General features: G+C 50.5%; 1 protein-coding gene and 1 non-coding gene across 11 annotated transcripts; both read left to right on the top strand.

The window, feature by feature from the left end:
- The first annotated feature begins 16,607 nt into the window (after window positions 1–16,607).
- On the top strand, window positions 16,608–233,469 carry GRK5 (G protein-coupled receptor kinase 5). Of its 10 annotated transcripts, XM_036828914.1 has the most exons (19): window positions 28,875–28,947; window positions 119,573–119,668; window positions 168,026–168,084; window positions 168,455–168,533; window positions 169,678–169,737; window positions 170,943–171,055; window positions 183,029–183,106; window positions 205,605–205,705; window positions 207,442–207,534; window positions 212,741–212,804; window positions 213,705–213,845; window positions 215,413–215,603; window positions 218,354–218,391; window positions 220,140–220,229; window positions 221,812–222,020; window positions 226,501–226,638; window positions 227,458–227,595; window positions 228,207–228,338; window positions 229,907–230,577. In XM_036828914.1, the coding sequence occupies exons 7-19, from the start codon at window positions 183,083–183,085 to the stop codon at window positions 230,084–230,086; spliced, it is 1,539 nt and encodes a 512-aa protein (XP_036684809.1). In that variant the 5' UTR covers window positions 28,875–28,947; window positions 119,573–119,668; window positions 168,026–168,084; window positions 168,455–168,533; window positions 169,678–169,737; window positions 170,943–171,055; window positions 183,029–183,082; the 3' UTR covers window positions 230,087–230,577. The 10 variants fall into 10 exon arrangements, with proteins under 10 accessions (XP_036684806.1, XP_036684804.1, XP_036684807.1 ...); XM_036828915.1 differs by lacking the exon at window positions 168,455–168,533; XM_036828911.1 differs by lacking the exons at window positions 28,875–28,947; window positions 168,026–168,084; window positions 168,455–168,533; window positions 229,907–230,577 and adding exons at window positions 16,608–16,873; window positions 230,587–233,469.
- Window positions 46,865–46,937, top strand: TRNAR-UCG. The gene has a single exon. It is a non-coding gene; the product is annotated as a tRNA-Arg (tRNA).
- Window positions 233,470–256,657: the final 23,188 nt, after the last annotated feature.

Genomic DNA, 256,657 nt, shown 5'->3' with positions numbered 1-256,657 from the left:
CTCCCAATGTAAGGGGCGCAGGTTGTGATCTCTGGTCGGAGAACTAACATCTAGCACGCTGCACGGCGTGGCCAAAAAAAAAAAAAAAAAATTATTAATGCAATTTTAGTCCGTTAATAAGATGAGTGGGTCAGACACATCAAGGTTTGTGTTGTCCTCAAAACCTTTAGGATGATGCATGGGCTTTTTGGCTTCTTTTGCCAAAATTGGGAGAATTAGGACATATCTAAAATTTGTTTTCTGTTGATTAGTAAAGCCAAGTTCTCAGTGGTGAGCACGGTACTTTGAAGCAAATTCATCAAACATGATAAAAATCACACAGCGGCCCTACAGTAAGTGTGACAAAATGTAGATTCTAAGTGAGTATTTTTCAAACACCAGGCCTGTTACCTGAAAAACCAGGTTCTCCTCTTGGTGGGTGTGGAGCCAAAAGACACAACCCAGGCAAAGATCTGGAGGAGGAAGGATTTATTACTTGCAGCAAGTAAGGAGAACACCAGGGATCTTTCCCAAAGCAGTATCTCCTCAAACAGGAAAACTGGGGAAATTTTAAGCTAAGGGTACATGCATATTCATGAAGGGGCTTGGGTGGTAGAAAGAGTCCAAGCTTTTTTTTAAAAAAATTTATTTATTAATTTATTTATTTATTATATTTATTTTTGGCTGTGTTGGGTCTTTGTTGCTGCACGTGTGCTTTTCTCTAGTTGAGGCGAGCAGGGGCTACTCTTCACTGTGGTGCACAGGCTTCTCATTGCAGTGGCTTCTCTTGCTGCGGAGCATGGGCTCTAAGCATGCGGGCTTCAGTAGTTGTGGCACACGGGCTCAGTAGTTGTGGCTTGCGGGCTCTAGAGCGCAGGCTCAGTAGTTGAGGCACATGGGCTTAGTTGCTCTGCAGCATGTGGGATCTTCCCCGACCAAGGATCAAACCTGTGTCTCCTGCATTGGCAGGTGGATTCTTAACCACTGCGCCACCAGGGAAGTCCCCAAGTCCAAGCTTTAGGTTCCAGTTGATCTGGTGGTTGAACGCTTCAGGCCAATCTTAAACATTGAAACAGACCTGGAAGTCTTTACAACTGATGTATTATCTTTGCTATAGTTTCTTCTCTTGCCTGATAAAGTAATTTGTTTCTGCATTCTTCTGTTCCCTTTAGATCATTAATTACTGAGACCTGTTCAAGGGCAAGTTCTGTGGCCAGGCTTAGATCACAAAATAGCTTAGGCCAAAAATGGCTTCTCTTAGGTCAAGAAAGCCATGCCTGGTTCTCTTTCTCCAGGGACCCCCCACCTTATCTGCTTACAGGCCCAAGACAGCAGCCCAATTCCCAGATCTTTTGGCCATTGGAGAGGACATTTCACTGCTTATCACTTCTTTTCTAAACAGAAAGCTGAAGCAATTGCCTGTGGTTCAACAGCTTGCCTCAAGTCACACAGGGATTCATTGGCGAGGGGACAATTAGAACTGAGAACTCTTCATTGGACACATTGGTCTGCTGATCTCTGTCTAAAGCTTATCTCCCTTGTCTCCCTAAAAGGAATGAAATAACCTAGAATCTCAGGCCCAGAGGCCCAGAAGGAATTTCATACTAGAGCCTTTCAAGCCTGTTCAGAATTGCAAAAGTGAGTGGCCTTCAGCTAAATCTCAGGCTACAGCCAAGGACTTCCCCTGGGAGGATAAGCAGAGTCCTCCACTTGTTCATTCCAAGAAAAGATAATCTTAATTGGTATTGGTATTTGAGCACTGTTCTGCTAAGCCTTCCCTGACTACCTCCCCCATGGGTCTGGGTTAGAGAAACCTTGCAGGTCCCTAGAAAGCTTTTCTGATTCTCATGTCTCACGTTTTTCTCATTCTCATTGCTCTTGCCACATCACATTGGAATATTCTATACTCTTCTCTAGATCTTAACCATACTGTGAACTTCATGAGGGTAGAGCTCATGTCTTACTCAGCTCTGTGGTCCCCATGGCTAGGCTAGAGCCTGGCTCATAGCAACTGCTCAGAAAAATTTGTCAAATGAATGAATAAGCAGTGGCTGACATGGTGGCCAAAACGTTCTTTCCACATTCATTCTGCAAAAGACATCTCTTTATTCAGTTTTCTCTAGCTGTCACAACAAGGACACAGATTGTTCCCCTGAGGGAAAAAGACAAACTGAACTTGTCCTCATTACCAAAAGGGTAGAAAATAACTGAAATTCTCGCTTTTGAGTTTGGGAGAAGAATTTTTGGAACTAGTCGAGGGAAAGGCAAATGAAAAGATATATGCTACTTTTTATGATGATTAGGAAAATACCTCCCTGGAACCACAAGTTAATATTCTGGTAACTAGGGCTACAATTAGAGATGGCAAACATTACTCTGGGTTTTGCTGTGTTCTTCCTCTTTCCACGGCAAAAAGCATTCATTTTTTTCCCCTTCTTTTCCCATTGACGAGGGCCCCTGGGCTCAGGGAAGGTGCGGTCTCGACACTGAGCCATGTCTGCTAGCAGAGGCCTCTCTTGAGAACGTTATCCCCCGGATTCCCACTGCATGGCTTCGTGCTGCTCCACGGTGAGCTCCTCAAGGGCAGGCAGTGGAGTAGTGGGTGGAGTCGACTTGTCCTCAGTTCAAAACCCCATGGGGAATTCCCTGGCGGTCCAGTGGTTAGGACTCTGTGCTTTCATTGCCGAGGGTGTGGGTTCGATCCCTGGTTGGGGCACTAAGATCCTGCAAGCCACGTGGTGTAGCAAAAAAAAACAAAAAAACCCCATGGACCCACAGATTGTTTCACCTTCCCAAGTCTGAGAGTCTCCATGCAGGAACCCGCACCTCACAGGCTTCTTGTGAAGCTTCTTGTGACGCTGGGTTGGGAGGGCCTGCCCACTGTAGGCCCCTGGTCATTTCGTGTTCACTCACAGGGCAGCTCCCTTCCTGCCACCCCGACACACCTCGGCTTCCTTCTGAGCCTTTCCCCTCCTGTCTTTATTGCCTATTCCCCGCCTATTCCCTCTCCCCCCACCTTTATTCAGTAGACCATATTTTTTAGAGCAGTTTCAGGTTCACAGCAAAATTTAGTGAAAGTACAGAAGACTTCCCGTTTACTCCCTGTCCCCACTCCTGCACAGCCTTTCCCATATCTACATCCCACACCAAGGTGATGCATTTGTTACAATCCATGAACCTACATTGATAATGTCATTGTCACCCTTAGTTTACATTAGGGTTCACTCTGGTGTTGTACATCCTATGAGTCTGGACAAATGTGGTGACGTGTATCCACTACTATAGCATCATACAGAATAGTCCACTGCCCTAAAAATCCTCGGTGCTCCCCCAAGTCATCCCTCCCTCCCCATACCCTCGGCCACCCATCCCCTTTTTAGAGCTGTGTCTCCCGTCCAGCCTGCCAACATCTCCACTCAGATAGCTCTTACTCAGCCCAGACTTACCAAACACAAGACCAAACTCTTGCTTTCTCTCCTCAAACCTATGCCTCACGGCGCCCTCCCCACCATCCCAGCCGACCAGCACCCAAAGGATACGCGGTCTTCTCTCCACCTCCACTGCCACCACCCCAGCCCAGGCCACCATCATTTCTCCCCTGGAATTTTCACAGCTTCTTAGGGCCTCTTGGTGATCAAAAAGGCTTAGGTCACTTCCATGATGTGAGGTCTATTTTTTTTTTTTTTTAATATTTATTTATTTCTATTATTTATTTATTTTTAGCTGTGTTCGTTTAGCTGTCTTCGTTTCTGTGCAAGGGCTTTCTCCAGTTGTGGCAAGTGGGGGCCACTCTTCATCGCGGTGCGCAGGCCTCTCACTATCGCGGTCTCTCTTGTTGCGGAGCACAGGCTCCAGACGCGCAGGCTCAGTAGTTGTGGCTCACGGGCCTAGTTGCTCCGCGGCATGTGGGATCTTCCCAGACCAGGGCTTGAACCCGTGTCCCCTGCATTGGCAGGCAGACTCTCAACCACTGCGCCACCAGGGAAGCCGTGAGGTCTATTTTAAAAGGGAAAGAAAACACAACACAAAGTCCACACAATTCTGTCCCATGTCCCTGTGTCCCTCAGGCCCTGCTACTTCTTTGGACTCCGGAGATTCCCAACTGCCCTTACTTGCATCCTGTGTTGAGGCCTTTCAGAACTGGGGAAGGCCGGACCACCCATCCCTGTGGAAAGACAGAAATTTAGGAGAATTAACCCCTGACCAGCAGCCCTCACAGTGGCCAGGTGGAGAGAGTTGGTGTAAAAATAGCCCAGCTCCCCTGCTCCTGGGTAGACACGCTGAGGTGCGTTTCCCAGCGTTTCCACAGGGATTAAGCTGGTCACCCATGGAGGTTTCTTAACACACCTTTACTGGCTGCTTTCCTGTATGACTTCCCCCACTTCTCCTGCACTTCCGGCACCTCCCAAACAACTTCCTTGCACTGAATCCTAGTCTCAAGGTCTAGCAGAACCCAAACTCAGACACGGCACTACAAAAACTGTCATACAGAATGCTATCCACAGGCTGATTACAGGATTTAGGTAGAAATATTTATTCGTAATTCACTCCATGCTGGGAGAGCTGGTCTTGGGAACCAGGTTGTCAGGTAGAGGATGAATGCCACCCTTCTCAGTCCCGTCAGCCTCTCTGTAGTGGCCCGTAGAACTCTATTTGGAGACGTTGCAAAAGTACAGGCCCTGGGCCCACCCCCTTACCCCTGGTCTGCCTGCTTCCCCTCCCCCTCCCGTGACAGGCCCTGCAGCTTCCTACCTGGTCTCTCTGCTTTCACCGCCTCCTTCCAATCCATCCTCAGCAGCGGCCGTGGTTCTTCTTCAAACACCAGCCAGGTCATTTCATCTCCTGCATAAAACCCTTCAATGGCTTCCCGTTTCATTAGAGGAAAACCCCAATTCATAGAGGGCCCTAGACAGTCTGTGCCCCTGCTTCCGCCCAGACCACTCATCTGGGGTCCACCCCACCCCATTCCTGCGCCAGCCATGCTGGTTTACTCCTCCTTCCCCCAACGCCCAGCCCGCACCTTGGCACCTGCTGTGCTCTTTGACTGGACTGCTCTCCGCTCATGTCTGGCTCCCTCCTCCTCCTTATTTAGGTCATGGCTTAGCTGTGGTCCTCACCAAGAGGACGTCCCTAATGACCTTGTCTGTTATTACCTGCTTGGCCCGTGTTTGTTTCCTTTGATTGGAAATTACAATTACTTTGTCTGTTTACTGGGTATTTGTTGGGTTCCCTCCCGAGATAAAAGCCCCAACAGGGCAAGGACCATGCCCATCTTGCTCACTGTTACATGCCCAGACCCTAGCACCGTGCCTGGCACATGGCAGGCTCCTGGCAAAGTTAGATGAATCTGGTTGAAGATCTAGCTAAAAACTCACCATATGCAGCCACTTCTGATTACACATCCCCCCATCCCAGCTGACATCTCCTTTCCCTGAATGCCTTTGACAGTTACCATCAACATAATTCTCTTGGCGATCAATCCTCTGTGTTTTATCACAAACCTTTTACTGTTGCCTTGAACTGTTACTTGACTCATGTTTCCTTTCTTAATCATTTCTGGTGGCTCTCCTGGTTTGCAGCTTGAATAACTGGCTAATTCACTTTTTAAAAGCCCCTCAAGGGCTTCCCTGGTGGCGCAGTGGTTAAGAATCTGCCTGCCAATGCAGGGGACACGGGTTCGAGCCCTGGTCCAGGAAGATCCCACATGCCGTGGAGCAGCTAAGCCCGTGGGCCACAACTACTGAGCCTGCGCTCTAGAGCCTGCAAGCCACAACTACTGAGCCCGCATGCTGCAACTATTGAAGCCCGTGCTCCACAACAAGAGAAGCCACCGCAATCAGAAGCCTGCACACCGCAACAAAGAGTAGCCCCTGCTCACCGCAACTAGAGAAAGCCCACGTGCAGCAACGAAGACCCAACACAGCCAAAATAAATAAATAAATAAAATTAATAAAGAGAAAAAAATTTTTGAAAAAATAAGATAAATAAATAAAGCCCCTCAATACTTGAGGGTATATTTTCTAATAATAAGGACATTCTTTTATACAATAACCATATTACAACGATCAAAATCAGGGGTGTTGGGCTTCCCCAGTGGAGCAGTGGTTGAGAATCTGCCTGCCGGTGCGGGGGACACGGGTTCGAGCCCTGGTCCAGGAAGATCCCACATGCTGCAGAGCATCTAGGCCCATGCGCCACGACTACTGAGCCTGCACTCTAGAGCCTGCGAGCCACAACTACTGAGCCCACATGCCACAACTACTGAAGCCCGCGTGCCTAGAGCCCATGCTCTGCAACGTAAGAGGCCACTGCAATGAGAAGCCCGCGCACCGCAATGAGGAGTAACCCCGCTCGTCGCAACTAGAGAGGGCTGCGTGCAGCAACGAAGAACCAAAGCAGCCAAAAGTAAAAAAAAAAACAAAAAACAAAAAACAGGGGTGTTAACATTGACCCACTATTATTGAATCCACTGTCCATATTCAAATGTCATCAACTGTCGCAACAGTGTTCTTTACATCAAGAGCTAGCCCCCCTCACCCCTCCATGATCCAATCCAGAATTACTCATCACATCACATTTAGTTGTCTTGTTTTTTTAGCCTCCTTTAGGCTGGAATCGTTCCTCAATCTTTCTTGATCTTCCTTGACCTTCACCGTTTTAAGAGACACTGGCTAGCTCTTTTGTAGAATGTCCCTCAGTTCGCTTGTTTGATATTTCCTCATCGTTCAAGTCAGGTTAAACATTTTTGACAGGAAGACCACTGAAGTGTTGATCCGTAATTTACTTAACCAAACTGATATTGTTGCAGATTTGTGTTGTTTCAAACTTTTCTTCATATTATAACTAATATTGTGATCTTTCTATATCATCGTAGCCAAATCTTTGCACACATTCTTACTTATTCCTTTAGGGTATATTTCTGGAAGTGGAACTGCTTTAAGGGTTGTGTGTGTGTTTATAATTTTTGTTACGTGTTGCCAAATTGCCTTCTAGAGGGGCTGTGCCAGTTTACACTCCCTCCACAATGAGTGAAAGTGGCCGTTTCTAGGACGTTTTGCCAACACTGAATCCAAACAGTTTAAAGCATCCTTCCTGCAGCAGTCTGTACTTCTCACATTGATCTATCTTCTACTCCAGTTTCTTGCATATGACTGGTTGGTGCAAAGCACCTAGGAGCTGTTTAAAGGTAGGACTTGTGTGCCTTACTCATCTTTGTGGTCTTGCTCATCCCATGGTGCCTAACTATGCATCCTACTTATCAGTAGATCAATAAATGTCAAAGGAAGGAAGTAACAAATGATAATTTTGACACCTTATATGATTGTTGGATTCTGCTCTGACATGTTGGGTTACTAAAAATGTCATTAACATTAGCATCTCAGAGTCCAACAACCAGAGTCCCTACTAGCCTAGATTAGAAAGCGGTCCAGCTTTTTACCAGTCCCCATTCCCAGGACCTCTTGGGAGTCCCAAAGAATCTTTACATCTTGTCCATTTTGATCCCAGGCAGGCTCTTCACCTCGTGTATCAGCACTGCAACAACTGCTCTGGGTTTCTCAGCTCCCCTCTTGCCCTTGCTCCAGAAGCTTCTCTGGGCTGCTGCCGGTCTTCCTGTGTATACTTCTGGGTCCCAGGGTGGTCACATGCCTTTCTCTCAATTCCTGGATGCCAGCAGAGATGAGCGATCATTTTAAATTGAAGGCTTGGGGATAACAGACGGGGATTACAATGCAGACAAGGCAAACATAAAGCAGGGTGTGAGCTATCGTGTTCACACACTCTGTCACCTTCCCAGCTCCATATGCACCCCTGAGGGACGATTTTCTCCTTTGCAACACCCCTTCTTCCCCCATGTTTCAGGGATCTGCTCACTTGGGAGAATATCATATGGAGCACCCTTGATCTTGCCTCTTTTTCCCATCCCAGCCCTCCCCCACCCTCACCTTGGCTTCTCCCAGAAAGAATCCCCAGCGATCAGCTTCCCCTGATGAAGACATCTTTTTAGAGAATATGCAGCACAGTTCAACTCCTCTGTATTCCCATTCCAGAGTGGGAAGTGGCTTGATTTTCAAAATAACTAAAAGCCGCTGAAAGTGTTTTCCCAAAATAAAAGAGCCTTCTTCCCTTTCCGATGAATTTTCCCTCCACCTCTACCACAACCACAACAAAATACTGTTTGCCTAAATAGTCTGTGACTCCCTTTACTCATCATCATTTCAGAAGTATTGGTGCTTCATCATGAAGCATGGAACATTTACACTCAACCTCACCGGTTTCAAAGCATTATTATGGGCTCCAATTCCCTGCTCTGTTACGGCTACTTAGGGGACGGGCCCCAAGTCTTGTGCAAGGAGAAGCTGCTTTTAATTTTCCCAAGGGTTTGGGATGCTGGGGGCCAGAGGGGGAGAGGTTGATTAGAGGTGGGACAAGAGGTTGTGCTGAAAATAAAGATGCTTTTGTTTTTGTCTCATCTCTGGTCCTTCCCAAATGGGAAACAGACATCTCAGAGAGGAGGGAGGATGAGAGGGGTAGTGGAGGGGAGCAGTGGAGCAACCCCTCCAGGTCAGCAGGGTAGTGAAGCTCCTCATCTGCAACTTCCTAACCGGGAGTGCTCATCATGGCTCAAAGCCTCTTTCCTTCAGAGGAGCCACACTCCACCCTGACGCGAGACAGCCTGCCTGTGGCCCGCCACCCCTTGTAATTTTGTTCAGCACGCCAGTGTTCTGGTCCTCTGTTTGTTAATTTCTTCCTCCTCTCCTCTGCCGCTCCCTCTGTCCATTCAACTATTCTCTGGACTCTAGGTCTCCTGCCCATATTCTCTCTCTCCTGCAAGATCAGTGCACATGGTAAAAATGCTGCAACTTTCCTATCATTCTAGAAGATCATGCAGTAGAATGGAAACAACGCTGCACGTAGAACCAGGGACTGGTCTTGGAGTCCCAATCCTACAACTTTCTGGTTATGCATCCTTTATTTCTCCAGCCTTTTATAGCTCTTTAATTTCCTTGTTTATAAAATTGGAATTATAATACCTACCTACTCGTTAGGTAGGTGAAAGCACTTTCTAAACTGTAATTTGTTGTTTAGCATATTAATATTATTAATCACTAGGTCTAATCCAAGTATTTCTCAACTATTACTTGAATTTAAAAATTTTATTTTTATTGAGATAAAATTAACACAACATAAAATTAACCATTTTAAAGGGAATGGGTCAGTGACATTTAGTACATTCACAATGTTGGGGAACTACCGCCTTTGGTTCCAAAACATTTTCATCACCCCAAAATAAACCTCCAGACCCATTAAGCAGTTCCTCCCCCATTCACCCTATCCCAGCCCTTGATATCCAATCTGTGTTCCTATGTCTATGAATTATGGCTATTTCATATAAATGGAATCACAGAACATTTGTCCTTTTATGTCTGGCTCCTTTCACTTAGCAAAATGTTTTCAAGGTTCATCTACTTTGTAACATGAATCAATATTTCATTCCTTTTTGTGGCTGAATAATATTCCATTGTATGGATACACCGCAATTTGCTTATCATTAATCTGTTGATGGACATCTGAATTGTTTCCACCTTTTTTTTTTTTTTGGCCGCGAGGCATGCGAGATCTTAGTTCCCCAACAAGGGATCGAACCCGTGCCCCCTGCAGTGGAAGCACAGAATCTTAACCACTGGACTGCCAGGGAAGTCCCCTGTTTCCACCTTTTGACTGTTGTGATAGTGCTGTTATGAACGTTTGTGTACAAGTTTTCAGTTCTTGGGGTATATACCTAGGAGTGGAATTGCTGGATCATGTGTTAATTCTGTTTAACTTTTTCAGGAATTCAGTATTTTTTTTAGGAAAGAAAACAAGAACGCTAAAAAAATCAGGAGTGATGGAACTGTTCTATATTTTGGCTGTGGTGGTGTTACACAAGTATATGCATTTGTCTAAATTCATAGAACTAAACACCAAAAAGAGTGAATTTTATTTTACTGTATGTAAATTTAAAAGGTAGATGGCAAAAGGAAAAAAGATACTCATCAACTTTTTAAAAATCATCTCCTTGTTATGGCAAAAGATGGGTAATAATAAAAAATAAAATAATAAAAAATGTTCATCAGTGAACAACTACTTAAAGGAGTTCTGGTCCAGCCGTTTAATGGAATGAATATCCCGAGTCCTTAATAAAAACAAGCGAACCGTCCCCCCCACCCCTTCCCCCCAAAACACAGAAAGGCCAGATTCAGCCTGGACAGGAGGGAATTCTTTGGAATCCCAGTTGGATCCTGGAGCACATGAGGGTTGTGGAGCTTGAGACACAAGTAATAGAAACGTTCTATGACCCAATAACCACTTCATGAGCAGAAATCCCTTTGCAGCACGTGGGGACTGTTTACGTTGCATTGAGTGGCCTAGCACACTCATGGCCTCATTTTAGCCCATAAATGTGGAACCTGAGGCTTACTTTTGCCATGTGGGGGCTGGCTGCAGCTCTCCAGAGTTCATGCTAGATGGCATCCTCTCTCTATGGAGGAGACGATGACAGCTAAGCGGAATGAGTGTTCCAACCTGTCAGGTTCCCGCACAAACTCATTTCTATGGCAGGGAACCCACGCCTTTGCTCCTACAGGAGGGGATTAAGCTGCTCCAAATGAGATACTATATTCTATTTTATGTAATTGTCAAAAAAGTGATCTGGGGGCCTCCCTGGTGGTCCAGTGGTTAAGACTCCATGCTCCCAATGCAGGGGGCCTGGGTTCGATCCCTAGTTAGGGAACTAAGATCCCACCCACTGCAACTAAGCCGTCGCACTGCAACTAGAGAAGCCCACTTGCTGCAGTGAAGAGCCCGCAACGAAGACTCAATGCAGCCAAAACAAATTTTTTTAAAAAGTATATATTAAAAAAAAGACATCTGTGCAAAGCATTACATTTTTTAAACTCTGAGTATTTGTTAGATTCCATTTAGCATACAACTGACTAGCTAAGACTTCAAGGAAGGAGCAAGTATGCCCTCCTTTTATTGGGTCAATTAAATATTCACCTACCCACAGTGGCCTATCTTAGGACAGTAAAAGCTTCATATTAAGGTCTCAAAGATAATTAGGCTCAGGGTCTCTGGAGCAAGAGAAAGTTTGTTATTGCAGCATTAATGTCGAAATTGCTGAAGCCCTCTCACCTATGAGTCATCTGGTTTTTGTTTTTTTTTTTTAAATTTTTATTTATTTATTTATTTTTGGCTGTGCTGGGTCTTCGGTTCGTGCGAGGGCTTTCTCTAGTTGCGGCAAGTGGGGGCCACTCTTCATCGTGCGCGGGCCTTTCACTATCGCGGCCCCTCCCGTTGCGGGGCACAGGCTCCAGACGCGCAGGCTCAGTAGTTGTGGCTCACGGGCCCAGCCGCTCCGTGGCATGTGGGATCTTCCCAGACCAGGGCTCGAACCCGTGTCCCCTGCATTAGCAGGCAGACTCTCAACCACTGCGCCACCAGGGAAGCCCAGTCATCTGGTTTTAAAGGCTCCTAACATTGCATTTAACTCAGCTCACCTCCTTTTTCTCTTTAAGAAGCAATTCTACCTTTGTTGTCAAGATTTTATCCACATTTTATCCACATTTTCACTGTAGGCTACCACGCTCAAACAAATGAACCTGGCTTCAGTCATGTCATTGCCTGATAGATGCTAGACCATCAGTGATGGCTTGGATTCTTTCCTTATCCATATTAACAGAAAATCATTGGCCTTTAAGTAGATTACTAGAAAAGAGTCTGTTTTTCCTCCTCCCACTCCGAATTAATTTTTATGCTTTTGTTGTGTAATTTCCTTACCAATTTGAGCATTTTTCCACCATCTAAATCCATCTGATTGCTCAGCACTGAACCAAACAAAAATACCCAGCTTTCCATCTGCCATTTTGGGGGTAAATAGCTTGTGTTTTATTCAAGTCTGAAAAGTGAGTTGAAATTGGTCTGCTTAGTTTTCCTTAAAATTGTGTGATTGGTTTAACTACTGGGCTGATTGCAGGAGACAGCTAGATTTGAGGATGGAGGTACAGTCAGACGGATGGAATCATTCCAGGGACTGAGTGTCATGGCTTTCTAAGATGTTGACCTCTGATACCAGGAGGCCAGTCTCCCCTACTTTTCCCTTTTAATCTCTGATGTGGCAGTGATGTAGGAATTTTGATAGTTAACTAGTACAGAATAACTAGCACCCCAGAGGCCTAGGTGGGGCCGTGTCATGGCGTATGTGCTCTGAGTCAGCAAACATTGCCAAATACTGTGCGTAAGGTACTTACTAGGTTCTATAGAGAATGGAATCAAAAGATGAAAAAGACACATTTCAGGCCTTTGAGTAGGGAAGGCAGACACTTACCTAAAAAACTAGCCTTGCCATCCACTTATCAACTGACCTAATTCTCCCAGGCTCAGTTTCCTTTCCATGCAGTGGAGGCAACAACTTTGTAACAACTCAGAGCCCAGGTAAGTCTACTGTGGGGACCCTCCTAACAGAACATAGCACCAGGAAAGAGGCCTTTCCTTCTCACTAAAGAAGATCATGTTAAACTGCTATAGTGTCAGGAGCACAGAGATCACGTGTGGCTGGAATCTTTTTTCTGAACTTGCAGTTGAGACCCCCACTGATGACCCTGTAAAGTCTTGTTACCAAGCTGGGCGTTTAGATGTCTATAGATCATAATTATCTAGCAACACCAGGGTGAAGCCTCCCAACAGACTTATTACAATCAGCCAGTTTATCTTGAAACCAAAGGCTGCTACGGTCCCATGAGTTGCTTGGAGGTCAGTTTTTTCCAAAGTGTGATATTTCTACTACTCCTCACATTTCAAAAATGCTTTGGTTAGGATAATAAAAAAAATTTTTTTTAAAGCAACTTGACTTTAAAGAAAAATATTAAGTAAAGAGAAGAAGAGTAGGTGGTCTACAGCATTGCAAAGTTTTTAATGTCAAATTTGGTCACCACTGGGTGAAGGGACTTCTAGAGGGGAGGGAACATAACAGGAAACCCCATGCCTCCAATCCCACTGTCAGCTCTCATTTCTCCTCTCCTAGAATCTTCCTAGGTGCCTGGGAATCACTTCCTCTCTGTTTCCAAAGTCCTTTGTGTCTGTGTCCACAGTGGCTCTTATTCCATTTTATCTCAGTGCTTTTCCTCCCAGTTTGCTTGCTTTCCTAGTGTGAGCTCTCCTGAGAAATCAGCTTTGTATTCCCTGCCGTGCTCGGCACATAAAGGTGAACTTTGAAGATGGAGAGAAGAAGTGGGAGAATGAAAGCACTGTCTCTCCAGCTGTTTCCTGATGATTAGAAAGCTGTGAGGCAAGGAAAGGGATGGAAACTCCAGCTCCAGCACTATTGAAAAAGCCAGTTTGATTATTCAAGCAAAGCAATCCATATTTGGGGACAAAGATAGGTTTGTGACTTTCAGAATAGTTGATTTCTATTTACAAGAACTCTGACAGAGCAGCTTTATCCACACAATACAGGTGCTGACAGAAGAACAAGAAGATACCCTGTTTCTTTGGCATTTCCAGCTCAGCTGACCTTGAGTGGATTGGGAAGTCAGCATTAGTCTATGGCATATTCCCATCCCTCTCAAACTCACCACCCTCCATTTGGATTTCTCTTCTTCCTCTCAGCCAGCAAGATTCCCAGCTTACCTACTGATATTTAAACTCTTCCTGAATCAAACCCGTTTTTCAAGAGCACTGTGAGTCATTAGTGCAGTTCATGGAAAGGAATGAAGCAATAATGGTGGTGTTATGGACTGGAATGGACTCCCCCCACCCCTTTAAGTCTTAAGCATTTAGCCAACTGCCTGCTTTGCCTCTTACAGTACAATTTAAATTCACTCTGGCAGCCAAACAGAACAATTGCAACCCAGCTCTGCCAGCCAGCCTGCTAGCCAGAAATTAAGTGCATAGACTCTGAGTCCGACTGCTAGGTTCAAATCTTAGGTCTTCTGCTTATTAGTTGTGTGACCTTAGGCAAGTTATAAAACCTCTCCTAAGCTGGTGACTTTATTTATAAAATGGAGCTGTGTTCTCTACCCCATCTGGATGTTGTGTTTACTGAAATTAATCATAAAGCACTTAGCACAGCACCTGACCCACAGCTGGTATCCAGTAAAGCTAGCCATTACCGTTTCATTCTTGCATTGGAATGTCCTAATTTCTTCATAGAGGCACAGGTACTTGAAGTACAGCTATTTATTTTGTAGGCAGGACATATTGCCTTGTAGCAGAGAGAGAAGTAGATAGACTTTCACTTGCTGAATGACCATGCTGAACCCACTTATTCTCTAAGGGTCTGTTTTGCAACTGTAAAGTGAGGAGGGGGGAAGGAAAGGCAGGAATTTTCCAGGATTGCAAACTCAATAGTCTGTAGAGGCCAGATAGGTAAAATCAGTGGTGACTTGGGCTGAGTATAAGACAATAAAGAATGGTGGGGATTACGGTTAATTGTAGAGTTTAGTTACTCAAACTGTGGTCCACGGACGAGCAGGATTGATAGAACCTTGGAGTTGGTTAGAAATAGCTGACTCGCAGGATCCTCCTCAGCCTAAGCAAAACAGAACCTGTATTTTAACAAGATCCCTTAGGTGATGTGTGCACATGAAAGCTTGAGAAGGCTGTTGTGGAGCACAAGCCATCTAAAGGCATTCAATTTTAGTTAGTTTTTTTTTGTTTTTGTCAGTCAAATAAGTAAACTTTGGGCTGCATCAGGCCTTAGGCTGCCAGCAAGTGCCAAGGGCCCACCGTAGTTGGTGAGCTCTGAGATGCTGCCAGCTCTAGGATTCTCCATCTCTCTAGACTCTTCCATTGTAAGTTAGGGCTCTGGGCAGGTGGATATGCAGCCCAAACGAAGCCCGGGATGCTTAGAATAGTAATTCCTGGAGTGGAAGATGCTTAAGAAATCATCTGCTCAGCTCTCTGCCTTCTGACAGGTAAATTGTTATTGTCCCTCTCCACTTTGCAGACAAGATAAGTGAGGCACAGGGAGACCCACTGATCCAAATCCAGACACTAGAAGTGGTGGTGATGGATACACTCCATTAGAAAACGACAATCCTGTGCTGTTAGAATCGGCGACCATCCTGGTTTCCAAGGCCTGGAAAGTCTATTCATTTCTTTATATTCTCCAATGCATAATAATTGTTCTCCGTTTCTCTCGGCACCTCCCTGCCACTTCCTGGCAGCCCTAGGGATGTAAGGTTTCCTCCTTTTGGAGAGAGAAGGCCCAGAGCCGACTTCTGAACGGATATCCGGCAAGCAAGATGCGCATGAGGCAAAGGCCTCATTGTTCCTTGGGGTCAGCCCGCCCCTCCCCCAGATCGGAGGTCACTTGTCGTAGACCCTGGGTGTCCCAGGGCCCATTTTCCAGGAGTGGGGCCTTCAGAGGAAGCAAGGAAGCAACGCTGAGTGCAGATCTGGGGTCTGATGTTCTGAGGGTACGGTGGAAAGGCACTAAGAGCTCCAAGATAAATAATCCCGGAATTTGAAAACGAATTTCCAACACTGACTGGGTGCTGTTACTTATTAACGTTCCTGACTCCGGCGATTCCGTCTGCATTTTTATTAATCTGAATGAGTTTGGTGGTAATGAGGATCGTTGATTTGCGGGCCCCGCGTGCTGGAAGGCAGGTTATGTGCAGAACCAACCACTTCCCACGCCCGGATTCCCCGAGTCGCAGCCGGACGTCCCGGGCGCAGAGGCGCTGGGGGGCGTGGGGCCGTCGTCCGCCTGGACCCGCCGCCGCGCCTCCACCCCGCGGCCGCCGGGGGGCGCTCGGACTGCGCGGCCATGGCCGCGGCCGCCAGCGCCGGGTCACCGCCGACTCGCAGACCCCTTCGCGCCCTCGGAGGAAACAAAGTACACCTTTGTCAGCCACCGAGCGCGTGTGCGTGTGCTCCGGCGCACAGTGGCCGGCCGCCGCCTGCGGGGCCCGCGGGCGCGCCTCGCCGCCTCTGGGCGGCAGCCCCTGCGTGGGCCCGGCGTGCCCCGGAGGAAGCGGGCTGCGGCGTGCGGTCGGGCCGGCCTGACCTCCCTCCCACCCCGAGCAGGCCACGAGGGGAGGCCAGAACCCGCACCGACTCCTGCCCGGCCGCGGCGCTTCGCCCGCCGCCGCCGTGGCCTGTGCACTTCGCTTTCTGGGTTTTCGGCAGGGCGGGAAGCGGGCGAGCGGGAGCCCCAGGCGTGGACGTGCGAGTCCGGGCCCCAGGACTGGGGGCTTCGGCTCGGCCGGGCCGCCTTTGATTCGCCCGCCACCCCTAGCAGCCCTGGGGCACCCCCGCCTTCACTCTGAGGCCACGTCCTGGGGCGGCTCTGGGACTCTGGTAGCCGCGCGCCAGCCCGGTCCCAGCGCAGGGCGCTGGGCGTACTACAAGTCCCAGCAGGCCCCGCGCCGCGAGCGCCGAAGCGGGAGGCGCGGCCCGGCCTGACGCCTGCGCAGTGCGGCCGCCCGAGCCTGCTAGTACCACACCCCCGGGAGGGACCGAGGGGAGGCAGAAGCATCCGAGGCATTAAAGCATCCGAGGGAGCCCGAGGGGAGGAGAATGGAGTGACAGAGAAACACGGAGGGTGGGGGGTGGGGGGGAGACTGTTGAGGGAGGGGGGAGGGGGGACACAGAGGGAGGAAGAAGCGGCGGCGGCGGCTCCTCTTTGCAGAGGTGGAAACTCCGAGGGATAAGAGCAGGAATAATGCGGTAGGCTAGGCGGGCTGCTCGCTCCCGGCTCCGGCAGCAGCGGCAGCAGCCCGAGCAGCGGCAGCAGCAGCGGCAGCACCTCAGGCGCTGACAGCCCCGCCGGCCGGCTCCCTCGCTGACCGCCGACTGTCAATGGAGCTGGAAAACATCGTGGCCAACACGGTCTTGCTGAAAGCCAGGGAAGGTAAGAGGCAGGGCTGGTGCGAGCCTGGCGCATTCGCCGCGGGCCGGGGTGCCGGTGTCGGGCGGCGTGTGGGCTGGGGCTTGGCGTGTGCAGCATGCCCGCAGTGAGTTGGTCGGGCGCAGGACACCTCGGAGAGCTGCTCTGCAAACGTTTCAGGGTTCCTGCCCTTGTGCTCAGGGAATCTGGACTTGGGCAGAGAAGGAGAAACGTCGAGGTTGCAGGGATTAAGATGCTAAAATATCCTCTAGTTTCCAGCTCTAACCTTACAGATAGTGCCATCTCGGCAGCTGTTGAAAGGTCAGTTGGAAAGGCTTTCATTCAGGAAGAGATGGGCAAACATGCAAATAAAATAGCTTTTCCGAGTCGGCCCGGGACGGTTCTGTGAGTGAATTCGGGGTGGGGGGGTAGGGGGGGAATTATTAGAAGCCAGTCTTTGCTTGCGCAGGCTGAGTTGATATAGGCTATTGCTGGAAACCATCCGCTGGGAATGTTTCTTAGGGAAATCCCGTCATGTGGAAGGAAGCCTTTTAAAGGCAAAGTAAGATGTTGAGGAATTAGCCTGTTCATAGAGTAACGAGAGGATGGCTGTACAACTCATCTAGAAAATAATTCAGGATTTCAGGGGTGGGTTCCCCCCCCCCCACCACTTTGTGGAGGAGGAGAGGTAAGTGAATTTTTTGGTTTTGGGCTCAATTAAGGAAAGAAAGGTAAGTGTGCCAAGTGTTTAGATGCGTTTTGGATGCAAATCATTAGATTTTTCTGTGTTAGGCTATCAGGAAATATCGTCTAAATGGAGTGGGTAAGAACCTAAGTCGAGACTATAAACACACTTTCTGACTCTTCCTTGAGTTGGGGAAAAAAAAAAAAGAAAGAAAAGAAAAAGAGAGAAAGTGGCCCAGAAACTTACATGCTTCCTAAAATGATTGCGTGCGTGTAAACATACATATTTAGGAACACCTGGAATTTATGTAACATCTCTTTTGCCAGGATTTGAGCTCTGGATGCAGCCTTTTTATGAAAGGGGAAGTGGTTTTCCCTTTCGTGGGAGGAGGCTTTATTTGACACCCAAGGTAGTAGGCAGTCTACGTAAGGTCTTGACTTCAGAAGGATACTCGGGGAGCAGCCCACGAAAACGCCTTATTTACTTCTTAGTATTTTCATTCACCTACTTTAATGAATGAAGGAAGACTTTCTGGCCAACAATAAAACGATTCATGTTTATCCAGACGGTTCCATCACCTTGTGGCACTGTACACGATGTGTGAGTAGGTGATGCACAGCTCAGCAACTCACGTCGTAATTTCGGCGTCACTTGTCTCTAAAGCAGCAGCCTGGAAGATTTGCTTTGAAAACTCCAGCAGAGTTGAAAATGTGCAGGTCTGTCCCTCCCATTGCTCGGCTTTGGTGTGAACAGACTTTTAAGAGAGGCTGTTACTTGGTGACTTAAGGTTCTAAAGCATGAGTGTTTTCTGTTTTCCTAACGGGACATTTTAGCAAATTGGATCAAGGTGGGGTCTGGTGGGCTCTCTCCTGAACGGGGCAGTGAGTCCTGGAGGGGGAAAAGCGGACAAAACAGTCCCCCTCCCCCGCTCCCAGCCTTAGCAGCCGCCACCTAGTGGTGGAATATGGTTGTACATCTCAGGGCTCGGGGGCTGGGAAAGTTTTCACCCTCTCTCCATTCTGAAATTTTTTCCTGGGAAATCATTGGATATGATGGTACTGGAGGCTTTGCAAGTTTCACTGGTTTCTCCTGTTGCCTGGGGAATTGTGCTGCCTAGATTTGCTGCTCTACACATTCGTTTGCCTGGAACTTGCTTTTTTCTTCTCTCAGCATTTGGTTGCTTCTTTTAAAATGTTTTGCTTGGAGTGGGCAAAGTATTATCAGTTTTCTCCCCCAGTTTGGTCTCCCCAGTTTTTTTTTTTTTTTTTTTTTCACCAAAATGAATTCACCGCTTGATAATTTTGTCTGTCAGGTTAACAAATCGGTTTTTTCAGAGCCTTAGGAAAGAAGGCCACAGTCTGGAGGCTTATATGGAATGACCGAATTACAGTGATTAAAAGTTCCCAAGAATGTGCCTTTCACTTCCTTTTCCTTTTCAAGTCTTTTCAATTTCTCTTTGAGAGTTTGGTAGTCATCTCATGGTGAGAAAATAGGCTCCTGATGACGCCTTTGAAACGAAGGGGGCCTTGCCTCTAAGGATACGGAGAAACTGACACGTGAATGAGAAAAATTAATCGCTTACATGGAAACTTCATTTTGAAATTTGCGTTTCTCCCCCTCTTTCTCTCATATGTCTAAAGAGAATCCATGATTTTAAGTGCTTCCACTTTCTTCTTGCTGGGTCTTTATTAAAGATTTGAGTACGTATATTCTAATTAATGTAGAAGCTTTTAGAAATAAAAGCAATTTATTTTTCTCTTTTCGATTCTCATGTAGTTGAAGTCATTCTTTTAAATTAAGTAATTCTCCTAATAATCATATTACCCAGATATTCATAAATGAAAGTTCTAGTCAGTTTAGTGAAAGATCTAACATAAAATTTATAGTATCTTTAAAAATCTGAGTTGTTTAGAATGTTTAAAATCACTTCTTGAAGATTCTTGTGAATAGTTTTAGATGAGAAATATGATTGGTAAATACGAAATTTAATTTAGTTCACTTAACAAAATCCATTGTAAACAATTTAAAATGTGGCTTTCAAGTGAAAGTCACATTTGTCCCAAACAATAGAGAAACAGGCCTTGAAGAAAGACAGACATACTTTGCAAATGCTATAAAGGAATTTGTAGTTGTCCATGTTGGTGGGTAATTTTGGGGCCTATCTTTGTTATTGTTACGCATTCTTAAAGGCAGATGTCTTCTAAATTCATTGTAAGTTCAGATTCTTACCATAATAATACATGTATAAAGTGAAAAAATGAATATAGCAATAAGATAGAAAATCTATAAGTGAATTAGAGTAAAAATGATTCATTGTTAGTAATTAGAAAACATAGGAAGGCAGATTGCACCTTTGTGACAGTTGTTTTGAAATAAGATAGAGATCTGGGTTCAAAATTTTAAACCGCCCAAATGTATTTTGTTCTGGTCTCATGAGAAAGCATCAACTTGATCACTCTTAGGAACTTCAGCTTATTCTCCTAAAAAGTGGGTGGTTAGGAAAAAAAGAAAGAAGTTGAGACTGAATTCATGCCAATTTATGGAAATGAGCTAAGTGATTAAGCATTTAATGAAAAGAGACCCAGACTAACTTTATCTGTCTATCTATTTACATTTCAGAATCTCAGAAAATTGGCAAGCCTGCTAGTGCTGAAATAATAGTAGTGAGAAAGAGTGTTTGCAGAGGCCCTTTTGTGTGTTTCCTTTTGGTTTTATTGTTGCAGTAAAGGTTTTTGTGTTTTTGTCATATTCTAGATCTGTTGCCTCACTCCTGAGTGAATGGCGTGGAGCAGAAATTTTGTAAAGGCCCACCTTTCCTTTCTTTACAGGCCAGCAGTAGCCATAGTTGATCAATAAAGATGACAGAGAGGGAGTATTGATCACATTTTCCTGAGCGTGATAGTAGCAGGCACTGAGTACAGGAACTGAGAAGTCAAAAACATAATGACTTTGCCCTTGGTCAGGATGTCAAAAACCAGAATATGCCAGAGCCTTTGACTCAGATATCTCTGTAAATTTGTTGGCCCGGATCTTCCTGATGATTAAGATTGGGGACCTGGGGAAAGGTGACAGCAGAGGCTGGGGAGGGCTGGAGAGGAGAGGGGACCCGCATGCAGCCGGCGAGGGGCAGGCTCTGCCCAGACAGACTCAGCATTCCACAGTGGGGCCGAAAGCCCTTGTTGCCGCTCTTCCCTCTTTCCCTTGCACCCTAGTTCACGATGACAAAACCGAAACATCATTGTATTCCGTTATTAGAACATTGGGATGTCTCTGAAGCCCGCAGCCCTCCTACTGCTATCGGCAGCCGTACTTAATCCACCCCGTGGCTTCTCGCTTCAATCTTCCCGCACAGAAGAGCGGCAGCTTTGCGTCCTGGGTGCAGGCTGGTCAGCGTGTGTAAAAGCTGCTGGGCCTATTAAGTACAAAGCTGTCATTAAATGAAACTGCCTTTTACTTTTTCTGAGTTTCTTTTCAGTACTGACAACTTGGAGGTGGAGAAACCAAAAGCAATTGTTTTCAGAGGCCTTGCTTTCCTACAGGAAGATTTCCAGTGATGATTTCACTTAATCTAGCTGCCTGTTTTTAAAACCATCAGATAAATGCCCATAAGACTATCGTCTTCCGATAGCTTAGCCGCTTCTTGTCAGATTCTACACTCCAAAACGCTTGATTTTTCCAATCTCCAAACTAATCCTTGTTTAAATTATGTCTTCAGCAGCCATAACTCTTGTAGTGGCTTGCCAAATGATACCCTTTGGGTGTGGGCTGAAGACTTCGGTAACATCCAAGTGAATTTCAGGAAAGAGCTCAATATAGGACCAAATTCACCTTTACCAAGGGCCATTCAACCCAGACCTGGGAACTTACAGTGTTCTAATGAAATGGTTCCAGGACTGCGGGTAATATTTAACGTTAATATTTGTTGCCAGTATATTTGTAGCTCAAGGTAAAGTATTATAGTATCTAGTCATTTTTGAAATAAAAAAGGCTTATGGTTGCAAAAAGATTTCACTGCAGTAGATCATGCAATTCAGAGGTGAAATGTGAGAAAACAATAGAAAGTGACTAAAAACAGGTGACACATAGAAAAGGAAATCAGGAATTTCTTCAGTCTTACAACCCCTAGCCCCTACACCTCACTTCAAAATACAATAGTGAAGATAAAGAGTTTTAAGATGTGATTTTAAATGATTAAAATAGATTATGTGGGCTTAAATAATAAGAGTGATTTCTACTTTGAAACACATCCTATTACATTTCAGTGAAAATTTTTATTTAAAAATATCCTAAACATTGAAAAGATTTTAATCCATAAGTAAAGCTTAAAATTTTATCTTTTGGGGGTAAAGACAACATTGTTCCATCTGGTACCATTCAGACACTGGAGGAAGCACCCCATTTGGTATAAATTGTGCTGCCTTTTAAAGAGAAAGCAGTTATGTCCTGACTAGACCTTGCCCCCTCCCCCAGTTTCTCATTTTGGGTTACCATTCTTAAATTGTCTTCTGAAGTTCTTACAAGGGTAAAAATCATTCATTCATTCATTCATTCAGCATTTGATTGTTGAAGGACCCTGTTGGAGGTGACATTTTGGATGTTCAGCCCTTGTTGAGATGCAGCTGGAGGTGGGTGAAGAGATGGAATTGGGCATCATCTTTATCTTCTTAGGCTTTTAAACTGATAAATCAGATCTGAGTAGAACCCGATTTTTCCCCCAAAGAGCTGAAGCTGTCTGTGGTGTGACCCGCTTAGCTGGGAACTCTCTGTTGACTCTGCTGTGCCTAGAACTTGGACACTAGCCTGAGGGACCAAAACACGATTTAAGGATAATTCAGAGGTCATACTTGAGGGATAGGCCCGAATCTGGAAGACAACTGCTAATTTTCCAAGATACTGTGTTTTTATGACGGTCAGTTCCTACAAATGGAAACCACTCAAAACAATAGCAAGAGGACCCTTTGGTTGAGGAATGAGAAGATCCAAGAGGAAGGTGGTGTGCAGAGGTGCCTTCCAGGTGGAACCTTGCTGGTCTTCCTAGGGCAGCAGCCTGGGCAGGGCTGATGGGCTGCAGTTCAGGAGTAAAGATGGTGGAGGCCGCCTTCCTTTCTGGCTTTTTCTTGGAATTGGTTTGAGCATGTCCTCTGGTGGAGCCTGGAATGACCTGAAAGTGTTAAAAGGCGTCTGTCTAGTCCTCTAAAGATGTGCTGTCCAACATGGTAGCTACTAGCTGCATGTGGCTATTTACATTTAAATTAATTAAAGTGAAACACTCCATTCCTTAAGCGTGCCAACCACATTTCACGTGCTCAGCAGTCACATGTGGCTAGTGGCTACCCTGTTGGACGGTGCAGATGTAGAACATTCCCAGCACTGAAGAAAGTTCACTTGGACAGAGCTTCTCTGGAGTTCTACACCTTGAATTAAATGAGTGTGATAACCCCATAACTTCTGACATGAAAACTGGGAGAAGGTAAGGGAGGGGAGGAGAGGGAAATGGGGCAGGAGGAGAAGGAGAGAGGGAGGGGAAGGAGGGGGAGAAACAGGAGGGGCTGTGGGGCTGTGGGATCAGGGATTAGGACTGAGTCACTTCAGAGAAAAATGCAGTTCAAGGACAATCATAGATGTTGGTGGTGATAGTAAGCCACCATATTCCTCCCCCCCTTTTTTTTCATATCTTGTTGGGAAATTTGCCTAGATTGACCAACTGACTGTCCTGATTTAAATTAAGTGCATGTTATAGATGTGCACAGGGCCCCATGTTCCTTCTCGAAACTCCTGAGGTGAGGATATTTTAAAACCATCATTTTATTAATAAAAACAAGAAGTTGTGTGTACAGCAAATCCGCAGCAAGAAGGAAAAAAAACAAACCCTCTTTCTGTGGATTTCAAAAAGGCGGTCTAAAATGAGCGGGAAAATAGGTAAAACAATTTTAAGGGTTTCTGTTTTCTTTTGAACACGCCAGATTGAAAGAAGATCATGGAGAAAGATGTCAAGAACACACTATTCCTGTACCCGGTTTAAAATGATTTCTCTTTAAAAACTGTTTCCTGTGAGATTTAAAACCTTTTAAGGACAACCCAGTTAGAACACACTTAGAAAGCAACATGATTATTTGAAACAATGAAACAGTGCGCTGCTGTTCTTTGGGGTCGGAAGCACAGAACTCTGTCTGAAGTTGTGCCAGCGAGTCGACTGGTAACCTCCTCCTGGCAGAAGTCAGCAATAAATTAGGCTCATTTCCATAGGGCCTGTTTTGTCTCTAGGAATTTGTGGTCGGTGGAGTATCAGTATTTTTTTAAAAGGCAATGATGAAATAAACCTCAAAGGACAACTTCTGGGGCCTGTGCAGAAAGTAAAAGAAACGGAGATAAACAGATAAGAACATTTGTAGGTTGAGAAGTGGCAGAGGTCCACAGGACGGCCAGGGCCTGGACTGCCCCAAGGCTTCTCGGTGGGTCTACTGATCTGTTCTCCACTTTCCAGAACAGAGGTCACCCCTGCTTTTCAGATGAGGAAAAGCGAGAGCAAAGAAAGGGAGTCACTTGTCCAAGGTTACTTGAATTGCAGACTTTTCTGGAGAAGCCCTCCAAAATCCTTTAACGTTCCAAAAGAAATCTTTCCCCTCCCCTGTAATGACGTAAGCCCCAAACTCCCACAAAAACCGAAAACTGAAAAACCAAACCCATTTCTCTGGGCGGTATATGGTTTCTAAATGTAAATGCCCTGAGGTTGCACTTGTGGAAGAGAAAGAGGGTCTCTGACAGATTTCCTGGGGAAAAGGGGCAAAATGGGAATCTAATTGCCCTCCAGACCCTGACTTCAGCTAAATGCCAATTTGAGAGCAGTTGGATAAAGTAATTCCTACTAGGCTGTGAATGGCTACCGTAAGGTGAGTCCTCACAGTCGGTGTTTCCATTTTAAAAGTAGAACTGTTTATCAGCTCGAATGAATCTGTGATTGACGAGGGGGAGACATATACAAACGTGCCTGCACCTGTGCGTGTGTGCGCACATGGCTGCGATCCGTTCTGAAGCCCCGTCACCTGTGTTCTCCTACCTGCGTTCCCCCCTCCCTTACACATACCAGCACACCCAAAGAGCAAGGTCAGCCTCTTGGCATTCTTCTTCTTCCTGGCAGGGCTTGGGGAGAATCTTGAGTAGCCAAAGAATTGCCCCAACGAGATGGGCGGTGGTAGGGACATGTCAGTGGTGGCAGTGCCGCTCCCTTTCCTTGGCAGGGCCAAGACATGGGCACTGGGCAGGCCAGTTCCTGCTGATGTTGGCTTGCCACGTGCAGGTCACGTCTGCCCGAGCTCCCCTTCCTTGGGTGCTTGCTACCCCTTGGGAGATCCTTGCCCCCATGCACCTCTGCCTGATGCACCTTAGGTATCTGCTCATGTCTCTGCAGCCTTCTTTACTAATAAAAAAGTAGGGGGCTGGGATGGGGGATACCTACTGGAGTGGTTTCTCGGCCACATCGCAGGGCACACCCCCTCTTCCTCCCAAAGAGAATGTGTGAAGCAGCCTTTTTTCCCCAGAAAAGCTCTCTCAGGGTTAACCCTTTCCATGTCGCAAGGGTAACCTTGTGGGTATTTGCATTTAGAAACCAGACCATGCACCGTGGGTGCATTTTGCATTAACTTAGCAACTTCACTTCTCAAGGATCTTTGGGAGCTGAGAGTCTCTTCCTTGGGGGTTGCTGTCAAACTTGAGACATCCTGCTGGAGAGGAGGCAGCACAAATGAGGGGACAGGGAGTCAAGCCTTTGATCTGCTCCTGCAGAGAAGGTGAAGCTCCGAATTTAACCGCTTCAGGAAGGGAAGTGGGGGGTGAAGGATAGAATGACCCACTACAGGGTGGAGAGAACCCAGCCAGTGTAATTGGTCTGCATATCTGATAAAAGGTCTTATGAAACCTCATTTGAAAATGGAATTCCATCTTGGCACGGGTCTTAGCACCACTTGTGAAATGGAAACAAGCTGGAGGAAGGTCAACAAATGGGCCATGAAAAACAGCTTTCTGATGGCTGGTGCAGGAATGCACTCTGCTCCGTCCTAACAGTGTCTGGGCGCTCAGGAAGAGCTTGTTAGTATGCTTAGATAACATCCCCCGAGAAGGAACCCCAAGCTCTAGGAAAAATAGGGGGTGAGATGGGGACAAAGAATTGGGCTGCAGGCTTGAATAGCAAAGATGTCTCAAAATCCCACTATTCTCAAGCCGAGTGCTGTTGTGGGTTGATGCCACTAAGCCTACAGTCACAGATTAGGGAGGCCGTCAGTCAGATGAGTGTGTGCCTGGAACGTAGTAGGTGTTCAACAAACCTTGATTTGGGAATGATTGACTGACGTATATCTAAGTTTTGTGGAGGAGGGGGGAGAGCCAAGAAACTAAGGTCCTCAAGAAGTGGCCTTGATGTCGCAGTAGATGGTAAATTAGGAGATGATTCAACATGGTTAAGAAAGATTAACTAAGGGTATAGGGAAAATTGGAAAATGTTTTCCAAATGTTTGTCTTAACTGTGAAAACTGTCTGGCAGACTTCCCCACCCCGACCCCCAAATTGGAAGTGGTTTGTTTTTACTTGTTTTGGAAGAAATAAATATTTGCATTAGTCCAAACATTCGGGGCAAACAGTTCTCCCCAATTCTGAGGCTCTGTGTGGGTTGGAGATGTTTCATGCTGATAACACTCATACCTTTTTTGGCTAAATCGAAGGTAGCTTAGGACACAATCTTCACATGCTTTTCACATCACTGCTAGAACGAGGCTGAGCAAATGGAAAGAAAATAGGAAGCCAAACACAGATCCTTCCAGGTCCAGGAATGGCTGATGACCTGGCATTTGAAGGATAGAATCTTTATAGAAAAATTGCCTGTTTGCTCATGGGCAAAGAGGCTGGATCCAATTAAGACAAGGAAAACGTATGTTAACTCAGAGAAAAAAATTTCTAAACAGTCAATCCTGTAATCCTCTCTGAAGAGGAAGGGGTCGACATGACGGGGCTTTATGGATGATGCCACACCCTGTGCTATATAATAATTAGTAACCACTCGTTATTCTGCCTCACACTCATTCCCCAAACCACTAACCATCGCTTGGGGTGGAATGCACCAGGCCTAGATATTTGCCCCAGATGTCTTCCCATCGATAGTATCCAATTAGAGGGCTTTTGAAAATTAAAGCTTAATTCTCTTATAACATATAGCAGAATACAAATTAAAGAAGAACAAACCTGATTTCCTCGACGGTTCAATGGGTGACTAAGCTGAGGGTTAGTCTTCAGGTTCCCTTCAAGGACACGTCTCAGTTTACGTTTTGGTAACTACTGGGTGGCTAATTGTTTTACGTCCTGGTGCCTGGTGCTTTCGCTAGTCTTTTTGGGCAGCTTACAAACATTTCAGGAGTGACTGAGGGGATCGAGGATTTGAGAGGCCTATTCAGAGAAGTGGACCTATGTCTGCTTATAATTTCATTCTTCTATGGTGGGTCTCTGCATTCTAAATGTCTTCCTCAAATATAGAGCTTTGGGGATCCCTGCCAGCAGAATTCCGAGGGCAATAGCCCTAGATTGGCTTCTGCATCTTCCCTAGGGTCATAAATCCAGTATTTAGTTAGGTCTTCTTATGTGCTAGGCACCATGCTAGGCTCTGAACGGAGAACAGGAAGCAATGGAGCTTCCCTTCTTCTTTCTTTTTTTTAATAAAGATATTTTTATTTTTATTTTATTTATTTGGCCACGCCTCTCGGCTTGTTGGACTAGCTCCCCGACTAGAGATTGAACCCATGCCCTCGTCAGTGAAAGCTCAGTCTTAACCACTGGACTGCCGGGGAGTTCCCCCCTTCTTCCTTTTAACAGAATTGTTTAGGAATTATAGAGTCCTTGGTGCCCACGGTTTCATTTACTCTTTACAGTCCTGTGAGGTATGTTTTATTCTTCCCCATTTTATAGATGAAGAATTGAAGGCTCCGAGAGGTATTGGTTTGGCCAAAAGGTTCGTTCGGGCTTTTCTGTAACTTCCTACAGAAAAACCAGAACGAACCTTTTGGCCACAACCCAATAAATGCCTTATCCTGGAGCATCCTGCTAGGTCCACAGCCCGGACCCAGTGCCAATCCCAGTCTCTACTCTGACATTCTTTCTGCTCCATCATGGCTGCTGCCCTCAATAATCTTACCAGCTAGTGGGAACATCAATACTAACATGCATGAGACATTTGCAAAGAATCAAGTGTGCCGTGGTGACTCACAATTCAATAGGAGTCATTCTATCTAAATTTGAAGGTTTTCAAACATTTGCACAGACCATACTTGCTCGCTAAAGAAAATGCAGACAACAGCGCACAACATCAAGAAGAAAGTCAAAATCTCCCTCCTCCCATGTGCCTTTGCTACCGTTCCATCCCTCAGAGATAGTTAGTCAGCATTTAGATGGACATTTTCCCAGATCTCTGTGTATATGCACTCATGAACATACAGATACATTTGACACAAATGGGATCCTAGTATCCACGTACTTCTGCAGCTGTTTTCAGTCAACAATAAGTTGTAGTGCCTTCCCATATCTCTGTTTATAGTTTCCCATGAAACGAAGGTGTGTTTGGAAAAATTGTGAAAGACTTTGGAAATGGAGTGTTGTTGCAGTGGAATGCTGGGTGTTTTCTAGCAGACCCTGAAGGGCTATCGGGCTGTAAACGGGTCTGTGTCTTTGTTTTGGAGTAGCTACATTATTACATTATTAATGTATTTAACCAAGCCCCTATAGTGGGCCATTTAGGTTTTCCAATTTTTAAGTATATTGTGAACAGTGTGGGAATCGTCTACCCATTCTATAACATCTTTATACATTTATTTAAAGACTTAGCCCCCCCACTCCCCATGGTGGTATCTGCCTAATAGATACCATCCCTCACTCCCCACTTTGGGAAGAAGAGTGATGATTTCTGAAATGGAGTTAAGTGATCCTAGGGATGTACAAAGTACATTTTCTTATGAGAAAGAAGCATGATACACGTGAGGACATGTGATGCGATATTTTTGAAACCTTTGGGGTTTAACACCTGCACCTCTGAGTGTTCAGTCATCTTTTCTGTGCTGTTCAAAGCTTGGATTGGGGAAATCAAGTTCAGTCAAAGACTTTCCTTGGCGATGACTTTATAATTGCCCCCTGAGTTTTGCATGTGTGAATCCAGCAGGGAACACAGGCTCAGATAACAGCCCATATTTCTCTCTCTCTCTCTGTTTTGTTTTGTTTGTTTGTTTGGCTGCCCTGTGTGGCTTGCGGGATCTTAGTTACCGACCAGGGATCGAACACACATGCCCCCTGCAGTGGAAGTGCGGAGCCCTAACCACTGGACCACCAGGGAAGTCCCATATATTTCTCTCTTTTGATCATCACCACAAGCCAGACTTGGCAGGTATTATTATTGTTATTTCAATTTGAGAAAGAACAAAATCAAGCTCAGAGAGGTGATGTGATTTTCCAAGGTCACACAGCAAGGACCCACTTCTCCCCCTTCCTCCTCTGGTGCTAACTCACTGCATCTTTTCCCATCTCTAAGGACTTCCACGTTTGTTTGTATGTTGCGTAACTCTAGGGAGGCATCTGAACCTGGAGTTTGGAGTTCATTGTTCAGAGGGAGTAGAGTTATAAATGTATCTTGGGGAAGGGACACCCTTTCCTAATTCTTTCAAAGGTGCCTCATGTGCTGCTGTTGGTTCCACATAGTGTCCTTTGCCTCCTGTCTCTGAGCTGGTATAGCTTTCTCCTCTGTGGAATTCTGGGGGTTTTTCCATGGGTAACTGCTTTGACTGCAGGTTTGCATGTGATTTACCTGGGTGAGGGTTCTGTGAGTCTCACCTTGAGAATCCAGAGCTCAGGTAAAAACAGTACAAAACAAAACAAACCCCTGGCCCTACCTCTCCACTCTATATCCCTCTGAGATAAGCTTGGCTCCAGGGCATAGTCCAAGGTCCTGGGTCGTCAATATTTTTGTAACAGTTGGAGGAGAGAGTGGCATTTTCTTCCTGGAAGCGTTTGTGGGTTCTTGGCTCGCCCGGTGGAGACTCACTGTGCCTGGAAGCGCAGGGAAAGGAGAAAGGCTGCCCCTTAATTGGATGAGTCTGCACATGGCTGTGGGCTCACTGTCATCTCCGAGTGCAAGAAGGAGCTCCAGCAACCAGAGCCTGCTCCTACCTTCCCCAGAGGAGGGGTCTCAGGACCGAAGGAAGCCCACGTGTGCGTGGAGTGCAGGAAGGAGCTCCAGCAACCAGAGCCTGCTCCTACCTTCCCCAGAGGAGGGGTCTCAGGACCGAAGGAAGCCCATGTGTGCGTGGAGTGCAGGGCCGGAGCAGAAGCAGCCTCCAAAGGAGGACCGGCCCCCCTCCGAGGCAGTTCTGCTCTAATACTGATTCCCAGGCTGCATTAGCTCCCTAAAGCCACTTAGGGCTACAGAGTACCACAAAATGGACGGCTTAGAACCACAAAAATTTATTGTCTCACAGTTCTGGAGGCCAAAATCAAGTTGTGGGCAGGCCACGCTCCCTCTGAAGGTGCTAGGGAAGGATCTTTTCCAGACCTCGCTCCTAGCTTCTGGTAGCCTCAGGCGTTCCTTGGCTCGTAGATGGTTGTTTCTCTTTATTATGTCTCTTCATGTGGTTTTCCCTCTGTATCTGTCTCGGGGTCCAAACTTCCCCCTTTTACAAGGACACCGGTCATATTAGATTGAGGCCCACCCTAGCGACCTCATTTTCACTTAATTACCTCTATAAAGACCCTGTTTCCAAATAGGTCCCATTCTGAGGGTTATGGCTTCACCATCTTTTTTTTGTGGGGTAGGGCACAATGCAACCTATAACACAAAGCCCTGCCCCTGATGTTCTAAATCAGAAGCTCCTGGGGAGCACCTGAGCGTCTGTATTTTAAAAACTCCCCAGGATCAGCCAGGTTTGGGAACCACCGCGCTAAAAGGTTTCTCACTCTCTTCTGAGGTGATCTTGGAGATTCACCTCCAACCTGGCTCCCCAAGTAGTACCCTCTGCACTTACCTAGCAGTAGGTTTCTGCCCTCTGCTCAAATCTTTCTAGTGTTGAGGAACTCATACATATATGAATGATAGGCTTTTTGCTTTACCCACTAAACAGTAAACTCCCCTGAGGGCGGGGACTAGGTGTTTTCTTTCCTGTATCTCCCTGGGCCTCACCAAATGCTAATGGTAAACCCAAGTCTGCAGTCAAGCCCAGGTGTGCCTGGTGCAGTGCTTACCCACCAGGTCCTGGTTCTGCTCTTTAGGGGCATCCAGAATCAATGCACCACCCTTTGCTGAGGGGGCCCTTCTGATGTTAGAGGACAGCTGTGACGCCCACTGTAGAACTGGCGCCAGAACCCCAGCCTCTAGATTCCCAGGCCTGTGCTTTCATCGTACACCACGTTCGAATAACAGACACATTCGACCAAGGGTCAGAATCTGCTAGCAGATGGGGCTGTGGTGTTGCTTACACCTGGCACAGCTCAAGGAAAAGCTGTTTAATAAATTCCTAGAGGCGGGGTCGAGACACCCACTTTTTTGCTTTTCAAGGTAATATGGTATCTTCTCTTGCTGTTAAGTGCACCAAGCCAAGATGTGCAGTTTCTGTTGAAAGCGCTATTAACGCCTCTAGTGAAAAGGCTGAAGGGAAGGGAGAATGTGCCGCCGACACCCTGGCTGTGTGAGCTTAGACACATTGCTTGACCTCTCTGAGCCAAACTTTCCTCAGCTGTGTAAATGTGTACCTCGGCCCAGGTGATTTCCAGAGCTCTTCTCACCCTTCGGATCTTGAGAATTTGCTGGTGTATATTTCACTGATAGGAATTCATCTGTGGGTACTACATGATAAGATTCGATGTTAATTTCAAGAGCGGGCATTACATACTAAAATGAAAATTACCCCAAGGAAAGAATTGGAGCTGGGAGGGGTTATGTGTATAATAGAAACAAACAGAAAAAACGAAAAACCCATCACTGCTAATTTAACTGAAGCCTGCAATCTAAGAAAGGCAAATGCATGATTCTAGTATTTTCTTTAGTGGATTATAGAAAGGCAAATTAAATCAAAAGTGAAAAATAAACAGTTTGATTGTTCTGCACTGTATTATCTTAATAAACAGTCTTCCTGGAAAGTTTAAAAAGACACAGTGCTCTGTCTGGCCAAAAAATACAATAAGTAAATAGTGTTGAGAAAATGTAAGAATTTTCCATCTAGACATGGGTGATGGAAACATTTTCATGTGGACTTGGTGACATCCTGCAAGGAGTCAGAGATTGATAGGCATTACCTACTTTCCAGGGCTGTGGTTGGGGACATTGTTGTCACCCGCAGGGAAAGAGGTCAGAGACTCAGACGGGAATGGGCCCTGCCAAGCACTGTTGTGGGTTCCTGGCAAATCCTGACTCACTTCTTCATTCCCCTGCAACGTGCGGTCTAGACGTCTGCCTTATCTCAACTGGTGACACAGATTTCATAGACTAGGGTGATGCTGAGAGGGTTGGTGGTCCTCTTCTGTGTAAGGTTTCTACAGCTGGAATTGGTACAAGGTGGAGACTGGTAATTTGGGTTCTGTCCTTGCTTTGTTGTTAATTTGTCTGAGGTCACAAAGCTAGTAACTTAGCCTTTCTGTATCTTTATCATTACATAATGCCCTAATGATTACAGAGACCAAAGACAGGATATAAATAAAATAAAAAGTTCAGATACAGACCCAAGTATATGCAAAAATTTAGTATATAGTAAAGGAAGCATTCGAATCAGTGGGTAAAGAACAGCTTACTCAGGAAACGATGTTGAGGTAACTAGCTCACTAGTCATTGGGAAAGGCATGTTAGATTCCAGCAAGACTGGTATTTCCCTCCCCAATTCTGATTCGAAAAATCCTAAGGAATGACTCCCATTGGCCTGCCTTCTGTCAGTGGATCGCTCTGGAACAATTAACATAGATCGCAGGCATCAATTCTTAGACTCTTAGGTTGCAGGCCATTGGGGTGACGTTGTAAGAACATGGTGGCTCTGGTTGCAGCCAGAGAGGATGGGGGTTGTAAGTGGGGAGGTCATTTCTGGGGGGGGGGAGAAAAAGAGGGTCATGGTCAGACAGGCAGTATGTAGGGATTTGCTATACAAGAAAATATCCTCAATCTCACTAGTAAGCAGATTCTTATATATATGCATAATCTTACATTGGCAAAAATTTTAAACATTGATAATGCCTCTTTAAGGAAGTGTGGGTAAATAAGTTCTTTCAAACATTATACTTCCACTGCTGATAGGAGTGTAAATTAATAAGTCTTTCTTTTTAAAAAAAATTTTTTTTTTAAATTTATTTATTTTTGACTGTGTTGGGTCTTCGTTTCTGTGCTAGGGCTTTCTCTAGTTGTGGCAAGCGGGGGCCACTCTTCATCGCGGTGCGCGGGCCTCTCACTCTCGTGGCCTCTCTTGTTGTGGAGCACAGGCTCCAGACGCGCAGGCTCAGTAGTTGTGGCTCACGGGCCCAGTTGCTCCGCGGCATGTGGGATCTTCCCGGACCAGGGCTCGAACCCGTGTCCCCTGCATTAGCAGGCAGACTCTCAACCACTGCGCCACCAGGGAAGCCCAATAAGTCTTTCTTAAGGACAGCTTGGCTATATATATATATGTGTCTCAAAAGGCTTAAAATTGTATAACTCTTGGCCTTGAAATTCTATTTCTAAAATATTTTTTTAGGAAAAAGGAAAAATCAGTGCACAAGTGCTATGCAGGAGGTTGTTCAGTAGAGGGTGTTTATAATAGAGAGAAATTGGAAACAATTTCAGTGACCTTCAGTAGAGGCTTGATAAAATGAATTTTGGTGTATTCAAAAAATGGACACATACATAGCCATGAAGAATTATGGAGATCAATTCTTATTGACATGGAGAGATGATCATAACATAGTGGGTGGAAGTTAGGAAAACCTGGATTTTGTACAATGAGTGTTCATTATACTTAGAAAAACAAAGACATTTCCATTTGGAGAGGGGGGATGACAATTTGTGCCTTGTAAGGCACAATTTATGTTCTTTGATGGGAACATAAAGAAATAAAATCCATAAAAAACAAAACAAAACATGCCAGGCCCTCTGGGTCTCACCAAGGGTTGTCCTTCTTAGCATTTCACCATGGTAAGTCGTAAGATTATTCCAGCCATCTTGCTCAGATGATTCTAGAAATTTCCCCTTGGACCCACCAGTTGACTGACTAGCTTGATTGAGTCTGTGAATAAATGCCTTAGTGCATCTAGAACACTTTTCTGGGTGGGGAAGCATCTTTGTCTCGCAAATATGAATTTGATTTTTAGGAACAGCTTACATGCCTACTGTTGGGTTTGGTGCATTAGGGCAAGCAGCCCCTCTGGGTGGCAATTTTGGAGGTGAGGAGTAGGAGGCAAGAGCGGAGAACGGGAATCTTCCCAGTACCCTGGGCAGGGTTGGGGTTTATCTAAATCCCCCCCAGCGTACTTGCTTTGTTAGGCTGGGTTCTTCTGGATGTGCAGGCACTTTGTGTGTCTGCCTCAACAGTAAGGCAATTTGCTTATTTTATCCTCATGTGACAGTTGGTGGGAGGTGAGCACCTGAATTCTTGTGTGACAAGCTGGGGAACTGATGAAGAGACACTGTGACTGTCTGTCTGGAATCTTGTAACCAGGGATGTGCCCGGGGCACTGGCGTCCTGTCAGCTCTATCTAGTGAACCAGTGACCAGCTAATGAGCAGGAATACTTTGGGATGCACACACTTGGAGTCAGTTTCACTGCTGTGATTCAAGCACCTCCCAGGTGTGAAAGGCCAGGTGAGGCGCTTTAGGAGTGTCGAGATGAAAGAGACTGCTTTCGTCTTCAGGATGTTCCAGTATAGTTGGGGAAGGACAGATACATGGCCAACTACATGACAAGGTAGACTATAAGTACAAAGGCGGTCTCGATGGGGGCGTTCAGTAAAGGCTTCACAGAGAGTTGGTGTTTGGTTGGACCATGGAGGCTGGTGGCTGATAGTGTGAAGCCAACATTCACAGAGCCCCTGCCGGGTGCCAGGCTTTGTGAAGGGGGCTTTATAGAGATGTAGTTTTCAATCCAGTGCGTTAGGTGTCATTGTCATTTGCATATGACAAATCTGACAGACTGTCCAAAGTCTTGCAGCCGGTAAGCATTGTAGCTTGGATCTGACCCTAAAAGCAGTGTTGTGGGAAGAATTCCACCTCATGAGGTTACAGGGTGGAGATGGAGGTTCCTGGCAGTGGGGAGGGCAGAGCCAAATGGTGGTGACCAGGGGGAATAGCACCAAGTGGTTGTTTGCCTGGCGCCTGGAATAGTTGCAAGGTAGCAGCGGGCAGGAAGGCTGGAAGAGTGGACAATCGTATGGGGAATGAGGAGGTCTCTGAATGCCAGGCTGAGAGGTCTGGAGTTACGTTTGGAGTTACTGAGTTTTTGAACAGAGTAGGCTAATGCTGGCTGAGCTGGAAGACCCTGGATCTGGCGGCAGAGGCTGTGAGGCCAAATGCCCAGTAGTTCTGAGAAGTATGTAGGGGCTGACCAGGGTCCTCCCCAAAAGAGGGGATGGGGTGGATAGGCACGGCCTTGGAGGCTGAATCTATAGAACTCGGCACCTGATGGGATATGGAGGTGTGTGGAAGGACAAAACTATTAAGTTTGAACCCAGGCGACATTGCAGAGCAGCTGGGAAGATGTTGCTGGTTCTGGGAAAAGATGCAGGTATGGTTTGGGCCTCACTGAGTGGAGGAATGGCCGGGACGGAGACTTGAAGTTTGTAGGAGCCTCCAGGCCAGAGGTGAGGTTTGGTGAGGTGCCGGCAAGCAGCAGCTTTGAAGAGACACGGGAGCAGGTGGCTCTGTTGTTTTTCCCTGCCCAGCACCCATTCCCTCTTCTGGTAACTGCGCCTCCATTTTTCTCGGGGACCACTCCTCCCTCATATTCAGTCCATGAGGTTGGGTGGTAGTGACTTCTCATTGGCTCTGTTGGTGAGCATCTGACCCAACCCTGGCCAATCAGAGCACTGCTTCTCTCTCTACCTCAGGGACCAGAGATAAGGCTGTGATTCACGGTCCAGAAAGGGCTACCCTTCTGTCGCTGGGGTTGCCGAGCTGGTGGAAGGGAAGGCTGAAGCTGCTGGTGGCTGTTGCCACAGGCTGCCTGAGAATAAAGCCAACCTGAGAGGGAGAGAGAGAGAGAGATTGATTCCTCCTCACATTTATTGGATGTTGGTCTCCAGCCATCCTGGGAGCCAGATGTATACCCTAGGCTTCCTGTTTGGGTGACCCATGACTTGACACTAACAGTCAAAGGGTCCTGACTCACTCAGAGTTAGAAGCCATGTGTTTAGGGGATACCTAACCCTAGAAGGCATGGCCAGAGGGATGGAGCATGGGTCAGGAGGATCCTCTGAGTCAAGGAAGGCTGGGTGAACATTTGTCCCAGGCTTTGCCTGAGCATAGGGGCAGGTGCATTTGATGTTTGCCACAAACAATACAGTCTCCCACCTGACTGCCCTTATGGGACTCCAGTTGTAGAAAAAAAAAAAATCAGGAAACAAGTAAACAAACATGCTGGTCACCATGGAAATGTGAACCCAAGGTGTTGGGAACAATAGCTGTGTGTGAGTCCGGAAGTGGATTTGTCTACACAGACATTGGTTTGATCCCAAATCTGTTTCCTTGTGGGAGCCTGGAAATGTCCATAAACTCATTATATAGCAAGCTCTTCCCTGGAGAGGGTAACATCTCCGATAAGCCTTTGTTTTATCATCATTAAAATAGCTATAAACTTAATACAGTGCTTATGCCTGCCAGGGCCCTCCTTACAACTGCCTTCTGAGGTAGATACTCTTTTTAATCCCGGTTCCACAGGTGAGGCTCATAGAGATTTCTCAACTTGTCCAAGGTCACAGCTATTAATGGAAAAGTTGGTATTTGAACCCAGGTCCCAGGGTCTGTTCCCTTTCAATCACCATGTTCCACTATCCCACCTTGGTGTTGAAAAAAATATTAATAAAAGTAGCTAATACTTACTTTGCATGTCTTATTTCCTTGAGTCCCTACCACAAATCTATGAGGTAGGTACAGCTGGTTAACCCCATTTTATAAATGAGGAAACTGAGGCACAGACCATTTAGGAATCCTAGCCACGTCCCACAGTCAGTAGGAGGCAGAAATATATTTTGAGGTTGCTTTTTTCAGATGGATTTGAAATGCTAGTATGCCTTAAATTTAATTTGGAAGCCCAGGATGGGTGATAACTATTTCCTAAATCTGGCTTTCATCGATTGTGATGTTCTTCATTTATTTAAAGAAATAAATCAGGAGAACGAACATTGTGGACAGAGAATAATAGTGACTTGATTTGTCTCTTATCGTTGGAAAACCATATCCTGGGATTCACTAATGTGTAACTAGTTGGAAAATGTTAAAGCAAAAGAGTAAGGTTTAAAAACAAAATCACACCATTAAGTCTATGTAAGTTAGTTCCTCGGTGAAGAAAAAACCCAATGTACTACTGTTTGTGGGCCAGCTAGACGTGTTACAAATGCTGTGGAGTAGGAGTATGTGACAATTTTTTTTTTTTATTGAGGGCCCATTAGAAGACACACTCGGGCTGCTTAAACTCCCCCAAACTCGTGAATTGGTTCAATAACAAAACGTATGAATCATTTTAATATGAAGGTGCAAGGACATCTGCTTGAGTAATTTCTGACACTTTTTTTTTTCTTTTTGAAAATGTGTTATATTTAGGACTTACTGTTAGAAATAAAAGTGGATTTGGGGAGGCCAGGGCCTGTGCCTACTTATTGTTCTTTGTTGTGTACCTGTATACAGAAGGTGCTCAATAAATACTTTTGGGATGAATTATGAACCCAGGAGCACCAGGAAGCTCCTGAGGCTGGCTGTTGGCCAAAGGCTGATGAACAATTTCGGTCCTTCCGGGGATCCTATTAAGATTGTGCTATTGTTACCTCCATTTCACAGATGAGGAAATTGAAGCTTAAAGAGGATAAATAACTTCCCAGCATTCTGTGTCTTCTCAGTTGTTTAAACCAAGCAAGCGAAGATGATTCTTACACGCACTTTTCTGCTCTGTTGGGTCTAGGGCCCACTCCCCTGCTTTGAGTTTGGGAAGGAAGGTATAGGCCTTTGTTTTGTAGGATTATTTATTTGAGTTACTGGTTTCTGCTCCATCACAGGGGCCTGCAAGCTAGTTAAGGGCTTTATTCTCAGTGTATCTTGTTTATTTTTATTGAGAAAAGGCCGCCACCCATCACATCTCTTATAGATCTGTTTCAGCAAAACTGGCTGTAAAGTGAATTTCTGTAAAGTGAACTTGAGTAAAGTGAATTACACAAGAGTGAATCCTAGTTCCTGATTGTTTCCTTCCTAAAAAATAAGATCATTCCCAGAAAGTATCCCAGAAGGCCACAGCCTCCAGAGGAGCTGGGCTTTGAGGAGTAGGGGTTTGGGATCTGCCTTTGGCCACATGCCCATCCCCATGCCAGGCTCTCCCCTACTGCATAGGCCGTGGGTGCCGCTCCCGGTATTGTGTTCTTTTATGCAGATGGTCCAGTGCCCAGTAGTGCTGGGGCCCAGGTTGTAGCAGGGGCTATTTATCATTTAGTCCAGGGGTTGCAAACTGTTCAGCTCACACACTATTTTAAAAATCAGAGTATTTCACATAACATTCCTGACTTAAGACTTCTCTTAGAAAACTGGAAGTTCTGGCAATATGAAATAAGAGTTTTTACATAGCAACATCTGTTGAGGGCTGCTTCTACTGGCAGAATTTAGAAGTTCTGTGTCGAGAAGCAAGAATAACTGCAATCCTGCAGCCTGTGGAACAAAAACCACATTCACAGAAAGATAGACAAGATGAAAAGGCACAGGGCTATGTACCAGATGAAGGAACAAGATAAAACCCCAGAAAAACAGCTAAATGAAGTGGAGATAGGCAACCTTCCAGAAAAAGAATTCAGAATAATGATAGTGAACATGATCCAGGACCTCGGAAAAAGAATGGAGGCAAAGATCGAGAAGATGCAAGAAACGTTTAACAAAGACCTAGAAGAATTAAAGAACAAACAGAGATGAGCAATACAATAACTGAAATGAAAACTACACTAGAAGGAATCAATAGCAGAATAGCTGAGGCAGAAGAACGGGTAAGTGACCTGGAAGACAGAATGGTGGAATTCACTGCTGTGGAACAGAATAAAGAAAAAAGAATGAAAAGAAATGAAGACAGCCTAAGAGACCTCTGGGACAACATTAAACGCAACAACATTCTCATGATAGGGGTCCCAGAAGGAGAAGAGAGAGAGAAAGGACCCGAGAAAATATTTGAAGAGATTATAGTCGAAAACTTCCCCAACATGGGAAAGGAAATAGCCACCCAAGTCCAGGAAGCGCAGAGAGTCCCATACAGGATAAACCCAAGGAAAAAAACGCCACGACACATAGTAATCAAACTGACAAAAATTAAAGACAAAGAAAAATTATTGAAAGCAGCAAGGGAAAAATGACAAATAACATGCAAGGGAACTCCCATAAGGTTAACAGCTGATTTCTCAGCAGAAACTCTACAAACCAGAAGGGAGTGGCATGATATACTTAAAGTGATGAAAGGGAAGAACCTACAACCAAGATTACTCTTCTGGGCAAGGATCTCATTCAGATTCGATGGAGAAATCAAAAGCTTTACAGACAAGCAAAAGCTAAAAGAATTCAGCACCACAAAACAGCTCTACAACAAATGCTGAAGGAACTTCTCTAAGTGGGAAACACAAGAGAAGAAAAGGACCTACAAAAAGAAACCCAAAACAATTAAGAAAATGGTCATAGGAACATACATATCAATAATTACCTAAAACGTGAATGGATTAAATGCTCCAACCAAAAGACACAGGCCTGTGGAATGGATACAAAAACAAGACCCATCTATATGCTGTCTACAAGAGACCCACTTCAGACCTAGGGACACATACAGACTGAAAGTGAGGGGATGGAAAAAGATATTCCATGCAAATGGAAATCAAAAGAAAGCTGGAGTAGCAATACTCATATCAGATAAAATAGACTTTAAAATAAAGAATGTTACAAGAGACAAGGAAGGACATTACATAATGATCAAGGGATCAATCCAAGAAGAAGATATAACAATTATAAATATATATGCACATAACATAGGAGCACCTCAATACAAAAGGCAACTGCTAACAGCTATAAAAGAGGAAATCAACAGTAACACAATTCTAGTGGGGGACTTTAACACCTCACTTACACCCATGGACAGATCATCCAAAATGAAAATAAATAAGGAAACAGAAGCTTTAAATGATACAATAGACCAGATAGATTTAATTGATATTTATAGGACATTCCATCCAGAAACAGCAGATTACACTTTCTTCTCAAGTGCGCACAGAACATTCTCCAGGATAGATCACATCTTGGGTCACAAATCAAGCCACAGTAAATTTAAGAAAATTGAAATCATATCAAGCATCTTTTCTGACCACAACGCTATGAGATTAGAAATGAATTACAGGGAAAAAACCGTAAAAAACACAAACACATGGAGGCTAAACAGTACGTTACTAAATAACCAAGAGATCATTGAAGAAATCAAAGAGGAAATCAAAAAATACCTAGGGACAAATGACAATGAAAACACGGCAATCCAAAACCTATGGGAGGCAGCAAAAGCAGATCTAAGAGGGAAGTTTATAGCTATACAAGCCTACCTCAAGAAACAAGAAAAATCTCAAATAAACAATCTAACCTTACACCTAAAGGAACTAGAGAAAGAAGAACACACAAAACCCAAAGTTAGCAGAAGGAAAGATATCATAAAGATCAGAGCAGAAATAAATGAAATAGAAACAAAGAAAACAATAGCAAGGATCAATAAAACTAAAAACTGGTTCTTTGAGAAGATAAACAAAATAGATAAACCATTAGCCAGACTCGTCAAGAAAAAGAGGGAGAGGACTCGAATCTATAAAATTAGAAACGAAAAAGGACAAGTTACAACAGACACTGCAGAAATACAAAGCATCCTAAGAGACTACTACAAGCAACTCTATGCCAATAAAATGGACAACCTGGAAGAAATGGACAAATTCTTAGAAAGGTATAACCGCCAAGACTGAACCAGGAAGAAATAGAAAATATGAACAGACCAATCACAAGTAATAAAATTGAAACTGTGATTAAAAATCTTCCAACAAACAAAAGTCCAGGATCAGATGGCTTCACAGGTGAATTCTATCAAACATTTAGAGAAGAGTTAACACCCATCCTTCTCACACTGTTCCAAAAAATTGCAGAGGAAGGAACACTCCCAAACTCATCTATGAGGCCACCATCACCCTGATACCAAAACCGGACAAAGATACTACAAAAAAAGAAAATTATAGACCAATATCACTGATGAATATAGATGCAAAAATCCTAAACAAAATACTAGCAAACAGAATCCAGCAACACATTAAAAGGATCATACACCATGATCAAGTGGGATTTATCCCAGGGATGCAAGGATTCTTCAATATACATAAATCAATCAATGTGATACACCATATTAACAAATTGAAGAATAACAACCATATGATCCTCTCAATAGATGCAGAAAAAGCTTTTGACAAAATTCAACACCCATTTCTGATAAAAACTCTCCAGAAAGTGGGCATAGAGGGAACCTACCTCAACATAATAAAGGCCATATACGACAAACCCACAGCAAACATCATTCTCAATGGTGAAAACCTGAAAGCATTTCCTCTAAGATCAGGAACAAGACAAGGATGTCCACTCTCACCACTATTATTCAACATAGTTTTGGAAGTCCTAGCCACGGCAATCAGAGAAGAAAAAGAAATACAAGGAATACAAATTGGAAAAGAAGAAGTTAAACTGTCACTGTTTGCAGATGACATGATACTATACATAGAGAAACCCAAAGATGCCACCAGAAAACTACTAGAGCTAATCAATGAATTTGGTAAAGTTGCAGGATACAAAATTAATGCACAGAAATCTCTTGCATTCCTATACACTAATGATGAAAAATCTGAAAAAATAATTAAGGAAACACTCCCATTTACCATTGCAACAAAAAGAATAAAATACCTAGGAATAAACCTACCTAGGGAGACAAAAGACCTGTATGCAGAAAACTATAAGACACTGATGAAAGAAATTAAAGATGATACCAACAGATGGAGAGATATACCATGTTCTTGGATTGGAAGAATCAATATTGTGAAAATGACTATACTACCCAAAGCAATCTACAGATTCAATGCAATCCCTATCAAATTACCAATGGCATTTTTTACGGAACTAGAACAAAAAAATCTTAAAATCTGTTTGGAGACACAAAAGACCCCGAATAGCCAAAGCAGTCTTGAGGGAAAAAAAGGGAGCTGGAGGAATCAGACTATACTACAAAGCTACAGTAATCAAGACAATATGGTACTGGCACAAAAACAGAAACATAGATCAATGGAACAAGATAGAAAGCCCAGAGATAAACCCATGCACCTATGGTCAACTAATCTATGACAAAGGAGGCAAGGATATGCAATGGAGAAAAGACAGTCTCTTCAATAAGTGGTGCTGGGAAAACTGGACAGTTACGTGTAAAAGAATGAAATTAGAACACTCCCTAACACCATACACAAAAATAAACTCAAAATGGATTAGAGACCTAAATGTAAGACCAGACACTATAAAACTCTTAGAGGAAAACATAGGAAGAACACCCTTTGACATAAATCACAGCAAGACTTTTTTTGATCCACCTCCTAGAGTAATGGAAATAAAAACAAAAATAAACAAATGGGACCTAATGAAACTTCAAAGCTTTTGCATAGCAAAAGAAACCATAAACAAGACGAAAAGACAACCCTCAGAATGGGAGAAAATATTTGCAAATGAATCAACGGACAAAGGATTAATCTCCAAAATATATAAACAGCTCATGCAGCTCAATATTAAAAAAACAAACAACCCAATCCAAAAATGGGCAGAAGACCTAAATAGACATTTCTCCTAAGAAAACATACAGATGGCCAAGAAGCACATGAAAAGCTGCTCAACATCACTAATTATTAGAGAAATGCAAATCAAAACTACAATGAGGTATCACCTCACACCAGTTAGAATAGGCATTATCAGAAAATCTACGAACAACAAATGCTGGAGAGGGTGTGGAGAAAAGGGAACCCTCTTGCACTGTTGGTGGGAATGTAAATTGATATAGCCACTATGGAGAACAGTATGGAGGTTCCTTAAAAAACTAAAAATTGAATTACCATATGATCCAGCAATCCCACTACTGGGCATATACCCAGAGAAAACCATAATTCAAAAAGACATATGCACCCCAGTGTTCATTGCAGCACTATTTACAATAGCCAGGTCATGGAAACAACCTACATGCCCACTGACAGACGAATGGATAAAGAAGATGTGGTACATATATAGAATGGAATATTACTCAGCTATAAAAAGGAACGAAATTGGGTCATTTGTAGAGACGTGGATGCATCTAGGGACTGTCATACAGAGTGAAGTAAGTCAGAAAGAGAAAAACAAATATCGTATGTTAGCGCCTGTATGTGGAACCTAGAAAAATGGTACAGATGAACCGGTTTGCAGGGCAGAAATTGAGACGCAGATGTAGAGAACAAACCTATGGACACCAAGGGGGGAAAGCGGTGGGGGGGTGGGGGTGGTGGTGTGATGAATTGGGCGATTGGGATTGACCTGTATACACTGATGTGTATAAAATTGATGACTAATAAGGACCTGCTGTATAAAAAAATAAATAAAATAAAATTCAAAAATTCAAAAAAAACCCTGGAAGTTTTGGAAATATGAAATAAGAGTTTTTACGTAGCAACATCTGTCTACAGTTGCATTTTGGTTGTCTATTTTGGGGCAAGGTTTCAGGCTCTACATTTCACCGCAGACCCCACTATTCCCTCTTGCATCATACCAAGTCCCCTCTACTCAATTATGTCACCTGACCAACCCTGGGTTTGGGGCCCCTGTCCTTTTCCATAATATATTTGCCTTGAAAACTTTAAGTTATATAATAAAAACAAGTTCTCGTTTTTTTAAAAAAAAGCAGTTTTGCAGGCACAGGGTTTACTTAAAACATAATTTCAGCAGGCACAGATATTGTTCATTTAATGCTGAGAACTGGCGAGAACCCTGTGTGAATACTTAGCAGTTGGAATGTGTTGGAGTGAAGGCCATGGCAGGCATTATCTGGAGTCTCCCGTATACTGAATGGAAGGGCTTCCTTCAAGGAAACAGAAAGTAACACACAAAGCTAAGTGACAGCAGCAGTGTTCAAGGGGAAGACCCTTAAACTTCTGGGATACTGAAGGAGGTGGGTAGCCGGGGAAGGCAGCTGGAGGGGGAGAGACCCTCCCATCAGCTTCCCCCACTCCCCATGGGAACCTTCCACGACAAAGGAAATGGAAGCAAGTGAGCTGGGAAATACCCAAGCTGAAGCTCCAAGGATGCTGTTTACAAGTTCTTACAGGAAAGACTATTATGGGCGAGCTCTTAATGGTTGTCTGTCTGTCAAGGGAAGAGAGGCTGGGGTGGGGGAGGGCTGGAGTTAAGATGGAAATGGCTCAAGCCCTGAATCTTGCATTTCCTGTCTTTCCATTTACAATCTGCCTGGGGACTAAAAGGCCAGGAGGGGAGCCTGCTGAGCTGGGGAGGAAGGGGGATCTGTGTGTGTGTGTGTGTGTTTCTTTTTCATGTCCTATTTTCTGGGTGAAGAGAGGGCTTTCTGGCCTGCAGAGGAGAGGATACCCCTTATAGTGGATGGAGGCTGCCCAGATGACAGGCTGGAAGATCAGATGTTATTGCTTTCCTGGGTGGAGTGTGGTCTGGAACGAGGGGTGCCTAGCCCTGAAGATCACAGTTAAACTTTGGACTAGCTCACCCTGGGGAGGTGGCATGATTTCCTCTGAAGTTTTAAAAAAGAGGGCAGAGATTCGATTCCATCTGGAATGATGGGTGTGGCCATGCCTGGCGGCTGGGGTGGACACAATGATCTTCCCAGCCCTCTTTGTTCTGGGACTAGACACCCCACTCCTCACCGCCTGAGAAAATTCGGGGACTACAAAGGTTTAGTCTCAGCACATTAGAATTACTGCTAGAAAATAAAGATCCTTAAAGCTGGATCCTTTGGCTTCTTGGGCAGCAAACAGAGAAACACCTCCCTTCTGTTAGACACTCAAGCTCCAGTGTCACAGAGCAGAGTGAAGAGAATCCTCTTCTTTATTTAAAAGTGGACTGCGCATGCCGCGGAGCAACTAGGCCCGTGAGCCACAACTACTGAGCCTGCGCGTCTGCAGCCTGTGCTCCGCAACAAGAGAGGCCGCGATAGTGAGAGGCCCGCGCACCGCGATGAAGAGTGGCCCCTACTTGCCACAACTAGAGAAAGCCCTCGCACAGAAACGAAGACCCAACACAGCCATAAATAAATAAATTAAAAAAAAAAAAGTTTAAAAGTGGACTGCGTGGCGGTTGACTATTCCAGGGCCCGACATTAAATAACCGAACGCAGCTTGCTGTCTGGAAGTGCTTCGCCACGTTCTCCTGGGCCCGGTCGAGAAGTGGTGACCCCCGCAAAGAAGGGTGATCATATGGCCAGTGTTAGGGTTCATAGTGTCCCCTTTCATTCTTAAAAGGGTCCCTGTTTGGACAGTAAGTTACATAGTCACTTTACCGTGAAAGAGCAGAAGACACTCAGTAGAAAACTTTGGGGAGGCAGTGTTGAAACCAAGCCATTTGAAAAACATGATTTTCCACTTAAAAATATGTATAGGGCTTCCCTGGTGGCGCAGTGGTTAAGAATCCGCCTGCCAGTGGAGGGGACACGGGTTCGAGCCCTGGTCCGGGGAGATCCCACATGCCGTGGAGCAACTCAGCCCACGCGCCACAACTACTGAGCCTGCGCTCTAGAGCCTGTGAGCCACAACTACTGAGTCCGTGTGCCTAGAGCCTGTGCTCCACAACAAGAGAAGCCACCCGATGAGAAGCCCGCGAACCGCAACGAAGAGTAGCCCCGCTTGCTGCAACTAGAGAAAGCCCGCGCACAGCAACGAAGACCCAACGCCGCCCAAGAAAAAAAAAAAAGTATATATATATATATATATTTCTTTTTTGTAATCTAAATGACGTCTGCAACCTTCAGAGCCTGACTTCTTGCTCAAAAGAGAGGAAGGAAGTTTTGTTATTGAGAAAGCTCATTAACTAAAACCAAACAGAAAAACAAACAAACAACCAAACAAAAAAAAACCCCAAGGAGAATGAAGTAAAAGAACCTGGAGCTTCCTCATCAGAGGCCCGAACCATGCAGGGGCTGTGGGGGCTGAAAGGGGGCTTGTAGCAGCCTTCTGTCCACGTGGGCAGACCCCTCGGAAGCAGGGCCTTCTGTCCACGTGGGCAGACCCCTCGGAAGCAGGGCCTTCTGTCCACGTGGGCAGACCCCTCGGAAGCAGGGTTTTGAAAGGAAAGAGGATGCAGAGAGGTTCATGACTTGATGCTGGCCAGCTGGAACATCCAGGATGCAGATGCCCAGGCCACAGGGCCCTGAGGTCCGAGGGAGCAGGCTGGTGCCAGACTCTCAGTCCTTTGCTGGGGCCACTGGTCCATCTGTGACCACGGTTGATTGCAAGAGTGTGGGCTAGGGGTTGAAAAACATCTGGGCTCTAGTCACTTCTGTTAAAAGATAAACTGAGGGATATTAAAAATTTTAAGGGGACTTCCCTTTTGGCGCAGTGGATGAGACTCCACGCTCCCAATGCAGGGGGCCGGGGTTCGATCCCTGGTCGGGGAACTAGATCCCACGTGCATGCCGCAAGTAAGAGTTCTCATGCCACAGCTGAGGAGCCTGCCTGCCGCAACTAAGACCCGGTGCAACCAAATAAATAAATAAATATTTAAAAAAATTTTTTTAAGGGTTTATTGGAGCAAAAATCAGTTCCCATCGGGCAGTGCCAAACCAGAAGCAGTTAGGAGTGTTCCACTGACTGGGGGGTGGGGGGACTTATACTGCGAAAGCAAAGAAAGGAAATTATTCAGTTGACTGAAGCTTAAAGCCCAGTTGGCTCTTTGTGATTGGTTGTCCTTAGCCTTTTAATTTCATAACCTCGAGGCACTTACAGGCTTAGATTTTGTTTGGCTTGTGTAGGCTGCCTCAGCCTAACCACCTCCTTCTTTAATTAATGCAACACCAAAAAAAAAAACAAAAGGGACTTCCCTGGAGGTCCAGTGGTTAGGACTCTGCACTTCGACTGCAGGGGGCACAGGTTCGATCCCTGGTCAGGGAAATAAGATCCCGCATGACGCGCAGCGTGGCCAAAAAAAAAAAAAAAAAATTAATGCAGCACTTCCTAGGCGGGGTGACCTATAGCAAATCATTCTCTTGGTTTCCTCACCTATAAACTAGGGATGGTACCACCACCTATTTCCAGGGCTTCTGTGAGAACAAATGGAGGAGGGCAAAGCTGGGCTGGGCCATGCCAACGTGAGGGGTTGGCCTGTGGTCCGTTTGTGGTCACAAGGAGGGCTCTTTCCTGTGGGCAAAAGGGAGTAGTAACCCTCGAGCAACTTCGCGTCAGGGACACGTGACAGATGGCCTACAGTGCACTCTCTTCCCAGCCCTGTCAGCAGCTGACAGATCCAATGAGGCTTCGCCAAAATGTAGCTTTTCCTAACACGGGTCTTTCTTCAAATTCTGTCCTACACTGCTGACCACAAACTTCTCTGGGAACGTCTTTTGCCAGAATGAAGCTGGCGTAACTGTAGACAGAGGCAGTGTTATATATATATGATCGTGAAAAATGGTGTAGTGACTGGCACTTAGGATATATTCATTCATTCATTTAATTTACACACCCAACAAACAGGCACTGAGCCCTGCTCTGGTCCCAGGCACTGGGGCGACTGGGGTAGCCTGGCAGACATGGTCTCTGCCTTGATCTGGAACTTGCCTCCTTGAGGGAAAAGCTTGCAAATAACACAAGTAACTTAACCCTCTGTTAAAGAAAAAAATAAAGACTAAGAGAGCAAAGATTGAGCACTAAGTGGGAAAGTTTTACTGCTTAGTGGGGAATCCAACAGCGTGGAGTCTTGGATGTGAGGGATGAGTTCTAGGCAGGGGAAGGGTTGCTGTCGGGCTTTCATAGCTAAACACCCACAGGCTGTAACTCATTGACACTAGGAAGATAGTCTCGCTAGCACTGGTGCCCAGGCAATGCCTGGGCTTGTTGGTTAGGTGGGCACCTGGCTGATCGGAGGTGGTCTCCTGCATGACAAGGGCTGCCTATGGCATCATGGTACCCTGCCGGTTGTGTCTTGTGCCGTGTGCAAGATTTGCCGAATCTGGGTTATGGCACCCAGTGGGGTCTGTGTTGTAGCAGTAGGCTGGGTAGCCAGGTCAGGTTTGTCCCATCTAATGGGTTATATACCCATTAAAGGTGAAAATTATTAAGATAATGCAGAAACATGGAAAATAATCTGTGAACTCTTAACTGCAAGGAGTAGAACATGAAAAGATCACAACTCCAGTACTCAGAAATCCTTGGGTAGCAAGTGACAGAAATGCAAATCTAACTAGCTTAAACAAAAATGAGAATTTGTGGCCTCATGTGTCTGGGAATCTAGGGTATTGTTGGATTTCTGGGTCCAGGATTCAAACGATGTCCCTGGGGTTCTTTCTGTCCCTCGCAGCTCTGCTGGTCTCTCCTCCACTTCATTCTTGGCTGCTCAGGGGGTCCCATAGCAGCCCACTTAGCAACCCCAGTGCAAAGAGAGCATCTTTTCGGAAAACCAGTCGGAAAGTCCTGGAAAATACACTTTTTGGTAGCACGATATCTCTTGCCTGCCTGATGCCTGGAGTGGAGGGAAGGAATGATGGCAGGGGGTCAGGATGAATGGCTGTTGGAGAAGGGGAGGAAGGAGGGCCACAAAGTGAAAACCACGACTGTCCACCCCAACTGTGTAAGAATAGGCACCTCCTGGTAGTGCCAGAGACTCCTCAGTAACTTATAGGCCTGGGTGGTAGGAGCTTGGGTTTTAAAGTTGTTTCCAGTCACAAAAATCAGTGTTTAAAGAGGATAGTCTGACTCAGAATTGTCCTTCCTGTTACATTATTATTGGGACCAAAATAGACATTTGTGTTTAAGCCTTGATCCTATATACCAGGGTTTAGCAAACCTTTTCTGAAAAGGGCAGATAGTAAATATTTTAGGCTTGTGGCCTGGGTGGCCTCTGTGGTACTACTGAACTTGACCATGGTAGGTTGAAAGCAGCCATAGCCTATACCTAAACAAATGGACGTGGGCCATATTTGGCCCACAGGTGTTATCTTGCTGACTCCTGATGTAGATGTTTGAAAATCTTGTATTCAAATAGGCCATAAAACACTGCTCTAAAGTAAACTGTATGTTTGCAAACCACATATCTGATAAGGGATTAATATCCCCCCAAAATAAGGGACTCCTAGAACCCAATAGCAAAAACCCAAATAACCCAATTAAAAAAAAGGCAAAGGACTTGAATAGACATTTCTCCAAAGAAGACATACAAATGGCTGACAGGTATATGAAAAGATACTCAACATCTCTAATCATCAGGGGACTGCAAATCAGAGCCACAGTGAGATAATACTTCACACCCGTTAGGATGGCCGTTATCAAAAAACAAAAAATAAAAAGTGTTGGCAAGGATGTGGAGAAATTGGAACCCCTGTGCCCTGTTGATGGGAATGTAAAACTGTGCAGCTGCTGTGGGAAACAGTATGGAGGGTCCTCAAAAAATTAAAAATAGAACTACCATATGATAGCAATTCCACTTCTGGGTATTTATCAAAAAGAATTGAAATCAGGATCTCAAAGAGCTGTTTGCACGCCCATGTTCATTGCAACATTATTCACGATAGCGAAGAGATGGAAACAACCTAAATGTCCTTTGACAGATGAATGGATTAAGAAAATGTGGTGCGTGCGCGCGCGCACACACACACACACACACACAATGGTATATTATTCAGCCTTAAAAAAGAAGGAAATCCTGCCACATGCGACAGACAACATGGATGAATCTTGAGAATGTTATGCTAAGTGAAATAAGCCTTTCACAGAAGGACAAACACTGTATGATTCCACTTATATGAGGAAGCTGAAATAGTCAAACTGATAGAAGCAGAAAGTAGAATGGTTACCAGGAGCTGGAGGGAGGAGGGCAATGCGGAGTTGCTGTTTAATAGGTATAGTGTTTCATTTATGCAAGAAGAATAATTCTAGAGATCTGCTGTACACATCGTGCCTGTAGTTAACCATACTGTATCGTGCACTTAAAAGTGTAAGAGGGTAGGGACTTCCCTAGTGGTCCAGTGGCTAAGACTCTGAGCTCCCAATGCAGGGGGCCCGGGTTCGATCCCCGGTCAGGGAACTAGATCCCACATGCGGCAACTAAGAGTTCACATGCTGCAACTAAATATGCCGCACGTGGCAACTAAGATCCTGTGTGCCGCAGCTAAGACCTGGCGCAGCCAAATTTAAAAAAAAATAAATAGTGCCACAATGAAGGTTGGGGTGAACGTGTCTTTTTTTTTTTTAGAATTTTTTTTTAATTAATTTATTTATTTTATTCATGGCTGTGTTGGGTCTTCGTTTCTCTGCGAGGGCTTTCTCTAGTTGTGGCAAGCGGGGGCCACTCTTCATCGCGGTGAGTGGGCCTCTCACTATCGCGGCCTCTCTTGTTGTGGAGCACAGGCTCCAGACGCGCAGGCTCAGTAATTGTGGCTCACGGGCCCAGTTGCTCCGCGGCATGTGGGATCTTCCCAGACCAGGGCTCGAACCCCTGTCCCCTGCATTGGCAGGCAGACTCTCAACCACTGTGCCACCAGGGAAGCCCCGAATGTGTCTTTAAAAAAAAAAAAAAGTGTAAGAGGGTAAACATCATAAAAAAAAAAAACTATATATCTAAAGTAGATTGTATAACAGTTTATTTTCTGTTCCTAATGTGGTGGGAGAACATTTGGAAAGCATAAAATTGATCCCATCACAGAAGCAAGGAATTAGAATTGCCCTGTTCAAAGGGGCAAGTGATGATCCATCCCAGATCAATCAGCTGAGGAAATCAGTCACGGCCACGTCGGAAGAGATGACGTCTGAAGGCTGCAAGACGGCTGGCTGGGTTCAAATGCTGGCTAGGATAGCTTTGTCTTGCCAGTTTTAGCAATTCATACAGTTGTGTCACGGATTTGAGACTAGCATGGCATGCCTAGTTGAGGTTTAAAGCTCCCTCCTGGACCCTCCAAGCCAGGCGTTGCTCAGGATTAAAAACATTCATTGTTTGGTCAACAGAAGGCCCTCACAGCTCTGATGAGAATGTCACCTGCGAAGGAATGGGCTCCTCCCAGGTTTGCATTTTAGCACCATCAGACTCTGCTTCGGCAGCTGCTGTTTTAATGGGCACAGAGGGACTGGCTGAGGGCCTCGTGGGGGTCTGTTCCAGATGAGAAAAGTCTGGAGTCCTGGGGTCAGAGTGGGATCTTGGACCTTCTTACGTTCTGCAGATGTGATTGCATGGCGCGCAGAGGCAACCTGGAGTGCAGAGTCCGTGTGACCGTCCTGGGGTATCCACTCCACGCCTCCTACCCAGGCCAGTGAAAGGCGGAAACTCTGAGAACATTCCATTTGAATAAGATGCGTTTAATAAGAGCAACGGAAAATGGTAAACCTGGCTTGGGGAAAGGGAATGTGCTCTTTCATGTAAAACAAACAAAAAATGTGACTGTGGGAAGCATCCAAAAAATAAGATGACCTGGAGGCTGGATTTAAAAATTGGCACTGGGGGAAATCTCATTTCCCCAGTCGATGACTCCCCCGTTAGCTCTGCTCATGCCAGTGGAGCAAACCAAAATAACTTCATAAATTAAAGTTTATGCAGGGAAGAAAGCTAGGCCTGGACTATCACACACCAGATGAAAACCTTGCCGGCTTTGTTTACAACCGACATCCTTGGTTTGAAGGTTAATGGTGTCTAGAGAAGGTTAGGTTGTACACATGTGCAATTAAAAAAATCACTATTGATAGAGAGAGACATACTGTGTTTACTTACTATAGTTTATGCCACCTTTGTTGGCTTGTTTGTTTTCCCTTCTGGAAAGAATGTCTTTGTCCTTCGGTAATTAATTATAACCAGCTTTTGTTTAGATCCAAGTACATGGAAACTGCTCAGAGAGCTCAAAGTATGTCAGTAGTAGTGCCCTGTAACTAGAACCTCAATTTTTTTTTTCCTTTTATTATACAAGAAATAGAAGGATGCATTTGGGATGTAAAAGCTTCAAATTATAGAGCAGCATACATTCACAGGAGAGCTTAAAACTCCCCTCACTGCCACCAACCCGCCGCCCTCACTGCCCATGAGGTTTCCTGTTCTTTCTAGACCTGTTTCTTTATGTTCACTGTTTATATGTCCACCAATAAGTGCGTATTTATGTATACATAATATACACAATTACTTTTATTTTTAATACACGTATGGGGTCATGATGTATATATTGACGGACAACTTGCTTATTTCACTTCACGTGTCCAGATCTGCTGCTGGTCAGTCCATGTGTGTATGACTTTTAATGCTGCAACACATCTCATAATATGCATGCGTAATTTACTGAACTATTTATATATCCTTCCTTTTGCTGTTAAATGAAGTAGTGAAGACATGACATCACGACTGCCTCCTGGAGCTAGACTGCCTGGCGTTGAAATGGGACTTCACTTGAAGGGTCGGGGGACAGGGGTGTACGACCCAGGGCGGGGTTGGCAAACTGCAGCCCTCTGGCCAAATCTACACTCCTCATGTTTTTGTATGGCCCATGAGGCAAGAATGATTTTCTTATTTTCAAATGGTTGAAAAAGAAAATCAAAAGATAAATGTTTCCTGAAATAGGAAAATTATATGAGATTCAAAATTCAGTGTCCATAAATAAAGTTTTGTTGGAATACAGCCATGCTCATGGCTGGTGTTTACTGTGTCTGGGGCGGCTTTCATGATGCAACAGCAGAGTTGAATAGTTGTGACAGCAACCATCTGGTCCACCTAAAATATTTACCATCTGGCCTCTTACTGAAAACATTTGTTGACCCCTGACCTAGGGCAAATTACTAAGCTCTCCATGTCTCCACTTTCTATACCGTAAAATAAAGATAATAATAAAACCTACTTTGTTCAAATATAGTTAAAAAAAAACAAGACCTACTTTGTAGGGTGAAGTTACTTATCTATATCAAATAAATATCACATGTAGATTATACCAGATTATAATATGTCAAATGTATGTGTATAAATTACATGTAAAACATTTAGAACTCTTTAAATGCTTCGTAAAGGTTGGCTACTATTATACCATCGTTAGTATCATTATTGTAACTCTGTGCACGTGTGCAGGGACATTGCAGACACCGGAAGTGGACTTGATGGTGGAGGGATGTTGGTAAGTGCTACCGAATTGCTTTCTAGAACAGCTTTACCAATTTTTGCTCCCAGGAGTCCCACATTTCTGACCAGCTGGATAGGGACTCATGGAGTAGATAAAAGAAAACTGAGTCTGCGAAGAGTTGGGTCCTTTTGGGCTCCAAACACACTCTTGATGGGCAGAATTTCCCCTCTGAGTGCTGTGCCCAGATCGCTGGGTCGACCGTGCCTGGAAAGGTGTCGCCTCCAATCAGCATGAACTCACAGTTGTTGAGTGAGGGCCTCCTCTGTGCTGAGCCCTGGGCCTGTACATTCTCATTGTAAGTTTTCACAGCCACCTCTATTTTCCAGATGAAAACCGAGGGGCTCAGAGAAATTAACTTGCACAAGGTCCACAAAACTTTTGATGCCACTCCCTTACTTCCAGGAAGGGATAAGGAGATGTCAGACTCTCCATCCTCTCCCCTCACTTTCCCAAATCAGCATCTTGATAACCGGGTACGAGCTACGTGGAAAATTGGCAGTGAGCTTCAAAGGGAGTGGCTTAGTCATGGCCGAGTTTATCTCCTCCCGTTCTAAGTAAAGAGAATTTGTCATAGCATACGTTACTATATTTTTCATGCCCCAGTGTCACAGTTTGTGCTGCTCAGTCATGCTGGGAATGATGCAGTTCTAATAGATAACCCCCCTTTGGGTAAAATGTCTATTTTTAGGCGTCTCCCGGCGCTCCTGTCAGGGGCCTTTGCAATAGCATTTCTCATGTTCCATCAGCGGTCTGCAAAACATGAAGCAAATTTACCCAGATATTGTTGACCTTGTACATGAGGGGAAGAATGTTTCTGGTTTTGTGTGTGTTTTCACTGACGAACATTTGCATTCTTTCCTTCTTCACTTTTTTTTTTTTTTCTCACACTGACATTAAGAAACAACAAAACGCCACTTGCCCCACAATTTAAAACTTGGGATCTTAACCTGTACAGACAGTTGTTCTCTATGAGGAATGTGAAACATTTGACAGAATTTCCTGAAGGAATGAAGAGCCACAATCCCCTGATTAAAACCACGTTAAAACAAAAAGCAGGCCATATCCGAAAGCCCCTGTCAGAGGGCTGCTTATTTAATCAAATGAAAAAGGTAGCACAAGTTGGATGTTTATGGCATCACCAAGGCCTTTCTGTGATGCTTAAACTTTTTAAGAACGTACTGAGAACTTCCTCTTAAAGCTGTCTCTGCTCTGAGTTATTTTCGCAAAGGCTGGCCTTCCTTCCTGCATCCCAGTGACTGATAGTCATGGTAATAGATGAAAAGCCCAAACTTCCATTCTGACAGGCTGTGAACGTTTATCTGAAGTTGTAATTGTCAGGCTCCCGTGCTATTTTCTTGCTGTCTTATACAGCGATGATGAAAGGGGCCTGGGGAAAAGTAAAAGAAAAAGCCTTCCGGAAGGTATGTGCCTAAAGCAGGGTTTGTCAGCCTTATCAGTATTGACATTTGGGGCCAGATAATCCTTTGTTGTGGGGTTGTCCTGTGCATTGGAGGGTGTCTAAGAGCATCCCTAGATGCCAGTAACACCCCTGTAGTTACGACAGCCAGAAATGACTCCAGACACTGCCAGGCGTCCCAGTGTTGAGAGCCACTGGCCTTGATCTTGGTGGTCTTGAACTTGCATCCTGTTCCTTTGCCCTGTGCATCTCCCACTTGCAGCTCTCCCATGCACAGGGACCTGTTTTCTTTTCTTCATCCTACCCTTACCGCCTTGAGATAGTGCTGCATCTGGACAGGTGTGCCAAGCTCAGCCCAGGCCTGGGAACCTGGAATAAGGCGTTTCGCTTGAAGTGCTGCAGCCAGCACTCTCCCTGGCAGGTCCCTGTCGCTGCTTGTGCTGCAAGGTATGCTGATGGGCAGGTGTGTCAGTGGAAAGACCGTCTTGGAGACAGGTGTGTGGAAGGGAAACCATCTGGTCGGTGTGGGGTGGAGCCTGGCAGCCCCAGCTTCTGGTCCTGATGGCGGGGGCCACTGATGGATCACCACGCTCTGATCCCTGGCAGCCCAGGCCTGTGATAGACAGAGAGCTGCCCTGCTGTTTCCGCTTTTGGAATCTGAGGGCAGAGATGGTGAAACTCCTGGGAGAGGCTCAGCTGGATCCCAGTGAGCGGGAACACAGCCCTTTCCCAGGGCCGAGAGGTGGGAGGTTCTCTGAGTGCCTCTCTCTGGGACGTGTGGCTCCACCGGCCCCCAGAGCACCGACACCTGGGTGCAGTGGCTACACTGGGGCGCTGGGGGAAGAGCATTGGTCCAGGAGTCACGCGGCCTGAGTTTGGTTTCCATTCTACCCCGAGTAGCAGTGTGACCTTAGGCAAATAGAGTCCTCCCTCTGTCCTCATGTTTCCCATAAAGCCACCTTCCTGTGTTCCCGTAGAACCTTCTTCACTTCTGTTTTCTCCTGACTTACAGGCAAAGGTGGGATTGTTAACAGGTGGAATTGTGGCCTTTTTGAATTTGCTTTTAGTTGTGAGTTCCTGACTAGTGGGGTTCAGTGAGGGGCTTGGGGGGGGCTCATTCATTGGTTTTTGCCTCATGTTTATGGGGTCTTAGAGGAGAGCCCAATAAATAGTATTTCTCTTTCCTGAAGAAATTGAGAGATGAGACCCTGGTTGCAGGTTTGAACTTTGGAACTTGTCCAGATTTATTTATCAACTAAGTCATCTTCTTCCCCTGGGGCCAGTAAATCAAGTGTCCCAAAGGGCAGGAGATTTTAGGGAAAGTGATGGACACTGGAGGGCAAGGGTCATGGTCAGTGTGGACTGTGAAGGCCCTGTCCTGTGCCCGGTAGGGGATGCTGGCCTGGCTTTCCTTGACCATCTCATTGCTCCAGGCTGGTTTCAGACCCTGGCTGTCCTGACCTGCTGGTGAGGGAGTACTGCTGCCATGTCCTTCTGAGCCCGGAGACAGCTCAGTGGTGACAGCCCAGGGATGACGCAGTGTTGTCCACATCACCTAGTGCCCCTCTGAGCTCAATGGTAGAGCTCAGTAGTAGAGTAGATTACATTGGCCCTTGGTGGAATTCCCAAATTCCAAGGAAGAGCATGGGGGGTTGGGGCAGCCATGAACTATCTCAGGTTCTGGGTTGCATCAGAAAACCTGCCACACCAGGTCGCTGATGTCTGCTTCTCTCGGCGTCGTGGTCTCCACAGCCCCCTGGACCCTGCCTTTGGAGGCCTGTGGAGGAGCGGGACAAGCCTGCGCTCTGTGTTCCCCCTTTAACTGGAAGCTTGGAGTCCTCGATGCAGCTGCTCTGTTTTATGTGTCCCATTGACTGAGTCCAAGCTCTGCGTGAGCCTGGTCCCTGATGTGTGATGTGTGGCCTCTCCAAGGCTGGACCAGCATCCCGGCTCCGTCCCTGGCACACACCCAGCTTGTTTGGAGATCATATAGCTCACCATAAAAATGGTGTGAGTGGCCAGCTCTTTCTTCACTGTGGCTCTGGGCAGCCCAACCCAGCTTTAGGGTGGATGCGAGGCCTGAGAGTGAACTTCTTTGTGAATAATGACACAATTCCAGAAAAATGCAGCATCTCCCGGATACAGCTTCTGGAGCTTGGCCTGGGGAGGGGGGCCTGGAGGGTTTTTCGTGTTTGGGCTCTTGGCGGTTCTTTGCCCCAGGGGGGGGATGTGTGTGTGTGCATGTGTGCATGCTTTTTCACAGGACACATTATTTTCAGATGCTTGTGTGGACAGTTTTTGGGAGTCCCCTGGGGAAAAGGAAAAAGTACAGAATGCTGTGACACCTGATGGAAAATATTATGCCTTAGTCAATGGAGCTGATGTGTCTCCTCTGACTCTTGCCTTTAGACTAAACCAAACCTCAGCCAGAAAGGATGAGGCACACATGGAGCCTTCTGGGCTGGTGACCGTCCCTCTGCAATGGCACTGTCTTAATTCTAAGCGCCTTGGAAAAATGCTTTCAGAATCATACAGTGCTTGCGTTTGGGGGAGGTGCTGAAAGGTCATCTTGGCCAAATAACTCTTTTTAAAGGAAGAGGAAACTGAAGGCCAGGGAAGACCTATGACCCACCCAGGGTTGCACAACTAGAGCTTGAAACCTGTCTCTTGAAACCCAGAAGAAGGTTTTGTCTATCCTGTGCTACTTGAGTCTTCAGACATATATTGTGACAAGTTTTAGACAGGATTTTAATTTCCACTCTGGTCTCGTTTGTTCAGTCACTCTGAGCGTCACACATGCTCCAGGGACTGGGGACACAGAGGTGAGCAAGGTGGACCTGGTTCTTGTGCTCAGGGGGTTCCCAGTCTAATGGGGAAAACGGCTGTGAACAAGACACCACGTGTGGGATGCGAGCAGAAGCAGAGCCCCAGCTCCAGGAATCACCCGTCACCCCCCAGACCCCACCCTCCATCCTACGGGCCCTCTCTGCTCTTTGCAAAAAGGCTCTTAGTATCAGAGAATTTAGGGAACTTACCTGAGGTCGGCATGGCCGGGTCGAGGCCTGTGGGTCTGGGGAGGTGACACCGGGCCACAGCACTCCCCTCTCCTCCCCACTCCCACCCCGACCCGTTCCCTAGCCTTCTGAGCCACTTTCCTTGGACCCTGGGCTGGTGGCTGGGTCTCTGGTAATGAGTGTTTGGCCTTTGAGCATATTTCTTTTCTTTCCTTTTTTAGAAAGATTGAGATATAATTCACATACCATAAATTTCACCATTTAAAGTGTACATTTCAGTGAATTTCAGTGTATTCACAATGTTGTGCAACCGTCAACACTGTCTCATTCCAAAACAGTTTCATCCCAAAAAGAAGCCCTACACCTGTGAGTAGTCACTCGCCATTTGCCCCTGTTGCAGCTCCTGGCAATCTGTGTCCTCTCTTGCTGGACATTTCACATAAATCGATCATACAGTATGTGGCCTTTTGTGTTGGGCTTCTTTCACTTAGTGTGACATTTTCAAGGTTCATCCACGTGGTAGCAGGTGTCAGGACTGCATTCCTTTTGGTGGCTGAGTAATATTCTGTTGGGTGGATGTATCACATTTCGTTTACGTATCTGTTGATGCCCCTTTCATTTTAACTCTAATCACAGCCTCCGACGTCTGCTTGTGTTCTCTGGTGAGTGTTTGGAAGTTGTTTCTAATTTGTCTAATGGAAACTTTGGTCAGCATTCTCCCCTTGGTAGGCTGGCTGTACTGGCCTAAAGGGAAGCTAAAGCAGTGATTCTGAATTGGGAAGGGGAATGTCCTCTCCCCCAGCTCCCCAAATCTGACATGACTCCCCCGGGGGCACTGTTACAGGTGGGAGTACGTCATATCTCGAGAGTGTTGGGGCAGAGTGGCTGAGACCATGGATGAAGGGATGCTGTAGATGGGCTGGGCTGCCTGGCCGACTGGCCTGCAAGTCTTTATTTACATCTCACCTGAGCTGCCGTGACGGGTTATGGCACAACTAGTCCAAGAGCATGTTTGGGGCCCTTGCTTAGAGTATTGTCTTTATTATCTTTTATTTTCCCCATTTATTTCATTAAGATATAAAATTCACCTTTTAAAATCGCATGGTTCTGTACATTTTAACAAATACATATAGTCATATAAGTACTACCACAATCAAGAACATTTTCATCACCCTCTGAAATTCCCCCAGATTCCTTTATAGTCATGTCCTCCCCCAGCCCCAGCTTCTGGCAACCTCAAATTTATTTTCTGTCCCTATGTCTTGTCGTTACAAGAATATCACAAATGAAATCACACGGAATGTAGCCTTTTGAGTCTGGCTTCTTTCACTTCGCATAATGTATTTGGATTCACCATGTTGCCATGTGTATAAGTTCCCTTTTATTTCTGAGTAGTATTCCATTGTTTGTTTATCTGTTCCCCAGTTGAAGGACATTTGGGTTGTTTCCAGTATTTGGTGACTATGAATAAAGCCACTATAAACATTCATGAACAGCTTTTTGTGTGAACATAAGTTTTCATTCCCCTTGGGTAAATATCTAGGAGTGGGATTGCTGGGTCATATGGTAAGTGTATGTTTAACTTTATAAGAAACTTCCAAGCTGTTTCCCAAAGAGCTGTAGCATTTTGCATTCTCACCAGTGATGTATGAACGTTCATTGTCTTTTATTACATTCTAGTCTCCAAATAGATCAGAGCCAAAATATGCTTGGCTTTTTTCGTTGCAAGGTACAAAGACCTACTCTGTTTACCTTACCTGTTTTAGTTCAGATTCTCCCAGAAGTAGCCTCTGAGGCAGTGATCGAGTATAAGTGGTTTATTTGGGGGATGGTCCCAGGAAACACCAGCAGGGCAGTGGAGAGGTGAGAGGAAAACAAAGGAAGCCAAAAAAGGGTGTTCCATCGAGCAGTTTACCATTTGGGGCAGCTCACGCTCTATCCCACTAGGAACTCTGAGAACCAGTTCAGAACACACGCCTGAGGTTTCTCCCACACGAGGGGCGAGACAGCTGGGTTCTGCAAACCATCTCCCATGTCACGGGCTGAAGGCTGCTGCTGGGGTCTTGTTCGTGGCACTTGCAGCTGCCCCGTGTGCAGAGACAGCTGGCTTTGGCAGACAGAGTCACAGGTGAAGGGTATTTGGAAGTCAGGCCAACCTGTGACAGTCAAGGTGTGCTCTCCTCAGATAGTAGACATTTCCTTCCAGCTGCTCCCCATCTCCCTCTCTCAGCACGGCTCTCTCCACTGGTGGCTCTCGCCACTGGTAGCTTCCCTCTCTGCTTTGTAATTCTGCTGTTGTGTCTCTTCTTATGTTCCCACTACAACTCACTGACTCTGTTGAGTTCAGACTCCCCAAAGAGAGAAACTGGTTGGTGAGTTAGTCACTGCCTTTCTACTGGGCAAAGTCCTCAATTTAGATCATTCTATAGACCTTCTGGCCATCCTTCGACTGCCCTTGGGTTAGGTGGCCTGGTCTGGGCCACTCAGCTGTGACCAGGGAGGTGAGTCAGAGAGTTTGGAGAAGCGCTGTCCAATAGAACCTTCCATGATGATGGAAATGTTCTGTATCTGTGCTGCCCAATATGGTAGCCACTAGTCACAGGGGGGCTATTGAGCACTGGAAATGTGGCTGGTGCTACTGAGGAATTGAATTTTTAATTTAGGTTGATTTTAATTAATTAATATTCAAATTCAAATAGTGGCTAGTGTACTGGACAGCACCGTTCTAGACCATGGGCCACGAAGTGGCCTTGACCTTTTTCTCTAGCATATAATGTGATATGTGATATAACCTTTCCTAGAGGTCAGTTTTTTAAAAAGCTAATTAATATCTGATCCAGAAACTGTGATTCTGATTCTGAATCTTTTAAACTCTTTTTCCACCATCTGCTTCAAGAATGGGAAGTACCATCATTTTAGGCAATGAAGTTAAAATTGACCCAGTGATTTTTTTGGGGGTATGATTCTGTTATGAACCTCCTTTGATATATTTACATTTTATCCTCTGAAGTTCTCTTTAATTCTGTAACTCACTCTGACCTTTGTACTACCCCTATTTTGTGTTGTCAGATGTCTGCGTGTGAGTTACTGATTTCCCCCCTCACACATGGAGACACTTGGCAGGAGGTTGACCCACCAGGGAGTAGGGCTGAAGTTGTCTCTTGGAACTTGGAAGTACAAGTTGCGTTCCTGATGGCAGCTTAAGTGTGCATTTCTAAATCAGAACCAAATTAGGACAAGTGTTCCGTGAAACACCATTACAGGAAATGCTAATAGGTATATCCAAGAAAAAAGGTTCTATGGTCAAACATTTTGGGAAATATTGCTTACTATAGCTTTTTCTTGGATATTCTTTTTTTGAAAATTCTTTTCCATTATGGTTTATCATAGGATAATGAATATAGTTCTCTGTGCTATACAGCAGGGCTTTGTTGTTTATCCATTATATATATTATAGCTTACGTCTGCTAACCTCATCCTCCCACTCCATCCCTCCCCCAACCCCCTCCCCCTTGGCAACCACAAGTCTGTTCTCTATGTCCATGAGTCTGTTTCTGTTTTGTAGATAGGTTCATTTGTGTCATATTTTAGATTCCACATATAAGTGGTATCATATGGTATTTGTCTTTCTCTTTCTGGCTTATTTCACTCAATATTGACAATCTCTAGTTGCATCCATGTTGCTGTAAATGGCATTATTTCATTCTTTTTTATGGCTGAGTAGTATTCCATTGTATATATGTATCACATCTTCTTTATCCATTCATCTGTCGATGGACACTTAGGTTGTTTCCATGTCTTGGCTATTGTGAATAGTGCTGCTATGAACATCGGGGTGCATGTATCTTTTTGGATTAGAGTTTTGTCTAGCTATATGCTCAGGAGTGGGACTGCTGGATCATATGGTAATTCTATTTTTAGTTTCCTGAGGAACCTCCATACTGTTTTCCATAGTGGCTGTACCAATTTACATTCCCACCTACAGCGTAGGAGGGATACTTGGATGTTCTTAATGCACATTTTTATATCAAAGGCTCTGAGAAGTCCTGCAGAGGAATAAAATATTCTTTTTCACTGTAGAAACCAGGTTTTCCAAAATTATTTGGACATGGAGTCCACTTTTTTTTTTTTAATGGGCCATCTCTTTTTTGGCATTTCCTAGGATACTGGTCTGTAGACCCCTTAGTTTAGGAAACAGGAATAGGCAATTCTTAAACTTTTCCAGCTTAAAAGTCTGAGCGCTTGGCTAAGAAGGAAATTCTCTTTTCCATTATGCTCTTAGCTTTTCCTCTACAATCTTTACTTCTTGTCCCCTTCTCTTCCCCTCTGTCCCCCAAGTATTAAAAACCTGGTTGATTACTAATTGTGGGACTTTTTCTGTAACACACATTCTGAGAGAGATGGCCGGACACATCAGAGAATCACAGCGTTGCTTTTCTCAAATGCCATGTGCCCCAAGAGGCTCTATGTTTGTTATCAAAATGTGCTGCTCACATGCTGCCTTGGGTGCTGTCATTGGCATTTTCAACTTGTTCCTGTGTCATTTTGCAGCCTGGTTCTTCTGAATTTCAGCAAGATGACTGTGATTAGGTATGTCTCTTTCCATTTCAAGTGACAGAAGCTCAACTCCAGCTAGCTTAAGGGAAACAAACAACAAACAAATCAATCCTAGGGAACTTAGTTTAGTTTGGTTTAATTCTGGGCGGGGCTCAAATGATGTCATCTGGTGATGGTCCCTCTCTGTTTCCTGTCTCCCTGCCTTCCAAAGCTCTTGGCTCTGCTCCTCTTGGTGTGTTGGCCTCTTTCTTTCCTGACACAGCTCATCTCTTTCGCCATCATGGGAAAGATGGCCAGCTGCTCTTTGGCCTTAAGATTTGCCATCCCCCCCAAAGAAAGACTTCCTGTGCCAGCACCAATGTATCAGATGTCATTAAAATATTCTGATCAGCCTTGCTTGGGTTTTGTGTCCACACTTGTGAACAGGGGTTGGGGTCCTATGAGTCATATGCAGGTGGCAGGGCACTGATTGGCAGCATAGCATAGTAAGTGGGGGCAGGACAATTTTTCAGCAGAGAGAGGGGCCCTGGGTGGACTGAAACGACAGTTATCCACTCACAGTGCCTACTCCCTTTTCCTGGTGGCCGGGGCTACCCTGAGTTGTCATGGTGTGATGTGTCTCTTTGATCTTCAGTTTTCACAGTTGGGTTTTGGAATTCAAAACCTGATCAGACAGAAAGAGCGATTTTAGGTTTGAGGCTACAACTTAAACGGAGGCCTCTTGAGCAAGAGGCCAGACAGAGCTCGACCACCTGTGTAGCTGTGAGGCCAGACGTGTGCTGATAAACATTTAAAAACCAGCTCTTTGGAAAGAAGAATGTCATGATTTGTAGCATTTGTGTTTCCATGGTGTGAATATTCATTCCCTCCATAGCTGATTTCAAGCTATCAACCTGACATCACTCAACAGGGAGATGGGAAAAGATGTTTGTAATTGGCATGTGCCCATGTAAACCAGCTCCACAACATGGTGTGAGGTCTACCAGGAAGCCTGGAAGCCTGGGAGAGGTTATCAGATTCGTAGCTTGGGCTGTTGAGGGGAAAGGTAGAACAGGACCAAAAAGAGATGAAAGCAGAACAATATGCCTTTGGCAGGCGGTTGAGTGGAGGTCAAGAGTGGAGGCTGGGGTCCTTTTTGGAGTCAAATGACCTGGGTTTGAATTTCCACCCGCCACTTAAGAGCTGTCTGACCTTGAGTAGTTCCCTTCACCACTATGTACTCAGTTTCCTCATCTGCAAAATGGGAAGAATATTGAGGCTCCATTGAGGTGATGCATGGGATGTGTTGCACACACAGGGCCTAGCCCCTACCAAGCACTTAAATATTCATTGTTGGGACTTCCCTGGTGGCGCAGTGGTTAAGAATCCGCCTGCCAGTGCAGGGGACACCGGTTCGAGCCCTGGTGTGGGAAGATCCCACATGCCGCGGAGCAACTAAGCCCGTGCTCCACAACTACTGAGCCTGTGCTCTACAGCCCGTGAACCACAACTACCGAGCCCGCGTGCCACAACTACTGAGGCCCGTGTGCCTAGAGCCCGTGCGCCACAAGAGAAGCCACCGCAATGAGAAGCCCGTGCACCGCCACAAAGAGTAGCCCCCACTCGCTGCAACTAAAGAAAGCCCACGCACAGCAATGAGGACCCAACGCAGCCAAAAATAAATAAATTTATTTAAAAAAAAATTGTTTTATACAGCAGAAACTAACACACCATTGTAAAGCAATTATAATCCAATAAAGATGTTTAAAAAAATTTAATTAAAAAAAAAAAAAAGGCTAGCCATTGAAAAAAAAAAAAAAATAAAAAAATAAAAAAAAATTGTTGCTATTACTGACCACAAACAATAATTTGTATAGGATCGTAGGGTCCAAAGAGGAAGGTGCAGACCTCTCCTAGGGCGCTCAGTGTCTAGTTGGGAGGCAGACTGCAAGATGCCTTCCATCCTTTTGTGCTGCTCTGTGCTGGGCTAGTGGGGGCTCACAGCAACCACTTGGGACAAGCGGCAGCCTTTACCCATTTTACCCCCTCTGCTGGGAACCAGGAAGCCTTAGCCTTCCCTCTGTGAATCAAGCACATGTGTCTGGTCTCAAAGTACTCCCCTCCTGCCCATAATTTTTGGGGCCCTGCTCGTATGTCGGGCTCTGTCCTCTCTGTTTTCTATTCCTTAGTTTCCTTAATCTTCTTAACTCCTCTATGAGCCAGGCATCACCAGCCTTGTTTTACAGATGAGGAAACTGAGGCTCAGGGTAGAGCAGGCCTTTGCCGAGGCTCCTGGGCAGGTGAGGGGAAGAGCAAGGATTTTAATTCAAAGCGGGCATTGTGGACTGAATGTTTGTGTCCTCCAGAGTTCATATGTTGAAGCCCTAACTTCCAGTGCAGTGATATGTAGGAGGTGAGCCTTTGGGAGGGGATTAGATTTAAATGAGGTCCTGAAGGACTTCCCCGTCAGTCCAGTGGTTAAGACTCCGCACTTCTACTGCAGGGGGTGCGGGTTTGATCCCTGGTCGGGGAGCTAAGATTCCGCATGCCTTGTGTGGGGTCAAAAAAATAAAACAAAATAAAAAATCCTGTTATTTGAAAAAAAGAAACAAACAACAAATAACTAAATAAGGTCCTGGGAGTGGGACCCCATGATGAAATTGTGTCCTTAGCTGAGCTGGGGACCACCTGGAGACAGAGGGCCTCCCTGGCTTCTCCTAGGCGGATGTCCTGAGGTGGAACAGCTGTGCGCACCGTCTCGGGGAGGTTTATTTGAGGCTGCTGTGCGCCTGAGCAATCTGGGTTCTTAACCTACTTTTAGAAACAATGCTGGTTGTTTTTACCCAGGAGAGCCCTTCCCAAGTGCCCAGCCGCCATCCAATGAGCTTCTCTTTCCCTTTCATAACTTGTGTGTTTTTAAAGGTGAGGAAGTTTAAATGGTAAAGCCGTAGGGTCAGCCAAGGGAACACGCTCTCTAATCCTTGTGGCTGGGATAGGAAACAGGGAAAGTGGATTCTACCTGGAGCCAAAGAGGCCTAGCTGCTTTTTCCTATTGGGCGGCTGGTTGAGAAACCAGAGGGCCTGTGCTGCTGCTTTCCCATGGGACCTGGATTTGGCCAGTTTGGCGGGGTTGGAGTAGGGAAGGGAGGTGTGTTTTATTATCTGGTGCTGGTTTGGACGGCCTCTTCTGCCAGCTTACCAGTCTGGGGTGGGGGTGGGGCGGGGGGAGGTTATGGTTGCCCTGTAAGCTGGGCCTTGGGCTGCAAGCATTCTCACCTTGGCCAGACAAGGGATTCCTAGGCTGTCAGGTGCCCGAGGCCGAGCTGACTGTGTCCTGAGTTAGGGATTGAGGATGGTGGTAAGTTGAGAGGCAAAGTCTTAGACCAGGTCACGTGTGGGTGGCCTTTGTGCCCTCTCTTTGTAGCTGTGGTGTGAAAGAGCCAGGCCGTTCAGGGATCTTCCAGCTGCTGGTGGAGGTGGGGCGTGGTGCCAGGTGGCAAAGAAGGAAGTGAGTTGGCTGAAGACTCAGCCCAGGGCCTGGGTGCCTTAGTGAGGAGGTGGGAGGGCTTTAGCACTAGGGAGCCATAGAAGGAGCTGATGCAGGAGCAGCTGGTGGTTTAGAAAGCTGACTGGTAGTCCCAGGTAATTTCAGGGACTGCAAGGGGTTGGACCCACACGCTGCAAACCATGAGGCAGCCTTTTTCTTCCTTTTTGTGGCGTGCTGCTCTGATTTCAGCACATCTCAACTTTTCGCACCCACCCCACCCCAGTACAGGTCTAGGTACAGTGACAGTGCTCCAGACCCTCTTGTTGGCGATTACTTCGGAAGGGGCTGTACTTGGGGTGTGACTCTGACCTACAGGGACTGCATGTGCTCTTTTCAACTTGCCTCTCTGTTTTGCTCACTGCGTGGAACTCACGCATAGGTTTTTATGCACCGATGTGGAATAAGTGAGTTCTATTTAGGCTGATTTGGTCTTAGGAAGAGAAGCCCCATAAAAGCCATTTCCAATAAAGGGGGGTTTATTGTACAGATACAACAGGCATCTCAAGACAGGCCCCATGAGGACTCAAAATGGACCATAAAATGAGGAATGAAGGCTGTTCTTTCCATATTTCAGGAGCTGCTTTCTGACTTAGCACCGGACCCAACAGGGCAGCCTCACCCCCCAGGCTGTGTGATCCCATGGCTCTCCTGTCCCCACAGCTGAATGCCCCGAGTTCTTGGGGTCCCTGGACAGAGAGCCCATCTGTCCTCTCCAGGCTACAGGAACCAGCCAGCCGAGGGATGGGAGTCTCTTGGGCCAGGCGTCCATTTCCTGTCCAAGTAGGCACATGATTGGCACTTGTAACTGACAAATCAAGATGGGCAGGAGTGGAGGCGAGGGTAAGGCGGGATGGCTTAGGCACCCCCCTTCCCATCCAGGAGAAGCTGCTCATGGTCATTCAGCTGTTTGGTAGAACCACTGTGAACTCATCCTGCTGCTCTTAGAAGGTGCTTGTGGCAGTATAGGAAAAAAAAGCCCTTGACCACTCTTGGATTCTACAGCAAGTAGCTCCAGTGCCTGCTGTGAACCTGAGTTTTGTCTTCCATGAAATGAAGGGGTCCAATTAGAGGCTTCTGGGAGTGTTTTCAAAGCGATGGGTTCGATGGAGCTTTGCCTCGGCTCAGCCACGCAGATGGTGATGTGGGACTGGGGGGCTGCTCGGGCATCAGAAAATGCAGCCTCCCCACTCCTCTGCCCAGCCAGGTCCAAAACCCTAGATGCTGCCTCACAGGAAACCGGGTCCCCTGAGGACGGGAATAAAAGCCAATGGAATTTCTGCAGACATTAGGAAGAGGACAGGGTGCCCTTGTTTGTGCTGATCCCCACATGAGTGTCCTTTCTAAAGCCCACCAGGTTTGGTACCTGCAGGGTGTGTCACCAGGTGGCAAAGGACAAGGTAGAGACAACTGGTACCAATCCCACTCCTGTTCTGTGCACTGGCCTCACCCACACCCGCCTGTGTGCTCCCAGATGGAGAAATTCTTTGTATTTGTCATTTATCTCTTACCTGCTTCTGAAGCAGCAGATGGGAAAACGGAATTAGCAAAGTCAGCTTTCAAACAACCTTTGTGTTAATTAAGTAGAAATAATTAGATTATTTAAAAACAAAATCCAATGCAGCATATTTCTGATTTTTGGATGTACTGTTTTTCCGTGCAAAGAAGTGATTTTATAATACTATAGAGGAAGTCCCAACGTAGCTTCCTTCCGTCTCTGGGCAGACCCCATGTGTGGGCGTCAGCAGTTGGTCCTGATGTCTGAGGACCTGCCTCAATTAGTGCAGCCCCATCAATGAGCTAGACCCCCTTGGTGACTTTCGTTGCATAGAGGGGGCATGATTTTGAGGTTGGATTAAGTCAAGTGGCCTAGGCTTGAATCCTAGCTCTTCTACCAATTAGGATGTGACCTAATTTATTTAATTTCCCTGAACCTCTGTATTTTCATCTGTAAAACAGGGATAATAATAGGGTTGTTGACACTTAAATCCTTGACAAATGGCACATGATAAATGCTAAGTGATGTCTTTGTCATCTTGGTCGTCATCATCCTCATCATCTCAGGACGTGGAGTTGAGTAGGGGATAGATGGGGCGTACTGTCTCTTTAGTCCCCAGAGAATGCTGTCCTGGCCCTGTCTCCAGGCCTGGATGAAGGTGGGGTTCGTCTGTCGTCTCCAGAGGCCTGGACCCCAGCTGGCCTCACTCCTGGGTGTTTTGGGAGTGGATGAGAGAGGGGGAGTCCCCACCTGGCAGCTGAGTCCCTGTGGGCCTGGAGGCCCCCTCCAGAGCGGGAGGGTGTTCTGGCCCCTCCACAGGGTAGAGCTGGGGCCTTGGTCACAGGCGGATCCTAACTGTACCTCCTGCCACACTCTTCCGGGCAAGTTTCTGTGTGCTCTTTAATGGAAATGGTAGAAATGAGCCGGCATCATTTCTAAACAAAGAGGGACTTTTCACAGGAAGCTTGCAGACCTGACACCTTCTTGCTTGCTGTGGCGCGTGGCCTCTTCACTGACAATTGGTGTGGGACTTGCTTGAGAACAATAGACAATAGTCGTGGCCTGCTTCCTGTGAGAAGCGAAGAATGGGCACAGGTGGGGGTCCGGAGGAAGGGATTTCCTGAGAGCATCCTGTAGCCCCTTAACACGTTGGCCCTGTAATGAGAGCCGTCAGGGCTGACGTTATTGAGGGTGCCCGTAGGCGGGCCCTGTTCTGAGACCTCACACACTTGAATGCATGATCCAGAGGAGGTGATGAGGACTGACAGAGGTGCCGAATGCTGCTGTCCAGGCCTCTTCCCTGGAACCATCCTGGAAGGGGCTCGCCAGCTCCATGCCAGGGATGTTGAGCTTCGGGAGAGAGGGGGCCTGGCTTGCCCTGCCCGGCCCGCCCTGCCAGTAGCCCCTGGCACCAATTTCCTTGTCTGGTCTACTTCTGCCGTTTGGCCTCTTGTTAGTTCCTTCAGTGGACCCTCCTGTGTGTCGGTCCCGCTGCCTGGAGCCCCTTCCCTCCTCTCCCTGCCCTTCACCCATTCGATTCTTCACTGACCTTCAGGGTTTGGCATAAACCTCACCTTCTCAGGGAGGCCTTCGTTTGCCGTCCTGAGTAGCTGGGCTCCTTTGTGGACCACGCCATCCACGTTGTTCTCCACTACAGCCCCCTGTTCGTTTCTTCCTTTCCCAGTGCTTACCAAAATTTGTAACTGTGCATTGGTTGGTTTACTTGTGTGTTGTCCCCTCCGCGACTGGACCGTGAGCTGGTTGGTGCAGGTCTGGCTCGTGCTGCCCACAGTGGAATCAAGTGAGTCCGCAGCACGAGCAGACCTTCTCAGAGACCTTCAAACGCTGGGTGAAGGCGCGGCTTAGTGTGTGTGTGCTGGGGGTTCTCGAGGAGATTTTCAGAGGTTTCTTCTGAGAGGTGTGAAGGAGAGAGTTAAGTCCAGTTTTTGTAAGTAAGACAATAGGCATTTTCTCTCCAGCAGCACCAACTGCAGAGTACCTGGCATACTCGTTCAAAGGAAAAAAAAAAATCACTTAGTTCTTAAGAAGGCTCTGGAAATTTCATCTGCGTTTGGGCGAATTGGCACGCAAGGCCTCTGGAGCAATACAAATGTGGAATTTGAACTCTACCCTGCCTCAGAGAGCAAGGCTGGAGCGATAGGACAAAATGCATTTAAATGTCATGCGTTATTATTAGTTGTAATCTTATCTTTGTTAATAATAATAACAGGACCCGCCTAGAAGTTGCTGAATAATAGCAGACAGGCGCTTTCCTAAGCTCACCGTCAGACAGAACTGTGGACTCTGGGGAGGCGGTGGTTCCGCTGACACCACTGGGAGGGATCGCGATTTCAGCCGGAAGCTCCACCCTGGTCACACGTGTTCTGCCACATCCTCCACGCCCTCTGGGGCTCTGGTCATTCGGAGAGACGCCGTGGAGGCCCGTGGCCTCTCAGACGCTGGCCTTGCCTCTTCAGAGGCTTTGCTACTCCCAACTCCCACCACCCCGAGCTGCTGGCACAAGTTAGGGGGTCTGCAGGTTTGGGACGTGCAGGGCAGTTTCTCTCTGCAGAGATTCTGCTGTGGCCTTTCCCTTCTATTGTTTGCTGCCCCAGTGACTTGCTGAAACCATGTGTTTCCTACAGATTTTGTTTGCCTACGTTGACTTCTTTGTTTTGCTCTAGTAAACAGCCATTTAGCATATACAGATCTCTGCACTTGACAAAGAGAAATCTGGAGGCCTGGACTGGGTGGCTGCACTGAGTCACTGACTCTTTGAGTCTGAAGACCTTGGCTGGTCCAGAACTCGTAAATGACTCATACTGTCAGCGCTGGCCCGTGTGCGGAGGTTCCGTTGCTGGCTGCGGTGGTGGAGGGCAGTATCGGGCCTCTGACTAGTCAGGAGGAAACCTATGTTTGAGAACTAGGTTAGTCAGGGTTGAGTCCCAGCTCCAGCACTTTCAGCAGCTGTGTGACTTTGGGGAAGTTGCTTACCTGATCTGTGTGTTTCCTCATCTGTGAAAATAGTACCTACCTTGGTGGGAGGCTTAAAGGAGTTAATATTTGGAAACCATCTGGTGCAGGGCCTGCGGCTAATACATGCTAGCTGCTCTTGTTATTTGTCTGTTGGGCCCCGTTACTGGACTTGCCCCAGAAATCCTGTTGGGAAAGGCTTTCCAGCGGACCCACTTCACTTAGGAGTGGAATCGAGGCGTTTATCACTGTAGGTTGATGTGATCTCCTGGATGTGGTGGTGATGGTCTGTTCATCAGAAATGGTTCAGAATGTTCTGAACTTCTACCTTGTACAGGATGCACAGATGCTGAATGGAAACAGCCCTGGGTTTGCACCCCTGTGACGCTCTTACTGCTGTGTGACCTTGGATGTGCTGCTTATCCTCTCTGAGCGTTTCTCACCTGTGAGATCCTCTTTCACAGGGTGGCCGTGAGCTTGAACTGCGCCTATGTCTGTAAGGTGCTTAGGTGGCACAGAGCCAGCACACGGTGGGTCGGGGGTTTGCCCTGACGGATGAGCTGCATCTGAAAAGGCCAGCGTTCGGTATCCTTAGAAAGGGCATTGGAAATACAAGAGAATCTTGAAGAAAGTGGAGTGGTGGGGAGTGGGGAGCAGAGGAGGTGATCACAGCCTTTCAACTTCTCAAGGCTTTATTTACCCCATCAGATTGTCTAGGTCATTTGTGGCCCAGCTCATAGAACTGGAGTGACAGGAGGCAAGACCATTGCGGAGGGACCTGAGCGGCCCCAGAGAGAGTGGATTCCTGTTCTCAGAGGGCTTCAGGCAGAAGCTGGATGGTGCCTGGGAGGGACAGGGATGTGGTGGTCCATCTTGATAGCCTTCAAAGTCCTTTCCACCCTGGATATTCTAGGATTCTTGCACAGAACTAGACTTAATGCTCCGCTTCAATACCACGCACGTGTCATTCCCCTGCTTCAGAATATGAGGGCAACTAATGGATTAATGGGGCACCTTTAACCAGTTTTAAAGGCCCAGTCAGAGAGGAGATTACACCAGGTCATGGGTAGACCGTGGATTTCCAGAAGGGGGCCTTGGCAGCTCCACTCCAAGATCAAAGGAAGTGATTTTGAGATGCATCCACTGGCACCTGTTCTGAGGCCAGTAGTGTTGGAGGCCGTGCTGGACACCATTGGCATGAAGGGGACTTTGATGTGGTCTCTTCCAGATGGAGCTCCATTGTGGGATTCCACTGTCCGCCTTGGTACAGCAGGTTGTAAAGATCAGGAGTGGGTGACGTCAAGAGTGTACAGACTCCACGTGACCGTTTAAAAAAAGATTTTCAGTGTATTTATCCATGAGCAATCCATGGTGGTCACTACTGGATGTCGGGGGCAGGGTGCCAGCCTCAACACTCTGGGCCCAGGCTTTCTCAAGCCCGTCCAGGGCGCCCTAGGCATTGGTACCTCAGACCACAGGTGCAGGTGGACCACTGCTCTGACCCACAGGGCAGGACTTATTTCCCCAGGCTTTGTTCACATTGGCCACCGACTTTTTGACTGTGGTTTTGGGGTTTGTTTGATGGTGGGAAAGTGGCTGAGCCATATACTTAATCTTTTTAAAATATTTTATTTTTTCAGAACAGTTTTACCTTCACAGCAAAATTAAAAGGAAACTACAGAGAACTCCCATATCCCCCCTGCCCCCAAATATGTACAGCCTCCTCCTTTATCAGCATCCCCCACCAAAGTGGTACCTTTGTTACAACTGATGAACCTACGTGACACCTCATAATTATACAAAGTCCATAGTTTACATTAGGGTTCACTTTTGGTGGTGTGCATTCTGTGGCTTTAGACAAATGTATCCACCATGATCATATCATATAGAATAGTTTCATTGCCCTAAAAGTCCTCCATGGTCTGCCTATTCATCTCTCCCCACCCCAAACCCTTGGCAACCACTGACCTTTTTACTGTCTCAGAGGTTTGCTTTTTCTAGAATGTCATATGGTTGGAATCATACAGTATGTAGCCTTCTCAGATTGGCCTTTTTCACTTAGTAATAGACATTTAAGTTTCCTCCAAGTCTTTGCATGGCTTGATAGCTCATTTCTTTTTAGCACTAATATTCCATTGTCTGAATGTACACCACAGTTTATATATCCATTCACCTTCTGAAGGACGTCTTGGTTGCATCCAAGTTTTGGCAATTATGAATAAAGCTGCTGGAAATATCTGTGTGCAGGTTTCTGTGTGGACAAAAGTTTTCACCTCCTTTGGGTCAATACCAAGGAGAGCAACTAGCTAGATCATACTATCAGAGTATGTTTAGTTTTATAAGAAACTGCCAAACTGTCTTGCAAAGTGGCTGTACCATTTTGCATTCCCACCAGCAGTGGATGAGAGTTCCCATTGCCCCACATCCTCATCAGCATGCGGTGTTGGCAGTGTTCCAGGTTATGGCCATTCTAATAGGTATGTAGAGGTATCTCGTTGTTTTAATCTGCATTTTCCTAATGACTTAGAATCGGGAACATATTTTCATTGGCTTATTTGCCATCTGTATACCTTCTTTGATGAGGTAACTGTTAGGGTTTTTGACCTATTTTCTAATCAGGTAGTTTGTTTTCTTACTGTTGAGTTTTAAGAGTTCTTTGTATAATTTTATTTTATTTTTAATTTTTATTTTGGCCTCACAACATGTGGGATCCCAGTTCCCCGACCAGGTATTGAACCCGCGCCCCCAGCAGTGAAAGCGCAGAGTCTTAACCACTGGACCTCCAGGGAATTCCCAAGAGTTCTTTGTATATTTTAGATAACAGTCCTTCATCAGATGTGTCTTTTGCATATATTTTCTCCCAGTCCATGGCTTGTCTTCTCATTCTCGTGACATTGTCTTTCGCAGAGCAGAAGTTTTTAATTTTCATGAAGTCCAGCTTATCTATTCTTTCTTTCTTGGATAAAGTCTTTGCTTTTGTATCTAAAGTGTCATTGACAAACCTGAAGTCATCTAGATTTTCTCCTATGTTATCTTCTAATGCCTAGGACTTTTCAGTGGTGTCACTGTCATCTCTTGTCGAGATTTTTGGGTAGCCTTCCCTTGATCGTATGTGTTCTCTTTTTCTTTAGCTAGTTAGAGCTGGGTTTATGTCATGAATGAAAGAGCCCTGAGGTGCCTGGTTTATAGCAAAGCTTGGCTGGCCTTTGGCATGTGATCGGGGACGGGTTCCAACCCAGCCATCCCATTGAGGAGCTGAGAGGCGGGACTGACTGGCCGACACGAGATCATAACACTGACCCAGGGAGGCCAGGGGTTTCCCCTGGGGCACAGGAACACTACACTTATCTTTGAGATGTCTGACCCTGACAAGGCTGGAAGAGATGAGGCAGCGAGTGGTGCAGGTTCTGGTTGGGGCCGCACACGATGTGGAAGGGAAAGCAGGAGAGCAGGAGATGCTCGGAGAGACCCAGGGGTAACATTCATTGTGCGGCTTCGTCATGCACTTACCCACCACGCTGACTTCAGAAGGTGATCAGCCCATTGACTCCGCGTGTCACCCTGGTGTTGTAAGCGGTGTCTGGTTGGTCGGAAACCTGGGAGACTCAGCACAGGTCTCTTTATGTGGCCGTTTTTGGTGGTTCTGTTTCCTTTGGTGTCTCCTAAAGCAAGGCTGGGTGTGTTCCTCTCCAGCCCACTGTATGCATCTGGAGACAGGGGCTTGCATCTTTGCCTGTTGAAGGAAAGTTATAGTTTAGGTTTCTCCATCCCCTTGGCTGATTGTCCCTCGCATCCCTTAACAGAGCTGGTGCCCTCTGGGTGGGCTCTGAGGCCCGGGCTGCAGCCCCAAGAACGCTGTCAGAGGGGAATCAGCACGCCAGGGTTCCTGCCTCGGACCCAGCTCCTCACTAGGTGATCATAGGCACATCTCCTGGCCTCTGTGGGCTGCAGGTTCCTACTGTTACATGGGAGTTGCTGTGGAAATGCAAAGACCCTTTTAATGTAAAGTTTCTCAGAGAGCAATATTGGAAAGTGGTTCAGAACCTGGGATTTGAATTGTGGTTTGGCCACATGCTAGCTTCCTAAGGCTCTCAGTTTCCTCACTTGTAAAATGGGCTAATGATGGTCCCTATCTCGCTGCTTCTGGGGAGGATGAAATGAGATAGACACCGGAGTATAGTCACTGGTACATTGGTAAGACTCAGTAGGTGGCAGCTAGTACTCCATATCACCGTCGTCACGGGTGTGACCCTCACACAGGGAGGGGAGCAAGTTTCCTGACTCCTGCTGGGGTTACAGCCCAGATAAGCACCCAGAGTGAAGTGAGGAGGGCATACGGTTGATCAGCATCTTTGGTTTCTTTTCTCCAAGTGGTGACCTGGACCGGTTGTGTGACTGTGACCCGCACTTGACCTGTTAGAAACAGATGAGGGCAACCTGAGAGAGCTTCTTTTACACTGGGCAGGATTGGATCTGTGACCATGGATCGTGTTACCACTTCCTGGAGACAGGCAGTCCTTTCAGTTTTATGTAAACTTTCCTGTGATGGAGACTTGATACAGAGGAAGAAAAACATACGGTGAACCCTTTATTTCCTGTGATAAATGATGACCTTTGGAACTGGGGTCAAGTCTGAATTCTCCAAGGCAGAATTATCTTTTGCTGCTGTGGTTTTATAGTCACGACATGCTGTGCTTTTGGCTGCTGCTTTCTGCCTGATGATCTGATCGAGATGCCAATAAATTAGATAGGTGCCTTTGGAAGGCATTCAGATATTACTCATTGGAGTAAAAAGGCAACATTTGTTCAGGGAGAGGGCCGAGCATTATAAAAATGAGTATTAGGTACTTAGTGTCAACATCAGACAAGAAAAGAAGGGCTGCAGGAGCTGGGGACCGTCTTGCTGGGCAATACTAAAGATGCAGACAGAGATGCAATTGTCCACGGCTGTCCCAGCACCGCAGTGGGTTTTGAGGATTCCCTGCTTGAGGTTTGAAGGAAGTCTGTGTCTTTCCTCCTCTATTTGCCAGATTAACGTTTCCACACATTTAGCCCCAGAGGTGGGATATGCTGAGCTTTTGCTGGAGAGACGTGCAGCTGAGATTCCGCTGTAACGGATGAGGTTTTGAGTGAAATCAGGGGGCGTTTTTGGTTTTCTTGAAGTCGCCTTTGACATTTTAGCAACACAGCTAGCAGATCAGGGTAGAAGGCTCCAATAGGATTTGAGATCCAACAGCATGTGGGAGGAGTCCTAGGCCTCAAAGAGAGGAGGGACTTTGGGGAGGATGAAGTGCTCCTTTTACTTATGAGAAAGGCCCAGAGAGGGTGAGTGGAAGGCCAAATAGCACACAGCTAGCTAGGGCCAAGTTGAAACCTGAACCCACGTCTTAACTTCTAATGTGGGGCTCCTGTATGGTTGGCCCATGCTTGTTGCAGTTCACAAGTCCTGTACAGTGGCCGATTGTGATGATGCTGTTTGTCACTTCTGTACCAACTTACTTTGGCAGATGAAGTTTATATTTTACGATGTGTTCTTTTTTAAAAAGTGATGTGATCATACTGTGGAAAAATTTCTCCATGGAACAACGTCCACCAACCATTAATATTTTGGCATATTTCTTTCCTGTCTTCATTTGTGCCTGAGCATGTGAGTGAGGAGAGAAAGAAAAAGAAAGACCCACAAAGTAAATATACAAGCAGAAGTAATTGTAATAATGTCAGACTTATCATTTAGCCTGACTTTGAAGTTTATTAGAAATTGAGTTGGAGTCCCCTGATGGCCATATTTCCATCGCTTGTCCTTGTGACTTGGGAAAATTTATGATTCCTTGGCCAAATCTCTGGATAACATGACCAGGTTTTAGCCTCACCTGGGTGAGTAAATTTTTAACCTAAATATTCTCAAGTGAAGAGTTAGGTGGTGATAGTCCAGAAGGTAGCTTGTTTGGAATCCTCTTGCTAGACAGTGAGCATGGGTTACTGACACCTGGATCAGTTCAGCCTGACCCACAAGAGAGCTCACAGACCGCCACGCTGGGGCGTAGAGACCACACAACTGGCTGACTGTGTGCACTTTTCCCTTCCCAGTGGTTCTCCAAACTAGTTCTGGGGGCCATGAAGGGATTTCTAGATGTCAAAATAGAAATAATAATGTCCACACACTTTCCCTGGAGGGATAATTGATGCTGTTGAGACATGGTCCCTGTATATATCCTGTAAACGGACAGCAGTGGCAAGTGGAAGATGGCAGCCTGGGGTCCCTGGGGCTGGCCCTCATTGCTCTGCTCCGGGGTGTCAGGGAAGGTCTGCACCACGCTCGCTTTTCTCTTCTCTGTTACACCCCCTCCACGACACGGCCGGGCTTCACTCTCCAGACTGCCACCTAGGAACCTATATTCTTTTTAAAGCCACTTCATTGAGGTATAATTGACAGGCAGTAAACTATGCGTATTTATAATACGCACGCCATTGGAAAAGTTTGGGCTTATCCCCACACCTGTGAACCCACTGCCACAAACAAGTTAGTGAGCCTGTCTGTCACCCCTGCCCGTTTCCAGATGCCCCTTTATAATCCCTCCCTCTCGTCCCTCCCTGCCTTCCCCCCAACCCCAAGCAACCACTCATCCTGCTTTCTGTCACTATGGATGAGTTGACAGTTTTTAGAGATTCCTGTAAATGGAATCACATATGATTAGCACTCTTTTGTGTCTGGCTTCTTTCACACAGTGTGAGTGTTTTGAGATTCATCCACACTGTTGTCTGTATCAATAGTCCCTTCCTTGTTTATCTACTCACCTGTTTGGGCATTTGGATTGTTTCCAGTTTTTTTTGCTGTTACAAATAAAGCGGCTGGAAACATTGTGTGTAAGTCTTTCTATGGACATATATTTTTCCTCTTCTCTTGGGTCGACACCTAGAAGTAAACACCTAGCATGGCATGGCTGGATATGGTGGGTATAGGTTTAACTTTTCTGGAAATTGACAAGCTGTCAGTTCCTAGTACCACCGTACTAGGAATCTATATTTTTAAATAAGCCTCCCCAACGATCCTCCCATATAGCCTTTTCCTTCCTGCGATCACCTAATGGCCTGTGGTTGGTCCTGAGTGACAGGCCTCGTGAGCCAGTCACCTCCACTTGTTCTCTCATGGCCGGCTTGGACTTGGCATCTCTCTGCAAGCCGCCCCTGGGGAGCAGCGGGGAAGCTCAGACTCTTTCTGTGCATACATGCCTCCCACCCACCCAAGCTACAGCAGATGCACTGACTTTCTCTAGGGTCGACAAGCCACGTGGCAAGGAACCGCCTTATCCAATGCCACAGTGTCCCACCCAGAGGCCTTAAAGAGGTGGACGCTCCCGTGACCCCCTCGTGAATGTTTGGATGCCTCGGGGGTCACTTATTGGCTGACCCCTGGATTGACATGAGCCCACTGCAGAGACAGCCTGGAATCTGGCATGACTGAGCAGTGAATCAGAGCTCCTGCCTGCCTCCTCCCGGCCCTTCCGCCCATCACCCGGCATTTACGGGCCCCCTTAGGCACCAAGCCATGAGCTAGGTGCCCATCACAGAAAGATGAACCAGGGTAGTTCTGTGCCTGCTAGACTCTGTATCCAGGAGAAAGAGCAGGAGGGGCAGATTTTCTGATGACAGCAGGCCCGGGAGGGGGCAGGCTCGCTGCTCCTGGGTGGGCAAGGGGCCGGGGCGTGGTTAAGCCAGACTTCACTCCGATGGCGACAGCAAGGGCCTCGTGTCCCTTCACAGCACAGACGACTCTTGAGGGCTCTTGGGGAGTGAGTGGCGATGGCCCGCGGCCCCCTGGCGTTCTGTGGCTAAGGCCGCCTCGAGCCCTGCGGGGTGAGGAGGAGACGAGGTGTTCCGGGCTGCGGGCCAGGGCCCAGGCTCACGCGCGTCATAGCTGCTTGGTGCGCAGCACGTGCTGTCTCTGGGGGCACTCACACCATTTTCTGGGGGGCAGTGAAGTGGAAGGGAAGCATGTGAAAAATAGAGCAACCTCGGGAGACTGTGAAGTCCTGGCTCTGCTGCTGGAGAGGCTGTGGTCAGTTTGTACACTCCTTGGGCTGGTGGTGATGGAGGGGCACGAATCCCACCACCTGGCCACGCAGGCTGTTTTGATCCTGTGGCCTCCTTTTCACTTGGATTCCTGCTGTCCTGACCCCACAAGTCCCATGTTTGAGTTGCACTGGGGCCAGGATGGGAAAAGCCCTGAATGCAAGAGCAGTGTTGGGACTTTACCTGTAGGCAGTGGGACGCCCCTGCGCTGTGCCCAGGGAGTTGGAGGCCTTAGCGCCTTTGACTAGAGGCTTTTCCCTGTCTGTGCAGCGCAACTGTACTTAAGGTGAAGAAGAGTGACTTAAAAATATTGGTGCGGGAACAAGTTATGTTTGGTAATGAAATATCCCAAGCGTGCTTTGTCTGAGTGCTGGTAACAGCTCGTGCTAGGACGTACACAAAATCAATCCTCCAAGCCTGTGGGCCAGCACACTCGTTGCCCCCAGCTTACAAATGGGATTTTTTCTTGTTGGCTTTGCTACCTGCAGGGATGTGAACGTCAGGTTTCTGTGGCCTGCCAGGCCGGTGCCCTCCCATCCATCCCTCTGTCATCATTCAAAAGTGGTTCTAACAGCTCTGGTCCGCTGTCATCCGCTCTCCAGTTCCCTCTGCCTTTGTAGGTTGATACCTGTCTTATTCCTTCTCATTTTAGGGGTCTCAGGAAGGAGAGGGAGTAAACGTGTTGTGTTCAGCTCCGCCATGCTTGCCCGGGAGTGAACCAGGTCTCTCCAGGTGTTGGACAAACACAAAGCATAGAATTTACCATTTTAACCATTTAAAGGTGTGCAACTGAGTGGTCTTAGTTACATTCACAATGTTGTGCAACCATTACCACGAACCATTTCCAGAACTCTTTCATCATCCCAAACAGAAACTCTAAACCCATTAAACAATAACTTCCCATTCCTTCTTCCCCTCAGCTCCTGGTCACCTTTGTTCTGCTTTCTCCCTCTGTGGATTTGCCTACTCTAGGTGCCTCATGTTAGTGGAATCATACGGTATTTGTCCTTTTGTATCTGGCTTATTTTACTTAGCATAATCTTTTTAAGGTTCATCCATATTGTGGCATGTATATAATATCCCGTTGTATGGATATACCATATTTTGTTTAGCCATTCCTGTGTCGATGGACACTTGGGTGCTTTTCACCTTTTGGCTATTGTGAATAGTGCTGCTGTGGACACTGGTGTACAAGTATCTGTCTGAGTCCCTGTTTTCAATTCTCTGGGGTATACACCTAGAAGTGGAATTGCTGGATGGTAACGAAATTCTGTGTTTAATGTTTTGAGGAGCTGCTAAAACTGCTTTCCTCGCAGAATGCTTTGGAGGCAATGATTTCCCACTGCCTGCAGGATAAAGCCCAATGCCCGCCTCTTGCATTCAGGACTTTGATCATTCTGCCTCACTACAAGGATCTGCTCTGACCAGACTGATTTGCCATCATGTCCTGTGTCCACGCCTGGGCTGGATCATTCCTTTCACCTAGGATACCCCTTCACCTCCGTCTCAGATTTACTGCAAATCCTGCCTTCAACACCTCCTCTGGAAAAAAATTCACGCCTCCCTGCTGCTCCCAAGGCAGTTCTTGTGGGTCTGACTCGGTGATCCAGATCCCAGTTTACAAACTAATTTTGGGTTGGTAGTCTGTGCCCTGAGTTTACTCTTTTGCCCCTTTCCTCTTGCTCCTTAGCTCCCACTAGGTGTCAAGCACACCGAGGGCAACCACAGACCGTTCGCTGTGGCTCGGCCCATGCGTGTATGTCCGGCCTGTGACTGCCAGCCTGCGGGCGAGCTGGTGCTCTGCAACCAGCCTCCACGTGGCATGTCCTCTTCACAGGGAGGGATCTGGCTGGCCCCTGGCATGAGCGTGCTGAGCCTTCCATGCCGGCAGGCTGCCTCGGGTTTCCGGGGCGCTGCCTGGCTGCCTTCCCTCTTGGGCCCCTGCCCATTTGGAAGCACGCCCTCGAGCACCGCCATCCCTGAACCAGGCCATCAGGTCATCCGATCCTCCAGGGGGGCCAGGAAGCCTGGCTGAACACTACGACTGTGAGTTAGTGACAGAGAAGCAAGCAGCCACTTACTGAACTTGGTGGGAGGATTTGGTGGAGCCTCTGATTTCTTAGGGGCCGTCTTGTTGCACAGACAGCCTGAGTGGCCTGTCACCCAAGCCAGAAACCCGGTGTGGACTCTCAAGCCCGTCCTACTTCTCATTAACCCTGGCGATTCTCCCTCTGAACTCTCTGTCCACGTCTTTGGCTTAGAGGATCGCTGTGGCTTCCTACGCGGTTCCCCCACTTCCGGTTTGTCCCCCACTCCGGTCTGCCTGTTTATGCAGCGCAGCCTTCCTAGAGTTCAAATCGAGCTGCACCCGCCACCCTGGTGAGTGACCAACAGCCCCTCCCCACATGGATTTCGGGCCCCCGCACTACTTCAGTTCCCTGGGTGTGCACAGGCCCTCCTTCTCACTGTCTTGTCTCATGTGTGCAGTTCCCTGGCCCTGGAACATTCTTCCAGCTCTTCGCCAGGGCAGGTCCCACTCGTGCTTCAGGCTTCGGCCCTGACGTTGCTCCCTGGGAGACACTCCTCTGACCCCAGCTCGATCGTCCCCACAGTGTGCACACCCACTCCCCTCCTCCACCTGTGCTCACCAGCCTTAGCGTGGTCTGGTCTCCTTACCTGTCCCCCTCACCAACTCAGCCACGTCTCACGCCACTGTGTCCCCAGCTCCTTCGACCAGGGCCTGGGCACGGAGGCTGCTGGAGAAATGTGGGTCGTGGGGTAGGACAGACCCCCAGGAGGCTGGACTGAGGCCCTCTGGGGGTCCAGGTTTCTCACCTGGAGCAGGAAAGTTTGGCCCCTGGGGTCTGGGACAGCTTCCTGCTGTCACGTCCATTGGTCGGGCCCAGAACTAACTGGAGTAGAGACAAGTGCTCCGGGAGTTGTCAGTAGGGTCCAGCGTTGGTGGAGGCCCTGGAGGCTTTGAGGAGGCTTTCTAGAAGCATTTGAGCTGCTATCTCCTGAGCAAACAAGATTGAGTGTCTAATCTTCAAGGCAAGTTCTTTTAAGAAGGCAGGTCTATGGGGCCAGGGGGAGCCTGCAGTTACTCCAGTTGGCAGGGTCTGGTGGGCATGAGCAGGCTGCTGACCAGGGTCCAATCCCTCCTCTAAGCCTGGACAGTCACAAGTGCCCATGGAGACTGGTCCTTCTGCAAAGGTGGGTGCATCTCAGGGCCTCTCAAAGGTGGCAAGAGGCTTGACCTGCTTCTGATTTTTTGTTTTGTTCTGAGGCTACGAGTTCATTAAAAAAAAATTTTTTTTTAAAGAATTGGCTTTTTATTATTTCTTATTTTATTTATTTATTTTTGGCTGTGTTGGGTGTTCGTTGCTGCGCACGGGCTTTCTCTAGTTGCGGTGAGCGGGGGCTGCTCTTCGTTGCGGTGCGCGTGCTTCTCATTGCAGTGGCCTCTCGTTGCAGAGCACAGGCTCTAGGCTCGCAGGCTTCAGTAGTTGTGGCTCGCGGGCTCAGTAGTTGTGGCTTGCGGGCTTTAGAGCGCAGGCTCAGTAGTTGTGGCTTGCGGGCTTTAGAGTGCAGGCTCAGTAGTTGTGGTGCACAGGCTTAGTTGCTCTGCGGCATGTGGGATCTTCCTGAACCAGGGCTCAAACCCGTGTCCCCTGCATTGGCAGGCGGATTCTTAACCACTGTGCCACCAGGGAAGTCCCCCAGAATTTTTAAATTCCACAAAAAGGTTACAAACATTATGGTATTTAAAACGATTTACCTTTATTAATATGGTGCTTTTAAAACAAAAACTGCTAGCAACTCTAGGTACAAAGTAATGAGAGGACGTAGAAGAAATACTGATTCATAGTGCGCTGCAGGTGGGGTGGAGCTGGGATCAAACAGAAGTGTCCCCTCTCCCTGGGGCTGAGCATAGTCTCATTTGAAGATGATATAAAATATTTGATCTTGAAGCTTCTATGAAAGTGAGGCCAAGCCCCACCCACCCTTCCCACTCCCACCCCCACTCCCCCTCCCCACCTTCCCACTCCCACCCCCAGGCCCTGCAAGTCCTTCTCCAAGGCTGGGAAATGAGGACATGGGGTAGGGCCTGGGGGAGGGAGCAACTCACACACATTCCTGGGGCTGTGAGTTTCGGGTTCCTGGAATGCTCCATCTCTGGGCTCCCTGGCCAAGTGCCAGTGGGGCCTGGGGCACAAATGCTATTACCCAGGGAGGCTTGTTCCTGGGGTGGAGTGAGCTCTATGCCCGCCCTCTGGGGATGGGCCTGCTCTGTGGCCACCTGTGCTGGTGGTTTCCGTGAGATCTCAGAGTCATCAAGTGTCTGTCTGAGCTGCACATCCTACCCCTCACTCTGCAGATAGGACCATGAGTCCCCCTCCTTGCAGCATACATAACTCAAGGTCACACAGTTAGTAGCAAAGCTGAGAGGTAAACCTGATTCTTTAAGGCCTGACTTGGGGCTGGGGGGTGGGAGGGGGAATGCCTCCAGCAGGAGAATGTTTCAAGGTTCCTCTTTTTGTCCCCAGGGCTTAGTATGGAGCCTGGCATGTCAGGAGGTCAGCAAATCTTTGTTGAATGAGTAATAGCAGCCAACATTTATTGAATGCCAGGAATTATGGTAACTGCAAATCTATGTGATTTCATCGAATCCTCCTCCAGCTCTGGGCAGTAGGTACTTTTATACCCTGTGTGCAGGTGGGAAAGCTGGAACGCAGATGGGAAAAGAAACCTGCCCAACGTCAAATAACTAGTAAATGGAGCTGAGGTTTGGACTCAGGTTGTGGGTCAGAGCCACTGTCGAGACCATTGCTGTCCAATAGGAAATTCATGTGAGCCTCCTGTGAAATTGAAAATTTCTATTCATCCCATTAAAAAAAGTAAAAGAAAAAAAAACAGCAAAAGAGAAACACCTGAAATTACATTTATAATATATTTTATTTAATCCACTATAAGCAAAATATTATAATTTTAACATGTCATCTACGTAAATATTATTACTAAGATATTTTGCAGGTTTTTTTCATGCTGAGTGTTCAAAATCCAGTGTGTATTTTAACGTCTCACTTTGGATTGGCCACATCTCGAGTGCTCAGTAGCTATTCGCATCCGGTGGTTTCTGTGTTGGGCATTGCTGCTCTGGACCACTCTGCTCGTCAATGAATGAATATTGGGATTTGTTGCCATTTGGAGCTGAGGAAGCATGAGGAAGTGGTCAAAGGGAATAACAGATAGAGAGGGCATGGCAGGCCTGAGCATGTGTTTTGGGTTCCAGAAAGCACTCTCTGGGTCTCTCCCCAGGTGTGTGTGCTGGGTGAAAGCTGTCACCTCGAAAAGGGGTATCCCACTAGTGGCTGCCCCTGAGAATGGAGCATCTCGCCCACGTTCTGGGATGGGGCGTGGGCAGGGTTGTGCAGAGCGCAGACACCCTGCGCTTCCAGCCCTGAGCTGCAGGGAAGCCCTGCTAGTCTGCGTGGGGATCTGGCCCTGAGCTGTGTTGCTTTTGGCCAAAGGCAGTTGCAAAACTCCCAGAGCTCAGAACAGGTACGATGTGTTCTTCAGGAAAGGTTACGAGGTTTCAGACATAACAGAGGTTCTGAGTATACAAATAGAGGATGTCTTCAGGCCAGTGTCAAGAGTGAAGTCATCAGACCCATACATCATGGGGTCAGCGCTGGCTGACGCATTTAGGGCACCTTGGGCTTGGAGGCAGCTTGTAGCAGGGGAGACTAGAAATTACAGACCCGGGGAGTGGGGAAGGGTGTGTAAACGGAAGGGGAGACAGTAATGCACTAGTGTTTTCTTAAATGGGTCTTGAATCAAAGGGGTTAAGACTGTCACTTAAAACATTTCCTGGATGGTCCTAAGGTGTAGCGAGAGGAGGGTCGGTGGGGAGAAGAGGGCTCCGTGGGCCAGGCTCCCCCGTCTCGATTCCTGGTTCAGGGCAGAGATCAGAGCAATCTGTGGCCAGTCTCCCCGCCAGACAAGGTGGCCATGGCACAGTTCTTAAAATCCTGCCCTGTGATTCAGGAATAGGACTAGGTGGCCTGGGAGAAGGAGTGATGGCAGGCAAAATATTTTAACATTAAAAAAATAACAATGGGACTTCCCTGGCGGTCCAGTGGTTAAGACTCCGCGCTTCCAATGCAGGGGGCACGGGTTCGATCCCTGGTCAGGGAACTAAGATCCCGCATGCCAAGTGGTGCGGCCAAAATAAAAGAATAATAAAAAAAAAAAAGTAACAACAACTGGTCGATAAGTCCACATCCCCTGAGGCAGGAGTGGAGGAGCTGGGAGCCGCTAGGGCTGCGCCAGAGCTGGGGGTGAAGTCCAGGCAACAAGTTCTCACCTCACCTACAGCTTCTTGGTGGAAAGCCCTCAGGCAAGGCTGTCTCAGCTTCCCCGTCTGCAAAATGGGTCTAACAATCCCTACTTTCCCTGCAAGTTCAAATTAGATGCTGTACATGCAGAAGCAGTTTGTACAGCCAAGAACCGCAGAAATCCAGAGGTTATTATTTTTATTAACCCTACTGCAGATATTTTATTTTTATTTATCTTATAACCTTTAGGTATCGTGTTGTTGTTTCATCTGAATTTTTTAAACTTTTCATTTCGAAAAATTTCAGGTGTACTCAGACATAGAGAGGATGGCATACTGAGGGCCCTGTGCCCTTCAGCCCGCTTCAACAATTCTTAATATTTCATCAGGGCGATTTTGAGCTCACCGAATAATTTCTTGCATTAATCGAGTTCCCGAAGTGCTTTAAGTCCTTTGAAGTAAAATCTGCCCTCTCGCTTGGGAGAAAGAGTGTGTTTGTGTATTGGGCGTTTTGGCCTAACATGCTCTTGCCGCAGCAAGTGATTGGCTTTTCAGCAACGTCTAATCAGTGGACAGTGTGGAATCCCACCTGGGGCCTCTGTGGCCCCCTCACCCTTCCTTAAGCCACGAGGGCAAGATCAATTCTTTCAGGAGTTTGGGGGCCTCTGTGGACTCTGCTTTTCAACTTGCTATAATTTGAAGGGAAAAGGTTGTTCTGGAGTCTAAATGATTATTTACACGAGGAGCTGGGGAGTGGTTGACAGGGGTTTTGAGGGGGCCGGGAAGTCTGTTGTCTCTGCTCATTTCAGCCCGCCACGCACACGGTCACCCATTCCCATGTGGCGGTTTCGGTGGGAAAGGTGGGGAGGGGGGGAGTCGGGGGTGAAGGCTGATTGGGCTTCCTTTGATCTGTTTCTGCTCAAAGCTGCTATGTGTAATTCAAGCTTCTTAACTTGGCCAAACCACCTCTGGGTGGTTGTGAGGGTCAAATGTCAGCTCCAGATGTCACGTCTGTCTGTCCTTTGTACCTAAAACAGTATGTGGCACATAGTACGTGCTCAGTAAATTTATGTTGACGATCAGGAGGGAGGGAAGGAAGGAAGGGAGGAGGGAAGGAAAAGTTACATCCATCCATCTATTATTAATAATTCACCTCAAATCTTTCATTTCAGGACAAAGAAATGTCATTAGAAGGCCCGCAGGAAAAAAAATGCCTGTTTCCTCTGGGCTTCGAATGCCTTCTCTACTTTTTCTTCTTGTAGAGATTGTATTCTAATCTCAGGCTTAGCTCAGATGACATTTCATCTTTTAAAATGTTTTGGACTTTCTCTGGCAAAATCCATGGCCACCTCTGCTGTCACCCACACTGCTGTTCACACCTCCATTAAAGCCCAGATAGGAGGATGGGTCTGCTTCATCAGGTGCCAGTGGCACGCTGGTCACTGGGAGGTTGGCACTGTCACGTCCACATCACCAGAGAGGACTCAGGTTCAGAGAGGCAAAGGGACTCTCCAGGTAGACACAGCTCGTGGACGGTGAGCCTTACATCCAGACTGAGCCTCCTTGTCTGAGTCCAAAGCTCTGCTCGGAGCCCTGCTGCTCCCGGGTGCATCTGAATCCTTGGCTTTCGGTTCCGCCTTTCTGGGCTGGGTGGTCCTCACAGGTAGGAATGGAGCCTGTGCCTGTGTCCCTTGCTCCCAGGGTTAGCTCAGAGCTGGGGACGTGGGAGGTGTGCAGCTCCTTTGGGGGCACATCTCTCTGGCTGGCCACCCTGGGTGCGGGGTCTGTTCTCCCCATCCTGACTGCCTGCAAATCCCCCCCAGGAGTTTGTGAGCCTTGAGGGCAGGGGCGTGGCTCACTCCATCCTTGTTGATGTGGGCTTGCCAGGGTGGGGAATGGGGAGGAGAGAGTGGAGGGGCTCTGAGCACCCGAGTGTAAGCTGCATGCAGACAAGGGCCTTGGCTGTCTTGCTAGTGGTAGTCGCAGTGTCTGTTGCTCGGTCTAAGCACATAGTAGGTGCTTAATAAGTACGTATCGAAAGCAAGAGTCACCTCCGAGCCCTGCTTCCTGGCCTTCCCCAGGGCTGGCTTTGTTGTGGGTTCTTGAGCTACTGCTGAGAGTGGGTGGGCCAGGCCGAGGGGGCACCCGGTGTGACCCTGTCCCCTGAGTAGACAGCAGCTCTACCACCCCTCACTGGTGTCACTGCTCCTGCCCGCTTGCAGTGCATCCCCACAGCCGGGCCTGGTCAGATGAGGACCCTCCCGCGGCGCCCTTGTTTCGCTGCCTTCTCACCTGCTCACGCAGCGTCTCATCTCCTGGACACTCATATCCCGACTGGCTAGCAGGCTGGTCATCTGGAGAGGGGGACACAGTGTCCAAGCTACTAATCCCTGGCCCCCGGCGTGCCCTTGAACTTTCCTTTAAACAGCTCTCCGACCCCCCAGCAGCACTTCAGGTCACATTCCCAGAGAGCCTGCAGATGAGGGCTGAGTCTGTTTATTTTCCAAGATTTCAAAAAACATGCCTTTTTTCCCCCCTCTGACCTCAAACAAAACGTTTTCCCCTGCAACACTTGTATTTTTAACCGCATGAGAAAATATGGTAAGGGAGCATATTTTCTTTTCAGAACTGTCATTTTAAAAGAGTTTTTTAATTTAAAAAAAGGGGTTGAGGAATGGGGAGAGTAAGGTGTTTTTTTGTTTTTGGTGCTGTGGAGGCTACTTGGAGCTGTTTTCTGCCCAGAACCACGTGTATGTGGCCCCTACTCAAAGATTCGGAGAGGTTTTTGAAAACTGAGCCTGCAGCTATTTTGGTCATTGTTGTGATCAAGGATTTCTGAGCACCTTTTCCTCTCCTTCTGAAGACCTAGGACTGGACCCACTGAGGGCTGTAAACAAGCATCTCCCTCCACAGCAGAAAGTCCTTTAATATGTCTTTGCTTTGAGGAGCTGGTATTCTGGGCAGAGTGTGGGGTAGGATGGGAGGCGGGGCCTGCTCTGCTTGTGGCTTTCTCCCACTGTGGGGGTCAAGGATGGCAGCAGCCTGTGGGCATATTTGTAGCCTCTGAATTTTCATCTGGTGGATGTAGGATCTGAGGCCCAGAGAGGATTGGTGACTTGGCCATGGTCACACAGCCTCCCGGATAGTGATGAGTGGAGGCCTGGAAGAGAGTGTCTTCCCTGTGTCTTGGTCTTTGTACCAGATGCCCCCCGTGCCCGAGTCTCCCCACGACCCAGCAGCGGTTTGTTGATGGACTTCCTGGAGGCAGTTTCATTAAGCTCCAGCTGAACTGTCTTTGGCCTGATTGGGATATGGTTCTCTTGTTTCCAGCTTGTACGTCCGTGCTCTTTGTTCTGCTCAGATCAGGGTCAGGCATGTCAAATACCTACATTTCAGGGATCCTTCTAGAATTTAAAACTTTTAGTTCAGCAAGTACTTACCGATTGGGAGGCTGCTCTGTGCTCAAGAAAAGTAGAAAAGCTGGCTGCTGCTCAAAAGGAGCACTTGCTTATTTAGCAGGGGAGGTTGAAGCATAAGAGCCCCCAAGTGCTGAGCGGCTTCTGGAAGATGCCTCTGTCCCCCGCTTCTTTCCACCTGTGGCCCTTCTCATCACCTCCGTCCTTTGCTGTCACCTCTACCGCTACTATCCTGGTTCAGAGACTCATTCCTTCTCTTGCCTGGACTTTGCAGTAGCCCCTGAAATACCTCCTGGTCTTGCCAACATCATGACGACTCTCAAACTTGCGTCTGATCATGGCTTTCCTCCCACAGACTGGCTCTAACTTCTCTCCCCAGACTCCCGTCCTGTCCTAGGCCCCACGATCCAGCCATTGCCAGGGACCCCTGACCCTCTGGAGCCTCTCTGCCTGGAATGCCCTCTCACCCGCCTCTGCTTGGAGGGCACCTAATTGTCCTTCCAGGGCATGATGAAACATCCCTCCTCTGGAGAACCTTCTAGATTCCTTGGGCTTGGTTTTCCCCTTCTGTGCTTCTACAGCCTTCTGTTCACTTGGGTCCTGTAGTCCCTGGTGTTGGGCATAATCATCTGCTTCCTGGCCTGTCTTGTCTTCTGGACTGCGGGTTCCCCTGAGGAGGGGGCTGTCATCCCTGTATTCCCAGCGGCAAGCCCAGTGCAGTACAAGTCAGAGATGGGAGCCTGTTTATTCAGTAAATGCACCCAGGATAGAGTGGGGAGGGTCAGGGGAAAGCAAGAGGGACAGGAGAGGCGGTCCCAGGGCGAGTAGTAGGAGAAGGTTTGCTGAGGAGTGAGCCTTGAGTTGGCCCTTGACGGGTGATAGACATTAGGTTGAGGGTGGATCTAGGGTGGGGGGAGGTCTTAGGCATTGGAAACAACGTGGTGGAGGCCCCCGGAGCCGGCTGTGGGCAGGTGGGCATTGAGGGCTGGGGGTGATCCTATGGTGGGGGGGGGTCTTCCTCTATGACATTCAAGTTTCTTGTGGCTTAATCTCTTCCACTTTCTGGAAGCTGGCATCAGCGGCAAAGGAGGGTTCCTTGGGTTTCCAAAGTAACACAAATCAGCAGGAAACTCGGTGAAATCTGTGCTGCCCTTTTAGCTACACGCCGAGGTAGGGGGTTCAGCCTGGTGTCCTTGGAGAAGCAGGCGTCTGAGCCCAGGCTCCTCTTGGGGCCATTTGTTGGGGTTGTGGATGGATGGGTGGGCCCAGCAGCGTCTGCTGTGGCTGGTGTGACCATGGGGGCGCTGGCGGGTGTAGAGCTGCCTGCCAGAGCCAGGAAGGAACTGCCTCCTCTGGCCTCCTCGTCAGCCTTCACAGTCGCCTGGTGCCTTCGCCTGGTGCTTATCCGCTCATTGTTTCTGGGTTGCTGCCTTAGACTGGTGGCTATTTTGGGGGTCTTCCAGAGAATTCTAAAAAAAGTAAATAAGCCCCAAACTTAGTTCTTACCCTCAGGGAATAAGTATGTTTGAAGTTGTACACAAACTTAAGGATGCCTTTTGCCAGCCGAGACAGGGTGGGGCTCTCCAATCATATTGACTTTACAAAGTGCCTTTAATAACTTAGTCCTGGTGACACTGAACATTAGCTCTGGGTCAGGCCCTGAACCAAGTGCCTGGGGACATCAGCCCATGTCATACTTCTGACAGCCTATGGGCAAGACTTGTCTCATTTTATAGATAAAGAAACGAAGCCCTAGAGAAATTAGGTATCACTTGTATAATAGTTTAAGGTCAAGAGGCCGCATGTGGGACTTGCTTACACTCTCCTTTGACTCTTACAGCCATCTTGTGAACCAAGGCGGGGGAAGTATTTTTATCTCCCATTTAACAAAGGAGAAAATAGAGGCCTGGAGAGACATACAGAGGCACATCCAGCCTGAACCCAGGCTCCTGACTTGTGGTCCAGTGCGCTTGCTTCTGGCCATGCTGCTGTATTCTTTATTTAGCTGACAGATGCTGCTCTCCCATGGGGTGGTTGTAAAGCTCCAGTGCGGGGTTGCCCTCAGGGGAGCAGCAGGGTACCCAGAAAATGCTCCGTGTGGTAAGTGGCTTTGTTCCTGTCCACCCGTCACCGTCCCAGAGCACCGCCCACGGGGCTGTCACTCCAGTGGCTCTTGACGATGGGTGACAGCAGATCCGTTTATGTCGACCTTCCGGGTGCCAGGCACAAGGCAGGCTTCCTTCTGCCCTGCCGGCTCCTCCCTGCCCCTGGTGATACAGTGGATGGGAGGAGTGGGTGGTGCCTAGAAGCTCTGGCAGCAGTCAGTGCCAGGAGGGGGTGGTGCAGGTGCTGCCCGATCCCGATCCCTCACTCACTTAACCGTCTCTGCAGGGTGGTACCCAAGTTAGGGAGTGGGAACAATACTCTATTGTTATGTTAAACCTGAAATAGACACCTTCGGTTGGAGGGGGTGAGGTGCGTCTATTATGGTTTAGTAATGACAAGAGCACTCTGTCTTTTCAGATGCTTGACAATCACCTGCTAATCCCCTGGGGTCTGGAAGCAGCTGTATCTTCACCCTCCCCTTCACTCTATAGGGCGGGGAAGCAGCAGAATAGGGTTGGGGAGGGGACGGGGACTCGGGCTTTATGGTTTGAGAAGATGCATTTGTACTTACTCCTGACCCTTCCCGCGGGGAGAAAAGGGCGCCTGGCTCTGGGAGAGATGCCTGTATGGTGGTGGGAGAACATTGCACAGACCCAAGTTCGAACCCCAGCTAGCATTTATTGAGCACTTACTGCATGCATGTGCTCCGCTTAGCACTGTACCTGTGAGGTCGTGTTCGGTCCTCACAGCGCAGGTCTCTGAGGTCAGTACTGTTTGCTCGTTTGTTCCCTTACTCATTCATCAAGATGATTGAGCTCCTCCTGTGTACCAGGTGCGATTCCAGGTGCCAAACAAGGCAGACAAAGTCCTGCTTCCGGGAGCTTACACCCTAGTGAGAGGCATCGGGTGTAGCAGAAAGCAGCAGAGAGCTGGGGTTTCTTACGCAGCTCACAGCCCTGGGGAGCAGAGGAGCCACCTCCAGGCCTGTGCTTCTGAACACCCTGTTCCTTGTCCCCCACCCTGACCACATCACTCTCCACCTCCAGCGCAGATCTCTCTCTGACACCATTGTCTCTGTCTGGATGTCCCAGGCACTGCAGACTTCACATTTCCAATGGGCCTTGTGGTTTTTGGTCTCTCCAAACATGCTTCTCTTACCTCAGCAAATGGGAGCCTGTCCAGACTCCCCTCTCTAAGTCCTCAGATCCTGTTACCAAGAACAGTCAGATCAGCTTCTGTGTTGTGCTTCCAGGACCCCTTACCCACTGCCCCTGCCGTGGTTCAGCCCCACACTGTTTACAGCTTTGACCTGTTCAGCCTTGCTTTCCTGTTACCGTGCCTTTGCACATGCTGTTCCTGCAGCCAGGAACACCGTTTACCCTCAGGCACACTCCCCACTCCTGGCAAAGTCCAGTCTTTGCTCAAACACGCCCTTTGTAGAGCCTTCCCTGATTCTCCTGGCAGGCTCACGTGTGCCTGTCCCCATGCCTCCTGCGGTTAGGACATTCCACGGCTCCAGTCTGACCTTCTAAAGGCTAGCCTGTCCACCTCCTACCACCCTGGGGCCTCCTGGGGTGCAGGGAGCAGACCGCATCTCCTTTTTCATCTTCAGTGCCCAGAATGGTAGGTGTTTATTGACCAGTGTGCTAAGTAGATGAATATTAGATCTCTGACAGAGATGTCCATCTTGGGAGTATCCTTCATACCATGATAGACAGAATCCTGTTCTCCTTTAAGAAGCCTTAAGCTCATCTAATTCTGTAGTTTCCAAACTTGTTTAGATGTCTTAGAAACCTGTTCAAATGAAATTGCTCCACTCGAATGGTTCCTGAGGAGGTCCCCAGGGCACCCTGCAGGGTCCTAGTGAAACAGTTTGAAAGTCACTGGTCTAGCCAAGCTCTCAGGTATCAGTGAGGATTGGAGAAGAGAAGGGGTGGGTTGAAGGTGCTTCCGGTTTCACGGTGGCTAGTGACAGAGCCCTTTCCGGTGTGCCGCCGAGTCCCCCGTTCAAGCAGACGTTCTAAGGGGGAGCAGCCCTTTATCCTCATGATGCAACGTGAGGTCCATTGGTACTGAGCTTTGCAGAAGCTCAGTTGCTAAGATTTTTCTTTAAGCATCAAGTGTTCTCCCTAAAGAAAAATGCTGCTGAAGAGTGGAAAAATATGCATACCCGCTGAGCCTGGGTGCCACTGCACCACAAGTTTCTAGGAGTTGGCAACTGTGTCTTAAAATTGAGAGGTGCACAGGAAGGGAGCCTGCAAGGAAGGAGCCTATAAATATTCCCTTTTGTAGGGTGCAAAATTGGCGTTTGGTTTATTCGAAGAGTAGTGTGTTAGCTTCCAAAGGATGAGCCACAGGGTTCTGTGTATTGTGGGGATGGGAAGGGGGGGGGGTGGGGGCCATCCTGTCTGGAGAAAGATGCCAGTGTGCCGCTGGCCAAGGGCAGAAGTTGTCCCCACTGTCACCTATATAGTGGTCCAATTTAGAAGCTCATTGGCCTGGAAAGAGGACAAGGTTCCCTCAGTTTCCCCCCAGTCACAGGGTGAACCGAGACGTTGGGAAATTGTCTCAACTGCCTTTCATTTCTAGGGGATAGATAGCATGTGTGTTCCAGAGCACTCCCCCTTATATTGATACTGTGACCTAGAAGTTTATAAAAGACTTCCAGACATTTTTGGCGGGGGCGGGTAAGCTTTTTATTGAAGTGTACTGTTCATGTAGAAAAGGCAGAAACAATCAACGACCTGCTGGATGGGATTTTGCAAAGTGCACACATTGCAGAGCCAACGCCCCAGAAGCCCTCTGGGACCCCCCTCCAGTGTCCACCTGCCCCAAGGTGGTGCTAACACCAGGGGTTGGTTTTGCCCACCTTCGAACTCTGGATGTGCAGAATCACATGCTACCTGCTTCTTTGCGTCTGGCCTCTTTGACTCACCACCGCGTTCAAGGTTCAGCCATGTGGTTGCAGGCACTTGTAGTCGGCTCCTTTGCACGGTCTTCCACTATCTCCCACACACATTTGACGGTCACGGCAACCCCGCGAGGTATGCGGGTTGGGGACCGTTCCTCCCGTCTGATGGGGAAGGAAGCGCAGCGTCAGGGAGGGGAGGCGGTCTGCGAGGTCACACAGGTCGGCAGAGGTGGGCCGGTTGTCCCCCCGAGAGCTCTGCCCTGGATCCCCACACCCCAGACCCCACAGCACTGCACTGAGCCTCTGCCTCCCAGTTAGTGTAACGTGTTCCGGAACTTTCCCCTCCAGTTTCACATCAATCCTCTGTGCTGCAACAGAAGTTCCTTCCCACATCTTCTTTTGTTCTGTAGAAGTGGACACTCACTCTCTCCTTTGCTTCTCTGGGAAATAACTCGCATTCCCTGGAAGTCACCCTTGGACAGCCGGCAGAGGCATGTGGCCTCCTTGAACTCACCCTCTTCCCAACCCTGTAATTATCTGGGTTACTCGCCTATAAGCCGCTCCTTAGCTGTGATTCTCAAACCGGGAACCCAGCTAGCAACCCCCAGCGGGGTTTGGCCCTCCTGGGAAGGTTCCTCAGGCGGTCATGCTGGGAGCCTTTTCCTCTGGCCTCGTGTTGAGGTAGAAACATACAGGCAGAGGTGCAGACTTTGTTCTGAAAAAATGCCCACGGTGCTCTGCTAGGTAGGCCTGTCCTTTTACCCCCCGCTGTGAACCCCACTCCTGCACAGCCCTGCCTGAGGGAAGCCTAGTGATGGAACATTCTGTGCTCCAGCTCTTTCTTTCCCTTTGTTTTTAAATGGACGCCTGTCATCAGGGAGACACCCCCCCCCCTCCCCACAGAAGCAGCAAACCCTGTTCATAACTCTGGGTATTTATTTCTGCACCCTAGAGGTCAAACACCCTCTGCCTCGTGAGAAGTCTGGAATTGACTGAGGAGCTGGATCGTGGGTTGACAGCTCAGATGGGGGTGGCTCTGGGACATGTCCCATCTGCATGACAGCTGCTGAGGAAGTGACTTGATCTTTCTGGGAGTGATTTGTTCCTTTGCCCTAGAAATTACCACTGGCTCTCTCTATGGTCCTTCGAAAGCTTCTGGCTCTCCTTTTGAGTTACTTTGACCGTGTTTCCTTACCAGTTGAATCCCCGGTTTTCTGAATTCCCACTGCTGGTTTTGCTTTTTAGCTAAGCCCTAAACTGCAAACATGTAGCATGTATAGCATTATTCCCCATGCTCGTGCCAGTAGCAGACATTGCTAATCAATTGTTGCACTCCTGTCCACTGAGCCTGAACCCTGTCTTGAGTCCTGGAACTCCAGGCAGCCACTTCCATCTGTTTGGAGCTCACAGGCTTAAAATCTTTTTGCCATTACAGCTCCAGGTGGTACAAGCAGAATTCTGCTTTCTGCCGAGGAAGCTTGATTTCCTATGAAAGGGGCCAGAAATGAAAGAAATTGCTTTTTTGAAGCATTCGTTAGTTGCCTAGACCTTTTGCCTTTGCAGGTGGGGTGGCAGGGAGTAGGTGTGGTGGCATGTCTTGCCCAGTGGATATTTTGAATTCAGGAGTCCACATTCCTTTAGGGTGTCATTTGCTGCTTCCAGAATCACACTTTCAAGGAGACTTGAAGGTTGTAAATAAATAACTGGACTCTCTTCCAGCCTCCTGAGGTCTCACAGTGGTTGGTTGTTGCTAGAGTCCTCAGAGTACATCCAACAGGATAAAAATGTAACTTGTGCAAGTCCCCACTTAGGAATAGACTCACTTCCTGCTTCCTGGGTGAGACAGCACCTGGCAGGAGGGAGGCCCTGGCTGGGGGCAGGGCAGCCCGAGGGCCACTCTCCTCGCAGCCTAGCTTGGTCAGGGTGCCCCTGCTCCTTGCCCCACGTGTTTATTTCCCAGGCAGGACTTCGGGGCTCCCCAGACTGCTTACCGCCTCTGTTCACAGAGCCGGTGGTTCCCTGTCTCTGGCAGGCAGCTTAAGGTGGAGAGTGGGGTTAGGGGGCCCCTGGGAGCAGGGGCAAGTCCTCCCTCGGGCCCACATTTCTTACCTGCCCCCCAGTGCGCTGTTATTACAGCGGGACTGGCTAGGGTGTATCGGCCTCAGGCCAGCCTACCTAGTGGTTTAAAACCAGACTTAATCAAAATGTAAATACTTCTTAGGGCCAGAAAGCAGGTCCCTCCAGGTGTTTGAGCAGAGGCTGGAGAGCCAGGAGCCTGAGGAGGGGGCGGGGCCTGTCGGGCTCCTTCCACACTGAGGCCGGGGGTTCCCTGGAGCCCCTGCTAGGCGTCTCTGGAGGAGCCGTTGTCCCCAGGGTGACAGTGCCCCACCTGCCCCACCGCTGCTTGTAGACGCTGTCAATGGGGCAAAGGTTGTTCAGGAGGAAAGAGCGTCTGCGTCCTCCTTCCCTGGTCCCCCCCGCCCCTGCCTCAACAACCCCTCAGAGTCAGTGGCATTCCCCAGAGGGGGGGTCTCTGGCTCTCCCGAGGTTGCTCAGTGAGTAGGAGGACAGTCACATGCATTGATGGAGGGCTGTGTGTCCGGCATTGTTCTGAACTCCACAGGTCAGCAGTGACCAAGGCAGACGCCATCCCTGCTCTCAGGTTGGGGTGGGGTGGTGGCCCGACAGTAAACCAGGAAGCAAACAAGATCATGTCAGATAGAAATAATCTATAAACAGTAGTAATTTCGGATGGTGATGAGCACTGTGGAGTCAGTGAGATGAAGCGGGATTAGATGAGAGAGTGAGACAGACTCTGCGGGTGGAAGTGTTACTGTAGAGGAGGGCCCACGGAGCCGCCACGGGGCTCACGTGACTCAGAGGTGTCAGAAAGGGGCCCGCATGGGATGGTCAGGCAGGGGGCACAGCTGGAGCAAAGGCCCAGAGGTGGGAACCAACTGGAAAGTCTCCGTGGGAACCAGAGGAGGGCAGGCTGTCTGGAGGGGAGTGCAGGCCTGAGGCGTGGTGGGGGCCAGCTGTGCGAGGCCCTTGGACATCATTCCAAGCTCGTTGTAAGTCACTGGAGGACTTTATGTGAGAGAATTCCAGGATTGGATTTGGGTTGGTATAGCTCTGGCTGCTGGGCCGAGATGGTTTGAAGCGGGTGGCAACAGAGGTGGGAGAGCAAGGAGGAGGCTGGTCCAGTCGAGTGACAAGAGCTGATGCTGGCCTGGTCCAAGGTGGCAGCTGTGGAGACAGGGAGGGGACAGGCGTGTGTTTTGCTGTAGAAACCACAGATTTGGGGATGGACCCAGGGTGGAATATAAAGTGGGGGAGCGAAAGTGAAGAATCCTGGGTGTCTCCTGGGTTTGGGACTCAGTAGGGCTCCTCCGATCCACTCACCACCTAGGGTTGCGTGGTCTGCGGTGCCCCCCCCCCACCCCGGCAGAGCCAGAGTCCTTGCTTACCTGAAAGTGCCACGCAGTACCTGGCTCCTGCAGGCATCCATTACCATGCCTGGAAGGATTGACTCCACCTGCCTTTCTGGAGCCAGAAGGCTGGACGGTGTGATGTTACCCAGAGTCTGGGGAAGTTGGAAAACTCAGGGTTTAATGCCCGAGAAGCAGCCCTGGGCAGCCCTGGCTGATGTGGCCAGGGGGCTGTGTTTGGTCCCCGGTGACGGCAACTTCAGGACAACATTGAGAGCTACTGTTTTTTTTTTTTTTTTTTTTTTAATTTTTTATTTATTTATTTATTTATTTATTTATTCTTTTGGCTGTGTTGGGTCTTCGTTTCTGTGCGAGGGCTTTCTCTAGTTGCGGCGAGCGGGGGCCACTCTTCATCGCGGTGCGCGGGCCTCTCACTATCGTGGCCTCTCTTGTTGCGGAGCGCAAGCTCCAGACGCGCAGGCTCAGTAGTTGTGGCTCACGGGCCCAGTTGCTCCGCGGCATGTGGGATCTTCCCAGACCAGGACTCGAACCCGTGTCCCCTGCACTGGCAGGCAGACTCTCAACCACTGCGCCACCAGGGAAGCCCGAGAGCTACTGTTGATTGCATGCTTGCCCTGCCGTGTGCCAAGAGCTCTACGTGCATTTCTCTCAGGTATTCCTCACAACCCTGAGCAGCAGGGTAGATGATCTTATCCCCATTTTGTAGATGCAGAGATTGGGGCTCAGAGTGTTTGGTCCAAGGTCACCCAGGTAGTGAGCGGCCCAGCTCACTGACAGGCCTCTGACTCCAGGTATTAAGTCCTTTACCAGCACTCAGCTCTGTCGCCAGTGAGCCACGCTGTCCCCTCACCAGTTGTGTACCGAGGGCCCGCTCTGTGCCCATCCCTGTCTAGGCCTGGGGGATGGGGAACCCCTGCTCCTCCGCGCATGCGGGACAGGACCGCAGGGAGTTTGCGGAAAGAGCAGCCCCTCCCGCCGCGTCTCCCTTTCTCTTTCCTTCCCTTCCTTCCCAAGAGGGCTCGCTGCCGCTGGCTGCCGGGGCTCAGGCCAGGTGGGAGCTGCAGGCAGAGCAGCCTTGGGCCCGGGCAGGGGCTGTCAGCCTCGTCTTTTGGGACAGCTACCACAGCTGCCTGGGCCCCGCCCGCCTCCGCCCGGGCACCTGCAGGGGCACACCTGACCCGCTTGCACTTGATCTGCCGCCGCCTGGCCCTGCCAGTGGGTGGGGAGCGAAGCTCCTCCATCAGGTTTGGACGAATCCGAAGGACTCCCTCGGGGTCTGAGGATGGAAGTCATACCAGGACATTATTGTGCCAAGTTTTCTTTAGCAGGGAGGGGGAGCGGCTGTTACTCTGATGTCCAGAAGAAGAGGGTGTGATGTGCCCACATTTCCCAAACCTCACGTCAGATGCCCTGGCCTGGCAGGTGACCGTCCGTGTGTGTCCTCATGGGCACAGGGCCTGGGACTCTGGGGACTGAGCCAGTGGGGCGTGGCTTGCCCTGGCTGGCTTCCCTTCTCCATGGCCGCCTGCTCCCCAGTGTAAACCCGTGGGGGTGGGGCTTGATTCCTCCTCATTCAAACTGTGTCCTTACCCCTAGCCCCCCGCCTGGCCCACTGTAAGCACCCAGTAAATGTTGGTTGGTAGGTTGAGTGAATGAATGAATGGGTTGCCCCTGGTCTTCAGTGCTTCTCTGTTGCTCTAGACCTGCGCTGTCCAAGCTGGTAGCCACTCGCCACATGTGGCCATGGAGCCCCTGAAATGTGGCCAGTCTGAACTGAGTTGTGCTGTAAGCGTATATAATATTTCAAAGACTAAGTATGACCAAAAACAGTGAAATGTCTCATTAATAATTTTTATACTGATTATGTGATGAATTGATATTTGATATATTGAGTTAAATATGAAATGTTATTCAAGTTAATTTCACTCATTTCTTTTTCCTCTTTTTTTTTTTAAATTTCCAATCACTATAAATTTATTTCCATTTTCTAGATGTTTATATAAATGAAATCATGCAGTAAATATATTTTCTGTCTTCCTTCTTTCACTTAGCATAATTAATTCATCCATGTCATTGTTTTATAGCTGAGTAGTGTTCTGTTTTATGGATATAACATACTTTGTTTAACCATTTTCATGTCAATGGATATTTGGGTTGTTTCAAGCTTTTGACTATTAGAAATAAAAATACTATGAATATACATGTACAAATATTTATATAGACATGTTTTTTCTTTTCTTTTTTTTTTTTTTTTTTTTTTTTTTTTTTTGATGTGGCTGCCAGATAGTTTAAGTTTGCCTGTGTGGCCCATGTTCTATTCCACTTGGACGGCGCTGGCCTCGGCTGAGGTGTTTGTCTTTGAAAGGCCAAGAGACCTGGGCTGGAATCCCGAGTCTCCCATTCCTGCCCGTGTTACCAGTGCAGGGCTCTGAGTCTCAGTTTCCTCACCTCTGAAATGGGGATGCTGAGTGAAACCTCACGGTCAGAATTAGCAGGAGGAGACAGCAGTGCCTTGTGTATGGGGGCCCCGGGTGTTTCGGCTCCCTCCACCTCTCAAGGAGGCGGCTCTGATTTGGGGGTTTGGGGCCAGGCCACGACTGGGCCCTGCTCCTGGGACTCAGAATACAGGCTGTGATGCTGAGTTGGAGGAGAGTGAAATAAAAGAAAAAGAAAATCACTGTGTCCAGAAAATCACTGTGTCCCGAGGAAGCAGAAATGTCAGAAGGGTGGAGAAAGGAAGGCAGGCAGGCTTCCTCTCAGGACCCCTGAGCCCCAGGGCAGGGAGCTCAGGGAGCAGGGGGCAGACCGTGATTGTCACCCCGACTCCGGGGCCCTGGGGCGCTCTCCACCCCAGGCAGTCATGGCCTGCGCCCTCCGTGGTGCTGGGGTGCACTGGGGCGCTCTCCACCCCAGGCAGTCATGGCCTGCGCCCTCCGTGGTGCTGGGGTGCACCGGTGCCTTTCAGTAGCCTCTGTGTTCAGAACAAGGCCAGTTGTGTGTGTGTGTGTGTGTGTGTGGCGGTTACTCCTTTCACCCCCATCCCCAGGGTTCGGTGTCCGTCCCTTGAATGGGGTGGGGCAGGTTCAGGACCAGGAAGGAGTTTCCGAGCCCCACACCCTCACTCCCTTGGCCACCTGGGAAGCTACCAGGATTCATGCGGTGCTGAATGCTTCCCATGCATTTCCTCAGCTGTTCCTCCCAATCCAGCGAGCAGTAGCCCATTTCACAGAGCAGAAAATGGAGGCTGGGAAGGGAAGCAACTCGTCAAAGGCCACACACCTAAAAAGAGGTGGGCGGCCAGGAGCTGAACGTGGGTCTGTGCTGGGTGCTTGGAGGGTGGACTTTGGACAGAGCGCCCAGAAATCTGCAGCAGAAGGGGCCGGGTTGGACTGGCAGGGAGGCTTGTGCTGCTTGTCTTTTTAGAATATCACCATTCGCAGTGTCATGGCCTGTCTGTCTCTCTGTCTCCAGTCTGCTTCACTGGCTGGTCCCTAAGCCTGCTTGGTTAAGGCCCCGGCACCTCCCGAAGCAAGAGGAGAATGATTCACCATTCCTCAGTTTCCTCATCTGTCACAGCTGGACCTTCCTTGCTGAGTGGAGGGGGAGGATTGAGAGAGGTCAGCCTATAGAGACTGCTGCTCAGTAACAGCAGCTCGCGGGTGTTATTATTACTGTTTCCTTGACTGCCACCCAGTTTCCTATTTCCAGCACTTCCTCTTGAAGCTCTGGAAACAGAGATCCTAAGTGATTGATAGCAAGTGAAGGTGCATTGCCCAGCCCTGCTCCTTGGCCTGACCCAAGGTCAGGTGTGGCCAGCAGGTGGGGGCTGGTCTGTTTCAGCTGCGCAGGGGTGCCAGGAATGAGGTGCGGCCCCTGGCCCAGCTATCAGGGTTCCCAGAGCAGCTGCCTCCCACGGCTGGGCACGGCCATGGGAGTGTGTTCCCCAGACCTGCCGAGGTGGAGCAAGACCAGGTGCCTGGCTGCGAGGAGCCCTGGGAAAGCCCAGGTGAAGGTCTCCTGAACCTCACATTGAGCTTGGCACGGAGGGCCTGGCCTAGAGCCTCTGATCCTCCAGCTCCCAGGGATCCCTGCTTCAGGGCTCAAGGCTCTCAGAAGCTTCAGGAACCCAAGGTCCCCAGGGGATTCTTGGCCCCTTCCCATCTCTTTGAGGGCAGAGCAAGGGGCAGGCAGAAGATGTGCCAGGGTCACCTCTCAGAGCCCCGGGTAGAAAGGAGCACAGCATAGCCTGCTTCTGGGGCGATGCCTCTGCTCACTCATTCATTCGTTCCCTCACTCATTTGCAGGCACTAACTGAGGTCCGCTGTGGGCCTGGAAGCGTGTCCTAGTCCCTGAGTGCTGGTAAGCAAAAGGGACATGGCCTCGGATGGGACCTAATAAAGACATAAATTATAGGTCTTTGAAGGAAGGACTGGGGAGCAGTGGGAGAGAAACATGGAGACATAACTCTTGGATTGATGGGGAGGGGGTTCAGGGAATGACATGACGCTGAGACCTGAATGCTTGTCTGGGGAAGTGGGGGTGACGTGTGTCAGAACGCTCAGAGCAGCATTATTTGTGATGGTAAAAATCTGGAAATAACCCACGTCTCTCAACAAAGAGTGGATGAATGAATTATTTTCACAAAACCTGTGGATATATGTTTAAAAATTTTTTATTCTCTTTAAGCTTGAAATATTTCATTAAAAAAAAAGATACTGGAAGTGTGTATCTGGCAGGGGGAATGACATGTGCAAAGGCCCTGGGGCATGAACTCTTCCCCAGTGAGGAAGCAAGTGAAGGCCTGGCTTTTGCCTGGAGGCCACCCCACTACCTCTCTGTTTGAAAATCTGCTTTCAGCTGCCCCTGAGACCAAGGAAAAGGTCCTTGGAAAGACGTTCTAGGAGTCCTGGGTGTCAGCTGGAAGACAGTGTGATGGTGGGGGAAATTGGACCATCGGGGGCAGTGCCTGTGTAAGCTAGATTAGTGGGAAGGGAAACCTTTGGGGTGAGTCAGCCTTCTTTGGTTGGACGCAGCAGAGCCTAGCTGAGCTTCTGCCAAGGGCCCTTGGTGATTCTTCTCTCCTTTTGTGGAGGAACTTGCCTGCTAACCAGGGCATCCGTGTGAGGTGAGTCACTGTTTTCCCCATTTTGTTGATCGCAGACACCTCCAAACACGTCCGTTTAGTCTGAACTGCATACACTGATGAACTTGGACATCTGGACGAGCAAGCTGGGCGTGTGCTTCAGCTTTATGTCCATGGACTGCTCTTCTAGAACTCTCTGAAATCCATGGAAGCAGGGATTGCAGATTGAGGATCACTAATCTGGTCCAGGACCTCTCTTTTCTGATGTGGAAACAGAGGCCCAAAAAAAGGGGAGGTGTCCTATCTGAGGTCATGCTGAGCGGGAAGGAAATAAGGGGCCCGGCTGACGTTTGCAGTCCAGAGCTTTCTCTTGGCCTGGAACATGGGTCTCGATGTCCCTAGCTGAGATGAGTCTTGCTGACCTCTCCTGGGGAGATGCGTTGTGTCTGACCCTGGCTCCTGAGCCTGGTGGGTAGGGTGGGAACCACGGGTGTGAGATTCTGGCCAGGGCACTGCACCTGCAGGTGCTTCCTGCTGGCCTTCTGCTAGGGAGCACTTCCCTCCCCCTTCCGTGCGACTCTCTGGCTGCAGCATCCGCCAGCATCTACTGGGTGCAGGGCAGTGTGCTGGGTGCAGGGGGGCCATGGCCTCCGCCCTGCTGGACCCTTCTTCTGGCTAGTCTGTGCCAGGTGGTTGTTAGAGGGTATTGGGGCTTTGCCTGAGAAAATGCTGTGTGACCTGCATGACTCACTTCTCTCTGGGCCTCTGTATCCCCAGCTATTCATTGAGGGGCAGGGCTGTGTGATCACCAAGGCCCCTCCCAGATCTGGCGTCCATTATTTCTGAGTCTGGTGGAGAGGAGGGAATAATTACAGCCCTTTCTCACTGAGCTTTCTTCACTGTGCTAAATGCTTTACATGCATCAACTCATGACTCCTGTGTCTATGAGGTCAGAAAAGAGTCAGCTGAAGCTCAGAGAGGTTGAGTACTTGCCCAGAGTCAGTCACACAGCTAATAAAGGACACAGCTGGGCTGTGAACCCAGGCAGTCTGACCCTGGAACGTGTCATCTTAATCACCACTGTGGCAAACTGAATAAGGGCCCCCAAAGATGTCAACATCCAAATCCCTGCAACTTGTGAATATGTTACCTACCTGGTAAGGGATTTTTTGGCTCAATTACACTAATTAAAGGATCTTGAGATGGGGAGGTTTGCCTGGATTATCCTGGTGGGCCCGATGTAATCGCAAGGGTCCTTGTAAGAGGGAGGCAGAGGGAGATTTGACTACAGAAAAGGAGGTCAGAGTGATGCAGCTTGAGAAAGACTCAACCAGTGGTTGCTGGCTTTGAAGACGGAGGAAGGGACCACGAGCCAAGGAATGCGGGCAGCCTCTCGGAGCTGGAAAAGGCATAGGAACAGATTCTTCCCTAGAACCTCCAGAAGGAATCAGCCCTGCCAACACCTTGGTTTTAGCCCAGTGAATCTGATTTCGGACTTCTGACTTCCAGAACTGTAAGATAATAAATTCATGTTATTTTAAGCCACTAAATTTGTGGTAATTTGTTATAGCATCAATAGGAAATTAAAACAACTATGTCCTACTTACTTGCAGCTAGCTCTCCTTTCTGTATTCAAGTTTGATCCTGAATTCCTACGGGTAGAAATCTCATCTGCCAAATAGAGCTCTCCTTGGCCAGAAGCGTTTTAGACAAAGACTTTGTAAGGCCAACCGCCTTGCTACCATTTTCTCTGCTATGTAATGGGAATTAGGAGGGGAAGGTACAGAGGGAAAGGGTCATGGGACCCCAGCATAGACTCTGCCTCTGTAAGTCCCCAGCTGGACGCTCCACCTCTCCAGGCACCGTCTCTGGTCTCCTGTGAGCGATCGCCTACAGTGGGGTCTGCACCAGATGCCCAGCACATCTTTGTGGGCTGAACAAGCAAGGTCAGGGCCAAGGTCCGTGGCAGCAAGTGGTGGGCTTCTCCCCAGGTTCCTGCAGAGAACACAGGTGCTCTGGTTCATCCTCAGGTACCTGTGCTCATGGTAGAAGTAGCCTGTGGGCTTTACTGGGTCAGGAATTTAGACAGTCCTTAAAGAAAGCAGTTCTTTCTGTAGAGATGCTATTTTGAGCTGATCTTTAAGGACAATGTGCCGGCTCTATAGAACCCAAGGTGAGGTCCTCTGGTCCAGTCCAGTAGCACAAAAAATGGGGTTCTTTTTACCTTTCCCAGAGTGTGACTTAACTGCTCTTGGGTCCATTGCAAGGACCCATGGGCCTTGAGAGCTCATGGGCCCAACTCCTCATCTGAAGAAACTGAGGCCCAGAGAGGGGAAGGGACTCCCCAGGGTCACACAGGAAGTTAGTTAATAGTTTCCTTGTTGGGAATTCCAAGCTCTGAAATGATAGGGATTTTTCCTGGGGTCATATTAAGACAGGGGAGTCATTCACTCATTCATTTAAGAACATTTTATTGTGTACCTGCTCGGTGCCAGGCACTAGGTATAGTCATGATGCCAGCTTTTGAGGAGTAACCTTCTAATGGGTGGGGTGGGTGGGTGACAATAAGCAAGCTTAAAAGATAAATGAATAAAATAATTTAAGGTCATTACAGTTTATAAGGGGAATAAACAAGACGTGATGGGGAGTATCTGCTAGACAAGGGAATCAGTGAAGGCCTCTCGGAGGAGGTGATCTCTCAGCTGGAAACCAAAGAAAGAGTCATGGGAAGCGTGTTTCAGGCAGAAGAAACAGCCGGGCACACGGACTCGGAGTCGGGGGCGAGGGGAGGAACTGGTGTAATTGGGAAACCAAAGGCAGCCCAGTGTGACTGGCACGGAGTGAACCAGGAGATGAGATAGGGTGGGGAGGCAGGTGGGCTTCAGCCTGCAGGCCTTGTAGGTCACGGCGAAGGGTTCAGGTTTCATCCCAAGGGCCATGGGGAGCCGTTGGAGAGACTGGAAGTGGCTTGCTTTTGTAGAATGACACAGGCTGCAAGATGGGCCGTGCGTGGGACGGGAACCAGACGGAGGTAGGGAGGCTAGTCAGGAGGTTGCTGCAGCCGTCCTGTGAAATGTGATGGTGGCCTGGACCAGGGCGGTGGCCCACTTTGGAGGGGCAGGGAGATAGCCGAGTCAAATGTCATTAGGAAAGAGAACCTGTAGGACTTGATGGATGGTCGCAGGTGAAAGACTGTTAGTTAGTTGTTGCTGTGTAAGAGGTTACTTAACAGCTTAGAACAACAATCAACATTTGTTAACTCATGGTTTTTGTGAGTCAGGAATTGGGGAGTGGCTTAGCTGGGTGGTGCTGGCTTATGGTCTCAGGTTGCAGTCACAATGTTAGCTGGAGCTGCCATCACCTGAAGGCTTGACTGGGGCCGGAAGGCCCACTTCCAGGGTGGCTCCTGCACATGGCTGGCAAATCAACGCCGGCTGCTTCCCGGAGGTCTCAGCTCTTGCCCACGTGGGCCTCTCCATAGGTGTCCTGAGAGCAAGTGATCCAAGAGAGGGCAGGGCAGAGGCCACAGTGACTTTCACGACCTCGCCTTGGAGTCATACTGTCATTTCCACCACATCCCTTTGGTTACACAGGTTCAGTGTGGGAGGGGACTGCACAGGCTGTGAATCCCAGGAGGCAAGAATCACTGGGCCATCATGGAGGCTGTTTACCACAGGGGCCATGAAGAGGGTGAGATCAGGGATGACACTAGGCTTTTGGCCCAAGTGGCTGGGTGAATGGTGGTGCCATTTACTGAGAGGCAGAAGCGCATGTTTGGGGGAAGGTAGGTGGGAATCAAGAACTCTCTTCTGGACCCCAGTTTGGGAGACTTCACCTCTGCACTGGAAACTTCTGTCTATAGGTGCTGCTGTGCTGTGCTGGTTTTGGGCTTCCATAGCCTCAGACTTGGGGGGAGCTTTCTCAGGGCCTAGTTCTCATCTGTCCCTTGAACTAATCCCATGTCAGCCTCGAGGACCAGGAATTAAGAACTAGGCATTCTTAGGTTCAAATTCCAGCTTAGCCACTTAGTGGCTGTGTGACCCTGGGCCAGATACTTGGCCTCTCTGGGCTTGTTTCCGCATCTGCAAAACAAATCCACTTTGCTGTGGTAGCATGAGACTCAGAAGTTATGTTGCTGTAGCGCTCAGGCTGGGGCCTGGTTCGCCCTGGCCTCTTTACACCTCAGATTCCCAGCCCTTCTGTGTGCACAGTCATAGCTACATCATAACATACCCAGGTCGCTAGGTGGATTTGATTGGGAAGGATTTCTAAAGCATCTGTTCAGCTTCTTTTAAATAGATGATGCAAAAATTCTGGGGACAGCAGAAGTAATTATTACTCACAGGGAAATGCAAGTATTTTTATGAGTATCTTCTGAAAAATTGAGGCATTTTTTCATGAGCAAACAGTCTTGTTTATTTCTCTAACAAAATAGCCACAATTGTGCTTCAGGGGCCAACTTTCAATGCCAGTGGCTTTTCTCAGGGGTCGGCTCACCTCCCTCCTACTCCCCAATCCCCCCACACTTTCTTTTCTTTAACCTAGAGAAAACATAGTGAAGACAAAAGTGATCAAATTTGGGCTTTGCTGAGAGAAGTGGATTACTTTTGCAGTGAAAAGTTAATTTTTGTGGGCAGACTTTCTCAACTGTGAAAACCAGTGTGGGCAAAAGCATAGTAAGCCTGAAAGTACATTTGGAAAATGATTTTCCTTGGAAAGGACATTTTTAAGAAGGTCATTAGTGTTTGCAAGAGGACAGGGGCATCTGTTTTCTCCTGAAGGAAATGTTCACTCAACTCGTAAAGAGACAGAGCAGAGGAGAGGGAAACGGGGAAAGCCACGGGGAGGGGATGCTTGGGGAGCCAGGATGGGGAATAGGACGGCTTAAAATCGTGTTCGCACCCGCCCGGTGCCTGATGCTGTGCTAAGCACACTCTCTGTCTGACCCTCACGAAGGACATTTGGTTATTACACCTGTTAGGAAACTGTGGCTCAGAGAGATTGGGAAGGTGTCCTGTGGTCACTCAGCTGGTGGACAGAGGACTCAGAAGTCCAACCCTGCCCGTCTGATAGAGCCCCCTCTCTTTCCATGCTGCCCTAGGAGAAAGGGCTCTTGGTCCAGGGTCAGGATAACTGACACGGTAAGATGGGAGGAGACACACCTGAGGGGAAGGGCTGGGGAGGCGGTGTGTGCCCTGTCCCTCCCATAGAAGGTGTTGTGTTCCCATTTTCAGGGAAAAAAATGCAGCCTCAGGAAAGACTACGGTGTGTGATGTGGTTTTATTGTTTTAAAGTCCATTTGGGGGACTTCCCTGGCGGTCCAGCGGTTAAGACTCCGAGCTTCCACTGCCGGGGGCACGGGTTCGATCCCTGGTCGGGGAACTAAGATCCTGCATGCCGTGTGGTGCGGCCAAAACATACAAAATAAACAAATAAAGTTCATTTGGAAACCATCTCTTCCCTTGTGGTCCTGCCTCTCCATCTGTTTATCAATCTATTTGTCAGCGAGTTATTGAGCATTTACTATGTGCCAAGCACGGTTCTGGGTGTTTGGGAGACAGCAGGGAACAAAACAAAGATCCCTGCCCTCGTGAAGCCTGCATTCTAATGGAAGGAGGGGTGGAGACAGGCAATAAGCCACGTGGAATGTTACAAAGTGATATGTGCAGTCGAAATTAAACCTGCAAGGTAAAAGAAGGGCAGAGGGATCCGGAGAGGCAGGCAGTGGGTGGGTACAGCCTGTAGTGTTAGAACAGGTGAGCAGCAGGTGTTGCCTTGGAGGGGTGGAAATGCTCTGGAACTAGGCAGAGGTGGTGGTAGCACAGCATCGTGAATGTCCTGAATGCCACTGAATTGCTCACTTTAAAGTATCAATAATTACTTTTATTTATTAGGGAAGAATTATTAGGGAAAAAAAGGTGCTCAGGGTCAGCTTCATGGAGAAAGTGATATTTGTGCAAAAGGCTAAAGGAGGGGGAGGTGTTAACACTTGGGATGTTTTCTCCCAGGGAGAAAGAGGAAGGCTCCGGGCAGAGGGAATAGCAAGAACAGATGAACTCAGGTGAACTATGACCCCCGGGCCAACAGCCTGCTGTCTGTTTTTGTAATCAAGTTTTATTGGAATAAAGCCATGTTCATTTGTTTACGTATTACATTGTCTGTGACTCAGGGACTTCACCTGGGTCTTTACAGAAAAAGTTCCTGACTCCTGAGGTAGAGCATACATAGGTCGTCAGGTGGGAAGGTACATGGGGTATGTGAGGAACATGAGGAGGAGAGAATGGCTGGAGTGAGTGAAGGAAGGAGTAGAAGCAGGTGAGGTCGGAGAAGTCACGGGGACCAAATCATGTAACCCTCCTGCATGGCTTTCCTGTGGCACCTCTGGTAAATGTCAGGACAGAGGCTGACATCATGCTGATGGGGAAGTGTGTGTATGTGTGTATGTGTTGGGTGGGGGCAGTGGTAGGGTGGAGAGATGGCTGAACTTGGGAGTCCTAAGACCTGGGCTTTAGACCTGCTGTCTGTCCCTCGCCAGCTCTGTGTCCTCAGTTATCTCATTTACGAAAGTCGTGATGGTGATGGTGGTGATGGGTGGTGATGATGGTGGTAGTGGTGTTGGTAGGGATGCTGATGGTAGTGGTAGTGGTGAGGATGATCGTGGTAGTGGGGATGATGTTGACAGCGGCGATGGTGGTGGGGATGGTGGTGGTGGTGGGGATGATCATGATAGTAGGGATGATGTTGACAGTGGCGATGGTGGTGGGGATGATGAGGGGGGTGGCAGTGATGTTGATGGTGAGGTTGGTGGGGGTGGGAATGGTGGCGATGGGCTGGCAGTGGTGATGATGGTGGTGGTGGTGGTGAGGATGATCATGGTAGTGGGGATGATGTTGACGGTGGCGATGGTGGTGGGGATGATGGGGGGGTGGCAGTGATGTTGATGGTGAGGTTGGTGGGGGTGGGAATGGTGGCGATGGGCTGGCAGTGGTGATGATGGTGGTGGTGTAGATAATGGCTGCATTCAGTGAGCCCCTGCTCTGTGCCAGGTACTTGCACACTTGACTCTAACTCTTACCGCAGCGGTGCAGATTGGGTAGCAGCATCTTCCTTTGCAAGAGGAAACACTGAGTGGCTTGGGGAAGACCATGTGTGTGGCAGGGCTCAGATAACATGCTGTGATAGCCACTTATCATATTCCAGCGAAGAGACCCGGAGGCTGTGGGCGTGAGAAGCCCTGGTAAACAGCGCAGCCATCACTCAAGGGCAGCAGCCTCTGGTCAAGGTGGCCCAGTCGTAGCGCTGCCCTTGGCAGCAAGGGTTTCCTGGGAGGGACCGTCCCCGGGCCTCCCTGCCCTCCCACTGCCACCCCAAAGCCACACCAGAGGCCTCCTGTGTCTCAGGCTCAGTGCGATGGGGAGGGGCCGCGTCCCCCCAGCCCCATGGCAACCAGTCACCAGGCCTGGTGTTGGTTTGGGTTTTCCTAATTGAGGTTGTGGGATCCTTCTGGTTGTGGCTGAGGTTCTTCTGCCCTGGAAACCCGACTGTGACGTGGCCATGGAGTGGGGCCTGGAGGTGCTGGGACCTGCCCGCAGGCTGCACACGCCCCGTGCCGCTCACCACCGCTACCTCCCGCCGCTTCAGTACCGCGCTTCCTTTGAAGAACATACTGGAGGTTTTAGGTTCTTGTAGCTGACAGCTGTGGCACCACGAAACGTTCCGTGGTCAGGATCCCTGTGTGTCTTTGCCTCGCCATGTCTGGTCCCATGGAGGGTGCAGCCGGCCTTGAGGCCTGGGGTGTGGGAATGCACTGTTTGCCCACCATGGTTTTTGCCCACCCTCCTGGTGGGGTCCCTGTGAACAACGGAAGCCCCAACTAAGCCGCGGAGTTCAGCTCCCAGGCGGGTAGGCAGGCCCTGGAAAGGCCTCGGCTCCTGTCCCGTCCTCCCTGCTTCGCTGAGTTTGGGCAGGGTGCGTGCTCCCCGGCCTGGCTGCGCCTGCACCAGTGTCGGCCTTTTGACTGGAGCCCAGGGCTTCATCCTGAATTCTGATGAACTCAGGAGGTGGTGGTGTGAAGGTGGCAAGCCCCTCTGGGTGGGAAGAGGCTCTGTGCCCCGAGCCCTGCCCTCCTCCCTCTCTCGCCCACCCCCGGGGTCCTATGCCAGCTAGGAAGGCGCTGGACACACTTGAAGACACCAGGGCTACTGGATGCTTCCTGCCCCGGAGAACCGTGGACTCGGCTGCCCCGCATAAATGGCACAGTTCCCATCACAGGAGATTCTGGGCCAGAGGTGCCTTTGGCAGCCCCTCGTATTGTGTTTTCGTCCAAACATTTCCATCAGCGGGTAGTTCTGGGGGCGTCTCCACTCGGCGCCACCAGATCCTGACCTCCCAGCTCCAGCGCTTTGGGACAGTGGGGTAACGGAGGAGTGGAGGACAGGGGAGGATGGAGGGGGGAGTCACCTAGATGCAGGGGGTGTCCAGGACATGTCACAGAAGAGGGTGTCCTGAGGCAGAGACCCTGTGAATACTGGATATTTCTAGAAAGTGAGACCTACAAAAATAGAACGAGGCCCCTGGCCCTGGGTTTGCAAGCTCCATCCCCCTTGCCCCACGCACCCGATCAGCTCCCTTCTTATCTGTACTAATGCGATCTTAAAAAACAATCTTTTGAAAAAAAGGGTTCTGCTGCCACGACCTGGCACCACCCTCCCCCACCCCCTCCTCCCCCTCCCATCCCAGGTGAGGAAACTGAGGCCAGAGGGGTGGGCCTGTCTCCCTTTCACAGTGGTTGCCAAGTGCATTGGGTTGGAGAAAGTCCCCTGCAGGCTGAGGTCACCTCAAGTACATTTGGCTGGAGTCATGTCCCTTTGGAAAAGGCTTGAGTCACTCAGTGACGCAGTCCCAAATGGCCCTATAATTGGGATCTTGCCTTGTTTGGGGCTGTATGAAAAGAGACTCTGAACCAGTGGGATGCCCACACCCTCCTCATCAGCTTCAGCTGCGGACGTCACTCTGGCAATGGCAAAGGGGACAGAGCCCAGGTGGATGGGACAGAAGTGCTAGTGGCAGGGAGGGCGAGCAGAGAAACAAGCAGACACCGGGGTCACCTACCCCAGCAGGAAAACTGGCCTCCTCCGCGTGGCCTGTGGCCTTTGAGAACACCCACGGCCCCCCCATGGTGACGTTTTCTGGAAAACCAGCCCTGCTGGCAGTGCTGTGGAAACTGAGTCCTGAGAACTCACCTGGGTAGAAAGGAATTGAACAGACTCTTTAGCCCCACAGACGTCCCAGGCAGAATTGTCACAGTGCCTTCCACTTGACCGGCTGGAGTGGCTGAGTCGTCAGCTTCTGTGGCTGGGACCACAGAGAGCGATCCTTCCCATGTACCGTCACCAGGATGCTTGAGCCCCTCCCAGACCTTGATCCAAATGCGCTGAGAGCTCCTCCAGTTTTCAGGGTTCTCACCCCCCAGCCCCCAGATGTGTATTCTAAAGACCTGCTTTACAACACAATTTGAATTTCTAACAGATTTGGTCCCTGGCATTAGCGTGACCTTTCCAAGCCTCCTGGAAGCTTGGTGACCCACAAGCCATTCTGAGGAAGGGGCTCTGAGGTGGCAGGAGGAAGAGGCCCTGCTGAGAATCCTGGGGCGCCTGTAGCCCGGGCCCCCCTCCATCCTGTGTCCTCGTGCCTTTAACCAGCAGTGCCCTAAACCGTTTTGGAAGGGAGGGCAGCTGTTTCTGTGGTTTCGCCTGTGCTGCCTCTAGTTACATCTGGCCCCACCTGGGGGGCCTCTGCACTGAACGGGCAAAGCTCACTCAGCCCCTCCGTCTCGCCCCATCCACAAGGGCCACAGCTGATTGGGTAATTTCAGAGCCTAGGCTGGCCCACGACATGTGGCGTGCCTGGAGAGAAAAGGTGAGTTGGCCAATCAGATCTGCTCCTTGGGACTCTAGACTCAGGATTCTGGCAGATGGGCAGGGAGGGGGCTTTGGGGCCTGCCGGCTGCAACACCGTTCTGAGACTGACTACCCTGAGTGAGCAAAGACACCACAGAGGAAGCGCAGTCCCCACAGGCCCACCCTCACTTCAGACCGCAGCCACCGGTTTGAGGGTCCCCAGGCCACACATACTTCTGACTAATTGGCTACAAATTTGGGGATTCCCCCAACCCCTCTCAGGTTTGATGATTCACTAGGACGACTCACAGAGCTCAGGAGAGGGCTATATTTACAATTTTATTAGAGCAAAAAGATACAAATCTGAACCAGCGAAAGGGGGAGATGCATAGGGCAAGGTCTGCTAGGGACACGTCACCCTCCCGGCACCAGTGTATGATCACCAGCCAGGAAGTTCACTCAAGCCCAGTGCCCAGAGTTTTTATTGGACTTTTCATTACTTAGGCGTGATTGATTGAATCATTAGCCACGTGTTTGAACCCAGTCTCCAGCCCCCTTCCCCTCCCCGAAGTTTGGACACCATCATTTGGCTCAAAGCCCCAACTCTCTAAGCCCGTGGTTGGTCATTCTGGCATGGCCAGCCCCAGCTTGAGTCGTCTCCTTAGCATGAGCTCGGGTATGGTTCCGGGGGCCCACCATGAATAAAACCCACACCCCCATCACTCGGACAATTCCCAGGACTGGGAGGTCACCTACCAGGAACCAGGGACAAAGTCAGTTTCTTTGTTATACAACAACAGCCAGTTGGGTTCCATGCAAGGAGGTGAGTAAGCCTGGCGTGGTCTGCAGAGAGGCGCATGGCGGAGTGAGAGGCGGAGACACGCCAGCCCCGGGTTCTCCCTGTCTCCACAGCCTTCCTGTTCCCACAAACCCAGCTGCTCTTGGCTGCCTCTCCTTGGATTCCTAGAGGCTCCAGTGATCCTGGTAATAATCCCTGTCTTTGTGGGTCAGCTTAAATGATTCTCTCTTCCTGCTCACCTTGGTTAGAACCGCACTCACCAACACGGTTTTCCAATGTGAGTTGACAAGTCTGTCCTGGAGGATGTGGTCCATGGGAAGACCGGCTTCCACTTCCTCAGGGCCCACAAAACGAATCAGGTCCTCTCCGGACCCCAGTGTGCTTATCTCCAGGGATGATGCTCTTCTCTCTGGGTTCCAGAGAACAATAAAGGTCCAAAGGGAAGAGGTCAGAATGGGAAGAGGTACCCAGGAAGTATACGGTGTGTGCACTGATGATTTGGGCGGGGTTTGAGGTGGGTCCTGCCCGCTCCGTAGGGAGCCAGACCTGGGCCTGGTGCCGGGTGTGGTGGGCCCCTGAGGCCATCTCACCAACCTGTTCCCACCATGGCCATTGGTGAGCTTCTCTCCGGTGTCTCCCTCTGGATTTCTGGAAACAGTTGGGTCCGCATCCAGTTTGCCTTCCTACCCGGCGAGTGGCCGGGTAAGTGCTTTTATGGGCGTCGTGTGAGAAGAATGCTCAAGCCAGGCAGGGGACAGGGACCGGGGTTCTTGTCAGAGTCAGACCCCAGGATCACCGAACTGGTCCAAACTGCTGTGAATTTTTTCAGATCTAAAAAAGAAGTAGGCAGGGCAGAAATAATAAGTCAGAGAGAGAAATTTCCAGAAAGAGTGGTCCCATCGTCGTCCCATTTCCCACGTGATGCTCAAGGACTTTCTCAGACTTGACTGTGCATCAGAATCAACCTGGAAGGCTCATTAAAACAGACCACTGGGCCCCCTCCCAGAGTTTCTGACTCAGTAGATCTAAGGTGGGGCCCAAGATTTTGCATTTCTCACAAATTCCCCAGTGATGCTGGTGCAACTGGTCCAAGGACCACATTGGGAACCACTGATTCAAGGGTGTGAAGGAAGGTCTTTCCAACAAATGCAGAGAGTCTTTCTCAGCTTCCCCCAAGGAACCTTTCTCTGACCAGGGAGGAAGAGAACATTAGACTAGGAGTCAGGATGCCTGGGTGTGTGACACAAACCGCTTGAGTGATTTGAGGCAAGGTTCTTGCCTTTCTGAGACTCTATTTCCTCACCTGTCAAATGGGTCCAGTAAGAGGACCTACCTTGTGTGGTTGATGTGAGGATTAAATGAGAGGGTGTCTTAACAAACAGCTCCCTGACTCTGGTAGTACAGGAAATGCCACATTTCTATAACTTCCGAATCAAATACACTGTAAGATTGATGAGGAGTTCAAGGTCAATTGTTTTGCAAAGGTCTGTCCCACTCCCTTCCATGGATGGCACGAGAAGACCCAGGGCTCAAAGGAGTCCAGCAAATAAGACCTCACACCATCGGGGTCACTGCTGTTGCCGATTTTGTCAGTGTCCGTTGGAGGAGAGTGCATTTCCACTCTCCTGTGCCAGGCTGGTCCCGGGTCCCTCACAGCTCAGAGCCCCTCATCACTGGTGTCCAGCAGCGGCACAGGCCTCCCCACCATACTGTCTCCCTCTCGTTCTCATTTCAGTCCTCAGCCTTCAAAGCACGAACACCTCCCTGGAAAACAGTAAAAGCAACAAGAATAACAGCCGATTTCTTCCCCCACAGTGACCGTTTTCTCATGGCAGTTTTTTGGCATGATCTTTTCATTCTTCCCTGGGTGCATCCACAGGAGCAAAAGAAATGCCAGTTAGTTTCTCAGTAGCTCACCCTGTTATGAGCACTTGGCCCATGCTTAAGACACGGTAGCTCTTTATTACTTTGCTTTTCTCCCAAGTCCTGCGCTCCATCCCCGCTAGGACTTGCCCTCCTGCTGGCCACTCTCCCTCCTCCTGCCCTGCCACCCCCTTATCACACTTCCCTCGGCCCATCTGGGGTGTACCTGCACGAGGCCATTGCTGGCAGCCAAGGGAGACCCTGGGGGCTGGAGAAAGCAGAAGGGATTCGGTAAGCAACTTCCTCTCTGGAGACTGCATCTTCCTGTCGCCCACCTTTCTCCAGGTTTTGCTTGCACTCTTGCCCACCCAGGAGAGAGACCTGCTGCCCTGGTGCTTTGGTGCCTTCCCCAGAGCCATGAGTGGGTGGAGTTCAGCCCATGTCCACAAGCCCGACATCTTGGTCTCTTCTCACCTCTGATAGGAGCCCTCCTGCCTGGCCCCCGGCCTGTGCTGCTGGCATCCCCTCCCTGGCTGGGGCCCCTTCCTCCATGCAGCCCGCCACCTGCCTAGCCACACCCCCAGTGGTCTCACTCAGCTCTGCTCTTTTAAGCATGGAATGAGCTGGACGTCCATGAAGGTAAGCACTCTGTCCTCTTGGCCGTCTCATTTTTAGCATGTGGAAGGTAAACTGTGAGCAGCAGTAGTCTGGTTGGTAAAGAAAGTAAAGCCCAAGGATGCTCAAGACAGGAAGTGGCTGCCAGTCAGTGTGGGCTGGAGAAGATACACGCTCCTGTTTGCATGTGTGGTTCATTCATTGGCCCCGTTAATTCCTCTCCCTGAGCCTCAGGTTTCTCATCTGTGAAATGGGGCTAGTAACTGCCTTATTGAGGACCAAGCGTGTAGCACCTAGTTCAGTGCTAAGCAAATATTCACTTAACCAATCAGTCAACATAACTTAACAAAAGCTTGCAATTGTCCAGGCCAGTTGTGTTAGCTGCCCTACCCTCTGGAAGGATATGGAGCAGGTCTGGGCTGAGCTGGGAGAGGGTTGTGGGCAGACAAGGGATCTGCCTCTCAAGGGCAGCCCTGGAAGGGGCATAACGTTGGGGACTTGAAGAAAGAGCAGGGCTTCAACAGGCAGAGGGGTCAATTCTGGAGGTCAGAAGTCTGACCTGGGTCTCACTGGGTTAAAACTAGGGTGTTGGCAGGGCTCTTTCCTTTCTGGGGGCTCTAGGGGAGAATCTGTGTTCTTGCCTTGTCCAGCTTCTAGCGGTCGCCTGCATTCCTTGGCTCGTGGCCCCTTCCTTCTTCAAAGCCAGCAACAGCTGGTCTAGTCTTTCTCACATCACATCACTCTGAGCTGACTCTCCCACCTTTGCTTCCACAATTAAGGACTCTGGTTACATCGGGTCCACCCAAATCATCCAGGATAATGTCCCTGTCATTATCCTTAATTCAATCTGCAACCTTCATTCCCTTTGCCACATAACCTAACATATTCACTGGTGCCTGGGATTAAGGGATACTTTGGGGGAGCATTACCTTGCCTGCCCTAGTCCCTGCCCTGTTCTGGGGGATGAGGAGGTAAGGAGAAGGAAGAAGGAAGCCCCAGGTGGCTGTGTGGTACCTACCGGCCCTTCATAACGCCAGCCTCTGTGTCACATCCTCCAGCCTTGACTCACCTTTGCCACCTCCCTACTACCACCACTGTTGCCCCATTACTAGCGAGTCTCTCCCAAACCTCGCACTTCTCCTGAGTGTTGGTCATAATGGTCATTGCATAAAGCAGCATTTCTCCATTTCAGCACTGTTGACACTTCGAGCACGTTGTTCTGTGTTGTGGGGTGCTGTCCTGCTCATGGTACAAGGTTTAAGTGTTTCTCTGGCCTCTACCTGCTAGATGCTGGTAGCACCCTCATCCAGCTGTGACAACTCCAAATATCTCTAGACACTGCCGAATGTCCCCTGGAGGACAAATTGCCCAGGGGTTGAGAACCACTGAAATCAAACCTTTGATGTTTGTCTTCCTTACTAGATCAGGCACCCAAGAGGGTGACACCCCATCTGTCTTGCCCGTCCCCATGTCCCCAGCACCTGCATAGTGCTCGGCATTTACTAGATGCTCTACACATATTGGTTTAATGAATTAATGAATTTTGTTAATTTTCTTTATTTTTAAATTTTTTGGTGTTAATTTTCTTAATGGATAAATCTATAAAAAAGTGTGTGTGTGTCTTAAATAGACTCGTGTTGCCATAGACTGGCTACCTAAGAATCGCCTGGGGAGCCTTTTACGTAGCCCGACTCCTGGGTTCCGATCACAGAGAGTTGGGGCTCAGGCTGATGGGGTGCAGCCTGGGAGTCTGTTTTGTCAAGAGGGCTTCACCAGTTCCTCAGAAAAGGTAAACACAGAATTACCATATGATCCAGCAATTCTGCTCCTAGGCATATACCCAAAAAAATTGAAAGCAGGGACCCAGACATTCAGAGCAGCAGTATTCATGATAGCCAAAAGGTGGAAACAACCCAAGTATCCATCAACAGACAAATGAATAAACAAAATGTGCTGTATACACACAACGGAGTATTATTCAGCCTTAAAATGGAGTGAAATCTGACACATGCTACAACATGGATGTACCTTGAAGGCATCATGCTAAGTGAAATCAGCCAGTCACAAAAGAGCACATCTTGTACGATGTCACTCGTGAGGTCCCTAGAGTACTTAAATCAGAGAGACAGAAAGTAGAAAGGTGGTTGCCAGGGGTAGAGGGGAGTGGAAGCTGGTGTTTGATGGGTACAGAGTTTCCATTTGGGATGATGAAGAAGCTCTGGAGGTGGATGGTGGTGACGGTTGCACAACAATGTGAATGTACTTAATGCCACTGAATTGCATACCTACCAATGGTTAAAATGGTACATTTTCTGTCATGTATATTTTACCACACACACAAAAGTGCTTAATCCCAGCCAGATCTGGGAACAAATAGTGTGGGAATCAATGGGGGCGCGGGGGGTGCGGACTGGATGAGTTCTAATGGCCCTTTTAAGCCTCGGAGCCGGAGCTGATGGGGATGGGAGCACCGGACTTGGCTGATTTCCCGAGATGGCGGCCCTTCCCTGGGGGATGCACATAACTAACCTTTACAGGGGCCGGGCCAGCTGCCGCGTGGAGGCCACTTGTCCTGTCCACAGGGGCAGCTGCTGCCCAGCTCCAGCTGATCCTCGCCATGGGGGGTGTCTGGTTATGGGAGAGAAGTCCCAAATCTGGATTCATATGTAACATCTCCATGTTTAAATCTTGACACCGGGTTCAATGAACAGGCAAACACACCAACAAGCCACATGTGGGTCCAACAGAGCAGCTCTTCAGGCCTCGGGCCCGGGGTGGCGTCTTTTCTCGGTAGCTTGGGCCTCAGCTGGAGAGATCCGAGTTCTGTTTCCTCCTACCGGATGCCGTATCACTTCTGAGGTCCGATGCCAGCTTCCTCTTTGATACCTGGGAGTTTCCTTTGCTTTCGGTGCTCCCGAAAGGGAGCTTTATAGACAGAAGGGTGAGCGTGAATGCCTAGGGTCTGGATTCTGGTCAGGCTGGGGTCTTGGCCCTGCCGTTTGTGAGCTGTGGGGCTATAGGTGACTTGCTTCCCTGCGCCTCAGTTTCCTTGTCTGTCAAGTGGGAATAGTAATAGTTCTGCCTGGGAGAGTTAGAGCGGGGACCAGGGCAGGGCCAGCAGAAGGGCTCTGAGGTGTGTGTGGACGCGTGATGGCGTGTTGGCGCCGGCTGGAGCAAAGAGCGCAGTGGAGTCGGACAGGCCATCAGCTGGTGAGTTACGCAACATCGGACGTCTGTTTCTGCATCTGTGATATGCCCAGTGATTTCCTCCTCCACGAGTCATTCTGAGGATTAAGTAAGATAATGTTCAAACAGTGTCTGGCCACAACATGAGCCCCATACACATTTGTTTTGTTCCCTGGAGGCTGGGGCCTTTGACCTTTGTGGAGACTTGAGCAGAGGAAGCTGGGGCTGGTTGGCTGGGCTGAAGACAGAACGAGCAGAGCACTGGGAAATGGACCGTGTCCTGCCCCTCTGCCGTCAGCTCCCTCTCCTCCTTCCTGGCCCCCCAGCTGGGGGTCCTGGTCCCATCCTCAGAAGCCCACCCACTTGCTGTTCAGGAAGATGGCCTCAGCTCTGCAGGGCAGTTGGATGAGTTGGGAATCTCCCTTTATTGAAATCAGCTCTGTGCCAGCCCCGGAACACACTGGGCCGGGAGCGGGCCCAGAGCGGGCCCAGAGCCGAGCTCCTCCGGGTGTCCTTGGGTTGGCTGGCTGGAGGAAGGGTCCTTGCCCTGCCCAGACCCTCTCTGGGGGTCAGAGGCTGGGGGGAGCAGCCCAGGGTGCTGAGGGCCTGGCCAAGTTCTGGCGTCTCTTTAACTGGCCCCAAACTTCGCGGGTACTTGGGGTGGTGATCACATGAAGGGGGATAAGAAGCACTTAAAATTCCGAGACGCTGAGGGGCCTAAAGGACTATGTGACCTTTGGTGAGTCACTGACCAGTGGAATTTAAGGGCCACTCTGGGGGCAGTGGGCAGACGATGGCATCTCAGGTTCTTGGCGGGGTCCTGGCCACGTGACACAGAGGTGCCTCCAGGTCCAAGTTCCAAATGGTGGTGGGCTCAGGGACACGTAGGCTGGAGTCGGCCCCCCCTTGCTGTTTGCACACCTGAGTGTTCTGACATCTGTCCACGGATAAGGTGTGGCAGGGATGATGGGAACACCTGTGTGTGCACCTTAGGTAGCTCCGTGTGTTCATTGCATGTACGTGTTCATTGTGTGTGTTTGTTACATGTGTGTTCATTGTGTTTGTATGTCTATCATGTGTGCATATCCATTGCGTGTGTGTCCCTAGCGTGTGCATGTTCATTACATGTGCACACTGGGCAGGAAGCAAGGCCTGACGGGGTCCTTCAGGAGTCCTTCCAGCCTTGAGAAATGCATCCCCTGAGACCCTGGGGTTTGTGAGGCGGGAGAAGAAGGGGGTATCCAGGACAAGTGGGAGTTGAAGTCCTTGTCCCCAACACCTGGCTTCCAGCTGGGGATGGGAACTCTCCCCAGGAAACAAGAGGATAAAATGAGGTGGTGAGGGGGCTGCAGTCCACCCGCTTGTGAATCCATTTCACCAGGATTTCCCAGGCCGACAGGCCTGGCCCCTGCCGTCGGAAGGTTGTGGTCGAGTCTGGGGTGAATACCGGGCACCCAGCAGGGCTGCACAGCCGTGGGAGACGCCGAGGAAGAACAGGGCGCCCGGTGTGGGTGCAGGCGTGGAGGATGGGAGGGACCGCTGCTGCTGGTGGTGGCGGGGGCCAGGCCCGAGCGAGCCTGCAGGAAGAACACACAGGCTCGATGCCAGCCGGGGAGGGGGCGCGTCCCTGTCTCCCAGCCAGGAAGCCGTGCACAGGCTCACTGGGCTGGGACACAGGCTCTGGAGCCTTGGACAACACCAGCATCAGCTCCCCTTCTTTCTCCCCCATCTCTGCAGGGGGCGGAGGAAAGCGCAAAGGGAAAAGCAAGAAGTGGAAGGAAATCCTGAAGTTCCCTCACATTAGCCAGTGTGAAGACCTCCGAAGGACCATAGGTAAGCTGTCCTGCCTCGAGGGGGCGTGGGGAGGGACGGGGAGGGGAGCAAGGGGCCTGTTAACCGGAGCCGTCAGAACGGTGAGTCAGGTACAAATCGATTAATGCAGTAAAGTGATGCCAGGTAGGAGCTCCAAGCTGATGCCTTTGCTAATTGATATAAAGATGCAGCCAACATTCGTCGAGTATTTGGTGTGTGCCGGGCAGGATTATCTCCCAATTACCCTTTGAGGCTGTTATTTTACTCCACTTTTCAGCTGGGGAAACCAAGGCACAGAGAGATTCTGTAATTGGACCAAAGTTGCACAGCTTGTGGGAGGGCGGTGGAGGTGGGCCACACCTGGCCCTGAGCCCTCCCTTGTAGCTTTCCGCCCTTCCTTCCTGGGGCCCGTGGGTCCTGCCCTCGGGAAGCAGCCCCAGGCTTTGGGAGCTGAGGCGGGGTGGTGAGCCTCTGGGCCCCCCTTCCCTGCTGCCGGGGATGTGGGTTCTCACCCAGTGGCCAGGCACTGGGACATGTGGGTTCTCCCCAAGGAGCTGCCCTGCTCAGTACACAGCCCTGTCCTCTGTATCCAGCACCCACACGGCCAGGCAGCTCCAAGAGCAGAGGGCGCTTGTCTCCCGAGGGGCTGGCACAGCCAAATGCACAAGGGCGGTCTGTCCCCGGCCCCGCTCCGAACACGGCTGTGGTGAGGAGGCTTGGGGACTGGACGAGGACTCTCTGTGCTGGTGGGAGCCCTGGCCCTTCTCCCCTGTGTGCCCAGGGTGGGGCACTCCACCTTGCTGCATGAAGGCGTCTTATCTACTCCTGACTGCTAGAGGTCACGGATGTGCCATACTGTGTTTATTATACTCAGATCCTTTGAGCGTGGATATAGGATAATGCTGTTACCCAGAACTCCGCAGGCCCAGCTGCTCTGGAGACTTCTGCCCGGGGCACTGGGTCAACTGCCCTGCGCCTGCCGTGGAACGTGAGGCCACTCGTGGCCCTTTAGCTTTTCGGAATGGCTTCTCCGCGTGGCCTGGCCTCCACCAGCTCCCCAGGCCAGGTGGGACTCACATGCCGTCCCAGGCCTGCTCAGTCCTCTCGCCGGGCCCCCCCTCTCCAGATTCTTCAGTTGTGCTGTGACAGCAGGTGACCTGTTCTCTCTGTGCTCTCCACATGCCCAGCACGGAGGGGGAGCTCCCTTAATTGGTGTTTATGAAGTGAAAGGAAGCCACGTGCATCCCACGAAGGCAGATGTGAGCAGGGAGGAAGTAGGGTGCTAAGTGGTGGGGAAATGACCTCAGACCCACCTTCCGTCCTTAAAACCTCAGGTCGGAGTCCCCACGGTGTTCTTGGGGCTGAGAGTGCAGTTGGCCTAAGAGATCAGGGCCTCTGGGTCCAGGCAGACTTGGGTTCAAACGCCACCCGCTCTCCAGCCACCTGACAAGCTGCTTAATCTTGCTGAGCCTCAGTTTCCTCAGCTGAAAACAGTGCTCATGGACCCAGTCCAGTGAGACCAGGTGTGTGAAGGGCTTCGCTGGAGCCCGGGACCACTCCCCTTAGCACTTGACTTCCTTCCTGGAATGCACAACAGCTCCCACTCTGCTGGGCCACTCTTGTGTTGGGGGGTGCCCAAGTTCGCCCTTGATCTGGAGGTACGTGGGGCAGTGGGGGGAGAGAAGATGGGCTCTTCTTCTGGGGCTGGGAGAATGTGGGGGAGGGTTTTGCCACTGACAACTCACAAGTAGCCTTCAGAGAGGGGAGAGGAAGAGGAGTCCCTGGAATCTGCCGCCACCCTCCCGGGGCCATCTGGTTCTTTAGGCCTGGAGAGAGTAGGGCCTAGGGGTGGGGAGGGGTGGGGACCTCAGATGCCATGGTCTCCGCACACCCCTGGGGAGCCAGACCTTCTTCTCCATCCTCTTCGTCCAGGGCGAGCAAGTTCACCAGCTACCACATGCCTTTCCTGGATACTGAGCCCAGGTTTTTCTCAACAGGCCCAAGAATGGCTCCCACTCAACCTCGGAGCCATAGGGCTGATCCAAGAGACCCTTCTGAGATGTTGATTTGGAAGAGAGAGCTTGAAATAGGAGGAAAGGACCCTCCAAAGGGGGGAGCTGTGTAGAGAGGCAGGGTAACTGCGTGAGGGCCAGTATCACCTGGGAGGGGCCCAGCAGGTGGAGCCCATTTGCTTCTCTGCCTTTGGGGTAACTGCCTGCAGGTGGTGGTGTCCGGAATGGTCCACAGGGCCCACAGCTCTGAAGGCCACCTCCTCAGAGAATTTAAATTAGCTCCTGGCCAGGGTCTTTCAAAGCATCGTGCCGTTTTGTCAGGGCACCTCCCACCTCCCCACCTCCCACCTCCAGTTATTATTGGATGTCTGTTTGCCCCTCAAGTGCAAAAGTCTCCTCGAGAAGGATCTTTTAAATTCACCACCATGTGCCTGGTGCCTGCTTACAGGAGGAGCACAATAGTTGGATGAACGAGTGAAGGAAAGAATGAATGCAGTGGTATGAAGGAGTGAACACTGAGCTTCTGCAGTGTTTTAAATAAATGGAAGAGTGTTGAGAGTCATTTGAGGAACGTTTGTGTACCTGCCACCTGGATTAAAGAAATTTTAATATTTTGCTATATTTGATTCATGTGTCTCTTGAAAATGGAAAACAGAAACGTCAACTATAGGACTTTCAGTTCCAGACAACGTGGAGTAGATGCGTGTTTCCTATCTGCCCCCACCATGGGCAGTCCAGAGCTCTGGACATCACATATAAAAAAATATAAGAAGATTCCTAAAGGGACTTCTCTGGTGGTGCAGTGGTTAAGAATCCGCCTGCCAATGTAGAGTACACGGGTTCGAGCCCTGGTCCGGGAAGATCACACGTGCTATGGAGCAACTAAGCCCGTGAGCCACAACTACTGAGCCCTCGTGCAACAACTACTGAAGCCCGCGCGCCTAGAGCCCGTGCTCTGCAACAAAGAGAAGCCACCGCAGTGAGAAGCCCGCGCACCGCAATGAAGAGTAGCCCCTGCTCGCCGCAACTAGAGAAAGCCCGTGCGCAGCAACGAAGACCCAACACAGCCAAAAATAAATACGTAAATAAAATAAAACCAAAACAAAACAAAAGAAGCATTTAAAAAAAAGAAGAAGATTCCTAAAAATGGAGGAAGAGGCAGACTGGCTGGGACCTCAGGATGTGAGGAGTGATGTGCCAGTGAGCTCCTGGCTTTTCTTTTTTGCCTCCCTTAAATCCCAGGGACCAGGTGCTGGAGAAACTCACTACCCGGAGATGCCAATGGGTGCAACAGAAAAGACACCCCCCCCCCAAAAAAAAATCCTGTTCTCTCTAGCCAGCGGCCTGGGAAAAGGACAGCTGAGCTGAGCTGGCCCCTCCAGAACGGTCACACTTCGGCCACAGTTCACTCCAGCAACGTGGACGCCTCACTGTCTACCTTTCTTTTCACTTATCCTAGTGCCAGACTCAGAGACCCAGGGCTCCCTCCCTCTCCACGTCTCTCCTCTCTGACACACAGATCCTGATACTTGGAGGTGAGCGGGTTCTGCCGAGGTTCAGTCCCCGACACCAACTCTCAATGCCCCCCACTCTAGCCCTGCTCCCCATGGGGCCTCCAGGCATTGCCCCAGAAGTGCCCCAAATGCCCCTCACCTTCCAGTTGGCCCGGCCGCACCCTTTTCACTTCCGGTATGGGGAACCCCCTGGAGCCTAGGATTCGCCTCTGAGCTTTTCTCTGTCCGTGGATTTCACCCCATGGGCCCCATCCCCATCTGTCCATCAAGGTCCATAAACGGGCCTCTTGTCAGGGTCCACTCCCCTGGGAGGGTGAGAGAAACGTGCACGCTGGCGTGTGAAAATGAATTCTTCTGTTCTCCTAGAGGGATTGAAAAGACTCTGTGTATGAGTGCAGTGTGAAGAGAGGCCGGGAAAACAGGAAGGCCGCCATAAACCGAGGGGCTGCAGCTCGCGGCGACCGGCCCCAGGGCTCAGGCCTTCCTGCGTGTTTACAGTCCGTCGCCCTGGTGTTTGCCCAGCCTCTGCTGGGGTCCTGCTGGAAGGCTTTCTTAAATAAAAATCTCATTTCTTTTCTAGACCAATATACAAACCAAACAGTGGCAAATGCCGCATTTATTTTTCTTGTGGACACATGAGCTCACTTTCTGAAGCTCTTTGGGAGGATGTCCCAGAGCAGGCTTTGGGCCAGGGTGATGAGGCCCTTATGGGCCCAGAGGGCCACGTGGGAAGGCTCTTGATCAGAGGGGAGGACGGAGACCACAAGGACCCTGTTGACTGGCCAGAACAGTGGTCTGCCAAAGCCACACCCTCTCTGGCCCCCAGCACTGCCCTGACAACCACAGGCCATCTCCCCCAGCAGCCAGGGGGATTCTGAGAAATGAAAACGGCACCCCTTGGATCCCCTGCTGAAACCGCTGCAGCATCTCCTCCCACCTGCAATAAAAGACAAACTTCTCACCGTGGCTTCTGAGCTCTTTGGTCGTTGCGTGAAGCCTAGGGATCCCTTCTCAGAATAATGCTTTTACATACAGAAAATAAAATAACGCAGGGTTGCAAAGGAAACCAGTTCTTTTCAAATAGTTATTAGATACTTTAAAATTTTATGATCTTGAAGTATATGTGCTTTTTTGTTAATACTTTAATAAGGCCCAGCAGCTGGTCTAATAGCTACTGTAATTTTGAATTAGTGAGGAGCGTAAGTGATATTTCCAGATATCTGCAATGATGGTGATATGAATGGGTCTGAGATTTCCGTCGTTGACAAGTCCCAGGCACTGCTAACATTACTGTGGGTTGTTGTCAACATTTGTGACTCAATGAAGTGCTCATTTCCAGTTAGAGGCTGGTGAAGAGAAAGATGACATTTTTCTCCGTCCAAGTCCACAGACCCCCTGAGTCCTATCCATGGACCTCTTGGCAATGCCCTTCCTACCCTGTCCTATGTGAGCCGGCCCTCACCTTTGTCTCAGTCACTCCCTCCTCCTCCATTCACTTTGCTGTGCTGGTTGCCCTTTTGTTCCTTGACTACCCCAAGCTTGTCTGTAGCCTGGAGCCTTTGCTAACCCCTGCTGTCCTCTGTCTGGAATGCTCTTCCCCACACTTCTTCTAGGGGGCCTTTAGGTCTCAGTTCAGATTTCACCTCCATAGAAAAGCCTTCCCAACCAGCCTTTAGAAAGGAACTATACTCGCCCTCTAATTGCTGTCTTTGACACTGTGCTGTTTATTAATGTTCTTGGCCTGCGCCCCCAGCTGCAGTCATCCTTTGTTTAGTTGTTGACCTGTGTATTTTCTGTCTCCCTTACTGGACTGGATGTCCCATGACAATACTGACTGTGTCTTGTGTGGGTCACCATTAGAACAGTGTCTGGCACACAGTAGGGGTTCACTAAATGTTGGGAGAGTGAATGAAGTGAAATACTGGAAATGAGGGCTCTGTTTAAAAATTCTGTGACATATGCTTGCCACACCCACAGTTAATTTAGCCAGTTGTTTATAGTCATAAAAGTTCAGACTTAGGCGGCACCTTAGAAAGCATCTGCTTTAAGTCTACCTTCCCCCACTCCCTACTAGATAGATGAGCAAGTCAGAGGGGCAGGTGACCTGGTGGCTTCTGGCCCAGGCCCGTTTCCCCTGAGGCTGCAACTGGAGTAATTCTCACAGGGATGTTAGGCTTTTACAGAATTCTCGACTCAAGGAACTGGAGAGCATCTCGTCTAGCCACCCATTTCAGACCTGAGTCTGAACTTCAGAGCCTGTTAGGCTCCCAGAGGAGAAGTGACCTGCCCAGGACAGTCCAGGCCCCTGGTCCTGAGCTGCAGCTCTCCACTCCCCAGGATCATATTGACTTTATAAACATTTTGGCATCAGCCCCCAGCCAGTACCCACAGCAGAGAAACTCAGTAGGTACTCGGAGGGATAGACATTCCTCTCTGTCTCTTTTTTCTTTCTTTTATCTTCAAAGTATGAGTAGCATGTTCATTTGCTTATTCAACAAGTGTTTACTGAGCACTTATGATATGCTGTGCCCTGGGGAAACAGGCCTGATTCCTGCCCCCCTCCCCCCGAGCTCATTCATGGCTGAACCCAAGAGACTGGCAGAAATAAAGAGATGATAACAAATTCTGAGAAACGTCCATGACGGAGGGACGGGTTGCCGAGCTGGAGAATAGTGTGGAGGGTCTTCCACCCGTCAGGAACTTCCCTGGAGGAAGTGACGTCACTCTGAGCCTCCCAGGGCATCTCTTTGTGTGAGCTCCCTGGGGGCATGGACCACGTGCTCTCCATCTTGGGGCCTCCATCGCTGGCACAGTGAGTAGGTGGATGGCTGGATGGGTGGGTGATGGATGGATGAAGTGACTGAATGGATGGATGCTGCCTTCCTCCCCAGCCTGGAAGCCGTAACTGGGATTGGCAGGAACGAGCATTAAGACAGAGAGTCCTTGCCACATGTATCTACTTCCAGTGTGAGCCCCAGACATGAGTAACTGATTTTAGACAGTCCTGGAGGGGGGCAGACGACAGATCATGAGAGAAGGAGGGTTCTTTGATATCTGCTTGATGAAACATCAAATAGTGGCATTCGTTAGTAAGCTAATTGTAAGATAATTAGAGGGTCCAAATCAAAGAAGTTCTCAGAATGTCCAAAACTTGGAAGGCTGGAACATCATTGTGAAGATAAAAGATTGTTGAGGTCTGCAAATATTTCTCAGTGACGCAGAAAATTCTGTTGAGCAAAAAGTGTGGCATTTTTATTTATTTAGCTCAGGCTCATTGCATGCTTTTTTCTTTCATTAAAAAAAAAAAGAGTATGAGTGAAAGAGTTGATTATTCCACTGTTTGGCAATATTTCTGTAGGAACTGTCCAAAAGCTATATAATAAATCAAGGCCCCTCCCCACCCCCTGGTGAGGCTGACGTTTACTAGGAGGCTGTTCACAGAAAGTAGCTGCCGCGGTGCCCTGTACACTCACCGACGGACGGGATGGGAGAGATTTCGTTTGCCTTGTGGGACAGCCTCTTGCCAAAGTCTTAACTCTTTCCAGGAGCAGAAGCTCTAGGCTGTGGGGGATTCCTGGAAGAAAATGGAGACTTTTAACCTTAAAGAAGAAAAACCAAAATACTGTGATAATGTGAAGACTGCCTTGAACTAGCCTAGTTTTGACTATTCACCCAGCATTGCTCATGGTCTTTAGACAAGAAGTCAGCCTACAAATATTTGTTGAGCTCCTGCTGGGTGCTGGGCATTGTTGCAGGCCCAGGAGCTGTACCATTGGCCGCAGAAGCAGGGTCGTCTTGTGGAAGGTCATTGGCATTAAGGTCAAACGGTGGCTCTGCTGCTCCCAGACGTGTGACATGGGGCAGGTTGCTTAATTTCTCTGGGTTGTCGTTTCTTTGTCTATCAAATGGGAGACACTATTACCAACCTGGTAGAACCGTTGGGAGGGCCAGCAGAGTGCCTAGAAGAAGCAATCCTTGTCACCATCGTCATCATGGTGCTAGTGGTGCGTGGCAAAGGCTGAAGGCCCTTGGGGAGGGCTTCAGAGTTTCCCAAAGAAGCCGAACTGGCTGCAAACGATGAATGCGGCTAGCTGCTTCTGCGCTGACATCTCGTGGGTCCAGTGCCCCAGGGACTCCAGCCTTGGGATCATTTGACTCCTACCCTTCCTTGAGCCCCTGCCTCTGGCCTCCCCTTCCTGGAGGCCACCCTGATATCCCTGCAGCCCTCAGCCCTCCTCCTTCCCCTCAGCCCCACAGCACGCCCGTGGAAGCCGATGGCATCACACTGTGCCCAGACCCCTGGCCTTGTAAGTTTCTTTGCAGGGACATCTGGAAGGTTGCACCCCAGAGCCCTAATAAAGGTTACCCCTGGGGAAGGCATAGAGGTCAGAGGGGATCTTAGCTTTATCTGTAAGGTGATTTTTTTTTTTTTTAAGGAGAATGAATTGGCGAGTTATTTGTGTAAGTGAAAGTTGGATGAATAAATACGGGATTTGCTGCCTGGTTCCACAGTGGGGCAGTGGGATTGGTGACACCATTGCCCTCTTTCCTAGTTGATTTTGGGTCCCCTGATGAGTCTGTGGGCTCCGAGAAGATGGTCAGAGTCTCTCCGTGTTTGCAGATCCAGCAGGACTGTGGCAGTGTGGCTCCTGCCCGGTTCTGCTGGGATGCTGGCAGGCAGGAGGCACCTTGTTGCCTTCAGCAGGTAGGGTCTCAGGGCCTTCAATCCTGCAAGGCTTTGGAGGAAGCCCAAGCCTGGATCAGCTCAGCCTGACCCTGGACCCCATCCCTGGCTCCAGCCTCCTCCTGGGCTGCTCAGCTCTGCGCTCTGACTGGCAGGGTCCCCCTCATCCAGCCCACGGTGGTCTCCTGCCTGCGCATCGTCGATGTCCACTGAGTGGAATGGGCAGCCGGGGTCCTTTCCCAGAGATGTGACAGGGGCTAGTCCGTGCCGTGCTGCAGACAGCCTCCTTTTCTGCTCGTCCCTGTTCAAGGGCTACAGGTTCCCTGGCATTGCCAGGCACGCATCAGGGTCTGGAAAGGAGTATGGGCTCCTGGGACAGGTCTCACCCCACCCAAGGGTCTGCATGACCCGGTCCCCTTCAGGCCTGCCAGGCTGGCACGCAAACTCTTGGTTTCATCGCCAGGTAAGCCAAGTCTTTCTACAGACGTCATTCTCGTCCTTGGGGTGATAAGGGCACGTCATGTCTGTCGTTCTGCCACTTGCCATGCTCCGATAAGGCACAGCATCTGCTTGTCCTTGGAGGGCAAGATAAATTTAGATGTGGCGGATTTAGAACATCAGGTGACCTGTTTGCAGCTGTAGCTCTTACGAGGGAGAGGGTGGCCTGGCTAGTTTGCTGGGTGTTAGTCTCACCTCTACACCAAGATGAACAGCCACTGGAAAGCAAGGGCTGGATCCTCGGTGCCAGGCCTGGACTTGGGTGCAAGCAAGATGCTCAGTGGGTTTTGTGTTTGGAGATTCTTAGAATGGAGCACTGATAGGGATTTTACAGATGATCTGAGATTGTGGTTTTCAGAGGCTGCCCTGCAGGGAGCATGAGGGATCCAGAGCAGACTTCTATCTGAACAGGGTTTCTTTCTACCTTTTATATTTGGTAAGATTTTATTCCAGAGTGAAGGTTTTACCTGTGTAAGATTTTATTCCAGAGTGAAAATCAAGTCTGAAACCCACTGCTTTAGGCCAGGTCTCCCATTTTCCAGGTAAGTAAACTGAGTCCCAGAGAGACAAGTGACATGCCGAGGTCTCCCTGTGACCTGACTCCAAGGCAGGCTTTCCCTCACTGTGTTAGTCGACTCAGGCTGCCAGAGCAAAATGCCACAGACATTTATGGGGGCTTAAACAACAGAAATTTATTGTCTCACAGTTCTAGAAGCTGGAGGTCTAAGATTAAGGTGTCGACAGTATTGTCTGCTTCTGAGCCCATGAGGGAGAATCTGCTCCAGGCTTTCCTCCTTGCTTCTCATGGTTGTTGGCAATTTTCAACATTCCTTGGCTTGTAGAAGCATCACCCTAATCTCATCTTCACTTTAACATGGCATTCTTGTTCGTGTCTGTGTGTCTGTGTCTGTCCAGATTGCCCCGTTTTATAAGGGCACCAGTTATATTGGTGTCATATTGGACTAGGGTTTACCGTAATGACCTGATTTTAACTCAGTTACCTCTGTAAAGACCCTATTTTCAAATAAGATCACATTCTGAAGTACTAGGGGTTAGGACTCCAATATGTCTTCTTTGGGGGTCACAATCCAACCCCTGGTACCACCTTCTCACATGGTCTCTGGAGTTCAAGTTCAAGGGGCTAGAGGATCCCAAATCTGACCAAGTCTGAGGGCGGATCCTTCCCTCCTTCCTGACCCCAGCTTGGGGTTAACCCCTGCAGGCCCAGGCTGACTTCTTCCCACAGGCCACAGGAATGTCTACAAGACAATTAACTGCTTTCCAAACCATGCTGCTTGGTGCTTTTTTGTTCCCTCTTTTTATTATTGTTGTTGTTATTGTTCAAGTAATTGTAATTGGTAAATTACTTTGCTAAAAAACATAAGAAAGGCCACCCATAATTTTACCACTCAGCTATAGCTAGTTAATACTTTCATGTAATTCCTTCTAGCTTTTTTTCCCTGTGTACATACCATGGTTTTGTTTCTTAATCTTTTTCTTAATATAATTTCAAAAATATTTTCCCACGTCATTAAAAATCTCCATAAACGTGATTTATGTTTTTCCATTTGCGCATATTTATTGAGTGTCAGCATTGGGATACATCAGTGAACAAAACACAAATTCCTGTTCTCTTGGGCCATCCAGAGGGGTGAGTGTCTACACCAGTGACAGTGGGGAACTAGCCTATTGCCCTCCCTCCCAGCGTTGGTCCAGGCCCCTGGATCTTTCCCCCACCTGTGGCTTATTTCCTGAGGGCAGATTCTTCCTTTAAGTTATCTTGAAATAAGCCCTCTTTGGGACTTCCCTGGTGGTCCAGTGGTTAAGACTCTGCTCTCCCAATGGAGGGGGCACAGGTTTGATCCCTGGTCAGAGGGAACTAAATCCTGCATGCCAACACTAAAAGAGCCCGCATGATGCAACTGAAGAGCCCGCATGCCACAACTAAGACCCGCTGCACAGCCAAATAATAAATAATTTTTAAAAAAAGAAAGGAAGAAAAGAAAGAAGCCCTCTCCCATTAGCCTCCAATGAACCTGATTTTTCAAGGCTTCCTGTCTATCCCATGTATATATTGTAATTTTGGGGGTTTTTCCCTCTATTTTTTGCCATTACAGTTAGTGTTCAGATGAGCATCTTGTACTTCATTGTGACATTGCTCAGAGGTGAGAAAGCCCACACTGTCTTTTTTTTAAATTTATTAATTTATTTTTGGCTGCGTGGGGTCTTCATTGCTGCGCGCGGGCTTTCTCTAGCTGTGACGAGCGGGGGCTACTCTTCGTTGTGGTGCGCGGGCTTCCCATTGCGGTGGCTTCTCTTGTTGTGGAGCACGGGCTCTAGGCGCGCAGGCTTCAGTAGCTGTGGTGCGTGGGCTCAGTAGTTGTGGCTCGCGGGCTCTAGAGCGCAGGCTCAGTAGTTGTGGCACACGGGCTTAGTTGCTCCACAGCATGTGGGATCTTCCCAGACCAGGGCTCGAACCCATGTCCCCTGCATTGGCAGGCAGATTCTTAACCACTGCGCCACCAGGAAAATCCTCACGCTGTCGTTTTTGAAGGCAGACGCCTGTAGCTAAACCCGAGTAGCCTGCGCCATGACCTCTGCCTCCCTTGCTTCCTCTGGAATGTTCTGTTTCCCGCTCGTGCTTGCGTCCGCAGATGCCATTAACCTGAAATGTGCCTCTGATGGACAAAGCCAGCGAGGTTTGGTGAGCACCTCGGCCCCGCTCGCCAGCCCCAATTCACTGCAGTCGCAGGCATGAGAAGGGCTTTTCTGTCTGTTTTAAGGCCTGTTGCTGAAAACAGGGGAAAAACAAGCTGGTTTATGCAGCAATGGGGACCTCAGACCAGCACAAGAGGCCAGCCGACCCGCAGCAGCCTGAGCATGACAGAGTTCTGCCCCATAAAGAGACACTAAGGACAACACTCCTGATGGTCTCTGCCCAGACTATTTACAGAATTTATTTCCCGGGCTCTGTCTGTTCAGCAGCACCTTGGCAGTATTGCCCCAGCCTCTGCCTCAGCGTATTAAACACCCCTTGTTCCGAGTACCCCAGAGCTAGCACCCAAGGGAGAGTGAGAAGAAAAAAATGTGGGCGGAGGGATATTTGGGGCCAATATAAACTTTCAAATTAAAAAAAAAAAAAAAAAAGAACGACACCAAAAAAATGTATCCCCTAAAGGGCTCCTGTGGGCATGAGCGCCTGCTGACGTCTCTCCGCGACCCCTTCCAGCCAGTGTTAGGGAGGAAAATGCAAAATCAAGAAACATGCAAATCGAGCGCGGCTTTTCATTTGTTCGTTTTTTCTGTTTCACGGTTGTGCTGTCCTTGCACTGTCTTTTAAAATTATTATTATTTTTATTATTATTAGTTTTTGGCCTCGCGGCTTGCGAGAACTTAGTTCCACGACCAGGGGATTCAACCTGGGCCACGGCAGTGAAAGCACAGAGTCCTAACCACTGAACTGCCAGGGAATTTCCTAAAAATTATTTTTAAAATTATCTTTTAGTTCTTTTTGTCTTTACAAAAATAATATAAACCCATTGATGACATTTCCAAAATAGAATCTAAAAAGAAGAAAATAAAAATTGCCAATGAGATAACCGCTGTTGACATTCCGGTCTGTGGCCCTTTCATAGTTTGTTCTGCTTAGAGAGAGAGAATTGTGCCAGCTGTCTTTTGTTGCCCTGCCCAAAAGTCAGGTATCATCTTAAATCGAGAAATATGGTTGTAGAATCCCCAATGGACTGGGAGGCAGAAGACCCAGCTTCCTGTGCTACTCTCTTGGTTCTGTGGCCTTGGGAAAGTCGCTTAACCTCAATTTGCCCATCTTTAAAATGGGGATCCGGTAATCTTTCCTACTGTACTGGATGATCAAGTGGCCAGTGGAGTTACTGGTAGAAAGCCTTTATAGTGAGCTCTGCAGATTGATGCTGGCCATTTTCAGTGTGGTCGTGTGACCCTTTCTTCTAAAGCCACCCCTGTGTCTGATCCTGATGACAATCATCACCCTCCCTCTGGCTGCCCAGAGACCTGGGATCCCCCCTCTCCCTCTGACTTGCCACCCCGTCCCTGTCCTGTGTACATAGCCAGTCCCTTCCAAGTCCAGGTAACTGCCTCCACAGTCTCTCTTGGGGCAGTCCCTCTCCCCCCATCCCCACCGTTCCCTTCGTCCCGGGCACTACCTTCTCCTGCCTGAACTCCTGTGTTGCTGCCAGCTCCTTCCAGGCTCACGTGTTTCCTACCAAGCTCTACGCAACAGCCAGGAGGCTCTTTCTAAAACATCCATCTGATCACGCTACCACCTGCTGCTTCAATAGCTTTCCACTGTGGTCAGGATGGAGCCCAAAGGTCTCCAAAGGTCTTATCAAAGCTGTCCAGGCCCTGCCTTACCTGCCCTTCCTTACTGCTCCCAGCTGCACCCCTCCTACTGTGCCCCGACTCAGCCTTTCCTTCTTTTTTTTTTTTTTTTTTAATATTTATTTATTTATTTTATTATTTATTTATTTTGGCTGTGCCAGGTCTTAGTTGCGGCACGCATGTGGGATCTAGTTCCCTGACCAGGGATGAAACCCAGGCCCCCTGCATTGGCAGCACAGAGTCTTACCCACTGGACCACCAGGGAGGTCCCCAGCCTTTCTTTCTTATTTCCTCCCTTCTCCAGGCCTTTGCCCGGCAGACATCCCTAACTCTGCCTGGTAATTGACTCAACCTCGGTCTTCTACCTTGCAGGTCACTTCCCCCAGGAAGCTTTCCCTGGTGACCTTACCTAGTCTGGGTTTGGTCCGCACCCTGTGGCAGTCTGATGACTGGCCTCTTCCTCCGCTTGACCGCAGGGTAGAGCTTGGATCTGCCTGGTACTGTTTCCCCATCCTCCAACACGAGTGTCTACCCTGCACTGTGCCCTTTTAGAATCTTAATTTTCTTTCCTTGCTGGGATATTTTTGCCTTAATCTTCCCAAATCCTGGAATGATTGCTGATGGGTCTAATTTTTCTCTATGAGTTCTTTTAAAAGGCTCTGGAAATGTGGCTAGAGAACGGCTTTCACCTTGTCAGTTCTGAAGTAGCTGCTTTGATCACAAATGGTTCAGGACAGAGGTGTCCAACTGTACCCCCCCAGGGGCAGTGACCCCACTTTTCTCTCCCTTTCTGACTCAAGGGGCAGCATGGGAGAGTTGGAGGAAGGGGTGTGTGCTGCCAGGCCCGCTGTCACGCCAGCCCCCTCTGGTTGGTGGGCAGAGATGGACACAGAGGTGATGCAGCTCCAGGCCTTTAGCTGAGACCAGCTTGAGGCAGAGCAAGGTGCCGAGAATGGCTTTGCCAAAAGACGCCATCATCAGGCTTGGGTGTCAGCAACTCTGCAAGTACCTGGCAGCTGTAGGCACTGTGCATATGCCTCAGGCAGGTCAACTGGGACAAAGCTTTTGAGGGGCTAACCCAGCTCTGTCAGTTTGGTACAGAGGCAACAATGAAGAGTGTGAGGGACCTGGTTTTGAGCCTCAGTCTCTCTATCTGCAAAACGGGAATAGGAGTGTTGCGAGGGTTAGCTGGGGACGGGTGTGGGGAGAGCTCTGCACAGGGCTAGGCTCACAGTGGGTGCTCACGGGTGGCCGCGTCGTCCCCTTCCTCTTCCTTATCACTGTTGTCAACAGTTTCGTTGCAGTTCAGAGCTTTGCTTCTTGGTTCCCTGAGTGGTGGTTGCCAGGTCCTGCTGGTTTTAAGTTTATCTGTTCATTCATTCATTCATTCATCTGTTAAGTCTTTACTCTGTGCCAGGGATCTGGGGAGCTGCCAGGTGGTAGGGAGCTGCTTTCCGGAGTGGCTCTCGGTAGCATGGGCTGGGCCGTGTATTTCCTTTACGTAACCTGAGTATAACCCTTTTCCCTTAGCCCTCAAATCTCTATTTACTAACTCTCAGCAGGCTTAGAGGTTCCAGATGGTTCTCCTCCACCCCTCCTTTCTTAAAGGCCGTCTCATCCATCCCTCCGGCTCCAGGCAGGAGGGGTCTCAACCAGCTCAGACACATGGAGTGAGAGCCAGTTCATCCGCAAACCCCTGTTCAGCTTTCACTCTGAAGGCCCAGCAGAGGGTCCCCAGGGGGCATGTGAGGCCAGCTCCATCCCTTAAAGAGCTGTCCCTAGTCGGGGAGACAGGGCAGAAAGCACACCCACGATGCTGGGTAACAGCCACGGGAATGTGGGCAGCTGTCAAATGTCTGTCCTTAGTACCAAGTGCCCAGAGGTGGGGGGAGAAGGGGGACAGAGACGTCTATGTGGGATGGGAAGGAGCCAGCTGAGTCGTGGGAGAAAGGGAAGACTTTTGGGGTCAGCAGATTCAGCATTATCCAACCAGCAAGCATTTCCTGGGCACTTGCTATGGCCAGGCATCAGGCCGCTTGCCTAACAGACACACACTCATCGAAGTATTACAGAACCCTATGGGCCAGGGGCTGTTTTCCCCACCCCTATTTTTCTTTCTTTTTTTTTTTTTTGGCCACGCCGTGTGGCATGTGGGATCTTAGTTCCCCAACCAGGTATCAAACCCGTGCCCCCTGCAGTGGAAGCGCGGAGTCTTAACCACTGGACCGCCAGGGAAGTCCTCCTATTTTATGGATGAGGATGCAGAGATTCAGAGAGATTAATAAACTGCTCAAAGTTACAGAGTTCTGGAAGAAACAGAGCCCACATTCAAACCTGGGCCTGAGTCAAGGCCACGCTGGCTGTGATTTCCACCATGTTGGCCATGGTTTCCCTACGGGGGTGGGACAGCATGGGGCACATTTGGAAGGTGACGGTGCACTGCTTTGGTGAGCTTTGTGCAGAGAAGTCAGGAGTGAGAAGAGGCTGGGTCGAGCCAGAGACACCATCCATGCCTCCAGCCTGGAAGGTTAGGCCTTTGTCCTGCAGGTAGTAGGGAACCATTGAATGTCCATCTCTGACAGCCTCTGCAGCCATTCTCAGTGAGAGCAGAGAGCAAAGGGAAACAGGCAGGGCTTCCTGGGTGATATGAGATTCATTCGCTCCTCCAGATATTTATCCTTTACCTACTGTGTGCCAGGGAGAAATGAGACAGTGTTTCTCAAGTACCCAGCCCAGCACCTGGAGTGTCCCAGAAATGGTCACCACTTCTGATGGCAGTACGCCGTGGCTCAGGTGATGCCACAGGGGGCAGGAGTGGCTGGAGCTTCCTCACCCGCAGCGTCAGTCTGGGAGCAGGTTTCTCTTTGTGATGCGGGGTCATGGGATGCCTTTCACATCACCTGTGAGGTCTCCGAGCCGGCAGCTGTTCCCGCTGCCCACCTGTCTCTCCCCTTCTTTTCGGGGGTGATTTCTCGTTCCCCTGCTGTCTGTCCTCTCTCCCTCCTCCCCCGCTGGGCCTTTTAGAAGGTGGCAGATGGGCAGGAATGTCACACTGGCCGTCTTTGCCCGGGATGTGCCTGGGGTCCGGTTGGGAGATCACCTCGGGCATGGTCCAGGTGCGGCTTGCAGACCTGAGCCGACTGGGCGTCAGAATGTGCGTTTGGGTGCAGAGGGAGCTCTCCGCCCTTGACAGTCCTCTGGCCTCCTCCCCTGGCCAGTCAGCCAAGAGACTCATTCTCCTGGGGCTTTTGCCACCCTCTGTCCGTGTTTGGCTTTAACGTGAAAGGACTAGTTCTCAGCTGTGCTTGCCTGCCGCTGTGTTAACTTCCCTCTCATCCCCAGCCTGCACCCCTCCTGGATTCCTGTTTCCTGCAATGACTTTACTAGGTAGAAACCTCAGAATTTCTGTTCCCAGTTGGTTGGATCTACCCCCCTCTTCTCCATCTCTTTGCTTTGACGCTCAGTCCTGAGGGCTGAGGTACAGCTGGCACCTGGCTCATCTGAGGGGAGACCAGGCTTGTGCTGTCTGTTGCCCTCCAGCTTTCTGGAAGAGTCTGCGGGGGTTCCCTCTTGTTGAGGGGATTGTCCTCGGCCTGGCCTTTGTGACCCAGCGCTGTACTATGTGCGTGCGTTTGCGTGTGTGTCCATCACCAGACCACGTGCCCTGAAGGCAAGCTGTGGGCTGTCTTGTATCCCTTTTGCCTGAACAGATATCAGGTGGAGTGACTCTGACCTGGAGACAACACCGGCAAGGGACGGCGGTGGAGAGAGTTCTGGGCCAGGAGATAGAAGTTCCAAATTCTGCATGGTTCCCACTTACCAGCTCTGTGCCTTAAGCCAATCACCCACCTCTCCAAGCCTCGGTTTTTGTTTTGTTTTCAATGAACAGGCTTTATTTTTTAGAGCAGTTTTAGTCTGGTGGAAATATTGAGCAGAAAGTACAAAGAGTTCCCATAGAGCCCCTGCCTAAGCCTCAGTTTTCTCACCTGTCAAATGGGGATGGACACCCACCTTGTTCTTACTGTGCTGGGGGGTTGTATAGAAACCACCCCTCCCCTTGCCCCCATTTTATGGATGACACGGCTGAGGCTCAGAGACAAGGGGCCTGTTCAGGACCACTGGCTGGGGAGTGTGAGAGCCTAACTGCAGGGGTCCAAGCAGGCAGTGAGTGGGCAGGGGAGGGACGAGCTGAGTGGGACCTTCGGCTTGTAAGGCCTTCTCAGGGGGGTGGAGAGTCTCCCCAGGAGCAGCTCTGATCTCCGCCGCCTTGGTTTGCAGCAGGGAGGAAAGCGCAGTGCCTCCCAGTGGCCACTGAGCTCACACGTCCCTCCTGGGGCCCCTTCATTCATTTGTTCAGTGAGTCCTTGAGTGCTGACCAGGTGCGGCGCCAGTGCCGGGTGCTGGAGATCTGAATTGTAGTCGTTTTCGAGCTAACAAGATTCCTCCCGGAATATCAGAGCTGGAAGACCTCAGTCCCATTCTAGCCGCACCCCTCACTCTGCAGATGGGGAAACTGAGGCCCCACAGAGGGACGGACGGGCAGGCTGGAGGCTGAGGACGGCAGGAAACGAGGGGCCTGGGCCTGCTGGCCCGACCATGGGCCCAGGAGGTGCCTTAGTCGAGGAGCCTGGCAAACCCAGCCGCGGCATCTTGTGCGGGGAGGGGTGGGGTCTGAGCCGGGGAGGAGCAGTTCTGGGTCTGTGGCAACAAGGGACCCGTCCTTGGCTCCTGGTCCCGTCCCATCCTGCCGTAGAGCTGAGTAATCACTTGCTGGGCAGGTCGTGGGGCTGCCACGCTCAAGGGCAGCCTCCGAATTAGGAAAGGGCTTTCTCCCAGGATCCCGGCCCTTCCCTAGGAGACGGGCAGCTTGGCAAGCAAAGAGGGCAGCCTCACCGGTACCCATGGGTACAGCCAGGTGGTGCCAGGTGGCGCTGTCTGTCCCGTTGTGTTCCAGCATCCACCCTTCTCTTCTCCATGAGGGAGGGCAGAGTGATACCCCACGGGTGAGCTCTTCTCTCACCCACCTGAACCCTGGACAGGGGCTGTACCTCAGTTCCCTGTGCCCCCGGCGTGTATCACAGCGCCGGCACCCAGTAGGTGCTTGTTGTGTGTTTGATTAACGAGGAGTCCTGAGGCCTGGTTTTAGTTTATGCTCTGCCACTACCCACCCATCTGCATCCCTCTTTGTTCAAACTGCTGGGAAGCCCACAGCCCAGTTTTGTGCCAGAAGCATAGCTCTCCTTTGTCAGATGCCCTGGGGGGAGGTTGTTTTCTTCCCCCTCCCTCTTTGCTGATTATTTCCTATTCTTTGCCTTACATTGAACGATTGGACGTGTGCTTTTATTGGAAAATGGTGTGGATCCTTTTGAGACTTGAGCAAGCAGCAAATACACCAGTCATTAGAAGTAAAAAGGAGAAAAGGCCCCCCTGCTCCACCTGGGAAGTAGGTGTGTCTGAGCTCTGTTCCGCCTCTCTGGAGAGAGGGCAGATTAGCACCTGCCCTGCTGACTTCGAGGAGTGTATGGGCAGAATGTATTTTGACAGGCCAGGGTGCCGGGCAGTACCAGGCCAGTGCCTGCCCCGGGGCTCTAGAAGATGAGGCCACTTGGGCAGGAAGATGCCACGGGCCTCCGTGGAATTGGCTGTGGAACAACCAGCCTGGAGGGGCCAGGGTTTGCCCGGCTGGGCGCAGCTGGCCAGCTCCCTATTTCGAAGAAACTGGCTGAGACCTTGGCTAGACCGACCATTGGAAAGTGCCCTGGAGGGGAATTAGACATCCCAAGTTACAGCACTGGTGGCAGGCCAACTTCGTGTGTTGCTTTGCTTTGCTCCTCTGTCCCTGGTAAAGAGGTACAGTGACAGGGCATCCACAATGAGCCAAGACGGTGACATTGTCCAAAAAAGGAAAGAGCTCGACTGAGAGGTATAAATAGGAGTGCGGGGCTGGGGGGTGGCCGGATGACAGGGCTGCTCTGCTCACCCCCTCCACCACCACCGGAGGGCTGCTCTTGAGGTCCTGGCCACCAGCAGGAGACAGATTTTCTGAGACGTTGGCGAGAGATGAGGGTTGAGTAATCTCCCATCATCCTGCACCCTCTTCCCTCGCCACACCCTGGCCATCACATCATAGGAGAGAGTTTGGGAGAATGAGCTCTAGGTGGCCCATTTGCTGTGTTCAGAAAAGAACCTGTGGCTTGAGACCAGAGGGAGGAGAGGAGGGAGGATGGAGAGTGCTTGTGGTCTGTGCTGGAAGGAGGTGGGGCCGGTGAGGAGATGATGGGGCTGGAGTAGCAGTGGGCCAAGCCTGGTCCTCACTGGGCTTCAAGGTTACAAAGATGCAGACAAAAGGCAGGACAGCGGCTCGAGGTGGCGGCATGGCTTTGGGAGGTGGGCCAAGGTGATGCTGCGTCAGACTATATTTCCGATGGTTCTGGAAGGAAAGCAGTATCTTTAAAAGCCAAACAGGTTCAGTTCTTTGCTCTTCCATTTACTCACTAGATAGTCTTGGGCAAGCCTCTCACCTTCAGGAAGCAGTTCTTCACTCGGACCATGGGGTAAATACAGGACACCTCCCGGGGTCTCCACGCACATCAACTGAGACACGAGTGGGAGGGCCCTGTACTCAGCGCTGGCGCCTGCCAGTGTGGAACAATTCTCACTGGGGCCGAGATGGTCCTTGGGGGTCGGTGTGGGGTCTGTCTCTCTGCAGTCCTGGAGACAGCCTTTCTGGGGTCATTGGCCAGCAGCCAGGTTATTTTCCCAGTGAGGCCGGAATGGTGAAAGCCAGCTCTCCTGCCTGGCACTGATTCAGCTGCCGTCATCTCCTAGTCCTCTGAGTTCCAGGGATTCTTATGATCCTCAAAACCGCCACATGCTGCTGATTGTTGCTCTGAATGTGCCTGTCTTCACTCTCCGTGGAGGCTGTGGGGCTGCCATGCAGCTTGCAAAGCTCTTTTCGCACTCCCTGAGCTCATGTAATCCCCCAGCAATCCTGTGGGTAAGTGGTATTTCCATTCTCCTTTTACAGACCAGGCTCCTAGAAGTTGCCTCCATTGCCCAGCAAGGCCTGGCCTGTGGCTGCTCTCTGCTGCTTCTCGGGGCTTAATCATGGTTGTGCCACACAGCTTGCCCCAGGATGGGGTGAGGACACCGTGCAGATGGGCCTGGAGTGTCAAGCCCATTCCTGCTAGATAAGCTTTCCACTAGCGGCGGCCGCCTCTTTGACGGGGACCCTCCAGCTCAAGAGCCTTTTGCATCTAGGTCTTTGGCTCTGTGGTCCCAAGCAGCCTGCTGCCTACACCTGTCTCATTTTCTCAGTACTCCGTTTGGCCACAGAAAGGTGAGGTGGTGGGAGAAGTATTTTCTTTCAGTCTGAGTTGGTATGAATTTGCCAACTAAAACATTTATGTATGCCAAAAATCATTTCACTTGGTTACTTCTTAACAGGCCTAGTGCACTATTTTCCATCAAAACATTTCCAGCGTTCAGAAAGTGTCTCTGACACAGAAGCTGGGTCCTGCTGCATCCTTGTCACAGCTCACATTTTATTTGGGATCCAGGGTTTTCAGAATGTCACCACCTCTTGCTTTGCATAAGGACTGAACTCCCTGATGGAAATATTTTGCAAGAATGTTTTTCATTGTCAAGGTGGCATAAAACTCCTTCAGAAGGTTTTCTTTGTCCAGCTCAGAGAAGAATCCCTTTTCTGTAGAGCTCCTGCCACGTTTCACTGGCCAGGATGGGTCTTGCCAGGGCACCACGAAATGGATCAAGTCCCCTTACAGCCAAAGCCATTGAAGGTTCATGGAAATGTTTGTGGAAACAATTGCAGACTCCTCTGCTGACAGCCCACTCCTTTTGTGTAATTTTTGATAGAACATGCACCCAGCACAGCAGAAGAATTTGGCAGCCCTTGGAATGTGCTGGAATGGAATTTAGCTGTGCTCTCGGTCCAGGTCTCTGATATGGCTGTGAGAGAATGTTCGCCTGCTCAGTAAGCAAATATTCAATGAGCTCCTTCTATGTCCCAGATTCTGGGCTAATCAGAGATAAGTGCCACCCGGGCCCCATCCTCAAGGAGCCTAGTTGATGGGGACTAAGAGATGCAGGTACATTTCATTCCTAAATACTTCAGGACCATATTAGGAAGGGCAGCAGGCACGTCTGTTAGTGTTGTGAGGTGATTTCAGGTGAGACATGGATGAACTGGGTTATGCATTTATTTTGATGTATGCCATTTAAAAAAAAACAACAATAACTACTACAATAATTTCCCATATGTTATTGATTAGGGAAAAAAGTTGAAAAAAGGTAGGAGGGAGAGTCAATTAAAACCCAAGTTAAAGAAAAATACCAAGTAAATACTGTAATGGTAGTAATGATTACAGGTGGTAGATTATGGTAAAAGTTATCGTTAAAAACTCTTGACAGTGGCTCACGAATGGCTGATGTCTGGAAAAGTTCAGTGCAGGTTTGTTGCATGCTGATGGGATGCCAGGGTCTTTACTTGTACCACCATCCAAGCTTCAGGAAGCTCTGGGAGATGGTAGTGTTACCATCCCAACTGACAGCTGATGAAACTGAGGGTCAAAGAGGGGAAGTGATTTGCCCAAGGCCACATGACTAGTAAGTGGAAGAACTTGAATTGAACCCTGGTCTGACTCCTGATTGTGAACTCTTCGTCACTATGCTATATGACAAAGTACTGCAGTTGGTCAAATGAAGAAGTGATTATTTCCTCCCTAGGGTATAATCCAAGAAATTTCCTAGAGAAGGAGGCCTTGACTGAGGGATTTAGCAAGGGAAGTTTGGGTGGCAAGGCAGAGTATATCCCATTGATCAGATACCTATGATCATTGGCTGGATGGTTTGAACAACATGTTTTTTCCTCATATAAATGAAGTCTCGAGGTTAGGCTATGGGTTGGCTCTTCTGTGCCATTAGGGACCCAGGCTCCTTCCATCTCTCATCTCCACCAGATATCTCATGGTCCAAAATGGCTAATGCAGCTCCAGCCATCACATTCTTGTTCCAGGCAGTAGAAAAAAGAAAGGGAGGAAAAGGGTAATATACATTCCTTTCAGTGAGTCATCCACCTTTAGGAGTTTTCCGGAAGCTGAACCTAACCCAGCTTCTCCTCATCTCGTTGGCCAGCCCTGGTTATAGGGGAGGCTGCCTACTGTGTGCTAGGCGTATGTGCATAGAAAACAAAAGTCCTGTCCTCAAGGTGCTTCCAGTAGAGTGAGCTGCTTTTGGTTGAAGGTGTGGAGAGGGCAGCAGTTGAGTGGAGAGAAAAAAGCCTCCTCTGAACTGGGACCTGCCTCTGGAGTGGTCCCAATAAGCCTGGTCTTCTTTGCACTGTTCTGCGTGTTGGTCTGTTGTTTAATTGGAGTGTAGAGTTGCAGCAATTAGGCTGCCCCAGGCAGCCCCTGCTCACCATCCATCAGCCCCTCTGAGAAGACAAGAGCCACTCTTGAGTGCAAAACAAACCAGCTTCCCAACCTTCCATCCTCCAGTGCAATTAGAGCAGGAGCTGCAGAGCCAGCTTTTCACTGCAGCCTGGAACTGAACCCTGGGCTGTCATTTAGAGCCCTGCATGGGGTGCAGAGCCCCGAGGTGAGTGTGGGGTTCTGTGAAGCTCGCGGGAAACTGCTCACCGCCTGGTCTCCATCCTCTCTCTTGCCCTGCCTCCCGGCCATGGGGACGTGAACGTGCCTTGCACTTCTCAACTCTGAGGCGGTGCATGTCAGCTAGTTGCCAGGAATGTCAAGTTTGGAGAGTTTTTTTTTTTTTTTGGAGAGTTCTTTAATATCAGTGATGCTTTTCTGAGTTGCAGAAGTTGTCCTGGGGACACATTCATAGAAGATCAATCCTTGTTTGGGTGAAGCCCCCTCTGCAGGGATTTGGGTTCTTTTGGGTCTGAAATGCTCCCCTTTTACTTTGGGGGAAACTTTCACTTTTTATCAGATCGTGGAAAGAATGTTAGAGCTAAAATGGGCACAAGAGGTGGGATTAGCCCCCATGCCTCCATTTTCGTGATCAGGAGACTTTGCTGCAGCCAGTATGAGGCAGAACTGGGGAGAGCAAGCTTCTGCACGCCAGTGCTGTGTCTTTGCTCTGTAGTCACCTCCAAGCAAATAATATTATAAAGAGACTGGAGAGATGCTTTCACATGGCGTTAGAAATCAAACCGCTATTAATATGCTAATTACAGTGGTTTTATATTTACCATTTAAGCAAGTCCTGGAGAGCTTCTCCTTGGCAACACTGTTAGACATTCTGTTCGTGAAATAGAAAGTCCATATTACTGTTTAATGAAAGCTCTAAATCCAGGCTTTCCCTATGTTCAGCCAGCCCTTTTTCTTGGATTTAGTAGGTCCAGCCCTGGCTTCCCGAAATGAAGGCTGGGGGAGGTTGGGTGAGAAGGAATTGACGCAGTTCGGAAAGCAGGCATCTCCTCAGAGATGCCATGTCGGTGGATGCTGGGGCCCGCAGGTCCTAGGCCAGTTACCCGCTAATGTCGTTATACATCTAAGCATTTTTAGCAGTGACATCACTCACTCCTAAACCAATTCTACTGACTTTATTTTTAGACTGGATGATGCAGGTGCTCTTTGGAAATGTCTTTTTCTCCCTACATCACTTTTGTCCGGGAAGTACCTGGTTTATGAGAAAAACAAAATGGCAGCCACTCAGCCAAGGGCAATATAAATATTTACCTGGGAAACAAGGGGGATGAGTGCCTTATTTGCTTCGAGGGTGGGTCCCAGGGAATCCGCACCCCTTAGCTTTCTGAGGATCTGGGTAAGGCAGGAGCCCTCTCTGAACTGGGTGCTTTCATTCACTGGCAAACAGGAGAGTGAGCCTTTGTTCCGATCAGGGATCAAAGATACCCGATGAAGGGCATAGGACTTTTCTGAGGAGTAGGCTGTAGGTTCTAGAAGAGTAATAATACGTTAGCTAACGTGCTATAAACGTGACACATATTTAAGCACCCACTATGTGCCAGATCTAAACTAGGCACTGGAAATACATTGGGGAATGTTCCAGTTACCGTGGCTGAGTGATGTAGCGACACAAAACAACCATCTACTATGCTCACGGATTCTGTGGGTCTGGAATTCAAAGAGGGTAAAGCGGGGGTGGCTTATTTCTGCCCCACGTTGTTCAAGGCCTCAGTGTAGGACTTGCAGTTTGGATGACTAATCCACTTACATGTCTGGCAGTTGATGTGACTGTTGATGGGTCCTCTCTTCCTCTCCATGTGGCTTCACCATGTGGCCTGGGCTTCCTCACAATGTGATGGCTGGTTCCAAGGATGAGCGTCTCAGAGGTGGAGAGCTGAGCAGAAGCTACGTCCTTTTTGTGACCTAGTGCCAGAAGTCACAAAGCATCGCCCTCACTGTGTTCTGTTGGTTGAGGTAGTAACAAGTCCATACATGGATTCAAGGGGAAGGAACAAAGACCCCACCTGTTAGTGGGAGGGATGTCAGTCACATTGCCTGAAGAGCATATGGGATGAATGTATATTTCAAGAAGTATAAGAGTTTCGAAAATATGAGCAAGGAAGAAGAGGCTATTAAAAAAAGCAAAATAAAAAGAAAGAGAACTTTTAAAAATGAAAATTTAATAAATGAAAGTTAAAACTCAAGGGACACATTAAATAGCAGATTAGACTTAGTGGATAAAAAAAAAATTAGAAAAGTCGAAGATATATTCAAATAAGTAAACTGGAATGCAGCCCAGAGACATACGAAATGGAAATAATAAAAGACAGTAAGAGACATACAGGATAGAGTGAGAAGGTCTAATACACACCCAATTGGGTTTTCAGAAGGCAATAATACAGAAAATGGGAAAAGGCAATATTTTAAGAGACAATGACTGAGAATTTTGTAGTCTTTGACAGATATGAAACCTCAAATCTAGGAAATTCAGTGAGTTCCAAACATGAGAAATAAAGCATGATAAATAAAAATAAGCCTTCTCCTTTGACACATCAGTGTAAACCTGTGTCCACCTAAGACAAAGAGATGATTTTAAAAGCAACCAGAGAGAAGAGCAAGATTTCCTGTCTAGGAGCAGTGATGAGTCTATCAGATGACTTCTCAACAACAGTTTATGGGAGCCAGAAAACGGTAAAAATAACCTCAATGTGCTGAGGAAAGCATTGTTAGCCTAGAATTCTATACCCAGTGAAAGAGTAAGAGCAAAGTTAGAGATAGAGGACAAAGCTTGGATAATTTCCCACAGATTTATTTCATAATAGGACATTCTGAAGAATGTATTTCAGGCAAAAGAATATACCAAGTGGAAGGTCTAAGGTGCAAGATGGAATGATGTGCAAAAATTTTGGTAAATATTTGGCTATATTTAAACAAATGTTGGTTGTATAAAATAATGTCTCAATTGAGAGATTAAAACAAAACAAAACAAAATAGAACTAAAATACTGGGCAACCAGAACATGTAAGCTGGGAGGGGATGATCAGAATCAAAGCATTCAAACTTCTCATATCTTTTTCAGAAGGAAGTTTTAGATGTTCATTTACCTCAGATTTGTTAAGACCAAACAGTATAACTTCAAAACTAGTAGAGCAGCAGTTTCTAAATGTGAACTGGGACCTTGGGTGTCCCTGAGAGCCTTTCAGCAAGGTCAAAACTATTTCCATAATGATACATAATCCATGATAATGTTATTTGTCCTTTTTACTCTTATTCTTTTGTGAGTGTAGAGTTTTCTAGAGCCTATCATCACTCTGTTAATGAAATGTATGCCTGTATATTCTTATGTTTTAAATTTTTCTCAATTTTATTTTCTAATATGGAAACTATGAATAGATATAACCCACATAAACAAAAGCTGTTTGGGGTCCTCAACATTTTTAGAGGTGTAACAGTGTTCTGAGTCTATAAAACTTGAGAACCACTGCGGTAGAGGGGGAAAAAAGGAAGATAGAAACAGTGAAACATAAAAGACAATTCTTGTGTAGCATTGACATATATATACTACCAAATGTAAAATGGATGGCCAGTGAGAAGCTGCTGCATAGCACAGGGAGATCAGCTCAGTGCTTTGTGATGACCTAGAGGGGTGGGATAGGGAGGGTTGGAGGGAGGCTTAAGAGGGAGGGGATATGGGGATATACGTATACATATAGCTGATTCACTTTGTTATACAGCAGAAACTAACACAACAGTGTAAAGCAATTATACTCCAATATGGAGATATATATATATTTAAAAAAAGACAATTCTTGTGAAATAGCATTTCCTGAGCCCTGAGAAACAATTGGTGCTATATAGTTATCCTTCATTCTAAGATAACTCAAGATAGAAACTTTTAAATCGAGAGAACTGATAAAGTAAGGTACTAATATATTCTGCAGGACTTGAAAACGTTGATCTGGAAGAATTTCAAGACTGGGTCATGCGACACCTACTGAACACTGGGGGCGTTACAACCCAGCTCTATGGGACCAAGAACCAGCAAGAGTAAATGCTGTATTCAGACTGAAAAGGACCTAGAAAAGAGCAAATTCTGTCAGGCAGGGTATGACATTATAATCGGCTTAGACAAAACAAATTCTCAGGATGCAGAGGGTAACTCAGAAAGGACATAATGACAGTTGCTTTGCCTACACACCGTCTTCCACAGTTAGATGGAAAATCAGGGAGCCTAGGGCAGAGGCTAACATCACAGTCACCTTGGAGCTTTTAAGAAATAAATAGTTCCAAGGCTTTATAGAATCAGAGTGTCTGGGCCCAGAATTTTATATTTTGAAAAAGTTCTCCAGGGAACATGGTCATTTTAGACAATATCTGGTCAAAAATGACCCTGTAGGGTGGTTTCTGCCTTACAGGAACCATATAGGGCTGGAAAGTTGAGCTCTGAGTCTCATCTATGCCAGTGCCGGCCCCCAGCTCTTCCACTGGTCGCTGCTCTGTTCCTTCCACTGCTGTCAATGCCCAGGTTTGAGGCTCTGAGCCCTGGACTTTAGACCATGTTCATGGCTCATGCCTTCTTGATTTCTGCGGTCCTGTCTGATTTCTGAGGTTGGGCTAGCTAGAGCCCTGTGTGCCTACCTTCCTGATGCCCTGCAGATCAGCCCCTTAACCATGCCTGGATTTCTACTCCCCGCATTGCCTGAATCCAACTTCAGACAGCCTTTGGGCTCTTCCAGCTCTATCTTTCTTCTTTGATCCCAGGATTATTTCCATTTGTGTCTCAGGACCATCAAGAGAAAAGAGCCAAGAATAGAGAAAACTATCAAAAATAAAAAGCAAACAACAAAGCATAACCACAACCCTCTATATGCTTCAGCATCTGGCAGACCCACCCCAGCCACCGTTGGTCCCTTTTCTCACAAGTTTTCAACACAGTCTGTGGGAGGATTTGTCTTCTCGTGTGGGAACGTTTCTCACAATTGACAAAAGGAGAAAGGCTTTGCTTGACCGAAACTTGCTCTGCCAGCTCTCTCTTTTGCAACGTACCAGTGCTGGGCTGTCTCATGGTACCTCTAAGGCACCATCAGAGAAGACCCAGCCTGGGACAGGGAGCTTCCACCCCCGCGGAAGAACAGCTTGTGGGGGAGGCCAGGCCAGGGGAGGAAATATTCTTAACAACGAGTGAGGTGTGAAAGGGGCCAAACAGCCTGGAGCCCAGGCGGAGTGGTGTGATGTGAGATGCCTTGCAGTGTCTAAGGCAATGAAAGTGATCTATGAGTGATTTTTTTTTTTTTTCCTTTTAAATGACAGAGCAGGGCTGGGTAAGGAATAGCGATTTGGCCATTTTGACCATAAATGCAGGTGAAGCGTATTTATGCTCCAAAGAGAAAGCAACAAATGGGATACAGGGTGGGCTGTGGCCTTCTGCTTACTCTGGGCAAATTCCCTGGAGCCCAGCTCGAGACCTTCTCAGCACAACAAAGGGGTGCCTTCAAAGGGACCTGTGTGGAGTCCGCATATCTGTCCCGTGGGAGATAGAGGCTGAGGTGGGACCTGGGAGCGTCCCACTGTGCCGGTTCGTGCTTGGGGTCAGAGGGATGTTTGGAAAGGCCGTGGCTGCAAATGGGGAATGGCGGGGGGAATGTTCCATTCTGCTGCACACCTTGACCACCGCCTCCTGGATTCCTGCCCCTTGGGGGACAACATCAGAGTGTGGATTGACGTTGGCTTGGCAGCTCTCCGGAGACCTGCGTCCCCACGTGCCATGAAAATTCTGACTAAAGTTCATTCAACGCTAGCAATCCCCGTGCAAACTCAGCACCCCCGCTGGCCCCCACCATTTACTGCTCTGCACGCGTTTCTTTCCACGTTCTCTCTCCACCCCTCTCCCCCCTGCAGTCCTCACGGCCCTGTGATGGCCCTTGCTCCTCCTTTGTATATCAGGCCTTCTCCATGGTTAGTAACCATGCCATCAGCAGAGTGATGGGCTGGTGGGGGGCACACTTCTTAACTCGGCTACCTCGGTCCCACGGGGACTGGATTTTGGATAAGGTGTTGAGGCAGCCTCCTAAGCGGCTGGGCAGCACCTGCTGAGCAGATTCTGGTCCTCTTGGGGTGACTGCGTCAATCAACACCCCAAGGGCTGAGGCCTCAGTGTGGAGAGTATGCAAGCCTTGGACGATGCCACGGATGGCCTGGCATGGCTTGGCCTCTCCTTCCCAAGGCTCCAGCTGATTTCCCCATCGTGTGGAGGAGAGGGAGCAAAGGGCCAGCGCGTCCCAGTTCCTGGAGCACCAATGAGTGTCGCCGGGCCAGGGGTGTGGCAAGGGCTGGGAGCATTCTGGGGTGGCCGCCCAGGGGGCATGGCTGGCCCTGGCCGGGATGCTGCGCCCACCTCAGCATCTGGCCGTCACTCCCACATGCAGCAGGAACCTCGTCCCCATCGCTCAGCTGGGAAAACTGACTAATGGTGCCGGGCCCGGGCCCGTAGCAGATGCTCTGCGGACAGTAGCTGCTCTGACCATGTGGTTTGTCTGGGGTCACCCAGGTGGCGAGTGGCGGGGCCAGGACAACCCGTGTCCACCTCCCACCCCAGCCCAGCCCTCCTGCCCTGTAGCCTGGCCGTCTTCTCCTGGCCTCTCAGTGAGCCAGGCAGGGCAAAGAGAGTTAGTACCCCGTTTTACAGACCAGGAAACTGAGGCCAGGTGATTCGTCAGAGATCACTGAGCCTGGCATTGGCAGAACTGAGCTTCAAACCTCGCTCTTTTGCTCGTACACCTTGTATTAGTCTGCTCGGACCATGACAAAATGCCACTGAGTGCCACGACAAAATAAGGCTGAGTGGCTTAAACAACAGAAATGTATTTTCTCACAGTTCTGGTGGCTAGACGTCCGAGGTCAGGGTAGTGACAGGGTTGATTTCTGATGAGGGCTTCCTTCCTGGCTTGTAGACGGCTGCCTTCTCACTGTGTCCTCACATGGCCTTTCCTCTGTGCAGAGAGAGAGCGCGCGTGCAATCTCTGGTGTCTCTTCATCTTCTTCTGAGGACACCAGTCCTTGGATTAGGACCTCACCCTTATGACTGCATTTAACTTTAATTACCCCACTAAAGGCCCTGTCTCTAATACAGCCACATTGAAGGTTAGGGCTTCAACATATGAATTTGGGGGGTGGGCACAGTTCAGTCTGTAACATACCCTGAGCCCCTTCCACTCTTTTGGGGCCCCCAGATCACACCAGGAAATGGCTGCTACTGCACATCAAAGGAGTCATTTGGAGTGACTGATTGTGCAGGAGCCCCGGCAGAGGACAGGGGCAATCTGAGAAGGCTTCCTGAAGGAGGTGTGTGTGTGTGTCTCTGGGTGTGTGTATTTTTTTTTTTTAAAAGCACTGTGAACACTTGCATGACCAAGATCAGGTTTAATTATTATTATTATTATTTTAATTATTTATTTAATTTTTTTTTTTTTTGGCTGTGTTGGGTCTTCGTTTCTGTGCGAGGGCTTTCTCCAGTTGCGGCAAGCGGGGGCCACTCTTCATCGCGGTGCGCGGGCCTCTCACTATCGCGGCCTCTCTCGTTGCAGAGCACAGGCTCCAGACGCGCAGGCTCAGTAATTGTGGCTCACGGGCTTAGTCGCTCCGCGGCATGTGGGATCTTCCCAGACCAGGGCTCGAACCCGTGTCCCCTGCATTGGCAGGCAGATTCTCAACCACTGCGCCACCAGGGAAGCCCCTCTGGGTGTGTTTTTGTGTGTGTATACACTGGGCTTGAGTAGCTGGCCCATTTGGGAATCTGCCTCATTTCAGGGCAACCCCGCAGGTAGTCCGCCCCTTCCCCCCCACCCCGTGATTCAGACGAGCTTGGCTATTTTCCAGGAGCAGCTTTCTCTCCATGGATGTGGCAAGAGGGGAAGCATCTGGTCCTTGCTTGGTCCAGCAAGGCAGCTGTAGCTTGATGCAGCCCATCAGGTAGCATTTCCAGGTCTTTAATGTGGAAGGGGATGGAATTCCAGGTGGGCAAAGAAGGGCAGAAGTCGAGCTGAGAACCTGGGAAGCCCTCCTTCAGCAGAGAGAGACATCTGCAGATTGGCTGCTGCATGTGGCAGCCAGCCCTGGCTTCTGTGGTCCCAGCTGCTGGGGAGTGTGATCTTTCTACAAAGAGGAGCCTTGTTAGGATGTCATCACCTGCAGGAGCCCCTGCTGTAAGTTCTCTTGCCTTCCTCACCCGGTGTCTGTCCTCCCTTCTCTTAGACTCAGGCCAGATGTGGCTGATGAAGGAAATCCTCGCTGCCAGGTTTAGAAATGTTAACTTTCTGCGGTGTCTGTGTTTCTGGAATGAGGGCGGGGTTCCCAGGACAGAGGCTTGGGCTCGTGCACCAGGTCCTGTGTGGAGTCCGGAGCAGATATGGGTTCTGTGTGGGGTTGTAGTAGGTACTCAGTCAGGAGGCTGGAAAGAGTGCTGAGGAGGCCGAGGGAGGCCGAGGGAGGCTGAGGAGGCTGAGGGACTCTGCTCTTTCAGTGGAACTTCCTGTTTCTTACGTTTCCTCTATAAAGACCACAGTGCCAGCCCTGCCCCAAAGCAGAGTGTGAGCCTGTCCATTTTGGGTGTCTTTGGCTTCTCTTACGTCTGTGCCTCGGCTTAGCACACCTTGGCCCTTGCTGGGCTTTGAAGGTGTTGAGTTGCTTCTTGGAGCTTAAGCCACAGCCCGTCTGAGAGGGAAGAGGCCCCTCTTGCAGCTCCATGTGAAAGTGCTTGAAGCTTTTGCAGCCCCGTTAATTAAGAAGATGGAGTATCTACCCTCCCCTGTCTCCCACCCCTTCTCTCCTTCCCCTGCACCCGGCGCAGGGACCTTTGCTTGGGTGACGCTCCCCTCCCTTCCTCCCTGAGGGAGGCCCATCGCTCCTCTGGTGGGAAGTGGTGGCTTCCTCTTGAGGGTGGGAAGTGGTGGCTTCCTCTTGAGGGTGGAGCAAGTTGCTGTCCTCCCTTCCTCCATTTCCCAAGGGTGAGTCTCTCTGGGACAGCAGAGGGGCCTCCTGGGAAGCCTCCTTCCCCCCAGCGCTCACTGGGAGCATAGGGCCTTAGGAACCAAAAAGACCTGGACTCAGGTCCCAGTTCCCCCACTGCCGCTGTATAACCTCAGTGAGTTCCTTAGACCAGCGGTGTGTGGTTTTCTGTTCAGCACTGGGGGAGAAGTCTCCATCCCCCAGGGTGGCATTAAGAGCGAGAATGGAGTCTTCAAGCCTGGGGCTCTGTGGGTGCTGAGCACATGTGCAAGAGCTCCCGTGTGAGTGGTCCCTGCCCAGGTGGGGGATGTGAGCTGATGCCCCCCCTCCCATTTATCACTCTGGCCTTGGCTGCTCTCTGACTGCCTAGGTGGGGGGGCCTCATCATCATGATTAAAACCATTCCCTCGGGGACTTCCCTGGTGGCGCAGTGGGTAAGTGGCTCCTTATTTCCAGATGAAGCTGGGGAGGGACACTAACCAAACCATCACCCAAGCAGATTTTTTTTTTTTTGGCTGCGCCTGCGGCATATGGGATCTTAGTTCCCTGACCAGGGATCGAACCCGCGCCCCCTGCATTGGGAGTGCAGAGTCTTAACCACTGTACCGCCAGGGAAGTCCCCCAAGCAGATTTTAAAGGTCACCTGTATTGAGTGCCAGAGAGGAGGGGTGACAGGGGCCCAGCTCTGGGTGAGGCTTGAGGGGATTCAGAGTTGCAAGGCAGCCCTTGCCTTTAGGAAGTGTGGGCACCAGCTGTAGGCTATTCCCACTCTGGGCTCTGTGACCCTCAGAGGCAATCAGACTGCAAGGTCAAAGTCAATATTTAAAAAAAAGGAACGTCAGTTCTTAGGAAGCCCTTAGTAACCCTGTATACAATCTTGTGTTTAGCCACTTACTTATAGCCGGGGGCCAGAGGCCACCTGGATGTCTGCCCCTTGAGTGCATGGACATCACCCACCTTCCTGGCCCTTGTAAGAGAGGCGGTGCCATCCCAGGTGCTGGCATGGCCATCTGGGGGTTGCTGCTTGCCCATGCCCTTCAGGAACCCCAGAGACACTTGAGCCTGATGTGGCCGGGATGAGGCAGTTCGCACAGCGCCTGTATCTTGGGGAAACAAATGTGGTTCCCAGTGTGCTGCCTTGAGTTCCTGGAACCAGAGTGTTTGTTTTATGTAATATACAGCAGAAACAGTTCTATTGACTTCAGAACCTTGCAGCCTCCAAACTATAACTTATTAAAATACTGGATTTTTTATCCAGTGGATAAAATGTGGATTACCCAGGATATCACAGGCACAGAAAGCTAAATTGTGTTTGACAGGGAGAGAAAATGCTCTCCATTTCAGGTCACCATTTTTTTTAAAATTTTATTTATTTTTTTATACAGCAGGTTCTTATTAGTCATCCATTTTATACACATCAGTGTATACATGTCAATCCCAATCTCCCAATTCATCACACCACCACCCCACCCCACCCCACTGCTTTCCCCCCTTGGTGTCCATACGTTTTTTTCTCTACTTCTGTGTCTCAATTTCTGCTCTACGAACCAGTTCATCTGTACCATTTTCCAGGTTCCACATATATGTGTTAATATACGATATTTGTTTTTCTCTTTCTGACTTACTTCACTCTGTATGACAGTCTCTAGATGCATCCACGTCTCTACAAATGACCCAATTTCGTTCCTTTTTATGGCTGAGTAATATTCCATTGTATATATGTACCACATCTTCTTTATCCATTCATCTGTCAATGGACATTTAGGTTGCTTCCATGTCCTGGCTATTGTAAATAGTGCTGCAATGAACATTGGGGTGCATGTGTCTTTTTGAATTATGGTTTTCTCTGGGTATATGCCCAGTAGTGGGATTGCTGGGTCATATGGTAATTCAATTTTTAGTTGTTTAAGGAACCTCCATACTGTTCTCCATAGTGACTGTATCAATTTACATTCCCACCAACAGTGCAAGAGGGTTCTCTTTTCTCCACACCCTCTCCAGCCTTTGTTGTTTGTAGATTTTCTAATGATACCCATTGTACAAGTCACCATTTTTAAGGGGATTTTTTTAAAAAATCTATTTATTTATTTTTGGCTGCGTTGGGTCTTCGTTGCTGCACATGGGCTTTCTTTAGTTGTGGTGAGCGGGGGCTACTCTTCGTCGCGGTGCACAGGCTTCTCATTGCAGTGGCTTCTCTTGTTGCGGAGCACGGGCTGTAGGCACGCAGGTTTCAGTAGTTGTGGCACACAGGCTCAGTAGTTGTGGTGCATGGGCTTAGTTGCTCCACGGCATGTGGGATCTTCCCGGACCAGGGCTTTGAACCCATGTCCCCTGCATTGGCAGGTGGATTCTTAACCCCTGCGCCACCAGGGAAGCCCCCAGGTCACCATTTTTAGAACTGAACACATGCTTTTTGAGATTTGGGTACCTTAATTCCACCAGGGAAACAGTTCTCTATTTGCTTAAGTCCAAGGGCTGCTAGAGGACCATGGGACCCTTGGAGCCTTATTACAGCACCGTGGGTCATGCCAAGGGAGGTCGGGTGGGTACATCGCATTTGAAGGGACACCTCGGCCTCCCTCTCAGTGGCAAAGGAGCATCTGAAACTGCCTGATTTAGTAGATGAGGTTCAGGTGGGTGAACATCAGTTCCACAATTAATCCCTCATTGGCTGTGTGTGCTCAGCTCTCCCCTGGTTGGGCAGTGAAGGGGGTGGGTTTGGGGAATTGGCAGGAATCTCCAGTGACTGCTGCTTATAATAATGTTGGATAGACAGTATTGATACTTACTGAGGGCCTTCCACCTGACAGGCACTGCGCTAATAAGCACCTTGGTTGATCCGTACCTATGAGGTAGGTCATACTGTTATTATCTCTATATTAGGTCCAAGAAAGTGAGTCTCAGAAAAGCTCATATAGCTACTATGTGGTTGGATCAAGCAGAGTATAGGTTCGGCTGCTGTAACAAAGACCCACCTGAATGCTGGTTTAAACAAGGTAGAAGCTTATTTCTCTCTCATGGAACAGTGCTTGGGTAGGGGTTTGGGGCTGCTGTGGAAGTTCTATCTTTGTGGCTATTTAGTTCCCAGTCTCTTCTGTTCTTAGGTTGTTGCCTGCATCTACATGGTCCAAGATGGCACCCCACATGTCTGCATTCTAGTCTACGGGAAGGGGGACATGCCCTTTCTCCTAAAGACATAACCCAGATAACTTGGACCTTTTTGCTCATGTTCTACTGGCCAAAACTTGGTCATATAGCCACACCTAGCTGCAAAGGTTGTTGGGAAATGTAGTCTTTCTTTTTTTAAAAATTTTTTTCTTCTAATTAATTAATTTTTATTTATTTATTTTTGGCTGTGTTGGGTCTTCGTTTCTGGGCGAGGGCTTTCTCTAGTTGCGGCGAGTGGGGGCCACTCCTCATCGCGGTGCGCGGGCCTCTCAGTGTCGCGGCCTCTCTTGTTGCGGAGCACAAGCTCCAGACGCGCAGGCTCAGTAGTTGTGGCTCACGGGCCTAGTTGCTCCGCGGCATGTGAGATCCTCTCAGACCAGGGCTTGAACCCGTGTCCCTTGCATTGGCAGGCAGATTCTCAACCACTGCGCCACCAGGGAAGCCCTGTAGTCTTTCTTTTGGGTGGCCATGTGCCCGGCTAAAAGTGGGAGATCTATTACAACAGAAAACACGATGAATGGACATTGGATGACTGGGATGAGTCTAGGTGGTGTACAGAGTTCATGTCCCTTACCTGTCCACCACCTCTCATCCCCGAGGAGTTCAAGGTCAGCTCCAAGGCAAGGAGCCCAGAGCTGGACCGTCAGCTCCTTGGGTGCTTACGGTGGTGGGTGTTTCTGCCGATCCCTTGATCCTCTGGGCGAGCACAGCGCAGGGCAACAAGTAGGTGCTCAGTAAATCAATCTTAAAGGAAGAGCAGTAGAGAGGGACCTGACCTACCAGATGCAGCCCCAGCTAAATATGATGAGCACATCTGGATGTGAATTATAAGGGGGCTGGAAACTGCAGTGACCAACTGCCAGGAGGCAGCTGGGCCTAGAAGGATTCCCTTGCAGGGTGGAGCTCCCAGCTGCTTTGGTTGGGACCACAGAGAGGTTCAGGGTATCCTGTTGGCTGCCCTGGCTTAACCCCAACTTTGAAGACATCTATGAGCTGTACTTCCAGACTGGAAATTCGACTCCATGCCCGCTTTGGGAGGAACTGGCCGCTTTGAGTGGCTTCTCCCCTAGCGGTGGTCTCTTGGGCTGTGCCCTGTACATTCCTGATTCTTTTCTGGCCACACGGAGGTCTGGGTTTGTCAGCTGCTGGCCCCTGGTTTGCGAGGAAGGGTCTCTGCCTCTCTCCGTCTGTGCTCCAGCTGCCCGCTCGATCTGGCCCTGACTCAGCTAGAACAGTCTCTCGGAACCCAGGCCCCGGTCCGAAGTCCTTGGAGGGCTTTCTGAGACGACACACTGAATGTGAGGAGCTGAGAGCTCTCCGGTCCCCGTTATTAGTTACACCTTCTGAACAGAGCTTCTCTCCATGCAGGTGCTCAGAAGGGAAAATCAGTGAGCATCCGAGGTTCCAGGGTGGGATTTTTCAATCATCTGAACCTTGTTCTTGGCAAGGAATGATTGAAAACGAACAGCCATTATAGGTTACGTTCTTAGACCATTTAGAAACAGAGGTTTCACCACAGTGGTATTCTTTGATCATCCCAATGGTTTTTTGGTCTTTTTCGCAGTTCTCTTTCTTGTGCTGAGTAACTGAAGAGGATACCGATTAGTCTCGGCATCAGTTAAATATCTGTCAAAACGTCTGTTCAGAGCCTGGCAGTCAGAGGGAAGAGAAAAAGTGTTCCCAGAGAGCGGTGTTCAGGCTGAGACGGAGCTTACGAGGTCTAGACAGTTATAAGATATGTGGAACTCTTAAAAAAGAAAGAAGGGAAGAAAGAAAAACATGTGTTTTGGCTTCTGCGTGCTTCTATTCTGTATTTGTATAGCTGAGAAAGCTTTAGTTTAAAATAAGTGGTATTTGGCAAGAAGTGTTACTGCCTGCTGACAAATTGATTGTGCTCTTTTACTGAGATGAAAATGCAGGAGGCATTTTGCTTTTTTTCCCTCTTGATGATTAAAAGCATCTACTTGGCTCCACGCAGAGATGGCCCCTGAAGATTTATATGAGACACCTGTGTTGTATCCACCACCAGCCTTCAGGCTGACAGAAGCAGCTACCCTGCATGGTGTTCAAAGTGCCAGGTCCTGGGAGGGAGTTTTGACAGGCTGGACCGGCAGTCTCTGTGCCAGACCTGGGTGGGACCCTAGGGTGAGGGTCTTTGAATTTTAATCAAGAACTTCCCCTCCCTGTTCACGCTGAGCCAGGGCCTTAGAGCAGCTGAGAGGCTAAGCAAGCCCTGCGGTGATGAACAAAACCAGACCTTCCCCTACCCGGGCCTCAGTTTCCCCGTCTGAGCAATGAGGGCATCACACTGGCTTTCCTTCGGGTTTTCTTCAGGGTCTGTGTCCCTGCTCCCTCCAGCACGCCCTTCCTCTGCCCTATGATTTCGTTGTAAAGAAGGAGGATGCCAGCGTTGGGAAGAGGCTCCCTTTCCCATGTGGCAGATCCATTCATTCACTTGACCCAGCCCAGGGACAAATTAGAATGTAGCCAACAGCTAGCAAATTGATGAGATAGGTCGTTAATCCATTCATTCATTCATACTTGTGCACTCAAATATTACTGTGCCAGCTCTATGCCAGGCTCTGAATGGGGAGCTGGGCGTGCAGGGAACAAGGCAGCCTGGGCCCTGCCTGCTCCAGGTGGGGGTCCAGTGCTGTCTGGATTCCCCTCCTGTTGGCTTAAGGACTTGCCTCTATGTCAGTCCTAGCATAGGAATGTGCTGTGAAGTGCAGTTCTAACAGCCTATTTAAAGCCAAGCATTTACTTTTGGACACCCAGGACTTTAAGATTTCTACCTTCAAAGAGCAAGGGATTTGTTTTGACAAAGGAAGTGTAAACAGGATTCTAGTGAATAATATTTCTCATGGCTGCTCCTGCTTTAATCAATTGTATATTTATTGGTGATCTCATAAGTTTCCAGACTGTCCCAGGCTCTGCTGGGGATGCAGAGAATTTACAGCTCAGCTGGGGATGGATGGATGTGTGTGTGTGTGTTTGTGTGTGTGAGTGAGTGAGCGTGAAGGCCAACTCTGAGGACAGTGGCCGAGGGAATGACACAGCACGAACGTTACTTGATCACAGGTGTGGTGCTGGCCGCAGAGCTGAAGGAGCTCCAGGGAGGGGGCGTTCCGGAGGAGGAGGGGAGAGGAGGGTATTCTACGTCATTCTCCTTTGCTGGCCCGGCTGGCGGAGCGTAGCTGTCCGGCTGATAGCCAGCCCCTGAGCTGCCACGGTTTTCCCAGGCCTTAGTCTCTGGAGGCTGAGCCCTGGACACAGTATGCAGAGCAGTACTGGGCCCGTGGGAATGGAATGACAGGTCATGGGTGCGTCCAGGTTACCAGGGTGCCTCTCTCCCCCTTGGACCCCCGGAGTCTGCCAAATGATGCCACTGGTGTGACGCCATCCACCTTTCAGGGTCCCAGTTCCCCGCCTGCTGCTGCTGCGGATTCCCTAGAAGCTAAGAAATGCAGAAGATCTGTTCTCTTTTCAGGAAGAGCTGAGTTCAGATCTCATCTCCACCTCTTGCTAGCTCTGGGACCTTATGCTAATTCCTTCTCAGTGCCTCATTTTTTGACATCTGAAAAATAGGCTGATAATAGCATCTATTTCGTAGATGCAAGAGAAAAGCACATGAAGTGTGTCGTGTGGTGCCTGGTATACAGCAGGTGCCCCATTCTTGTTAACTGCTATCGTTCAGTTATTATTATGACACATCAGGTGGCGAAGTCGGAAGGTCACCGTCTGATCCAAAAGTCATGTCTTTCTGAAAACTAGCTTAGCTGAACTCTATGAAAATTCATGTCTAAAATCCCGACCCACCCTGGGCTGTAACTCAGCTAAGTGAAGTCTGAATTGAGGCTCTGCCTCTCTCTGTTGGTTTCTGCTGAAGCAACACGCCTCTCCCCTGTTTCTCATCTGCAGCCTGGGTACCGGGTGAACTGTGCGCCTGGGAATATGTTCGTCTCTTCCCAACTCTAGCCCCTCTTGGGTCTGGGGCTAAGCTAAGCAAAGGTGGCTTGAAGGAAGCAGTTGGCATGGTGTCATATTTCATTACCAGAGACTTGGATCGGGTACCAGTGGGCCAAGCCCCCCGTACGCTGTTCCTTGGGGAAGCAGAGTGCAGGTGTATCACACGGCTGGTCTTGTGGGAGCCGTGACGGGGCAGCTGGCGGAACTGGACATGTATCTGAGAGAGGCCTCCAGGAGCACAGAATAACTGCCACCAAATATTTGCCCTCTCTGTCTCAGGAATAAGGACTAAGGGGCGGGTATTACAGAAAGACAGGTTTGGTCTCAAAATAAGAATGACTTTTAACATGGTGCTGATAAAGAGTACTGGACACCTTGTAGGTGAAGTGCTTACTGTCCCCGGAAGGGCACAAGTTAAGGTTGGCTAAGCCACTAATGGGGATCATATCCAGAGGATGGCGGGGTGGGGGGGGATCTTTGGAACCTGAGACATCAGGACTTTGGGGAGACCATCAGTTGCTTCCACCTTCCCAGGCATTCACTTCTTAAGCCGCTTTTGGCCAGCACAGCCGTGAGCCTCGCTAGGCCCTGGCCACTGGCCCAGGAAGAAGCAGGACTGCCTCTGCGTGGAGGTTGCTGTTTGCCTTGGCCCCTGCTTGCCCAGCCACTTCCTGGCCCTGCCCTCCTGTGGCTTTTGCTTCATTAGCTCAGAGCGCCAGGTAAAGCCAGGCCCCGGGGCCCTGGATGGCACAGTGGGCACAGCCTCCGAAGCTGCAGAGCCTGCACGCCTCCCTGCTCTCCTCCCGGGCAGGCTAGGGCAGCCCACAGTAAGGGTGCGTCAGGCGCCGTCATCCAGGCTTAAACTGGAAAAACACTCGAGGAAGACTGACGCCTAGAGAGCGGGGGCCACGGCCCCGGGGTCCCGCAGCAAACCGCAGGGCTGCAGTGGAAGCCGGGGACCCAGCCCACGGAGCAGCGCGCTCCCCCGGAAGGAGGATTTCCCTCGGGAAACGCTGCTGTTAAGCTCCAGCTCGCTCTGCTCCCGCTCTGGCCACAGCGCAGGTGCAGGAGAGGCCGTAGCCGGGTGGCCTTAAAGACCTCAGCAGTCGTGAACCCTGCTTGGGGCTCTGATGCTAGAGAAAGGCCGTGCCCTCTGGTATCTCCATCCCCACCAGGCTCCTGCCTGTGGACGCACCCAACTGGGGGGGCGGGGACATTTACGCTCCCCTAGTTCATCAGCTCCATTTTGTAAAAGGGGAAACCGAGGTCCAGAGAGCAGAATGATGGGTCTGAAGCCGTACAGGGGTCAGAGGAGAAGCTGGAGGCGGAGTCCAGCCCCCTGGCCCCAGCCCCATGGCCCTGGCTGAGCTTTCTGGAAGACAGTGGGTCAGGCAGGGCCTGTGTTCAGGCCCGCCTCGCTTCTGGGGGCGAGGCCCACCACAGCTGCAGCAGACGGCCTGGCCCAGCCTCGCCTCGGCCCGGGCACCCAGAGCCCTGCAAGCCTCACGGGTTCTCTTGTTAACCTTAGGTGGAAGCCCTGCTAGGGACAACTCTTCATCATCTAGTTTCTTCGGGGAGACCTTCATTTCTGGCAGATTAACCACTCGGTGGCGGGGGGAGGTGTCGAGGCGGTGTGGGCCTGGGATTTCTACTCCCCAACTTGGAGGCTTATGGCCTCCACTTCACACTGATTTGTTCATTTGTTTTGTTTTATCTTCATTTGTTTTACATATACACCTGCGCTCTTGCTTGGCCAGGCACTGTTCCAGATGCTGGGGATAAAATGATGAACTAGACCTTGGAATCTCCTGGGGAGCTTTAAACACTACTGACGCCATCTCCAGAAATTTGATACAGTTGGCCTGGGTGTGGCCTGCGTGTTTCAATTTCTAAAATTGCCTGTATCCACATGGAAATTTCTTTTCAAGGAGGAAAAAAGCTTGTAGAAAGGATGTGGCTCTAAGCCGATGGTTGTGAGCAGAGCCCGAGTGAAGGGAGGCCCCGGGTCTTTCACCATCCACCAGGCTTTCCCAGGTGCCAGCACCACAGTGGGCCCGGTCCCAGCTCCCGGAAGGCTCTGCCGCAGGCCCAGCAGGGTGAAATGGGGTTCTGAGCACCCGCCTGTGACCCAGGCCCTGCACCCCAAGGGGGACATGTCTGGCGGCCACAGCTCCTTTGCTTGCCAGGGCCTTCTTAATCTCAGTGATCCTACAGCCAGCTTTTTAGAATAGTTGTTTTCCCCTCATCTGTAAAGATTTAAAATCTTAAGAAATAGAAACCACCACAGGTCACACACATCAGCTGTCTCCTTTTTGCCTGGCATTTTCAAGAGCCTCCACTGCTGATGAACCAGGTGCCTTTTCTACAGATGCCTCGTGGCTTTCACCCTCCTCCTGTGCTCGTGTGGAAGGAATGCTTACAGTCACAGAGTGGGGACTTTCAGCCCGGGAGAGGGCTGAGAGCCCAGTGGTCTGGGCCTCTCACGTAGAGATGGCCGGTAAAAGAGCCAGGCCTGGAACCCAGGTCCCAGTTCTGTCCCCAGCTCTTCCACCATGCCGGGCATCCCAGCCACTGCCACACAGTGTCCGTGCCTCCCTGGCCATTCCCTGGGTCCACCTCTACCACCCCACCCCTCCATTTACCCACCGGATTCTTCGTCCCATTCTCACTGCAAGGGAATATCTAAATTCTTCGCTTTTCTTGGCTGTGAGGATAAGAGAGAGGTCACTGCCTGACTCTGGGGCCCCATCACTGCCCAGAGGGCCCTGTGGTGACAGCAGAGGCTTGACATCCTTTCCAGCTCAGCCCCCAGGCTGTTCCTAGGCTCCAGGTATCTCCTGGGCTTTGACTGCACCCAGTGGATTCAGGGCAGAGACCTGAACCCTCACAGAGAGGTGGGGCTCATTTGGGCGGCTGCATGGGTCCCCCGACAGGTACACTTCCACCCACCCCTCTTCCTTTCACAGATCCACAGACCAGACCCTCCTTTCCTCCCCCTTCCCCACCCCCGTCCCCACTTCCCCCACCTGGCAGCCCAGGCCCAAACACCCTACAGCTCAGTGGTTTTTACATGTGACTTGTCCAGGTGTCACTAACCTTTATAAGACACAGCCTTAATAGTTTTGATCCTACAGAGACACGTGACAAGTACAAGACATTCAGTAAAACTCGAGACCAGCAGGAGGGCAACAAAAAGCACAGGAAGATGGGGCTCGGTTTGGGTGTGTTTGTGTAATGTGCCATATGTCATTTTAATTCACATAAAAACATCTTTCTTGAAGCAATAGGAACCCACTCGGCTGTTGCTAACCAAATACCAAATGTTTCCTTTTTCCTCTCCTGCTCCTTCCCAGAGGCGGGCTGTGAAGAATTGCCGTTATCCGTGATGCTATCTTGCCTTTCAGAGAGCCTTTTCCTCAGAGCAAACACCCGGATGTTTCTTCCAGCTTTGGCAGGAATTTTTGAGAGAAAGCTGTTTTCAAATCCCTTTTCTGTCTCTGTCTTAGACCTGGAGTACGGCAAAGGGAGGGGCTCCAGGCCTCAGTCTAATCCTGTCTCCTCCAATCTGTTTTCCTCAGTTGCCTCAGGACCTATAAGCACCCCTGCCCCCAACGAGAAAAAACAACAAAACCTGGTATTTTGGTGAAGAGGTGTTAAATAAGATAAAATGAAAGAAAAGAAAAGAAAGCTCCAGTTGGTAGAGAGATGGCTCCAGGAACCAGGAATCACTTTTGGATTAGCTCTCCCACCGCCCCCCCCTCCGTGTACAATAAACAAGGGCTCCCGTGTTAGCATTTCCATTTCCTCAGGAAGCTGCCTTTCTTGCTCCTACTTCTGAAATGGAATGTGCATTTTCATTGGCCCAAGTTCAAGGAGTGCCTAGGGGCAACAATGAAAAACCGGTCCCAAGCAGGTCTCCGTGGTCGGTGGTCGACACCCCCTCCCCCAGAGCCGTGACTTCTCGCTCCCCATCCTCTGGGGATTGCCGCCAGATGGGGAGGGAGGGGTAGGGAGGGAGGGGTGGCGACCTCCCTCACTTGGGTTTGTAGCCATGAGAGGAGCCGTGCTGTCCCCACTGCCTGAGTTCTGGCTTTCAGTTGGGAAAATCTGGTGACCCTCCAAGCATCCGCATACCAAAGGCTCTTAATTAAGAAAGTATGTTCCCATTTCATGTCACTCGAAAAGAATGAAAACAGTGACAGCATTTATTTATCTTCACTATCAATATCATTCCTGTTTCTAATTCCACTGGGGGTTATGAGTCTTGAAGGAACTGACTGTGGGTTGTGAGATTTTAACCCCAGCCATGTGCTGTGGGGATACATGTGTCTTCTCTCTGAGAGGGAGGCTCAGAGCGAGGAGGGGAAGGGCCACAGAGCCCTGGCCTCTGCCCTCCTGGAGCTCAGAGCCAATGGCTCTCTCCGGGAGGAGTGGCCTTTGCTTTGCGTTCTTTGGTGCTGATACAGTTGTCCCCCTTTCACTGGCTACATCCCATTTCCTTTCTGAATCTTCAGAGAAGTGAAAGCCACCACTTCTTGAGTCTTATAGAGGAGAGGTGATGTCCGAATGGCTACCATTTGTGAGGACCCACTATGTGCTGACACTGGCCTGGGCACTCACGTGTGTTGCTGATCCTCTGATTGGCCGTGTGATGCGTGAGGACCTGGGCCTCAGGTTAAGGGATGTGCCCAAGACTAGATAACATGTTAGTCCATTTGGGTTGCTGCAAGAGAATACCACAGCCTGGGTGGATTTATAAATAACAGAAACTGGGGCTTCCCTGGTGGCGCAGTGGTTAAGCGTCCGCCTGCCAATGCAGGGGACACAGGTTCGAGCCTTGGTCTGGGAAGATCCCACATGCCGCGGAGCAACTAAGCCCATGCACCACAACTACTGAGCCTGCGCTCTAGAGCCCACGAGCAACAACTACTGAGCCTGTGTGCCACAACTACTGAAGCCCATGTACCTAGGGCCCATGCTCCGCAGCAAGAGAAGACACCACAATGAGAAGCCCACGCACCACAACAAAGAGTAGCCCCCACTCACCACAACTAGAGAAAGCCCATGCACAGCAACGAAGACCCAATGCAGCCAAAAATAAATAAATTTATTTTTTTTAAAAAAACAGAAATTTATTTCTCACAGTTCTGGGGGTGAAAGTCCAGGTGCCACTTCATAAACGACCATCTTCTCTCTGTGTCCTCACATGGCAGAAAGGGCAAGGGAGCTCTCTGGGGCCTCTTCTAAAAGGGCACTAATCCCATACACAAGGGCTCCACCCTCATCACCTAATCACTTCCCAGGCCTCTCCTCCTAATACCATCACAATGGGCATTAGGTTTCTACGTATGAATTTGTGGGGGGACACATTTAGTGTATAGCAGGTGTCCTTCACAATGGTCCTGAGGTGTGGGTACTGTCAATGGCTTATTACAAGAACAGGCTAGGAGACAAGAGGAAGCTCTTGGCAAACACCCAAACATCACAAGGTGGCCCCTTGTCTTGTGCCCTCTGTTGGTTGACAACTTGTTAAGTGTCATGCCCGACCTTTAAGGTAGGCTTGGCTGTGCCTGAAAACTTCAGGCCATGTTTGTTGCAAAAATGCATATGTTGGCATGCTTTGCACATGTATTCTCAGGCAGTTACCTTCATTACCAAGTAAATTTACTTGCCAACCCCTCAGATAACACTGCTGATTCGTGTCCCCTTGTGCCTCACCTCCTATCCCCAAGCAAGCTATCACTTCTGACCATTTTCTTTAAGCCGTTCTCTCTCTCTCTCTTTTTTTTTAAATTGAAGTATAACTGATTTACAATATTACGTTAGTTTCAGGTATACAGCAAAGTGATTCAGTTACATATATTTTTTCAGATTATATTCCATTATAGGTTATTACAAGCTATTGAATATAATTCCCTGTGCTCTACAGTACATCCTTGTTGCTGATCTATTTTATGAGTAGTAGTTTGTATCTGTTAATCCCATACTCCTAATTTGTCCCTCCCTCTCTCCCTCTCCCCTTTGGTAACCATAAATTTGTTTCCTATTGTTAACGAGTCCAAGCTTGCTCTGCTCACCGCAGGACAGGCCAGTGAATCAGAGATGAGGTGTTGAGACAAGGAATACGACTTTATTCAGAAAGCCGACAGACCAAGAAGATGGCAGACTAGGGTCTCCGATAAACCATCTTCTCAGGGTTTGCATGCCAGTTTCTTTTGTAGCACAGAGAGGGGGAGGAGACGGGGTGGGAAAGTAAAAAGGCCATAAGTTTTGCAAATATCCCCTGGAATGGCCAGCCTGGGGGGGGGGGGCGTGGGGGGAGGGGGAGGGGATGTGTTAATTTCTTCTTTCTTGCAGCCATCCACAGGTGGGCGGGGTCAGATTGTCTCCCTGTGAGCTGAACAGAGGCACTTTGGTTTAACATTTCAGGCAGAGGGGCAGGGTTCCCTGAGGCAGGCCATTATGTATGATTATAATAACAAAAGCAAGGGAAAGCAAAGGTTAAAGTCAAAGAAACAGATCAGACATGGAGTCCGATTTAGCTCTTCCCTGTTACACTATGTCTGTGAATCTGTTTCTGTTTTGTATATAGATTCATTTGTATTATTTTTTAGAGTCCACATACAAGTGATATCATACAGTATTTGTCTTTCTGTCTGACTTACTTCACTACGTATAATATTCTCTCGGTCCATCCACGTTGCTGCAAGTGGCAATATTTCATCGTGTTTTATAAGCCATTCTCTTTTTTAAAAATTACTGTGGTAAGAACATTTAACATGCGATCTACCCTCTTAATAAATTTTTAAGTGCACAATACAGTGTTGTTAACTACAGACACAGCGTTGTACAGCAGATGTCTAGAACTTAATCATCTTGCATAACTGAAACTCTATATCCATTGGACAGTAGCTCCCCATTTCCCCCTCCCCCAATCCCTGGCAACCCCTGTTTTACTGTTTCTATGAGTTTGACTATTTTATTTAAAAATTTTTTTCTTTTTTTTTTTTTTTTGGCCACAACACGCGGCTTGCGGGATATTCCCCGACCAGGGTTTAAACCCATGCCACCACAGTGAAAGCCCAGAATCCTGACCACTAGGCCACCAGGGAAGTCCAAGTTTGACTCTTTTAGATACCTCATAAAGGTGGCATCATGCAGAATTTGCCCTTCTGTGACAGGCTTATTTCAATTAGCATAGTGTCATCAAGACTAACCCATGTTGTCACGTGACATGATTTCCTTCCTTCTTAAGACTGAATAATATTCCACTGTATGTATATACCACATTTTAAAAATCCATTCATTGGTCGATGGACATTTACGTTTGTTTCCACATCTTGGCTGTTATGAATAGTGTCGCAGTGAACATGGGAGTACAAATACCTCTTTGAAATACTGATCTTAATTCTTTTGGATAAATACCCAGCAGTGGAATTGCTGGATCATATTAATTTTTTGAGGAACCTCCATACACTTGAAGCCGTTCTTGAAGCCTCCCTGCAGTGGTCACAGATCTAGCCCTGAATTCTTGCCCTAACACAGTTGTCCCAGGCTTGTCCCTGCCTTGTGGCTTCTCCCTGCCCCTCCCCCCACCCTCCGGCCCTATTTCTCTAGCTATGACCTTCTCCTCCTTCCCCAGCACTCAGCCTCTCCCCTGCTGACAATTCGTATTGACTTTGGCGAGCCCATCACTCCCATTCCCATGCTCCAGCGAGCCCTCCCCTGGGCCCCTCCCCTGAAACCCATCCAAACCAGGAGAGCCGTGTGTGTGCCCCTGCAGCCGGGGCACTTCCGGCAGCCCTGCGTGTGCAGCTTTGTTTGCGGCTGCCCTGCCCTGTCTGTGAGTGTGCCTCCCTCCTGCCTGGGCTGGTAAGCAAACTGCTGGGACAAAGACAAAGCCTGCGGAGCCTGTCTCCTTTAAGGGGTGCTCCCCACACCCCGCTGCGACAGGGCCTGGAATGAAGTGCCCAGAAGGGGCTCAGCCAGTGTCTGTGAGCTTGCTAAGGGAACGTTGGTTCTGTCTGAGGCATGGCAGGAGTTCGGTGTGCCCTGGGAAGGAGTGGCAGTCCTGTCTTCCTGGGCCAGCCGTGGGCGTGCTTGGGAGGCGTCAAGCCCTCGAAGAAGCAAACGACATGTGGTTTCCTTAAAGCCAATTCAGTTTGGCTTCTCACCAAAGCAGGATCCCAACCACAGGGGCTGCGCCCTGCCTGCCCAAAGGCCAGGGCTTGAACCACAGGTGGGAATGGCTCCCAAGCCAGCGACCTCCTCCGTAAATGTCTCAGGCTCGTGGCTCCCACCCCATTTTTGTCCACCTTCCCATGCACTGCACTTGAATCATTTGTGCTCTAAAATCATTGATGCCTCAGTGGGACAGTGAATCCATTCCAGTCTCCTTGGCCTTGGAGTCCAGCCCTTTCCTGTCTGAGCCCAGCTGCCTTTCCAGCACATCTGCCCCCCCATCCTCCTGGGTGCTGGTGGGCCCTAGCCTTCCCTGGGGCAGTCTGCCCCTTGATCCAGGGCACCATAAGTTCAGAGTTTATAATGGGCTTTCTGGACCCCCTTTTCCATCACCTTCCTCTGGACATGCTTCAGTTTTGCTTCAGACCAATGTTCCTGCAACCGAGGTCAAATGTCACATCACAAAGACCACACCCCTATTCTTGGTCTCAGCTGACCGCCAGCTGTTAACTCCAAGCCTGTTTCTGGATCGTTAACCTGCCAATGGGTATGAGGTGTGTCTCCTCCCACCCACTCATCCACCCCCCCCCCCAAAGTGTTCAATTCAATAAGAGAGTCTGAAAATTGAAGGAACCTTCTAGTATCAAAAAGCAAGAGACCTTGGAAGAGAGTTTGTTGAATGAATGAAGGAACCAAAAGAATAAGGCTAGAATGATTAGATGATTGGTGAATACTTTGGGGGCAGGGAGCCTGATGCCCCTCATATCTTACGTAACGACAGACTCTTTCTGGCTTGGAAGGAAAGATCAAAGAAGGACGTGGCCAAAAGCAGGATTTTCACATTCAGAAGAGCTGGTGTGTATGTTTGTGTGTAGACCGTGCATGTGTGCCTGTATACACAGCATCCCAGGGGCCTCCCAGCCTGAGAGAGAGATTCAGAGACAGGGAGGACCCTGCCCCTCTGTGCTGGGTACTCCTCCCCACTAACCCAAACAGGACACCCTTGGGAGAAGGGCTGTGGGCGGGGCCCTTCCAAGCTGTATTTCTACAGCATGGCTGGCTTCCGTAGAAACCGACTAGAAAGGACCCGCTCTGAAGATGCATTACAGAGCAACTTGTGCTTTCAACTTCAGTGTCCTCTGACTTTCTCGAAGTGACCTGCCCCTCGGACTTGCCCTTGACGCATTAAGAACTTTGATCTGCGCCTCTTCCGGTCACCTTGATCAAATCCCAAATGCACATTCTTCCTTCTGTGGCCTCGTTCTCCATTTCTAAAGGAATTGCAGACTTCGTACTTTGATTTTAGTGGTGGTGGTGCTTCCTCAGAGGATAAGCCCATTTATCTCTATTTAAAGCTGAGAAAACATCCAAATAGATGATTACTGATCCTCTTCTTTCTTCCTGGGCTTCCAAGGCATGGCTTTCTTGCCTGGGATCCTCTGTACAGCTGGGAGAGGCACGGAACGGAGGTGCTGACAGCTTGTGTTGGAATCACATGGTGTTTACTGTGCTGTGAGTTTATAACGGCTTTGTTTCCATACTGACAGCACACGCCATATGGAGAGAAAAAATCCTGTCAGATGAACCCTTGAGGAATCACAATATGGTACATGAAATCTCATAATTGCTTTTGGAAATGAGGGAGGGCCCCTTGCTCAAATCACATAAGCAATGTGGCGCTCTCTGCCATAATTGAATAAAACGGGAGTTTCACACAAGGTAATTTCCTTTGTTCTGCGTTTGTGCTGGGGAAGCTCAGCTGACGGGGAAGTTTGTTTTCCTCTCCTTGGGGGATCAGGCTGAGTGGGAGGTGGTGAGAACGCAGGCTGTGTCTGTAGGGCATCGTGCTAACAGGTGCGGGCTCCTGGCTCCCTCCAACCCAGACTCCCTCCTGTGGCTGATGATAACTTGACATTTTATTACTGTCACTTGGGATCTTGTCTGCTCACCCCCCCCACACACCCCCTTTCCAACAGAATCCAAGATCGCTGAGGGCTGGGACCATGTCCCATTCCCCCACACTCCCGACCCCCACCAATCCTGGCACACGATGAGGTGAGTTAAATGTTTGTTGGAGTGGCTATTCCTGAACCATCTGTGCATGGAAAGGTAAGCTGAGTTAAGGCAATAGTTCAAGGCTAGTTTCAGCCCCCAAACCAGTTGAGGAGGGGGCCAAGGGGAGACTTGCAAGGTGGCTCATCCACTTGACCAAAGTATCCTCTCAAGAGAGAATGAGAAATTTGTGAGTGCCTTCTGATACAAGGTGTACTTAGAACTGGTGGATTCCTACAAAAACCATTCTTGCCCTCAAGCAGTTTACCTGTGAAAGGAGAAATGGGCTATAAAACTCTCCAGCCCCAGTCAGTTGTTCTTTCAGTTGCAAGAGACAAAAACCCAACACCTACTGGCTTAAGCAAAGACAGATGGCTAAAGGTGCAGGCGCTGGGCGGGCCTCAGTAAGCTGCCTTTCGGGGCTCCTGTGATATTCACAGCTCCAGGCTTCTCTTCCTCACTCAGCTGTCCTTCCCTTGCGCTGGCTTCATTCTCCATGGGCTCTCGCTGGTGGGAAAGACAGTTGTGGCAACTCTTGGCTGACCAGTCCTAAGGCCTTGTCATCCCAGAGAGGAACAAGTGTCTTTTCTGGAAGTTCTACCAAAAACCCTGGAAGGACTCCAAGGCCCCCTGGGTCACATGCCCTGAACCGATCATTGTGGCCATGAAACAGAGGGCTCTGATTGGCCAGGACTGAGTCACGTGCCCATCCCTGAGGCTTGGGAGGAGTTGCTCCCTTAGGACCCTATGATGGTATTTTACAGACTAACAGAGAGGAGGTTTCCCCAAAGGAAGGGAGATGGAACAGACCAAAACCCCCACTTCCACAATGATAACAGATGGTGTTTGTTAAGCGATTCCTTTGTGCCAGGCTCTCACTGCTCCTAAGAGATAGTACAATGACTGTTCCCAGTTTACAGATGAGGAAACTGAGGGATAAAGTGTCAGGTCAGTTGCCCTGGGGCACACAGGCAGTGAGTAGTGAGGCTGGGATCTGAACCTGGGTTTAGCTGCAGAGCCCTTGCTCACCGCCACCACCCTCCCTACAAGTAATGGCTGTACCTCCTGTGGATAAACTCTTTGGGTATGAAAATGAGTGGGCGTGATGGTTCTGTTCCTGTCTCCTTGTTGTTTTCCATATCTCCAGGGGGCGGTTCCTGGCTCCTCCTCTACAGTTGGCAAGGACACAGTCATTCCATCCTCCCAGGTAGCTCTTCTAACTGAGGTCTACCTCACCCTCTTCCTGGTTTCCCCACGAAGTCACCTGAGTTTTCCTGGTGCAGCCACAAAATCAAAGGGCTAATTTTCAGTGCTCTGGAGGGTCTGAGGCAACAGGTCTCAGCCAGACCTTTGAGCATCTTTCTGCCCAGAGAAAGCCTCTTGCAGAGTCATTGCAGGAAGAACCAGAAGGGACCCTCCCATCTTACCTCCAACATGCATCTTCATTTTCGAGAGGAAGACTAAGGCCCAGAGAGGGCAAGTGTGTTGCTTGAAGTCACACAGCAAGTCATTGGCTAGAACCCTGGTCTCTAGGCCTCTGTGCTTTGAGTCTTGCACTGTATTTCCTCTTCAGGACTCTCTTGGCTACTGAGTGGCTGAGGTCTGGTCACATCCTGTCTCTGTGCCTCTAGCTCCTCAGCTGGAAAATACAGGGTTTTCATAGTTTGAAGCATTCTAAGACTGGGCTTTGCTCCAGTTGGGCAAATATGAAATTTTGTTTACTGTATTCATTAGAATATTTGAATTACAAGTCATTTTAAAGTTTTTTCAAATTGCCCTAAATAATGCTCATAAATAAGCTTTTCAGATGTGGTTTGGGCTGCAGGCCTAGTGTGCTCCGGAGGTTCATAACTTCACCAGAGCACCTACTCGTAATTTTCCCAGCTCTGACTTCCTCTGTATGTCAACCTTATCCTCACAGCAGCTTGTTTTGCAGTATCAAGAACACTGCAGCAGACCCTGGCCTCACACCCATGCACCCCAGCACCAGAGGAAGAGGGAGTACCTTGGCTTAGTGTGCCCAGGCAACGTCTGTGGTTCACGCTGATTTTCCTGGCTTGGGTTACATGCCCACCGCACGTATCCAGTCAGTGTAACCGAGGAATGTGACATGCTGATCAGGCAGTCAGGGGCAGAGTGATAGATAGTCCCCAGAACTGCTAACATCTCCGTACAGAAATCAGGACATTGGAAAGGGAGTGGGCTGGGGAGTAGAGGCAAGGTCATAACTGGCCCCTCTTTCTACACTGACCTTGACTCTTCTGAGTCCGCTGAGCCTGGAGGTGGATAAAGGGTCCCGAGAGTCTGCCAATCACCTTGCTCCATCTATCTGAGGCAAGAACCCAGGTGTGGGTTGATGGCTCTGTCTGGCCCTTTCTGAGTCTCACCATATTCTTCTTTTCTTATCTCTAGACAGAGATTACTGCAGTTTATGTGACAAGCAGCCAATTGGGAGGCTGCTTTTCCGGCAGTTCTGCGAAACCAGACCTGGGCTGGAGTCTTACATTCAGTTCCTGGACTCAGTGGTAAGTCCCTTCACTGGGGGGAGAGCCCTTTGGTCCTTTGTGATCAGCGATCGTTTTTGTCCAGAGGAAAAGCTAGACCACATGGCTTACGTGGATAAAGAATAAACTTGTTGCTTAAGAAACTGCCAGTGCAGACTTTGAGAATGCAGACTTGTCTCCAGGTCATCACCTGCTGCATGACCGTGGGGGGCCACCTCCCACTCTGGGCCTCGGTTGCTGCTGCTTTAACACGAGGTTCTGTCAGTTCTCTGATTCTGGGAGCCTGGGTTATTGTGCAGTAGTACCTAGGAAGTTGGGTGGTTTTCCCAACACCCCAAGGTGTTGGATTCCCAGGCCCCTTCTTCCAGCTGAGAACCCGTTTTCTAAAATTCTAAAGCTTGTGTTTCTTTGTGTGCTTGTTTACTGTCTGCTTCCCCACTAGAATGCAAGCTCCCTGAGGCCAGGGCCCTGGGCTTCCAGTTCATCTCTGCCTGGCATTGTGCCCAGCCCATATAGGCATTCAGTAAACGTTTGTGGGAGGAACATGTGTTGGCCATTTCAAGGCAATCTGACAGCTGCTGGCTGCGCTGGCTGCTGGCATACACAGCTGTGACTGACGCCATGGGGACTTCCTTCAGATGTGCTGGTCATTCATTGGTTTAACAAATGCTATATTACTCACCCATAAAAAAGGATGAAATAATGCCATTTGCAGCAACATGGATGGACCTAGAGATGATCATACTAAGTGAAGTAGGTCAGAGAAAGATAAATATCATATGATATCACTTATATGTGGGATGTAAAAACATAATACAAATGAACTTATTTACAAAACAAAAATAGACTCGCAGACATAGAAAACAAATTTAAGGTTACGGAAGGGTAAAGGGAGGGGAAGGGATAAATTGGGAATTTGGGATTAACAGATACACAGTACTATATATAAAACAGATAAACAACAAGGACCTACTGTATAGCACAGGGAACTATATTTAATATCTTGTAATAACCTATAGTGGAAAAGAATCTGAAAAAGAATATATATGTGTGCGTATATATAACCGAATCACTTTGCTATATACCTGAAACATAAATCACCTATACTTCAATTTAAAAACAAAAAACAAAAAACAAATGCTGATTGATCTGTGTGGGCTTTTAGGACAGGATGTAGGAACACACAGGAGTCCCTCAACACTTGCTTGGGAGGACAGGGCACCTCAGCCTGGCCTGCTGCCCTTTGGGTGTCTATCCAAGGAAGGTGGGCAAGGAGTGGGGAGGTGAAAGGTGAATCATGGTCAGTCATGAAAGGAATGGGGTCATTTGGGCCCCCCTTTCCAAGGCAGGGGGCCAAGGTGCTGTTGTTTCCTAGAGTCCCTAATGCCATCATTGGCTGCAGCCATCCTGACCTCTGGCTTGGTGTGGGGGACAGCCCTATGGGGCCCAACTTTCTGTGTCTGCTTCAGGGTCTCAAGGTGGATCTCTAGACCCACTGGCCAAACTGTCCCCTGAACTTCTCCACCGGAAGTCACATGGGCCCCTTGAAGTCAACACATCCTTAACAAACTCAGCACCCTCCCCTAGCTCCCCACGGCTACCAGCCCTGACATGTTCCCTATTCCAGTGACCAGCACTCCTCCATCACCCACCCCCGAAATATTTGCATTGTTCTTGACCCCTCCCTCTCGTCAATCCGCACCCAGCCCCATCAAGGACCATGTGCCTGGCCCCTTGACTTCTCCTAGCCCAGTTCCCTTCCCTCTACAACCTCTCTCCTGGTCTCCATGCAGGCTCTCGCATGACGCGTACAAGTGATTACCACAGTTCTCAACCTCAGCCGAGCAGTAGAAACACCTGGGGAGCCTTAAAAAAAATACCAATGCCTGAGCTGAAGCCCAGACTCATTAATTTCAATCTCTGGGGATGGGGCCTGGTATTTTCATAACTTTTTATTATGGAAAATTTCAAACTATAAAAAGTAAAAGTCTACAGAATAGCATAATGAGCCCCCATGCACCCTTCACCCTGCTTCAACCATTATGGATTCAAGGCCAACCTTGTTTCACCCACATCCTCCCCTCCGGCGCATTTCACAGCTGATCTCACTTATGTCATTTTATCTGTGAACATGTCAGCATGTATATCTAAATGATGAGGGCTCTTCAACCAGAAAACCACAATACCATTATCACAGCTAAAAAAAATAATTCTTTGCTATCATCACATAATCAATGTTAATAATCAAATATCATCAGTGTTCAAATTTCTGATTTTCTCATGCTTTTTGTAAATGCATGTCTTAACGGTTTATAACCATCTCCAAGAGCGTCCCGTAGTCTGAATGTTGTGTTCTCACTCCCATGTGTCATTTAATAAGTTCCTCTGTATTTCTTGTAAATTGCTCATTGAATCTAGAAACTTGGTCAGATTCAGTTTCAATCTGGCGGTGGTAGGGGACTGACTTCATAAATGGTTTCAGGCTCTTCTGCTAGGGGACTTTTTTTTTTTAATATTTATTTATTTTATTTTTGGCTGTGTCGGGTCTTAGCTGCGGCACACGGGATCCTTCATTGTGGCGTGTGGGCTCCTCGTTGCGGTGCGCTGGCTTCTCTCTAGTTGCGGCACGCGGGCTTAGTTGCCTCGCCGCATGTGGGATCTTAGTTCCCAGACCAGGGATCCAACCCGTGTCCCCTGCACTGGAAGATGGATTCTTAACCACTGCGCCACCAGGGAAGTCCCTGCTAGGGGACTTATAACATTTGGTGTCTGTTTGAGATGGCAGCAGCCACTGATATTCAATACCCAAATCTATTGATTAATTAGGGGTTGTGACATGGCGACATTCTGTCATTCCTTCTTCACTTGCTAACTGGGAAACACTTCCTTCCAATTACTGTTTGGTTACCCAATGGTAAAGTTCATATAGGAACTGCTTGATTCTTTCCCCATGTTTATGTTTTCAAAGTACCAAATTGGTTCACTAGCATCCTCCAATGATAAACATGGGGCATTTTTTTTTTAATTTTATATTTATTTATTTATTTTTGGCTGTATTGGATCTTCGTTTCTTTGTGAGGGCTTTTTCTAGTTGCGGCAAGTGGGGGCCACTCTTCATCGCGGTGCGCGGGCCTCTCACTATCGTGGCCTCCCTTGTTGCGGAGCACAGGCTCCAGATGCGCAGGCTCAGTAGTTGTGGCTCATGGGCCCAGTTGCTCTGTGGCATGTGGGATCTTCCCAGGCCAGGGCTCGAACCCGCGTCCCCTGCATTAGCAGGCAGATTCTCAACCACTGTGCCACCAGGGAAGCGCAAACATGGGGCATTTTGATGCATTGGTGCTCCACGGTTTCATTGTTGGTCTGTGGGAGCCCTTCAGGTTGGCTTCTGGGCCCTTGAGAGGACCCCAGTGGTCACTGGCAGCCTCCTTGCTGTCTGGTGTGATGCAGTGTTCCGGGCTCATCTTGTATGTTTCCTGCCCTCCACCTAGAGTTCGTCATTTCTCCAAGGAGCCCTGGTTCCTTCTACTGGGCAGTGGTACTTAGAGACTACAGTTTGGCACTAGGGGTGCTCATTACCTCCCACTGGATTGGCCACTGTTTGTAGCAGACATTGGCAGTTTTCACATCTCCCAGGACTGTACTGTGTGTATGTCCAGGGTTGGGAAACACTGACATCCAGAACAAAGTCCAAGTTCTGAGGCTGACCTACTAGACCTTCCACCAGCAGGCCCCTGCCCACCCTTTCATCCTTGGCCTTCACGGGGTCTTTCTTGAGCCCTGCATTCTGGCCCCCATCTGCTTCTCGTGGCTTTGACTGGCCAGGCTGGTTAAAGCCTCTCAGCCCTGACTCCCTCCCTCTCACTACTCGAGATGCCTCCCAGGCCCCCTCTGCCTGGTGAATGCCAGCTCATCCCCCTGCACTCTGCTCTCAGGAGCCTTCCCCATCCGCCCTCTCTCCCCATGTGCCCTCTGCTCCAGGCCTCGACACACACCTGAGCCTCATTACTGCACGGTGCTGGCAGAATGGTGCGTCGGGGGTTGCAGGCCCCTGAGACAGACCTTGAGGCAATGCTGGCGCCACCTCAGCTGCCAGGGAGACCGTGGGCAGGTGCTTGACCCCTGTGTGCCCCATGTCTCATCTGTAAGCGGGGCCGTAGTTGTACCTGATGGCGGTGGACGTGTTGAGGAGAGACTGAATGAGTTCACGCCACTCAGGGCAGTGTCCGGCATGTCACAGACGCCTGATGAATGTAGCCAGTAGGGCTCTATTTGTGTGCCTTTCTCCTCCACTAACTGGAAGTCTCTGGGTGGCACAGACATCGCTCATCATCTCTGAATCCTCACAACACTGAACCTGACAGGTGATCAATGCTCAGGACTCACTGGGAGCTGGTGTCCATGGCTGGAGTGGAGGGAGCTAGGGCAGAGGGATCTAGGAGAGGTGACAATCATCCAAGACCTTGTGCCATTAAAGAACTCTGACTTTGAGTGAAGCAGGGGAGCCACTGGAGGGTTTTGAGCAGAGCAATGCCATGGTCTGATTTAGGTTTTTAAAGGATCCGTCTAAAGGATCCGTCTGGCTCCTGTGTTGGGAAAAGGCTATGGGGGGCAAGGGTCAGAGTGGGGAGCTCTGATGGGTGAGAGCGGGTAGTTGCTCAAGCCACGGTGGAAGCAGCCGGCCGTGGTGACAAGTGGTAGGATTGGGGACATGTTTTGAACCAGAGCTCACAGTATTCTCTGATGCCCTGGGGGTGAGAGAGAAGAGTTGGCGGTGACTTCAAAGTGTTGACCTGAACCAGTGGAAGGATGGAATGAGGGTAAGGCTGTGGGAGGTTTGTTTGGGGGGAGGTCAGGATCTTCATCTGGGGCACACTCAGCTTCCGATGTCTACCAGACGGCCCAGTGGAGATGTCCATGTGGAGGTGGGTGTCAGAATCCGGAGTTCGTGAGAATGGTCTGGGCTGGAAATAGCAAATTGGGAGTTGTCAACATAGAGCTTTTACTTAGAGCCATGGGCTGGATGAGCTCACCAAGGAGATGAACGTGGATGCAGGAGCTGAGGACCAAAGTCTGAGCCCCGGACAAAGGCTCCTCCCCATTTGGAAAAGATGAGGCATCGGCAGCTTTGGGACCTGTCTGGAGAGTTGATGAGGCAGAGCAGGGCAAGGCTAAACCCAGGAGCCAGTGGAATTTTCCAGCCACGTGTCTTATTAGACGTTTATAGTCAGTTTGAGAAGAAGAAGGAAAAAAAATCCAGTGGATGCCTATTTTCATTCTGGTCTTGCAGACGTTCTCTTTTGCTGGGCCTGTACCAAGATCTCTCTTTTGGAAAGGAAATGTGAGTCTGGCTCCCTGTGTTGACGCGTCAAATGCTCCTTACGTATGCCTTAACGCCGCCGCCCCTCACGAGAGGCTCACCCCATCCCCTGGCGTTTTTGTCTGCATCTCTGGGAATTAGCAAGGCCTTTCATCGCCCATCCTGACGTGTCAAATGAACAGCCTTTGGAACACCGCTTTTACGCATGAAGACTTTACTGAGTTTTCCAGGGCTGGCGCAATGCTCGTCTGAAATACCTTTTTTCTTCCATCCTGACTGGAACTCCGAGGAGGGAGGAGGTGGCGGCATCCTTGGTGTTGCACGCCGCTCCAGCGCCCCTGGCTCAGTCAGAGCCATACACGCCGTTCCCACCTCTGTGTTGAATTTCTACCAAGTGGAGTTTTTTTAAAACTAACCCATCTTCGTCGGCTCTGACGTAGCCCCCAGGAAAGGCTGCTCCCCTGCGTAGTCCTAAAGACTGAGATTCTCGAGTCAAGCAGAAGACATTGGCTGTTTTAAAATGGGGCCTGGGTGATTTGGGGGCAGCAGAACTGTTTGTGCATCATTCATCAGACTGCGGGGGCAATTCGGCCCTTAGTCTTGGTTGTCGAGCAGCTTCTGGGAGCCTGAGAAGGACTCCCCCATTGCCCTCCCCTCCAGGGAAATGGAGTCAGTGACCCAAGTCAAGGCCTTGAGTAGATTTGGCTTCTGGAGGGCCAAGAAGATTTGCCTAGCTGGTCAGGGGATTGGAAGGGCTTCCAGGCTCATGTCAACCTCCACAGGCCAATAGCGTCTGGCCATGGACCTCGTAAAGACTGATGTACTTCTTCTCTAAATTGTTTTCTGGGAGCCTTGACGGCATCTCAGCTCATCTGAAACCCTCCCGTCCCCAAGCATGGGTGCAACTTAAAGTTTTCAGGTCTCTTCTCTTTGGGATTAGGGGGGGTTTGGCAGATACTCAACCAGATTTACTCAACACACATTTATGAGATGTCTCCAATGTGTCACACTCTGTTCTAGCAGTTGGAAACTATAGAGTGAGCAGGAGAAGTAAGTTCCTGCCCTCACGGAGCTTGCTTTCTGATTAAACGCAAGATTGAAAAAAGAAAGAAAGAGCATTTTTTTAATGAACTAAGAGATACTAGCTATAAGTTCAGACACCTGTCAAGTATTCATTATCTATTGCTGGGTAAGAAATTACCTAAAACTGAACAGCTTGAAGCAACAATAAACATTTATCATCTCATAGTTTCTATGGGTCAAGGATTTGGAAGTGGTTAACTGAGGTGCTACTGGCTTATGGTCTCTCTAAAGGTTACGTCAAGATATTGGCTGGGGCTGCAGTCATCTGAAGGCTTGATCTGTTTCCAGGCTCGCACACATGGCTGGCAGGTTGGTGCTGGATGTTGGCTGCAGGCCTCAGCTCTCCTCCATGTGAGCCTCTCCATGGACGGCTTGAGTGTCCTCACAACGTGGCTGGCTTTCCCCAGAGCAGGTGATCCAAGAGAGCATGGTAGAAGCTGCAATGTCTTTTATAACCTGGTCTCAGAGGTTCCATGCTGCCATGTCCCTGATACTGTAGTGGTTACACGGGTTAGCCCTATTCAGTATGGAAAGAGCCTTCTCAAGAACATGAATAGCAGGAGGTGAGGATTATTAAAGTGTGCATTTTGGAGACTGGCGACTACAAATATGACTACAAATGGAATCTCATATCAGGAAATGCTACAAGTCACTCTAGCTCAGAACTATGGCATGTGAAATTAGTGGGCTATCACCTGGTTTCAGATATGTCTGGTTATCCTGGAATTTTGTTGTAAAATGAATTGAAATGCCTCACCAGCGGAACTAAATATTCTGCTTCTCTTATTTTTGAATCATACCCAGTATTTATTTTTGTCTTTCTATCACTGCTGTGATCTCCCAACAGAGAGAGGGTGGAGGGTGGTAATCATTATTCAGGTGGACATAAAGACCCTCAGAGCAGTTGCTAAAGCCTGGGAGCAGGGTCGTCTTGAAAAAGTACTGCTTATAAAGTAGGTTCATATACTGGACATCTGTGGGATTGTCCAGTCTCCTGGGTGTCCCACCTGTACTCCCAAACAACATGGCTCTCGTAGAAGCTGCCATGTTCTTAATGATGTCACCTGAAAACCACAGCTGATTGGAGCAGGGATGAGTCTGTGAGCCAGTGCAGGTCAATGAGTCCTTTCTCTGGGGTTTATAGACTTGAGGGGAAGTCCTTCTCTGGTAGAGGAGGCTTAGCATAAAAAACCTGGCTGCCATGTTTCCTACCACTGGAGCAAGCCAGGCAGCACTGAGGGAGAATGAGGCCAACACACACACACACACACACACACACACACACACACACACACACACACACACACACACACCCCGGTGAGAGTGGGTTCCAGATGTCCCTGGTTCCTGGTGCTCTGGGCCAGGCTGCATTTCCATTTTCCCCACAATTTTGTTTTTCAACCCATCCTTGGATTCCAGGAGCCCAGAGATTACGGTTTTGCCTGAATTAGGCTAGGTTGGGATTCTTTTCACTTAGAATTGAAAGAATAACAGGGAGAGTCACAGACCTTTGCACGGTGGCCTTGTGAGTGCTGGAGGGAGTGAGGACAGAGAAATAATTCCAGGGGCTGGAGGAGGAGGAGGAGTAGCTAGGCGGTGCGGGGGTGGCAGAGAGCCACTCAGGGCGGAGGCTCTCTGAATGATGGGCAGACAGCAGGTGAGAGCACAGCCCCTCTGTGCTCTCTGACAGCGGCTGGTAAATCTGTCACCTCCCCCCCAACCCCTGCCCCGAGAGAGGGTCAGCACCCTTTCCTCCTAACTTCTTTTCTGAGTTTGCCTCTGCCAAGATGTGTCTCTCAAGCTGGTGGCCGTGGTGCCGCCACCTTGGGGTCACTCCTACCATTCTGTCTGTACCCCGCATGGCCAGGGGTCCTCTCCTCCCTCCCTTCTTTCTCTGGGCCCATCCCATTGAAACCTGGGCCATGGAATCCCTTCCTGACCCAGGCCCGAGGGCTCCTCACGTGGCAGCCAGAGACCAGAGAACACTCTGTCTGCCCAGGTGGGCACAGGCTGTGGAGCTGACCAGGCCCATCTGATCCTGGGGCCCCGGGGGGACACCCCCATCTGCAGTGCTTCTTCATTCTAGCTGGGGGGCTGGGAGGGGGCAGGCGATGCCAGCCATCTGAAGGATTGTTCAGGCATCCGTGAGGGGCCTGGCCGGAGATGGATGGCTCGCTCATGTGTGAATGAAGTAGAGTTTAATGGAGGACAGTTGACAGAGTGCTGGGCAGAGCAGGGAAAGCAGCCCTGGCCGATGTACACACCTGCAGCTCTGCAGGGACAGGGGAGGGGCCGATACAGGAAGGAGTGGGAGAAGGCAGCTGCAGGAGCTGGGTCTTCAGAAGTGGGTCCAGGAACCTGGTGCCCAGGTGGGGAGGGAGCCCGCAGGGAACTCCCCACCCTCACTGTCACCTGCCCCGCAGCAGGGTGGGGAGTGACTCCAGAGGGGCAAACGGAGACCCCCACCCCCATGGTCAGGCACCAGCAAGACACTGAGGCCAAGGTGGGAGGAGCCGGGTGTTTCTCCAGAAAGAGCCCCGGGGAGCAGCCCTGCCAGCCGGGCGTGTCACTTGTCCCTGCCGCGAGGACTCTGGAAAAGCTGACCACATCGGTAATTACAGAAGCCGGAGGTGGCGAGACCTCAGAGCCTCTCTGACTTCATCTTCCTGCCAGGGCAGGAGAAGGGCTCCTGGGAGGAGGAGGTGACATCTCAAGTTGGTCAGAGGCCGAGAGGAATTCAGCTCAGACTCTGCTCTGTAAACCAGTGCCGGCTTCTGTGAAAACGTGGCAGGGCCCCTTGTACTGGTTTGCAGTCTTCATGTTTTTAAAAACTCATCTGAGGGAAATGTGTTTTAATAGAGGACATATTTTTATTAGCATTTTCTGAGATGGATGATGCAATTAGAGCCAGCCAAGAGAATGAAATATTAGGTTTATAAACTAGGATGTACACAGATGTTTATAGTCTTTGGCAAGTACAGATACGTAAATAATTCTTTTCGCCTTAAACTCAATGTAGTATTCTGCTCTTTGTGTTACAGCATCTCCTCCCCAAAGGCCATTCCTGTGTTTGGCATAAACCACCGTGCAGAGAGAAGGCTCATTAAATGCCTCCCTCCGTTGGCATCGTGCGTGTATCTGGGGAAGAGAAATGCCCTCCGCGTGGACTGGCACAGCAGCTCTTTGGCGCTCTGGCTGTTAGGGTTGAGCTCTGGGCAGGAGAAGCTTTCAAATGGGCGACACAGCAGGGAGGACAGTGTGTGTCCCCTCTGCTGGGAGGAGGGGACAAGCCCACCACCCTCCCTGGTTGGAGGGAATTCTTACGGGTGGAGGTCGCGGGGGCATCCTGGCATGTGGTTTACCTCTCCGTTCGTTGAAGTCATTGTCTGGCTGCCATTTCCAGAGCCCACTCTAATAGTAAAATTCTAGGCTGTGGGCCCAGCCCAGCCTCTTATTTGCTGCCTGTGTTTTCCGGTTGAAGCTGATTTCAGCAGCTTTGGCCCGCTACCTGGGCAAGGGTGTTCCCGTAGCAGCGGGTTCCCGGGTGGTCCCCCGCCTCTGGTCGTGTGATCGGCCTGAGCTCTGCCCAGCCGAGCTGCCATGGTGCTTTTTCTCTGTAGGTGGCCTCTCAGGACGGGTCCCCCGTGAGCCCCTCTCGGGGGTCACCGTGGAGACTTGGCCTGTCACTCCAGGTGACTTAATCGGTGTGGAAAGCCCAGCTGGAAGCCTTCTGTTGGTTTTCTGCCTCCCAACACAAATGCTCTTCAAGTGGTGGCGACCTGACATGGACTTTCAAAGAAAGGCCTTTTGATGCCGGGCTGGGGAAGCCTGTCCCCGCGTGCTCCCGGCTGCCGCCCCGTGGAACTGTGGCGCCCAGCTGCCCAGCCGGGCCTCTGCTGGGAGGGAGCTGACCTGAAAGGGATGTTATTTTTTTAACGTGGGTTTTAGTACCCAGAGCAATAATATTTTCAGCTGGTTATTGAGGCTGATTAGTGAGCCTTAGGCCTCCATTTGGTTAAATAGAGCCGCCTTCACAGATGTGTTTTGGGACAGTGCAAATCCAGGGTTCTGTGTGGGATTGAGTTACCCCCAAAAGGTAGTCGGGCATTTGCCTGTGGCCTGGGCCCTGCAAAGCAGTCTGGGTAAATTCCCATAGCGCCAGACCACCAGGAGGGGTTTCCAGGGTGGATGGACACTAGGAGCTTCTCTTCTCCCCCTGGAAAATAGGGGGGCAGTTGTACTCTAGAACCCTCAGCCCCTTTGGAGATGCAGCTCCAGCCCGGGAGGGTCTTCCGGGCTGGCCTGGGGAGAAATTGGACCCTAGACACTGGGTTGAGAGGTTGCTTTGAACCAGGCCAGGGGGTGGGGGGCGGAGGTTGGGGTCTGACTTCACAGCGAGGTGGCTGGGGAAGGAGTTTCAGTCCCTCTGTGCTGATGTCATTTCCTGTCTCTTTTGAAATAGCTGTACTTTTGGACGGAGGCTGACAAGTCCTTGGGAGGTGGATTTTGAAATGGTTATAAACAATTTGCAATTAGTTCCCTTGTGTAAATGAGAAAGGCAAGCTCACCCAAGCTTTTCCTTAACTCGAGGAGGCCTTTTACCCACTTAGCAAGTGGGTCAGATGCCAGTGAAGGAGCCTCTCTTGGGTCAAGGAAGATAGCACAGTTGGTCTTTTGAGGCCTCACTTCTTTCTTTAGAGCCCGGGTCCCACTGGCTTGGCCAGCCATCAGGGTCCTAAGTTCCTTGGTGTTGTTGAGAAGGAGGTCTGGGCCTGGAGGGCCAAGTCCCAGCCCCGCCGCCTTGCTGCAGCCCCCCCGCCCCCGCCCACCTCCCAGGGACCCGGGGCAGCTCTGCTGAGCCTCCTGCTGTTCGTTTGCAGATGAAGGGGTATGACAGCAGCCCCTGCCCTCCTGTGCCGCTACCTGGGCCCTTTTCAGGTTCATACGAGCATCTGAAATATCTCTGTATGTTCCCTTTGTAAACTGAAAAGCTGTAAAAGGTACGGAATGCATATTATTGTCTTCTCTTGCAAGGTGTAGTAATTACAATGAGTATTTATTATGTGCCCGTCTTTGTCACGTCCTCTCTGCACAATCACCCTACACGTAGGTGCTTTTTCCATCTGCACTTTATAGAGGTTGAGGAAACTGTCCAAGGTCACACAGCTTGTAAGGTGTGTGACCTCAGGCAGCCTCTCTCGAGGATCTTCCAGGTTGGTGGCTCCAGTTATTTTCCAGCAGCTTCCTTTGATTTTCCTAAGCTGGTGGTTCTCAACCCCAGCTGCCTGGGTGCCCGGCCCGCACCGCCAGAGGGTCTGACTCCATGGGCATGGGGCGGGGCCCGAGCACCATCGTTGGCTCCCCCGTGATTCTTACGTGCGCCCCAGTTCTGAGCATGTGTCCGCGGTGGAGCACGGTGGGCTGGACTGGACGTCAGGGCCCCTCCCCTCTCTGGGCCTCACTCCCTGCCCTGTAGAAGGAGGGGATCGATCATGTGACCTCCAGGCTGTCTTCTCCAGGGGCCTCTAAGGTTCTACAACTATGAGAAGCTCGTGAACAAATCTATTATTGTTCTTTTCCTTCTTCTGTTTTAGGCAGAATATGAAGTTACTCCAGATGAAAAACTGGGAGAAAAAGGGAAGGAAATTATGACCAAGTACCTCACCCCAAAGGTAAGAGGCTGCCCAAACCCCAAAGCAGGAGGAATATGGGCCCTCAGGTCTGTGCCAGGCCATGTGAGGAGTGCCCAGCCGGCGGTGCCATTGGTCTCCAGATCCAGAATTCTCATCCTCCTCCAGAGGCACCCAAGCCTGGCAAGGCCAAGGCAGTGGTCCAGGCCACACCAGGCCTGGGGTGGGGAGGCCTGCTTCTTGGGGGCCCAGTCCCCTCCAGGGGCCCTCATACTTCCCACTGTTGACACCCAGGCGTTTGTGGCAGGACAGGTAGAGGCTCGGCTGAGGCAGGGGTCAGAGTGCCCAGAAGAAAGGGCACAGCAGGGGTGGCTCTGAGAGGTCAGTGTGACGGGAAGGGTCCAGGGGTGATGGGAAGGAAAGCGGCTGGCTGAAGCTGTGCTGGCAGAGGCGAAGTCAGCTGAACACACAGCAGAATGCAGAGTACTCTGAAGTGTTCTGGAGTATGCTGAAGGGCCTCAGGACCGGGGTCACCCCCATGGCCTGTGTGCATTCATGGCGGCACGGACGCTGGATGCAGTTAAACATGGACGCTGCAGCTGCTCCGGCTGAGTTCCACTCAGGAGTCAGAGGCAGGACTGTGGACACAAGGAATCCCGCTCACACACACCAGCTCCTCCAGCAGCAGGCGGGCTGCTGAAAGCCCCTGGTGAAGGCATCCAGGGTGACACGAGGGGATTAAACCCACAGTAGCTCCTTCCGAGTCTACAGCCAGGCCTCCTCCTCTCCCTGTACGTACGGATGGTTTCTGCACAGTTTTATATGTTTTATTCACCTGGCGTGAAAGTCCCTTGAGTCACCTTGTCGTTCTCAGCAGGGGTCACAGGGGTCCTTGGCAGCTCTGCTCCCACCTCACACCCTCGCTGCCCCCTGGGATGTTCGGGAGGTCCCAGGGGCCTGAGTGTGTGATGAGGACCGCGCGTGCCACACTGAGCCCTTGCTCCGGAGCAGGTGTGCTCGCCTCCAGCGCCCGCCGGCGGCCGGCCCAGCCTCACCCCAGAGGTGTCTCCGTGTCCCTTTCTCCGGCTCCTGCTGAGCCACCACCCCCAGCTGCTTCCCTTTTCTGCTTCTGCTTCCGTCGTAATCATACGCACCTCTTAATGGAAGGGCAAGCAACCCCAGGGCCTTTGCACTTTTCAGAAGCGAGTGGATTCATGTTCATAAACTCCTCCAGACACTGGACAGGGCTGGCTCGCTCTGCACAAGGCGTGGCCCTGGGCACACCTGGCTGCCCTCTCCATCTGCAGGGCCACCAGGTTGCGTGGCCTCGCTTTGTTCCAGATACGGGCCTGAAAGTCTTTAGGTTGAAAATGGTCAAGGAGGAGACGTGTCTGAGCAGGGTCCCCCTTTGCCTGCAGTCGCAGCCGCTGACCTGTTGAGAGGCTGCAGGTGAATGTTTTCAGTCTCCTGGCCACCACTTGACCCAGGGAGTCCACTCCGGGCATAACAGGCCTGAGGGGCGTAAACAGCCCCGGGGGAAGAGAACGGCTCACTGCTGAGCACCTAAAGCCAGCCAGACACCAGCTAGACACTGTCTGTGACACTTCTGGCCTTCACGAGATGAGAGGTGGATAGACAGCCCCGTTTACAGGCGGCTGCCAGGGCCCAGAGCAGGGAGTGACCTGCTACGGCCGCGCAGCTGACAGACTCTTGCTGCCCTCGGCCAAGGTGGTTTCCACAGTGGCTCAGCTTTGTCCGTCTAGCTCTCCATCTGCGCCCCCCTTTCGGGCTGCCCACCTGCTGGGGTTCCCCCTCAAACAGTGGCAACTAACATGTACTGAGGACCCAGTGTGTGCAGGCGCAGTCTCACCTAGTCTTGCTGTTGCCGTGTGATGTGGCTGCATCTTACGAGGACCGGGAGGCTCAGGAGGTGCTGTCACTGTCCCAGGTGACAGCTGGGCGTTGGGCCCAGGTCGCGGTGATCCCAGAGCCTTTGGCTTTGCCCCTGTGCTGCACTGTGCCCACCGCACACCCGCCCGCCCCCGCGCATCTGCTGGCCTGGCCATGACCTGTGGTGAGCGTGAGGTCGTCCCTTTGCCTGGCCTTGCTGGCTCGCTTGGCCTGTCCAAGGGCTGCTGCGGGGGCCACTTCCCTCTCTCCCCACTGGCCAACCTTGACCAGAAGCCTCTTCTCACGGACCCCAGTCGGGGCCCTCCGGACCTCGCTACCCCTGCTCAGCGCCGCCTCTGTCTCCTGCGGGGATGGGGCCCAGCCTCCCCGTCAGCTCAGACCGTTTCACAGGTGCCTCAGAGCTTGCCAGCATTTTTTCCTTAAGTACTCCTCAATTAAAAAAATGTAAACCACAGCATACGTTATGGCCCAGGGGCCTGGGGAAGGTGGTCGAAGCGGTCCCGTGGGTTGACTGTTTTCCGATAATAAGTTTTGCGCTGCCTTCCCAGTCCTTCCTGCAGTCGCTCTCCCGGGAGCCTGTGTTACTTGTCAGCGCTGCAGATGCCCCGGGTGCTGGGGAGCGAGCGCTGGGGGAGGAGCCACGTGGCTGAGGCCCCAGCACTGGCTCTGAGGCCTTCGAACGGCCCCCAGGACGCTTGTCCCCAAACCCAGGTCGTCCGCACCTTGTACCCCGTCCTCAAGGTGCAGCTCACGTGTCTCAGCTCCAGGCAGCGTTTTCCAAAGGGTAGACTGTGCGACACCGACCGTTCAAGAGGCTCTGGGAAAAGGACTCCTCTGTGGACAATTACCTGTGCGCAGCACTGCTCGCCGTGTCTCTCCCTGTAAAGACTCACCCGGCCTGTGAGCAGACTAAAGGCTCTGAGAAGTCCCTCAGTAAAGAAACCTGATTAACTGCTAATAAAGCATTTCCCAAACTTTTTTTTTTTTTCTCAATTTCACATCCTGCTGAATACATCTTGGGCTGCAGAACACAGGCAGGGGTCTTCACGACCTGGCCTCCAGTTTCCTCTCCCAAAGGCCCCACGCTGGGCTCCAGCCACGCCACCTCCCAGCCTCATCTTGATGTCCCCATCTCGTCGCCCTTGTCCGTCTGTTCCCTGCAAGGCCCCGCACCCGGAAGGGGCTGGCCCCCCTCCGTCTTTCTCCCGCTGTGTCTCTGCTCCTCCGCACAGAGCCTTTTCTGCCTCTGGGCAGAAGCCATCGCTCCCACCTGGGTGGTCTCCGAGCTCGCTGCTCTGTTGTGCTTCTGCAGGTCCGTGGGGTCAGTGCTTCCACGCCCCGGAGGAGGTGGCTTCTGAGGAGCCCGGCTTCCAGAGGGGGTGACGGGGCGTCGACAGATCGGTGGAATGCAGTGTGATGGGAGCAGTGGCGGACGGTGCACAGGGAAGTGTGAGGGTGGAAGGTCCGGGGAGGCTGTCCTAGACCGGCCTGGGCGAGCCAGGGAGCCTTCTGGGAGTTGATGCAGCGGAATCAAATTTCAATGTGATGATGAGGGGAAGCCAGGTGCGAATGAAAGGGAAGGAGAAGGGCCTTTCATGCGCAAAGGTCTAGAGCAGGGGCTCTCACCTGGGGATGTTTTGCCCTCCCCACCCCGCCCCGCCCCGGGGACATTTGGCAGTGTCTGGAGATAATTTTGATTGACACAACTGGGGGTTTGTGCTACTGGCATCTAACGCGCATGGGCAGGGGTACAGCTGAGCCTCCTGCGATGCACAGGATGGCCCCCACCACGAAGAGTTATCTGGCCCCAAGTGTCAGTAGCGCTGAGGGTGAGCGGCCTTGGTGCAGAGGTGGGAAAGGGTGTGTGTGTGGGGGAGAGGTCAGTGTTACAGGGGCCCTCTGGGTGGCAGGACCTGGAAAACCACGGTGGGGAGTTTGACACCATCCTAAGGGCAGTGGGGAGCCCCTAGGACTCTGAATGCCATTTGCAGTTTAGGATGGTCTCTCCCCCAACGCAGAGGAGAAAGGGGAGGGGGAGGGCTGGAGGCAGGAGGCCATCCCGGGAGCTGCTGCCGCAGCTGGGGCAGGACGGGGGTGGGGGGGGTGGATGGGAAGACCAAGGGCCTTGGGAATGTTGGGGGAAGGAGCTCTCGGGGGATGGCAGGTGTGGGGCATGAGGAAAGGGAGAAAGAGGAGTCCCAAGTGACTCTCTGGTTTCCATCTCAAGTCACTGAGTGGGTGCAGGTGCCCCCAGGAAAGGCAGGGTACCCAGGATGAGGGCCATTGCTGTAGGTGGCCAGGCTAGTAGCTCACTGGGCAGATACGATGGCATCTGTTCTCTGTGTCCCCTGCCCCGTGCACAGTGTTGGACACATGGCTCTCATCCATTGTGAGTTGGTTTGAATGAGACAATGAGGGGCCCTGGGAAGCTTCCCTCTATGGGCCCCTTCCCTCTCCCGCCTCAAGTCTCTTTCTGGCGAGCTGACACTTGGCTGGCCTGTGTCCCCCAGTGTCTGACGGAGTGTGTTTGCTGAGAGTCTGGCTGAAAATCCCTGCTCAAAGTCAAAGCTCATGCCCGGAGCCGGATTCTCTCTCCCCATGCGATGATGCTCTCCAAACCCTGGCTTGAAGGCATCCATCTCCGAGGCCAAGTCCTCTCTTTGGACGCTGCCCAGAATCCTGCATCAGTTGCCTGTACACGGCCAGCCTTGCTCTGGGGGCAGTTAGAGGACACCAGCCCGGGGTGGGCTTTGGGATGGGCTGAAAGCTGTTGAGATCTGACACGAAGGCAGCAGAGTGCTGTGAGGAGGCGAGTTTTAGAACCTGGTAGACCTGGGTTGGAAGCCAGGCTTGGCCTCTGTTAGCTGAGTGGCCTTGGGAAAGTTACTTAACCTCCCGGAGCCTCAGGCTGCTCTGTCCAGTGGGCGAGGGTCATAAATACCAGCAGGACAGAGCCCAGGAGCTGGTACGAATAAGACTCTCCCTAAGCAGTGGCTCTCATCTGACTTTCCCCCTTCCTAGTCTGTGTTTTCAAATTCAGGCCGTTGAATGAGGAAATCATTCAGACATGAACTCCAGCTGTGGAGTTGTGAGAGGCCAAGGAGGGGTCCACAGGGTCCTCAGCCTCAGAGGGCTGGCCAGAGAGACTGGCCAACGGCAGTGCATTGGTCAGGATGATTAATGCTAGCTGCCACAACAAACAAACCCCAAATCTCAGGGGCTTCACATACCAGAAATTTCTTTCTTTCTCATGCGTGCTCTGCCTGGGTCTCTTCTGGATGAAGATCAGGGGTCCAGGCTGCTTTGGTGTCTCCACCACCAAAGGGGAAGAGAGGAGTGAAAGACGCACGTGAGCTTTAACTGCCTTGGTCCCGATGTGACACATCACTTTCTCTCTCAGTCCACCAACCAGCAAGGAAGGCTGGGGGATTCAGGGGAGCATATGGAAAATTGCTTCCCGCCTACGTTTCCCCAACCCCCAAGCTGAAAACATTGTCTGTTTGGCAGGCTAATTTCTAGTGCTGGTGAGACAGCTCAGAGAAGCTGCCCAGAAGCTGGTCGAATCAGACATGTGTGCTGGGCTCTGTAGAGATCTGGGCAGCTCACTTTCCAGGTACCTACAGATCAGAGGTGATACAGGTGGCAGGTATTCAGGTGCAGGATTGCTCTGAGCTGGAGATGGACCAGGAAATATTCCTAATTATAATAATAAATAATAATAATGGATGGTCCTGAAAACAGTATTATATATCATTCAGCACTACAGACATCATTTTTAAAATACTAACTTATGGGGACTTCCCTGATGGTCCAGTGGTTGAGAATCCGTCTTGCAATGCAGGGGATGCCAGTTTGATCCCTGGTCGGGGAACTAAGATCCCACATGCCGCGGGGCAACTAAGCCTGCGCGCCGCAGCTAGAGAGAAGCGCAAGCACTGCAACTAAGACCCAATGCAGTCAACAAATAAAAAAAAAAATAAAGTTTAAAAAAAATAAAATAAAATGTTAGCTTATGGAGATATAATTCACATATCATAAACTTTACTCTTTTAAAGTCCACAGTTCAATGATTTTTAAAATAGTCACAGAATTGTGCAACTATCACCACTATCTGATTCCAGGACATTTTTATCTCCCTGAGTAGAAACCCTGTACTCATCACCATCACTCCCTATTTCCTTTTCTTCCCACCCCAGGCAACTGCTAATCTACTTTCTGTCTCTATGGATTTGCCTGTTCCGGGCATTTCATATAAGTAGAATCATACAATATGTGGACTTTTGTGACTGACTTCTTTCACTTAGCATGTTTTCAAGGTTCATCCATGTTGTAGCAGGTATCAGTATTTCATTCCTTTTTATGGCTGGATAATATTCCATTTTTATGGATAAACCACATTTTATTTATCTTCTCATCAACCGATAGACACTTGGATGTTTCCGCTTTTGGGCTGTTATGAATAATGCTGCTATGAACATCCATGCACAAGTTTTTGCATGGACATGTTTTTAAATTTCTCTTGGGTATATACTTAGGAGTGGAATTGCTGGGTCACATGGTAACTTGGATATTTAATCAGTTGAGGAATGGCCAGGCTGTTTTCAAAGTGGCGGCACCATTTGACATTCCCACCAGCAGTGTATGAAGGTTCCAATCTCTCCACATCCTCTCCAACGCTTGGCATATTCCGTCTTCTTTTTTCATCCTAGTGGGTGTGAAGTGGTATCTCATTGTGGTTTTGATTTGCATTTCCCTAATGACTAATGATGTTGAGCACCTTTTCATGTGCTTATTGGCCATTTGTATATCGTCTTTGGAGAAAAGTCTATTCAAATCCTTTGCCCATTTTTAAATTGGGTCGTTTATCTTATTAATGTTGAATCCTAAGGGTTCTTTTTTTTTTTTTTTTTTGGCTGTGTTGGGTCTTCGTTGCGGTGCATGGGCTTCTCATTGCAGTGGCTTCCCTTGTTGCAGAGCATGGGCTCTAGGCGCTCGGGCTTCAGTAGTTGTGGCTCGTGGGCTCTAGAGCACAGGCTCAGTAGTTGTGGTGCACGGGCTTAGTTGCTCTGCGGCATGTGGGGTCTTCCCAGACCAGGGATCGAACCCGTGTCCCCTGCATTGGCAGGCAGATTCTTATCCACTGCGCCACCAGGGAAGCCCCAAGCGTTCTTTTTATGTTCTAGGTACAAGTCCTTTACCAGATATATAATTTGCAGATATTTTCTCCCAGTCTGTGGGTTGTCTTTTTACTTTCTTGATGGTGTCCTTTGAAACACAAAGATTTTTCATTTTGATGACATTCAGATTCATTTCTGTTACTTGCTTTTAAATGACTTGTCTTCATGTTGTCTTATCTGTCCCTGTAAGACGGCCTCAGTCTTTTGAGAAACCGGGTGTATATGGAGAAACGTTAGGCCCATAAATCTCTCTTCCTCTGCAAAACCAAAGCCCCATCGCCTGTTGTAAGGAGCAGGGCCAGGTCTGGTCCTTCACCAATATTCCACGCCTTCTCCTGGTTGACATGACCATATTCTTTAGGCTCTCTGGGTCTAGCACTGCAATGACCTGCTTTGGATCTTCCTAGCAACTCCCCAAGATGGGTATTAGTGCGTCTATTTTACAGGTCAGGCACCTGAGGTTTGGGAAGGGAAGAGGCTGGCTTAGAATAGCGGAAGCAGGGCTTAAAAGGAGCTTCTTAATGTCCTGCTTCGGCAGTGTGGTTTGTAGGACATCTTGCTCTGTTCATTTTAATTGTGCCCATCAGCAACTGTGCCAGGTCTCCACTCCAATCACTAAGGCCTGGCAGGTGGCACCCAGTTTCAATGTGGTTTTGCTAGGAAGTGTCAGTGGATGCCAGGCGGAAGCTCAGACCTGGCGGAGGGTCCTGTTGAAAGGGCCTGCGTGGGCTTCCTCCGACAATGAGGTGGGCAGGTGGGTTGGGACAGGCTTCTGACATGAACCCGCTTGGCATCCTCTGTGGGATCCTGGGAATGCCCCAGAGCAGGCAGCTCTTGGAGGGCATTTCTTGCAGGAGGTCCACTGGCAGGATGGCGTTCTCTGGGCCCTCCAGAGATGCCTCTTTGTTTCTGAAAACAATGGTAGGCTAAGGCAGGGAAGTTTGTTCTTGTTAAGGGGGAAACTACCCATCAGTCTGAGTTTCTGCACAAAAGAAATCTATTCCTAGTGCTTGTTTGGTTCTCCGGAAAACATCTACTTTTCAAAAAGTAAGGAGCTTGAATGAAAGGAAATAATAATTATTCCAAGTTCCTCTTTCTCTGGCCCCCGGCTCACAGCCTCCCTTCACTGGCGCCTCCCCCTACCCCACCAGGCAGTAGCATAGGATCTGAGCTAACCCAAACAGCTGGCTTCCCGAAAGGGGACAACTCCTCGGCCTCTGGGGCAGTCAGAGGCTTCAATCTTTGTCTTCAGGGGCACATGGAACCCAGTTCTGCCACTTTCCCGTGGGGCGTGTTTGGAGCCTCAGTTTCCCCATCTGAGTATGGGCATGATAACAGTGGTGCCCAAATGGGCTCATTTTTCTTTAAATCAACTCATCTTTTAACTTGAAATAAATGAGTTTCAAAAGGAAACTTTGTTATCAGGAATTACCTGGAAAGCCAGTATTGATTTGCTGTACATAAAGATAACTGGAAAAGTTATCCTAGCTGGATACTCTTTTGCTTACCTAACGCTCGGAACCTCCTTTCTCTTTGTTTCTGAAGGGCAAGTAGCGAGTATTAGAGACAGGTTAGCAAGATGGTAGGTAGCATCACACTGAGACTTTCTTCTTGACGATGGGAGACTTGAAAGAAAATTGAGAAGGGAATACTTTTTTCACTGAGTGATTCAGTATTATTTAATTGTGTCCCTGTACCTCGAGGCTAAGACCACTTCATCATCTTTGGAAAATGCTGGGCTGTCTACTTCCCAGCTATGATGCATTTTAGAAATGCTGGCTTGTTGTTGGAAGAGACAGCATTACCTAAAGCAAAGGGCACTAGGGCTGAGGCTCGCTCCTGGATCTCCCTTCCTGGGATCTGGGGCCTTGAGGAGCCAGCTTAGCATCCATCTAGCCATCTAACCAGCACTTGGTCTCCAGGGACCCAAGGCCATGGAATACGGGTGGCTCGGGTAAATGCCTCCCTTCCACGTGCCCGGCCTGCCCTCCAGGGGTTTGAGCTCCCTGCTTCTGGCCCCAGAGCCAGCTGTTCATCTCTGCTAAGATCACCTGGCTCTTGTCTGCCTCCCTGCAGCCCGAACGGCATCTCCATCCTGCTGTCAGTGAATCTGGTGAGCTCAGAATCCACCTTTGCTTGAACCCCTCCTGGGCAGGGTCTGGCTGGAAGGGTCCAGCTGGAAGGACCTGTGGGGCATGCACCCCAGGTTTTCCCACTTTCTGCCACAGCACTGCAAGAAGCCTCAAGGCTGGAAGAGGGTTGAAAAGAAAACTTGAGAAAGGAACTTCCTGGGAACAGCTCTTACTGTGTGCCAAACACTATTCTCAGGGCTTTAAATAGCTCACTTAATCCTCATATCTACCCCATAGATTATTATCTCCATTTTAAAGATGAGGAGGTGAAGACACAGAGAGGTTAAGTAACTTGCTCAAGGTCACACAGCTGGGATGGAGGAAGCTGAGACTTCGGAGTCTGTGCTCTTGACCCTTCCCCATCCTGCTCTCCTAAGATAACCTAACCTGGCTCCCTGCCTTGAGCTCCACTCACATCTCTTCTTGATTGAAGGACTGTTCATGACCAGTCCTTTGGAGACTGGCAAACCAGTGCCGTTTGGAGAGCAGCAGGGCTCCTGGGTCATTTCAAGTTTGCCCCAGCACCCAGCACTACATGGTTCCCCGTGGAGTGCCCCTGCTGCTTGAGCCAGCAATCCTGGTACATTGGGAGATGACTCCATGGCCCACCCTCAGGGACTGTTCCTCTAGTTCATTCCAAGGGGAAAGAGGACACCACCTAGAGTAGGCTACAGCACCCAGGGGATCTCAGGGGCCACCTGGTCCAAGGCTTTGCATGCAGTTTTAGCTGTAGATTTCCAGATGCAAAGACACGCGGATCTGCTGTGGTTGACCAGCCTAGGGCAGGGCCCCCTTTTGCTCCCTTCCCCGTCCTGAGCCCTGGCTTTGAGAAGAACACTTGTGGCTCCTTGGAACCCAGTTTTAAAACTACTGGGCTAAGCCAAACTCCTCATTTCCTAGATGAGGGAACTGAGGCTCAAAGAGGAGCTGGACCCCTGAAGGGTCATACAGCTGGAGGAGGAGAATGGAACATTCCTCACTGGGCTTTCCACACCCCTGTGCTGCAAGTATGGCGCAAAGGCACGAAAAGGAATGCTTCCTGACTTCATTTACCACCTCCCACCCTGGTTGGCCTGCAACTGGGCCTGAATTCCCCTGAGGCTATTATTCTTTGCGTCAGTACTTGTCTAAATGCTGAGACATTTGTAGTGTGCCAACAAAGCAGAGAAGGCTGCTGGTGCCGAAAGTTTCACCATTTAAGTATCCACACTTTTTAAATGGAGATGCCCTTGAGGGCATCACTGAATCTAACCCTCTCACACTCCTTTACTAAGGGTGGGTGTTAAAGGGGGAGGTGGGGCAAAGTGACATTATTTTAGCACCTACTGTATGCTGTGTGCTTTACATCTTTATCGCATCCTGTCTTCATGACATTCATTTGTAGTAGACACATTTGTCCCTGTTCTACCTTGGGTAAAGGCCTTTAGCTATTAAGAGTGAAAGCTGGGAGAATTGAAAACAGGGACTGACACAGATAACTTGTATGCAAATATCCATAGCAGCATTATTCACAATAGCCGAAAAGTAGAAGCAACTCAAGTGTCCATTGACAGATGAATGGATAAGCAAAATGTGTTGTATCCACACTGGAATATTATTCAGCCATAAATAGGAATAAGTCTTGACACATGCTACGGCATGAATGAATCTTGAAAACATTATGCTAAGTGAAAGAAGCCAGACATAAAAGGCCACACACTGTGTGATTCCACTTATATGAAGTGTCTAGAATAGGCAAATTCATTGAGACAGAAAGTAAATTAGAGCTTACCAGGGACTCGTTGGAGGGAGGGATGGGGAGTTATTGCTTAATGGGTATAGAGTTTCTGTTTGGGATGATGGAAAAAATGTGGAAAAAGATGGTGGTGATAGTTAACATTATGAATGTAATTAATGCTGTGGAATCGTCCGCTTACAAGTGGTTAAAATGGCAATTTTTCTGTTATGTCTATTTTACCACAATAAAAGAAAAAGAACAACAACAGAAAAAAGGTGATGATGAGATATAACCCCGGTCTGTCCGGTTCTAGAACCTGGGATCTTTCTTTTCCACTGTGTCGTCTTCTCAGAGGTTAACCAAAGACAAAATCCCCCCGAATCAGCTTCCCAGCTGCGCACAAAGCAGCAAGTCCGGGAGGGCAGGTGGATTGGAGGATGTGCACACTGGCTGATCCCTCCTGCGCCGGGTCCACCTTCTGGCTCCGAACCTTTGCGCTGTGTCATTAGCTTTTTCTCATGTCACAATCTCCCTGCACAACATTTTTAAAGACTGTAATTGTCCTTCAAATAGATACACTTATTTCTCTCCCCCAACCTTTCCTGGAAAACACATCCTCTTTGCCTGATGTCTTTGGGCCCCTCTCGACATCCTTGAGGCTGCTCTGCCAGCCGGGGCTCCACACAGCAGGCCAGAGCATGCCCATCGGGGTCCCTCTTCCTTTCTTGTGACCTTCCAGGTCGGGAAGTTGGATGTTCCTTTGATGCCAGTGGAGCCGGCACTACCTCTGACCCCCATTCCTGTGTGTGTGTGTGTGTGTGTGTGTGTGTGTGTGTGTGTAGTGTTTCCTGACCAGAATTCCTCTTTTTAGAGTGTCTGGAGACAGAGAAACCAGCCACAGGCTTCCTGAGGACAACCTCCCCTCAGCCTTGCCCTGGGTAGGCAGCGATGCTGGTCTCTGCAGTGCCTGTGCTCGGCCGAATCCGTGTGGCCTGACAGGCCCTCCCTGACCGTGGGCCTTGGGCAGAGAAATGACATCATGGGGATTTCAGTCGAATTCCCTGGATCTTAGGAGATTCCTGCCCCTCCTTCATTCCCAAGCCGCGTGGAATGAAATCTTGACTGCAGAAAAATCTTCCCGGGCCAAGGTATTTCCAACACAGTTTCAAATTGAAGCCGGTCTGGAGGCTGTGGACCCGGAGAGTGTTCTGGAAGGTGGAGAGTCGGCTTGCTGTGACCTCACCTCTCATGCACAAGGAACGAGAGACACTCCCGGCCGTGAGCGTTCTGCACCTCAGCCCCTTAGGACCCAAGTTCTACCCGTGAATTACCTGCACGTGGCCGCCCTGACCCAGAGCAGAGGTGGCCGAATTCAAACCGCTCGCCAGGAAAAACCCCGCTTCTCTGGGTCCTGAGAGCCAGGACCGCCTGTGTAAACAGCGAGTCTTCTCCCATTGCACACTCTGGGCCCACAGGTCTTGACCGGAGATTATCAAGTTGACAGAGCCCGGCTGGCCTCTCACTCCACATCCAGGCAGATTTCGTTTTGTTAATTATCCTTTTTTGCTTTTGACGTAAAAAGTCATGGTCTGGGTCAGGGCCACTTGTATGTTTTCCTTTCTTTCTCATTCAAGTTGCCCAGCTCTCAGGGCCTCTGGCTAAATTCTGCTAGTGTTTAAAAATGTTCTCTCTCACTTCCTGACCCCTAAAAATCCTTCATCCTGATTTCTGCGAAGCCACTTGAACAGCAAAGGAAGTAAGGGACAAGACCCTTTCAGTCCCTATCTGCTTTTCCCTTCTTGGAGGGTCGTGGCTATGTCTCAAGGGCTGTGTTTCTCCACTTTGCTGACCCAGGGAATGTGATACCCTGTGACCTGGGGTGGCCCAGTCAGCAGGGGCACCCTCAGAAAGGGCTGGAACCCCCTGTAGAGCAGCCTTGCTCAGAAGACCGCCTGGCCCCGTGGCCCCTCACGCAGTTGATGGTCTCTGTGAACCTGCTCTCTGCCATCTTAAATTTGTCCAGACAAGTGTCGATTTTGCCATAGGATAAAGTTGATTCTTTCAGAGCCCTGGCCTTCTCAGAATACTTCGCAGGGTACAGATACCTGGAGGGTCCTCCTCATTGCCTAGCCAAACGCCCTTCGTCCTCTGAGCCTTGATCAGACCTCACCTCAGCCATGAGGCCACCGCTCTGAGCTCGCCCTTCCAGGGGCTGAAAGGCAGCTCCACACTCCGCCACCCTCAGTCCCCACCAGCCTTGAACTCCTGCCACTGGCCAAGTGAGTCGGTTTATGAGGTCATTGGGGTGGAGCTCATGACCTGGGCACAGAATGGACACTCAGGGACCCTGTTGTAGCTGACAGACTGAATCAGCTCGGACCCCGGCGGGAGAAGCAGTGAGCTCCTTGCTTTCTGACTGGTCACAGCAGTGGCACCACCTCTGGGTCTGCTCACAGAGGCAGCTCCGCGCCCTGCGATGTCTTCCTGGCCTGGCAGAGTAACCCGCTATCCCCAGGGTCACCCCCGAACTGGTGTAAGAGATCGTTGCCCAAAGACTTAAGGAGATCCCCAGGGTGGCCGTGTGTGTCTGCGTCATAATGGAACCGTGGGCCTTACGTAGGACACCGGGCTGCTTCCCAGCACAGTGTCAGGGCAATGGCCTTCCTCACCTTCTCCTACCATGAGAAGCCCCAGAGAGCCCCGGGAGCCCCTTGGACTCTGGGTCTTTGGCTGATCATCACAAAAAGATAAAAGTGCAGAGTGGCAGGAGGTGGACCCCTGGATGTCCCCCTAGAGAAGGGCCCCTTCAAGACCGAGTGCTGTCTATCAGAGACAAGGGAAGGTCCAGGTTTTGTTGGGGCTGAAGCTTAAGTAGCATGGGAAGTATGCTCTTTAAGAAGAAGGAACAGAACATTAGGTACAAAAGTATTTCCTGAGAATGAGAAAAGAAACCACAACCAATGACTGGAGGCTTGGAGATTCGGTCCTTTTCACCTGAGATCTCAATTTACCGGAGGTGCTTGGGCAGAAATGCTTCCTCTCTCACCTAGAAAACTCTGTAGCTCCTAGGACTGCAAGTAAAGGGCCCCAAAGCTTCAGCTTCCTCTGCTTCAGGGTGAATTGCTTCTGATTGGAGACCCTGCCCACCTGATGGCCAGAGGTGAACATCACATTTCCTTAGAGCTTGACAGAGGTGCCATGAGACTTGTCGTTTTCCCAGCTTCTACCCCAAGGACCTCCAGCAACCAGCTGCCTGTCCAGCATGTGTCTCTGCCCAAGGGGGCTGCATCTGGCACTGTGCTCAGGCCATGCAGTCCAGCAGCCTTGCTGACCACGTGGACACTCAGGGAGGAGTTGGTGTTTGGGCGGAGAGCTGCACGGGACAGACATCAGGCCCAGAGTAGCAGGGGCCAGAGCCCCTTTGCTCGCGAGCGCTTGGCTTGGCTGATTGACTTTTCCCCAGTGACCAAGATAACAAAACCCTGCTTTTTCCTCTGGTTCTGTTCTTATCTGGGGCTCGTGGATTGTGCCTGCTGCCTGGCTGATGTGGAAGACGAGCTACTCCAGATGGACCCAGGCTGCGTGGCCGTGGCTTTTGCACATGGCACTGAAGGTTTTGATTAAAAGGTGGAAGAATGGCGCTTTTTCTTCCTGTCAGCCAGACCTTAAATCAACCCTGGAGTGAGGAAATGCTGTCCAAAGCTGCCGTTCAGTAAATGCTCTCCTTTGTCTGCCAGTTGTGATTGTACAAGCAGGTTTAATTTCAAGCCAGGATTCGGGGTTGGAATGAGCACCCTCCTTTGCCCACCTCCTGCCCGTCCTGCTTTCTTCACCCAGTTCCTGTTCCTAGAGTCCAGCGGGCTGGGCTGAGTTAGTTTATGGAACTCGGAACCAGCAAACTTGAGCGGGGGGTAGAGAAAAGCGAGGGGAGGGGAAGCCTTTAGAGGGTCCTCCTCGCCACCTGGCCCAACTCCTGAGTTTACAGGTGGTGAATTTGTCTGGATTCTTGGCAGCAAGTGGCAGATACTTAACTCCCAGTTGCTCAAACAAAGGAGGAATGTATTGGAGGGGTGGGGGATACGATTAAATGAAACCATGAGAGAGACACGGCTGTACGTGGACTCAGGAACCCCTGGCACCAGGACGCTTTACCCAAGGCAGCTCCAGGTTCTCCCCCAGCCGCCCCCAAGCCTCCAGCCCACAGTTTCTGCCCCAGACAAGCACTCCAACTAGTTGTAACTAAGAAAATCCCAAAGAACTGATTGGCCCAGATGTCCCAAAGGCAGGGGGTAGACCAGATGACCTCACGAAGGTACTTCTGCTATGAACAGGCATGTGCACACACATTTGTTCAACAAATATATTGAGCACCTACTACATGCAGGGCACATTGTAAGTTCATATCAGTCAAGCAGAGTAGAGAGATTACAGGTTTTGGAGCCGGGCAGGCCTGGATTTGAATCTCAGGTCCTGTGTTTACTAATTATCGTGTCTAGGGGCATGTACGGAGTACTAGCTGCTCACCAAGCGCTGCACTCAGTTCTGATGAGACAGGAATGAACAACATTCCTGCCCCTCAAAGAGCTCTCTAAGGCTCAGCGTCTACATCTGTGACCTTGGAACAAGCCCCACCTATGGCATCGTTCCGGGGAGAGAGAGACGTATGAATTTGTAGGAAAACTCACATGGAGGGACCAGTGACTATCAGCCAGCCCCTCCCCAGGGTCCCACGACGCCTCTGGCCCTGGATCCTGCTGGAGGCCGATTCCCACCCCTGTCCCTGCCCACGGCCAGGCCTTGGCAGCCCCGTGTGCAGAGCTTCCCGCAGCTGACACAGATCCCCTCACCAAGGGTCAAAGGGCGGCCAGGGCACCGCTGTGGGAGTGCCCCTCCCGGTTCCCGTCCTGGAGGAGAAATGGGGTGGCCCCCCAAGAAACAGCTGCCTCCACCCTGGTATGGGTGGGACAGGCAAACCCCCAGGAAGCCCCTTGTTTGGAAGGAAGGAGACACCCCAGAACCCCTATCTTCCAGAGTGTCTTGCCTCTCTCCTGCTCAGCTTTTCCTGAGCCTACTCTGTCCACACTGAGAAATTGCAAATAGTTTACATGGGGAATGTCAACTGCCCACGTATGAAAATATACACATCATTAAGCCCTAAGTGCTTGCGTCTGGAGATAGAGCGGACAGTCTCCTGGGCTGACCTTTTGTTCACTGATGGAACTGCTACTAATGAGTGCGGAGCTCCTCGGAGGGATGTTTTCATATGTTGAAGCGAAGCATAAGCTGGACATTAGCCTGTGTGTGTGTGTGTGTGTGTGTGTGTGTGTGTGTGTGTGATACATATGACAGCGCTATACAAATAGCACTTGCCAAAACATGTGCAGAGTCCGCTGCACCTCATTATCCAGCCTCCAAAGAGGGCTTGCTCTCCAAGGCCAAAGTCACATCCTCTTCACTATTCGAGAAAGACTATGGCATCCTTGGAGGACCTGATGGTGCTTAGGGATAAGGCTCTCTGACCAGATTGCCTGGGTTTGAATCCTGTCTCTGCTCCCACGCTCGCTGTGTGATCTTGGGCAAGTTACTTAACTTCTCGGGGCCTATTTCTGCATCTATAAGGTGGAGATAATAAAACCTACTTTGAGAGGATTAAAAAAGATAACCCCACGTAAAGCTCCTAGGACTTAACATATGTTAGGTGCTCAAGAAGTAGCGATGGTGACCACAATTGTCACTGGGAGGTGGGATTGGGTGGAAGGCCCTGCCTGCTCAAAGAATCATCTTGGATGAGGTTGTATTGGAAACAGGTCCTGAAGAGGGGGTAGGGTTCGGACAACGTGCCGTGAGGGGGCCAAAAGGGCTCCTTCCAGTAGCAAAGGCTCAGCAGCTGGAAAGCCGGAGCTCGCCCAGGAAATAACAAGTATGGGGTGAGAACCCTGGCGAGCAGAGGGCATGACGGGGAAGCAGGTTGAGAAGGGCATTTGGAACCAAGGCCGAGAAGGCACTGGATTTTGGTCCTCTGGCCATGGAGATCATTTCCACTGTGTGGTGTCGGAGAACTCCCTTGGCGGCCGTTGTGTCCACATAAGAGCAAGTGGTTGCAGAGATTCGTGAGGGGCCTACTGGCTAGTCCAGGCGACAGAAGAGAATTCTTGAAACCAGGGCAGTGGGACGGAGAGGGGTTGGGTGGGTGACATACTAGGGCTAAGATTGCCGTGTGTGCCTGTCCCTGTCTGTGAAGTAGGGAAAAGCTGGTTTCGAGTGGGGCCAGGGAGGCCAAGGCTGTGTCCTTTCCCTAGAGCTGGCTCAGGACACCTGGGTAGAGCCCATGCAGCTCGGATCCACTCCCCGAACTCTGCCCGCTACGGAGCCCCTCCGGTGTTGGTCCGGCTCGACCCTGGCCAGCACTGACTCGGAGGGGTCCATTCTCTCGGTTGCCCATCGGTGCCAGGACTGGGCTGAGTCAGTGAGGCCCTGGGGGTGTTCCCAGAAGAGCCCTCTGTGTTCTCCTCCTCCTCCTGCTCCGTCTCGGTCCTGAACCTCTGAGCAAGTGTAGGACGTGTGTTTCCAGGAGGCTCCAAGGGCGACAGCAGAGGCGCTTGCTTCGGGAGTCTTGGCTACTGAGGAGGTGTGGAGGGTTGTTTCATGGCCCAACCGTGCCTCTATCCCTGGGCGCTGCCAGGGACGCTGGCCACATACAGTGGATCCCATTTCCACTCTGACATCTTGAAACAAGGGACTTGGAAGCCAGGAGATGCTTCGGGAATAAGGTCCTCAGACACGTGGAGCTTCTCTCCGATGCAGGAAATGAGGTCCCTTCATCCTGCTGGTCACCTCGGAGCAGCGGCGCCAGGGAGAGCAAGGCAGCCGCCCTCGCCCTCACGATGCCACCGTCGGGCTGGTGACTCAGCAGCCAGTGAGAACCAGCCTGGCAAGACCTGATCCTGTCAGCCGCCCCGCTTATTTAACCTTATCTGGATGAGTCCTCCGCACTCGGAGCAGCACCCCGACTGCTCCCTGCTTGCTCCAGCCTCCAGGCCTTTGCCCGCGCGGTGCCCCACCCCTGGTGTAATTCCCACCTCTCCCTCAAGGTCCAGTTCCAGTCTTCCCTCCCCAGGGCTCCCTCCCAACCTGCTCTCTCATTTCTCCCCTAAATTCTTATTGCAGAGGCCGCCCTCCTCAGGTCTGAGATGCAGCACTTGGTAATCAGTCGCTCCCGACTCTAGAGGCCGGGGAGGCTGGTCTTCTCTGGGGTGTCTGCAGCAAGGGGCTCCATAGTGCCACCTGGTGGACCAACGGCTGGCCCGGCCCAGGCTGGATGACCTGTGGAGGCCGAGCTGGCCTTGGGCTGTCGGCCTGCCTCTGGGGCTCTGTCCCTCTCGCTGGAGTTCTCTGGGGCAGGTAGAGCCTGGGCGTGGTGGATGATCGGCACAGGCTGCCTGGGTTGAGTGCTGAGTTAAGCACCCAGGGGAGGCTTCATGCCCAGACCAGGCCCATGCCTTCCCCACCACCGTCCCTTGCTCCCCAGCCTTAGTCCCTGAAGCACCCCGGTAATCTCTGTTAGCCTGTATGTCACCACAGACCCAGCACATACTCCCTCTTAATCCACTGCCATGCAAATGCAGCTTCAGGACAAGTCCTAGCTCTTCTAACTAAGCAGACGCCCTCCCACCCCCAATCCTCCCGCCACTCTCTCCTCTTTAGAAACCCCAGTGCGCTGAATCATTACTGGCCATCAATACCGTCCATGCCTGAATATTGCAGAGGTCTCCGTGTTGATGGAGCAGAGGATGAGAGGTCTGGCCTAGGCCACACGTTGAAGTTGAGGGTCACAGGCAGTGAGGCAGCATGAGGGCACTGAGAACTTAACAGGGGAGTGGGGACAAAAGGGAGGAGAGGGCTTAGGGAGGTGTGACAGTCCCTGCTAGAAGGAGCCACAGCGCTGCCCACCGTAGCTCTCCTGGCATTTCTGAGGCTTCAGTGCAGCGAGGGTGACATTCCTGGCCAGAGCCCACCCGGCCTGTAGGATACACCCCTCTCCCTTCCCCAGCCGGCCTCACAGGCCTCCTGGGACCAGAAGGGATTAGCTTCCTGGAAAGAGATCTGAAACTGTGGAATTCTTCTGCCTTCAAGCCACAGAGGATGGACTGTGGTTACCGGAACCCCAGAGCCTTCTCAGTGTCTGAGGGCCCTTTTTCTTACGTGACGCATCAGACCTTACCTGTGGACTGGGAAGAGCCTTCTCTGGGGGTCTGCCTTTGCCATTGACTTCTCTGAACTGGAGGGGACGGACCAATACCCTCAGATTCTACTGATGCAAATAGCAAATGTCCATTTGAGCAGCGGCTCCGCCCACCCTCCTGGCAGGTTTGGGGTTCAGTTCCCAACGTAAACCAGACAACAGCTTCTTACTCCCTTCTTATTGCCAAAGGTGTCATTCCCCGGAGTCACTTGAGAGAAGGTTTGGTTGGAATCACTTAGTCTCTTCACGTCGAGCCAAAGACTGAGTTTAAACCCGTGGTCATTAAACCAAACGCGTTATTACCCGCTGTTGACTCCCCTCAGGGCTTTGAGTGTGGGCAGCTTCCCCAGAGCCCTCCTGCCAGCCAGCCCCGAGGAATGAGAGTGCTGTGACTTCATGCACAGCTGGGCCGCCCCCAGACCCTGGAAGCCCCTCCCACCTGCTTAGGAGTGTGGCTGACTGATGGGAGGGCCCAGAAGGGGTGGGTGGTCTGAGGCCACGTTCTGCTTTGCCTCTGACCCCATCCTCTGGGCAGCTTTCCCAGATGACCCCTGCCGCCCCACAATGATCCCCCACCTCTCTGAGCCCAGTGGCTCACTGCCCTGAGCTGCAAAATCTCCTATATAAGTTCTAGCTGCCTCTGCTGGAGGGTCTTGGTGCCAGGTCAGCCCACGGCTAGGGTCACACCTCAGGGGCCTCCTGGGAGATGGGGGTGGGTGACGGGAGCACAGGTGGCCCAGACACCCCACCACCTCCAACCAGACTTACTCTAGACCCACCCAACCTGGTGTAAATCCCCTCTCTGCCGCTTGTTGGCTGGGTGACCTTGGGCAAATGTCTTAACCTTGCTGAACCTCAGTTTCCTCATCTGTGAAATGAACATCATAATAGTATCCACCTCACAGAGCCAGAAGGAAGATTGAATGAAAGAATGTGTTGGCCTCAATAGAAGGAAACCGTTGCTACCCATTATATTACTTACATTGGTTTTAAGTATTGGGCCTATAGAAACATTTCATTTGGTGGAGGAGAAAAGAAATTCGCTGATAAAAATGTTTGAGAGCCATTGAGTTCCATCCAGCTCATTTTATACATCACCTGTAGCCAAGAGAGGCAAAGGAACTTTTCTGTGTGGATATGACCTTATTTATGTCTTACCGGAGAAAAAGTGCTTTGAGGTCAAGGACCACCCTGGCGTCACCTTTTAGCACCCCTCCCCGTGCATGTGCCCAACACCAGGCCGGGCCACTGCGCGTGAGGGTGGGTCCTCCCTGGCTGAACTCCATGACAAAGTGTGCGTCTGAGTGCATACAGGTGGCAACTCGGGTGCCTTTCTGAGGTCCCAGAAATAGTTCTGTTTCTCCCCGTGGCACGCCCACCCAGCGTCTCTGCTCTTTGCTGACTCACGGCAGGGTTAAGGCCACACCCTGGCACACTGTGTTTCATCTTGCTCACTAACAAATGTACGCCGGGCACCAATTCTGTGCCAGGCACGGGGCCCTTCAAACCAAAACTGCCCCAGCCGTCAGGTCTCTTCCTGAAGCCAGTTCACCCATGGCCTCGGTGGCTTGTCCTGATATTTGATTGCTTTGAAGTAGCCTGGAATCATTGATCCCCAAGAGACCGCTGCCAGGATTCGAAGCAAGTTCCCCAAGTCTCAGAAGCAAAAATGACCAACCCCCAACTGTCAAATCTTGAAGAGCCTGTAGGGCATCTCTGGAGCTGTTCCCTCCTGTTACAGAAGAGGAGATGGAGGCGTGAAATGGCCAAGGGCAGAGGTCAGACCAGAGCTCGGGACTTCCTCCCCAACAGTGAGCCTCTTTTCTGCAAAACGAGCAGCAGTTGCTCCAGAAGCCAGCGCTCTACTTGTTGCTCTTCTGTTGTCTCCTTCATTGAGTTTTTAGTGTGGGGAGGGGGGGGGGATGGTCCAGGGCAAAGTGGGATGGAAGGTGGGGCGAAGGTGCCGCCACCCAGGATTGGTGACAGCAGCCCTGGGGAGATGCGCTCTGAGTCTGCGGGGTCGTGTAACGGGCTTTGCCTGAGTTTGGGTGTGCAGGCGGCATGTACTGGCACAGCGGCCGCCCCCAACACACACACCTGAGGCCTCCCCCGCGCAGGGGCTAGGGCAAAGCCTGCAGAGAGGACCAGAGAGGAGAGGGCCAGGCTAGGGGAGAAAGAACGAAGGAAGGAACTCAGGAATGTTGGGCATTCAGAACACTGGGGAGATTTCATTCACCAGGGCCATGCCAGGCTGCTGCGGGCACCCCCTCCAGCCCCAGGATCAACCCCCCCCACAGACACCACCCAGTGGGTTTAATCAGCCCCCAAGTTACAGTTCGACAGCTGGGAAGAGAAAGCAAGCCTTTCAGATTTCAGCATCTTTGGGGGAGAAAGATGTGTCTACAGCCTGTGCTTTGGAGCCCACTCCCGGCAGTTTTCTCTGTTATCCCTGTAGTTTATTAAAGACCCACCTGGTGAGTAAAGAGCCGGCAGAGGGTGAATGACGGGGGCAGGGGAAGGCGTGGCCGGGCTGCCTCTGGTTGTCTCCGCACCTTCCCAGGGGGGCTGCTGCTCCTGGGTAGGACCAGAACCTCTTGGAACCGTCCCTTCAAACTTGAAATATTCAGGCCAGGCATCTTAACTGGAAGGAGAACGAAATGACAGTGCTGACATTTATTGCACGCTTCCTGCTACCTGCCAGGATCCGGGCCAGATGCTTGACCCAGAGGCTTCATTGATTCATTCCTGGAGAAACAATTATTACTGACCATCCTCCTGATACCAGCCAGGCTGTACCAGGACCAGGGTCCCAGAGCTACAGCGGCAGATGTGGGAGTGGCACGCAGACCTGCCAACGCCGAGGCCGTGCCCGTGTCACAACCCTCCCCTCGCCGCTGAGCCGTCCGTCCTTCCACCTGCCCCTTTGCCTAGTCCAGACCCTTTCACCCACGGCCTCGAGGCCGGGCAGGGGTCTCACGTCTGCCCTCTGGGGACGCAGCCCCCCACCCCAGTGGCTAAGGGACCGGGGCAGCTCCGAGGGGCTCCCTACGCTGTGAGGCTCACACCTCCCACTCGGTTCTGACCGCAGTCCAGGACGCGGGGATGTCATGACCCATGTTCTGCAGAGCGGGGCTCAGAGGAGCCACGTAGCCTTACGAGGTCACACGCGGTGTCCGTGGCAGAGCCCGAAATCTGACCCTGAGTCCCGGCTGGTTCACCACCTTCCAGCCCAGCCGCCTCGCCGGACCGCCTACCACGGTGCAGGGGCCCAGGACCAGATGCGGGTAGGAGGGGCCCCTGAGGCCGCCCGGCGCCCTGCCCCCTCCCTCACTGATGCCTCCTCTCCTCTTCCTCCCTGCAGTCCCCAATTTTCATCGCCCAAGTTGGCCGGGACCTGGTCTCCCAGACGGAGGAGAAGCTCCTTCAGAAACCCTGCAAAGAACTCTTTTCTGCCTGTGTGCAGTAAGTGCTCCGGCCGCCGGCCTCCCTCCCTCCTTCCCGGCCCGGGGCGTCAAGCCCCTCCACCTCCCCTCGGGCTGCCACACATTCACCCGGCAAGGGGCTGCCTCTAGCCTCCACCTGAGCGCTGGTCCCCCGGGGCCGGTCTTCGGTGCCTGAGGGCCCAGCCAAGCCACCCAGCGCTTGTACACTTCTCATGAAGGGAAGAGCTACTAGGGTGCCAGGTCCAAAGAGAACATCTTCTTCAGATGGTGTCGAAAGCAAGTAGCTCTCCAGGCTGTGGAGACAGAGGAATGTGCACGGATCTGACCCAGTCTGGGTGGTTTGGAAATCCTTCCCAGGTCCCCCCCGCCCACTCCTGCCCCCATCACTGCCACCCACCAGCGCTGCTGCGGGAGCTGGGCTGCAGGCTGCCCTCTCAGCCACACCCCATCACGTCGTTGCAGGCTGTACGGCAACCATAATGGGATGTGAGACAAGTCGGTGGGTGTGGGGCGAGCCGTGCACCAATTAAGCGCCATCATCGCGCACACACGTGCCGTGAAGGCTTGAGCAGCTAGGCTCACACCCGTTCCTGCGCCCACACACGCACCCTCCCTGTAAGCTGACGTGCAGCCGCACGAACATACGTACGTGCCAAGATCACAGCTGGCACGACTGCGCCCGTGTTCAGACTCTGCACCCCAGACATTAGTTGAGCGCCTGCTGTGTGCCTGGCACGATGCTGCGTGGGGGAGGCCTTGTGAGCGAGAACGCAGTCCTGCTTCCACGGCTTATTGCCAGTGCCCCATGCGCTCACCGTGGGAAGAGCTGGGACATTCAGGGGCGCCAGCTTGGGGCCCAGCCCTGTGGTAGGTGCTGGAGAGAGCCCACTGTGAGCAGAAACAAGCCTGTGGTTGCTGCCCTCCTGGAGATGGCCGAGGGTCGGCTCTGACGGCGGGTGAGGTCCCTGGGCTGCCCCCGACCTTGAGGGAGTGGCCGTCCTGGCCCCCGACGCCAGCCCCTGTTCTCGGGTCTGGCAGGATACAGCCTCCAGTGAGCCCCCACTCTGCGTGTCCCCCCCCCCCCGCCCTTCCCCGGGTCCCAAGCGTCTGGGCTCGATTGGTCAGCGTGGCCGCTTTTTAAAGGGAAGAAGCCCAGCCCTGCCTGCAGCCAAGTTCAGAGCCCTCCAGGGCCTGGCCTAGAGCCTGGCCCACAGCAGGTGACCAGTAAATTCTGCTGCAGGGTTGAAAACCTCCCAGGGCCTTCACTGGTCCAGACCAAATCTGGGGCGTGCGCCCCTCTTCCCCTTCCCAAGACACCCAATCCCTCCTCTGCGCATAGTTAAATATTCCTCTGTTCTCATCTCAGCCCCTGTCCCTTCTTCAGACAGATCTCCCTGACACCCCCCGGGACCTCGCTTACCCCAATTCACGATAACATGCCCCTGGGGTCGTTTATTTGTTTGTTATTTGCCGTGTGTGTCCCCCATCATGCTCCCTGCTGTATCCCAGAACTAGAGCAAACCCCAAAGGCAACTACTTCCTAAATGTTTGCAGGGTCAGTCAGTCAATCTCAAACAACCTTTGTAGAATGGTGGAGCCTCTCTCCACTCCTGCTGCCTCTGTTGGAGGCCCCTGTGTATTTGCATTTCCAAAGTCTGGAAGTGGATGAGGCTATAATCTGCTGGATATGGCTCTGCCCACCTGCTCCAAGGTCAGGGTTGTAAAACGTTCATCTGTTTGTTCCCTCTGAGCTAGGTCTGTCCACGACTACCTGAGGGGAGAACCCTTCCACGAGTACCTGGACGGCATGTATTTTGATCGGTTTCTCCAGTGGAAGTGGTTGGAAAGGTGAGTGCTCCCTGGGCACAGCCCACACACACGAGTGTGTGCCAATGTGTGTGTGTGTGTGTGTGTGTGGGCGCGCGGGGGTATTGGTTTTTCTCCTAAGTCGTATAGAAGTCACTTACCTCCCATGGGCCCATGGTTCAGATAAAATTCAGCGTTCTCCGCCTGTTAATTAAGTTCTTGTGTATTCTAGAAATGCTCTATGCTTATTAACATTACACACACACACACACACACACACACTCATGCACACACACGCATACACTCAGCCTCTTGTTCTTACTTTTTGGGTTCACCATCTTTGGGAATTCTTTCTCTGCCAGCAAATAAAGAGCTGCCGTATTCTTAGAAAGATATGCACATCCCTTATGTAACCCAGCCCCCTACTGATGGACATGGAGGTTTCCCTCAATTTTGTGTGCAGCTTTCCCGAAGTAGAGAATAACTTTGTACATACATCTTTATGTATTTTTGCAAATACATCCATAGAAATTCCTAACAGATGGGAATTCCCTGGCGGTCCAGTGGTTAGGAGTTGGTGATTTCACTGCCGGGGTCTGGGTTCAAGCCCTGGTCGGGGAACTAAGATCCCGCAAGCCACTTAGCGTGGCCACAAAAGAAAAAAAAAAGAAAGAAAGAAATTCCCAGCAGAGGAATTCCAGTGGCAAGGTTTTGCACGGTGAGGGGCTGCTAGATTGCCCTCCCAAACTGCTGCCCGATTCCCGGTCCTGCCAGGGCCCGGGCGCCCGCTTGTCCTCGGATTCAGCAACGCTCTTCTTGGTGCGTGAGAGCCGGGTTTCCTTCTTGTTTATCTTTTCATCTCTAATCACGGGTGAGACCGAGCATCTTTTCATGTGTTTCATTTGCTGCCTTATCCTCTGCAAAGTGCTCTCACACACACGGTGATGACTTGGCTGGGCAGAGGTGACCTCCGTGTGACTGACAAGGAAGGAGAGGCAGGGAGGATGTGGCTTGCTGGGTCACCCAGCAGGAATTAGTGCAGCCAAGGAGGGGACCCTGGCCCAGGACCCCCAGAGCGGTGCTCTGCCCACCACAGTGTCCCAGGATTTGCAGGATAGGGCAATGCTTACATTAAATCATGCTGGGTTAGCTGGTAGGTGAGGGTGGGAGTTTCCCCTCCCACTGCCCAGAGTTCCTGTGCCCCGGGGTGCTGGCACTCACTGCCATCTGGGCATCTGGGCCGTGGTCAGAAAGCAAGGAGCCCTCCTGCTCCTGCATGTATATCGGCATCTGTGCTGGCCAAGTCCCCTAGACGCTTAGGACACACACCTGCGAGACATGAACCCCCGAAAAGCTGAATTCACGGCACTCCCTGCCCACTTCAGGAAGCCCTGAGGAAACACCCAGCCCTGTAGCCTCTGGGGGACGTCTCTCTCCACCCTGACCCATGGGAGTGACAGAGCGAGCAGTGGACGGTCTTCTCTGTTGGTGCACTGCCTGCCACTGGCCGCCTTGCCCATGCACGTCATGCCTCCAGGAGATGGAAAAGCCAAGCGTGGGCCACCGGGAGCCCACAGCCTGGGTCTGAGTCGCAGCTCTGCCTCCTCCCTAGGGGCTGGGGGAGGGATGCTCTCCACATCTTGGTTTCCTCACCTGTAACATGGGGATAATAACACTGCCTGCCTTATGGGCATGGGGTGAGGGTGAGGTGAGATAGCACAGCACACATCAACAACGCCAGCCTTTGGGCCTTGGGAAGTGAACTGCTGAACGTAATTGTTGGGATGAGTCGTCACTGAGCACATTGGCATCACCATGGCCGTCACCTCCCCCTTCTGATATTGGAGGGAGCAGCTGACCCTTGCGGAGGACAGTCTGGTGGGGAGGTATTCATCTTGCCCCACCTGCCACTCTGGAGCCCTGGGCTGTGTAACACAGCCCCACCTTCCTGGGGTGGCAGAGTCAGGACACCGAAAGTGGGCTCTGCAGCAGGCTTCCTGGACTCCACTTCCAACCCAACTACTTACCAGCCGTGATCTTGGGCATCTCATTTCACCTCTCAAAGCCTAAGCGTTCTCATCTGCAGAATGAGGACGGTAATAGTCTCACCTCCTGAGGCTGGTGTGAGGATTACATGAGTCTATGTATAAGCCGCTTCGAGCAATGGGGATTGTTACCATAGAGACCCCCAGAAGGGGCTGTGTCCTTTATCCCAAGAGTTCTAATAATGACATCGACACTCAGCAGCTTACAAAAAGCCTTCAGATGCATATACCATTTTACTGAAGATGCAAGGCTCAGAGAGGTTGATGGGTTGGCCCTGGGTCACACAGCCATGGCCTGGCAAGGGTGGAACCTGAAGCCCAGGTCCCTCACTCAAGTCCTTCACTCTTAGTCCACCCAGCACTCCTGTTCCAATGGAAGTCTTTATCTGTGGCCACTGGCTTTCACTTTACTTGTCAGTACCAAACACATGAGATGGAGAAATGGACTTTTAAAATCTGCGTGCTGACTTCAAAGGAGTTATGCCCTTTTGAGGGCGTTAAGCTATTGAAGCCAGCAGGGCAGAACCCTGGCCTACAAATGCCCTAAATGACTGACAGCACCCCGCCTTCCCCCCCCCCTCCCTTTTTTTTCTTGCTAAAAAGATCATGGCCTGTTGGTGCTGTACTGTTGAAATATTAAAGGGATTTTTTTTCCCTCCCAAGGTTAACCAAGAAATTCCTCGGAAATTGTATTACACTCATTTCCCCCAGCAGAGGAGCTCTGCGGTAATGTCGACCGACTGTTTGTTCTCCATGTATCGTGAACTGTTAGGCCTGGACGCCTTCATGTGGTTTCAAGGGCAGCTGGAAGAAACGCTTCCCAGGGCCACATGGCGGATGCAGGCGCATGGCAGGTTTGCTCTAGGCCGGCCACTCATGTGTAAGATGCAGAGCAAGGGGGAGTCCTGCCCAGGGGCAGCCTGGGCCCCGCTTCCTAAAGAAACACCGGAGAAGAGAGAGTGAGTCACAGCACATGAATTCGAGACAGGCGTGCCAGGGAGCGCTCCGGAGGTTTCAGGGCTGTCCTAAGAGAACAGCGTGGTGCCGAAGCTGTGATTTCCGGTGAAACCCAAATCCTCTTCAGGACCCAGCAGCGAGAAGAGTTTCCACGGAAGATTCATTCAACAGCTGCTGGGCGACCAGAGGCTCACTGCTCTTTCTCGAGCGAAACCAGTTCTTGGGCCCAATGCAGTCTCACACCAATCCCCGCCCTGGTTAAGACTCTTGGGGTGGGGTTGGGGGATGCTCAGAAATAGTCCTAGAGAGCCAAGAACCAATTTTAACATCGTAAAAGCTGCTTGTTCTTATCCATGAATCAACTGATGGACATTTAGGTTGTTTCCATGTCTTGGCTATTGTGAATAATTCTGCAATGAATGTAGGAGTAAAATATTTAATGTTTATAAATGGACCATTACTCAGCCTAAAAAAGAAGAAGGAAGTCCTGCCATTTATGACAACGTGGATGGACCTGGAGGTCGTTGTGCTAAAGTGAAATAAGCCAGACACAAAAAACGAGTACTGCGTGACCTCACTTACATGTGGGATCTAACATATGCAGACTCATAGAAGTAGAGAGTAGAGTGGTGGCTGTCAGGGGTGGGGAGGGCTTGGAGAAATGGGAGATGTTGGTCCAGGGCACAAGGTTTCAGTTATGCAAGGTGAATAAGTTCTGGGGATCTCCTGTACAACATGGGGACAGTAGTTAACGGTACTGTATTACTTACTTAAAATTTGCTAAGTGGGTAGATCTTAAGTGTTCTTGGAAGAAAGGAAGGAAGGAAGAAAGGACGGAAAAAAGGAATGGGTGGGGAATGTTAATTTTGTGAGGTGACAGAATGTTAATTAGCTTGATTGGGTAATCATTTCACAACGTATACATATATCAAAACATCAAGTTGTACACTCTTTGTCAATTATACCTCACTAAAGCCGAAAAGAAGAGGGGGAAAACTTGATTTTCCTTAGCCAAACAGGCCAGCGATGAAAAAGCACACGCTGTCTGCAAGGTGGAATCCTTTGCTGCAACTAAATGGCCATTTATTTATTTACTCCACAAGCCCCATCCTTGGCTCCTGATCAGAGGCTTGTCTCATTAGACATTATAAATGGCTTTGGTGGGACTTCCCTGGTGGTGCAGTGGTTGAGAATCCACCTGCCAATGCAGGGGACACGGGTTCGAGCCCTGGTCGGGAAAGATCCCACATGCCGCGGAGCAACTAAGCCCATATGCCACAACTACAGAGCCTGCGCTCTAGAGCCCGCAAGCCACAAATACTGAGCCCGCGAGCCACAACTACTGAGCCCGCGTGCCACAACTACTGAAGCCCACGCGCCTAGAGCCTGTGCCCTGCAACGAGAGAAGCCCGCGTACTGCAATGAAGAGTAGCCCCCCACTCGCTGCAACTAGAGAAAGCCCGTGCGCAGCAATGAAGACCCAACACAGCCAAAAATAAATAATTTTTAAAAAATGGCTTTGGCTAATTAAAATGGGGAGTCGGGAGACACAAAAAGATTAGTCATAAATACAGCTTTTGGCAGACAGGATCTTCTCGTGTTCTGGGGCTCAGGGGGGTTACATATAACACAGCGCCCTCGGTGGCGGGAAGCCTGGGAACCGCCGTGAGAGAGTAACAAGACTGGACCTGGGGATCAGCAGTCTCTGTCCCCAGGAGGCCGGGTCTTCCCGGGGCGAGTCTGCAGGAAGGAATAGCTCGGGCGCCCCGGGACGGGAGGTGCAGCCGCCTGCCGGCCTGCCGTCCTGCTGGCAGGTGTGGGAGGGAGGGCTGCGGTTTCCTTTGTGGCCTCTGTGGGACACCAAGCCTCTGTGGCTCCTGGCCCCCTCCCCTCTCCCTGCACCGAGGACACAACTTCCTCCTGAGTTTAGCCGCATGATTTGCATTTGGGAGAGAGAGGGGAACCACAGGGAAAGTGTGGTGAAACAGCCTCCGCTCACATTTTTCAGGCCTCCTGTTCTTCCCTCCCAGTGCAGGCCTGAGGGCGGCAGCCTGGGATTTGAACACCCAGCCCCAGAGCAAGTCCTCGAGGGTCCCATCTGCAGCGATGGTTCCAGGGGGTCCGCGGGACCTGGTCTGGTGGTTTGCACCTGGCACTGGCTCTTTTCAATGCTGCCCTTGTCTATTTCTTCTGGATTCTGCATCTTAATACTACAAGTCCCATGCTGGATTTTTGCTTTTTTCCAGGCAACCGGTAACCAAAAACACTTTCAGGCAGTACCGAGTACTAGGGAAAGGGGGCTTTGGGGAGGTAAGTGAACATCCACGTATTCATGAAAAGTTTCTGGACCCTTGTCACCTTTTCTGTCCCTTCTGGCTTGGCCTGAAGTGTTCTAAGCATGGCTTCCCAGCGAATGGCTTGGTCATGCGCCCCCGATGGAGAAGGAGGGTGAGGCCGGGGCCTTGGGAAGGCCTGCTGTGTGTGAGGTGGGGAAGGAGGGTGTCTGTGGCGGGGCAGGTGAGCTGGAGGTGCTCTTGGAGCCAGCCTCAGGCAGGAGTCAAGTGTGGGGAGGAGAAGTGGGCACTCTTGACTGTGTTTGGAGGGAGAAGCGAGGCCGTGAGCGGCTTAAGCATCCTGGCCACACCATGCTGTTAGTATGCGCTGTTGTACTTAATCTGATCTTCTCAAGCCTTGTTACTCCCGTTTTAGAGATGAGGAAAGCTGAAGTTCACAATGGTTAGGTGACCCAAGCAAGGTCACACAGCTGAATAGGGGCAGAACGAAGACCAGACCCAAATGCCCTGGTTTCCATTCCTCTGAATTATACAGTCAGGGTTCGCAGGGGTCTCCCATCACTCCCCCCGAAACAAGCCTCTCCTACCAGCAGCTGGTGCTTGAAAGTCCCCAGTTATCAATGGTTGCATCTGGCTGGAAGCTTGGGACAGGGAAAATCTAGTTGCCCCTGAGAGAGGAACTGGCCTCGGCCAGCCACCTAAACATTGGTGTAAATGGCTGATTCTGCACCTCCAAGGGCTAGGATTTGCCTAAGGTGCCACCAAAGCCAGATCTCAAGGGCAGGGCCCTGGGAGCAGTGGGTCCACGGCCAGGCATCATCCAAGCCCCGGAGACACAGCATCCTGGCCTTGAGGGAGCTTCACACTGGCCTTGTTTCACGTGCCGTGTGCCCTTGGCTTCTTTCTTGCCCCTCAGGTCTGTGCCTGCCAGGTTCGGGCCACGGGTAAAATGTATGCCTGCAAGCGCTTGGAGAAGAAGAGGATCAAAAAGAGGAAAGGGGAGTCCATGGCACTGAATGAGAAGCAGATCCTAGAGAAGGTCAACAGTCAGTTTGTGGTGAGTGTCAGGGCCCCAGGGACAGGCCCCCTCCTGGTGACTGGGACTTCTGTCCCTTAAGTGTGACAGGTCCTCATCCCCCAGGGCATGGGATGCAGTGAGGGGAATGGGCTTCAGAAAGGAGCCCGACACTCCCTCCATCATGAGGCACCTGGGGGTCAGTTGGGGCTGACATTGGTCACCGAGCTAGCCTGGCTTCCCTCTGGGCGTGAGACCAGGCTTCTCTGGACGCCTCCATGGACAAAAGAGGCCCACGTGGGGCCCAGCCAAGGAGCTTTGTTTCCACAGACCTCTGTAGGCTGGTTTCATCACAGGAGACCGAAGTGTCAGGATCCTAGAGAGGCCCATCTGGTTTATATTCGTGTGTTACTCCATCCAGGCTAGACTTTGCTGCGGTAACAAATCAACCCCAACTTGAAGTAGCTGAAAATGGCAAAGGCTGTCCTGTTTCTCACCCAAAATCCCATCAGATCAGGCCACCCTCCTTCATCTTCCAGCCACGCACGCCTCCCTCCCCGGGAGTGTGGAGAGTGAATGCTGGGGGCTCTGCACTGCCTCGGCTGCAGTGACACCCCTCACTTCCACCCACAGTCCTCGGCCAGAACCAGTCATGGCCAGGGACCAGCCAACCGCAGGGGAGGCTGGGAAATGTGGAGGAGGACGTGGGTATTTGGCCAGCTCTCAGTGTCACTGCCACTTGTTATTATAAAAAATAATATATGCTCCAGTAAAAAGTCAAACAGCACAGATGGACGCAAAGTAAACATAAAAGCCTCCCTCTTTGAGTAACCATTCCAGACGTGTTTGATTCATGTACAGATTTTATTACTTTTAGCCAACGGGATCTTACTACAAATCTTAGGCTGCAATGTTTTTCCCTTAAATTGTAGAGCTTTTTCTACAACCAGACCAACAGCTGCACCTCTTTTCTAAAGCTGTGCGCCATTCCCCAGATGCACAGGGAAGAGCTAGGCCACGACCTGTGCAGCCATTCACAACAATGATAGAAGTTGTTTCTGGTTTTGGAGCCTCCACAACAAATAAGGCCACCGTGTCCATCCTTCAGCATCCCTTTGGCATATTTCTGTGAGGGTGTGCGTGGGATGGATTCCTGGTGGAGGAATTGCTGTGTCAGAGGGTGTGTGCACGTCCCCCAGTTTCACGCCCACCAGCTGTGCGTGAGGGCGGGCCACGCCATCCACGTGGTGCCGCTGTCATTCCCCAGAGTGGGCTGGGCTTTACAAGGTGATACCCAAAGGGGGCAGAAGTTTTAACCACCTGATGTACACACATGCTTTTGTGACATAAAAACGCAGACACCGTCCTGTCGGGACCCCTGAGGTGCTGGCCTGCCCCTTCTGGCTTTGCCTTCTCACCTAGAGCCACCGAATCTGATAGAAGGGCAGCGGCAGGGGCACCAGGAGGCTGTCAGGGCGCAGGGGGTGGCGTGAAGCTGCTGCAGCTCCCGCACCCTAGCTCTCCCGCCCAGCTTCAGGGCCCGGGAGGAGGAGTGGACGTGGTCAGGGGGTCCCCGGAACCCCACCACAGGGCTGTCTTGTGCTCCCAGGTCAACCTGGCCTACGCCTACGAGACCAAGGATGCGCTGTGCTTGGTCCTGACCATCATGAACGGCGGGGACCTGAAGTTCCACATCTACAACATGGGGAACCCCGGCTTTGAGGAGGAACGTGCCCTGTTCTATGCGGCAGAGATCCTGTGCGGCCTGGAAGACCTCCACCGTGAGGACATCGTCTACAGGTGAGCGGCTGCCCTCCCAGCGCCCCCCAACCCCGGTCCCCCCGTCTGAGTCTGAGCAGGTGAGGCTGACCCTTCCATGCCCTGGACTGGACGCTCATCCCCACCCTGGGAGTCGAGGCCCGGGCACTGCCCTTGAGTCAGACAGGCTCCCACCCAGGAACCGAGGAAGGGAGGGAGGCCCAGTGTTCCCTCAGAGGTGATGAGGTCGGGCCACTGTTCCCTTCCCAACCAGCGCCTGCGAAGCTCAGTGGAGCCTGCTGGCCTGATCCGGAGCAAACCCCAGGAAGACTTTAGTAGGATCACCACCGCAGCAGGCATCAGAATGGACCCCGTTCCCTGCCACACCACCCAGCGTTTTAAGGCCAGGTGTCCAGATTCTGTGAGCAGTGGCCTTCAGACTCTTCTCACAGGCCTCCTCACAGAATTTTGAAAATCTGTGTGCCCTCATACATTTTAAGTAGACATCTGAAATTGTCCATCATATGTTAAAAGAGTGGCTAAGATTGATATTTTGAAATAGAACTAAAGTGACATCACATTTCTAAAGGTATCCAGTGGAATCTAATTGCTGTAGCAAATTGATTTCCACCATCATGCAGCTAAAAAAATGCATGAAAACTCCTTAATGGTGAGGAGTTTTCTATCATTTTCTTCTCTACTCCCCTCCACCCCGATAGAATAGTTACTATAATGTAATATTTTTTTGCATAAAAGTTATCGATTAGCATTCCACTCTGAAATATGTGGATGTATATAAGATTTTTTTTAAATTTCCTTTGACCATAAGGCTCTAAGTGTTAAAATAATTTCTTCCGTTGAGTGGACCGTATAATTATGATTACTAGATCCCACCTCTAATTGGGACTCTGGAGCCAGTCACCATAGTCACATTTAGGAGTGGGGAGGAACCTGCTCTTCTTCTGTCAACCGAAGCCACCAGCACGTGGGGGACCCCCATCCCCAGCCGCTGGGGACACACACCCCAGTTTGAAGACCTTTGCCATGGGGCTTTTGTCAGAGATTATCTTGGGAGCCTGAGAAGGTTTTGAAAGCAAGAGGAATGGTCTTGATGACATGCCCTTCCCCCCACACCATCTCCCAATTTATGCTTTTGTTTTGTTTTCATTCAAGTGAGAAGAGAGTCCGAAAATTTTCCCTGAGGGTTGAAAAAAGAATCCTCCACTTGATTGCTTTTCTCTTAAAAAAAGAAAAAAGGCATCCCTCCAAATTCTAGCCCTTCTTCTATGGAGGAAGAGAGCCATGGTGCCTCCCCGGCCCTGACCACTTGCCAGAGCCTCTCTGGGGGTGTGGGTTTGTGCCCACTAGCCAGCTGTCTTTCCAACCCGGTGGTCGGTGGTGACTGATTAATTGCAGTGATGACTCCTGCCCCTGTTTGGGATGGTTAACACACCAAAAGCATGCAAGTTAACAACAGCAACAAAAGTATGTTGTAATAAGTAACTACATGCAAACGCCAGTTATCACTTTGTGAGGCTACACCACTGGATTTGGGCACAGGAACTGCTCCCCATGAGGAGAGCTGCCCTCCGTTTGATGAACAAAGCCAGTTGGTGAGAACCGAATCCTCAATCTAGAAGCCATGTATCGTCTGCCCGGTGGCTTAACTGAGTTGCACACACTATCCTGTTATTCTTTAACTCGTGGAGAAAACCTTTTATTAATAAAACCAGGGCTTCCCTGGTGGCGTAGTGGTTAAGAATCCGCCTGCCAATGCAGGGGACACGGGTTCGAGCCCTGGTCCGGGAAGATCCCACATGCTGCAGAGCAACTAAGCCCGTGCGCTACAACTACTGAGCCTGCGCTCTAGAACCCGCGAGCCGCAACTACTGAGCCCACGTGCCACAACTACTGAAGCCTGTGCACCTAGAGCCTGTGCTCCGCAACAAGAGAAGCCACTGCAATGAGAAGCCCGCGCACCGCAACGAAGAGCGGCCCCCGCTCACCACAACTAGAGAAAGCCTGCAAGCAGCAGCGAAGACCCAACTCAGCCAAAAATTAATTAATTAATACATTAACTAATAAAATAAAACCAGACACTTCTGCTGCCTCCCCCCCAGTGGGAGTGGAGAGGTTCCCTTTCTCATGAGCATGATCATTTCATCAAAGAGAAGAGAGACGTCAGGGACAGAAGGAGGTGGCTGCATGTACAGCCGTGCCTTCTGGCTGTGCTTTCTCCCAGGCTGTGGCTCAGCTGGAGTTGGGAGATGTGCCGGGCTCCTGGGGGCCCCCTCCCAAAGGGGGTCTTTGTCCTGGAGGTTACCGTTCTCTCCCTTACCATTCTCTGCCCCAATTCTGCGGCTGGTTCTTTGTCCTCAGTAACTTCTCTTCTTTCATTCCCAGACCCTGCTTTGCCTTCAAGGCATCCTGAGGCCTCAGGGTCTTCTCAGCCCTGGAGGAGTCGGTCACCACTCCAGCCAGAAGTATTCCTAGCCCCGGGGCCGTCAGTGTGTGGACAGGTGCCAGGACTAGCCTTTGCCTAACTTCCTTTTCAGTCACTCTCCAGGGTCAGGAAGGCACCTATGGCAAAAAGCAGCATTTGTTTTAAATTACTGGAGGGAGAGAAGTTAGCACAAGATTGTCTTGACGCAGAGAGAGACCAGACCTCCCGAGCCCAGAGTCAGGAAGGAAACACTCAGGCCGGGTTGGCCCAAGGGGGTCCACCCAGATGCTGGTGTGCCCTTGCCTCCCAGAACAGCCACACTCACATGCTGGTGATCTTTCCCTTTCAGAGACTTGAAACCTGAAAATATCCTGTTAGACGATTACGGTAAGTCAGGCATCGGCCCGGGGATCCCTCTCCTGCTCTGCAGCTGGGGTGAGCGTCGCAACCCAAAGGGAGCAGGGGGCCCCCCAGCAGAGACTCAGAGACACTGACCCGGGGTCCACGGGAGGGCAGAGGGCATGGACAAAGCTCCTACCCGGCAAAGAAGCAGTGTGGCTCAGCCGAGAGGGAGGACAGGGAGAGAGAGAGAGCATGCACGCGAGAGAGCGAGCAGTAAATGAGGAGTCGAGAATTCCAGAGACTCTGGGCCGGTACTTAACTCTCACACAACTTCCCTGCACCTCATCTTCCTTGTTTGTGAAATAGAAACAGTGGGTCCTGCCCTGCCTGCTTCAGATGGTGGAGGGTGGTGGTGAGGTTCTGACAAGATAGCTTGAGGAGAAGTTGTTTTGTCAACTATAGCCAGCTATAAATGTGTTAGGCGTTATTACTTGTCTATCACCATTGTTATTTTCTTGTGTGTTTGTGCACACACGCACGGATAACAGGAGCCACCACAGTAGCCCCTCATGACTGTTTAGCCTCTCATGCCTGGGAAGGGGTTGTCACATCTTCTATCTAACTAGATCTCATCTCTACGGAGGGGACAGGGCCGGCACCCCTGTGCCCATTTTACAGATGATAAGATTGAGGCTCAGAGGAGCCAACCTGCCAAGGTCACTCACCCAGCAATATCAGTGGGGAGTTGAGACCAGAGACCATGTCTCCCTGCCAGCATGCCCCAGACATCAGGCAGCCCCAGGCTGACAGGAGAGAGAGAGGGAGGGAGGGAGGTCGTTCGTGACCAAGAGAAGAGGTTTGATTGTGATACTGTCGTGTGGCGGAGCAGGCAGAGGGCTCAGGGCCCACTGCCCCTCTCTGGATGCGCCCAGTGCCCGGAGGGGTTCTTGTTCCCCGCTGGTCCCAGGACTGTGCCCACCACTGATTTGTCTCCCAATGGCTGGAGTCTGTGTGCTCTCACCCCTGCCCCCACCGTTCCTGCCTTTGTCAGGGGCCACTGAGCCAGGGGAATCCACTCAGCTGCAGCCTAGCAGGGTCTCTGGCGTTGGGCCTTGCTGAGGTCCAGGCTGGGAAGGAGGGCGGTGTTCCTCCCTGCAGGGTCAGATGAGGCCACGACCCTGCCAGTGGGCTGCTTGGAGAGACAGCGCTGAGGCGAGCTCTCAGCACCACTCTGCCTCGTCTCTGCCTTTGGGGGTCAGTCCTGGTCCAGGAGCTCCAACGCCTCCTCCCAGTCTCTGCTAAGCCTGGGTGGCAGTGTCTCCAAAGGGAGAAAACAACCCCCAAAGACCAACAAGGCAGAATAGGGAGTTGCTTCCCAAATTGCTTTATGATTTTTCCCCTTCAGCAAATTGTTGCAAAATGTCAGGAGAATCTTACATTTTCCCATGAAGCAATCCCAGAATCAGGCCAAGGCATTTTCAACTTTGTGACATCAGCCTTCCAAGAAGCCCATTAAGGCATTTTATGAGGCAGGTCTGCCATCGTCCACCCAAATCCAGGCGTCCTTTTCATCGTTAAGTTTTTCTCCTAAAAAGTAATACTTTACCCCTGTCCTCTGACACCTGGACTCTCCCAAGGGTCTGCAGTCACCCTGCCATGGCAGGTTGGGTACCACTCTTTCTAGGACAGATGAAATGCCAGGGGCCCATGGCAAGTCTGGGGCCCTGCCCAGGGTAGACCAGATGTCCACATGACCATCCCAGGGACCTATTGACTCTGTTGTCCTCCCTCAGGCCACATTAGGATCTCGGACCTGGGCCTGGCTGTGAAGATCCCAGAGGGAGACCTGATCCGCGGCCGGGTGGGCACTGTCGGCTACATGGGTAAGTGTAGGCGTGGCCTCTCAGCAAGCCCCACCCTCAGAGCCACTGGCCTCTTTGTGCAACTAGAAGAAGTAGTCATGCTGGGAGGTGGGAGGTCTTAGCCAGGGTTGGAGGAGCCTTGGGGTCCCAGGGTGCAACTTGACTTCACTGAGCTCTGCAGCTCCCACCCCTAGCCCCAGCTATATCTCAAGGGCAAGCCCCTCCCAAGGTCAGTGGCAGAGCTGACAAACAGCGCTGCCTGGGGGTGGGTGAAGTAGGGGTCTGCTGAGTTGGCAGACAGCCTTTCAGGGTGACCTCGAGAGGGGGGGAGATCATTAGGAAGGGCCCAGAAAGGAGAGGAGCACACCACCTACTGTGTCACAAAGTACCATTCTAAGGAGAGTCCAGCCTCGGGCTCCCTGCGCTGCATCCCCTGAGCCTTCTCTGAGACCATCATCCCGGGAGCTACGGGGAAGAGCCCCAGAGCTACACTGACCCCTGGAATGCTCCTTCCAATAAGGGATATTCCCTGGGCTTCCTTCTGCACACCTCACACTCATAAGCCCACTCACACCAGGAGGCAGAGGACTCCTGAAAGCTCTGGGGGGGTGGGGACCTTGTTTTCCTCTACCGGGCTTGTGCCAGCAACACATGCTTAGGGTTCTAGACTTGGTCTCTGGTGCTCGAGGGTCCTTTTCAGGTTGCACGACATTGGAGGACCTCTGGGGCGTGTGTCTGTGTGTATGTTGGGGGTATGTATACCCATGTGAATGCTGAGGGATGGATGGACCGATGACAGGTAGATAGATAGATAGACGACAGATGGATGGATGGATTAATAAATGGGTGGATAGATGGATGGATGGGTGGATAGATAAATGGGTGGATGCATGATAGATGGGTGATGGATAGATAGATCCATCTGTGCACCTTTGTGTGTGTCTGCCTGTGCATCTGCGCCTTCTCCTCTTGCACAGTGTCTGCACAGCACATTGTGTTGTGTGCATACCAGCACGTGTGTGGATGCATTTGCCTCCCTGGATGTATGTGGCCTGCCTGATGACCTGAAACTATCTTTTTTGCATTTCTCTGGTAAATCTATAATTCATTTTATCAAAATGTTAGAGAAGCTATTTGAATTCCAGCTAAATTTAAAATCATTTTACTTTGGGTGGACACACCATTCATTGAAACGAATACGTGTGCAGCACCTACTGTGTGTCAGGCGTCGTACCTGTTACCGGGCACAGCAGGGAATAAGGTGGCTCACAGTCTAGTGGGGGAGACATCAAGGGAACAGGTTGTTTCCATCCACTGTGGTCAGGCTTCTGAAGCCGCAGTCAGAGTCCTGGGAGCACAGCAAAGAGCAACCAGGGCAGGCTCCCAGGAAGAGGTGGTATTTACAGCAGTTGGTGGGCCAGAGTCGGCAGAGGGAAGAGGTCTCAGCCATCAGGCTCCAGGCCTTCTGTGAGCAGCACCATCACTCCTGGCTGCAGGACGCCCTGAGGCCCCGTTGACGTCACAGTCCTGGCCCCGTCTGCCCGGGCTCTGACCTGCCACCAGCTGTCTCTCACCTCTCCTCGCTTCCCTGCTCTGCCCCCAGCTCCAGAGGTCCTGAACAACCAGAGGTACGGCCTGAGCCCCGACTACTGGGGTCTGGGCTGCCTCATCTACGAGATGATCGAGGGCCAGTCGCCCTTCCGCGGCCGCAAGGAGAAGGTGAAGAGGGAGGAGGTGGACCGCCGGGTCCTGGAGACCGAGGAGGTATATTCGCACAAGTTCTCCGAGGAAGCCAAGTCCATCTGCAAAATGGTGAGCTCCCGGTGAGCCAGACTCTGCCCCGGGGCTGGTGTCCAGTGCTGGCTCCCCTCCCGGCCCTTAGCCGAGAACAGCAAACGGGCTTAAGGGGACAGGGTCGGGGCACGCTAGGGTGTGGGCGATGAAGCCACCAGGCCGGAGGAGCAGGCTGTGGACGGGGTGGGCGGTGAAGGCTTCCAGGAGGGAGCCTGGGGTGGGGCAGGGCGGCTCTGTGATGAGGGAGGGGGGCTGCGGTGAGCAACGGGAGACACCCTCCCGTCCAGCTCTGTGGGGGGAGCCAGCATGGGGGAGAAAGGGGATGATCCTGGCTCGTCCCCAAGACACAGAGGGATCCAGGCAGCCCCTACCCTTGACCTTGGGCCTCCTGCTCTCTCCAGCTCTGGACCCCTGGGTGCTGGCTTGAGGCCAGGGGCTGCAGGTGGTGGGTGGTGATAGTTTCAGTCTTCGAACATCTTATACTCGAGTTTTCCACCCACTATATGGAATGTTGGTCACACTGGCTGGGGGCCTGCGTGACGGTATCCATGGATAGTGAATTTGACCCGGCCACAGGTAGGGCGCACTCTGGGAATGACCTTTAGACAGGCTGGGTGGGCGGGGCCAGACTGGGGGGCTGGAAGCCAGATAGAGGAAGGAGTGACAGGAGCCATCAAAAGTGGAGCTGGGGGACTTCCCTGGCGGTCCAGTGGTTAAGACTTTGCCTTCCGATGCAGGGGGTGCGGGTTCGATCCCTGGTCGGGGAGCTAGGATCCCACATGCCTCGCGGCCAGAAAACCAAAACATGAAACAGAAACAATGTTGTAACAAATTCAATGAAGACTTCAAAAATGGTCCACATCAAAAAAAAAAACTTAAAAAAAAAAAGTGGAGCTGGAGAGAGTCCGCCCCTGGACCGCGGCCCTTCCTCTCGGCCCAGGTGGGCCCGCTTCCTTTCCTGCTTGGCTCTTAGGCTCCCAAGGCCCACCTGTGCCCCCCAGGGCCCTCCTCCCTCTGGTGCTAGCCCAGCTGTGCTAGCACCTCCACCGCAGGCAGCTGCCCTCTTACTCCAGCCCCTCGGGGACAGGAGGGGCCTGAGCGCTTGGCTCTGGGCACTGGGGATCCACAGATCCCCTTCCTCTCCCTGGAGCACGCTGCACCTGGAGCAGCGGACAGGCCGGCTGGCCCTCAGGATCTGAATCATGAGCGTCAACGAGGCTAGAGTGCAGAGAAGGGCAGGCCCGGAGAGCTGATGAAAAGCAGCAGAGTTTCTGCCTCTAGAAAACCTGAGGCTGCACTGCTAGGGGCCCAGAAACCATCTGGCATAGCTCCCACCCCCAGAAGGCCACCCTCCTGGAGCCGTCCGCCTGCTGCCTGACCGCTTCCTCTTACCAGCCTCGGTGTGACGTCACAGAGACATGGGAAGAAGGATTTGGGCTAGAGCTGCCATCTGACCACTTCCAAAGGAAGAGGAACCGTAGATCTGCCATTGGCATGTGTGAGAGACAGTGAGGGAGGTGTGGTGTGTACACAAGCAAACACATGCCCAGACCACATGCCTGGGCCAGCCGGCAGCTGGGGGACCTCCAAGAAAACAGGTAGTCACGGCAGCCAGAGCTGGGGTCGGGGAACAAGAGGAGCAAGGCAGCAAAAGGCAGGTACATGGAAATGTGGGGTCCTAGGGATGTTTGAAAACCGGGGGCTGGGGGGGTGCCAAGAATACTTGGTTATGTCACAGTCAGGTATCTGTCCAGAGGGACCTAACTGGACAAGGGAAGAAGGAGGTCAGAGCATCACCAAATGTCCCAGGTCAGGGAATTCAGAGAAGCAGGTCTTGGGAAACGCCCAGCAGCAACATGGGATGTGCTGAGAAGACAGAGAGGCACAGAGCGCCCCCTCCCTGCCCACAGTCATCGGCTTTGGCGCCCGGCTTTGGGGCCCCAGGACCGGGGGCACTGCTGTTCCTCTGCTGTCCCCTGGTGGCCACTGAAGGAAAGGTGGCATCTGAGCCTGTGGCTCCAGGCAGACCTGGGTCTGTAGGTGTCAAACCAAGGTCCCCTGTCTTTCTCAGCTAGAAGAACCTTTGGAGGTCTCTGGCCTTCCTCTGCCTCCTTACCCTGGGGTCTTGGAATTCTGGTATTGAGCTTCTTCTGCGCCCTTAACCACAGCGCATCTGGTCTGGCAGCCAGGCTGTCACCACCAAGGGACACCAGCTCAGGACACAGCAGGGCCTGACTGTAAGGAGACCATGGAGGCCCAGGGCAGCTCCAGCCCCACCTGCCGAGGAAGGTCTCTCTACAAACAGCAAGGAAGCTGGTCCCTGGCCCCCAGATTCTATCCCTCATTCCATCTTGGCAGCCACAAGACCCTCTCCACTGCCCCTGGTGTCCAGAAATGCATGCATCTCATTGCCTTGTCCCCTGGGTCCAGTCGTCCCTAGGCCCAGACCTCAGCCCCAACCTTTCTCAGGCCCCTGCTGAGTCCCAGCACTGGTTCTTCCCCACTGGCCCTGTAGCCCTCTCAGTCTCACTGGTCCTTCCAGCTCATCTCTAGTCTTCCTCCTCCAGGAAGCCCTCTCTGCCTGCCCCATCCACCTCAGCTCACACCATCTCTCCCTCTCACTTCTCCTGGTTTATACTGATATTACATGTGTAAACTCTTTACCTGATGCCCAGGTTGCAGACAGGCAGCATGTAGGTGGGTGTTTATTTCAGCCTGCACAGTATCTTAGAGAGAGGTGAATGGTGAGTTAATTGCCAAGATTTTTAAATGGGGCAAGTTCACATAAAAACCTGGATTTTCTGGCTTCTCAAAAAAAGCAGAATCCCTGGACACTGGGGACACTGGCCAGCATCCCTGCCTGGCAGGAGCTGACGGGCAGCCTGGCACGGCCCGCCCCGCCCACCCCTCACCTTATTGCTCTCATTTGTGCCATCTGTCTGGCCAGCCCCTGCAGGCTTTGGGCTCTGCAGCCTCTTGGGATTACGCAGAGCAGAGCAAAGCCCCAGGAGAAGAGCAGCTGGGGCTCCGAGCCACCAGCCCACTGGGCAAAACACTCTTAGGTGGTTGGTGGACCAGAAGGTGACATTGTGAGTGGCTATCTCATGGCTTAGTCCCTTCAAGGCTGTGACCTGGTGCTTGCCCCACTGCCACCTTTCATTCCTTAGTTTTTGGGGGGGCAGTCCCAGCAAGCCTCCCCTCCAGACTCTGGGCCCCAGGAGGCCCCCTGCCCGCTGGCTCTCAGGGCATCTGTAAATGTGTGTTAAATGAGCACATGCAGAGGGCACCAGGGTGTTGGTAAAGGAAAGGGCTGGACTCCAAGGTGCAGACCACCCACTTTGATTTTAGTCTCAAAGCGGACACTTAGTAGATTCCAGCTGTGTACATGGTGCAGTGCTCAGTGGGGCGGGGACGAGAGAGAAGCACAGCCAGGGACACTGGGACTGAGGGGAGGGACTGATGCCCTGCGGTCACGTGGCGGCCCTGCCTCATCTTCAGCCGAGGCCTGCCCCTCCACTTCCCCCCTTCCTCTCTTTCATTCACACCTTCCTCCCGTCCAGCTGTCTCTGCTCCTGCAGCCCCTTCCTCTCCTATTAACCGTCCTGCCTTTTGGTTGTGATGAGGACACTCTTCTACCCCAACCATCCTTGTCTCCCCACTACATTTGTATTAAAATCCTACCTCTGGACCTGGCCTTCAGGACCCTCCATCACTCTCCCCAACCAGTCCCCTTCCCCCTGACCCATCTCCCTCATTCTTCACTCAGACTCAAGGACAGGTGTTCCTCAGACACGCCCTGAGTGTCCCTGCCACCCTGCTCGTGATGCCACAGGTCCCTCCGATGCCTGCTCCCACCTTTGAAAGCCTGTCTCAGACCCCTCTTCCCCAGGACACCTCCCGATGCCTCAGCTGGCAGCCAGTTCTTGCTCCTCTGCCACTGTGGTGTCATATCTGCATTGCCTTGATGGGTCCTCTGAACATGATTTTTCTGAGGCCAGACCCTTAGCATCCTCTCTCGGCACCTACTGGGTACAAGTCTACAATGTACTTATGAACTGAGTAAATGAATGAAAGAACCTACTGGCCAGTCCTTGCCCTTTGTAGCTTACCTGGAACAGAAGAGTTAACACCAATTCAACAAACATTAGTGCATGCTGGGTACTCACCAGGCAGCGATGTGTAGTCACTGGAGAAACAGACAGGATTCCTGGTCTCCTGGGGGTCCCAGGCATCTGAACATGCTGGGGACATGGGACCACAAAGCACACTGTGGCTCAGGAGGCCACCCTGAATCGAGGCCTGAGCGGGCAGTGTCCGCTGGGTACCTGGGGTGGCGCAGTCACCGTGGAGGAGAGAGGAGGGACGTTCGGGAGGGCTCAGGGACCCTCGTGTGAAAGGGAGGTGGCCACAAGCTCTCCGAAGCCCCTCTGCCCCTCGGGCCTCTGGGCAGGAGGAAAGGCCCCCCCAGGCAAGTCCTCATGGGGCTCTCCTGTCACAGCTGCTCACCAAAGATGCAAAGCAGAGGCTGGGCTGCCGGGAGGAACGGGCAGCAGAGGTCAAGAGACACCCCTTCTTCAGGAACATGAATTTCAAGCGCTTAGAAGCCGGGATGTTGGACCCTCCCTTTATTCCAGATGTAAGTAGCCTCCCCAGCCTAGACTGAGCCTGTGCATTGATTTATGACCTTCGACTTCGCTAAACATCTGTGCTGGGCCCCAGGTCAGAGGCTGAGGCCTGTGGGCAAGGGGTGGCCCCCGTCTTCCAGTAGCAGGGTGTCGCCCGGTCTGGGGGTCTCTCCGTACCCACCCTGGCATCATCACCTCTATGAAGTCCTCATCTCCAGAATCCCAGGCTCCCAGAGCCCCTGGGAGGCCTCCCCCACTGACCTCGAACCCCCAGAGGGCAGGGCCCGGGTTTGTCTCTGTGAGTCCCCGCACGGCAGCCCCAGAGCATGTTTGGTGGATGAGTGAGATAAAAGAGATCACTGTGGTTACGGCGCCGGGGCCATAGCAGCACTGACGACAGCCCCATGGTCTGCTGCCTCGACTGCCCCATTTTGCAGGTGAGGAAACTGAGGCCTCCAGGGGATACGTAACTTTAACAAAGCACCTAAGCACTACAGCTGGGACCCCAGCCCAGGTCTGTGTGGCTGCTGCCTGCGTGCTGAGCTACCACCCCTGACTGGCCTCCGATGCGAGAAGGGCCAGGGAGGTCCTCCTGGGACATCCCCCCGTTGCATCCTGTGTGGGGCAGTGATGGCAGGAAGGGGCCCTGAGCTCTCGTCACCCCAGCTGGGGGCCCCTTGGCCTCTCTGAACGAAGGGCAGCCCGGGTTCCCGGGGCGGGGGTGGCCCTGGGAGACCCCCCCCTGCTCCCCATCAAAACCCTCCGGGCCTGGCTGGAGGCCGCCAGAGCCACAGGCAGGGCTCCTGGTGACCAGCACCCTGCCCTCCCAGCCCCGGGCCGTGTACTGCAAGGACGTGCTGGACATCGAGCAGTTCTCCACCGTGAAGGGCGTCAACCTGGACCACACAGACGACGACTTCTACTCCAAGTTCTCCACGGGCTCCGTACCCATCCCTTGGCAAAGCGAGGTGAGCACGGCGGGGCCCTCAGCTTCACCCCGAGGGGAGGGTGCAACGAGGGCAGAAGAGGGACAGCTGGGTGGGCGTCCCTGTGGGCAGACTGGGGCGTGGTGTGGTGCTGGGTCAGGAGCTGGCTGGGCGGGAAGAGGAGGCCTGTCTCGATGCCTCTCTGGAGAAGCGTGGCTGGGAAACAAGAGAAATGGGGCAGCAGCGGGAGGCACAAGGGGGCTGGAGGTGGGGCAAGTTCGAGCTGGTTCGAGCGAGATGGCAGTGATGGGGCAGTGGGCCTGCAGCCCTGGAAGGGGGAGGGTCCGGAGCGCTGGGGTAGAGGAGGAGCTGAGGGGTGGGTCCCGTGGCTGGAAGATGAGCGCTTCCCTGCCGCTGCCCTCCATGGCCGGCTACTGGCTTCTCAGAGAGGGCGGCTTGCAAGGCCGTCAGGGAGAGGCGGGGGGCGGGCCTTGCTGCCTGGGTCTCAGCCCTTTGAGATGGAGGGCGGCCGGAGAGCCTGGCAGGACCAGGCTCGGCACAGTGTCGCCCAGGGCTGGCCTGCTGGGATTCCCATCCACCCAGGATGACCAGCGCAGCCCCTCACACCACCCGTGTTTTGACCGCTTCTCCAGATGATAGAAACAGAGTGCTTTAAGGAACTGAATGTGTTTGGACCTAACGGTACCCTCTCACCGGACCTGAACAGAAGCCACCCTCCGGAACCGCCAAAGAAAGGGCTGCTCCAGAGGCTATTCAAGCGTCAGGTGAGACCCTCACTCCCACCTCAACCCTGCTGTCCTGGCCTCAGCCCTGGGAACCCCCAGGTCTGAGCCTTCCATAGCCTGAGACCAACTTGCAGGCTGGGGAGACTGGGGGCAGCAGCAGCCTGGAAGGGACGGGCAGCCTGTCTGAAGTGCCTTGAGACCCACTGGCTGATGGCGTCCCCAGAGCAGAAGGGGCAGGGCCAGCACCAAGTTAACCGGTCATCAGGGCCTCAGCCTCGGCGCTGCTGATGCTTTGGGTTAGTTCATTGTCGCGGGACTTACGCATCGAGGGGGCTCAGCAGCGTCCTAGCCGCCACCCAGTAGATGGCAGTAGCACCCACTCCCGTGTGTCAATCAAAAATGTCTCCAGATGCTGCCTAATGGCCCTGGGGACAAAACGCCCCTGGTTGAGAGCCATTGTAAAGACGACGCAAGTTATGTAGGTAAAGATTTGACAAAGAACAGAGGGAGCTGGTGCTGGAGAGGTGATCCCCGAAGACCCTCATGGCTCCTGAGGTGGGGCTCCCGTAGTTTGATGCTGTGCCCTGCAGCTGGCAGCCAGAGGAGACTTTGTCCCTCAGGAAAAGGTGTTCTTCCCTCAGAGCCTGTCCCTGGATCAAGGGTTGGTGTGGGCCACGTGGGAGAAATGTCCCAGGAAGGACCCGGCAGGCTTTCTAGAGTGAGAGACCCCTAACCTCATCCCTGCCACCAAGAAGATGGCCACAATAGCGCCGCCTCCTGGCCTGGCCCTTCAAGAAGGCAGGGCCCCATCCTGAGGCCTGGCAGGCCCCTGGTTCCTTACTTTCCTCCTCCCCCCAAGAGAGCAGCAGCAGGTCTGTACCCAGGCCCTGGGCATCCCAGCTCCCTCCCGCTTAGATAACAGGGAAGAGGTGGCTGTTCGAGGCACTCCACTGTGGGCCAGGCGCTGTGCTGGGCGCTTTTTGAAGGCGTCTTTTATTTAATCTTCACAAAACCCCAGGCCTTCATTCAACTATTCATTCCACCGATATGTATTGAGCACCTACTCCATGCTAGACTGTTACCTGCGGACTTAAGATGCATCAGCAAGCAAAACTGCATCCCTCCCTTGGGGCATCTTAGTGAAGTGTGAGCCCAGGATGTGCTCCCATTAGGTCATTTCACAGATGAGGAAACTGAGGCTGAGAGGAGTTAAGGAATTTGCTCAAGGTCACACAGCCAGTGAGCCCTTGCAGAGGATCCCGGATAACAGGGCGGGCAGCACGGATGAGGCACACTGAGAGAAAATGCAGACTGAGGCCTGAGTTTGCGGTTTTATCTAAAAACTTCATGTGAGTTTCACCTCCTATTCCATAATATACTCATATCCATCTACTATAAAAATATAATTTTCAAATGCTTCCATCAAGTAAAATTGAAGTTCCAGAAAGAAATGACCTCCATCCCCGAAGTGGCCAAGCCCCCCAGGATGGCCCGGGATCCTGGGACAAGCATTTGCTGTGGAAGCTCACGGCCCAGGTTCAAATCCAGCCCTGACCCTTCTCGGTTGGGTGGCAGCGTATTGAACCGCGCCCCCCACCCCCCTCCAGGCCTCTGTTTGCCCACCTGAAAAATCAGGATGGAAATGCCGGCTGCCCAGGGTGAGTGAGGTGGAGGACGGTGACCTCAGCACAGTGCCTGGCACCACGACTGCCACTAGGGGAGCAGACACGCCGGCTCTCTTCTGCAACGTGAGGGGCCCGTGCCCACGGGGGTGCCAGGGATACTGAGGGCGAGCAGCTCGTGGTTCCCAAGCCGGGCACCTGCTAGAGCCCTTTGCACACACAGCCTTGTTTCCTTCTCCCAACAGCCCTGCCCAGAAGTGTCTCCTAACCCACATCACAGGCCAGGCAACCGAGGGAGTCAGACACTTTCTCGAGGTCACTCAGCTAAGAAGTGGCAGATTTAGGATTCGAACCCGGCAGCCTAACTCTGGGCCTGCAGACCTAACCATGTAGATAGATATTATTATAGGAGGGACCACCTCCTCTCTGCCTTGGGCACCTGTTAATCAGGTAAAGCCCTCTGCCCCAAGGGGTGGCCTCTGGACCTGAGTCTGCAGGGGGAGAACAGAAGGCAGCAGAAAGCAAGACGGGGAGCTGGTCAGCTGAGCTCCTCTCCAGTTCAGATTCAGAGGCCCCCTTGTGATGCAAGGTCCCCAAGGCTCGACTCTGCGATGACTGACCTTCTCTGTCCTTCTTTCTCTCCTCCCTGCTCACCCCCCTCCCAGCATCAGAACAATTCCAAGAGTTCACCCGGTTCCAAGACCAGTTTTAACCATCACATAAATTCAAACCATGTCAGTTCAAACTCCACCGGAAGCAGCTAGCTGCAGCTCTGGCCTGAAGTCCACGGTGGGACCAGCCTAGACCCTTCTCCTTAGAAGCGGACTTGTGACCGGTGGAGCTTCCGCCCTGGCGGGCGGGCCGGGGAGCCCTCCAGGAGCCAGGGAAGGAGGCCGTCCAGCCCCGAGATGGGGAGCCTCCAGGTTCCTCAAAGAGATTTCCACTCAGGTCTGTGTTCGGAGGCGGCCCTCAAGCCAAGGTGGATTGGCTGTGTCTCTGTCGAACATTGCAATAGAAATCCAATCGGACACAACTTGCACGTGTTTTAACAGCGTCATAACTAGAACTGAATTTTGTCTTTATTATTTTTAAAGAAAAGTTTTGTAAATTTCTCTATTGTTTCAGTTTACATTTTGTATATTTGTATTTAAATGAAAGTCAGACTTTGAGGGTGTATATTTTCTGTGCAGCCACTGTTAAGCCATGTGTTTTAAGACATTTTAGAGGGGTGGCGGGCGGGGAAGGGTGTAAAAAAAAAAAATGTGACTTAAGACTTCCAGAGCCTCAAATGAGAAAATGTTTTTATTAAATGTAGAAAATGATTCCCATTTCACCTTTGAAGGATTGATTGTATCCATCTCTATAACCTTTCCCTCCCTCGCATTGGTATCACCATTCTGTTGGCTTGTAACAATCTGAATTAAATGCTCAAAGACCCACTGGGACTTTACCCCCAGCCAGGATGTCTTCCGTTGGGGGTCCATGGAGTTGCCTGGGCCCAGCTCCGTCAAGATGTGCACTTTTCCTTTGGGGGCACACGATGCCACTGTTGCTTTGGCCTCGGCCTCCTCTTCCTTCTGGAAGGCGGCCGGTACGTGGAGCTGAGGGTCCTCAGCACAAGGGTGTCTAGGCCTCTTTCTTTCTGAGTAGGTTCTGACTGCTAAAGCCAGTATGTTTTCAAGAGGCTTGCATTTGGGGATTGTTTTATTCTAGTTTTAAGAGACGCATAGCAACGATAAGGAGTAGTCATGGAACCCCAAGAGTCCCAAACGCTTACAGCCCATAGAAGCGCCAGGGAGCGGAGGTCTTGGGCTTGTAGAGGAGAAGGTGGCTCTCCCAGGATCTCTGGGCATGTCCCTTGAGTGTTTATGGGGTCATAGGGCCTTGAGAGCTTCCTGGGGCCCCGCAGATTCATTGGCTCAGGTGGCATGGATGCATGAGGTTGGCTCTCCAAGCAAATGGGAGAGGCCGGGCCACCCACAGAAGCTCAAGAAAAACTCACTGTCCCTTCCGGGGAGAGGTGAAGCAGAGGCGAGCTCTCATCGGGCATCTCAAAGCTCCAGGCACAAGTAGCCCCAGGAGAACTTGGTGGCTTTGCCAGACCAGGGTCTCTAAAGGCAGCCCCCAGGCCCTTTGAGCAGGGCTGTCCAGCCCCAGGGAGTGGCCAGCCTCCCCCCTGCTGCCTTCACAAGGTGACAGGGAGCAAGTCTGTCTTTGCCTCCCCTCTGGGACAGGGTGAACGGTTGAATTCCCTGCTGCCCTGCCTGCCAGGTCACCCTCAGTCAGACCTGGCCTCAGCCACCGGGCAGCTGCCAGGGTTTCTCCCGGCGTGGGCCCTGCACTTCCTGCAGCAGCATCACCTGGTAAAATACAGATTCTGGGCTCCACCCCAAACCTACGGAATGGGATTCCCTGGGAGTAGGGCCCAGGAATCTGCATCTTTAAAAAGCTCGCCAGGTCATTCTGATGCACCCTGGAATGTGAGAATCACTGCCTTAGGCCATCGGTGGGGCTTTTGATGGAATCCTCCCAAACTTATTTCTCTAGGTGACCAGGCAACTTTGGAGCCTGAGCTTTTAGGGAGGAGAGAGAAGCCAGCGTGTCAGCCTTGTGTCCCAATTTCCATGCTCCTTCCCCAAACTTTGCCATTGGGTCCTGAGGCTAGACAGGGGCCTGACCGTTGAAACTGACCGTTTTGAGGTCGTTTTACAAGCAAAGAGAAGAAAAGAAACAGTTGGGCCTCCCTTAGATCCCTTTAATGTGCAGTATTATTTTCTTCAAGACCAGCCCTTGTCTCCGAGGCTGCTTCCGTTACCTTTCTTGAGCTGAGTACAAGATTAATACAAACAGCCGTATTCAGTTTTTGCTGAGGAAGTGGAAAGCTCTTTGACCAGTATGTTGAGATCCTCAAGCTCTCACTGACCCTTGTCAGTGAAAAGAAGGACAGTCATCTTCCTGGGACAGTCAGTAGCCCACGCCACCACCCTCCTGTCCAGAAATGTCATTCATTTTCCCCGATTCACAGCAGCTCAAACCTTTCCACACGGACTGGTGTGCAGCCAGTCTTTACACCTTAAAGCCAACGCACTGTCCGTTTGCGGTAGAGAATCCTCAAGGAGCAAGAAGGAAAACATAAATCTGCTCAGTGTGTTTCTACATCGTGAGAGCACAGAGGCTAAAGCACCGAACTTTGCGTGGCTCTTAGAATAACGGGAGTCTTCCTTCACCCTCGCCGCCTGTCCCCTGAGCGCCCCAAAGTGCACAGGGTCAGAGTCACTGGCCTTTGCAATCCTCCTCTTCCTTTCGGTCCATTGCTTTGTACAGAGAAGGGGCGTCTTCATTTAGAACAGTGCCTGAAAGCCAGCCCCCTCCCCTCTGGGTCCCCAGTTGCCACAGGTCCTGTCCCTGGACCCCCCGACCTGACCCACCACCAACCTCTACTCCAGCTTGTTTTCTATGGCTGCATTTTTAAAAAGATTTTTTAACTAAAAAAAAAAAAAAAACACCTTCCCACTATCTACCTGTCCAGGAGGAGGCGTATTTGGGCAGCAAGTGGATTTAAATCTTTTTACTGCATTTGAGCTCTTCACGGAAGAGACTTTCTTCCTCCGAGCATGACGTTTTTCTCACCGGACCTTCTCTGACTTCGTGCCTTTGAGGTGAGACGCAGGGTCTTGCAGAAGCACCTCTGCTTCCCCTTTTCAGGAGCCAAGCCGCTGTCCCCACTGGGGCGGGGGTGGTCTCTGCCGTGATCACCATGACCTGTGAGTGTTTCTCAAGCCCCCTGGGCGGCTCCCATGATACCCACAAGATCACAAAGACCCAGCCCCACCTTCACGGAGGATGGCACCACCTCCCACATCAACTCATCCTCTGATCTTTCTAGGCCGGGAACATCACTCTTTAAACCACGAGGCTTCTTGCGAGGGCGGCTGACTTGCACAGTAGCTAAGGGTTGCTCTGTCCTGAGCCGCCCCAGGAGGGCTTGTTTCCCAAAATGCACTCCTCTTAACAAAGGGGAGCGCTCAGTCTTGGAGGCCATGCTGCATGGAAGCAAGCAGTGTGGCCGGGGGTATGCACGCTTCTCAGGCAGCCCACGGGGGCAAATGGCAGTGAGTTCTGGGGACACGTATGTGGACGTGGCCTTGGCATTGAAAGCACAAGTGAGATGCGGCTGCCTGCCCTTGAACCTAGCAATCCTTGGTGATGCTGAGGGCCTGGCCTCCGAGAGGCCAGGGGTCAAGGAGCCCAGCTCTCCGTGGAAGCGCCTCCTTACCCTTCTACACCTGTGTCCTTTCCCCCAAAGTTTTCCCAACAACTTTCTCCTGCGAACTGCTGACCCAGACCTCAATACAGAGGGAGCACTGCAGCCTCCTTTAGCCTGGTAGCCCAGGCCTTGCCAAAGGGAACAGCGGCCTTGCGGACCACCAGAAGTCCCCCCGAGATGAAGAGGAAGCGCCAGTCGGGGTGACACCCAGCTCTCCTCTGGGGCTGCTGTGTGCTTGTGTATCCGAGGACAACCCCTCTGGTTGTCTCCTGTTCTCGAGCTCCACACTCTGAGGTAGGGCCTCCTAACTTTTTAGCCTTTGTATGGAAAGAGTGTGAAATCTTTGTGCATTTCCAAGCGCAGAACTGTGAGTCATGAACGGCAGAGAGCTCGCTTTCTGATCACAACAGACCACGGTGGTGACACCTCGTCCCCCTAGGCACCTTCTGTACCCACTTTTAGGACCAACCAGCCCAGCTTTTGAAGCTCCAACGTGTAGGGGTCAGACCCTGCTCAGGTGTAGGTACCTCGTCTGGTCTAACTTTAAAGGCTTGTGCTGTGGACAGTGGCTAAAACCTTTGAAACACTAGCTCTCCTTAGGAGGGAAAGACACTCCCCAAAAGAAGAATCTAGATGTCTTTCCCTGGTCCATCACTAAGTCATTTTTGTAATAGATCAAAAGCAAATGTTCTCAATTAGAAGAGCTTAGTGGCTGTTAAAATAATTAGTGTTAAAATAATAATCCTTCTAGTATCCAAAGGTTTCTAATTTTTTTTTCAGGGAAATTTTAACATTGATGAATAAAAATAGTTCCATTTTGGAGGTCATTCCTGAAGATATGGCTTTTGTTCTCCTGCTGCTCTTGAACCTTTGTATGTCCCCTCGAGTATGTCACAGTGCTGCTGTATCTAGATCGAACCACTGTTGTTGTTTTTTTAAGAGAAATAAATTCCTTAATGAAAATACAGCTGCATTTCTTCCCTTCTGCTGAGCTCTCCTATTTCTTCTGCCAATGCCAGCTGCCCCCAAGATGCCAGGACGTGCCGCTTCAGTCTGTGAGTTAACCTTTCCTCAGGTGGACGGTTCAGCCCCACCCAATGCTGGCCCCCCATGCTGACCACCCGACCTGCCCTGGCCCAGCTCCAGGGGGCAGGGTCTAAGGAGACCACCTGAGCCCTCTCCAGGTTGATTGGCTTCTGATCCCAGACCCAGCAGATGGCTCCAGAAGTGTTCCTGCCACATGGTACCATGCAGGAGTGGGGTGAGAGGGCCTGAGTTGGTGCTGGCACCCAGATGTCAGATGGGGCACCTCCACTTGGCAGGTTTTACCTGACAGAGGCCGTAACTCGGATGTGGGCTCCACAGAGAGGGCCTCTTCTGGCTGTTCAGCCTTCACGGAGCCGCACGTTAGAACTGCTCAACAGCACAGCAGGATGGCCTCAGGACCTGGAGTCCCAGTCTGGGACCCGAGACCCCGCCAGTCCCCCTTCACCTGCTTGGCTTAGTGGGACAATGAGCAGGGCTTTGGGCTCAAACAACCCCTTACTGACACTCAGTATGACTTTGAGTAGCCACTTAACCCTGAGCCTCAGTGACTTCGTGTGTAAAATGGGGTAACACCTGCTGGGGTGCGGGTTCTCCTGGAAGATTCAGGGGGACACGTGTGATGCCCAGCACAGAGGCCTTTGCCGTGGAGGCCTTTGCCACTGTCGCCCTGGCTGTCTTTGGACCCCTTTTGAGCCTTGACCTCAGGACAGGGCAGGGGCCCTAGACCCACACACATCGGCCCCTGGGCCCAGCCCGGGAGCTGGCGGCAGTCCCGGCCCCTGGCGAGGGAGGCCCTGAGCCGGGAGTCGAGGCTCGAGCGCCCACCTCACAGGGAAGGTAGGAACTGGAATCGTATTGCCCCATGGCTCCCGGAGCAGGTGTCTTTCCTCACGATGGAGGAGGACCAAGGAGATTCTGCTCACCGAGGGGCTCGAGAGAGGGGGGCTGGTGAGCAGTGGGGATGGCGTGGGGACCTGGCTGGCTGAGGGCCCGAGGGGGCTTCTCCTGGAGAAAAAGGAGGGGTGGCAGGAGTGCTCTGAGCCTCTGGACAGGGGTCCCATCACAGGGCGGGGAGCGTCCTCCTTACAGGGGCTGTTATCTCTGCGGCCCCGGCGCTTCCTCGGGGACCTTCTCCCACCGTCCCGGGAACCTCCCCCACCTGAGCCGGCCCCCCAGGCAGACAGAGCCTCCGTCCTCCTGGGACAGAGGGGCCGAGGGAGAAACTCCAGCCCCGCACACCGGCCGCTCCGCCCCTGATACCGCTGGGCCCCTTCCCGGGCAGGAGGGGCGGGCCGGGGGGCAGACGGCCCCTCCCTGACCTCCTCTCACTCCGGACGTAGACATGGTAAGTGGGGGCCGGAATGGCCTCCAACTGATTCGTTTTCAGCAAGGCTCAGAGTGGGCACCCCCAGGGCACCAAGGAGCCTCAGGCCGCTATCCCTCTGGGAGGGGGCCTATCGGGGTGGCGGGATCTACTTGCCACCCCTGGAGACTGTGACGAGGAAGGAAACAAGGGACCCTCGGGGACGGGCACTCAAGCTGCAGCAGGTCAGGGCTCCTGGCACCACTTTGGCCAGCTGTCCCTCAAGCCAAGCACTGCCCGGCCGGGTGGGCTGTCGGGGGAGGCGGGGCGGGGGGAACCACAGGAAGGAGGCCGTTCACTTGGCTCGAGGGTGAGTGCTCCCCCCCTCTCAGCCATAAATCACATAAAGCCCCTGCCTCTCCAGCTTGTATTCCAGGGGGCTTCAGTCCCCCAGCCCCGTAGATAAGCCAGGGGGGATGGAGACTCAGGCCGGTGCCTCTCACACTTAAGGAGCATAGCCTCACCTGGAGCTTTGTAAACTACAGATTCTGATTCACTAGGCCTGCGTCAGGGTCTGCACTCCTAACAAGCTCCCTGGGGCAGCTGCTGGTCCGCGGGCCATCTTTGAGGAGAGAACCTCAAACTGGGAAGTCAGGCCAAGGTCTGTGGCCAAGCCAGGGCCTACATTCCCACCGCTGTCCCCTTCAGGCCCTGCGTTCAGAGGTATAGATGTCTTAGGAATACTCGGGTATGTCGGCCCTGCCCTCAGAGGGGCTCAAGCTAGTGGTTCTCAATGTCTGGTCCCCGGACCAGCAGCAGGAGCCTCCCTGGGAGCTCGTGCAAATCCTCACCCCGACCCCAGGCCCACTGAATCAGAAACTCTGGGTGGGACCTGGTAACAGGCCCTCCAGGTGATTCAGGGGCACACTCAAGTTTGCGGGACACTGATTTACAAAGTGCTTTCATCACCTTAAAATCTCGTTGAAGCCCACGGTCTCCCCGTGGACAGCTTGTTAAGCTGAGATGGTGGAGGGTTCACGTGGGTGAGGTTTATACCTATAAATGGGAGAAGGTGAGTGTGGTTGGCTGCCCTTGTTCCTCAAAAACGAGAGTGAAGATGTAACATGTGGTCGTGTTGCCTTATATTTTTAAAAATGAAAGGATAAGCCGAACACTAAAAGAGAAAAAATTACCTAGAGGGAGAAGTAGCCAACAGGGAAGTGGGGTGGGGGAACAGATGTAAAAGCCAGACTTCTCTGAATGTGCCTGTCTTGTAGATTTGACTTTGAAAGCTACGGGTCAAATACAAAATACATCTGAACTTAGGGGAGATTTTTATTCAAAAGGATTCTTGCAAAGGAGGAAAGAAGGGGTTATTGCCAACAGGGGGATGGAGAATATCACAGAAGAGAGGCCGCTTTGACCCTAAGATCTGCAAGGGCTCAGGGGTTTTCGTTCTGGAAGAGAGTAAACAAGCCGCCTCTCATCCCACTTCCCCTCCCTCGTTCTTTCCAGAAGAGAACGCTTTAGAGGCCAGCGTATTGTCCAAGGGGCTGTGTGCTGGCTCAGGCTGAGGGTGGGACAGAGTTCAGGGTCTGCAGGAAGGAGAGAAACGTAACCAAAGCTGGGTTGACAAGCATTTTGTTCCGATGGGCCAGTGAGGACCGACAGTTCAGCTATTCATTTAGGAGGCAAAGGATGGGAATTTGGAGGGTCTGTATCTGGCCTTGTCCTAGGCAAACGAGGGGGACATCCATGGGTCTTATCCAAGTCATATGGAAAGGCAGGTTCTTTGCAGTGAGCTGTTTGGTTTTTTTTTTCGGAACTCAAAAGGGTGAGGGGTATTTCTTTAAAGTCACTGTTTTGCAAGAGCCCAGGGGCTCAGGTAAAATTCAACACTGTCACCTGTAAACGCTTTAGATGATTATAAAACAAAACTAATGTCTTTAAAAGCATTCCCTAAAAATCAAAAGACAAAACAAACCTATCTGGGTACGCAGTTGGTGGAGTAATCACACAGAGAACATTCCTAAGTGACTTTGAAACTGAACAGGACCCCATGGGGCCCTCCCAGCTACAAAAGCCCCTCCATGTCCCCTGTTTGCAGAAAAAAGGCTTTAGTCTCCTAGGCCTTCCCCAAGTTCCAGAGAGCAGGCTCAGGCAGTTAATAGGACAGAGTCACAGGACTTTGGGTTCCCCTGAAGGGATGGAGATAACAATCTAGAACATGTTTGAGTTGTTCTGCAGAAACTAAGACACCCACCCAGGGGGAGGATGGTGACCACACGCTGACCACAAGCACACAGACCCCAGACGGGCTGGAACCAGAAGGCTGAGATTCCGGGGACATCACCCTGTTACCACCAACCAATCAGAAGAAAGTCACACGCCCTGCAGCCCTCACCCCAAATTTTGCCTTTAAAAAGTCTTCCCTAAAAGCCATCAGGGAATTTGGGTTTTTTGAGCACCAGCCACCTGTTCTCTTTGCTTGGCCCCGAAGTAAACCTTTCTGTTCCAGACTCTGACTTTTTGGTTGTTTGGCCTCACTGTGTGTCAGGCACACAAACTTGGGTTTGACCACAGCAGGGAGTCCTGTGGGACCTAGACTGTGCCCTCCAAATACCATTTCCCACTAAAAGGACCCAGGGCTCCTGGTGAAATGGCCGACTCCAAGGCTGGGGGAGAAAATGCCCAAGAGAAACCTGGAGTACCCTGTTGTCCCAGAAAACGAGGAGTTTATCAAAGACTGCTAGGGTTGTGTCCAAAGTACTCAGGAGCAACTTGAAGGAGTTCCCAGTGGCCAAATAGTAGACAACTGGAATATTAGTAAGAATGATAGATTAAAACAATCAAACATGTTGAAATCCAGGAGTTTATAATAATATTCAATAATTTTTTTTTTTTAAAGAAAAACGTCATCAGTCTTTTTTTTTAGCCGCGCGGCTTGTGGGATGTTAGTTCCCCAACCAGGGATTGAACCCACGGCCTCAGCAGTGAAAGCGTGGAGTCCTAACCACTGGACCGCCAGGGAATTCCCCATCAGTCACCTTTGGAGGATTCTAGAGAACGAATACATTTTTTGGAAAACTAGTAAATAATGGAAAAGAATTAAGTCCCATTTATTGTCCAATAGAGTTTACGCCAGGAATGCATTGATATAGACTTTATGTGGATTATCTCACATTATCCCTCTCAGCCACCTAGAAAGGGTTGAATACTCTTAGGATGTCCATTTACAAATTAGGAAACCGAGGCCTTGAGAGAGTAATTTAACCAAGCTCTCCCAGCTACATAAATAGAGGTGCTGGGACTTGAACCAGGCCATTGGGCTCCAGAACTTATATGCTTGACCACCAGGTCATACAACTGCTATAATGAAGACACTCTTTGCTTTGCCCAGCCAAAGGCAGACTTGAGAAAGACAAAAGCTCAGACAGGAAATGCCAGGGCCTGAGGCTCATTGAGTCTTCCATGTCTAGTCCATGTTACTTTACAGAAAAACCTCACACCACTTCAAGCATGAGAATGTTCTTACTCACCTGATAATGGGCCTGGCATCCAGGAGACATTTTTAAAAAAATTATTTTCCTCCCTTTCCCATCTTCCCCCCATAAAACAATAACAATGAAAACTACCAACTACATGAGGCCGAGCCAGAAAACCCTGTTTGGGGGTTGGGCTGATGGCTGAGTATTAGAGCTGTTCCCAGCATCAGTGCCCAAGTTTCTGCTAACTTGAAAGAACATTTGTCGTTGGCTTGGGCAGAAACCTCATCTGAATAAACCCTCTTGTGCAGATTTTGCTGGTGATATTTTGAAGACGTGTCTACACTGGGAGTGTGAATTCCTGAGTAGGGTCCTGCATAAGCTAACTAAGCACTGCGAGGGTATGGACTGACGTTAACTCCACACATCTGTTACTTCACTGTTTATACCAAAGTACTTCAATGTAAATTACACACAAGATAACATCTGAGTGAGGCAAAAACCTCAGACCCCCAGTATTATGGAGCTCATCAAAGCCTGAGAAAAGCTGAACTTGACTTTGGCACAAACTCCGAAGTAAGGATTTTCAAAGCAAATAGGTTTTTCAGGCAATGGGGAAAAATACACTCAGCAAGTCTGTGAAAACTGCCTTATATTTAAAGTGGGTTTCTTGTGGACCGCATAGAATTGGGTCCTCCTTTTTTATCCAATCGGACAATCTCTGTCTTTTAACTGGCATGTTTGGACTACTCATGTTTAAAGTACTGTGTTGGCCAAAAAGTTCATTTGGGTTTTTGACCAACCCAGTAATTTCTATGAATATGGGTGGATTAAAACCTTCCATCTTGTTAGCTATTTTCTATTTGGTCCGTTTGTTCCTATTTCTTCCTCCTTTTCTGCCTTATGTGAGTTTAATTGAGCATTTTTTATGATTCCATATAACTCTTGAGTTATTATTTATACATCTTTTAAAAACATCTTAGGAGCTGCCATAGGGCTTACAATATACATTTTAAAATAATCTGAGTCTACCTTCGAATAATATTATACTGCTCTATAAGTCATGTAAGGATCTTAAAACTTTTATTCCCATTACTCAGCCATAAAAAGAAACGAAATTGATTTATTTGTAGTGAGGTGGATGGACCTAGAGTCTGTCATACAGAGTGAAGTCAGAAAGAAAAAAACAAATACAGTATGCTAATGCATATATATGGAAGCTAAAAAGAAAAAAGGTACTGATGAACCTAGTGGCAGAGCAGGAATAAAGACGTAGACATAGAGAATGGACTTGAGGACACGGTGGGGGGCCAGGCAGAGGGGGAAGCGGGGGCGAAGTGAGAGTAGCATCGACATATATACACTAACAAATGTAAAAGAGATAGCTAGTGGGAAGCTGCCGCATAGCACAGGCAGAGCAGCTCGGTGCTTTGCCAAGACCTAGGGGGTGGGAGGGAGGCTCAAGAGGGAGGGGATATGGGGATATATGTGTGCATATAGCTGATTCACTTCATTATACAACAGAAACTAACAGCATTGTGAAGCAATTATACTCCAATAAAGATGTATTAAAATAAAACCTTAAAAAAAACTTTTATTCCCAATTTCTTCCTCCCATCTTGTGTTATTGTTGCCATATATTTTATTTTTACACATGCTGTAAGCATACAATGCATTTTTGCTATTTTTGCTTTAAAAATTCAGTTATCTTTCAGCGAAATTAAATAAGAAAAAAATACTTAAGTTTACCTTCACTTATTCCTTTCCCAATGTTCTTCATCTCTCTGTGTAGATCCAAGTTTCTAACCTATATCATATTTCTTCTTCCTGAAGAACTGCTTTTATCATTTCCTAAGTCTGCTGGCAATGAATTCCTTCATTTTTTTGTTTGTCTATAAAAGGTCTTTATTTTTTTCTTCATTTCTTAAAAGACATTTTGCTGGGTATTGAATTCAGGACTGACAATTTTTTTCCTTCAGTACTCTAAAGGTGTAACCCCACTGTCTTCTTTCTTGAATGGTTTCTGATGTAATTTTTACCTTTGTTCCTATGTAGGTAATTTGTCATTTTTATTCATCTGCCTTTAAGATTTTCTTCTTTGTTTTTTAGCAGTTTGAATATGATATGCCTAGATGTAGTTTGGTTTTGCAATTTGTCCTGCTTCATGCTTTCTGAGCTTCCTAAATCTGTGATTTGCCTGTCATTAATTTTGGAAAATTCTCAGCCTTTATTCCTGTAAACATTTCTTCTGTCCCATTCTCTCTCTTCTTCTAGGATTCCAATTAGGCATATATTAGACTGTTTTGAGTGCTCTGGTTTTTTTCTCTGTTTGTGTGGGTAATTTCTATTGACCAATCTTCAACTGCACTGATACTTTTCTCAGCTGTGTTGGACCTAGTGGCGAGGCATTCTTCACCTGTTACCAAGTTTGATTTCTAGCATTTCCATTTAATTCATTATCATTTCTATCTCTCTGCTGAAATAACCTACCTGATCTCCCATTCTCCATTAAAGTTGTTCATATATTAATCAGTTATTTTAAATTCCCTGAGAGTTCCAACATCTGTGTCATATCATCATATTGGATGATTGGTCTCTTCAGCTTGCAATTCCTTTTGCATTTTTGTATGCCTCAGTTTGAAAGCTGGGTACATGGTATAGGATGGCAGATTCTGAGGAAAGTGTTTTAAGGCTTAGAGATGAGTGTGCTATCCCTTCAGCGTGCCTTTAGCCTGTGGGCTGTATCCAGTCAGTAGTTGGGCTGGGGTGCGGAGCTGATTACCTTCAGTTGCCAAGGCTTCACGTTCCTCTGGTGAAACACTGCATTTAGCAAGTGGGCCAATCCACCAGAGGGATTCTCTCAGAGTCTGCTCCTGGCTTGGATTTTGGATCTCTCTTTGTACTGCCCTCCAAGGAAAACCTGTCTCAGCATTCTGTGCTGTATCCACTGTTTGGTTCTTTCTATTCTGTGCTTGAGTCATATGGTGGTAGAATGAATGGGGGTGGGGAGTGGGGTTGCATTCTCTGACCTTCTCATCGACCTTCAGTCTTGGCAGGCCCAGGGGAGCCTGGATCTCGAGAGTAGGGCTCTCAGGTGGTCCCACCCCTGGATCTCGAGAGTAGGGCTCTCAGGTGGTCCCACCCCTGGATCTCGAGAGTATGTATGGCTCTCAGGTGGTCCCACCCCACCTCCAACTCGAAAGCCAGGCCTGGCTCTATCCTGCATCTCCCCCAGGCAATGGGGGTGGGTCAAGCTTTTCTTTCCTATTCCCTCCCCCAGCTGCAAAGGGTCTTTGAGTGCCTTACAGCTACAGCTTTTATGACCCTTCCCCTTGCAGTTGAAGATTTTTGTTTCTTAGGGAGACTGGAGAGCTGGGTCTCAAAGGAGTTTCCACAGTGGGAGCCATTCTGCTTCCCCCTGTGGCCTCTTGCAGAAGCTTTCTCAGGCTTCTCCCCATCTTCCCCGTGACTGTCTGGTGGGATCCTGTAGGAAAAGCCTGCAGGAAGGCATGAATCCCTCTGTGTTTGCGGCCCCAGTGGCTTCATACTCTCAGCCCGTTGCAGGAAGTTAAAATTTTCCAGCTACATTTTCCTACCAGCATATATATGGCCAGAGGCGCCTGCCCCCCAGGTAAGCAAATGCTTAGGTCCTGTCTCTCCCCAGATTTCAGGTTAGTTGCTTGCCCTGCAACCTCAGTTCTCTGACGGGTTTAAGAAAAGTTGTCGTTTGTCGTTTGCCAAGCTCCTCCCCTGTTGCAGGTGGGAACTATACTCTGTCTAGCTCTCTACAGCTCTGCACTGAGGCCAGAGGCTGGAAAACACTTTGAAGGCTCTAATGTGTGTCAAATCCTGACCATGAGTCATGCTCCCCTGCAGGAATGCAGGCTGGGTTCCTTTTCCCAGCCTCTGCAGTCAGGAGCGGTTCAAACAGTGACACCTGACCCCACTGAGACCTTGACCAAGGAAGAGCAGAGGGCAGCTGGGGCACAGAGGTGGCTCTGAAGTGCCTCTGGGTGCTGGAAGATTCCTGGGCCAGGGAGGGGGTGCTGGGTGTGCCAGACCGAGGAGGAGCGGGGCCCCTTCCACTAGTGAGCCACAGGGCGGGAGAAGGGAGAAGGGTCTTCCCGCCCCACGCCCGCCTCCTTCTAATTCATTCTCAAAAAGGCAGCCAGAGAGAGCGTTAAACTTACTGTTCTAACAGGCTTTTCCCCTTATAATTGTGACATGAGGAATAAGCAGTTCTTCCCCCACATCAAGGGTTTGCCCCAAAGTTGAGACTCATACATCCTTACGTAGTCCCCATATAGAAACGGGGTGGGAGGGAGGCGGGGACGCCGTGGTCAAATTAACCCAGCTGCGAGTAGAGAAAAAGCTCTCATTTCCGAATTCCTGCCAGAGTCTGTGTATCCAGCAGGGGCCCGCCAGTGTGAGGGCTGCTGTGGGCCTCCGTCCTGCTCTCTCCACCCGTGGCTCTCTGCCCGTGGCTCTCTCCACCCGTGGCTCTCTGCCCGTGGCTCTCTGCCCGTGGGCTGGGAGCTGGAGCAAGAAGCAGAGGCTGCTGGGCATCATTGTGTCAGCACCCAGTCAAGCGCAGAGGAGTCTGGGCAGTTGACGTTGTATCACAAAGGTCCCCTTCCCGGTTATGGATTCAGGCTGCCTGGCTCTGAGGATCATTCTCTGGGAGACGGGGCGGGGGGTGAGGGGTGAGGGCCGGCGGTGGTGTAATAACAGATCACTAGTTGTACGATCAGGCCATTTAAGATGGCTGTTCCGTTGCTCTCTGTACATCCCCTGCTCGACCAGGCCCTACTTCACTCACATGACTATCCAAATTCTCTTAATTATACGGCCTGGTAACTGAGCCCACCTGACGTCAATTCCCCCATAAATGGTAGCCTCCTTCTCTCCGGAGTAGCAAAGACTGCTTTCATGTTTGCTGCACACAGTGGGGTCTCACTTCAGGACCCTTTGTGTAAGATTCCCCCATCCCATAAGCCACTGATGTCTCTGTGCCTGTCTCTGGGCTCTTCGGTCTTGAGGCTGGGCAACTGCTAGGCTTGCAGGCCAGCGGGGTGCAGCCCAACACTAGTGAACGCACCTGAAGGCAGGAAGAAGCGTCTGGAGGAGGCATATTTGCCCAACGGCTTGCATGGGGGACTTGGTGGGCACCATCTAGGGAGATCAAAAACCCACCGGGGCAGTCATGCTAAAGGCCCCCCAGGCGGGAGAATGTTCTAAGAAACTCAGATCCTTCTGAAGGTGCCAGGTCTTGGACTGCCCTAGTGGGTGAAGGTGACTAGGTTGGAAAATAAGACCAATCTTCCGTTGTGGCTGAATGTTTGAAAAGTGGGGGGAAGAGAGGTGGATAGGCTCTAGGGCCGTTGCCAGGGAAGGGTCAACTTGAGACGAGACTTGGGTCTGGGATATGTCGTTGGTGAACCCTCTGGGGAGATCTTTGTGGCTCTTTGGGTGATGGGGACTTTTTTTTGGCTGCGCCGCAAGGCTTGTGGGATCTTAGTTCCCCGACCAGAGATTGAACCCAGGCTCTTGGCAGTGAGAGGCGGAGTCCTAACCACTGGACCACGAGGGAATTCCCTGATGGGCACATATTTTAGGTTAGTTAAAAGCTGTGTCCTCCCACCCTGTGATGTAATTCCCTCTGTGTCCCACCTTCAGGAAAGTCTGTTCCAGATGCAGGGCCTCGTGCTGGGGTGGAGAGGAGACTAAGGGACCTGGGGTCTTCCTCACAACGCTCCTCTGCTGAGGCTGCCTGGTGGAAGTGGCAGCATTCAGGTGCTTCTGGAGATGAGGCAGGAGCCAGTGGCAGAGGGGCAGGGGCCCAGGACAAGGACCCGTGAGCCTGGGAGGGGCCCTTGGCACAAGGCAGCTGCCCAGTGGATGACCCCACCCCAGCCCTTTCTTTAATATACTGAAAGAAGTGAGCCTTAAAGAGGGGCGGGAAGGGATGCCGACAGAACACTCATTCCAGAGAGAAAACTGATTACGTGGTTCCCTGTGTCAGACCCTCTGTGGCTTCCCCATCGCCTGCCGCCTCTCCCCTCTCACTTCCAGGCCTTTGCACATGCTGCACCCCTCCCTGCACCACCCTCCACCCCTCTTTCTTATTTTTTTAATTTATTTTTTAAATTTTTATTATTTTTTTTGGCCGCACCATGTAGCATGCGGGATCTTAGTTCCCTGACCAGGGATCGAATCCACGCCCCCTGTGGTGGAAGCGCAGAGTCCTAACCGCTGGACAGCCAGGGAAGTGCTCTTTTTTCAATTATTATTATTAATAGACTTTCTCTTTACTAGACTTTATTGTTTTAGAGCAGTTTTAAGTTTACAGAAAAATTGGGCAGAAGGTACAAAGAATTACCGTATGCAACTTCTGTCCCCCCTCCCCCAGCTCCAGGACACAGTTTCCTCTGTTATCAACATCTCGCATCAGCGTGGTACTTTTGTTACAATGGCTGAACCGTTACTGCTACTTTATCATTAAAGTCCACAATTTACCCAGGGGCTCTCTCTCTCTGTGTTGTACAGTTCTATGGGTTTTGACAAATACATGCTGTCATGCTTCCGCCAGTAGAGTATTGAACAGGAGAGTTTCACTGCCCCCGAAGTCCCCTGGGCTCCACTTATTCATCCCCCTTTCCTCCCCCAGACCAAGTGACATTCCTTTTTCAATGACTATTAATACCCATTTTACTCTTTGACCTAGTTTACTTTCTTTCTGATTCCCTCATTGAGCTTATAAATCTTTGACATAGGTTGGTTCTACATTTGCATGAAGTGATTTATTTAACTTTTTGAAGATGATGCTTTGACAATGGAAGAACACAGGGAAAATGACAACAGATAGTTTGTACTTTCCCTTTTATAAAGGGAGTAGGAGCCCAAGAAAGGCTGAATGCTGTTACTCTTCTCTCAAGTGACTGGTACAACTACCCAGCAAGGCAGGAGCTTTTACCGCATTATAGAGACGAGCAAACCGTGGTTTGGTTGCTTAATCACTCTCCCAATGTCACACAGCTGGGAAGTGGCAGGGCTGGACTTGAACCCTGCACCGTCTGGCCACAGAGCCTGTTCTCTTTCAAGCATAACCAGAGTTGAGCATCTGTAATGTCACCTTCTATCCGTGAGCTGTTTTTCTTCCACAGCCTCGCCAGGCCAGACACTGACCTTGACACAGCTGGCCAGAGCAGGCTCTGCAGGCCTACCCACCCTCACTGCCTTCCTGGGCTCTTTGCCAGGATAACCATTGCTTCTGGTGGCTTCACTCGTGCTGGGGACTGAAGAGCCCATGCGGCCACAAGAAAGACAGGAATCTTGTGGGACTCCAATATCAGAATATAAGAGGGACTTCTGGATGTCTGGACCAGGCTCCACGGTGGCCCCAGACCCCGGCCCTCACGCCAGCGGGGGCCTCCCCTGATGGGTGGCACACTTCCTCCTCTCTGGGCAGTCAGTTCTCTTCCTCTTCTCACCTGTCCACCTCAACCTGGACCTCAAACGGCTGCTGCTCAAATCCCCAGAGCCTCGGCTGACTCCTGGCTGGTGTCTCCTGCCCCCATACAGCCTCTCTAGACCATGGGCTCTAGATCATCCTCTACTTCTGCTGCCCACTGCCCGGCTCTCCACGTGTCCTGCTTCAAATCCCGGAGAGAGCGCTCGCTGGGGAATGAGAGGAGCCAGCACAGAGTGCCTCTGTTTGGCAGAAATTTGTCCCCAAAGCCATCTCATAATTCTAGTAACCTACCCCTTGACTGCCTCTTCTCAGTCAGTCCCTGCAGCCCCACGGTGAGAAGAGGGGGCAGGGAAAGTGGGCTGGCATCACATGATGTCAAGTATGTTTGCCCAGGGGCATCCCCTCCCCCCAGGGCTGTGGGCAGGTTCCGACCCTGGCACCTGGATACCCTTCCTGCCCCCTCCCCACATTCCTGCCTGCTGTCTGGAAGCCGGGGGGATGGACATGTCACAGCCAAGATAAAGGACTGGAGTCCAGTTGGGTCTCCTAATACGAAGCTTATCTTCATTATTTTACAATGTTTTGTCAATGCACTACAGGCCAATACAATACAGGCCACAGAGTACAAAATGTCAGCGGTTTTCAGCTCACCTTGCCCTACCTGCCAGTCCCACCCTACAGCCCTGCGAGCCCGTTTTAGATTTCTGACCTCTAGAATAGATTTGTGTTGTTTTAAGCCACTAAGTTTGTGGTAGTTCTTACAACAGAAATAGAAAACTAATGCAATCATTGATATTCATATATTAATAGTGTCTTACACTCATTGTGCTTTACTATTTTTTTAAAAATTTATTTTTTTAATTTATTTATTTATTTTTGGTTGTGTTGGGTCTTCGTTTCTGTGCGAGGGCTTTCTCCAGTTGTGGCAAGCGGGGGCCACTCTTCATCGCGGTGCGCGGGCCTCTCACTGTCGCGGCCTCTCGTTGCGGAGCACAGGCTCCAGACGCGCAGGCTCAGTAGTTGTGGATCACGGGCCTAGTTGCTCCGCGGCATGTGGGATCCTCCCAGACCAGGGCTCGAACCCATGTCCCCTGCATCGGCAGGCAGACTCTCAACCACTGCGCCACCAGGGAAGTCCCTTTTAATTTATTTTATTTATTGATTTATGGCTGCGTTGGGTCTTCGTTGCTGCGCGCGGGCTTTCTCTAGTTGCGCCAAGCGGGGGCTGCTCTTTGTCCCGGTGCGCGGGCTTCTCACTGCGGTGGCTTCTCTTGTTGCAGAGCACGGGCTCTAGGCACGCGGGCTTCAGTAGTTGTGGCGCACGGGCTCAGTAGTTGTTGCTCGCGGGCGCTAGAGCACAGGTTCAGTAAGCACACGGGCTTAGTTGCTCTGCGACATGTGGGAATCTTCCCGGACCAGGGCTCGAACCCATGTCCCCTGCATTGGCAGGCGGATTCTTAACCACTGCAACACCAGGGAAGCCCCTGGGCTTTACTATTTACCAAGCATTTTACATCCTTGTCTCCCTAACTAGATTATAAATTCCTTAAGGATACGAACTGTCTTTTCTACTTCTCTTGCACCCCAATACTGGGTGGATGAGGTGGATGAGGGTTCCACATCCTTGGATACCAAGGGCTGACTGTGGTGTCTAATATCTAATGGCTCTAGGAACTTGGTAAAGGAGGAGGAAAGAGGGAAGGAAGGGAAAAAGTGATGCTTATTCCGCATACATTCTGTCCCAGGCACTATCCTAGGCATTTTACAAGCTTCATCTCATTAAATCTTCACACTCCTTAAAGAAAGGCGGCGGGGAATGGAAAGAAAAAGAGAATCTCTCTATTTCATAAGTTCAGCGTTTCATAAGTCCTCATGTTTCCCGTGTTTATTTCCCTTTGGGCTTCACGGGTTGTCAGGAAAGTTCCATTTGAAAACCTCTATCCTTTAAGCCAAGGGAAACACAGAAATGCGACCGCTTTGCCCACGCTTGGCCAGAGAGAAGAAAGAGCTGGGTCCAGAAGTGGGTTGAGAGTGAGGCTTTGAACCAAGAGAGTTGGGTGCAAGATCAGCTCTGCAACCCACTGGCTCCATGAACTTGGGCAACTTACTTACATTCCCCAAATCTAAATCTCTTCTGCTAAAAAACTCATGCAACATTCACTACACAAATGTGTAGTGAGCTCTTACTATGTGCCAGGCACTATCCCTGGTCCTAGAGAGATGAACAATTGAACACAAAAGGCACAAGTCCTGCTCTCATGGGGCGTACTTTCTAGAGGGGTAGAGAAAATAAATAGGACACATAAATATGTAGTATGTTTGTCAACAATGCTAAGGGGAAACAAATGTCCATAGGTGAGTGGTTAAATAAAGGGCAGTACATCCAATATCATGGAATATTCTCAGCAATAAAAAAAGGAAGAAACTATTGATACACACAAGAACTCTCACAGATCTCAAGGGCATTCTGCTGAGTGAAAAGAGCCCATCTCAAAAGGTCACATGCTACATGATTGCATTTGTATGTCATTCTCAGAATGTCAACATTTTAGAGATGGGGAAAAGATTAGAGGTTGCCCAGGGTTAGGGGTGGTGGGTGTCTGGGTTTGACCAAGGAGAGCAGCATGAGAGAGATCTTTGTGGTGATGGAGTATTCTGTACCTTGGTTGCAGTGGTGGTTACACAAATCCACACATGTATTTAAAATGGCCTAAAACTACACACACATTGGACCAATGTCAGTTTCCCGGCTTTGATGTTGTACCATAGTGACGTAAGATGCCACCATTGGGGGAAACTGGGTAAAGGGTGCATGGGACCTCTCTGTACTGTCTCTCCAACTTGCTGTGAACCTATCATTATTTCAAAATTAAAAGTGTTTTTTAAAATATGTAAGAAAATATAAACTACAGTAGGGAGGAAGGGTAGGCACTATGTGGGCAGCGGGTGTTGAAATTTTGGATAGGGCATGACAACCTCAGAGGGTAGAAGGGTGGTTTAAATGCAATGTGACACGAACCTAGAAATGCTGCAAATACTCAGTAAATGCCAGCTTATTATTGTTTTTATTAGAGAGCTTAGGGTTCTGTTTAAATAACTCCTTTTTTAATTGATAATATTGCTGTGGTTATTTTTTTCTAGGTCCATAACTTTTGAAGATGCACAGTAAAATATTTACAGATGACATGGCATGAGGTCTGGGATTTCAAGATAAAACACAAGGCAGAGAAGCAGAGGGATGTGGATGGTCAGGATTGGCGAGGGTTTGGGCTGTGATGGTGGCAGGGGTCCCTTGAATTCCGTCTCTAGGACACAGCAACCTCTCAGCCCAGAGGGACACCAAGCACAGCAGGAGCCAGTTCTCCTGCGGGTCCCTGAGGTCAAGACCACGCCCACATCATCGGCTTTTGGTGTTGCAGAGAAAAGGATGTGCCCTGCCAATCCGGTGGACCCACATCTTTGGCTGGGGGTCTGTAGGAGTCCATCTGAAAGGGCTTCTCTTTCTGCTTTTTGAGTTGAGACCATCTCCTGGTTTGCTGTTTAGAGCTGGTTTTAGGGTTCGTCCCTGTGTTGCTTCTTTCTTTTTTTAAATTTATTTTATTTTTGGCTGTGTTGGGTCTTCATTGCTGCACACGGGCTTTCGCTAGTTGCGGCGAGCGGGGGCTACTCTTCGTTGCGGAGCACGGGCTCTAGGTGCGCAGGCTTCAGTAGCTGTGGCACACGGGCTTAGTTGCTCCGTGGCATGTGGGATCTTCCCAGACCAGGGCTCGAAGCCGTGTCCCCTGCATTGGCAGGCGGATTCTTAACCACTGAGCCACCAGGGAAGCCCCCTGTGTTGTTTCTTAATGATCTGTTCACTTAGAAAATCGGGTTCTAAGGGCAGGCAGTGCAGCAGGATGATGTGTGTTTTCCCCAAACTTGTTTTAGCAGCAGAAACTTTTCTCCCCCCAAACAAATCCTTATGTGGCAACCAAATGTATGAAACAGACCACCTTTCTACATTTTTACCGTGTGATCTTGAGGAAAGTTTCTCCTCCCCTTTGGTTTCTTTGCACAGCCCTTTACAGTTGATCAGCTCAGCTCCAAAAAGTAGACGGGCTAGATGAGGTCCTGTCTTGGAGCCAAGGAACCTGGGAGGAGAGGGTTCCGTTATTTGCTCCAAGTCCTGTGGTTGATAAGCCGTGGGGCCACTTTCTCCCTGAGTCCTCCACTGTGCCCTCGGAAGGCTGGAAGGGTGGTCTCGTCCCTGCAGCCCTAAACATGGGGTCCAGTGACGCGTGTAAGTGAAACGCCTGTGCGTGCTGCTGGCAGTCAGAGCCAGCCCGTCTCCAGCTGGAGAGAACCACCTGGTTCCAAGCCCTCAGCCTGCCACTGGCCACCCAGGGGACATTCACGGCAACCAAGTTTCTTCAAAAGAAGGGCGTTTGCCACTGCCTTCAGGCCTCTAAGGAACAGTGGCCTGTGCGAGGGGTCTTTATCAATAAAGATAATAACAATTAACAGTATTTATTGGGTCAGGGCTCAACATGCATTTCTCACCCAATCCTCCCAACTACCCGACTGTTAGGGTGTCACTATGATTATTATCCCTATTTTACAGATGGGGACACTGAGGTCTAGGGAGGTGAAATAACCTACCGGAAGTCAGACAGCCAGTCAGTGATGGAAGCAGGCCCCAAAACTCAGCTCTATCTGATGCCATAGGCCTTGATTTTTCTTTTCAGTTTTTTGCTTGTTTGTTTTTGGTAAAAAGCATCACACAACAATCCCCCTTCCCAGTGGAAGAGAGTTTTCCTTCTGGCGTAGTTCTCTGGAGCTATTCCCTGCGTATATATTCCTTTTTTTTTTTTTTTTTAATTTATTTTTTATTTTTTATTTTTTATTTTTTTAATGCTATTCTTGTCTGCTTACATTCTTTTCATTTATGTATGTATGTATGTATGTATGTATGGCTGTGTTGGGTCTTCGTTTCTGTGCGAGGGCTTTCTCCAGTTGCGGCAAGTGGGGGCCACTCTTCATCGCGGTGCGCGGGCCTCTCACTATCGCGGCCTCTCTAGTTGCGGAGCACAGGCTCCAGACGCGCAGGCTCAGTAATTGTGGCTCACGGGCCGAGTTGCTCCACGGCATGTGGGATCTTCCCAGACCAGGGCTCGAACCCGCGTCCCCTGCATTGGCAGGCAGATTCTCAACCACTGCGCCACCAGGGAAGCCCATATTCCTTTTTAATCTTACTCCAAATGGAGGCTATACACACTACTCTCCACCTGGCTTTTTCACTCAACCGAGCATCTTGAAGATGGTTCTGAATCAGCACGTACAGATTGGTGTTGTCACTTTTCATCTACTCAGTATTCTGTACGTATGGCCATATCGATCCTTTTCTTCTATAAATGATCACTCACGTGGGCTCCAGAGATTTCTCACCCTCAGCACGGCCAGTGCCGATGCCCACACTCAGCCAGCACTCCTGACTGCCTCTTGTCAAGCGACGTGGCCACGACCCCTCCCTGGGCTAAGATTCTTCCAGTCCTAACCACAGCCTCTGATCCTTCAGCTGGAGAAGGGCTGGAGCAGGTGTTCTCAATACCTCCTGCCATGGGTCAAAGGCCCTGCAGGAGGGTAGGAGGGCCGGTGAAGGGTCACCTGGTCCATTTGCATCCTCCAGGCCCAGCCGAGTACAGACCTCCCAGAGGAGACCCACCCATCTGGCGCGCTCCTCCCTTAAAAGAAGAAACACATGGGAATACCCTGGGGTCCAGTGTTTAGGACTCTGCGCTTTCACTGCCAAGGGCCCAGGTTCAATCCCTGGTCGGGGAACTAAGATCCCACAAGCTGCGTGGTGTGGCCAAAAAAAAAGAAGAAGAAACACGTGGCACGTGCAGGTGGCCCTCACACCCCATCACTGTTTCCTGCCCTCCCCACTTGGGCACCAGCTTCTAACCCCGTTATCTATCTTGTCCCCTCAGGCCAACTTTCCTTCCTCACGTTCTCTCTGCGGAGAGTGGAGCAGATGGTGACCTCGTTCTCCAGGGTCAGTGCTGCCTCTCCTGGGAGGTGGCCTCAGATGACCCAGGGACTCTGCAATGAGGAGGGGGCCTGTGACAGGAGCCGCTTGGACACGAAGCCAAGGCAGGACGATGGGGCCATGGGCAGATTGGAAAGTCACCTCAAACCCAAAGTGCCCTCAGTGCCCCAACCAAGTCAAATGAAGCACTGACTGAAGCATGACAAAGCTTCAGTAGTTTTCTTTCTATTCCTACAAAGCTTAAGAGAAGCAGGAAGGGGGAAAGGAAAGACTGCATCCTTCTCAATGTGGTGCTAATGAACATGCACCTTGGGAGCACAGAGATCTGTGTTTGAATCTTAGCCCTGCAACATACCAGCGACACGACCCAGAGCTACCCACTTCAGGCCTCAGTTTCAATAGCTGTAAAATGGGGGTAAGGATACTAACCTTATCAGTTGCTGTGACAAGCCATGTAGAGCAATTTTTACTCTGCCTAGCACCTAGTAAAAACTCAATACATGTTAGCAATGTTGCTGTTTGTCTTGGGGCAGGTTCTCTAGAAGCAGAGGCTGAGACCAAGATTCTTGTGCAAATGCAGGTATGGGCATACCTTGGAGATACTGCAGGTTCCGTTCCAGACCACCGCAATAAAGCGAGTCACGTGAATTTTTTGGCTTCCCAGTGCATATAAAATTTATGTGCACACTACACTATAATTTGTTAAATGTGTAATAGCATTATATCTTTAAAAAAAAAACCAATGTGCATACCTTAATTTAAAAATAATGCTGTTGGAAAAATGGTGCCGATAGACTTGCTCAACATAGGGTTGCTACAAACTTTAATCTGTAAAAAGAAAATGCAGTATCTGCAAAGTGCAATAAAGCAAAGAGAAATAAAATGAGGTATGCCTGTACTGAGGGAGTAAAGGAAGCAGGACAGGCAGCTGGGCAAAGATACCGTTTCAGGGAAAGTCCTGCCTCAACCTGACCCCACGAGGAAATCTGGAGTGTACATTATGCACAGAGGTGTCCTGGGGCTGGACTGTGACAGCTTTGCAGCCATCAGCCATTGGCCAAGGATATGAGGGGAAGGAGAGCTGCAAACCTGCCAGGCATCTCTGGATGAGACTGCCGGGGCAATCCTCCAAAGAAGAATGTACCTGTGAGTCCTTAACAGCCAAGCTCTGCAGCACTTGGAGGGTGGGCACACCCACCTGGTGAAAGACATCTGTGCAGGGCACCAGCAGCATCTGCTAGGTTGTTGTTATCATAAATAGAAGTAGCTGCCCTGAGCACTGTGTTGAGGAAGAGTGTGAGGCTGAATGGTGGCTCAGTGGAAAAGGATGACTTGATCGGGACTTCGCTGGTGGTCCAGTGATTGGTTAAGACTCCACACTCCCGATGCAGGGGGCCCAGGTTCCATCCCTGGTCAGGGAACTAGATCCTGCATGCCGCAACTAAAAGATCCTGTGTGCTGCAACTAAGATCCGATGCAGCCAAATAAATAAATATATTTTTTTAATGACTCGATCAACTAGTAATGTCTGCAATGGGCTTGGGAGGGGAAATTATGGCAGTGATTTTGCTCATAAACTTGAGGACCTTTCCAGCTCTACCTCTCTAGAATAAATGCTGACCAACTACTCATTCATTCACCATATATTGATAGAGGAACTACTGAATGTGACGTACTGCACCTTTGCAGGGCCTTCAAGGAGCTTATTGTCCAGGAAAGAAGAGAAGACACGTGCACACAGAAGAGGTACCGGCTCACACACGAATGAGCACAAGCTAATAGTTGCTGAACCCACACCCTCACTGCCAGCCATTCGATAGGGCCTGACAGGAAGGGCTGTGTTTTCCAGCAATGCAGAGCCATTCTCAAAACCTAATCTAAACAATTCAGTCCTCGGGTTTTGCTCATTTCCTCTTAACATGTGTCCAACTCTTTGGGCCTCTTCCATTGTTCTCCAGGTGCTATACAACATGTTTATTAATGCCTCGGGCTTTGGACCCGGAGAGAGCTGGGATCGAATCCTGGCTCTGCCACTTACTAGCTGTGTGACCCTGGGCAAGTTACTTAGTCTCTCTGAGTCTGTTTCCTCACCTGTCACACTGATCTAACAACAGCAGCTGCCCCATACGGCCAATGTGACATTTGCTGAGGTGGCATTTGCTTGCCAAGGAGGACATATGTCCCAAGTGAAAGAAGTGTTTCTGCAGAAGTGGGGACCTCCCAGCTCACTGAGGAAAGTAGCACAGTAAGAGAGGCTGGTGGGATGGCCCCCGAGAGGATGGGAGAGGGGCGGCCACCTGGGCTACCTTCTCTTCCAGCTCTCTCTGCCTCTTTCCCTCTGCTGGGTCTCCAGTGCCCACCCCTGCCTCAGTGACCTAAGAGCCCGACCCCCGGCAGGCTATGATCCTGGCCCAGTCGGGGGAGTCTCTGAGCCTCTATCCTCAGTGCTGCCTGGGCTGCAGCAGGAGCCTGGGAGCCGCATCCCTGCTGAGGTTGCCGACACGGCCCCCGAGCCCCGAGAGACCCTCAGTGCCACACCGGACTTCGGGGGTGCTCAGAGAGCCTGGCAGGGCCCGGAGGGGTGCACCCCATTCTCCCAGTGAGAGGAACTGGGGTGGCAGCTGGAGGGAGGCCTCACCGCAGCCAAATTTGCCTCCCTCTGGGAAGTGCCAGGAAACAGGGGGAGTTGTGGGGAGGCGACCCAGGCATCCCCGAGCCCCTAAGTGTCCTTCACACCCCCCCCAGAGGCCGCCGGGGAGGAGAAGGGGCCTCCAGCCCCCTGCGGACATTCCCAGTCAGGAGCTCCAGGGACCCCACCGGCCTCGTCAGACAGGTGCTGGGAGGGGGCTGGCAGGGCGAGCAGACTGGGCGGGTCTGAGGCACGCCTGCATCTCCCCCTCGCTCTCTTTCTCTCTTGCAGCCTCTCTTGCTCGCTTCGTCTCTGTGGGTGTCAGTCTCTGTCTCTGTCTGTGTCTCTGCCCCGAGTCCATTTCCTCTGTCTGGCTCTGCCTCTCGTTCATCTCAGCCGGTCTCCGGCACCCTGACCTCCCTCTCCCTCCTGCCCCACTTCCCTTTAGCCTCCTCTCACCTCCCAGGTTTTTCTCTCTCTCAAAAGAACCCCAGCCCCGTGAGGTTTCG

Source organism: Balaenoptera musculus, chromosome 16, assembly GCF_009873245.2.
Source record: "Balaenoptera musculus isolate JJ_BM4_2016_0621 chromosome 16, mBalMus1.pri.v3, whole genome shotgun sequence".
In the NCBI taxonomy this organism is placed as follows: Eukaryota; Metazoa; Chordata; class Mammalia; order Artiodactyla; family Balaenopteridae; genus Balaenoptera; species Balaenoptera musculus.
Note: the sequence above shows the minus strand (reverse complement) of the source record. Positions and strands in the feature narration are given on the sequence as shown.

Bases quoted from the DNA above. Each gene is read 5' to 3' on its own strand.
- GRK5 (XM_036828909.1), top strand. From the start codon at position 16,822: ATGGAGCTGGAAAACATCGTGGCCAACACGGTCTTGCTGAAAGCCAGG. The intron at 171,056-183,028 runs GTAAGTCCCTTC...CTTCTGTTTTAG, and splicing joins TTCAGTTCCTGGACTCAGTG to GCAGAATATGAAGTTACTCC. The intron at 183,107-205,604 runs GTAAGAGGCTGC...TCCTCCCTGCAG, and splicing joins CCAAGTACCTCACCCCAAAG to TCCCCAATTTTCATCGCCCA.